General features: G+C 40.3%; 3 protein-coding genes and 1 pseudogene across 5 annotated transcripts in view; 2 read left to right on the top strand and 2 right to left on the bottom strand.

The window, feature by feature from the left end:
• Nucleotides 1–1,096: 1,096 nt before the first annotated feature.
• Nucleotides 1,097–140,304, bottom strand: LOC138739383 (radixin). Of its 3 annotated transcripts, none has more exons than XM_069891318.1 (14): nt 140,200–140,304; nt 106,643–106,705; nt 67,283–67,366; nt 65,726–65,821; nt 48,532–48,806; nt 41,678–41,761; nt 34,646–34,792; nt 34,023–34,119; nt 27,984–28,147; nt 24,029–24,159; nt 20,741–20,901; nt 17,106–17,198; nt 16,620–16,862; nt 1,097–3,117 (listed from the first exon to the last, which is right to left on the bottom strand). In XM_069891318.1, the coding sequence occupies exons 2-14, from the start codon at nt 106,652–106,654 to the stop codon at nt 2,953–2,955; spliced, it is 1,752 nt and encodes a 583-aa protein (XP_069747419.1). In that variant the 5' UTR covers nt 106,655–106,705; nt 140,200–140,304; the 3' UTR covers nt 1,097–2,952. The 3 variants fall into 3 exon arrangements, with proteins under 3 accessions (XP_069747419.1, XP_069747418.1, XP_069747420.1); XM_069891317.1 differs by lacking the exon at nt 140,200–140,304 and adding an exon at nt 108,049–108,255; XM_069891319.1 differs by lacking the exon at nt 140,200–140,304 and adding an exon at nt 107,295–107,375.
• On the top strand, nt 18,307–19,664 carry LOC138739384 (heterogeneous nuclear ribonucleoprotein A1 pseudogene; annotated as a pseudogene).
• Nucleotides 140,305–140,340: 36 nt separating the features above from the next.
• Nucleotides 140,341–191,263, top strand: fdx1 (ferredoxin 1). The gene is made up of 4 exons (XM_069891320.1): nt 140,341–140,638; nt 171,470–171,594; nt 181,314–181,443; nt 189,961–191,263. The coding sequence occupies exons 1-4, from the start codon at nt 140,448–140,450 to the stop codon at nt 190,073–190,075; spliced, it is 561 nt and encodes a 186-aa protein (XP_069747421.1). The 5' UTR covers nt 140,341–140,447; the 3' UTR covers nt 190,076–191,263.
• A 19,381-nt stretch (nt 191,264–210,644) lies between these two features.
• Nucleotides 210,645–288,358, bottom strand: part of LOC138739389 (rho GTPase-activating protein 20-like) — a 106,208-nt gene continuing 28,494 nt past the window's right edge. The window contains exons 3-15 of the mRNA XM_069891322.1: nt 269,768–269,938; nt 265,634–265,783; nt 264,911–264,952; nt 261,903–261,987; nt 258,992–259,069; nt 258,019–258,085; nt 244,992–245,180; nt 238,561–238,739; nt 233,316–233,477; nt 227,857–227,966; nt 224,255–224,444; nt 214,192–214,309; nt 210,645–212,971 (exon numbers count right to left, since the gene is read on the bottom strand). Coding sequence (XP_069747423.1) covers nt 211,191–212,971; nt 214,192–214,309; nt 224,255–224,444; nt 227,857–227,966; nt 233,316–233,477; nt 238,561–238,739; nt 244,992–245,180; nt 258,019–258,085; nt 258,992–259,069; nt 261,903–261,987; nt 264,911–264,952; nt 265,634–265,783; nt 269,768–269,938 — 3,322 coding nt within the window. The 3' untranslated portion in view covers nt 210,645–211,190. The remainder of the gene's footprint in view (nt 212,972–214,191; nt 214,310–224,254; nt 224,445–227,856; nt 227,967–233,315; nt 233,478–238,560; nt 238,740–244,991; nt 245,181–258,018; nt 258,086–258,991; nt 259,070–261,902; nt 261,988–264,910; nt 264,953–265,633; nt 265,784–269,767; nt 269,939–288,358) is intronic.

Genomic DNA, 288,358 nt, shown 5'->3' on the forward strand with positions numbered 1-288,358 from the left:
GATCCCTTTAAGCAAATGCCTCTCTCCTAGCCCCCTCCAGTCATCCATCGACCCCAGCCCCGGCCAGTTGTCGTCCATTGCCCAGGGCCAGTACCAGACTCTTTTGTGCCCTAGGCCAGATTGAGCATGGATGGGGGAAGGGTGCTGACCAGGCTGAGCACGGTGGGGTGGGGAATGGTTTGTGCTGGCTAGGCTGAGCGCAGGGGTGCTGGCTGAGCCAAGTGGTGGTTCAACGTGTGCCATTCAGGAGGCTCTCGGCCAGGGCGTCAGTCAGGTGGAGGTCAGAGATGATGCAGTGGCCTGGGAGCCCAGCCAAAAAGGCAGCCAGTGTCAGCTGCTCGGAGCCAACAGCCAATCAGGGCAGAAAGCTGGACACGAGGGCAGAGGTGCAGGAGTAGCAGGCAGAGCCAAGTGCCGGCGACTTTCAGGCGCTCCATTAGCTCGTGGACTGACCCTCAGGCACACCCCAGCAGGGCAGTGCCATCCATGCCCCCCTCCCCATCTAACTCCTGATGCAGCAGCAGGGGTGCAATGCAGCTGAGTCTGGAGTTTATGGAGCACCGCACTGGATGCAGCAGCAGCTCAATGCAGGAGCAATGGCTATCTTCATCACCCATAATCCCCCACACAGCTGGAACTGCTCTGCCAGCACCAGAGCAGTTCCAGCTCATGGGGGAATTATGGGTAAGGAAGGCGGCCACCCACATTGAGCCAGCTACCACCTGCTTCACTCCCACCACATGCTGGGGCAAGAATGACCTTTCTACCAAAGGTAAGAGAGGGTGCCCACGGGGACAGGGAAAAATGGGGACTAGGGAGGGGTGGGGAGGGGGTCTCCCTCTGAAAACTGAGAATTTATTTTACTTATGTGTAATGTCATCTACCCAAAAAGTGGTTTTCGGAGGTTGCTGGTGTTCAGAATCCCGGATAAAGGAAATGTATAATGAGGAACTAGCAGTTTCAATTTGCCGACAACGTTTGATATCCCTCCTACATAATATGTACTATGTAGGGGTACAGAGTTAAAGTTGATGGCTTAAACCTTTCATCTCTGAAACAGCACAATTCGCAAAACAATCATAGACACGAGCAAAACCAATTTTTACAATTTTATTGTTAACCAATGAATGTTGTTCAAAATAGTTATGTTCAATTGTACAACACAGTACATGGGGCCAGGGAAAAGCATTTGTAAAGTTAATTTTAGAAGAAACAAACCCAATACATTTTATATCAGCAGGTGTACTGATAGCAATTTTAGCCTTTAAGTCAAAATACGTTGGAAATCTTTCCTTGTATGATCATAGTTGGAACCTTGTTAACAAGCTTATCACTTCATTAAACTGCAAGTGCAACTCTTTTTATCCAACAATGATACCAATGTACTGATGTGTCAATGTTAGCATGCACATTTCAAGAAAAATCCACTGGAAGCACAGTATTTCAGCTTGCTCTAACAAACCTCTTGCCCAGTATAAAAATACTAATGCTCGTGCTTTAGTGCATTTTTTCTATGCATTAAAACAGTATGTATTACACTGCAAGTAGAAAGACTTCTCAAAGCCTTTAAGCGAGTACATAACATTCATGTACATTTCTAGGAATTGCCTTCCGTCCCTCAAAAAAAAATCAACCATTACAAAAACTAGATGTTTACTCATGATGCAAATCAAAACTTTACCTGCACTTCTAGTCACAAAGAGCGCAACAGACTTACCCTTTATTTTTAGCCAACCAGGCATATTAAATGCTCATCAATGGCAATTTAAATAAACCATCATTACTATACTGAATGCAACAAGAATTTAGCTGAACCAACTACAGAGGAAGCAAAGGCAACAAATCGCAATTCCGTTTATTGCAGTAAATTTGATTATTCAGGAAATGTGGAAAATTTGAAACCAAATGTTAAAACAACATTCACTGTCTGTCCTTCTAATGTAATTTACCCATTAGCTTTTATTGTACAAGTTACCTCATCTCCTCAATGCCATTCACATAAAATGCATACACATTCAAAAACAAAAGCCTGCTAGGTACCAACACAGAATTAATGTAATACATCTGTGCCAATTTGTGTATTTTTTAATTATACATAATTACTGATTAGACCACTCAATATAGCAGGCATTGCAGTCTTTCTAAATATTTCAGTATTTTAGGATCATAGATGAAAGATGTAAGAATTAAAAAAATAGTGTATATGATTCACATATATTGAGAAGGTGTTTGACTGGCCATTCATCATTTGTATAATATTGAGGTAGTGTACTGTCCCCACCTTGGGACTGATGTTTTCATATGCTCCCCTGCCAGAAAGGCCCAACATTAAGAACTGTTCACTAATAGAGGCTGTATTAAATTCTATCTATGTAAACACAAAACTCTGCAACTGTGTTTTGGGGAATCGTTTCCCAAAAACTTGCTGTGTTTTGGGGAATAGTTTCTCGCTTGACTACCATAAGTCTTTGTGAACAGGTAGGCAAAGAAAACCATCTATGATGATAAGACATGAAACACCAACCTTACAAAGATATTCAGTTTGATACATTATTGTATTCAGATGTTACATTTTACTGAAAATTAGACCTGAATTATGCAGACTGCCATTTAAGGCAGATTTCTTAAACCTCACGTTCTATACTAAATATAACTAAGAAAAGCTACAGAGATTAAGCCAACTTCACACATGCATTTTACTGAAATTAAACATGCCTGTTCAACAAAAAGAAACAGTACTTTCTAAATAATTCCAGCTAAGAGCTGTTAAGTGTTATGCTGTAAAATGCTTAAAGGGTAGTTACCAACTGCTTTTAAAAAATTACATCCAACTCCAACAAGTCTAACAGGTACAATGCTTTGGCAAGGTGAATTATTCTTATCGTTCTAGAATGCCACTTGTTCCTCTGTCAGTAGTTCAGCTGTTTTAAAGAATATAAAGTAACTGCACTCTCACATAGCTTCAAACTCATCAATGCGCTGTTTTGTGTTGCCTTGTCGTATCTGTCGAAGGGTCTTGTATTTGTCTCGACCTGCCTTAACATTCTCAGCATGGATGACATCATTTACAGTCTTCTTAGTCTCATCACGTGCATGGGCCAATTCAGAACTTAACGCCTATTAAACAAACAAATTGGGAGTTTCATAAGAAAAACGTGTAGTAATTTTAATTAGGAAATTACATGATCAACAATTATTTTGAAGCTTCAATGTGCAGAGGAAATAGTATTCTAATTTGGATTAATTGCTAAAGGCTCATTTGTCTAGGAGTGTGCCAAATAGTTGAGTCAAAACCAATTTTAAATCTCGTTAAATAATCTACCTTCAGGAATTTCTACTTTAAAACGCTTGTGTTTTTGGAGAACTGGCATGATGACCATAGATTTCGACTCACCAAAATTGGATATTTTAACAAATTTCTACATACTAAAATGATATTTGCATGAAACTGAAAATACATGGCCATAGGGAAACAATGGGGCAGACAGCAAAATGTATTGTGCAATTCCCTTTTAAATAAAATCCACAGGGCTACCTCTTTTGTGTGAATTTATGGACAGAACAACAATTATTTGAATGTCCCTGTAAGAGTTGAAAATCCATGATTATCAGTATGGTTCAAATAAGGTTGTAAGTTTGCAATGCACTACAAATATCAAACAGTAGACATCTCCCAAGTTATTAATCACCTCATCTAAATGGCCAAGCACTCATAATTTCAAGATCCCCAAGGAAGTTCAGGAGGGTGGGCCACCACAGAACAAGTCAAAGGTTAAATATTCCAATGGGAATCATTCAGGTTCCAACTCCCTGAACCTGTATGTTAGCAAGGGTCACTTGACAAGAGGCTGATGTATAAGGGGCAGGAAGCTGGGGATAACACACAAGAGATTAATGACAGCATTTAGGATTGATACTTGCTAAGAAATGGCAATAGTTCTATGGAACTGCTAGCAATTTTCAATAAGTGCTACATTGTTCAGGATTTGCATGCATGTGAAATTCTAAACTTGATTAAGCTCCACTGGCAATTCTCTAAATGCACAGACTCTGAAAAAGGTTTGTCCACTGCTACTGAACTAATTTCACAGGACTTCTCTGGGAGTAATTGTTGAAAATAAGCTATATTAGATCTCATTGCATTCATTTGCACAGAAGGAACCTATTGAAAGGACCAAGGAAAATATTAGGCACACATTCAATTTTTGATTGAATTTGTTTTAATGCTTTTAAACAAGTGATTTTTTAAATGTTTTGTTTGATTGGGTTTTAATAGCTTGAATGCTTCTAAAATGTCATGGATATTTCCATAGTTTTAGACTTCCTTACCCTGGTGAGAGAAAAAAAAAATCTAAATACCTTGTCTATGCCTCTCTCGATTTTATGCATCTCTATAACATCCCCCAATTCAGCAACCTACACTGCAAGTCTTAGTCTCTCCACCCTCTCCTTGTAATTTAAGCCCTCAAGTCCTGATAACGTTCTCACAAATCTCTTCTACACCTTTTTCCACCTTAATGATATCCTTCCTATAGTTGGTCAACCAAAATTGCATAATGCTCCTCATCTGCAGACAACTCGTCTGCAGTTGTTAGACGAGTTCCAGCTCCTGTACTCAAATGCCCTGACCATTGAAGGCAAACATTCTAAATGTCTTTTCACTGTCCTGTCACCATCTTCAGGAATCAATAAACCTATCACTATTCTCTCAGTTCCACTACTCTCTCCAGAATCCTGAGAAGTCCTGCCCTGGTTTAATCTACCCAAGTGCAACACCTTTCACTTATCAGAATTAAATTCCATCTGCCATTCCTTGGTCCACTTTCCCCAGTTCATATACATCCTATTGTAATTGTAAACAACCTTCTTCACTGTCTGCTATATTACCAAGTTTGGTGTCATCTGCAAACTCTCTACATGAACAACCAAATCAACAGATTTCAAATAACAGTGGACTCAGCATCAATCCTTGCGGCACACCACTGATCACATGCCTGCAATTACCCATCCCTTGACTCCTTCCATCAGCTCTATTCTGTGTCTAGTGATTAGTTCACCCTGGATCCTATGTGATCTGGACTAGCCTACAATGCAGGACCTTTTCAAATTCCTTGGTAAAGTCCACATGGACAACATCTACTGCCCTGTCACCTCTTAAAAAATATATTCAATCAAATACCTAGTGCACGATTTTCGACACAAAGCCTTGCTGACTATCCCTAATCAGTCCATGCTTTTCTAAATACATGCAAATTCTGTCCAGACTCCCCCTTCAGTAACATGTTAAGCTCATTGGTCTGCAGCTCCCTGGCTTCTTTGCAACCTTTAAATTAAGGCACAACACCCCAGTCTTCCAGTGCCTCACATACATGTCTAACAATTATAAAATATCCCTGACAGAGCCTCTGCAATTTCTTCCCCAGTTTCACATAATGATCTAGGATACACTCAGTCAAGTCCCAAGGATTTGTCTACCTTAATGTATTTTAAGAACCCCAGTACCCTTTTTTCATATTGTGGGTTTGCTATAAACCTCACTGTTTAGTTGTCTGGACACCCAGCATTCACATCTTTCTCAACAGTAAATAGAGGAGAAATATTAATTTAGGAACCTGTAGCTTCATACATAGATGACCACGTTGATCCATCAGGAGGTCTATTCAATCTTGAGGTTCTTTTACTCTTTTTTTAAAACTTTATTTATAATATTTTAAAAAAGATGATGATACAATCAAAAATACAAGCCCCGTTAATACAAAAATACATTAGTAAAAATACATTAGTAAAATAGATAATCTTAAATTAGTAGATTAATAACCCACCCCAACCCCCCCCCAAAAAAATCACCATCCCTATTTCTACAAACTATTGGAGCCTTATACAAAGATTAAAATACCATAATTCAATATATGCAAATTAAAAATATTATTAAAATATCATAGTTAACATATACTAAGACCCATATATTTTAAATATGGGTCCCACATTTTAGTAAAAAATAATTATGTAATCTATGTTATTTTTTCTAGATAAATATAAGATTTCAACTCATTATGCCACCTTAAAATACTAATCTCTACATCATCTTTCCACGTTACTGCAAAACATTTCCTCGCAACACCTAAAGTTAAATTAATAAAGGCAATCTGAAATTTATCCAATTTCAAACCCCTTAAATCCATCATAAACCCTAATAAAAATAATAAAGGGTCAAATAATTGATTATACAAACATTCTAAAAATTGTCTAACTTTTAACCAAAAATTTTGCACCTTTTTGCTTAACCAAACCAAATTTAAAAAAAGTCCCTTTTTGTACTCCACACCAGAAACATAAATCTGAATCCCTAAATCCATATCTTTTCAACTTCTCCGGTGTCAAATATAACTGGTGTACAAAATTATAATTAACTAAGTTATATCTTGCATTAATCAACTTAGTTACCGTATTCTCACATATCTTTAACCAATCCTCCTCCGATATAGTAAGTTGTAAATTTTTCTCCCATTTACTTTTTATTCTAATACCAAGTTTCCTCATCTTCTCTTGCAGCAAACTATACATTTCTGATATAAATCCTTTTTTCAAAGATTCTGTGATTAATTTTTCAAATCTAGACAAATTGGGGAGTTTAATTTCTTTTCTGAAATTTTCTTTTAAAAAAACTCATATTTGATAATAAGAAAATATTGAATTCATTGAAATATGAAATGTTTCTTGTAATTGATTTAAAGAAATAAAGCCTCCTTTCTCAAAAATATCCTCTACCCTTTGAATACCTTTTGAATCCCATTCCTTTAAATAATAACTATCCAGGAGGATAGTTTTGAAAATTATTATGAGCCAGCACAATTGAAATTCATTAATGAAATGTTAGATAGGGAACAAACTCCTATATGGACTAGAGCAGAATTAAGTCAACTTTCAGAAAGCGATGCAAATTCTTTTATATATAGGAGGAGACCAAGTTTTTTGAAGTCTTATGGTGTTCCTGTACTTTGACATTTAATTGATATTTGGTATAATTGGATCTAAAAGTAAAATTACTGGTTGGACTCCTATATATATATATATATATATATATAGAAATAGGATTATACCAGTTTCTTTTACTCTTAATGTACATAGAATCTCTTGGAAATCTCATTTAGTAACCTGCCAAAGCTATTTCCAATTCCTTTTTGCCCTCTTGATTTCCTTCGAGACTCCTCTTGGATTCATTGGATCACAGCTGCCTAAACTTAACACACATCTCCATTTTCTTGACCAAAAACAATTCACCCTTCTCCCTTTCTTCCACCTCTACCTAATCTGTAGCAATCATTAACCCATAATGATACAGAAAAATATGGAAAGCTTATTAGTCAGATATTTGTTAAACTGTTAACTTGTTTAGGTTCAGCAATTGTTAAATGTGGATTTCTTTAGTCAGTTTAGTACAAAAAAAATTCGATACCTTTATAACTTTAAAAATACAAAGAAAGCAAGATATTCAGGCATCAATAAAATGAGGTGCCTAGGATCTTTAATTGCTATCTAACACTTCCATTGACAAATGTAATTTTAGTTTGATGGGGAGAAAAATATTCCATTACTTTAGTCAACCCTGATACAGTGCAAATGGAAAAGAAATAACAACTCAAGTGTGTTGCCAATGTGGTCTGTAACAGGGTTTCTTTTGCATGCAATGATAAACTTATTGACCGATAAAATGTCAACAGGCATGCAAATTCCACTTCCAGATTTCAAAATGGGATCATATGTCCTGAATGCAAATAAAAATGTACTAAAGTACTAAAAAGCAGAATTCAAAAACAGATTTTTGATACAGGCAGATGAAATGTTTTTCAATATTGTTTGCAAATGTGGTAGTAACAACACAACTGAGAAGAGGTTATTTACTACTATTATTAAGTGAGTAAGAGCTCTGTACATGGTGGCCATACCACGCCTGGACTCTGATGAACTCCACTCTGTCAATCTGGAGCTCGAGCATGTGCAGACCACTAGTATGGTGGCAGTGATCGGTCTACATCCCCTTTCTTTAGTGACCCCCAACATAACAGTTTGCAAGTTAACAACAAACACCACTGACGTGGATCAGTCCTTGTACCAGAGGTTCAGTTTACAGATGCACCTGGAGCATCTGTGGAGGTAGAGGCCTGTGATACCTCAACCAGAGAATGTGCACTTTCCGTTATCTCAGGTATGGTACTGAGGGAGTACTAGCGTTTTTAGGCTCAACTCCCATGTTCTGGTACACATTCTCGTCAGGATCGTGTTGAACCGGGACCAGCTCCCTTACAGGGTGTGTCGTCGGTTTCTCCTGTACATTTTCCCTTCCGATTGGACCAGGTATGACCTCAGCTCCTGGCAGCTTTCTTCTACTACGCCAGTCTGGTCATAGCCCTGCAGAGTTTGCATCCTGATGACTTGTCCCTCTGTCAAAGGCTCGAGCAGTTGGCTCGCCTTGTCGTAGCACTCCTTCTGCGATAGTCTTTTGCTCAACAGCTGGGCCTTCATCTCCTGTGGATTTCTCAGTTGGGGCTCCAGAAGCTTCCTTGCCACAGGTAAGGTCATGGACTACTGTCAGGGGAGGGGGGAAAGTTGCTAGCTCTGTGGTGAGCACCCCGGTGGCTACTGCTCTTAGCAACAAATATAGTGCATTGGATGTAGTTGGGGAAGATAACCTGCCAGAGGTTGCACCAAGAGAACCGGTGGTGCGGAAAGGAAGGGGAACAAGGTGGTCATTGGGGACTCCATCGTCAGAGGAACAGACAAAAGATTCTGCGAACCTGACAAGTGTTCCCGTATGGTGTGTTGCCTCCCAGGAGCCAGGGTGCGAGACGTCTCGGATAGGGTTCAGAGTATCCTGGGGGGGGAAGGTGAACGGCCAGAAGTCCTGATACATGTGGGTACAAATGACGTGGATAAGATGAAGGAGGAGATCCTGAAGAGAGACTACCGTGAGCTCGGAAGGAGGTTAAGAAGCAAGACCTCCAGGATTGTAATCTCGGGGCTGCTACCTGTGCTGAGCGTGGGTGGGGGCAAAAATAATAAAATCAGGAGGTTAAATGTGTGGCTGAAGGAATGGTGCAGAGTGCAGGGGATTCAGGTTCATTGACCATTGGGATCTCTTCTGGGGAAGACAAGACCTCTACAGGAGGGATGGTTTACACCTAAATGAAACGGGGGCCAATATACTGGCAGTTAAAAATGCTGTCGGATTTGATTTAAACTAATTTGGCAGGGGGAAGGGAACAGGACTGATAGGGAAGCAGATAGGAGAGTGAATATAGGGGTGGTTCCGTTAGACAGTGAAACAATAAGGAAAAAGGGAACTATAAGTGATAGGAGAGTAGGGACAAGTGCATCGAGAACAAAGGTGGAGGGAGAAAGGAGATATGGTATCAAGGTATTGTGTATGAATGCACGGAGTGTAAGGAATAAAATGGATGAGCTTGAGGCGCAAATGGCAATGGGAGGTTATGACATTGTCGGAGTAACGGAGTCATGGCTGCGGGAAGGGCAGGATTGGGAAATAAATGTTCCCGGGTACACATCCTATAGAAAAGACAGAAAGTTAGGAAGAGGAGGTGGGGTAGCTCTTTTGGTAAGAAATGAAATTCAGGCGTTTGAAAGGAAAGACATTGAAACAGGTGGGGTAGAGTCTGTTTAGATAGAATTAAGAAATTGCAAAGGCATGAGGACCATAATGGGGGTCATTTACAGGCCTCCGAAAAGTAGCTCAGATATTGGTAGAAGTATAAATCAGGAATTAAGAGTGGCATGTCAAAGTGGTAGCAATACGGTAGTTATGGGGGACTTCAACATGAAGGTGGACTGGGATAATCAGACGGGGGCAGGAACACAAGAGAGTGAGTTTATTGAATGTCTACGAGATACTTTCTTGGAGCAGCTAGTGGAGGAACCTACCAGGGGGAAGTCGATTCTGGACTTGGTGCTGTGCAGCGACGCAGAGTTAATAAGTGAAGTCGGAAGCATCTGTACTGCAGTTAAATAAAGGGGATTATGCAGCTATGAGGGAGGAGCTAGCCAAAATAAAATGGAAAGATACACTAGCTGGGAGGACAAATGGGGAAAAATGGCAGGTATTTTTGGACATTTTTCACAGGATTCAGGACAAATTTATTCCAAATTGGAGGAAAGGCTCTAGGAGATGCAAATGGCAGCCGTGGCTAACTAATGAAATCAAGTGCAATATCAAATCCAAAAGGAGTAAGTATAAGATGGCGAAGCGGAGTGGGAAGTTAGAGGATTGGGAAACCTTCAAAGAGCATCAGAGGGTAACTAAGAAAGTCATAAGTGAGGGGAAAATGAAGTACGAGAGGAAATTAGCAAATAATATAATGGAGGATAGCAAAAGCTTTTTTAAATATGTGAAGAGGAAGAAAGTGGTTCGGTCCAAAATTGGTCCATTAAGAATGGAAAAGGGTGGAATTATTACCTGAAACAAGGAGATGGCTGAGGAATTTAACAAATACTTTGCAACTGTCTTCACCAGGGAGGATATAGGTTATGGTCAGTTAAGGGGTAGTGGTCATGCTGTATCAAGAGATTTGGGGAACTTTCCTGGGGAAGTAGGGGATCTAATGGATATCCGGATCCAGAAGCAAGAGGTTGAGAGCAAATTGTTGGGACTGAGGGCTGATAAATCCCCAGGGCCTGATGGGCTGCATCCCAGGGTGCTTAAAGAAGTTGCTATGGAAATTGTGGAGGCACTAGTCGACATTTTCCAAAGTTCCATAGATTCGGAGGAGGTCCCTGAGGATTGGAGAGTGGCTGATGTGGTGCCGATTTTTAAGAAGGGAGGGAGGGAGAAAACGGGAAATTATAGACCGGTCAGCCTGACGTCGGTGGTGGGGAAGATATTGGAGTCTATCATAAAAGGAGTAATAGCAGAACACTTAGGCGGAAATAATAGTATAAGGGTTAGTCAGCATGGATTCCTTAAGGGTAAGTCATGCTTGACTAACCTTCTGGAATTTTTCGAGGATGTGACAAAGAGGGTGGACTTGGGAGAGCCAGAGGATGTGGTGTATTTGGATTTCCAGAAGGCCTTTGATAAGGTACCGCACGGGAGACTAGTGGGCAAGATCAAAGAGCATGGTATTGGAGGTAAGGTGCTGACATGGATAGGAAATTGGTTAAGAAATAAGAAACAAAGGGTTGGAGTAAGCGGGTCTTTTTCAGGATGGCAGGATGTGACGAGTGGAGTGCCGCAGGGATCGGTATTGGGTCCTCAGTTGTTTGTAATTTATGTAAATGATTTGGATGAGGGGATTATTAATAACATGAGCAAATTTGCAGATGACACTAAACTGGGTGGCGGTGTGGGGTGTGAGGAGGATGTCAGGAAAATGCAGAGGGACTTGGACAGGTTGGGGGAGTGGGCTGCTGAATGGAAGATGACGTTCAATGTGAGCAAATGTGAGGTTATCCATTTTGGGGGCAATAATAGGAAAGCTGAGTATTATTTAAATAGAGACAAGCTAGGGAGTGGGGAGGTGCAAATGGATCTGGGTGTACTTGTTCACCGGTCACTGAAGGCTAACATGCAGGTTCAGAAAGCTGTGAAGAAGGCAAATGACATGTTGGGTTTCATAAAGAGGGGATTGGAGTACAGGAACAGAGACGCCCTTCTGTAGTTGTACAGGGCCCTGGTGAGACCCCACCTGGAGTATTGCGTCCAGTTTTGGTCTCCAATTTTGAGGAAGGACATACTAGCTATAGAGGGTGTGCAGCGCAGATTTACAAGGTTAGTTCCAGGGATGGCGGGGTTGACATATGCTGAAAGGCTAGAAAAACTGGACTTGTATCCGATGGAGTTTAGAAAGATGAGGGGGGACATGATTGAGGTATACAAAATTATCAGGGGGATAGACAGGGTGAAGTCGGATTACTTGTTCCCAATGATGGGGGAGACGAGGACTAGAGGGCATAGTTTAAGAATACAGGGTAGGCCCTTCAGGATGGAGATGAGAAAACATTTTTTTACCCAGAGAAGTGTGAATCTGTGGAATGCTCTGCCACAGAGGGTGGTAGAGGCAGATTCGCTGATTATGTTCAAAAGAGAGTTAGATAAGACTCTAGTGGGCAAAGGAGTTCAGGGTTATGGGGATAAGGCTGGAAAGGGGTACTGATGGTAGTGATCAGCCATGATCTGTAAAATGGTGGTGCTGGCTCAACGGGCCGAAGGGCCTACTCCAGCTCCTATTGTCTATTGTCTTATCTGTCTCGACATCAGTCTCTGTGGCAGATGCTCCTCATGTTAAGCAGATTGAGGAATATGTCTGCTTTTTTTCCCTGTAGGACTTTACCATGAGCTGTTTCGCACTTCTTACAGCTCTCTCAGCCAACCCATTAGACCAGTGATTCTCAACCTTTTTTATTCCACTCAAATACTACTTTAAGTATTCTCTATGCCAGTGGTTTGAAAACCACTGTTTTAATCTTACCTAATTGACTCATTATGTGCACCATTTCATAACTCCAAAGGACAATTTTTCTCAAGCACAATATTTCAGTAACACTTGGGTCTAGAGCAGCAATTCTCAACCTTCCCACTCACATACCACCTTAAGCAATCCCTTATTAATCACAGAGCACTTATAGATAGGGAATACTTAAAGTGATACGTGAGTGGAAAGAAAAATGTTGAGAACCATTGCATTAGACTAGATATTCTGGGCTGCTGTGATGTGAGTGAAGTCCCACTTGATACCAAGTCCTTAAATTTTTGGCTCATAAAATGTCTGCCGTTATCTGATAATAGGGTGAATAGTGCTCCATACACTGAGAAGTGCCTTTTCTACTTGGTGATGACTGTTGTGGAAGTAACATCACATAAGAGGTCTATTTCATACTACCCTGAATACGAAACAACCAACACTAGCTATAACCGACATCGCCACTTGAAAATGTCAGTTGCCACAGTTGACCAAGGTAAGTCTGGAACCGGATGAAGTTGTAATGGTTCCTTCTGCTAATGTGGCTTAGTGCTATTGCACAACTAGCAAGCTTGCACCTTTTGATCAATGTTCTCGGCCATCGCAGGCCAAAAAACGATGTCCCTTGCCCTCCATTTTGTTGCCTCTGCACCAGACGTTGACATGTTGGGAATCACAGCTCTCTGGCCTTTGAATACGATCCCTTCCTCGATGAGCAGCTTGTCAAGAAATGGGGAAGTAAGGGGCGCACTCCTGGTGGCAGACTGCTCTGCTTGTTCAGCCAACTACCCTTGATGAAAATGCCAAAGGTCTTTAAAGTAGCATGCCTTGTGTCTTCTCAGCTTCTCCAGGCGAGACGAGGATATGTGAGTGACTGTCATTACGTCAAAACTGTCCTCCTCAATCTGTTGTACAGTGGAGTCTCTGGGGTTACGAGACAGTGTGCCAGTTAGGTGTATCTCTTTTCTGCATTCGTATACTAGGGTGATACTGTATTTCTGAAGCCTGAGCTTCATCCCCTGTAACCTCGCTGGTGCTGTGTGTATGGGCTTCTTCAATATTGTGACCAGGGATTGGTGATTAGTCTCTATGGTCACTGACTTACCAAAGATGTAGTTATTAAAATTGGAACAGGCAAAAACCACTGTTAACAAGTCTTTTTCAATTTGTGTGTACCTGGCCTCCGTATCTATGAGTGATCATTGGCTTTCCATCTTGTAAGCATGCCGCACTGAGCCCATGCTGTGAGGTGTCACAGGTCAGCATTACTGGCTTTCGGATATCGTAATATGACAAAACTGGTGGGCATGACGTGCTTCTTTGAAGTGTTAAAAGCATTCTGTTGCTGCTTGTGCCGTCCACTCCATGTCCTTATGCGCAAGCTGTTTCAATAGAGCTGCGAGCTCACGAGATTTTAAAAAATATATTTTTATTTATCAGAAAACAAAGTTATAACCACAATTACAAAACTGAAATATTAACAAGTTGTCAAAATCAATTGTGGTTACGGAAAAATAAACAAAAAAGAACTACAGAAAATCCTAAAAGAAACCCCCAAATCTCCCTTCCCCACCAAACATTACCCCTCCCTCTATCCTAACTAACCCCCCTAGTAAAAAATAGCTAAAGAAAAGTAGATAAGGAGAATATCTTACATCATTCATTTACTGATAAGGAGATCCAGCAGCACTCAAGACCAGCCTTAAATTTTCAAATTAAAATGTTCCAAATAAGGACTCCAAATCTTTTTACATACATAATATTTATCCATTAGATTATGTTTTCTTCTACATTGTTATACATGACCTCATTTCTGAATGCCATCTTTGTAAATTAAGCTCAATTTGATCTTTCCACGAAATAGCTATACATTTCCTTGCTACTGCTAGAACTAATCGCAAAAACACCATCTGAAATTTATCCAGTTTATATACCAAAGCCATTTCACTAACTTAGTTCACTTGTGATTCGGATGAACTTGCTCAGGTAGTTAACCACACTGAGAAACCTCTGTAGGGCTGCAACATCCCCTGATACAGGCATCTTGGTGATAGTCTTCGTTTTCAAGGGGTCTACTTTCAGGCCTTCGCTGGTAAAAACGTGTTCAAAGTAGTTAACCTGGTTCAGCTGGAACCTGCACTTGAGGGGATTGAGCCACAGGTTCACCTTTCTGGCACGGTCGAGCACTTTCTTTAAATTAGCATTGTGCTACTCTATGTTCTTGCTGCCCAGGAGTATGTCATCGACTATGATGGCACAGGGGTAGCTGGCAAAAATCTGTTCCATGGATCTCTGGAACACTTCACTGGCCGAATTAATTCCAAATAGCATCTGCAGAAATCAATACCGACCAATACAAGGGCTGAATGTGGAGTAATGATTATTTGTCTTTGAGCGTGATTGACCAAAAGAAGTTCTTGGCATCTAGGACTGAGAATACGGTTGCACCAGCCATTTGTGGAGCAACCTCTTCCACGTTGCGCATAAGATGGAGTAGTCTCTTCAGAGCTGTGGTGAGGTCCCGCAGGCTAATGCATATCTGGATTTCTTGGCTCTGAAACCGGAGTAATTACACCCAACTGCATTCTGTCCAGCTCAGCCTTGACTTTGTCCTTCATAGCCACAGGTATGCGATGAGCTGGACAAACCACAGGTCTTACTTCTGGGTCGAGCCTCAAAGAATATGTTACTGGCAGCCTCCCAAGCTCGGCTGAGAAGAGATCACTGTATTCCAAGAAACTTTTCTGCAACAAATAGCCTTCGGAGGGGTATACTGGTGAACATCTCGACTAAACAATAGGCCAAGCAGAGGCAGAACATTTCATGGACAACGAAGAATATCTGTAAATGTAACTGTCCTTAAAGGTAGCACCGCAGCTTCACAATGCCAATTATTTTGATCTTACTCCCCCTGTATGCCACTAGACTTCTTTACTTGATGCATGGCTTGATCTGATCCCTTTTTGTTTTATTCGACTAAATGTCTTCTCCAACATGACATTTGCACTTGGCTCCTGTGTCAACCTTCATTTCTGCTGCCTTGCCATTGACCTTTATGGTTACGAAAGCTTCACTGATTCCCTAATCTGTGTCTTTGTTGAGTTTATTGCTATCTGCAATGTAAGCCCATCGACAAAAGATATTTCTTCTGTGTTGCTTTCATCCTGTTCGGGTTCTAGTTGGTCAATCGTCCTTCTAGGTCTGAGTCTAATATTGATCTGCTGTCTGGATCGGCAGCATCTTTTGAAATGGTTTCACTTTCTGCAGACTCGATGCTGCTAGTCAAAAGCTAGGCACATTTCTTTTCTCGCCTCATGGTCACCTCCACAGTTGTTGCACTTTGTAATGGATGATGCTGGTTTGTTCTGGCTGGCTTTTCCTCCTGGTTTCCAGCCATTGTTACTTTGCAGATCCTGCATGGACTGCATCAATGTTCGTGATTCTGCTGGACTGAGAATCAGCTCCCCTTCACACATTTCACTTGCATACACAAATGATCTCTCCTTCCCTATGGCTTCTGGACCCACCAAATTTAATAAAATGTACGGTCTGGTGCAGAAGGCTTGTCACTATGCATCGGCACAATAACTATATCATACTCTTGTTCAAAAATGCACCAGTTCTCAGCAGCGTTACCCTCAAAGATGAGTGGGTCGGGTCATCTGAATCCATCCACCATGGCGACTGCTGCAACATGGTACTGGTTCCTCACTTGTAAGTTGACCAGGAAGCTTCAAGCTCAGAACGCTCACCATCCCACTTCTGACACCATGTTTATCAATGTGGTAATAACAACACAACTTGAGAGGAGAGGCTATAATAATAACTATTTACTACTAATTAAAAGTGAGAGGTCTGTACATGGTGGCCATACTATGCCCGGACTCTACTGAACTCCAGCCCGCCAATCCAGACCTCACGCAGGCATAGACCGCTACTCCGAGTACGATGGCTGCAATATGATTGCAGAGGGCACTGAGTGACTGGACTACAAATATTAAAAGGTATTAAACAAATTATAAAACAAGCTTAACTTTAAAAATTATTTAATATTAATTTTACACTTGGTGTAGAAATATTAGGATTTAAAGTCATGGTAAGAGTATCTACTAAGGATTTCATATTCATTTTATATCCTGCGTAGCTCACCTGCAGTTGTTTCTTTACACGCTCATTCTTCTGTGTTTCAGTAATACGCTCCTCCTCACTGCGGTGGTTTGCTATTCCTTCTGATAAGAGTTCAGCGCTGGCTTCAGCATTGTTCTCATCCTGCTCGTCAGCGTGGTCATTCTCAGCTTGTGGGATAACAAGTGGAGGAGGTAGAGGAGGAGCAGTCATCACAATCTTCAACTCCTCCTTGGTTTTTTCCAAATCTTCCTGAGCTGTGACGGCCTAAAATTAGGAAAAAACAGAACCATTTCCTCCAGAAATTCTTCACTCACTTCCCAAACCAAGATCCATCTACTAAATGTCTAAGATTTCCCATTACTTTTTGGTACAGTGTAAAAGAAAAAAATCACTGAGGCCATTTAATTCTGTAGAAAGCTGCACTACTTAAATAAAATAGCATCTATCCCTATGAAAAATCCATCTCAGTACACTTGAGATTAAAGCATTAGGAGACAAATTAGTTACTTTCTGCTGCCATTCAGTTGCTTCTGCTTCCTTCTTCTTCTTGGCATCCTCCAGTAGTGCAATTTTGGCAGTAAATTCAGCAAGTTCAGCTGCCTAAGAAAGAAAATATGATTACAGTTGCTCAAATTCTATACCATCACAAAATATGCATTTCCTTTTCCGCTCAAAACTAGCCACTCAGCATGTAGAAATGAAGAAAATGAACATGAAGTAGCATTAATAAGTTAACCAACCCACCCCTCTCTAAAAGTTAAGAGAAGGTCACAAGGGTGTCAACTTGCTTGAAGATAAAAAAGAGAATTACTGTGGCAATTAGAATCTGATGAAATTCTTATCAAATTGAAATTAATAAGAGAATTATAGCCACAACAACATTACTTCAAAACTAGATTGCAGTTAAGGTTATTCAGTTGACCTAAACAGGGGTTGCAGAAAACTTTATAAAAGCTGTCTAATCTACAGTGCAGAAAATTAATCTGAGCTGGACAGCTATTGGATTAAGGAAGAGCTGGACAAAATTTTTTGGAGCTAACACCACTTCCTACAAATGCTTGGGAAAAGTTGAAATATGCCTCATGGTTGCAGTGCCCACATTTAAATGTTTGTACAACTAATGAACCAATACCTGTTTGGCTGATTTATGGTTGTGAAGTAATCTGGCATGTTTTATGAAAACTTCATTTTCCAACTCAAGCAACATCGTTCCTCCTGCATAAAGATATTTTCAACTTTATGAAGATAGTCTTCTTCTCATTGAAGCCATATAATGTTCCATTACAGGGATTACAATGTTTAGAATTCCTTCCACACTTACAACCTTGCTCTGCCATAATTTTGCATCAAAAGTTCAAGCAAGTCTAGGTTTTTAGTATAAATGACTGATGCAATTTAAACCAAATTATTTTACAACACAAGCTTGTTGCAGGATTATGAAATAGGAAAGAAAATTAGGGCAGGGTCGGAAGCAATGTTGTGGTTGAGTGGCCACAATTCCTTAATTATAATTTGGTAAGAACTTCATCAGATTCTAACTACCATAGTAATTTATTTGGTTTAATTGCAGAGATCTTCTTTTCTTTATTCTACCCTCCCCCACCTTCTCTGCTTCTGAAAACAGCATGCTTTCTGTCTTTCCCTAAACAGTCTTGGGAGTCTCTTGCCTTTTGTCGGTTACCAGCAGCTTGTGACCAACTTTCTTTTTCCCAAGCAATTTGTAAACCTTATTTTTCTTCAACAACGGCTGCTCGTAGATCAGGCAAGATGGCGCCCTCGTACAAACGCGATATGGAGGACTCGCAGGAGCCGGAACAGCTGCGGAAGCTGTTCATAGGCGGGCTGAGTTTCGAGACTACGGATGACAGCCTGCGGAACCACTTTGAGCAATGGGGTCGGCTGACAACACCAAACGCTCGAGGGGGTTTGGGTTTGTTACCTACTCTTGTGTCTCAGAGGTGGATGGGCAATGGCTGCCAGGCCGCATAAAGTTGACCGTCGTGTGGTGGAGAAAAAGCGTGCAGTGTCCAGGGAGGACTCCACCCGGCCTGGAGCACACTTGACAGTGAAGAAGATTTTTGTTTGGGGTATCAAAGAAGACACAGAGGAGCACCATCTCAGAGACTACTTTGAGAAGTTCGGCAAGATTGAGGTCACAGAGGTGATGACAAATCGTCAGAGTGGGAAGAAGAGGGGTTTTGCGTTCATTACGTTTGATGATCATGATTGCTGTGGACAAGATAGTTGTTCAAAAGTACCACACAATCAATGGGCACAACTGCAAAGTAAGGAAGGCACTGTCACGAGAGGAGATGCAAAATTCGGGGATGAACCAGAGAGGTCGCGGGAATTCTGACAACTTCAACAGAGGCAGCTTTGGTAATTCTGGGAGCAACTTCAGTAGCCGTGGTGGAGGAGGAAACTTCAACAGCTGAGGTGGATTTGGTGGTGGCTCCAGAGGAGGCGGTGGATACAGAGGTTGTGGCGATGGATACAATGGATTTGGTGATGGTGGTGGCAATGGAGGCGGTAGCAGAGGTGGTGGCTATGGGGGAAGCCCATCCTATAGCAACCAGGGTGGTGGTGGCAGCAGTGGCAGAGGATATGGCAGTGGAGGTGGTTACGATGGCTACCACGGCAGCTTTGGTGAAGGAAACTTTGGCGGCGGTGGTGGAGGCAACTACAATGACTTTGGCAACTACCCAACCAGTCCTCAAATTATGGCCCCATGAAGGGAGGTGGAGGTGGTTACGGAGGCAGGAGCTCAGGCACTCCCTCTGGAGGTAACTACGGTGGCTCCTTTCCACGGAGATTCTAGACAAAAAAGGAATACAGTACTTAGCAGGAGAGGATGGGCCAGCAGATTGACAGGGAGGTAGCCAGCAGGTTACTGCATTACAGATCTCAGCCAAGCACAGGGCACAACTGCTACCGGAAGAAAATGTCTTTTTTTAGTCAGAAAAGTCAGTGTTTGAACTTGAGAACTTTTTTAAAAAAAAAAGAAACTTTAATCCCATGTGCATGGATATCTGCTAAAGGACTGTGACAGTTTGATAAACTGTTAAACAGGTTAACAGCAGCCGCTGCAACTGTGTCTGCCTGTCCCGCATCGAACTTGTCAGCCACAAACGAGCCTGCAGCTGACGTGGACTTTTTTACCCCCTCCATAAATCTTCGTCCGCGAAGCCAAGCCAAAGAAAGAAACAGGTTATTTTATACTTGGTGACTTTTCCTTTCCCTGCTCTGGAAGTGTAAAATGAACATTCCAGTGAGTCTTTATTGGACCTTTTTTTGATTTTATTGCTCCAGTCGTCAAGTGATATATTAAATGTATTAGCTGTGATCATGACCTTTCCATTTAAAAAAAGTCTTGGCCACAAAAAATTAACTCAGAGTCTTCATGACTAGAGCATTTTGTTAATATTTTGAATCTCCAGAATTTTTGTTTGCTTTACAGAATCTAATCTGCTTCATTTTACTTTACAATAGCAACAATAAACTAATTGATACAAACTATTAGAACATTGCGCACAAGAAGCTACAAGAGCCATTCAGCAGGTTGAACTACTTGACCTGCTGATTTTCTGTTGCAGATTACATTTTGTTCCAGATTCCAGCATCTGAAATCTTCATGTGTCCCTGGAACACTGATCATGTTTGAATATTCATTTAGAGGATTCTGCTTTAAATCTAATCCATTCCAACAAACTGTTGAAAACAACTTGTGTAATCATTTTCTTGGAATAAATACACAAACCACAGTAGTTATGAATATTACAAAATATAGAGAGAAGGGAAAGAGTTAGAGGAAAGGGAGAAACATCACATCTTCAATATAGAATCATAAAAACAAATGGCAGAAACAGGCTATTTTGCTGACCTTACCTATACCTACTGTCAAATTCCATCTATACTAATCCTATCTACCAGCACTTGGTTCGTAGCCTATTATGCTTTTGCAATGGAAGTGCTATTTTCTAAAAAGACGCTGATGCAATGCAATACAAATTCAGTTCTCCCTCTCCTATACACGCATGCTTCTTCAAATGTTGAACCTGCAAACTATTCTCAAGTACCTTCCCAGTTACGGTAAATGATTTATAATTGTTTTGGAAGGGGGGGGAGGGGAAGAAGATTCATACTAATTGTTCTTGATTCTTCATCTGATCTTCAGCCTGTTTGGCCAAGGCAGCTTTTCCTTCTTCTGCATTCCGACGCTCTTTTTCTAGTCTCTCAGCCTCCTCCTTAGCTCTTTTCCTTTCCTGCTCAAGTTCTAAAGCTCGCCGGGTTTGATCTTCTAGTTCTGTGGAAGAAATTAAAGTAATTTTGGTGCCCTTCTTGAAAAGTACAAGATATTTCAATGTATTGTTATGTCACAGTCCAGCAGCAATATAAAATCACAAAGACAGTGTTATTTTAAAACAATATATTTATTAATAAATATCAATAATATAACTTCACTAAATTTAACCCAACTCTCTGTGTCGAGCGAGCGAGTGAGAGCGAGCCCCCAAACCATTACAGCTTAGGCACAATTCTGTAAAGTCAATTCAAATTTCAGTCTTAGAGATCCAGTGTTGAAACCCAGACTGATGTCCGTAATTACAAAGGAGGTGAGAGAGAAAACTCAAGAATCCTGGAGTTGCTTTGAGAAATGTCTTTTCAGATGAATGATTGTCACACTTCCCTCTTCCTTGCGTTGGGGAAATGAAATGTGCGACTTCCACGATGCTTCTAAAACCCAGGCACAAGTCAAATGAAATGACCATCAGAATGATCACAATCCCAATGCAGGAATCCTCTTGCTTCCTTTACCCATATATGGGTTAATCAAAATGACCATTACAATAGTCATGGGGATCAATACTTCTGACAAAGAAAACCAGCAAAATTGTCCATTTCACACAAAGTCACCCCACCCCGCCTTTGTGCCTTGCAGCTATCTGGTTGCTTATTCATCAATACTGCTTCTTCAAATGTCCCAATTACATGACTTTCAAACTCGTGTCTCACTTTCCATCTCTTTCTCCTAAATAAATACCATTATTCTTTTGTCTTCTTCCAGACCATTAGTCAATATTTAATGGTGCCTTTCTGTCTGTGAGTTGTGAAGTTTTGCTGTGAAAGGTTTGCAGCCTGTGTTAACCCTTAAAGTGACACTCACTGGAGCTTGTAATAGTATAAATAAATTTTAAAGAGAAAGTGGATTACTTCCGGCAACTCATTGTGGAAATGAATTATACAGTCCACATACTACAAGGCAGCTGCCAACAGCATTAAAAAAACTCTCATCACCTAGCCATTTTCAGTCAGAAGATACAGCAGCCTGAAAAACAGAACCTCTAAGTTCAAGGGTCCCCCACCAGCATTGCCCCCCCCCCCCCTCAACAGCTATTAGGCTCAACTGAATAGTTTCCCTCTTTTGTTTTAAATCTTGTTTTCTTCTTCTTGTGTTTTATGTTCCAAGGAAGCTGCAGCAAGTGAGACTTTCATTGAATCTGCAAATGGTGTACATTATGTATAAACTTAATTTATAAATAGCTGGCTGCCAGTTTCTCCAGCGAATTACAAGATGTCAACATGGAATTTACAGAATTGAACTATTGTTAATACTGACCTAAACAAATTAATTATACAAGTGAGTTATATTTTAAAAAAAACCTCTTCACAATGTTAATGACTCATCAACAAATTTGAACTCCTTAGATGGTAATGCCATGAATATTTGTATTCTATACCTTTGAGTCCAATGTCTTTTTCCATGAAAGTCTCGTTGATGGGAAAGCATTGTTCAAACAACATGTTAAACCTATTGCTCAAGTTTTACTATTGCATGATGGTTTTAAACAAAGTTTTATTGTTTTCTGTATATCATTTAAATTACAATTCAATTTATGGGAATTCTTGGATACAAGATAAATACAGTTAATAAAATAGACCAAGTAAAAAGCATAAAGCTGGAAGCAAAGTACGAACAAACTACTCCATTAATACCTCCAACTTACTGTTACGCTTTAACAAAGTATGAACAAATTAAAAGAACCCACCCACATTAATACCTCCAACTTACTGTTACAGTTTTAACAAACATATAAACAAATTAAAAGAACCCACCCATTCTGCCTCTAGACCTCGCTCTGCTATTCTAAAAGATCACAGCTAATCTCACAATTACCTTGAACTTTTTGGACACTCGTTACAGTGTCTGTGGTTAATGGACTTATCTTTTCTCCTATGATAGATGTTACCATAACTGACCTGCAGTTTCTTTAATCTGCGTCCTTTCTTTGAAATAGAAGAGCTACATTTGCTATGTCCAATCTAATGAATCGAGGGAATTTTGAAAATTTTCTTCATGTACCATACCTTCTTTCATACATTTTCCAGATAGTTCATTTAAAATCCTGTCCATTTCCTTAGTTACAAGGGAGGGGTCTTACATGGCTATGTGTTGACCATCCTAACAATATAGCTTCCATTTTTCCTAGACATGCTGTATGTAAAAAATCTTGAGATCAATAGGTTTTTTGAAGTTCTACTCAAATTGGTGCTTAGATTGCACACCAACTATGCAAAACTCAGGGTTTGGCCTGCCTGCATCATTGGTTCCCATGTATAACAACTGGACTCTATTTCTCACAGTGTTTCTCTTTGGCTCAATTCAGATATCCTGAATCCTGACACCATGCAGGAAACTTGTCCTTCACTGCAGAAACCAGTGTTAATTTTCTCCATACTGATCCCTACAGCCACTATGTTCTTGTCTGCTCTCTCACACAAATAGCTTCTTGTAGCACAGCTGGAATTACTCAGCCGTTCTGTAGCTGTGGCTAATAAAACCTCAACCCATTGGACAATTTGTTTTCTGCATCCCTGCCAGATTGTTCCCTTTACCTGCCTCATTTGCAATGCTCAGTCTACTGGGACATTGCTCCAAGTAACTCTCCCCCTCCTCAAGGTGTTGCAATGTTTGCTGCTCAGGATCGAGCTCAGCAACTGTAAGTTGTTGGAATTATTTGCCTTAGATCACATTGGTATACTAGAGCTCCCACAAGTTAAGCAGTGACATCATGTGTCCCACCATCTTTTTTTTTAAAAAAAACTCACCTTATCAGTTCTGTGCTATTTGGAATCTTGGGAATAAAATAATCTTAATAAATATTTCCCCATTTCAACAATGTGTTGAATTCTGCACTCACCTTTACCAAAAGCTTAAAGTAGTAATGTCAATAAATCCTTAATCAGTTACCTAGGTTACTTCACCTTTCCACTTGTAAAGTGATGTGAGTGTGGAGTCACTCCTACCCCACCCTGCTTATTGACAGAGTGGTGTTGCAGTGACTTCATAATGTATGTGGCAAGGATCACATCCCATAGACTTAAAAATGTTTGCAGTACAGGACCATGCTGTTCAAGATGCAAGACATTACCTTTCTGTGCCTTTAAAGTCTGTTCTTCAATTTGTCTCAGTCTCTCCATAAGTTCTTCCTTCTCGTGTTCTATCCTCTCTTTTTCCTTTTCTGCCAGTTCTCTTTTCTTTTTCTCATTTTCCAACTGTGCCCTTTTAAAACAAAATTGATAAAATACCTTAATTATTTAAGTGACTGTGAAAGAATTTACTTTAAAGAGAAAGTGAATCTGCTGACAGTGGCGTAGAAAAAATGAGAAACAGATTGATCCCCGCTGTGAGAAAAACAAAGATACATCAAAGAAACAACAGCCTGGTTGGCGGTGTCCAAAGGGAGAGAAAGTGATAGCATTAAAAGTTACACAAAGCTAAGAACCAATTCAAAGTTAGATAGCAGCCAGAAAATTTAGGTTGATAAGTTTTTTTTAAATTAATTGCACAAGAAATGTTTGAAAATTTCAAAAACATTGATTAAAGAAAGGTTTAAAAATGTATCAAACACAAAGATCAGTAAACTCTGCTCAATGCCTGTAAGAGTTAATGAATTTTGACATTCAGACACATCTTCTTCATCAGAAATGACAAATAGAGGTGTTGGACTGCACTATGAAGACAATTTCACTACCCTCTGTTCAACCATCACAATGAAGCCAATAAAATATTTAGGCATTAAATTTGAGATTTTGAAACCCTCAACACCAAAACTAAAAACTGAGGAATTCCTGAACTTGCGTCAGGACACATGACGGGTTTAATTATTTCACTTACATATAAATTGGGGAAAAACCATAGGGAAAATGAGATGTGGAAAATAAATGTGCAAGTTAAATACATTGGATTAAAGTCTGCACCAGAAAAGTGAATAAAGATGTGGAGAAAGAATTAATTGAAGCAGAAGCCCAAAGCAAGTGACAAATCACTTTTTAAAAGGCTCCCAAATGCAGGTGAGAGATCATTTAATTCAGATATCCAAAACTGAGATTAACATTACAGAACATTAAGGCCTTTCAGCCCACCTCTAAAAAAAAACTCAACAAAGAGGGGAGCACGGTTGGAGTAGCAGTTAGTGTAATGACTTTACAGCGCCAGCGATCGGGACTAGAGTTTTTTCTTTTTTTTAAACTTTTATTAAATTTTTATATAACAGTAAAGAAATGATGCATAAAACTAATACAAACTACAATAGAGCAACATCGGAGCAAAAATATTTTTCTTATGCAACAGTATTATTCAGAGGTAAATTGAAAAAAAGAAAAAAGGAAAAGAGAGAAAACAATATAATTAATCTAAACCCCAAATCATTCCTAAGTTTCCTGGCAATATAGAAAAAAAACTGCCAGTAAAAATAAAAAGAAATGCATAATCACAAGAATCATATAGAACCTGATTAAGATTTCCAATAGGAAAAGGTAGAAACACTCCAAGGATTGAAACAATCGAGATTTTCTGGGTCAAATTCAGCTCTAAATCAACCCAAGCAGGACCGCCTGCTTTACTATCACAATATAACCAAAATATAACATAGCGAATATTGACAGCCCAATAATAAAATCAGAAATTGGGTTGAGCTAAGCCTCCATTCTTAATGTTTTGGTGTTGTACTTACACGAGGTCATTTATTTTTCCAAATATATGATGATATGATGGGATCAAGTGAGTCAAAAAAACTTATGAACAGAAATTGGAATAGCTTCAAAAATTTATGTAAAATATTCACCTTAATGACATTAATTCATCTAATTAAGGACATCGAAAGAGGAGACCACTGGGATAAAGATTTCTTCACCTGATTTAATAAGGCAAGGAAATTCTCTTTAAACAAATGTTTATCACTCTTAGTAATTGTTACACCAAGGTATGAAAATTGGGTTTTATCAATCTTAAAAGGAAAAGCAGGCTAAGTGTTCAAAAGAAATAATTCACTCTTCTGCAAATTTAATTTATATCCAGAAAACTGAACTAATTGTTGAAACAATGCTAGTATAGCAGGAAATGAAGAGTTAGGATCCGATATAAAAAGCAAAAGGTAATTAGCATAAAGAGAAACTTTATCAACCAATTCTCCCCTATAAATACCTGAAATATCCTGAGATTCTCCAAGAGCAATAGCCAAGACTGAGGTTTGAATCCTGAGCTGTCTGTAAGGAGTTTGTATGTTTTCCCTATGTCTGCATGGGCTTTCCCAGGGGGCTCCAGTTTCCTCCCACCATTCAAAATGTATGGGAGTGTAGGTTAAATGGGCAGCACGTACTCGTGGGCTGAAATGGCCTGTTACTGTGCTGTATGTCTAAATTTAAAAAAATTAAACCTTCCTTCTCTCACATCCATAACCCTCCTTTTTTTTTACATCCATGTGCCTAAGAATCTTACAAAGATTTCAACATGTAGCACGTACCCCACTCTCTGCATTCCTCTTCGATCAAAAGGCACGTTTCCCAAGGCTCTAGTTCACTTCCTGTTGTCGAGACATCCAAGAAGCAATTCCTATGAATGTATCTTTGATCTCCCACCAAATCACATGGCCAGATTTAGTTCAATGCTCTCCCTTCTGCAAGTGCACGAAGAATGAACCATAGAATGCTATTACACTGAAACAAGTCCTTCCACTCATTTGACCTATCAACCTGCACCCAGACCCTATCCTTCCATCCATACCCAAATTTCTATTTAATGTCGAAATCAAGCCCACATCCACCACTACCATAGGTAGATCTTTCAAACTCTTACCACCCTCTGAGTGAAGTTCCCCTGAATGTTCACTTTAAACATTTTATCAAGTCAGTTGTCATCTAATTGCACAAGTACAACCTGACGAAACAGCATCCTCCAGTCACTGGTGCATAACATGAATACAGACTCAACCAGACATAACATGCATACAGACAAACTATACATATGCAGGACAAGTATACTTTCAAATAAAAAAATAGATGCTGCCTTTGATACGAGAGAGAGAGAGAGAGAGAGAGAGAGAGAGAGAGAGAGAGAGAGAGAGAGAGAGAGATTGATTTCTGGATGCACTCAACAGAGCTCCTGTAGAATGGTGGTCAGTAGCTTTGCCCACTTCAGTCAGGAAGTGCAGACGCTGTTCACCCTTAACCCATGTCCTCTCACTCTTGTCTCACCTAAACTCAGAGCAAAAAGCCCACCTGCTTTTATCTATACCCCTCAATTTTGCAAACCTCTATTAAATCTCCCCTCCTTTTCTAATGCTCCCTGCTATCAGATTATAAATTGTTGTCATTGCTTGCTACAAACATGGGGGAAAAAGACGTTCACATGATGGCAAGGCCAATGTTTAATTGCTAGAGGTGGTGATGATGAATTGGCACCTTGAATATATCATGGGCATTAGATGGACCCTCGTGTGGGACTCAGCTAAAGTCACTCTAAGACCTGATAAATGCAGCAGACATTCTTCTTTAAAAGAAAGCCATGAACTAGGTATTACAATCTGATGTCCTGTGGCCACCCCTTCTGACATTGGCTTTATATTTGAACCTATTGCGACTCAAGATCATCACAACTTTGTTATTATACCACCAACTTCGTTATACCACCAACTTCGTTATACCACCAACTTCGTTATACCACCAACTTCGTTATACCACCAACTTCGTTATCATACCACCAACTTCGTTATCATACCACCAACTTCGTTATCATACCACCAACTTCGTTATCATACCATCAACTTCGTTATCATTCCATCAACTTCATTATCATATCACCAACTTCATTATCATATCACCAACTTCATTATCATACCACCAACTTCATTATCATACCACCAACTTCATTATTATACCACCAACTTCATTATTATACCACCACTGCTCTCTTTTTGAATGATAGTTCCTCAAATTATTTATTTGAATTTTGCATATATATTCATCCCTTTATTGAGATGATAGATTAAAGTCAAATCAATGTCACCACATTGTAGAGCCTCTCTTAAACTGATTATTTTAATTTACCTTTCCAACTGCTTCTGATGTTTTTCTTCTCTGGCCTGTGCCTTCATTTGCTGTACTTCAATTGTGTCAGGTTTTCTCCTTCGCATGTAGAGCTCATGATTTCCCATACAAAGTGCTAGAATTCGTTTGTTGATCCGCAGGCGTGGAGCATAAAATACAAAATCCTAAATAAAACAATTTTAACAAATGAAAAATAAATATCAAATTATAAACTGAAAAGCCAACAATGCCAAAACTATAAACATTCACATTTTGTTATGTACTTTGATCCAATAAATTGAAGAAGTTGTGTATTTCGTACACCTCATTGGCCTAGATGATGGGGTGGTAAACTGGATTAGTAAATATGATACTAAAATAGAAGGAGCTGTAGGGAGTGAAGAAGGGTTTCAAAGCTTGCAGAGGGAATTAGGCCAGTTAGAAGAGTGAGCTGAAAGATGGCAGATGGATTTTAATGCAGATAAGTGTAAGGTGCTACATTTTGCTCGGGCTAATCAAAATAGGACATCTATGGTGAATGGTAGGGCATTGATAAGTGCAGTAGAACAGAGTGATCTAGGAATAACGGCACATAGTTTCCTGAAGGTGAAGTTACACTTGGATAGGGTGATTAAGAAAGCTTATGGTATATTGGCCTTCATAAAGCAGAGCATTGAGTATAGGAGCTGGGATGTTATGTTAAAATTATATAAGAATGTATGAAATGTTCTGTTCCCAAAGAGCATATTAGTAGGCATTAGTGTCTCCGAATGCAAATTCTGGCATTTTTCATAGCTAAAGTTTTGCAACACAAAAACACACTCTTTGGCCCAACTGGACAATGCTCTCCATGTGGTCTACCCAAGCAAGATCCATTTAATAACATTTGGACCATATCCCTCTAAACCTATTCTGTCCATGCACTGTCCAATTGTCTTTTGGACAATGCAATTCTACCTACCTCTATCACTTTTTCTGGCAGCTTATTCCACACAACTACCACCTTCTGTGTAGAAAAAATACTCCTCAGGATCCTTTTAAATCCATTCACTTCATAAATCTACACCCTCTCATTTTAAGCACCCCTATTCTGGGAAAGGACTCTTTACCTTCTCTATACCCCTCATGAGTTACATGCCTCAACAGAGTCACCCCAACTTTAAATCATTTGTCAAAGAGCATCAGGGAAGGGAAGTGAGTAAAGTTACTATTTCAAGGGAAAAAATGCTCAGAAAATAAGTGTTCTAAGGGTGGATAAGTCTCCCTGACCAGATGGATTGTATCTTTGGGTCTGAAAGTAGTGGTAGATATCGTGGAGGCATTGTTAATCAATAGAATTAAGGAATCAATAGATTCTGGTATGTTCCCTTAGGACAAGAAAATCACAAATGTCACCCCAGTATTCAAGTAGGAAGGGAAGCAGCAGAAACAAAATTGATAGACCTTTAACCTGACATCAGTGGTTGGGAAGATATTAGAGTCAATTGTCAAGGATGAGGTTATGGAGTATTTGGAGGCACATGACAAGATAGGCCAAAGCCAGCATGGTTTCCTCAAGGAAAATATCTTGCTTGACAGACCTATTGGAATTCTTTAAAGTGAAAAGCATGGCAGATATAGAAGGAGCAGTGGATGTTGTGTATTTGGATTTTCAGAAGGCCTTTGACAACAAGTCGGAAAGAGACTTCTTAACAAGAGCATTTGGCACAATTGGAAGCATACTAGCATGGGTACAGCTTTGGCTTATTGGCAGGAGCCAGAGTTGGAATACAGGTATCGTGTTCTGTTTGGCTGCCAGCTGCTAGTGGTGTTCCAAAGGGGTTGGTGTTGGTGCCACTTCTTTTAATGTTGAGCATTAATTATTTAGATTATGGAACAAATGGCCAAGTTTGCAGATGACAGAGTAAAACGAAGAGCAGGTAGTGTTGAGGAAACAGGGAGGCTGCACAGGGACTTGGACAGATTTGGAGAATGGGGAGTGGCAAATGAAATACAATGTCAGAAAGTGTACGGTCATGCTAATTGGAAGAAAGAAATAAACAAACAGACCATATTCTAAATGTGGAGAAAATTGAAAATACCCTGTGTTATGTCACAGATCAGCAGCAATAGAAATTAATAAGAAACTATTATTGTTTTCCTTTTAAAACTACTATATATATTTATAACTACTAATATAACATTTTACTTAAATTAATCCTAACTATGGGATTAATCACGAATATACATGTGTGAGTGTTTTTAGCCAAACCATTACAGCTTATGTGCAATTCTAGGAAGTCATTCCAAAGTTTCAGTTTTTGAAATCCTGTGTTGAAACTCAGGCTTTTACATTGATGCCCAGAAGTAATCACGAAGGAAGTGGGAGAGACTGAGTGACAGGATTGCTGAAAACTCACAAATCCTTGTTGAGTTTCTTGCTGAGAAATATTCTTTCGGACAACCAGCTATCACAACTCCCCTTTTTCTTGTGTAGGGGAAATGAAATGAGTGACTTCCACGATGCTTCCAAACCCAGGCTCGGGTCAGTCAAAACGGCCATTACCTTGGTCACGATTCAATGCAGCAGTTCTCCTGCTTCCTTTACCCAGATACGGGTCAATCAAAGTGACCTTTCCTTTGATCATGGTGGTTTGATAATTTCCCTGACAGGGGGAAATCAGCTGAATTGTCCATTTCACACAGAGTCATTCCACCTCCATGCTCATCAGATGGCTGGTGGTCAATAATGAAATCTTGTTTCTTTAAGTGTCCCACTCACATGACTCTTTCACTACCTGTTTTCCTGAATAAACAACCATTGCACTTTCTCTTCCCCCAGAGTATTAACTTTAGGTATATTCTGTACTTGATGGTGCCACCCAGTCTCTCCACAATTGTGAATGATTGCAGCCTGTACTAATCCTTAAAGCACACATGTCAAACTCTGTAATTATATTTGACCCGCAAGATCATATTAAATATATATTAGAGTTGGCCCGCTGGCTGCTGCGCCAGTATAGCGCATGCTCACTGAAGGTGAAAATGAAGACGCCGAAGGTGTGGAGGGATCTCAGAGTCCCGAATCCCGTGGATCGGAGCGCCGCACTCAGCCCGCCTGGCTACCGGACACACAGATGCGGCTGGAGTTGGGGACCATCCTCGCTGGGTCTGCGCTTCAGCGGCGATGCCGGACCGAACTTCTCGTTGGCGATGCCTTCCCCCTCACTCCGTGCGCGGCTGACCCTGCCTCCCGCTCCTTTTGTTGGAGACGAGCCCGGCGCCGTGAGATCGCAGTTTAATCCCTCTCCAACCATGGGAGGGGGGTGGGAGCAACGTGCTCTTCTCAGCCAATTCCTCCACCGCCCCGGACGCCGGCGTTTCAACAGGGGGTTCGGGTGCCTTCGTCAGGCGACCGACCTGTTGGTCCAAGACAAGGGAAGAGCGTACAAACTCCACACAGACAGCACCTGAACTCGGGTGAACGTGGAGCTGTGGACCCCACATTCCACATCAGGACTGTGTGTAAGATTGGGAGCAGTGAGACGGAAGCTTATTTTGTTCCTGTGATTTAAGCCTTTCTTGGGGTGGGGGGGGGTCCTTCTCTGACCACTTGCCTAACAATTAACCTAATCAGATGTGGAGTTACCACCATACAACAGTTCTCAACCTTTTTCTTTCCACTCGCGTCCCTGTGCCATTGGTGCTCTGTGATTAGTAAGGGATTGCTTAAGGTGGTCTGTGGGTGGAAAGAAAAAGTTTGAAGACTACTGCTTTAATCATCCCTCATTGACTTGTCATGTGCACGGTTTCAGAACTCCAAAGGAAATGGGCCAATGACAATGACAATGAAAAAGTTTATCCAAAACTATTATTAAACATTTATTTTAATAAGAAAAAGTTTAACATTACATATGTTGAAAGAAGAGAAAACATGCAGACGTTGTTGAAAATTTTCAATAAATATTTAGTTCGGCCCTCGACTTAGTCCAAGTTTTTAATTTTGGCCCTCCGTGAATTTGAGTTTGACACCCCTGCCTTAAAGAGACAGTCACACTAAATGAAACAGGAGCTCAAAATACCAGATGCAGAGAGACCTGGGATTGAGCAGGATAGTTGGAATGTTAACTTGCACATTGAGACAGTGGTGAAGGCAGCAAATACAATGATGGCATTGATCTTAAGAGGAACAGAATGCAAGAACAGGGATATGATGTTGAGCCTCATTTGAAACCTCATTTGGAGTATTGTGAGCAGTTCTGGACTCGTTTAAGGATTTGCTGATGTTGGTGAGGGTTCCATGGAGGTTCACAAGGATGATTTTGGGAATTAAAGGATTATTATACGAGGATCATTTGGCAGCTCTTGGCCTGTAGTTGTTGGAATTTAGGAGAATGGGGGGTTGGGGTGGGGGAGAAATCTCATTGAAAGATTTCAAATGTTGAAAGGCATGGACAGAGTAGATGTAGAAAGATTGTTTCCCATGTAAGGAGAGTACAGGACAAGAGGGCACAATTTCATGATTGAAGGGCGTCTGTTTAGAACCGAGATGCGGAGGAATTACTTTAGCCTGACAGTGGTAAATCTGACATTTGTTGCCTCAAGCAGTTGCGGAGGCCAAATCATTGGGTGTATTTAAGGCAGAGATTGATAGATTCTTGATTAGCCAGGGCATCAAAGGTTACGGGAAAAAGGCTGAGCAGTGGGGCTGAATAGGAAAATGCATCAACTCGTGATTAAACGATGGGACAGACATTTGGTTGAATAGCCTATTTCTGCCCTTGTGTCTTTTGGACGTTCCTTCTACCATGAGTCTTGCAATGGATTATGTTATATTTTATATTGTATATAGACATGTTTTAAAAGGAGATAAATTGTGTTTTTTTTTAAAAAGTGTAGATCACAAACAATCACTTCACAACATAGATCTCATTTAAAATGCCAGAACTCAGCTCAAGCCAGACAGTCCAGTTCCGAGTGCCTCTATAAAGACAATGGAAACTTATTTGCTGAAGTACTTCACAAGTAGGTGTTAATTAGATAGGCTGCAGAGTAATGGATTATTGTTTAGGAAAGCAACAGATGAACGGACTCTGTCTGAATGCAGTTTGCTGTTCTAAGAGGGTCATGTGGTTTTCTCAGAGAGGGAATTCAGTTCTACAGCTCAGCAGCAGCAACATGATAAGCTGTCCAGCTTGTGGAAAACCCCCATTTTGAAGACAAGTTTGAGTTCTTAATTCAGCTTGTTCAAAACCCTTGTGGTCCATACAAGAGGAGATGGCTGGCTGTATAATGTTTTGCCTGAGATAAGGGAAACAGACAAGGAACTCTGTGGTGACCTGAAAGAGGTTAGCAAATAGAAAACCCTGATGGGGCAAGTTTCTTCAGCAAGACACTGAAGTGGCTGATCAGAAGGAATCAGTTTGTGTGCGTCCAATGAGCAACAAATCGCTCTCTAAAAACCGACAAGAACCTTTCTGAGCGGTAACCATTTACCTTTCAAGCACCAAAGCCTGGTGAAATTCATAAATGTTAAATTCTATGCATAGTATAAGAATTGCCTGATACCGACGAACTTAGAGGAGTGAGAAGTGAAATTGGACTGTGAATCCAAGAACTTTTCTGAACTTACACACACATATTACATGCAAGTGCGCTTAGAATTAGAAGGGGGTTAAGTTAGATTAATAGTAATAATTTAGAGTTTGATCCTGCTTTCAAGTTTAAAGATAATTAAAATCAACTTTTAAGTAACCATTTGTCTTGGTGAATTTCTATTGCTGTTGGGTTTTGGAGTCCTCTGGGCCCATCACAGCTTGCCTTGCCCAAATGCACGCACATAACCAATTAAATTACTTACACCACAAGTCTTTGAAATGTGGGAGGAAATTCGAGCACCAAGGGAAATCATTGCGGATATGGGGAGAACGTACAAACTCCTTACAGACAATTAATTTGAACCTGGGTCATTGTAATACCACTGTGTTAACTATTCCATCCAGAATTTTGATTTAAAAGTCAAAAACATTTGTAATTGATATTTCATTCCAAAAACTAGTACTGAAAGTAATAAATACTTACAGGAGCCTTCTTATCAATAGGTTTTATTACAAACTTTTTGTCGTTAAAGGATATATTTCTTATTTCACTCCAAGGAAATCCTATTTTTGGTGTTAATCTGTTGAGTAAAAACATTACAAATGGCATTAGAGAAAAGCATATTTAGGCCTTTTATTTTCTACTCTGGGCTGCATTTTCTTTTTCCAAGGTTACTGCTTGAATTTGACAATTTCCATATAGTGTCTATTCCTTTGAAAGCATGGGTCTTTTACAAAATTCAATTCAAATTTTTAACAAATAAAGCTCTGAGGTGGAAGGAGTCAGGACTCCGGACAAAGGCACATTCAACCACAAGCAGATATTCTTGTGTAAAAGCCACACAAAGTCAGATATCATTGACCTTCTGGCAATATCCAAGGCAGTAGTAAAGGAATGAAGGAGGATAATAAAAAGGAGACTGGGGAGAACGTTCATCAGCATAACCACTGATTGGAAAGGATGGCAAGAGGCAGTTAAAATTACATGCTGAGAACAAACCATTTAATGATGTTATCAGCCCTACGTCTACCTTTTGAGTAAAGGAAAATATGCATATTCCAGAAGCAATAAATCTGTTACATAACTTGAAAAAATTATGTTCATACTTATCGTCATGTTCATAGATGTTAAGTCCAAGAGCATCAACGCCAAGCCACAGCTCTGTTCCCTTTTTGTTCTTGATTTCAAAGTAATTCACACCGTACATTTCAAGGTCTTGAGCAATCTTGAGGTATTCCATCATTGAATCTTCCCTATTAGTAGTAAAATTAAAATAATTGTTTGAAAGTCCAATCAAGAAACTAGGTATGGTCATTAATTGACTAAGATTTTTTTCAATCTGAATTAATCTAGTCCCAATTATAACTGCATGATGATCTTGTAACATTGTATTGCCCAGTACATCAGTTAAAAATTCTGCAATTGTTGGGGGGGGGCGAGAAAAATACCTGTTTTGAAGCAGTTCAAATGCTGCATTTTTGCAAAAATAAGCGAACTGTTATACCAAATAGCAAATAAATTTATGCACACAGTGGACATTACAAATTAGACTCTGGTTTTGCAGTGTCAAACAAGCAATTCCATGTGTAATATTGACATTGGCCTTCACAGAACAAGTGCAGATATTGCAATCAGTGGTGGAATGAGGATCCCTTCTGCTGATATTTAAACTATCTGCTACCACAAACATCTATATACCTGTAGAATGAATATCATAATTTCGGATATTAAATTTTATCCTGAATTCAGCTGCAGGGAACCTCTGCCACCCAATAGCGGATGTTTGAAAAATAATGTGCCTTTAATTTCTCCTGGTTTATAAATTGAGAAATTGTTCTTTAAAAAAAAAACCCAGAAATGATCAAGTTGTAGAAATTAAAATAAAGGGACGTGCAACTGAGACAAACGTGCATGCTGAAATAGCAAATTTCCATTTTTAGCATCACTGAAATAATTCAAAGCCACAAAGTTTAAGTCTAGTGGCTGTTCAATAGTATTTTTGGCTTAGTACACTTGAGCTAAGTGGCATAACACTTGACTACATGTGAAGATCTATACAGACAAGACAATACAGCAAAATGTTGACTTTCTTACCACCTCAGTTATTTCAAAATTATTTCCAATCAGATCAAAAAGTACAACGTTTGATTTGAAGCTTTAAAACAGTTTTTCTCGATCTTTTTCTTTCCACTCACATACCACTAAGTAATCCCTATGCCCTCAGTGCTCTGTGATTAATAAAAGACTGCTTAAGGTGGCATTTGAGTGGGAAGGGAAGGTTGAGAATCACTGCTCTAGACCCAAATGATACTGAAATATTTTACTTTAGAAAAATTTTAATTGGCCCATTTCCTTTGGAGTTCTGAAACCGTGCACATAATGAGTCAATTAGGTAGTGGTTTTCAAACTTTTTCTTTCCAGCCACATACCACCTTAAACAATCCCTTGTAATGGCAGAGGGAATACTTAAAGTGGTATGTGAGTGGAAAGAAAATAGGTTGAGAACCACTGCTTTAAAATAAGCTTAAAATAAAAGGCGCAATTGTTTCTAGAAAGCATGCAGCACTAGCTTGCATACAAACTCATGTTTAGGCTAGAGATGGACTATTTTCTCAATTGATTTTACATTTAGAATACAAATTAACTAAACATTGCTACCTATTATGGAAAAATGTTGTGATTCACCAAGAGAATGCCTATAGGACAAGTTAAGTAGGTATTTAATAAAGAATGGGTTTACAAACACAAAACAGGAGGTGGTGGCCCCTCAGCCCCTTCAGCCTGTCCAGACATTGAACATGATTATGGCTAATTTACACTGGCCTCAATTCCTCACCTGTGCTAGTTTCTCATAATATTCAATTGCTCTATTTTTCAAATATTTATCGCAAACTTAAATACATCTACTGATCTGACCTCCCTTACTTTCAGGAAGCGAGTTCCACAGATATATGGTTAACCCTCAAGAAATTTTTATAAACTTCAGTTCTAAATGACCAGCCTCTTATTTTGTAGCTATATTCCCTTATTCATGGCTTTCCCAAGAGGCAAGGCCAAATTAAACTGCAAGTTAATGCCATTTTCTTGTTTTAGTTACTTGCTTCATCCCAAGTCACCTGCTTTCCATAGTCCCCTTTCTATTTAGGGAAGTAATTAATTTTACCACGTCTCACATTTTCTCCAGCAGTTTGTGTCGCAGTGCATTTGTTCACTGAAGCGGACACCAAATTTCCTAGCTTTTTTTCTGAACTCCCAAAATTCTTTTCATTTGCCAACTAAATAAACTATTTCCTTTATTTTTCTATTTATTCAAATAGTGATCAACATAGCTGGATTATTAATATTGTTTGAAGCCTGTTGTATTGGGTTCAAACACGCTTGTAATAAAAACTACTTTGAGCCCAGAGTTGCATTCATAACTTGCTTCATTTTAACATACCCTTGGTGAATATCTACATGCACAGGCATTGCCCGCTGCTCCCGAGCCTGCCAGACGCACAACTCTCCTGGATGCAGAAGTCCCGGCCAGTGACGTCATTGACCCACTCGATGTCCTCCCGATAGCGTTACACCACATCCCCCTTACTTTGCGGTCAAAGCCTCCTTTATCTGTGGCTTCGCCCACTACAGTTACCTTATGCATTCAGGTACAAATACAAATAAAACATTTACAATACACAAATCCTTCTTGACTCTGGGTGTTTTACAGTCTCTATAGATTCAATCTCTGCAGTCTCTTTACTTCTCGACCTGACTTTGTTCTTATTATGCCAGGCAAAATCTGTGTTTCAGTCGGCAGAGACTCTAGACTTGCCTTTGCAGGAGAGTCCATTTCTGGCTGGTGCTCTTGTCGCTTTTCATGTTGAGACTCTGATAAGGTCATGAGATGTTGGCGATTCCGTCTCAGTGTCCCTTGTGGTCCACTAATTATGTAAGACCGTGGGCTGTGGTGCACAAAAGTTACCGTACCTTGCTGTCTTACATCAGTACCATTTTTTTCAGGTCGTTTGTTCTGTGTCAATTGTTATACCACTTCACATCTCTACACTTCTTCTCCATCTCCTTGTTCTGGAGTTGTATCAGGTCTAGAGTTACAGCTACAACCTCTCTGGAAGGTTCAGTAAAGTCATGTGAGGGCAACGTCCCATTAGCAACTGGGCTGGGCTATAGCTGTTGTGCAGCAGTGTGGCTCTGTACCCCAATAGTGCACGGTAAGGGTCTTTTGCCTCCGTGAGCAGGTTCTTCACTGTTTGTACTGCTCGCTCTGCTTCACTATTGCTTTGTGGATACTTAGGGGTATGTTACATGCTCAAACCCGTAATCTGCTGCAAAGGCTTTGTCCAGAGAATTGTGGGCCATTGTTGCTTACTAATGTCTCTGGAATGCCCAGCAAATATTGATTTTAAGTGAACAGTTACATCGGTAGCTCGTGTCGGGCTATTTCTATAAATCTCGAGAAATAGTCCACCACTAATAACTATGCGTTCTCTCCAAGTGCGAAAGTCTGCGCCAAGTTTTTGCCATGGCCAGTCAGGGAATTTATTCGGCATCAGCGGATTTCTTACGTTTGTCCTTTCTTGGATGCACTCTCTGCACCTAAAGAAAATCTCACTTATTTGACTAGTGGCCACCACGCTGCTTGACTGGCACATTCCCGGCACTTTACAACCCCCTAGTGGCCATCGTGTATTTTCTCAAGTACCTCATTTCGCATGTTAGCCGGAATAACCAATCTCGAACAAAGCAGGAGTAGTCCATTGTGCACCTCAGAATGGCCCTCTCTTGCCAGTAGTGTTTGACTGATCCTTGTAACTGGTTTCTGTCTGGCCATCCTTCAATGCAGTATTTAATGACCTGCGTGCACACACTGTGCACATAGTTGCTCTCAGAGCTCTGTCAGGTATCTGTCGCTTGTTGGAAGGTTTTCCATTAGTGACTCTACATAAAATATTGGTGTCCTCCGTGAAGTCTTTGTCAGTACTCGTGGTTCCGGCTTGTAGTGGGGAGTGAGAGAGTGTATCCTCAGTTGAGGTTCTTCCCAGGTGTGTGTGAGATCGTGTAGGAGTATCTCATCCGCCTCATCCTGAACCTCTGTATCCGTGGCGGCAGCAAATCCAGCACTTGCCCACCTAGCAGATTCACAAGTAGTTTGTGGTCCATCTCCAATTCAAACTGTGGTCCCAAAATGAAACCGTTGAATCTCTCCCAAGCCCAAGTCCCTTTTTCCAGCTGCACGTACCGTTGCTCTCTTTCTGTTAGTGATCTGGGAGAATAAACAACTGGTGACCAATTGTCTCCCTCCTTTTGTAGTAAAACTGCTCCCAGTCCACATCATGAAGCATCAGCTGATATTTTCAGTTGCCTATTTTGGATCATACAACTGAAGTACCGGTGTGGATGATATCTCTCATTTGAGGTTACTAAATGTTCTCTGTTGCTCATGTCCCCAGCTTCAGCTTCACTAGTTTTTCTTGGATAACAGGTCTCTCAATGGTTTGTCCTTTTCAGCCAGGTTTGGTATGAACTTACCTAGTTGGTTCATCAAACCGAGGAAACTTCTGAGTTTACTAATGTTTGTCAGCTCCTTCATGTCCTGTACATATCTTGTCTTGTGTGGGTCTGGTCTCATGCTGTTGGCTGAGATGATGCACCCCAGAAATTTCACCTGCCTCCTTTCAAACTCACATTCGCCATGTTGAAAGTGACCCCTGCTTTTTCTGCTCATTCTAGGATTGCATAGACCCTCGCATCATGTTGGTCCTTCATGGTCCCCCAAATGAGGATATCGTCCATGTGGCAGACAACTCCTTCCAAGCCTGCGATAACCTCGGTCACAATTCTGTTCTGGAAGTGTTCAGGGGCAGAGGAGATACCAAAGGGTAGGCAGTTGAAATAGTGGCATGATAAATGTCATGTAGAGAGCTGATTCTTTGGACAAAGGAATTTGCTAAAATACCATGTTCACATCCAACTTAGTAAAATATTGTGCACCAGTGAGCATGCCTCGGGTTTGATCCACAAAAGGAAATATAAACTTTCTCTGCACATTGATTCAATCAAGGGTGTCAAGTCCACACAAATGTGAACATCTTCTTTATTCTTTTTCAGTGCTACCACCATGCCGCATCACCACTCTGTAGGCTCCTCTATGTGACTGATAACTCCAAGCTTCTCCATTCTTCCAAATTCTCTCTTCACTTTGCCCTGAGCAGCAATGGGACCCTTTCAGGTACTTTCAGTGAAAATGGTTTTGCATCAGGCTTGAGTTTAACAGCTTCTGTAGTAGCCCAAGTCCATTGCAAAATTTGAGGTATGCCTTCCTGACTGTCTCTTGGTCTAGGGCATCCACTCTGGCCACTAGTTTGAGTTTCACCAAAGTTGGTCTGCTCAACAGCACCACTTGTAAGTCTCTCACCACAAACACTTCTTCTGTGGTGCTCCTCTCTCTGTATGAGAGCATTTCTTTTGCCGATCCCAGGACCATCAATTTCACTTCCCCTGGATCGTAGAGTGGTTTCTGTGCTTTTCCTAGCTTGCTGTCTCTGGATATAATTCTTTTGAATACTTGCTCATGAATGGCTGTAACATTGGTCCTGTGTCAATTTTGAAGGTCACCATGTTAATGTTGTCCATCCAGGGTTCCTCGCCAGATGCTATTTCCACTACCTCATTCACCATGTGGGTTGACCTACAGACTTATCCATAGTGTCCTCATTTGCCGCAGTTGTGGCATTCTGCACTCCTGGCTGGGCATTGAAATGCTAAGTGGAACGGTAGTTTTCCACACTTGGGGCATATCTTGCACTCTACTTTGCTCTATGTTATCGTCTTAATTTTTTGCTTCCTGGCATTTGCCCTTTGCCACTAAATTTCTTCCTCTCTGAAGTTGCACCACATCTACTGCCAGTTTGCTTACACACATTTCTTTCAAGTCGGTTTGCTGCTGCTTTATCACCTCTGACTGTCGAGCCATTGTGACTGCTTTCATAGGGTGAGGTCTTTGTCGAGTTGCATCTTCTCTGACAGAGATGAATCTCTTAGACCCACTACTAACCTGTCCCTTAAAAGTTCGGCATGCAGATCCCCACGTTCAAAATTCTCTGCCAATGCGTACAAGGCTGTCATAAACGCGCCTACTGTTTCTGCAGGCTGCTGCACTCTTGTTTAATTTCGCCTGTTCGTAAATTACATTCTTCTTAGGCATGAAATAATAATTGAACCCTCTCCGTCCTGCATCGTACTGTTGCCGCTACATGCCCGTTAAGTCTAGGGCCTGTAGTACATTATCAGCCTTATCCCCCATGCAATATACCAGTGTATTCACCTAGTTAGCTTCAGAGGAATTATTTAAATTACTTGCCAGTCTGAAGTGCTCAAATCTTCTTATCCACTTCTCCCACTCTTGTGGCTTTGAGAGGTCAAAGGGTTCTGGAGGTTTCATCATGAAAGTCGCCATTGGAGCTGCTGCCGCTCCTAATCAGTGTGCCTTCACTTGTTCAGGCCGGTTCTCCATCTTAGCTCGTTTCTTTCACTTTTTCTCTTTCGCAGCCCATCCTCCTTTCTGTGACTCAAAGGTACACTTCTGACATCATGGCGTGTTGGGTTCAAACACGCTTGTAATAAAAACTGCCTTGAGCCCGGAGTTGTGTTCATAACTTACTTTATTTTAACATACCCTTGGTGAGCATCGCTCTCTGCTCCTGAGCCTACCAGACGCACAACTCTCCAGGATGCAGAAGTCCTGCCCCATGATATCATCGGCCTGCTTGCTATTCCGCCAATAGTGTTACACTACAAAGACAATATCATGGGCCATCTTATAAACACAATGTATGCATCTCTTTGACATGGAAAGTGTAGATATAGGTGATGAAGCTACATTCAGTTGATCATCTTATGTTAGCTAAGCATTCACCTGGTATGCATATGGATTATATGTTAAGTCTTCACAATATGAATCAATCACCCATATTCTAATTAACAACATATTAATGAAAAGCAAGAAGAAAGTTTATAATTCTCCAAAAAGGGCATACTGAAGATGCATTGAGCGGGAATTTCATAGCAGGAACACACCTAATTCTTTAAGGTATCTCAGGATATGAATGGGAATATAAAATGTATTCAAGAAGCGTTACCTCAGCATTCCTCGATGTTCTTCATGCCATGTCTGTATTCTATCTTCCCACTGTTCTTTTGTTAACTTATGCTGTTCCAGGACACTAAGAATGTAGTACATACATGAAATGCATCAAAACTACTTTAGAAATAAAGTTTTAAAATGTCATTCATTAATATATTAATGGTGCATCCAAAATCTTCTGACACTTCAGGCATTAAAGCAAGTAATATTAATTCCACATATTAAAACAGCCTCAAAAAGTATAAGCTTGATCTGTGTTAGAGTATAATACTTATCACCTGTTTAACTGCCAGAAAGCAATATCTAAAAAAAAACTCCAACCAAGTTGCAAAGTTCATAGCTGCAAGAGCTTCAAATCTAGAAACGTAACTATTTTTTAGAACAACCAGATCAAGGAAATTGGGAACTTTTATCAAAATGTTGAACATGAAAATATCCTGAAAGAAACTGGGAATAATAACACATTAAGCAGTTAAAGACATTACAGTACTTTCAAGCAAAGGTTGAAAGTTTTATGACCCATCATTTGGAATGAGTTTTTTTTAAAATGTTCAAGAACTTTTATTAAGTCAGACTCTCAGGTTCACATGACACAACTTCACAGCCAACTACGCATCTACAAGTCAAGTTCATATTTTACCAATGCAAGCAGGGCACAGATTGGCAAGTATTCTTCATCGAAAAATTGATCATTTTGTGAAGCTCAGGAGGGGGTGTTGCAAAAGCGAGTTTAAAACATGAAAGTGTGAGGAGAAAAATTTGCAATCTTTCAGCATCATCCATTCCTTACTTTATGCTACAATGCAGGCCACCAAAACAAATCAATTACAAATTAGAGTTTTATTTCTTCTGCTCAGATAGTACATTTACCCAAGTCAGAAAACTAGGAGTTCAATGCTCATTTCATACCAGAATTTAAGCAAACAGTGTAGAACCTGGAAAGCAGAGGTCATTTTCCAGATAAAATGCTAAATCAAGTCCCCTACTTAGGGAGATTTCTATTCATTCAAAAGTAGAAATGTTCTGCGGTCCTTAGGCACAAGGATTCTGAGTTCTCAGTACCAGCCTCATGCTCCCTATCTACTTTCAGCACTTATGCACTGGAAATTGTCAAGGGTGCTGCCCTTTTCCATGCAATCTTCAGCAAACAAATCAGTGACAACTTGGCATCATCTCTGAAGGTAACAATTAAAGCTGGGTAATGAATCAACAACTTGGCTGAACACTTTCCCATTAGTCCTGCAGATTTGTTCCATTCCAGCATAGTCCTAGCTAACACCCATAATACCTCACAAAATTCCAAACCACAATGATTATACCCAATTAGCCAAACAAAAAAGCCAAAATTTAAAAGGATAAGCATTGTTGACATCTCCCCTTCTCCCCAGAATCACTGCCAAAATGGAGGTAATCAAACCTTTTACCTAATCCACTATCATTCTCCACAAAACTTTCACCACTTGTTTTAAGGGTGATATTGTAGTTCAGATGTTTTACACCATCATCTATTCCAGCTATTAAACAACATCAGTCCAGCAAATGCCTTCTTAAATTTAGTGCTCACTATGTGCCACTCCAAGCCTTTGCATTTATAAAACATCTGAACTGATAGAATGATGCAGAATCACCAACGTTTTAAACAATAATTGGCAGTTTCATCACAGCAGAGAGTTAGGTGATCTCTGGTGCAGTAAATATATGTCTTTCCAACAGGCCAGTTAATGAAAAGTCCAAGATGCTTGGAAAGGAAAAAAAAAAGGAAAAATGTAATGATAACACGATATTCATCTTGTCAATGAATTGGTGCCCTAAATCGCAAGGATAATGGTAAAAGATGCCAACCTTTGTTTTTGACCGTATTGACACCTGCCAAAAAAAAGAGCTTTTTGAAAGAATTTCAAAATTGATCTTTTGTTAACAAGAGATTAATTTATAATTGAAATACAAATGATTCAATGTTAAAACAGAAAAAAAATGACATTCAAGATATATGCAGACGAATATGCACAAAATGCCCGAGTATTGCACAAGGTAAATACTTCTGCTCGATGTGGCACAAATAAAATAAATACACGTCCAGTTAATGTGGTTCGTATTTGTTGAGAATGGAATGTTGATACATCATCAACAAACATACTAATCTTATATTCCTCTTTATTAACTTTAATTCCTTTAATAATCTTGTCTTATTAATTGTGCTAATGGTTCAATTGCCAAAAAAATTAATGCCAGAGGCAAAGGACAATCTAGTTAACGAAAAAGGAGAAATTTGTCCATTAGTGACTACCCTAGCCAAAGGATTTCCATATAAAGCCTTAATCCAATTAATAAATATTGATCCAAATTTAAATTTTTCTAAAACTTTAAATAAATAATTCCATTCTAATCTATCAAAAGCTTTTTTAGCATCTAGTGATAAAATTAAGGCTGAATCTGACTTCTTCTGAGAAACATGAATTAAACTAATTAATTTAGCAATATTATCAGCTGAGTATCTCTTTTTAATAAATCTAGACTGATCTGAATGAACTAATTTTGGTAAGTATACATTTAATCTATTCGCTAAAACTTTATCTACAATCTTATAATCGATATTTAATATGTCTGTAAGACACTGGTTTTAATAAATCTGTCTTTCTTAGGTATTACTGTTATTATAGCATTTGAAAAAGATTCTGGTAATGAACAAGTTTGGGTTGCTTGTTTTTATACTGTCAGTAATAAAGGTGTTAATAAATCTTTAAACTCTTTATAAAATTCACCTATTCCCAATTTGCATAGTATTTAAGGCCTTAATAACTTCTTTCAACTTAAATGGAGAATCTAAATCTTTACGAGCTTGACAATTTAAAGATGGAAGTTGAAGCTTATGCAAGAATGCATTAATTTTCCCTTCATCATCTGTTGACTGAGATGTATATGACTTAGTACAATACTTTTTAAAAGAATCATTTATGTCTTGCAGTTTATAAGTAATTTTTGAATTCTTTTTCACAGAATTAATAGTTCTTGATACTTGTACTACTTTAAATTGCCAAGCTAATACTTTCTGCACTCTTTCTCATAATATTTGTTTAGTTCTTCCAATTAAATTATAATGCATTTTCTTATTTATTAATTCCAGCCTCTTTTTCTTAGACAAATGATTTTGTAAATTTTTTTCCAAGATTGCCATTTCTTTCTAATTTATCGACCTCTTTAAGATAACCTTTCTTAATCTTAATTGAATAGCTTATTATTTGACCTCTGAAATAAGCTTTTAGTGCATCCCACAAATTTATCATCAACTGAATTAGTATTTATATCTAAATATATTTGTTTTTTGGTTTCTCATAAAATTACAAAATTCAATATTTTTTTTAAAATAGTGAAAAATTAAATATTCTTCTACAAATTGAATAAATTTTGTCAGAGCTTAAGTATGACATCAATGACGGTGAATGATCCGATACAATTCTAGGTTTATGTTGTACATATTCAATTCTTCCTTGAAAATTAGCTCAAATTAAAAAGAAATCTATTCTAGAATAAGAGTCAAATCGATAGGAATAATATCTTTCCTTTGGATTCAATTTATGTTTACTGATGATGTATTAAATCTCTATAACAGATCCTGAAAATTCATTATCTTCTTTATACAAGAAATCACTGTACATTTGGAAAGTAGTGGTACCATTGGATGGAGTCAGCACGGTTTTGTGAAGAGACCATGTCTGACGAATCTAATAGAGTTTTTTTAAGGATATAACCAGTAGAGTGGATAGGGGGAATCAGTGGATACGGTATACCTGGACTTTAGTAAGGCATTTGATAAGGGTCTGCACAGAAGAGTAGTGTACAAACTTGAAAAGTACGGTATAGGAGGTATGGTATTAAGGTGGATTGAGAATTGGTTGATGACAGGAAACAAAGAGTAGAAATAAATGGGTTCTTTTCAGAATGGCAGCCAGTGACTAGTGGGGTACCGCAGGGCTCTGTGCTGGGGCCACAGTTGTTTACAATATATATCAATGACTTAGATATGGGGATAGCAATATCACAAAATTTGCAGACAACATGAAGTTAGGTAGCGGGGTTAGCTATGTAGAGGATGCAAGGAGGGTGCAGAGTAATTTGGGCAAGTTAGGCGAGTGGACCAAGATGAGGCAGATGCAATATAATGTGGATAAATGTGAGGTTATCCACTTTGGAGGTAAGAACAGGACAGAGGACTATTATCTAAATGGTATCTGTTTAGGAAAAGGGGAGATGCAGAGAGACTTGGGTGTTGCTGTGCATCAGTTGTTGAAAGTGGGCGTGCAGGAGCAGCAAGCGGTGAGGAAGGCAAATGGTATGTTGGCGTTCATAGCGAGAGGATTTGAGTATAGGAGTTTTGAGATCCTGCTGCAGCTGTACAGGGCCTTGGTGAGATGACTCCTGGAGCACTGCATGCAGTTTTGGTCGCCTTATCTGAGAAAGGACATCCTCGCCATGGAGGGGGTGCAGAGAAGGTTCGTTCACTAGACTGATACCAGAGATGGAAGGATTTGCATATGAAGAAAGGTTGGATAGACTAGGCTTGTATTCTCTAGAATTTAGAAGATTGAGGGGGGATCTTATAGAAACATATACAATTCTTAAGGGTTTAGACAGACTAGATTCAGGAAGGTTGTTTCCAATGCTGGGAAAAACTAGAACCAGGGGTCAAAGTTTAAGGATAAGGGGGAAGTTTTTTAGGACTGAGATGAGGAAAAATTTCTTTTCCCAGAGAGTGTTAAATGTGTGGAATTCTTTGCCACAGGAAGTAGTTGAGGCCAGTTCCTTGTCAATATTTAAGAGTAGGTTAGATTTGGCTCTTGTGGGTAAGGGGATCAGGGGATATGGGGAGAAGGCAGGAACCGGGTACTGATTAGTCATGATCATATTGAATGGCGGTGTAGGCTTAAAGGACAAATGGCCTACTCCTGCATCTATTTTCTATGTTTTTTTAAAATGAGAAAATATCTGGTTATAAAATTAATTGGGACAAAAGTGAGGTTATGCTGTTAGTTGAGGGTGATTATGATCGATGTAAACAAATTTAAATGGACACCAAGTCTGATTAAATATTTAGGAATTAAGATTGATAAAAATTTAGACAGTTTGTAAAATTAAAGACTAATTAAATATGTGAAATAATTTACCTATAACTTTAATAAGTAGAATGAACTGTATTAAAATAAATATCTTTCCAAGGATCCAAAATCCTTTTCAGTCTATTCCCTGTCAAGTACCTCAAAAAACTTTTAAATAACTTAATTGCTAGAAAATTTTTATGGAAAGGAAAATGGCTAGAGTATCCTTGGAAATTTGAATTAGGTGGCTTACAACTTCCACATTTTCAGAATTATTATAAAGCTTCACAATTGAAATTTATTAGTGGAGTGTTTGATTTAAATTAATCTTCAGTTTTGGCAAATATAGAGTTAACTAAAATTGATGAACAATGTATGCAAGAATTTATACAAATGGAATTCAAAATTGTTAATTGATAGAGATGCACCGATATTAAAGCATTTAATTGAATTATGGAATAAAATTGATTATGAGATAGGTGGAAAAGGTAAGATTTCATCTAAAACACCTTTATATCAAAATAAGCTTTTTCCTTTTACTGTTAATAATCAGTTTTTGAAGATATGGAATCAATTGGGGATTAAAAATGTTGAAGATTGTTTTGAAGCAGGGAAATTTACATCTTTTAACTGAATGAGGGAAAAATATGAGATCCCTAATAAAACTTTTTTTTGTTATCAATTAAAAACTTTTTTAACTGAAAAGTTAGATTATAGTTTAAAATTACCTGGACAATCTGCTTTAGACTTATTACTTACAAAAGGACATATAAATAAATTTATTTCTGAGATGTATAAATTATTACAAAGTAAAATGTCTGAACCAAATATTAGCCCTCTGAATAAAGTAACAGATCCAAAGACTGGTAATAAAATTCTGTACAAGTCTAAATCAAAACAAAGAACAAAAGCAAGAAAAAACTGTACTGCTTATAAATAAATTCACATGAATGGTGGGGAAACTATCAAAGATACGACAGATTCAATGAATTGCAACATCTCATTACATCTACATCAGAACTCAATGCCATGGTTTCCCCTCTTCCTATGAATCATTTAAAATAATTCCTATGTTGAGAAAACAAATCTCGATTATGTAATTCATCAACAAACTCCATTATCACTGCATCATAGATGGTAGAAAAATTAACTATCTGACATTTTAAATACAATGCAACAAATACTCCAAAGAGTTTCCACTGTAATACTTGCAAGCAATTACCTCAGAATCTACCTTCTCCATCCCAAGCTGTAAGGAGTTTGCTTGTGCTTCTCATGTCTGCAGGAGTTTTCTCTGGTTTCCTCCCACTTTTAAAGACATATGGGGTTAGTAGATTAATTGGACACATGGGCATTTTGGCCAGAAGGGCCTGTTACCATGCTGTATTTCCAAATTAAAAATTAAAATTAACCTGCAAAATGTCAGGATACAACTGGAAGATAATAAACTTGAAAGTTATTAAGTGGGGGAAAAAGACACAATTTACTTCCTCCTTTGCTCTGACATACTGATGCATTGTCTAAACTGGTTTAATTCAGAATCATTCAGATGTATACAGTCAATTTACCTGAATCCACTGGTAGGCTATGGCTTTGGATTCTAAGTGGATATTTCAATACCCAGTAAATTGACATAGCTTTAAAATATTCCATTCATATGAAAATGTTTTGATGTGGATCTAGATACATGTTCATTTTATACATAACAACAGTTAATTAAGACAAAATACACAGTTAGAGCCTCAGTGCTACTTACCGCTGGGGAAGAAGTCGGTCACTGGCCAGATAACCTGATTTATGGACTTCTTTGTTAAAATCTGCATACTTGGCTTGCACAGCATATGAAGCAAGTAGGACTGCAGTTTCTGGTGGACAGTAGATTTCATCATTAAGAATGCCCTCCTTTACTTGCAAGAAGAATAGACGTTGTGTAATTTCTTGGATCAACTCCTCAGACACATCTTCTGGGAAAAATTTTGCCCTAAATTTAAACTGTAGAGGATTCTCTTTTCTTACATCCTGCTGAGTTACCTGGAATGCAAATTGCAAAAGAAATGATTTCCTCAGCTTCAATATTTAGAACCAACAAAAAACAATTTCACACTTCTGTTAAACTTATCCAGAAGACTTCTATGCAACCTCATGCTGTGCTCAGTACACCAACACTATTTACAAACTTGTTGACGATACCATGGTAGTGGGCTGCATAAAAATAGGTGATGAGTCAGCATACAGGAGGGAGATTGAAAATTTGGCTGAATGCTGCACCAACAATAACCTTGCACTCAATCTCACCAAAACCAAGGAGCTGATTGTTGGCTTCAGGAAGGGGAAAAACGAGATGTGTACAATCCAGTGATCATTGAGGGATCAGAGACTGAGAGGATGAGCAAATTTAAGTTCTTGTGAGTCACTATCTTGGAGGATATTTCCTCGCCCTAACACACTAATGGCACCATGAAGAAAATACACCAGCACCTTTATTTCCTCAGGAATTTGCAGAGGCTTGGTATGACACTGGAAATCCTGGCAAATTTCTACAAATGTGTATTAGAAAGTGTGCTGACCGGCTGCATCACAGTCTGGTATGGGAACACCAATACCCTCGAGTGTAAAGCTCTGCTAAAGGTAGTGGACACAGCCCAGGACTTCACAAGCAAAAACTTTCCCACCATCAAGAACATCTGTGAGGAACAGCAGCAATCATCAAGTATCCACACCACCCAGCACACGCTCTGTTCTCACTGCTACCATTAGGAAAGAGGTAAAGGTGACACAAGATTCGCATACCAGGTACAGAAACAGCTGCTACTCCTCCATCATCAAACTCCTCAGCAATAAACTCAGTCAGGGGCTCATTTAAGGACTCTTACTTTTGCACTTTTTTCCCCTCTCTGTATTGCAGTTGTTTATATTTCTTTATTTGTTTACATGTGTATATTATGCAGTTATTTTTTGCATTACCATAAAGTGGTAATTCTGTCTTACTCATAGGGGGAAAAAAAATCAGTTTTGTATGCGATATCATGCATGTCCTCTGACATGGATGCAGAGAAGAGGGAAGACATGAAACTCAGGGCTCCAGAGAGAATGAGGTGAAATAAGTCAAAAATAGCCAGAAAAAAAGATAAAGATGAAATAAAAAGCACCCAAAGAAAGAATAAGCACAAAAGAAATGGGGAAGAAGGAAAATAAACTTGCCCAGAAAAAATTTTCGACCTCATGGACATGAGAAAACTAGGAATGGCAGCCTTGTGGAAAAGAAAATGGCGGAGTCTCTTTGAGGCATCTGCGGGAAGAAAGAATGGACGGCCTACCTGGAGAGTTGAAAGACGGGATGTCCTGGTAGACCCAGGAAAGAGTGCAGGCAGTACTGTGGGAGAAGCAATGACTGCAATCTAAGGTGAGCCCCACGAGCAACGGCAAGAGAAGGCTGGAAGGTAGTGCAGGAAATGGAGGAGGACCCAGGCGGCCTAGGCTCCGCATCATCAGATCGGAGGAGGAACACAAGCAGCACCATGAAAATGGTGCTGCCTGCAACCCACGGGACCCCCCCCCCCCGAGCAGCGGGGGCAACTGCAGGAAGAGGCTGGAGGTGGCAGCATAGGGAGCAGAGGAAGATGTGGGCGCCCTCAGCCCCGCATCAATAGGTCTGAGGGGGAACACAGGCAGTTTGCAATGCAGAGGAAACCCCCCATGAACAGTGGAGCGAGGGTAGGAGAAGGCAGGAAGCAGCAGCAATGTGGGAAGCGTTAGGAAGGTGAAGGAAGGCACAAGTGGCTTTGGCCCTGTGCTAAAAGGTCAGGGAACGAGCTCAGGCAACCCAGATAGAGCCCAATGAGCTTTTGGGGAGGGGAGGTGGAAGGACACACAGCAGCACAAGATGGAGCCAGCCTTGTAACAGAGACGTTGAACAGCGATACAGGAAATGGCTCGGATGGAGGAGACTGGCCAATAAGAAGGTGCTGAGGAGGACAGTGGGGAGAGAGAGGGAATGAGTTTGGAACCCTCCATGAAAGATTTCAGAGAGGTGATGGAGGCAGTGGTGGAGGCCTTAGAAAACAGATAAAAGAAAGCATTAAAAGATTTGGCAGAAGAAATGGGAGGGCCATATGGGAACTGTCTGGAGGGGTGTCAGCATTGGAGGAGAGAGTGGAAAGGGTGGTTGATCGCATAGAAAGATTAGACAATGATGGAGATGTCTGGGTAAAAGACAGGGAAAAAAAATTAGATAAATTAGAAAATATTAGCAGGATAAACAATATAAAAATTGTAGGAGTAAAAGAGGGGATTGAAGGGAAAGACCCCACTACATTTTTCAGGGAGTGGATGCCTGAGATACTGGGAAAGAATAGGGTGGGGGAGGGTCTCCAGATATAAAAAGAGCCTACCAGTTTTTCTTCTCCAAGCCAGGTCTGGGACCTGGAACTTGATAAAACTTCAGAAATATCAAAACAGGGAATAGATTCTGCGAGTGGTGGCTGGAAGTGCCAGAGAGAGGGGTGGTCCAGTAGAATTCGAAGTGGGGGAAGGTCCTCTTTTATCCTGATACAAGCAGGGCACTTATAAGGTGCAGAGTTCGATTCAGTAAAAACCAAAAGAAATTGGCTTTACTCTGCTATATCCAGCGACCCTGAAGGTGAGAAAAGAATTCTTTATAGATGCCAAAGAGGCACTGATATTTACAAAATCCCTGGCTACCACCCAGAAAAATCCCCAAGGGAGAAAATAGGATGGAGAGCTAAAGACATGAGGTGATCTGGCTTTAAATAATGTATATATAGTAGAAATAATGGTTGCTCTTTGCTTATCACGAGGATTAAAGTTTTAAAGAAGAAAATAAGTTGAAAGTTATGGGGTAGTGGAGGAGGAGGCAGGTGTTAGATGAGTGCTTTAGGCACGTTCCAAAATGACGGTGAAGTTGGTGCCTATGTTTTGTACAGGGGCACTGGGAAGGACAGGGGTAGATCATTTGGGGGGGGGGGGGGGGGTAGGGAGAGGAAAGTGAGGGGATTATTTGGGGATATTGTATATATATTTTTTTGAATTGTCTTTTTAGTTTAAGTTTGTCTCAAGCACAGGGATCTGCACCAGAGGTTGGCGGAAGACAAATGGGATGGAAGACAGAAGGAAGGGGAGGGGGCGGGGGTGGAGAAGGATAATAGAAGGGCCCTGCAGTAATGGATAAGACAACTAAATTTGTGTTTTAACATAAATGGGATCAAAGGATTGTGACAGAGTATACAGAGTACATAGATATATTTTTTTGGGAGATAAATTGGGAAAGGTTTGTTAGAGTAGGTTACATACAAACACTTTAAAACAGATCTTATTTGAAATACAAGAGCTCTGCCCTATGCTAGACATATCGGTTACTCAGATGTTTTGCAAGAGCTTTGAAGAGTGCTCAAGTTACTTCACGAATGGATTGTTGTTTACCAAAGGCAACAGATGAAAGAGCATGCCCAGAGACACTGCTGTCTGGAAGAGAGCTTGCTGTTCTAACAGGGTCATGTGGTTTTGCAAGCAGAAAGTGTCAGAGAGAGAGAGATCACTTGACAGTGTTACAGCCAGCATAAGTAGCTGGGTCTAGAACAAGACAAGCTGGCAAACCCGTTTGGAAGACAGCCTGGTCAAAGCCCTTGTGGTTCATGCAAAAGGAGAGGACTGGCTGTCTAATGTTACACTTGGAATAAGGGAAAAAGGAACTCTTGAGGTGAAATGAAAGAAAGAGGTTATCATCTGGAGAACCTTGAAGGGGCAAATTTCGTCAGCAAGACACTGGAGTGGCTGATGGAAGTACATTAGTTGTGAATGTCCTGGAACAACAAATCTCTCTGAAAACCAACAAGAACCTTCCTGAGTGGTAACCATTTACCTTTCAAGCACCAAAACCTGGGGAACTTTATGAATGTTAAATTCTGTGCACAGTATAAGAATTGCCTGCAACCAGTGAACTTGGAGGAATGAGAAGTGAGATTGGATTGTGAACCAAAGAACTTTTCTGAACTTACACACACATTACATACACGTGCGCTTTGAATTAGAAGGGGGTTAAGTAAGTTCGAGATAAGTTAAAGTGTGATTCTATTTTCATGTTTAAAGATAATTAAAATCAACTTTTGTTTAAGTAACCATTTGTCTTGGTGAATACCTATTGCTGCTGGGTTGTGGGGTCCACTGGGCTTATAACAGGATCAATAAAGAAAAAACAAGTCTTGGCAGAAATTTAAAAAGAAAATGCAGACAGACAGTGTTTTTACAGGAGACCCATCTTACAAAGCAAGAGCCTATAAAGCTAAAGAGGGGGTTGGTGGGCCAAGTGGTGACGTCCTCCTTCAATTCCAGTCCCAGGAGAGTGGCTATTCTGATAGGGAAGAATGTTCCAGTGGTGGTTCAGGATGTAGTCGCGGGCCCGGTGGGGAGATTTGTTATGATGCACTGTCAAATATACTCTGAATCCTGGACACTTATGAAATATATATGCCCCAAATTTCGATTATGAAAATTTTATACAATATATATTCTTCAAAGTAACTGAATGGTGTGAGAATGTCTTGATTGGATGGGATTTCAATTTTTATCTGGATCTGGTCATAGGCAAGTTAGTACCAGGGCAGCTAAGTCTACCCTGGCCTTTATGAAAGAACTGAACCTCATAGATGTCTGGAGAAGTCTGAATCCAAAAGGAATTTCTCATTTTACTCAAGACAATGTGATTCTTACATTAGAATTGATTTATTTTTGGCATCAGCCCAAGTGGAAACCAAGTACATGGCTTGCCTATTGTCGTACCACTCACCTTTGATGTTATCCATCATAATGCCAGATAAGCAGGCCTCAGCGAATACATGGCGTCTAAATACGTTGCTGTTGGGAAAATGGGAAGCTTTTTTTTTATATAAAGAGCTCAGATAGAATTATTCTGCAAGACGAACTGCCCCTCTACTGAGGATAACTTTCTAATATGGGACACACTGAAGGCTTATTTAGGGGCCAGATAATTATCTGGGAAGCATCAAAAAGGGGCATATGAAGGAGGTTAATGCTTTACACAAGTAGATAGCTCAACTGGAAAAAGATTATTAAACAGCAGGCACAGAAGAAAAATACAGAAATCTAGTGAATAAAAAGCTAAATATAATACATTACAAACATACAAGACCAAAAAGCTGATTTTAAGATCTAGAGCTGGAGGAAAAGCCCATAAAATCTTGTTCTGGCAGGTGAGAGCGGAAGAGGCCTCAAGAACAATCAATGCGATTCAGACAGGGGAAGGCAAGATCTCATATAAACCAAAATAAATAAATTAAACATTTGGAAGGTTTTATAAGGAATTATATAAATCTTAATCAGGGAGTGATCCTACCAAAATTGATGATTTCTTGCTTTCATTAGATCTACCAAATTTGGATCCGGAGTCGCTGGCTAGGCTGAGGACCACACTAGATTATTATGGGAAGGACTTGGTGTACAGGTAAATCTGGACAAAAGTGAGATTGTGCCTTTGACAAATGGGGATTATAGACAATATCAACAGAGAATGCCATTTAAATAGTCACAAGAAGGCATTAAATATCTGGGGTTAAAAGTCGACAAAGATTTATGTAATTTATACAAATTTAATTATCTCCCTTTGTTCCAGAAGATTGAGGACTCTGACCATAATACCGGTGGGCAGAGTTAACTGTGTCAGAATGAAGGTGATGCTCCAGTAGCTTTTTCAATTGTTACAATTTTGTTGCCCCAGGGTTTTTAAGATGCCCAACAAATGTGTCAGAAGGTTCCTGTGGAATGGAAAAGTGGCTAGAATCTCCATGGAAAAATTGACATGGGATTATAACTTGGGGGGGGGTGGGGGGCGTTTAAATTACCTGATTTCAATATTATTGGGAAGCCCAGGCAAGGTTTAGCTCCCCCGCCCACCCCCTTCCCAGGCACAAACTGGACTACATGCAGTAGGTGAAAAGGTAGCAGGAGAGTTTATATATAAATGAGACACTAAATTAATTTCAAAGAAAATTGCTAACCCCATACTAAAGCATGTACTTCAGATGTGGCAAAGAATAAAGTAATGTATTAGATTGAAGGTGGGGATATCTCCAAAGCACCCTTGACCCAGAACAACCTGATACCCTTGACTCTGGGTAACAAAATCCTGGACACCTGGTGCCAGAAGGGGATCAGGTATATTGAAGATTGTTTCAAACAAAGGCAGCTTATGTCATTCGAGCAGTTGAGGAACAAATACGATTTGTCTAATAGAACATTCTTCTGCTATCTGCAAATAAGATCTTTCTTGAGGGAAAAATTGGGACCATCTATGACCTTACCTAAATATAGTAATGCGAAGATTCTACTTTGACAAGGGAATGTGTATAAATTGATCTCTAAAATGTATTATATATTCCAAAGTGAGGGCCAAAGTCGGGCTTACATAGGTCAAGGGAGAGATGGAAGTTGGACTTAGTTACAACAATCAATGAAGAATGTGACAAGACCTGTGTCTGGACAACGTGGCTGGAGTGGTCAATACCAGATACAGGTTGGTGCAACACAACTTCTTGCACCAGCTGTAACTCTCACCTCAAAAATTACACAAATCAAAGAAAAATTTCAGAAATGTGCTTTAGGAGTGCTGTGGAGGTTGGAACTTTTATCCATTCCACTTGGTTACGTACAAAGGTGAGATCTTTCTGGGAAGACCTGGGGGACATTCTAAAAAAATTACAAAAGTGGATTTTCCACAGAATCCAGAAATAAACCTTCTGGGAGACATTGGGGAGTGAGTTTTAGACTGTCCAAATACTAAATTTTGCTCGTGAAGGTCACCTTGGCAGTAGCCAATAAGTGTATAGCTGTTTCATGGAAGTCCGACTCCCAATTAAATACCACACAATGGAATAAGGAAATCCAGAGTTGCATTCCCCTGGGGAACAAAAAAATCACATACAATCCAAGGAAGAAACATGACACATTCGTTAAGGTGCAGCAACCTTACTTGAAATATATTGGCACTCAGATTGATTAGCCCCCTCCTGCCTTTTCGAAATAGAGGTATGGCAGCAATCCTTCCCAGTAGGGAAATGAATGTGATCAAGGAAGTGGGACATGGTGCAAGCGACATGTTTTTTTTTAAAGTTTTGTTTTGATTTTTTAAAATTGGTTTTTAATATAATTTAAGTTCTTTTTAATTTTTTTTATCCTCTGTTACTTAGCCTTTTGATTGTTTTTTTTCCTAGGTTTCTATAGGGGTCTTTGACCCCACCAGAATTTGTATCGATGTAATTTAATTGACTATATTTTTAGCTGTATGAGGGTGGGGAGGTTGGGGGGGGCGCAAATAAATAAATACTCTGTATGGTACATGAATGATAAAGATTATAATGTTTGAATTTTATGAGTCTATAAAAATAAAAATAATTTAAAAATGAATGTAATCTGACAATAAATCCGAAAGTTTGAGAAGATATACAAAAAGGGCAGCATACTTGGCATAGTGGTTAGTGCAATGCCTTTACAGCACCAGTGATCGGGACTGGAGTTCGAATTCCATGCTGTCTGTATGGAGTTTATACATTCTCCCCATGTCTGTGTGGGTTTCCTCCAGGTGCTCCGATTTCCTCCCACTGTTCAAAACTTACCTGTGTGTAGGCTAATTGGGAAGCACAGACCCGTGGGCTGAAATGGCCTGTTACCATGATGTATATCTAAAATAATTTAAATTTTAAAACACAGTGAATGTCACAAAGTGTTCACACAGGACTAGAATAATAGAAGGTAGAAGACCAGAAACAGACAGAACTATTCAATCATTGCCTGGGGAGGCTTAGCTCTGAAGCTAAATAACTGTGGAGCTTTCCAAAATTCCTCCTTGGTGACATGCAAATAAAACTCACCTGCACAACAAAACCAAGACCACAGCACCAATGCCAAACACGAGAGAGGGTGACACTTGTCGAGAGTAGGGAAATAAGCATTTATGCAAGAGAAAAAGATGCACAATGTGCATTCAAGTCTGGTACTTTATTTCAAAACCAGTCTGAACTTATTAAGAGTCTTATAAGAAATTAACTTGGCAATTTCAATCTAATTCTTAACAAGCAGCTACAAGCAGTCTTTAATTTGGCAATCTGATGGAGGATGATTAGTATGGAAATTGGATATCATACCGATACAACAGATTTCTTAAGTTTGTACAATACATTGTGGTTGTACAGAGAAAAGTTTAGTCTAGATGGACTATATCCAAGTTGAGAATATTTTTGATTTTGATTTGACTTCAGATTTATTGTCAGAGTACATACATGACATCACATACAACCCTGAGATTTCTTTTCTCTGCAGGCACAGCAGAATTACCACTTATTGGTAGTGCAAAAAATAAACTGTACATAGCGTAAACATGTAAACAAATAAAAGAACTGAAAACAGAAAACAAATGCAATCTAACTGGCTGTGCAATACAGAGAGAACAAAAGGAAAATCAATAAAGTGCACAAGCGTCCTTAAATGAGTTTCTGATTGAGTTTGTTGTTGAAGAGTCCAATGGTGAATTCTGGATACTGATCAATTAATATTCAAGATTGAGAGCTTCAAGCTACCCCTTGATGAGGAAAAACAAATATTGAAGATGATTTCTCTGTTACCCACCTTTATTACCCAACCTTTGTCCTTCAAACATGTTAGTTTTTGTCATGCATCAGTATTCCACGAATGTCAAAGACTTCCACCATCCCATATCAACATAATTAAAGATTGTTCTCTTATAACCACTTCCATTCACTATTTAAAAGTGGGAGTTATCAACAAAACAAGTTGAAGTACAAAAGTTTCAACTTTCACATTCATGAAATAAGACCATTTGGACTTGAGAAGAACTAGCAACATTTCTTACAATTACTACGTTTTGCATTTAGTTCAAAGCCAAAAGCCCAGTCTTAAAGCTCCTACAGATGGTAATTTAACACTTTGATATTTTGGGGGAAAAGCTTACGAAAGCTGAATCCAGTGTCTTCCATCTCACATCCCCAAAGATAGGCTTATACACAAAAAAGTCAGTTACAATAAAACAAAAGTAAATTATTGTAATAAATTTTGAAGACACCATAATGAAAATTTTCCAATTTAACATTTAAAGGAAATATAAATAACCCATTTAAAATTAACAGGGTTGTAAAGTCTTACAATAGCTGCATATAAACAAAATTAAAGATAAAATTCACTTCTGGTGAGAAGATTACAAATGGCAATGAATCATGTTTATGAACAATGTTATAACTCAAACAAACCTCAAATTTAAAAAAAAAACTAGATTGGTGCCAAATATGAAAGTGGAATAAAGAAGAGGCTCCAGTTTCAATTAAAAAGATAAATATCTGAGTAAAATTATGAACAGATTAAGAATTTGATCTGCAGAAAAAAATAGGAACTTTGGTGGATATGAAGTAATACTGACTTGGAAGGTTATTAAATCCAAAGGAGGATCAAGATTCCAATTCAAAGAATGCACCTGAAACTCTGGCTTAAAAGTTATATCTGATACTTAATGGTGGCTTTCCATTGTTGGGTAAACTTGTTTTCCAAAAACCTCCGATTTTAATTTATTTTTTAAAGACATAATTTTTTTAATACATACATCACGATAACAGGCGATTTCGGCCTTAAGTCCATGTCACCCTTACACCCCATTAATCAACACCCCCAGTACATTTTGAATGGTGGGAGGAAACCAGAGCCCCCAACAAAACCCATGCAGAGATGGGGAGAACATACAAGCTCCTTACAGACAGCACAGTATTAAAACCCAGTCTGGACCCGATCACTAGTGTTGTAAAGGCTAACTGCTACACCAACCATGATTTTACATGACTTCCAACCCAGCCTTTGTGATACAATTCAATTCAGAGTTCAACAGCATGGGAAAAAGGACCTTCAGACTCACTTGTCCATGCTAGTCCCATTTGCTGGGACTCAGCCCATATCCTTCTAAACCAGCCCCCTTAGGACTCTTCTCAAAGTTTGCGGGCCACCTTCCCTGTGAAGCAGCCAAGTTTTGTTGGTTTCTTTCGACTTTACCCTCTTTTCCCAATCGGGAGACTATGACTGTTTTAGAGGATATACTATATTCAAAATTCCCTCCAAAAGGTGTGATATCTAAATTATATAATATAATTACAAAAATAAATTCTGGGACTTTTGGAAAGTTTAAAAATGATTGGGAAAGAGAACTCAACCTTCATATTTCCAATGAAAATTGGAATAAAATTCTGTGACTGGTAAACTCTTCTTCTCTATGTGCAAAACATCACTGATACAGTTTAAAGTTGTTCATAGAGCTCATATGTCTAAAGATAAACTCCATCGCTTTTATTTTCTTATCGATCCTATATGTGATAAATGTCAATTGGAAATAGCTTCCCTTACACATATGTTTTGGTCCTGTCCCTCTTTACAGAATTATTGGAAGGAAATTTTTTCCATTATATCTACCGTTTTGAATATTGATTTACAACCACATCCCATTACTGCAATTTTTGGATTACCTATGATAGATTTGACTTATTTATCTCTTCCTGCGGATCGTATGATTGCTTTTCTTACACTAATGGCTAGAAGATCTATACTATTGAATTGGAAAGAGGTTAATCCTCCCACTGTTTTCCAATGGTTTACCCAAACTATACTATGTTTAAATTTAGAGAAAATTAGAAACTCTGTCTATAAATCCCCTTCTAAGTTTGAGTTAACCTGGCAACCATTTATTCAATATTTTCATTTGTGGTGAGTTGATCTGGCTCTGTTTTCTTTTTATGATTATGTATGATAATTGGGCTGTTAGATGAGATCGGAGTGATCGGCGTGGTTTAGCTATATCGGTAGGTTTTTTTTTAAAGTTTTTAATTCAGATTTGTTTTTTCTTCCTTTTTGGGGTTTTTTTTTTCTCTTTTTTTTATATATCTTTATTAATTATATCATTTTTTTAGAGATAGTTCATACTCTAAACTGATCTAAATTTTTTTTTATGATATATTTTTATTCTGCAATATTATTGTTTAATATCTCTGTATTAATTCGTTATTTACTATGTATTTTTCATATCTCTTTGAACTGTATGTGTTTATAAATTATAATAATAATAAGATTGGAAAAAAAAGTTTTGTTGGTTTCTTCCATACTTCTCTACCAACTACATAAAAAAACAAAAAATAATTTATGATTTCAGTCCATGGCCCCCTTTACATTTGCTTTGGCCCCTATTGAGAATGGCTCCTCCAAATTTTTCCTAACCATGTCTAAATGCTTTTTGAACTTAACTGTTTTTACCACGTGTGGCAACTCATTCCATATAGCCATCATTCTGTATGAAGAAGATGCCCCTCTGGTCACATTTAAATATTTTCCACATCGCCCCAGATATACGGCCTCCAGTTTTAGATTCACTAAGCGTGGGGGGGGAAAGGCTACAACTATTTACCTATCAATGCCCCTCAAAAGTATATAAACCTCTAAAAAAAAAAGTACCCTTAGCTTCTTTTGCTCCAAGGTGAAAGGTCTCAGCCTATCCTTATAATTCAAGCCTACCACCCCAGCAATATTAATTCACCCGATTCTAAGAAGAATGTTAAAAAAAATCACTAAAAATAGATTCCAAAATAGAAAGCGTTTAGCAAAAAACAATAGGCAGCAGAGTTAGCGCAGCGATTAGTGCAACCCTCTTACAATGCCAGCGACTCAGGTTTGAATCTGACACTGGCTGTAAGGGGTTTGCACATTCTTCCCATGTCTGCGTGGGCTCTCCCTGGATATGCTGGCTTCCTTCCACCTTTCAAAACATACAGGGGTTGTAGATTGATTGGTATATTGGGAAGCATGTGTTCATGGACTGGGAGGGCCTGTTGCCATGCTGTATGGCTAATTTAATTTAAACATTTAAGGATTACCTTTTGAACTTGCACTCTCCATCTACCTAGATAAGGTAGGACCAAAAGGTAGAGCTCATGGTATCCTTGGAAAGTTGGCTCAGCTGATGGAAGCAGAGGGTGGTAGTGGACTCAATTTCTAAATGGAAGTCTGTGACCAGTAATGTAGTACATAGATTAGTATTAGGACCTTTGATGTTAATGGCTTGGATGCAAAAGTAGCAAATACAATTAATTACATTTTCAAATGACACATAATTGGTGTTGTAGATAGCAAGAAGAGTTGTCTAAAGCATGATCTAGATCAGCTGGAAAGTCAGACACTGGTTGATGGAATTTAATTCCAATAATTGCAAGGTGATCAGTCTTGGGATGATAAGCAATTTCATTTACACAGGAATGATAGGGCCCCCAATGGAATATTAAATTTAAATTTAGACATACAGTGCAGTAACAAAGCCCTTTCAGCCCATGAGCCTGTGCCGCCAAATTACACCCAATTATACAATCCTGGCACATTTTGAAAGGTGGAAGAAAACCAAAGTACCCAGAGGAAACTGACGCAGACACAGGGAGAACGTACAAACTCCTTACAGGCAGCATCGGATTCAAACACCAGTCAAACCCCAGCTGCTGGCACTGTAACAGCATTGCGCTAATTGTACCACCTCAAGCTGAATGCTGATGAGCAGGGGGTCCTTGGGAACACAAGTGGAGTAGATAATGAAGGCGGCTGCAGAACTGAATATAGTAACTGGGACATCATGTTACAACTTTATTGAGCTTTAATTAGGCTACACATGACGTTTTATCTACAATTTGGATTGCCAAACTACAGGAGTGTAGCCGCGCGCCACTCGAAGAAAGACACACACTGTCTTTATTGAGATTGAGGCCCAGCTTTTATACAGTTGACGTTCCTGCCGTTTGCCCCATCAACTGACATCACTGCCTGTGTAACAATAGCGGGTTTCCCACATGCGGGCCCCCTTCTTGCATTACAATGCCTTCTTCCCTGCACGCTACCCCCAAGATGTCAGCTATGCAGCGGGGGGCAGTGCCATATGCTGCGCTGCCTTAGCCATACGACGACTGGTTCGCTAGCTGGTGCCAGTGCCGCTGCGCAGTATGCTGGCTTGTGGTTGCACTCGTCACCCAGAACACCGGCCTAATTGCCATGGCGGCGTACTGCTACGTGACCCCCCCAGAACTGGTGGTTTGGTCTTTGATGCCTGAAGGCAATGTCTCTGTCATCTCTGGCAGTCAGCCTCTCTTGCATGGTATTGATATCTCAATGGGGCGTGATGGGTCCAGGTGTGCCAGCTTCAACCTGTCCATAGTGAAGACCTCAGTCTTGCTTCCGACCTCCAATTCAAATGTTGCATCATTGTTTTGTACGACCCAGAATGGACCTTCATATGGCCTATGTAGCAGTGGACAGTGTGGACCCTTGTGGATGAAAACATAGTCCTGCAGGTCTTTGGGAATATTGGTTCTCACTTGTCTGTACCTGGTAGGTGGAGTCGGGGCAAGGTTGCCAATTCGTTCTCGTAGCCTGCAGAGAAGTGCTGCTGTGTCATCTGGTTGCTCGTCTGGGTTGGAACAAATTTCTCAGGGACCACCAGTGGAGCTCCGTACTCGAGTTCTGCAGAAGAGGTGTTGAGGTCCTTCTTGGGCACAGTGTGGATCCCCAGCAGTGCCCATGGTAGCTCAACCATCCAGTTGAGTCCTTGCAGTCAGGCCATGAGTACAAACGCGAGGTGTCTGTGGAAGTGCTCCACCAACCCATTCAATTGTGGATGATAGGCTGTAGTGTGGTGTAGCTGAGTGCCCCACAGACTCGTGAGGTTGGACCAGAGGCTGGAGGTGAATTGGGTCCCTCTGTCCGATGTGATGTGGGATGGTATGCTGAACTGAGCTACCCAGGAGGTCGTGGAGGTGTCTACCATCGGGACTGCTTCTGGCCATCTAGTAATGCAGTTGACCATTGTGAACAAGGTAGCTATCCCTACCTTGAGATACCACTGGTAGGGGTCCCACAATGTCCACGAGGATGTGGTCAAACCTTCGCTCTGCAGGCTTGAAGTACTGCGGTGGGATCTTGGTGTGTCACTGCACCTTAGCTGTCTGGCACTGCATGCACACCTTCGCCCACCTGCTGACTTGATTTTGGAGACCATGCCACATATACTTGATGGCCGCCAGCCAGACCATAGTCCTGTTGGATGGGTAAATCAGCCAGTGGATGGAATCAAAAACCTGTCATCTCAAAGCCGCAGGGACGACAGCCCTGACCTGTTCGGTGACCACATCGCACAGGAGGGTGGTGTTACCTGCGCCAACTGGGATGTCCTGCAGTTGCAGTCCTGAAATGACTGTTCTATACTGGGGCATCTCCTTGTTATCTTATTGGGTTTTTGACAGTGTCATGAAATCCCTTCAATAGTGCATGGATGATTTTCCTGGACAGTGCGCCTATCACCACGTTATCTTTGCCCGAGACGTGTGCACATCTGTGATGTACTTGGAGATATATGACAGATGACACTGTTGGCGAGCTGACAAAGGGTGCGAGATTTTGGCCAGGGTGAAGATCAGGGGTTTCTAGTCAGTAAAGGCCGTAAAAGTCCTGCCCTTGAGGAAGTATCAGAAGTGGGTAGGTACAGCACCAGTACTTCCCTGTTGAAAGCAGTTGGACCCTGCGCGTGCCCTAGGTCCTGATGGTGTTAGTGTTAGCAGCTCTCAACGTGAGGCCCACTTGCCAGTTTCTGGAGGAAACTGTGTCCGCTCCTGTGTCCACGAGGAACCGCCACCTTGATTGACGGTTCCTCACCTACAAGAGACTGTCTTGTTGGCCAGCACAGCTGGCCCCAGTGTTTCCCTGGTATGTGCATGGTGGTCAGCATTGGCGGGGTCCGGAGCCCCATTGCTGGTGGTAGAAGCACCACTGGTTATTGGGCTCATCTCCCTTGTGGGGTCGCTGCTCCTTCTGTGGTTTGGCCCAGGTCTGGCAACGAGCACCATGGACACCGAGCACCTTCTCTTTTGCTTCCACACAATGTCCACTCATGCTGCAACTATCTGGAGGTTATTGAACTCAGCGTCTGCCAGAAGTAATTGGACATTTTCAGGTAATTGCTCTAAGAATGCCTGCTCAAACATTATGAGTATTCATGCTTCCCAATAAGGGCCAGTATATTGTTCATCAAGGCTGATGGGGGCCTTCCCCCAGCCCGTCTAAGTGGTGCAAACAAGCCCCTCTCTCTCTCTCTCTCTTTCTCTCGCTGTGAGAGCCCAAAAGTCTCAATAAGCAACTCTTTGAAGGCGGTGTAGGCACCTTCTGATGGGGGCCCCTGGATGAAATTGGCCACCCAGCTCGGTGTGTCCTGGACCAGGGCGCTCAGCCTGTTTGAGCCAGACGCGGGGCTGATTCATCCAGAAGGTTGGCAGCTTCAGGGCGACTACGTGGACTGCTGCCGGCTCGCTCATCGTTGGGTTTAGATGCCGTATAAACTGTCAATCATAGCTGCACGCTACGCGAAGAAAGACACACATGGGTATAGTGAGGTTTAGCTCTGTCTTTATTGTGGCTGAGGCCCGGCTTTTATACAGTTGGCGCTCCCGCTGTTTGCCCCATCAACTGACATCACCTGCATAACAATAGCAGATTTCTCACGCGCGGGTCCCTTTTTTGCATTACAATGCCTTCTTCCCAGTGCGCTACGCCGAAGCTGTTGGCTGTGCAGTGGGGGTCAGTGCCATGTTGAGGATGCTGGCCTCTATGGCTCATGACTGCGTTCGCCGCCGTGGTGTGCTGCTGCAGGAGGATATTATTGCACTGAAGAGGGTGCAGATGACATTCCCTGGACTGGAGCATTTCAATTACAATGAGACATTAGGCAGGCTGGGATAGTTTTCCTTGGAACAAGGGACTAAGGGGTGACTCCTTAGAAGTATACACAATTATGATATAGACGGGTAGATAGAATCTATTTTCCCCATGATGTGTAAGAAAGGGTGCCATGTTTATTGTGAGAATAGGACATTTAGAGTGATGAAAGGGAAATTCCACCCCCACCCCCCCTCACTGTGATTGGAATCTGGAATGAACTGCTTATGAGGTGGCAGACACTCTTGCAACATTAAAGCATCTAGATAAGTATTTGAACAACCAAGGCACAAGTAGCTATGGACAATGGGATTAATATATGTGGGCTGAAGGGCCCATTTCTGTAATATATGACTATGAACATGGTATTTGATGCTCACGCTAAGCTTTGCACATTCCTCCTAATAACCAAGTCCAGTGAGAGACTAGAGAGGCAAATGTGCTGGTATTTGTCAATCGGTTTATTCTGGCTCAAGTCTCTGGAAACCCAAGATATAGTTAACATGCACGTGATTGAATGATGGCAGATCTCTTCATATGCTCCAGCCACAGTCAGTACATATGGCTTAATTGCTGCAATAAGCATTATGGAACATTCCCAAAGTACAAAAGCACAAAGATGAATGTCAGTTGAGCAACTGTTAAAGATTTTTTTTGCAAACAAGGTACAGTAAACACTGAGCATCCAGCATTCTTAGGAGCTCACTGCTGAGCTAGCAAATTTTCCAGACAGTCAGATGTGCTCCTGTTAATGCCTAAACACATATATTACACCCAGGTCAGAGTCATACATTAATTTTTCTTAGCAGGTATAAAAGGATCTGGAAATATACAAAGGACTCCAGAAGCAAATCTACCCACAATCAAGAGACCTGGGGTTCCAGATTTTCTCTTCTCTGGTTGCACCCTGATCCTCCAGCCCCAGTAGTGCTCTACGCCCCTGGGTCTAGCTGTACTTCCAATCTCTAGCTCATATTTTATACTAATGAGTGAACCAGATGCCAAACAATTATTATTCCTGAATAACTGGATGCTGGATTATCAATATTACTGAATACTGAAATGTGCACTGAGATTAACAATACATTTTCCTAGTACTTTGACTGCTTTCCACTCCTTAAATATTATTTTAAAATTACCTTTTTGTTCAACTTTAGCCACGTGGTGTAACCCTTACTGTCAACATATTGCAGGCCAAAGAACCACACTTCTCTTAGACCCACTGTCTTTACAACCTGAAAGAAGAAAATCTATCAGTATAAATGCACAAATAATTAATCATTTATCTTTATAACCAATGGTAAAGGTTAGCTAATATCCAGAAGCCCATCTTATTCTGTTTCAAAACACTATTTTAAGTGGTAAAAGGCAATTTTGGTATTAAACAAATCACAGCTATTTAATGAAAAGCAATTTAAAAATTACAGAAGCTGAACATTTGAAATAAAAATAGAAAATACTAGAAATATGCAAGTCTAGCAGAATCCCTGGAGAAGCCAACTGCTCTGTTGAAAGTCATCAACCCTAAAACAATAGTTGTTTCTAATTATGGATGCCGCCTGACCTGCTCAATATTTCCAAACCCATCCTTCTCCCTTGAACCACGCCCCCAACTTATTCATACTGGAAAATATTACCAAGAATACATTTCAATTTGTTTTCTACCCTTATAAATGCAGTCATACCTAAAGGTTGAAGTAGCAAAAAAAAAAATAGACTAAACTATTCAAAGTAGATCCAACTTCAAACTGGATCAATAAATGCTTAATTTTATTTATTTACTGTGCTCAAGGGGGATGTACAAAAAACAGATTGGTTACACTTCACTGGAACACTACTGCAGATCTTAACCCTTGAAATAATAAAGCCAAAGGGGCAAAGAAGCATACAAGGCATAAATATACATAGCAGTAATTATATCCTCACTACTTCCCTTGAAGCTCCACATTCAAATGGCAAAAGATAACATTTTCCTGTTCCTTCTTGTGTTGATCGTCATCAATTGCTTCACGAACCAGCCTCATTTAAATAATATTGGGCTCTACACATTCTCCCTCACCGAGATCTTGTATCCAAGAACCACCTGCTTTGCCATACAAATAGCAAGGAAATCCATCTCTGCTTGGATTATCATCACAAACAATGGTGAGTGAAAAGTCATCAGAACATTCTCCACATTAGCTTTGTAGCACCGCTGATCTTTTTCCAATCCCTTGTCTTGACTTTATTAATTCCAAATTCAAATTATTAAATTCCCTAGCATCCTTTTGAACTGCACATTAGAAATTAACTAAAACCAATCCTGTTCTGCCAAAGCTTGCAATTAAGTCTCATTTTCCTGCCTGTCACGTCCTTTCTCAACATTTTGAATTTAAACTCATTATTCATAATTGCAATTTCCTCAATGTTCTTGCAAGATGCGTTGTTTCTCCAGGACAATCTAGACTCCTCCTCATACTGTAATCCCACCATTCACAGTGATTCAGTCTTTACTTTGAAACATTCCCATTGGATTATTGCAAGGCAAATAAAGTTAAAGTGTTATTTTACTACAATTGTGCATACCACATACTAATGGAAAGTGCAGTCTTAAACTGGACAGCTTTAGAATCAAATTACTTCATCATAACTTTCAGTCACACTAACATTAAATTAAGCTTCACATAAATGAGAACTATAAATAACAATCAGCTTACCTGATCAAAGAGCTGTTTGCCAGTTGTATTAGGCTGGATGGCAAACTCAAGCTCTGCATCCATCGTAGTAACCCGGACATTGATCTATTGTCAGAAAATTAAATCCATTCAACTTATTTATCCAAAAAAGTTTTTTTTAAAAAAATGACAGAGACACACAAAAATACAAACTGATTTTGCAGTCTGGTAAGTAACGAGCATTTTAACTCTCTCCCACTTTGAACCACCAGAAATTGCCATTTGTATATGACGTTTATCAAGTATCAATATAGTCCCAGAAGAAAAAAATATTTTTAAGTCAAATCAAACCATCAGGGAATTGCATTCATCCATGAAATTATCAGCACATGACAAGTTAATTACTAGTTAGGTTAATGAAAGAAAAACAACCTTGCACCTTCAAAATGGCAAAAGCCAGTACATTATTAATTCTGATCAAAAAAATGTACAAGCAATATTCTTTGGTATTATACAATGGATGTGGGCATCATAGAAACAGATGTTTTTATTTTTTGTTGTAAGAAGTAAAACACTAAAGTCTGCAGTCATTATGTTATTATAGAGCTGTGCTCTGTTTGACCTGCTGAGTTTCTCCAGCATTGTGTTTTTATTCTTTGTTGTAATATTTTACGATATCCCTTCTATGTTTTTACAACCTTAATCCTGCCATCTTATTGAAAATATTACCAATTTAGAAAATCCATGACATACTTGAGAGCATCACAAAGAAATATCCTATTCTTACTAAAATAACCATTAGTACAAGACCAGGCTGAAAATACTGTACATGTACCTGCATTGTACAAGTACCAAAGTTAGCACCCTTTAAAACCCATTGAACTTCCATTGAAACACTTCAAGCAACATTAATAACCTCCAATAACAAAGTGCCAATTTTCAAATTTTGAACCTCAAATTGTACATGCAGAAATGTACAACTTTTCTTTTCTTTCTTCTTTGGCTTGGTTTCGCAGACGAAGATTTATGGAGGGGTACGTCCACGTCAGCTGTAGGCTCGTTGGTGACTGACAAGTCCAATGCGGGACAGGCAGGCACGGTTGCAGCAGTTGCAAGGGAAAATTGGTTGGTTGGGGTTGGGTGTTGGGTTTTTCCTCCTTTGTCTTTTGTCAGTGAGGTGGGCTCTGTGGTCTTCTTCAAAGGAGGTTGCAACTGTGGCATTGCTAAATACCATTGTACATGGAACCGAAAACTACAAGTTTCATTTTCAGTAGATCCTACATTATCTTTTTCACCTATTTATTGATGAATTGCATCCAACAACCCTGAAATTTCACTTGCCACTCTCCCAAAATTGACACACCTACAACATCAAGTGCTGGGCACAGAAAAGAAGCCTATTTTTAATTTAAACACTCCATTCTTATTCTGACAACTTTAATGATAAATAAAATGCTACTTATATGACAAGAGAAATACGTTTGTAGACAATCTTTTCTTCACTTTTGTCATGCATGAAATGTTTGAAACTAGCAAAACAATTCAATAGATTAATTTACATACCAATCTAATAGAATCATAGAACACTACATCATAGAAGCAAGGCCATCTAGTCTGTGCCAAACTATTATTCTGCCTAGTCCCAATTACCCTGCACCCAGACCATATCCGTCCATATCCCTCTTATCCATGTACCTATCAACATTTTCATTAAATGTCAAAAAAAGCTATTCATAACTTCAGCTGGCAGCTTATTCCTCACACTCTCCACTCTGTGTGAAGTTCACTCTAATGTTCCCTTTAAATATTTCCCATTTCTCTTAAAACTAGTGGTTTTCAAACTGCCCCCACCACCCCCCCAAACTCACATTTCACCTGAAGCAATTCCTACACCATAAGTGCTCTGTGATCAGTAAAGGAGTGCTTAAGGTGGTATGTGAATGGAAAGAAAAAGTTTGAAAACCACTGTTTCAATCATACTTAATTAACTCGTTATGTGTATGGTTTCATAACTTCAAAGGAACTAGATAAATTAAAATTTTTCCTCAAGCAAAATATTTCAGTAACAAATGGGTCTGGAGCAGTGGTTCTCAACCTTTCCACTTACATTCCACCTTAAGCAATCACAGCACACTTATGGCATAGGGATTGCTTAAGGTGGAATGTGAATCTAGGCGGGGCAGTTTGAAAACCACTGCTCTAAACCCATGTACTCTTGTTCTTGTCTCACCTTTCTTTTTTCTTTTTTTTTCTTTGGCTTGGCTTCGCGGACGAAGATTTATGGAGGGGCTAAATGTCCACGTCAGCTGCAGGCTCGTTTGTGGCTGACAAGTCCGATGCGGGACAGGCAGACATGGTTGCAGCGGTTGCAGGGGAAAATTTGTTGGTTGGGGTTGGGTGTTGGGTTTTTCCTCCTTTGTCTTTTGTCAATGAGGTGGGCTCTGCGATCTTCTTCAAAGGAGGTTGCTGCCCGCCGAACTGTGAGGCGCCAAGATGCACGGTTTGAGGCGATATCAGCCCACTGGCGGTGGTCAATGTGGCAGGCACCAAGAGATTTCTTTAGGCAGTCCTTGTACCCCTTCTTTGGTGCACCTCTGACACGATGGCCAGTGGAGAGCTCGCCATATAACACGATCTTGGGAAGGCGATGATCCTCCATTCTGGAGACGTGACCTACCCAGCGCAGTTGGATCTTCAACAGCGTGGATTCGATGCTGTCGGCCTCTGCCATCTCGAGTACTTCGATGTTAGGGATGAAGTCGCTCCAATGAATGTTGAGGATGGAGCGGAGACAACGCTGGTGGAAGCGTTCTAGGAGCCGTAGGTGATGCCGGTAGAGGACCCATGATTCGGATATGTCTCATCTAACCTCAATGGAAAAAGCACACTTGAATTTATTCTATCTATATAATGTTGTTAACCCTATCATATTTCCCCTTATTCTTCTATGTGCCGAGGAATTGTTACGAGCAGAGAGGACCCCAAAGCCTAGCAGCAATAGATATTCACCAAGGCAAATGGTTATTTAAACAAAAGTTGCTTTTAATTATCTTTCAACATGAAAACAGAATCACACTTTAACATCACTATTGAGTTAACTAACCTAACTTAACCCCCTTCTAATTCTAAGCGCACGTCTGTGTAAATTCAGAAAAGTTCTTTGGTGCACAGTCCAATCTCACTTCTCATTCCTCCAAGTTCATTGGTTGCAGGCAATTCTTATACTGTGCACAGAATTTAACATTTATAAAGTTCACCAGGCTTTGGTGCTTGAAAGGTAAATGGTTACCACTTAGGAAGGTTCTTGTCGGTTTTCAGAGAGAGACACAACTGATTCCTTTTTAATCAGCCACTCCAGTGTCTTGCTGACGAAACTTGCCCCCTTCATGGTTCTCCAGATGATAACCTCTTTCTTTCAGGTTCCTTTTTCCTTTTTCAGAGTTCCTTTTTTTTCCCTTCTTATTCCAAGTGAAACATTAGACAGCCAGTCCTCTCCTCTTGCATGAACCACAAGGGCTTTGACCAGGCTGTCTTCCAAATGGAGCTTTCCACAAGCTTGCCAGCTTGTCCTGTTTCAGCCCCAGCTGCTGTCTGCAACACTATAGAATTATCTCTGTCTGTCTCTCTCATTCTTAGAGAGACCGTTTGACTCTCTCTGCTTGCAAAAGCACATGACCCTCTTAGAACAGCAAGCTCTCTTCCAGACTGAAGGTGGCTCCAAGAAGATCTTTCATCTGTTGCCTTTTGTAAACAACAATCCATTAATGAAGTCTCTTGGGCACTCTCCAAAGATCTTGCAAAAGCTGTGGAGCTGATATGTCTAGCATTAGCAGAGCCCCAGTATTTCAACTAAAATCGGTTTTAAAGTGTTTGTATGTAAACTATTCTAACAAACCTCTCCAAATTTATCTCCCCAACACATATCTATATACTCTGTCACTGAATAAAGGCCTAACCTGTTTAACCTTTCCCCATAATTCAGTTCCTCAAGTCTTGGCAACAACCTTGTAAATTTTCTCTGCACTGCTTCAATCTTATTGGTATCTTTCCTGTAGTTAAGTGACCAAAACTGCACACAATACACCAAATTTGGCCTTATTAATGTCTTGTACAACCACCATAACATTCCAACTCCTCTACTCAATACTTTGATGAGCCCCTCTAACTGCGACACCACTTTCAGGGAATAACGTGTCTGTTTTTCCAGATTCATGCATGTCCTACCTTGGTTAGTCCTCCTAAAGTGCACCACCTCACACTTGTCTGTGTTAAATTTCATCTGCCATTTTGCAACCCATTTTTCCAGCTGGTCCAGATCCCCCTTCAAGTTTTGAAAATCATCTTCACTGTCCATTACACCTCCACTCTTTGTGTCATCAGCAAACTTACTGATCCAATTTACCACATCATCCAGATTGTTGACAAAGACAAACAATGGACCCAGCATTGATCCTCGAGGCACACCACCAGCCAGGTAATCATCTATGATCACTTAGGGTTCTCTTCCAGAATACAGAGCAACTGAACTTTCCTGGCCAACTTCCTTGATGGGACCTTGCTAAAGGCCTTTCTAAAGTCCATGTAGACATCATCCACGCCCTATCCTTCAAAAACTTTCCAGGTAATCTCCGCAGAAAACACAACCTACCATGCACAAAGCCATGCTATCCCTAATCGGTCCCTGTATAACTAAATACTTGTATATCTGATCTCTTAGAACACCTAATAACTTGCATTAGGCTCATTGGCCTATAATTTCCTGGATTATTCTTAGAGCCTTTTTTAAAAAAAATACAATGGCACATTAGCTATCCTCCAGTCCTCTGAGACCTCATCTGTGGCTAAGGACTTTTTAAATATATCTGAAAAGCCCCAACAATTTCTACACTAGCTCCCTCAAAGTCAGAGGGAATATTTTTGTCAGGACCTGGGGATTTATCCACCCTTATTTGCCTTAAGACCGCAAGCACCTGCTCCTGTTATCTGGCTTCACTGCTTTGTTTGCCTCAATTCTATAGAATATGTAAGCTGCAACAAAACCATTTAAGATCTCCCTGATCTCTTTTGGTTCCATAAATAGCTGACCATTCTGATCTTCAAGAAAACCAATTTTGTCCCTTGTTGTTCTTTTGGTCTTAATAGATCTGCAGAAATCCTTAGGATTTTCCTTCACCTTGTTGGCCAAAGAAATTTTACATCCTCTTTTAAACTCCTCATTTTTTTTCTTGTGTGATGGACTGAGTGGCCGCACATTAAACAGGAAGAATCGCCACATTGAGCAGTCAGCACAGAATGGTGTGGGCTTCCGCTCTTTGCCCAGGAGAAGCCCACGTCGGTTGACAGAGCGTGTGGCTTCCCTGCTGGCATTTTGCCAGAGAGATAATGACTCCCCCTTGTGCAGTGTGCTGACATCACTCCCCCCTGTGCAGCGTGCTGACATCACTCCCCCTTGTGCAGCGTGCTGACATCACTCCCCCCTGTGCAGCGTGCTGACATCACTCCCCCTTGTGCAGCGTGCTGACATCACTCCCCCCTGTGCAGCGTGCTGACATCACTCCCCCCTGTGCAGCGTGCTGACATCACTCCCCCCTGTGCAGCGTGCTGACATCACTCCCCCATGTGCAGCGTGCTGACATCACTCCCCCCTGTGCAGCGTGCTGACATCACTCCCCCCTGTGCAGCGTGCTGACATCACTCCCCCCTGTGCAGCGTGCTGACATCACTCCCCCTTGTGCAGCGTGCTGACATCACTCCCCCCTGTGCAGCGTGCTGACATCACTCCCCCCTGTGCAGCGTGCTGACATCACTCCCCCCTGTGCAGCGTGCTGACATCACTCCCCCCGTGCAGCGTGCTGACATCACTCCCCCCTGTGCAGCGTGTTGACATCACTCCCCCCTGTGCAGCGTGCTGACATCACTCCCCCCTGTGCAGCGTGCTGACATCACTCCCCCCTGTGCAGCGTGCTGACATCACTCCCCCCTGTGCAGCGTGCTGACATCACTCCCCCCTGTGCAGCGTGCTGACATCACTCCCCCCTGTGCAGCGTGCTGACATCACTCCCCCCTGTGCAGCGTGCTGACATCACTCCCCCCTGTGCAGCGTGCTGACATCACTCCCCCCTGTGCAGCGTGCTGACATCACTCCCCCCTGTGCAGCGTGCTGACATCACTCCCCCCTGTGCAGCGTGCTGACATCACTCCCCCCTGTGCAGCGTGCTGACATCACTCCCCCTTGTGCAGCGTGCTGACATCACTCCCCCTTGTGCAGCGTGCTGACATCACTCCCCCTGTGCAGCGTGCTGACATCACTCCCCCTTGTGCAGCGTGCTGACATCACTCCCCCTTGTGCAGCGTGCTGACATCACTCCCCCCTGTGCAGCGTGCTGACATCACTCCCCCCTGTGCAGCGTGCTGACATCACTCCCCTCTGTGCAGCGTGCTGACATCACTCCCCCTTGTGCAGCGTGCTGACATCACTCCCCCTTGTGCAGCGTGCTGACATCACTCCCCCTTGTGCAGCGTGCTGACATCACTCCCCCTTGTGCAGCGTGCTGACATCACTCCCCCTTGTGCAGCGTGCTGACATCACTCCCCCCTGTGCAGCGTGCTGACATCACTCCCCCCTGTGCAGCGTGCTGACATCACTCCCCCTTGTGCAGCGTGCTGACATCACTCCCCCTTGTGCAGCGTGCTGACATCACTCCCCCCTGTGCAGCGTGCTGACATCACTCCCCCCTGTGCAGCGTGCTGACATCACTCCCCCCTGTGCAGCGTGCTGACATCACTCCCACCTGTGCAGCGTGCTGACATCACTCCCCCTTGTGCAGCGTGCTGACATCACTCCCCCCTGTGGAGCGTGCTGACATCACTCCCCCCTGTGCAGCGTGCTGACATCACTCCCCCCTGTGCAGCGTGCTGACATCACTCCCACCTGTGCAGCGTGCTGCACAAACAGTTGGTAGTTGACTCTTCTCTGATAAGCTGTGTTTCTTGAGCTCTGCAGTTAGTACCATTAAATTGGTGACCCCGACGGGTGCTCAATGTCTTTTGAGCCCCAACAGTAAAACATGCGTTATTTACATGCGGGAGAAGAATGCCACATCATGAAGAAAGCCTCTACTTCCTCAGGAGTTTGTGGAAGAGCTAGTGGAGTTGTTCAAGTGAACGGGTACGGAATTGAAGGGCCGACATGGCCTGTTTCCGTGCTGTAAACGGTCAAATGGTTATATAGTAAGAAAGTCTACAGAATGGATGTCACTCTGTGCTGCATGCAGTGGCTGTGAAACTGCCAACCTTCTGCCCTCACAGACAACAGCCTGAGGCTCAGTTCCACATTAGGAACATAACAAATGAAGCTACGAAATTCTTGCATGTAGTTGCCTCATTAGATGAAGATTTTGCTACCAAGATAGATAATTTTATCAACAACCTGCCCGAGGAGGATCAATACAGTGCTTTTAAGGTACATCTCCTCGTGACTTTCGGCATGTCTGACCTGGAAAGAGGCACACGCTTACTCCATCTTGATAATTTGGGGGACAGAAGGCCATCAGAACTGATGAATGAAATGTTTGCATTAGCAGATGGCCATTTCAACTGCTTAATGTTCAAGGCAGCCTTCTTGGAACAGCTCTCTCGTGACATCGCCCTGTTGCTCTCTTCTGCTGACTTCTCTAAACTAAGGGAAGTGGTGACGGAGGCAGACAGATTTCACAGGATACCGCAGCCTCCCGTGACAAAGTTTCAACAGGTCACCTTGGACAGTCAAGTCAATGCAACCCCCAGTCCTACGGCACTCCACAAGCTACCAAGGAAGAAAAAGGCATTGGAGAACAGTGAGGGGTGTTTCTACCACAGAAAAGTTGGACAGGAATGCACGTCACTGTGCAGTTACATGGTTGACTCCCAGGGAAACAACACCACCAACCGCCACTGATGGCCTCAGCGCTCGTCCACCAGACCAGCCTGTTATATGCCACTGATCAGCGCACGGGATATAAACTGCTAGTCCTGGAGCTCAGTATCTTCCCGCAATCCTCTTACGATCGGAAATCTCGAGTGCCTCAAGCTGATTTGTGTGCCGCCAATGGCACTACAATTAGCAGTATGGTACCAAGTCGACACAACTGACATTAGGCAACACATCTTACTGCTGGACTTTCACACTAGCAACCATAGAACAGCCCATTTTGGGAGCGGACTTCCTGAGGGTACATCACTTGTTAGTAGACGTGAAAGGGCGCTGTTTGGTCCACGCCACAACATTCCACACATGCCCAATTTTTTCAGGTCATCGGCTGGCAACACTGCTGTATCTGCAAACATTCCCCACTGATGATTTTGCGAACTTATTAGCAGAGTTTCCTGAACTATTTACACCTGATTTCCATTTAGTCTCTCCACATCATGGAGTTCAGCACTACATAACCACCACCAGCCCTCCCCTACATTCCAAGGCACGCAGACATCCCCCTGATTGGCTACTACAGACCGAAAAAAAAGTTCAAAACTACGGAGGAACTGGGTATCATCCGAAGGTCCAATAGTCCTTGGGAATCACCACTCCATATGTTGCCTAAAACATCTGGCAGCCTAAGACCTTATGGAGATTACCAACGCCTCAACGGTGCAACTGTGCCAGATATGTATCCAATATCACACATTCAAGATTTTACCGCCAACCTCCATGGTGAACGTAACTTCACGCCCCTTTGTGAGGCGCACGATTGTTTAAAAACAGGTGATAGATGACTCCTCTCTGGTAAGTTGTGTTTCTTGAGCTCTGGAGTTAGTACCATTAAACTTGCATTTTTATACTCTTCAAATACCTCATTTGCTTCTTCTTGCCAATACCTGCGATACATCTATTCTTCTTTATTAGATCCTCTGTATTCCTCAAGAATCAGTTTCCTATGTCTGTGAACTTTAACTTTAATTCTGACAGAACATAAACTTGGTACTCTCAAAACGTCACCTTTGAAGGTCTCCCACTTACCAGGCAAACCCTTGCCATAGAATCTGTCCCAAACCACTCTTTCTAGACCCTTTCTCATTTCCTCAAAATTGATCTTTCTCCGATTTAGAATCTCAACTTGAGGACCAGATAGATTCTTATCCATTATTATCTTGAAACAAAAGGCATTATGATCACTAGATCCAAAATGTTCCTCTACAAACACTTCCATCACGTGTCTTGTTTCGTTTTCTAATACAGGAAAGAGATATAATATTGCACTCTTGCCAATTGGTACCCCTATATATTGATTTAGAAAGCCTTCTTGAACACATTGTAGCGCGCTGACAGCTCTGCTTATATGGGCCCCTGGTGTTGATGGCAGGACCCTGCATCTTTGGAGCGCCAACCTCAGGTTGGCTGCCAGAGTTCCTCATCTTCCCGCCAGGTGGAGGTCACCTGGAAGGATTGCCGGTGTTACCTGCAGGTCTGCACAGTTGCCGCATTTGGGGATTTTACAGACTGGTTCGTGTCTCCATGTGTGGGCCGCTAAATTATCCCATCCCCCCCCCAAGAATCGGCAACTGGGCCATTGTCCGTACCCTTAAGTGGTTTGTCCCTGTGCTTCGTGGACAGAGTGGAGACCAGCTTGTTAAAGTCCAGATATGCCGGCTTCAGATGGTCAACTGTAAAGGTTTCCTCCTTACCACTGGCATCGACGATGAAGGTGGAACCATTGTCTTTAATGACCTTGTAGGGTCGCTCATAGGGTCATTGTAATGCTGGTCTGTATGCGTCCTTCCTCATGAACATGTACTGGCAAGTCTTTAGGTCCTTCAGGACACTATGCTTGGGCTGGCTGTTTGGTGGGGGTTGCTATGGGACCAAGGACCCTAGTTTCCACCACAGGCTCTCGAGGTTCGCCACGGGGTCTTCTGGGCATTTATAAGGGGCCGTAGACCATCTTCACCACCGAGGCATTGAAATCCTCCTTCGGCACGGTACAGATACCCAGCAGGACACAAGACAGTTCATCCACCCAATGTTAAGACGTCAACGCTGCCTTGAGTTGTCTGTGGAAGCACTCCACCAACCCGTTGGCCTGAGGGTGATATACCATGGTATGGTAGATCTACATCCTCAGAAAGTTAGCCTGCACCACCCAGAGTCTGGAGGTGAATTGTGCCCCCCTGTCCAAGGTGAGGTGCTCCAGGACCCGCATTAGGACACCCATGTGTCAACAAGTGCCCTGGCACAGGATTCTGTGGTGGTATCAGCCAGCATGACCGCCTAAGGCCACCTCGTGGAGTGGTCTACCATGGTCGAGGTATCTCGCCACCCAGGAAACAAGTAACAGCCTTACTAAGTCAACGTGCACGTGGCTGAACCTGCACTGCGCCAGTTCAAAAGTCTGTGTAGGCGGTCTTGTGTATACCTTCTCTTTGGAGGACTGACAGTCATGCAGGTCTTGGCCCACTGGCTTACAGAAGCCATGCCAGACAAACCTGTCGGCCACCATTTTGACCATGGTGTAAATGGCAGGGTGCTCCAGGTTGTGGATAGCCTCAAAAACCTGGTGCCTCCATGCAACCGATGTCAGGTTACCTGGGCTGACAGGGATGTCCTCCACCCTGAGACAGGAGACAGCTGTCCTGTAATTGGGATCTCAAAGTCTTGCCACTGTGCTTTGGCAAGGGCCACATAATTAACCCCTTGGGACAGGATGAAGGTGGAACCATTGCCTTTAATGACCTTGTAGGGCCCCTCGTAGGGTTGTTGTAATGCTGGTCAATCACGGAGCATGACAGAGCATCAGCTACCACGTTGTTTTTCCCCACAATATGTTGAATGTCAGTGATAAATTCGGACACGTAGGACAAATGTCTCTGAGGCTGGGTCAACTACAGGTCCAAAACCTTATGGAAGGTGAAAGTCAGTAGCTCGTGGTCAGTGAACACCTTGAATTGCCAGCCTTCCAAAAAGTAATGGAAATGTCTTACTGCCAGGTACAACACTAGCTTCCAGTTGAAAGTGCTGTATTTGATTCTGGAGGGTGAAGGTGTCTGCTGACAAAAACTAGGGGTTGCCACTGGCCCTCAATAAGTTGTTGTAGCATGTCCTCTACCGCTGTGCTGGAGGCATCGACAGTTAGAGTGGTAGGTGCCTCTGGTCTGGGGTGGATCAGGAGGGTGGCATTGGCCAGCTCGTGTTTGGCACTCTGGAATGCCTGGATGACTCCTCGTCCCAAGCAATGTCTTTAGCCTTGCTGGTCATCAGCACGAAGATGGGGCACATGATGCGTGGTGCTGCCGGTATAAACACATGGTAAAAGTTTATCATGTTGGCGAATTCCTGCAGCCCTTTCATCCTTGGCTTAGTGAAGTGCCTGACTGCCTCAATCTTCTTGGGGAGGTTAATCCTGTACCCCAGGAAGTCAATTTCATCCAGACGGAACTGGCACTCAGCTGGCTTGATGGTCAGCCTGAACTCGCTTAGTCAGGTGCACAGTTGTCTCAGGTGGGCGGCATGGTCTTTGCGGCTGTGGCTGGCGATGAGGATTTCATCCAAATAGATGAAAGCAAATGGGAGGTCCCGGCCCACTGTGTCCATCAGCCGTTGGAAGGTTTACATTCTTTAGACCAAAGGGCATGTGGAGAAATTCAAACAAATGAATGCCGTCTTGGGAGACATCCTGGGGGTTAACTGGGATTTGGTGGTACCCCCTGATGAGGTTGGTCCTCCTTGGAGAACACGCATGTCCCATGCAGATTGGCAGCAAAGTCCTATATACAGGCACAGGACATCTATTGGGCATGGTGACCTCATTGAGGCGGCGGTAGTAACTGCATGGTCTCCAACCCCTTGCTGATTTGGGCACCATGTGGAGGGGAGAGGTCCAAGAACTGTTGAAGCGCCACACAATTCTCAACTCCTCCATCTTTTTGACCTCCTCCTCCTTCACCAAGCTGAGCTTTTCGTGAGAGAGTCGATGTTCCCTGGTATGGGATGGGGGACCCCCCCCCCCCCCGTCGGTCAATAATGTGGTGCCTTACCCTGTGCTTTAGCTTGGCCATGGAGAACTGTGGCACTATTACTGAGGGGAACTAGGCCAGGATGCAGACAAATTATCCAAGAGTGTTTATAGAGTCCAGGTTGGATGGGGGTGGGGGGAGGGTAGTTTGGCTTCCCCCAGAGGCAGTCTGAAAGGTTCTGGTGTGCACCAAGCGACATCCCTTGAGATCGACCAGCAAGTAGTGGACCCAAAGGAAGTTGGCCTCCAGGAGTGATTGCACCACTGCAGCGAGGGTAAAGGTCCATGTAGATCAGCTGTTGCCAAAACTAAGGGGATGGTGCAGTTGCAAAAGGTCGAATGCAGGAGCTGTTAGCTGCCATCAGTGTTGGGTTCTGCTTGCCGCTGCAGGTGTCGAGGCCTGCAGGGGGTAGGACGCTTAACTTGACGCCCATGTCGACCAGGAAACGCCTGCCCGACGGAGAGTCCCAGACGTGGAGGAGGCTATCACGTGGGCCAACCGCTTCAGCCATCAACGACGGCTGTCCAGAGAGTTTCCTGAAAACCCCCAGGGTGGGTGATAGCATTGAAGGGCCTCCACACCCCATCACTGGAGGTAATAGCATAGCAGTTCTGAAGTGTTCACTTTGCTCTCTGCTGGCCTTGATCTCTCTGGGGGTTGTTTGTGGGGCTTGCTGATGTGGTCTACAACGGCGCTGGTGTCCTTCTTTGCTTTCCAGATCATGTCCACCTGTGCAGTGACCCTCTAAGGATCAATGAAGTCCTTGTCTGTGAACAAGAGCCGTATATCCTCGGGCAGATGCTCCAGAAAGTTCTGCTCGAAGAGCAGGCAAAGCTTGTGGCCCTCTGTTAATGTGAGCATCTTGCTCATTAGGGCAGGCAGAGCCCTGTCCCCCAATCCATCCACATGCAGCAATCAAGCGGCACGCTTGCTCCAGGAAAGCCAAAAAGTGCAGGTTAGTAGCTCTTTGAGGGCCGCATATTTGCCTTGCTCCTGAGGCTACCGTAGGAAATCTACGACCCTTGCCGCTATGCCTTGATCGAGGGCGCACATGACGTAGAAGTAGCAGGTGTCATCAGCAGTAATATGGCAAAGCTGGAACTGAGCCTCGGCCACACCCAGAACCTTGGAAGCCTGAGACCTCGTGGATAGTCATTGGTTCCGGTTAATCTGTCATCTGCCAGTTGGACCTGTCGGGGTCATCAGTGTAGTGTGCTATGACGAATATGAAAGGAACACACACACACACACACACACACACACACACACACACACACACACACACACACACACACACACACACACACACACGCGAGGAGTCGAAGTCTGATTTATTGCACTGGCAGCTCTGCTTATATGGACCCTTGGTGCTGGTTATTGGAGTGCCAACCTCAGGTGGGCTGGCATTCCCACCGGAGCTCGTCTTCCCACTGCAGAGATGACCTGAGAAAACAGCTGGAGTTACCCCAGATCCAAGCAATTGCTGCGCTTGTTGGCCATTTTGCAGGCCGGTTTGTGTCTCTGTATGCGGGCCACTACAGCATTACAATATGGAAGCCCCAATCAACATGTGGAAAGTTAAAATCACCTTCCATCACAACTTTATATTCTGTGCATTTGACTGCCATCTCTGCAGATTTTCTCCTCAAATGCTCGCTGACAACTGGATGGTCTATAATACATTCCAATTAACATTTCCTCATTCCTCAATTATACAAGATCCCATAGTATCTTGGAGTCAAGATCTTGGTCCTAAGCAGTGGCACAATATTTTACATGACTTAGCTTCTTTGAAAATTTTGGATAGATATTTATAACATAAGAGTATGTGACAAGTTTCTATCTGGCTAGTACAATTGCAGTTATTTTTATACAATTTCATGTACTTGTACAAGGATACAGTATAACATTTTTGCTAGGTTACATTTGGAATATTATTTGCAGTTCTGATCACCAAATGTGCAAGAAAGGTTCATCACAATGTTGCCTGGATTGCTACATGGAGAGGTTGGACAAACTGAGTATGTATTCCCACACGAGAAGTTGAGGGGCAACTTGATAGAAGTATACAAAATTCTGAAAGACATACACAGGTAGAGTCTTTTTCCACAGGGTGGAAATATTAAATACTAGAGGGCTTGGACTTAAAGGTGGGGCATGGAGACTGTTCAAAAGAATTGCAGTTTTTAATGCAGAGTGCAATGCCCTGCTGGGGGAGATGGCAGAAGTAGATTCTATAGCAATACTTAAGTGACATTTGGATACCCAAACAGCTTGGGAATAAAGGGATATAGGAAATATACAGGCAGTGCAATTAGTTTAATTTGGCACCATGACTGGTGCATGCATGGTGGGACAAAAGGGCCTGATCCTCTTTTTTTTTTAAAAAACACTATCCCACTGTCACTGGATTCTCTCAATATCTCTCAATATCCAGCAAGCTATTTCAAACAATCTCCATGAATGAGCCTTCGCATCCTTCCATGGAAAACAACTGCAAAGATTCACCACCACTTATGGAAAGAATGTTTTCCTCAACTTAATCTTAAATGGCTTGGAGAAACTGGTCCTGGTGGTAGAACACTTTCTTAAGATAAAGCTCTCCTTGTATGCAGCCTTTCAAACTCTAAAAAATTGATAAAATGTAATAGATTTTGGAGTCTGAGTTTTGAAACACAAACAGGTCATCATGTTCACACCGACCACTGCATACTAATCCTATTTCCCTACATTTTTACAATATGGTCATTAAAGTGCTTGTTCAGATGCCATTCAAATGTTGAGAGCATGTACTTTTACCACTTCCTCAGACAGTACAAGTCAGATTCAAACCAATAAAAATACACCCTCTAAACTTTCTATCACTCACTTTGTGCTTATGCCAACCCCCCCACCACACCTCCACTGAACAGGGAAAACACTCTTTACATCTAATCTACCCACCTACCCTACCTTTCAAAATATTGTACTATCAGGTCACCCTCAGCTTCCTCTGCTGAGGGAGGACAAATCCAATGTATTCCCTATAATTGAAATATTCCACTCTAGCCATCATTTTGGTGAATCTTCTCTGCAACATCACCATCGCAATCATTTCCTTCTTTTCATGCACAAAAAGCATTGCCCAATATTAAGAATAACCATTGTACAATTTGAGGATTGCCTTTCTAAAGTAATTTATAGTGTTAACATTGTTCCAAAATTATCTCTAATTGGATGTAGTACCATAATAACGCATCACCACTTTACAAGGCAGTTTGGATCCAATGGCTGATTAGTCCAAGGACCAATGTAAAGAAGCAAACTTTGGCAATTTTCAAGAACATTTTTGAAGTAATGTTTAAGCTACTTGCCTTATATTGAACTTAATCATATTAGGTTAGGAATGATCATAAGAGGGAAAAAATTATACTGTATGATCAATGTCATGAAATACAGATTTAGAATAAATATGTCTTCAGACTGCAAACAAGTTCACAAACAATTAGAGTTGAAGTATCAGTAGAACACCAAGAACACTTAGTGGTGCCTGAATGGCATCACAAATATAGAGTTCACTTGAAGATGGATATATATTTTAAGCATATATTTGTTAACATTGTATTGTGGTGACTTATTATTATTAATTATTATGATCTTATATACATCTGGTACCGCATGGATAGCAGTCTCTTCAATCTGAGGCGCCTGCAAGCTCACACCAAGACACAAGAGCAACTTGTCCATGAACTACTCTTTGCAGACGATGCCGCTTTAGTTGCCCATTCAGAGCCAGCTCTCCAGCGCATGACGTCCTGTTTTGCGGAAACTGCCAAAATGTTTGGCCTGGAAGTCAGCCTGAAGAAAACTGAGATCCTCCATCAGCCAGCTCCCCACCATGACTACCAGCCCCCCCATATCTCCATTGGGCACACAGAACTCAAAACGGTCAACCAGTTTACCTTCCTCAGCTGCACCATTTCATCTGATGCAAGGATCGACAAAGAGATAGACAACAGACTCGCCAAGGCAAATAGTGCCTTTTGAAGACTACACAAAAAAGTCTGCAAAAACAACCACCTGAAGAAACACACAAAGATCAGCGTGTACAGAGCCGTTGTCATACCTACGGCTCCTAGAACGCTTCTATCAGCGCTGTCTCCGCTCCATCCTCAACATTCATTGGAATTACTTCATCACCAACATCAAAGTACTCGAGCTGGCAGAGTCCGCAAGCATCGAATCCATGCTGCTGAAGACCCAACTGCGCTGGGTGGGTCACATCTCCAGAATGGAGGACCATCGCCTTCCCAAGATCGTGTTATATGGCGAGCTCTCCACTGGCCACCGAGACAGGTGCGCCAAAGAGGTACAAGGACTGCTTAAAGAAATCTCTTGGTGCCTGCCACATTGACCACCACCAGTGGGCTGATATCGCTTCAAACCGTGCATCTTGGTGCCTCACAGTTCAGCGGGCAGCAACCTCCTTTGAAGAAGACCGCAGAGCCCACCTCACTGACAAAAGACAAAGGAGGGAAAACCCAACACCCTAACCAACCAATTTTCCCTTGTAACTGCCGCAACCGTGCCTGCCTGTCCCGCATCGGATTTGTCAGTCACCAATAAGCCTGCAGCAGACGTGGACATACCCCTCCATATATCTTCATCTGCGAAGCCAAAGAATATGCTGATTAAATAAAATATTTTTTAAAAAAGATAGATCTCACATTGGCCTTGAAAATAAAGCTTTTGTTCCATTTCTCACTTGCAATGTCAGTGATACGGCAAGAGGCCTGGACAAAAATGGGCCCTTCAGCTTACAAGGACTATGCCAGCCATCAAATATCTATTGATACGAATCTCATTCATCAGCATTCCATTGATATCCTTCAATAACTTGGCAATTCAAGTTCTTTCACCCAAGTAGAGAGTCTGTGCCTCTACAATAGTTTTCCAGATTCCAATCATTCTCTGGATGAAAAAGATCCTCCCTTTAAACCTCTTAACTCTTATTTCAAGTCCATGTTCATTAATCATAGACACCTCTGCAAATGAGGAAAAGTTAGTTTGACTCTGTGCCAATGACCTAAATGTCGTAAAACTGATCAATACCATTCTTACAACTTTGTGCAGCTTTTAAATGGTGTAGATTCTTAAAAAGGAGGCCCATTTGATTTCCTTAATAATGTCTGGGCACTTCAATTCACTTGGTTTTAAAAAATTAGAATGCATTCTCTTCCCTGCCTCCCAATCCCCAGTGAATAATTTCTACATTTTATTTTCAATCTTTTAATGTAATCAACTTGCTATATAAAGTCAAGGCCCGTGAACAGTTTCATTTTATAGAGAAAAAGTACGTAGCAATGTTGAAAATTTTCAAATAATAAATTAAATTTGGAGAAATGGTCTACTTGAATTATCAGAACAACACAGGTACTAGTTTGCACTTCATGTTCTATGGTAAAGTGGAATGTACTGTGCAGAACTTGTTTTGTGGTAATACAACTCAAAATCAATTTAACATTTGGGCTATTTCAGAAGAATAGCAGGAAAGAGAAGGGACTATCTCATTCATACTCTCCCTTTAATCAGTGATGCCTCTTTCCAGAAACTTGTCATATCTATGAAGTCCACCCTCCCTTCTTCTCTTCTTAAGATAGCAATTAGAAACGCCAGGCTCTTTTCACCAACAGCCCCAAAATCTAGAAGTGTTCTGTGCCAAATTGCATGTAATTGTCCGAATGGTGTTGGGATAAATATGGAAGTGTTATGAAAACTCAAATGAAAAGAGATCCAAATTTGTATAATTTCTTTCTATACCGAGAATGAACAAACAACAAGCTAGCAATGGTTTTCCTCATAGTAGGAAATTATGTAAATAAATATTTTGAAACCTTCAGGTCGACAAACTGGTACTTTTGCCAAAAATATTTCTTGAAGCAATTCTACAACTTATCAATCTTCCTGCAAAACTTACATGCCAAATCTCAGAACTATAAAAAGATAACTGAAGTGAATCCTATCAACTTTTTCCCCACTCACATACTACTTTTAAGTAATCCTTTACGAACCATAGGGCGCCTATGTGATTACTTAAGTTGGTACAAGTACCTAACCTTTTATCCGAAATTCCAAAAACCAGCTTTTTTTTCAGTAGATGGCGTCAGCTCATCATCAAAAATGGAGATCGTCACCAAAGATGACCTGACTCGACCCCAGCTCAACTCGTCACCCTCCGTTATTTTTTTAAGCGCCTCTGAATACCCTATACATATGCCCTTCCAGTGTTGTGGCCCTTTCAGTTGGCCCGGCAGCGGCGACTCAATGGCTGTTATTGCTACCCATAATCCCCCATGCAGATAAAACCACTGTACCAACACCAGCACAGAGGAACCAAGAAGGAGGCCATTCTCCAGGCACTGGTACAGCAGGGGGCAGGTGGAAGGAGGGTGGGTGAGGGGAGACAGGCACAGCCAGCCGACTTGGTCATTGCACAATACTAGATCTAAAACAGCATTCTCCCCTGTTGGTTCCTTAACATGGTGCTCAAGAAAGCTATCGCTGATGCATTCTATTAAGTCATCCTCCAGACTCCCTCGACCAATTTGATTTTCCAATCTACTTGGAAGTTAAAAGTCCCCCACGATAACTGCCGTTCCGTTCTCTCGTGCTTCAGTGATCTCTCGGTTAATTGCCTGTGTCAATGTGCTATTGTCATTTGGTGGGCGATAGACAACTCCCACCAGTAATTTTTTTTCCCTTTACTATTCTTAATCTCTACCCAGATGAACTCAACATTCTGCTCCTTAGATCTTGTATAGTCATATCACTATTGCCTGATCTCATCCTTGATTAAGAGCATCACCCATCACCTTTACTGTCCTATCTTATCGTACTACCTGATACCCTTGAATATTTAATTCCCAATCATGCCCACCTTGCAACCATGTTTCTGTGATGGCCACTAAATCATATCCTTGGAGACTGATTTGCTCCTCAAATTCACTAACTTTGTTTCTAATACTACAGATAAAATAACCTTATGCTCATTGTCCTTTTAGAATATAGTGACCTCTGCATCTTTTGCTTTTGACTTCTCTGCCCTATATTTTTCTTCTCTTTCCTAACTCTAGCTTTGATCTCTGAACCACCTTCCTCATTCTTTGTAGGTTCCCATCCTCCTGCCCCATTCGTTTAAACGTTTCTCAACAACACAAGCAAACAATTTCCCTCGGACATTGATCCCAGCCCTGCCCAGATGCAAGTCATCTGGTTTGTACTGGTCCCCTCTGCCCCAGAACCAGTTCCAATGCCCTAAGAAACTGAAACCCTCCCTCTGCACCACCGTTCAAGCCACATATTCAAACTATCCTGCTATTTCTACGCTGGCTAGCTCGTAGCACCAGTAATAATCCCGAGATTATTACTTTTGAGGTCCTACTCCTTAATTTATTTCCTAGCTCACTAAATTCAGCTTGTGGGACCTCATCCCACTTTTTTTCCATAATTAATACCAATATGGACCATGAAAGCTTGCTGTTCATCTTCCCCATTCAGAATGTCCTGCAGCTACTCTGAGACATCTTGACCCTTACACCCAGGAGGCAACACACCATCCAGGAGTCCTGTTTGTGGCCACAGAAGCTCCTGTCTGTTTTCCTTACTATAGAATCCCCTATAACTATTGCTCTACCACTCTTTTAACCTGCCTCTTGTACAGCAGACCCACTCACAGGACCATGATCCTGGGTACTGTTGCCTTCTCCTGGTGGGCCATCTCCCACAACAATATCCAAAAGAAGAATATCTGTTTTGGAGGGTGATGACTACAGGAGACTCCTGCACAACCTTCCTGTTACTGCTCTTAGTCATCCAGTCCCTATCTTTCTCTACTCTCTTAACCTATGGTCTAATAAACACCTCAAGCAACACTTTGGCATTATCATCAAAATCCTGATCCGTAATTAAAAGTATGGTAGTTACTGTTCTTTAAAATTAATATCAAAAGAACAATATTATAAAGTACAGACCAAAAGAAAAATCAATTTTTGTGGAATGGTATGAGCTAATACAGGCAAATGTCACAAACTGGAAAAGTTTCTAAAATTTCCTAAGAAATTGGCTGTAAGGTTAACCTACCCTGCAATGAGAGTTAGGTTTAAAATACTGGTATATATCATATGAAAGGAGTTAAACTTTCAGTAGCCTAATGAAATTCCAAATCCACAATGGTGACTTACAGGTAAGTTCTGTTGCAACTCGAGGAACAGTTTTTGAAAATATCAAATAATTAAACATGTATACATGAATTTTGCATTCAGTCTGAAACTATACATGAAACACAGATTAATTTTCATTTCAGAGCCTTGTTTATAGTCAGACACATTAAGTGAAAGTTTTAAAATGCACAAGTAGCCAAATACGCAAAGTCCTCAATTTGATCCCTTGTCTTTGAGTCAACTGATCTCAGGAGGCAATGTTAAAGAGACATAAGGAAACAGGAAGCCCTGCATTACTGGTGGGTGGGAGGTGGTTATTAAATTCCCAGAAACTTTTCCAAAAGTCACATCATCTCCACATGCATCAAGAAACTCAATTCAAAAAAATAAGGCACAGATTTACATAATTTCCCCTACACAAATTCCACAAGGACAAATTTTATTCTGGATCTCAATATTTTTGGGGGGTAGAGATAGGTGAATTTTCTAAGTGAAAATTCTCATTACCCAAATGGCCAGAAACACACAACAGCCATTACCTATGATGTTCAATGATCCAGTCCTTTTGTCAATTGAAAAGAGGTGCACAGTTTAAAGCTCTGGGAAATGGTAACTGATGCAGCACATTACAGTAGCCATGGGAAATAGTGGACAATTCATAATAAACGTGGGGAAAATAGTGTGGGAACAAAATACACACACACACGTACATACAATGATCAAGGAAAAAAATCACTACGATGCCCCACCACCCCTTGACTCAGTGCAGGCACTACTCTATGCTACAAAGGACACTAATTAAGCACTCCCAACCCTTTTAAAAGTGCACATCTTACCAACAGTTTCTCCAGCACCCTTCCACATTTCTAGGCCTGGTGTGAAGCAGGGTGGTCCTAAGTTGGCAAAGAGAGAGAACAAAGAGCACATGGCACCTTTATAGTGCTGGAGGGCCCAGCCCACATCATTTACAGGGTTGCTAAGAGGGTTAATCCAATTACAACAGTCAATGGCCTCAGGCCTAGTACAGGCAGATTAGAGAGTGCAGTCCAGGTAATTTACATGGACCCAACAAGGAGTGCATTAATGGGTTGGGTGGAACCAAACCTTGATTGGCAGCTTGAGTGTCCTCTGACTAGGTAGAGAGAAGTGCTGACATGTGACCGCCACAACCCTCCCCAATACAATAATATAACAGGGGGATGATCTGATAAAACTCTACTTCGATAATTATAAAAACGAGTCAGTGGAATCAGTTGATTATCAATAAAAATAAATAAATTTGCAAATAAGTTCAATGAATGTGTGAAAAGAAAGAATAATCTCTCCTATTTGGATAAAGAAAATGCCCAAACATCAGAAATACCATAATCTGATAAGAAAGTATGCATTAATGAGGTAAATTTACTCAATGTGGTAGGGTTAAGAGATAAATGATCCAAAGCAGGGCCTAACCAACAATTAAAGTCCTCAAGTACTAAAGAGCCAAACTATCTTGTTTTATGTGGACGTATCTCCTCATTGTGATAAATGCAACAATGGAGATGCTTTGTTAATTCATATGCTTTGGATATGTCACAGTCTTGAGAAATACTGGAACAGTATTTCAAACTTTTTCTGTACTTCTTAAAGTTAATTTTAAACCTACTCCCTTAACTGCTTTTTTTTTGGTATTGTTGAAGAAAATACCACAACATTAAGAAAGTCCAATTTGCATATTATTAGATTTTATTTCTTCTGGCGAGGCAGGCAGTGTTGTTCAGATGGAGGGACATTGTTCCGCTTACTCATCCTCGATGGCTATGTGACATCATGTCATGTTTACATTTAGAGAAGATTAGATGCTCAATTTCCAATTGGAATTCAAATTTTCAAACACTGGGGACCCTTCTTGAATTACTTTCATAATCTCTGATTTGATATAAAGGTAGAAGTGTTGACTAATAAAGTAACTTCTTACTCTGATAAGAATGCTGTCTTTTTTGCCAAACAGCTTATTTGGTAGTGGGTTTAATTTTTTTTAAATAATAAAATATGAATACAATTTAATTTGTTTGATTGAGAATGTGGAGTTCCTTGGATGAAATTATATGATTGAAATGCAATGCATCTTTTTGACTTTTAACATATCTTTATGTACTGTGTATTTTTCAATGTGGAATTTCAATGTTAATAAAAATATTGATAAATAAAGAAAAAAGTCAAAACCCCACATCATCTGCATTATGGGCATAAATATTAGCAAAAACTACAATTATATTATATAATTTCCCTGAAACAATGACATAACAACCATTTGTATTTGATATGACATTGTGATGGACAAAGGTAATATTCTGATTAATAAGAATTGTGAACCACCCCCCCCCCACCCGCCCCCAGTTTTAGCCTGGAAGGAGAATGAAAATGGTGCTCCCTCCACATTGTCATGAGACAGGAATTATCACAACTACAATGCATTTCTTGTAAAAATACAATAGTAGCTTCAAGTTGTTTAATACGTGAGAACACTTCTTTTAACCAGATGATTCAAACCTTTTACATTCAAACTAAGGAAATTAATAGAATTATCCATACTTTCCCATTATTAATGTAAGTTGATTAGTACAAATAATATCCAGCCTCCAGGCAAAAGTATGAAACTGGTATTACAGTCAAAATTCATTTTACATGGAAATAACTATTCCTGCTAGACCCGTTATCACTAGCTCCCTTACTATTAATGTAAATATAATTAGCTCAATCAAATGATAACTAATTCTATTATGACTACAACCAAAGGAAGGATTTCTTTTAAAAATTTCTCATGCAATTCTTCTTGTAAAAGTTTAATAGTTCAATTAAATTAATACAAAGAAAAATAAAGTAAAATCAGAACCAATATCACTAAAAGAGAAATGAATATATATTTTGAAGTATTCTTCTCATAAGAACTTAACAGCTCAATTAATTTAATACAAAAAAAAAACAATTACATGAATAAAACCATAAGTTTATTAACCCACAAAATAAAAAAATTGCTTAGGCAAAGAAAACCAGAGTTATCAGCTAATGAATAATACATAACAAATGTTATAAACCTTTAGAAAGTAATAATAGTCATCTTCGGTCATCAGGTAGAAATTCACACTGGGCTCAATTTAGTGGAGAGATATTTAGGTAGATCAGAGCCTCTTCAACTCAGCTCAATCACTTCTGACCATTGGAAAGTGTAACGCGGAGACACTCAGGATATAGCAAGGAAGACTTGGGAACATGTTTGTACAACTCCAACTTTTCTGTATTCGATGCACTTCTTCAGAACTTCAGGACAATAATCTTCTACAATCCTGATTTATTGGCCCTGATACTAGAGTTTCCTTCTTCGAAGAGCTTCACGAATCAAAGAATCCTTTATTTGATAACGATGTAGCTAAAGAATAACCGAGCAGAGTCGGCTCAGAAGCTGGCTTAGCTTACAATCTAAATTGAAGGCCAATTTTGAGGAAATGAAAGGATTTAGAAAGTGTGGATTTGGACAGGTTGCTTTCTGGCAAGGATATGCTCAGTAAGTCGGAGGCCTACAAAGGTAAAATTTTGACAGTACAGAGTTTACATTTTCTTTCAGGATTAAAGGCAAAGTTAAGAGGCATAAGGAACATTGGTTTTCAAGGGATATTGTAGATAAAGTTATGAGAGATGCAATGCATTAGCACAGATTGTTTTTTTTATGGCTGGAAAGGATATGATGGACTGCAGGATCTGTTAATGCTGTACAACTCACAATTCTAAGTGTATATCTATTTAAGGCACCAAATTCCAAAAGGCTAAGTGGATAAACTATGGTTAATACATATCAGCACAGAGACTTGTAATGTTTCAAGGAAAGAATAAACAAGGAAATTGGGATAAGTATAGAGTTTGGCAAAGGAAGACCAAGATGTTCATAAGAGAAAGGATGTGCTCAATAAGTGGGAAGCCTACAAAGGTAAGATGCATAAGGAAACTTGATTTCAAGGAATATTGAAGACTTGGTTAAGAAGAAAGAGATGCATTGCATTTTCATAGATTGGTCTTTGATGGCTGGAAAGGACACGGTGGACTGCAAGATCATTTATAGAGGCAATCTGGGGCAAATGAGGTATTTAAGGAACATAAAAATGCAGGAAAATATAAAAACATGAAAATAGAATCACACTTTAACTTATCACTATTTTGATTTAACTAACCTAACTTTGATGTATATCTTGGTACCTCTCATGAACCAATTGTCATATTTACTGACCACAATCCTCTGGTGTTTTTGAATAAAATGAATAAAAACACAAGATTGTTAAACTGGAGTTTAATATTACAATAACATAATCTGTAAATTAATCATATCAAATCTGTAAATTAATCATATCAGAGGTATAAATAATGTGATAGCAGATTGATTGTCAAGATGTTAAAATTGGTCATGTATTGAAATACTCTCAACATTAGGTTACTTTATTATAACATGTTACATATAGTGTACTGTTATCTCTTTAGTGATTTTAAAGAGTTTAGTTATAACTGAATTTTAGCTCAAGAGTTAAAATTCCTTTAAAGGGGGAAGGTGTGACAGAGTATATAGATATATTTTTCGGAGATAAATTGGGAAAGGTTTCTTAGAGTAGGTCACATACAAAAAATATAAAATAGATCCTATTTGAAATACTGGAGCTCTGCTAATGCTAGACATATTGGGGCCTCAACAGCTTCTGCAAGAGCTTTGAAGAGTGCTCAGTTTACTTCACTAATGGATTGTTGTTTGCAAAATGCAACAGATAAAGAGCATGTTGGAGTCGCTGCTGGAGGAGGGCTTAGTGTTGTAAGAAGGTCATGTGGTTTTGGAAGCAGAGAGAGTCAAACAGGCTTTCTCAGAGAGAGAGAGATATTACTTGTACAGTGTTGCAGCCAACAGAAGTAGATGAGATTGGAAAAGGACAAGCATGTACAAAGCTATTTGAAAGATGGTCTGGTCAAAGCCCTTGTGGTTCATGAAAGAGGAGAGGACTGGCTGTCTAATGTTTCACTTGGAATAAGTTAAACAAAAGGGAACTCTGTGGTGACCTGAAAGAAAGAGGGTATCACCTGGAGAACCCCAAAGGGGCAAGTTTCGTCAGCAGGACACTGGATTGGCTGATGCAAGTATGTCAGTTGTGGATGTTCTGGAAAAACAAATCTCTCTCTGAAATCCGGCAAGAACCTTCCTGAGCAGTAACCATTTACCTTTCAATCACCAACCCTGGTGAAATATATGAATTCTGTGCACAGTATAAGAATTGCCCTCAACTAGTGAACTTGGAGGAATGAGAAGTGAGATTGGCGTGTGAACCAAATAACTTTTCTGAACTTACACACACAGGCATTTAGAATTAGAAGGGAGTTAAGTAAGTTAGTGATAAGTTAAAGTTTGATTCTATTTTCATGTTTAAAGATAATTAAAAGTCTATTGAATGAAAGAAAAGAACCAGTTTCATAGTCTTGTACCAACTTAATACTTGCTGTTCTGATGATTTCAAACATTGATTGTTCATCAAAAAAGAAAACAATTTATTCTGGTACAATGGAGTCTTGGCAGAAATTTTACCTTTAGTTCCAACAGTTCGATTCCTATTATGCCATATCTCCATTAAATGTTTTAGCACGGGTAGATGATAATTTTGCATGGACATCTGGTGGCCATCAATCAACATAGACATTGAACAGATGGTTCAGAAACATCATACCTGTCAAGAAACACAACTGAAAGCCCCACAAGCTGAAGTTAACTCATGGAAATGGCCATCCCAACTATGGCACCGAATTCATATTGATTTTGCTTGACCATTTATGGGCAAAAACTTTCTGACTGTTGATTCTTACTCCAAATGGCCTATTGTGTGGCGTATGTGATCAACAACAGCTGAAAAGACAATTGTGAGACTACAACACATTTTTGCAGATCATGAATTACCCAATGAACTGGTTTCTGACAATGAACCTCAATTTGTATCAGACGTCTTTAAGCAGTTCCGGCGAAACAACAACATGCAATACATTATCTGCACCCTATCATCCGAGTGAGATGGGGAAGATGAGCATTTTCTTCAGTCCTTCAAACATGTGACAAAAGAAAAGAATTAATCAAAAGCATCATAGAACCACAAGATTACATATTTTTGTTATACAGAACACCACTGCACTCAACTACAAAGCACACGCCTGCAGAACTGATATTAGGACACAACCCGAAAACCTGACTCACTGTGGTGTACCCAAATATCAGACTTGGCATTCAATGGTTGACAACCCCAAGTAAGCCAACAAGATCTCTGGAGATCAGAGAGATTACAGGGAGAGAAAGGAAACATGGATAAGAGGCGTACTTCTCAAGAAACTAAGTCCATGTTCATATTCTGTGTTAATTAGTGACATGATATGGAAATGACACGTCAACCAGTTAAGAGCAATCAAGGACCCCATTTCAGTGCCAATTTCAGATAATTCCCCCTGACATTTCTCCTTTGGCACAAACAGACCCTATTGCCTCAGGGATAACCCCATAATCCATTGCTGAGACACCATTGGTGTCTGCCCAGAGGCAAGATTCTAGCCGAATGCAGGATACACAGTCAGTAGGCTGAGCTGTGCTCCTGTTCTATGTTCTTCATCCTTGCAAAAATTCAAAAGAGAAAAACACCCTCCAGCAGATCTCAAAGAATATGTGCAGTGACATAAAAACTGTTTTTCCAGTTTAGTGCATTTTCAAGTTAGGTTGCTTTATATCTAAAGTTTAATATTACTACTAGTTGAAGTTGTATTTAAAATTCACTGTTGTGTCCACAAGTGTTAACAGCTTTAAATTGAGCTTTTTAGTCATTTTAAAATATGCAGTCATTGAATGAAGTAATTTGTACTTAAAATTATAAAGTAAGCACAAATTAATATTGTACGTGACGTCATTTTATGTTCTACACATTTTGGTGGGGGCCATTTTGAAATAAACTCAGTGGCTGCAACGCATATTAAAGTTAAAACTTTAATAAAGAGCAATCCATGACAGGAAGCACAGGTGGATGGGGTTGTAAAGACAGTTTTTGGCATATTGGCCTTCATAAGTATTGAGTTGGTTAAGCTATACAAGACATTGAGGCCAAATTTGGAGTGCAGTTTTGGTTATCCAATTACAGGAAATATATCCATAAGACTGAAAAAGTGAAGAGAAGATTTACGAGGATGTAACTGGGACTCTGCTTTTCATTGGTTAACTAATCATCTATCCATGCTAATACTTTATCCCCAATTCCATGCATTTTGATCTTGTGGACATTTAAGTTAAAGCAACATTTCACTTGTTAATCTGCAGGGGTCATCTACTGCATCCGGTGCTCCCACTATGGTTTACATTGGAGAGATTGGGAGATCGCTTTGAGCACCTCTGCCCTGTCCACCGCAATAGCATGGATCTCCCAGTGTCCACCAATTTAAATTCTCCATTCCATTGCTGACTTGTCTGTCCATGGTCTCATGTACTGCCAGATTGAGACTACCAATAAATTGGAGGACAACACTTTGTCTTCCGACTGGGCACCCTCCAACCTGATGGCATTAAAATCAACTTCTCTGCCTTTCATTAAACCACCCCACCCCACAACTGTCTCTTCATTCCCTGCCTCCTTTTGCACAGACATGATCAATTCTACCTTGACCCTTATCACATCCAATTAACACCTTTTGTTGGTCTGGATTCCTCCACCATTGATTGAATTCTAAAATTTTCTAATATATCTTGCTTCTGCCTTTTCTGATTTTTTTTTCCCCTTGGAGAAGGGCTCAGGGCCAAAACATCAGCAATATATCTTTGTCTCCTATAGATGCTGAAAAGACCAGCAAAGTTCCTCCAGCATTTTGGTGTTTTTAACTACAATCACAGCATTTCCAACCCATCATGTTTCACTGAAAATCTGTGCCAACTTGCCAGAGTGTTCATGAACATTTTCAATCTCTCATTGCTGCAGGAAGAGGTTCCCACCTGCTTCAAAAGAGCATCCTAGTGCCGAAGAAGAGCAGTATGAGCTGCCTCAATGACTATCGCCCAGTGGCGCTAACATCTACTGTGATTAAATGCTTTGAGAGGTTGGTCATGGCCAGAATTAACATGTACCTAAGCAAAGATCTGGACCCAATGCAATTTGCCTATCGTCATAATCACTCCACAGCAAATGCAGTATTGCTGGCTCTCCACTCAGCTCTGGATCACCTCGAAAACAGCATTTCATACATACGGCTGCTCTTCATAGACTGCAGCTCAGCCTTCAACACCATTATTCCCTCAGTACCAGGTCAAGAAGCTCCAAATCCTAGATCTCTGCACCATCTTCTGCAACAGGATCCTTGACTTCCTCAGTGGAAGACCATAGTCGATACAAATTGAAAACAGCGTCTCCTCCTGACTATCAACACAGGCACACCTCAAGGATACATCCTTAGCCCACTGGTCTACTCACTCTACACCCATGACTGTATGGCCAGGCACAATTCCAATGTTATCTACAAATTTGCTGACGACACCACAGTTGTCAGCAGAATCATAAAAGACAATGAACAGGAGGGAGAATGATCAGTAATTGAGTGGTGTCACGTCAACAACCTTGCACTCAATGATATCAAAACCAAGATAAATTGTGGACTTCAGAAGGAAGTCAGGAGAACATGATCCAGTCCACATCAAGGGCTCAATAGTGGAGTGTCAAGAACTTCAAATTCCTCAGTGTCAGCATCTCCGAGGATCTGTCCTGGAGTCTCCACGTCAGTGCAATCACGATGAAGTCCTACCAGCTGCTATACTTTGCAAGGTGTTTGAGGCGATTTGGTATGTCATAGAAGACTTCCAAAAACTTCTACAGGTGTACCATGGAGAACGTCCTGGATGGTTGCATCATTGTCTGGTAAGAAGGTGCCAATGCTCAGAACAAGAAAAAAACTCTAGACAGTTGTTAACTCGGCCTGTAACATCAAGGGCGCCAAACTTCACTCCATCAAGGACACCTACAAGAGGTGCTGACATAAGAAAGTAGTCTTTATCCACAAGGACCCCTGCCCTCTTCACTCTGCTACCAATTGGGAAAAAGCTACAGAAGCCTAAAGATGAGTACTCAGCGACACAAGGTCAGCTTCTTCCCTGCTGCCATCAGATTCCTGAATGATCAATGAACCAAAGACACTGCCTTATTTTGACTTTTTGTCCCCTATTTTTATTTATTGTTGGAGGGTGGTTTATATTAATATTTGTGATGCAGCTGCAAAACAATGACTCGTTCATGACAATAAATTCTGAATCGCAAATGAAAGGGAGGTCATCATTTCTACAGCAGCAATTCCTGACAAAGCCTGAAGACGCCTGCACACTGTTCTGGGTCTGCACTCTGCTACATGCAGGCAGCCAAGTCCAAAGCTTGCCAATGACAGCTGGCACTTCTGGAAGTTCAGACCTCAGGTACTAAATCTGCTTTTGTGATACAAAAATACCATTGGGATAAAATCTAACAGACTGTCTGGTCTTATGTAAAAAGCTTTTGCCTTGACCAGTGTTGTTTTAATAATATTGCCCATTCCCTGCTAACACACCCCAGAAGTAATAAAATTAGTGCATATTTCCAGTAACCTTCATGTAGGTTGCCTTGACAAGAACCAAACAGTTTTATCTGATCTGCTGTACATTTGTACTGTGCTGTTTATAATGCTATTCATAAGCATGTTATGAAAACATCAGTTCTAAAACTTTCCAAGTGGTTTTACCAAGGTTACCCAGGCAATTATAAAATCTGCTCATGAGTATTGTTATGATTAGTTAAGGCCATTGCAGGTTGCCTTAATACATATAAAAATATACAACATTGTTTTTATATAGTGTTCAGGTAAATATTTTCTTGAAGAAAATGTGTGGAATTTCAGGTTTTATAACTTTATTCAATAAAGTTATAGAGCCATGACATTTGCAGCAAGTTACAAATTATTGCAACTTCCATTTTACACCATTTTGGCCCACATTTTACATTATTTGTCCCATTACCTCATATTTAATCAAAATGCAATATTTTTGAGCATTAGTGAACAGGGTATGAAAGGACGGGGGTGGAAGAGTGAGTGTAACTATTAGAGCAACGCTGTTCCAGCGCCAGCAATCGGGACCAACGTTCCAATCCCATGCTGTCTGTACATTCTCCCCGTGTCTGCATGTGTTTTCCCTGGGGGCTCCAGTCTCCTTCACTGATCAAAAAACATACCAGGGGTTATAGGTTAGTTGGGCGTAATTGGACAGCATGGGCTGATAGGTCGAAATTTAAATATTCTCCCACAGTATTTTTTTGTCCATTAGTAGATAAACAAAGGTTTCCCTCAATCAAATATTTAGAAAACTAAAGCCATCATCTCATCCCCAGCCGCAATTCTTGCACAAATCCAGTTATTGATACTTTTTAAAACAAAGGCTGTAGTTTCTCATGCAAAATACACGACTAGACATCGATTTAAGCATATCTACAATCAAATAGACCACCTTAATATTTTGCAATACAGTATTTAAATTAAAAACTGTTTAGTCCCCTGTGAAGGCAAACATTAAAATTACCACTGATACAAGGTACCTTATAGAAGAGTTTAAGGTTACGTGCAATCACTTGCTTCATGATAGCTGCACTCCTAGAATCATATAGCTGGCCCAGTTATCCTTCTAGTCAATAGCGATATCCAGAATGTCAATGATGTGGAATGAAAGTGTTAAATCCCAAAATAAGCATCAGTCAGCAAGTTATCAGAGTGCATGTGCAGTTGAATAACATTTGCTAATAATTTAATATGTAATTAGCTGATGGGATTTAGCCTGATTTTTGTAAGACAACACAAGGCCAATTTTCAGACTCTAAAAGGTTCTGACCTGAAATACTAACCCACCATTTCTCTCCATGGATACCACTTGATCTGCTGTCCCTCCATCTTCTCATTGTTTGTTATTAGTTAATTGTGTTGTACATGTGCTTTGTTTTGGACTTCATCTTCAATACATCTGTATACTTCTGTACATCAGCACTGTACAACACAAAATAGACAATCAAAAATAGATTGAACAATCAGCCTGACGACGTAAACCCATTTGAGCCTCTGAAAATACTGCTCTTTATCATGACAGCAGCCAAAGAAGTTTGATTCATTACTATTTCTGCTAATTAGTACACTTCATTGTTTACTTTTAAATAGGCCACTCTGGCAGCACCTTTCTGTTGTGGCTTTAAACTTCATTTTAAAAAATGGTGGCACTGCTATAATGGCAGCACTGCCGCTAGTGCAGCATGGGAGAGCAGAGAGGGACGACACAGGGTTGCTCAAAAGTGTTCAACCCCTAGCTGCTCCATTCAGGCTTTAAACAGTCTATTAAAGTAGCCAACAGTGTTTGTAAGTAAAATCCTGCCACTGAGGTCTGTACTCAAGATGACAGCTCCTGTGCTCTGCCACGAAGGGTTGCAGACTCCAGGGAGCAGCAGACCATTGCAGGGCACCAGAAAAGGGAAGAACACCACCTGTTGAAAAAGGAGAAGCAGAGGAGACGACCCAGCAGGGAAAGTGGCCACAGCAGCCAACCAGCAAGGGCTCAGAAGCTGAGGGACCCACAAGGATTGCAGGCTACTGGAGATTGACTCATGGAAACCAAGTATTGGGGCCAGGATTTTAGAGGATACTGGGGGCAAGAAGAGCTCCTGAAGGGCCTCGGGTGCTGAAGGCTTCCTGATTGTATCGGAGGTTACCAATGAATTCAACAGGAGTTTGTGCAGCTCAGCCCCTTATAAATTGCCAAATAAAATGGATGAACCAGCCAATTTAGTGGGTCTGTAGCAGCTAATCTGGTGGAGTGAAAGGTCCCCACTGGGCTTTGACTTTTGGTGGTAAGGGTAGAATCAGAGCTCAGCCAAATTAACTTGTTAATCACCCTGTAGTGGTGTGAATACCCAACCAGGTATCATTAGTGATGTTATGTCTGGGTGCAGCAGTCTAGTAGTATTAAAAGTAATCCTGAGATCATTTAAAGCACAGGTACATGCACAGTAATATTTCACATGGTGGCCGGTGAGGCTGTCAGTACGTTTCTGTGCTTTAAATCTCAAGATCACTTATAATACCTAATATGTAATGCTATGTAAATAGTTGTTATACTCTATTGTTTAGCGAACAATGACAAGCTGATTTGTGGGTTTCTCTTTAGTGTGAACAGTCTGAAGCCCACTGCTGGAGATTTTCCCATGATCTTTTATACATTGAGCACATATGTCTTATTAAAGTGAGCACGTTTTTTCCCCACGGTCTTTTATACATTGAGCACATATGTGCTTTATTCCCACTATTTCACTGCCTGAGCAAGTATGTAATACGTCACCACTGGAGGACCAGATGAACCAGGTAAATCATGATCAAGTGTGAATGGCTTACCAGGTACTGCATGCCTGGTCAGTTTAACCGCTTCCTAGGAAGGTTGGGAGTATGCCTGGGGGGGGGAGAGGAATTCTCTTTCTCTCTTATACTATAAAGGGTGCTGGGTGACACTAATGGCCACTGTGTCGGCCTCACAACAGACAGAAGGCAATTTTGTATAATATTACATCTTCTGTTTTATTACATTGACAATAAAGGAATCTTGAATCTTACTGGGTGTCACCAGTATTTATTGCCCATTCCCAATTGCCCCTGAAATCCAATTTAGCTTTCTCAGATGGATACAAAAGACACTGACGAGCAGATTTTTTTAAAACGGTTAATTTTATTCTTTTAAAAGGAACCAAAACACAGATTTAAATGAATCTATCTGCATCTTGATATCTTAGCATCAACATATTAGCTGTGATACACTTGTGATAGAGAAACTGAAAGGCACTAAACCAAATGAAAACAATATAACCTCAAAAAAAAAAATCCCAAAATGTGTTGTCTTTCAAGCTAGTTTTGTATCTAACCTCAAGTTTTAACAAAACACACGATTGTAGTTATATAAATGGGTCAACTGGGACAAATGGGTTTGTGGATCTTTGATTACCCATGACTTCCCACAGAGGTGCTACATAACCTGCTGAGTTTCTCCAGAACATTTGTGTATAATGTATAACAAGCACATGACAGAACAGATCAAACCATATTTGACCATAAGGCAACACAAAATACAAATAAATGACAGTTTAGTGATGAAACAAAAAAGGCCTTTCCACTCAAAAGATACCCATAAAGATTGACAAGTTTTTAGTGGGGTCTTGCCATTTGATGCCAGGCATCAGCCTAATAAGATCTCTGGCATTCAGCAAGAGTTCTTCTTGACCAACTTCAAAAAATGCAGAGACAACAAAACCAAAAGAGAAAGCACAACCAATGAAATTTTTTTTTTTTAAAATACAAAATAAAAATGGAAATACATCTAGTTATACTTACAATTATTTCTCTCTGGGCCAGAGATTTAATAATGAGGATTCAGCAAAACATTTAAGAATTCAAATGGAGGAAAAATACATTTTACAATTTCCAAATATTAAAAACAAGTCAATTTCCCGATTTCCATTGATTACAGAAATTGCACAAAGAGGAGCAAATGCATCGCAGTCACCAGAACCACAACGTGGTTTCAGCAAAATGCTGATTTTTACAGTTTCACCATTGTAAAGATGCAGTACCAACAGATTGGTTATTATAACCAAAATCTAGGTCATCCTATTTAATATATACATAAGACTATGAAGTTTAGAGTAAGAATAATTTGAAAAAAACAAAGTACTATGTCACAGTACAATCAAGACAAGCATAAAGGTTTACAAAAAGACTACCACTTATTCAAGCTGTTTTATTCTCAATGCACCTTATTTTCTTTGAACACTATCATTTACCAATTATCAATGAAACAAGAAACAAAATTTTTAATGATCCCCCCCCCCCCACACCCCCCTGAAAAAAAAATTCAGGGAAAAAATTGCAAGGTAATTTTTTGGAAACTCTGCAAGTGTTCCAAAATAAACAAATTTTCTTTCTCAAAATGTCAAAGCCTTGGAGGAAAGCACAAAACATCACAAATTTTAATATCCACTATCAATGTATTTGCACAATTAACTTTTTGAATCCATGTCTATCCATATGCAGTTGAAAGATATCAGTAACATTGTTTTTTTAACCATTAAAAATATCAACAGTGCAGATTCCAAATTTAAAATGGATCTGTCAAAAAACAGCAATAATTACCACTGGATTTGGAGTAAGGTTTGTTTTTGACTGAATAGGAGGGTTAGTGTGGTGGGATGGAGCAAGCTTAAGTGAGATATAGGTAAAGAAGTTCATGTAGAACAGATGTAGAGTTACTGCACTAACTTCAATTCTGTAAAACCAGATTAAAATGTCATTTTGGATCAAAATGTAATCTCTATCTAATTTTCACAGAATGACAAATTTCCAGGAGAAATAATTATACAATTTATTCAAATTTGAAGGCGAGGGGAGGATAAAAGTTAACCAATGTTTTCTATTTTTGAGACATCACGAATTTGGGTAGAGAAATTCAAGCATCTGTATTTCTAGAATATCAACTTCATGCAAGATCAAAACACTGACCAGAGAAAACATGCTACATTTAATCTGTAGGCTCCAAACAAGACTACCTCTATGCAGCAAAATTATTCTACTCTTCAGCATTCACTTATTTCACATAAATAAATGCTTTTTTTTTTAAAAAAAAGCTGATTTTATACAAATATGCATGGCAGCACCAATTACAAAGCCCATAGCTTAAACTAGTCAGGAATATTTCACCAAGAAAATGTAACAAAGTCTGGAATGACAAAATGTAAGGCTGAAGGTTGCTGTAGTTAACTGCTGAAGAATATACAAAAAGAGTCAAAAGGTCATTGAGAAAAGGTCCGATAAAACTGTCTACCAAACAAAGAGCATTTAAATAAAGTGTTCCAATTTGTAAATGTGACATATGTGAAGAAAGTTACTTACTTTTTTTTTTATAAATTTTTTATTTTTCACACCATAAATCACATTAGCCATGATGTACACTTTTTCTATTTCACACATATACAGTGACTTTTTCTCTCCCCTCCCCTCCCTCCTCCCAAGCCACCCCCCCACCCCCCCCCCCCTCATCCATTTTAGGTATACAATCTAGGTTGCATTAAACCCGTCAGACAATGTGGTCATTCAACAAAAATACACCAGAAATTCTACTGAGTCCATTCTTTTCTTTCCTTCTCCTTCCATCAACTTAGGTAATGTTTGTCCCCGGTAGGTTTTCGCTATTGTATTTAATGTAAGGCTCCCATACTTGTTCGAATATTTCAATATTATTTCTTAAACTATATGTTATTTTTTCTTTCTTAATCTACTATATTTTAAAGGAATGTTACTAGCAATTTGACCCAAATTCAAATTTGTAGATGCTTCTGGTTTAGACTCAGATATGAAGTACATCATCCTAGTTGTACCAATTCAATTAAAATATCCCTTCTTTATGCTCCAAAAGCACTTTTACAGAGAAAGTTATTTTTACTCATTTTAATTTTCTCACAGAATTCTAGTTACTAGTTTTTTCAAGCTACAGGGGCCATTTGAGACACTGCAGTTTCAATGACAATTCTTCCAAATACTTAATTTACTAACTTCATTACAAAACACATCACATCACCCCCAAAAAAAAGTTCCATCAGTTACTGCTTTATGAAAATACAGTTGCTTTCTTTAAAATGTTAAAAAATGTCTAGTGTAATTATTATTATTTAATACCTTACAGTCAATGGCTTGGAATGAAAATACAAGACAGGACTCATGTATGCCCTAACTGAAACTTCAATAGATAGATGAAAATAAAATTAGATCAGAACACACTTAACTGACAATAATGATTTATGTACAAGCTAGTTTTGTGCATTTGATACAACTTTACAGATAATAGAAAAATGTAGAGGATTAATGCTACTTATTAGTGCATGCACGCTCTTCCATAAATATTACGTAAACTTTGAAAAAGCTATGGTGGAGTAACGTGTTCTTCTCATTCAATGACTAAAAAAAAACAAGGGGGGGGGCGGTAACCAGTAAAACAATTAACATTAAAAGACTTTGTCACAACAGATGCATCATGGATTGAAAGAAACAATATAGAAATCAGAGTGATGAATAAACTTACAATTTGGGACATAGCCAGAGGATTAAATTGTTAAATCCTTGACTTTAAAAAAGAGCAAACCTGATAATTACAGAGTTTTTAAGAAACTTGTGAACTGGTAGAAATTAAACATAAAATTAACAGCCTCTGGCCAAAAATGGCCACAAAGGCAACCTCACAATAATATTAAAGAAAATAACATTGACCAATTTAATTTTTTTTGGTAAGATGACAGGGAAAAGTGTACAGAAGTGGGCAGAGCAAATGATGTGTGAAATGAACATACATAATATCTTGAGACTCTAGCTAGATTATGAGTGTTTTAACTGTATTTTGCTGTTATGCAAAATATGATAACAAAAGCTAGGAAACACCATGCTTGACCCCCAAATGGAATACCGTTTCCAATTTTTGGATCCTACACTGTAGCAAAGGCAAGGTGAGATTTACCAAAATAATTCTATAGCAGGATCATAATTATCTGAATGGACTCAATAGGTTGGAAGAGTAATCCTCAGAACAGTGAAGAACAAGAAAAAGCTACAAGTTAACAATGCATATTAAACCATGAAAGATTATAAATTACCAATAAGTGCAAATTAAACCTTTCTTAGTGACTGGATTGTCAAACAGACTTACCTGATGAACCAGAGAGCATTGGTTTTAGATAATTGGCAAAACAACAGTTCAGAAAAAAATTGGGATTCAAAAATCACTACGTAATATGTGCTTGTGAAATCAGTTGCCATACATATTTCAAAGAGACCTTGCTAACCATCAAGAAAGCATTTCAATGAAACGTGGAAGGAATGAGTCAGACTAGAGGTAAATGGAAACAGAAATTGGATAACTCATAAAAAGACCCAGGACATACTCTGAGATCTGAATGACACATTCTGTTACAAAAATCCTAGACCAAACAGAAAACAGACCCAAGAAAAACACAAAAGAGGCAGATGTTGAAATCTTGAGCAAAGAATTACTGGAGCAAGTCAGCAGGCTAGACAGCATCCATAGGTAGAACTGGGCAGTCAATGTTTTGAATTTGTACTTTTAAAATAAAGACCAAGAGAAAAAGGTGTCATTACATCTATAAAAGAGGAAGAACGCTGGAGGAGGGACCCAGAGGTAATTGGGGTATTGGTCAGGTGAAAGAGATAGACAGTTAGGTAGAGGAAAAAACAATTAGGAAGTATGGGGTAAAAAATTTTAAAAGCAAAGAAATTACATCCAGGAATAGGTAAAGAGATTGTAGCAATTGAATGAGATGGGATTTGAGGGTTACCTTAAATTTTAAAAAAAACTATTCATGCTATCAGCCTCAAGCCTCTCAAGGAGGAACATAAAGTGTTTGTCAAGTTTATGTTTGCCCTACAAGAAGCTAAAGTTTAGACCCACAAAGAGCATAGATGTTCAGTAAGCAGTCACCCAATCTGCATTTGGTCTCTCCAACATAGAGGAGGCCATTATAAATATCCGAAATACAGTAGATTCAGTTGGACATTGTGCAGACTTGAAGAACACATCAACCTCCTCCTGTAAACCTAATAGTATGTACATTGATTTTTCTGATTTTAGGTAACTTCCCATCCAATTTCATCACTTAACTACTCCTGTCCAGGTTTTTTTTTCTATCCACCTCCCCTTTCCCAATGGTTTAAATCACACTATTTGTCTCTCCACCTTCTCAGCATTATGTCTGATACCCAATCACCTCTGTGCCCTTCTCCCACTCCCCCCCCTTTACATACAAAACAATTTTTAAAAAACCTTAGTCTTGATAAAAGGTTCAAGCCCAAAATGTTGACTGATCATGGATATTGACCTGCTCATTTCCTCCAGCAATTCTTTGTCTGTCCATAATACATGTCCTCAATGCCAGGGAATACTAATAGAACAAATTCTTCAAGAATTTGACAGGACAAATGCAGGAATGACACTTACTCTAAATGGGGTGTATAACATAGAACAATGCACCACAGTACAGGCCCTTTGGTCCTCGATGTTGTCCTAACCCATATATTCCTTCCTAAAAGTAAAATAATACGAAACCCTTCCTACACCATAACCCTCTATTTTTCTTTCATTCAAATATCTAAGTCTCTTAAATGTCCCCAATGTTTCAGCTTCCACCACCATCCCTAGCAAGGCATCCCAGGCTCCCACAAGTCTGTGTAAAAAAAAAAATTAACCCTGATGTCGCCCCTAAACTTCCCTCCCTTAACTTGTACATACATCCTCTGGCTTTTACTGATCCTGTCCATGTAAACAGGTGCTGGCTGTCCACCCTATCTATGCCTTTCATAATCTTATGGGCCTCTATCAAGTCTCCTCTCAACCTTTTACACTCCAAAGTGAAAAGTTCCAGCTCTGCTCTCCTTGCCTCATAAGACTCTTTTCTAGTCAACATCTTGGTTTATCTCCTCTGCAACCTCTCCACAGCTTTCACATTCTTCCTATAATGAGGTGACCAGAACTGAACACAATACTTTAAGATTGGTCTTACCAAAGATTTGTAGAGTTGTAACACAACCTCTCTACTCCTGAACTCAATCCCCCTCTTAATGAATCCCAGCATTCCATAGGCCTTCTTAACTATCCTATCATCCTGTGTGGTGACCTTGAGGGATGTTTGGATGTGGACCCACATTCTTAAGTTACCGACCCTGTACTCAACCTCCTGGTCAGTCCAGAATAGTACAGAACTAGAGATCATGATTTCAAAATTACATTTGGGGCAGAGGAGAAGAAAGTTTTCCATCCAGGAGACATACAGTAGTGATTTGGCAGAATTTTTTTGTAGACGAAGAGAAACACGAAATATGGCACAGCGTTTTTGAGATATGGGATCAACCATGATCTTATGAGAAGATGGGTGTATTTAAACGAATCACGGGTTAAAGAACATCGTTTTTAAACCACCCTCCCACACAACCCTTTACAAACTCTGGTCCATCTCCACAATATCAACGTTCAATGACAAATATCACAAAGACATTCAAAACATACAGCATAGGATTGCGTTGGTTAACTGCATCGTTTACTTACAGGCTTCGGCATTTTGTCCCCCTCCTCGTTTGCAGACTAGCCCGATACAGCCAATTCCCCTTTCTGTTAAATACGTCAAAGGAAGAGGATTATACATCAAATATCAAGTACATTTGAATTACACTTCACCTTTTAATTAAACTACCATTCAACAACCCAGCATTAATGTCACACCCTCGCCCGTTTAGTGATGGGCAGCTCTAACGTCTATTCGAGAGCCACTAAACCAACAAATGACAGAATTGAAGCCACTGAGGAAGGAGAAAAGGCGTGGGAGGTAATTCATCTTGCAACTCCACCCCGCCACCACTTGACAAAGCGCCTCCGATGTGACTGATAGTGGCAGCCGCCACAGTTACTGCTCTGAACCTTCAGCCGTGCTTGGCGTTAGCTGAAGTATAATTGGAACTAGTAACGGTATTATTAAACCAGTCAAATAGACAAGGCGGCGGGATTTCCATATTCTCAGCGAGCCTTGCCGAGTTTCATTATCAAGGGTGAATATAAGTTGTAGTTTATACTATTTGGCGCCCACGGATATAATGATTACTTTTTTGACAGGGAACGGCAACTAAGAAGCCCACGGTGCAAAATGGACCAACAAATTATTAAAATTATTGACGCCGATTTAAAAAAATATCAAAATTATCACAAGTTTTGATACGAATCTTATTTTTCTGTAGTGACTTCAGGCGCAAGGAAAACGATGATTTAAATGTTGGCACAGTTCGTTGACCACAGCCACAGAATAATGCCGCATTGTAATTATGCGGTCTTTTGTTGGAACACTAAAGGCATTTTAAAAGTAACTGTATCCGAGTTCATTTTATAATTTCATTGTTTAACACATTGTCACAAGACTTGCAGAACGACTCAAAGGAATTCATTCCACGCATATGAACAGTGAAGGTCGTAGTTTTTAAAAGGTTTTGCAAACAACATTGAAAATCCTAATTTTAACGCGAAAAACTAAGATAGAGTACTAAACGAGGACACTTTAAATTGCATTCCAATGGGTGATCCCTTTGTTCTGATGGCCGCAAAAATCCCCGTTCATTCAACTGTTGCTGTTCAAAGTCTTACTCAACCTGTTTGTTACCATGTATCAATGTTGAACCAAAAACGAATGCATGGATACAAAATATGGTTTACAACTCAACAGTGTTGACACGTAATTTAACAGTAATTATTAGTAAGACCCTCCGCTTACCCCCTCCCTCCCCCATCTATGCCTTGGAATAATTTTCCACTTTCATTTGAACAAGTTGTCTTTGAGCGGAATGTAGCGGAAAAGGCTCCGGCCTTCATTAATACATTAAGGCCCGAGACAAGAAGCATTAGGATATGGAATTCCTTTCGCTAATTACTTGCTTTGCTTTAGAAGGCCAAAAAAAAGCAAAATTTACCTGGGCGGATAAACTGACCTCTTTAGAGGTCACGTGAGAAAAACTCCCAAACAAATTGTCCTTCTCAAATTTCTCTGCTGTGGTGTGGATGATGAAGCGATGCAATTTTCAGCAGGAGGATCGCAACATGGCCGCCAGCGAGAGCAAGGCGTGGTCCCCTCTGACACATCTCAGTGCCGCCGTCATCTTCATGGCGCTGTGCTTGCCTGTGCCCCCTGCCTCGCTCGTCCCCACCCCCCTCCCGGAGACGAAGACGGTACAGTAATGCCGGAGGTGACCGAGGGAGCAGTGAAAGCTGTGCCAATAATCTGCGCTTTCCTGCTGACTGTGGGCTGCAGGCTTGGGTTATGTGCAATATCACTGCAGCCTTTGAAGAGCTCGGACTCATTGCCAAGATAGGGAAGGACGTCAATTGATTTCTTTGATATTTAGTCTGAGAATCCCACTGCTTGAAGTCAAAATCCCTTGACTTTATCTGCCACAGATAAACGCCTGCATCTGCAGATTTTGCATTTCGTTACGTGGATATTTTGCCAATTATTTAATCGCCTGTTTTTCTAAAATACGAAACAGAGAATCTATTAAGATCTTACAAAACTTACACTCCCACTCACAATAGATAATCCTGTCAAGACCTGAAATATCTTTTAATTGTGGTTTTAAAATATAATTTGATATAATCAAATCCCTCACTTTTTTCTTTAAGTAATATGACACAAGAGTCCTGAATTTAGAATGGCAAGGCTCGTTTTAAGTTCTCTTAAGCTGCAAGTGTGGAAACAGGCAACGCAGATTGCTGTTACTGCACAACGCACAATTAAGGACAGGAATTTACTGTTAAATTAAAAACAAGACCAATAGCAACTATTGTTATCTGAAGCACAAATGCTATTGCAAATTCTGGCAAGGTCAGACTGGGACACAATTCCCATATTTGCTGTGATTTTTAGCCTCCTGAGGAACCTATACAAAAGGACATTTTGCTGACTGTTTCACTGTTGAAATGCACTGAATGGAATGGAGAAGCAGGAAACTAAACTGTAAAATACCAAATCTTGATAAATTCCAGTCTAACTACAATACATCTAAATTTTTAAAAATCTAATAATTCATCAGTTAAGGCATCATCTGCAGAGAGAGAGAAACATCAGAGGCAGTTGGGCTGGGCATTCATTTCTCAAAGTTATGTCAATTGTGTCTGGGTTTCCAGTTTTCTTCCACCCAAACTTGCATCAAGCCTGAATCTGTTTAACCTCTGAAGACAGATGCTTCCAGACTTGCAGCATAGGCAGGATTCAATTTATCCAGTCTAATTTATTATTGCTGATTAATCCTTGTGCTGCAAATGTCATAATTCTTCAGTCAGTTCAGATAAAGAATGACATTAATACTTACCTTGTTTTCTTATACCCAGAGGCCCTCTTACCCTTACTATGATGTTAGGAGTTCAAATAAGCAAAGAACCAAGTCCTAAACAATGGTTAATAGCAAATATGTGACGGCTCATCCACATGGCAGGCGAACTGGCGCCTGCAGTCGCGGTTGAGTCCGCAGTCAGAGATGTACTCGGCTGCTCTCTGTGCAGGGCAAAACAACGGACAGGAAGTTGACATCATGTCTGCCCCCCACAAGTGGTGAGACTGCTGGGACCAGTATGGACCTTTTAAGCACGTGAATTTGAATCAGTAAATCAGTTGGTTTGAAACTCTACTCGACTCAGCGTGTTTCTTCCACTGGCGGTAGCTAATTGTGACCCCAGTGGTCCAATGGCATTTGGACCTGACACCAACGACTCCAGCAAAATGGACAACGCAAGCGATGCGACTTTTCAAGAAAACGCAGTTTTGCTTAAACTGCCAACTTTCTGGACAGCTCAGGCCCTCATCTAGTTTCAACCAACAGAGGCCCAGTTCTGAGTCAGGAACATTGTCTCCGATGAGACCAGGAACTACTATGTGGTAGCGACGCTCGACCAAGAGACAGCAGCCACCGGAGGCCAGCAGGTATGAGGCATTGAAAGCCTTGTTGGTCGGCACTTTCGGCCTCACATCATGAACGGACCATATGGTTGCTGCATATGGACGGCCTAGGCGACCAGCACCATCAGCCCTAATGAATGGCATGGTGGCACTGGCAGATGGCAATAAGCCATGTCTACTCTTCAAACAGATCTTTTTGAAGCAGATGCTGGAGGACATCCACCTCCTACTAGCAAATGAGGATTTCTTCAACCTGTGGAAGGTGACTGCACACACAGATGTCCTGTGACATGCAAAAAGAGCCAGTGGAACAAGAGTCGGAATTAGTGCTGAGGTCGCAACTGCACCCCAGCAGGAAGTCAGCAACACCCACACCAAGAAATGACAACAGCTCTGAGTCTTGGTGTTTCGACCATCAGAGGCCAGGATCCGAGACCTGGTGATACCCACCACCATACATGTTTTAGGGAAACAACAGGGCCAGCTATTGCTGATGGCTATAGAAGCTGGCCAGCGGGAAAGCCTCCTGTATGTCTGGGACAAACACTCCAGGCGCAGGTTCCTAGTAGACATAGGAGCAGAAATCAGCATCCTTCCCCACTTGAGCCAAGATACCAGAACCAGAAGGGCCAGACTGGAACTCACACAGCAGCACCATCTGCACCTACGACATGCTCACTACCCCTTTGCAATTCAGTTCCAGCCGGTTCACATGGACATTTATGCTGGCCATGGTGTCACAACCATTGTTGGGTGCAGACTTCCTCCACACAAACTGTTTGCTGGTGGACTTGAAGAGATGACAGCTAGTCAACACAAAGGCATTTCAAATCTTTCCCCTTGGCGAAGCCAGATTTCCAGCTTCGCACAGGGACTCAGCCACGTGTTTGGACAATGAACTTGCCAGGATGTTGTCAAAGTTCCCATCCATCATCATGCCAGTTTTCCTTGACAGCTCCAAAACACAGCGTGATGCACCACATTCCCCCTCAGGGACACCCCCTGCACGCCCGAGCATGCAGGTTACCTCCAGATAAGCTCCAGCTAGCAAGAGGGGAGTTTAACAAAATGGAGGAGATGGGCATCGTGCATCCATATGGGCCTCTCCACTCCAATATAATGCCCAAGTCCACGGGAAGATGGAGGTCATGCGGGAACTACAGGTTGAATGAAGTGATCATCTCTGATGGGTACCCAGTCCCGCACATCCTGGACTTCATGGCCAACCTGCACAGGGCACACATCTTTTCAAAGGAAGATCTGGTGGGAGGGTGTCATCAAGTCCCTGTCCACCCAGATGATATCACAAAGAAAGCCTTCATAACTCTGTTCAGCCTTTTCAAATTCCTTAGAATGCTGTTTGGCCTCAAGAATACAGCCCAGACCTTCCAACTCCTCATGGGTGGAGTAGGGATGGTCCTGGACTTTCTGTTCATCTACCTATCACAAGCCCCACACTTTCGCATTCGCCAAGGTATCCAACCCATAGTCAGCCTGCCAGCAGCAACACCTGTCATTCATATCTGAATTCACCACTGCAATGAAGCATATCTTGGGGAAGAGCAACATGATGGCCGACGTGCTGTCCCAGTTATCCATTCAGTCAGTGCACGCTTTGGCTCTGGGAGTGGATGACGCAGCGTTTGAAGAGGCACAACAGGGAGATAACGAACTATCAGCATACCAAACAGCAGTTACCAGACTCCGCCCTGAGACGTACCAATTGGACTCAGAGGTACAAAACTCCTGTGCAACACTTCCACTGGGCAACCTCAGCCAACTGCTTGGAGGCACTTTGCACAGGTTAGCCCACTCTTCCATTCGGACAACCACGCAGCTAATCGCAGATCGCTTCATGTGGCATGGCCTACACAAGCAGATCAACCACTGGACGTGCTCACACAGCAAGAACGCCAAGGTCCTAAGGCACATAAAAGCACCTCCACAACCTTTCCAATCAACACAAGAGGTTTGAGCACATGCACATCATTGGCCCACTACCCATCTCAAGAGGAGCAAGGTACCCATTTACAATGGTGGACAAGTTCACAAGGTGGCTGGAAGCTGTCCCAATCACCAACATGACAGCAGAGACATGCATCAGGATGCAAATCACAACCTGGGTGTCGAGTTTGGGCTCCCTGCTTATGTCACCTCGGACAGAGGGGCATAGTTCACCTCAGCACTGTGGTCAGCGGTAGCACAGCTACTAGGAATCCTGCTCCACCAAATGACAGCATACCACCTTCAATTGAATGGCCTGGTGGAATGTTCCCACAGGCACCTGAAGTCAGCCCTGATGGCACGCCTCCAAGGGCTCAACTGGGTAGACATACTCCCCTGGTTGCTACTGGGCATCCACACAGTGTGGAAGGAAGACCTGGCAGTGTCATCCACCGAACTAGTTTACAATGCACCGCTCACAGTACCTGGCGAATTCGTGCCCACAACCCATGGCAAGAAGACACACCAGCAGAGATTTCGGGAGACTCAGAACACTGGCTCCATCACAGGTCAAGGCCCTCCTTCATACCCAAAAACCTACAGCAGAGTGAGTACACGTTCATCCACCAAGGAATGCACAGACCACCCCTGCAGAGGCACGTCATAATGAGAACCTTGTGTTTTGGATGTGGGTGGCCAGGAGCACACCTGGACATGGAGTACCCAGTCATGGTCCCACCAGTCAAGAGGCAAGAGCAGCCACATAAAGCAGAAAGTGTATGGAGTATGGTTTCAGTACCTCCTGTCGCTGATTCTAGTGTGGGGGGTGGGGGGGAATGGGGGTGGAAGTCATGTGGCGCCTCACCCACATGGCAGGCGAACCAGCGCCAGCAGTCACGGTCAGGTCTGCAGTCAGAGGCATACTCAGGAGCTCTCAGTGCAGGGCAAAACAACAGAAAGGAAGTTAACGCCACTTCCACTCTGCACAAGTGCTGAGACCAGCATGGATCTTTTAAGTGTGAGAGTTTGAATCAGTAAATCAGTTAGTTTGAAACTCTACTCAACTCAATGTGTTTCTTCCACTCGATGGCCAATAGCCACAAATATTTATTTTATGATGACAACTATTATGGCCAAAAGAAACACCAATAATGAACAACCGGGGGGGGGGGGGGGGGAGATTAACAGTTATATTTCTGGTAATTGTTGATTAGTACTGAAAGCAGATGAGTTGCTTACAGTCATTTTGGCTAGAAAAGAATAACTTAGGTTGTTGGAACAAAACAAAATATTGAAAACAATCAACAGGTCACGCAGCATATATGCAAAAAGTTAGAGTTTCAAGTCAAAGATTCTTTTTCAGAATTAAACACTACATCTGAACAAGACATCAAATAAGGTTATGACATTTGTAGTAAATAGTAGAGTGCAAAAGAAAAACATTGGAGTTCGAGTCTACAGTTCCCTGAAAGTGTCAACAGAGAAGATATATGACATGCTTGCCTTCTTAGGTTATGGCTTAAGATAGAAAAATTGGAATGTTGTGACAACTTTACAAAACTTTGGGTACACTCCTCTTGGAATCTGTGTGTGGTTCTGGTTGCTGTATTGTATGAAAAGTGGGAATAGATTCACTGGTGTGTTGTCTGGATGGGAGGACTTTAGTTAAAGGGAAAGATTGTTTAGTTTGGGCTTACTTTTCCTGAAGTGCATGATGTTCATAAGAGACATAGATTGTGTAGATAGAATCCTTTTCCCATGGTTGAGATAAAAAAAAAGGGCTAAGTTTGAGGTGAGAGGAAGGAGTTTTAAAGGAAATTAAAGGGGATAGTTTTTTTAAACAAATAACATGTTCAATACCTGGAACTTACTGTGAGAGGAATCAGTCACAATTACTATGTTTAAGAGTTATTTAGACACGACATAAAGGATATAGACCTGATGTGGACAAATGAGAAATAATGTAGATGGGCAAAAATGTTGGAATGGGCATGGTGGGCCAAAGGGCCAGTTTCTGTGCCGTACAACTCTTTGATCCTTCTGCATTTCAATTTATGAACACATCGTAAGTGGCAAATGCTGTGGGCTCACTGTGGTGAGGTTGTGAAGATTCCAACAGAGTATCACAAATCTTGGCACCCTCTCTGTAAGATATATTAAGGCTTTCGTCATTGGGGTGTGTTGAAAACTATGGGTCATCAGGTCTGTTGTCATGGACTTCCCTTAATGCACAATGGATGATGGTCCGTTGTAAGGCTGAAGTACAAACAGAATTGCCACTGCCCTTGTTACTGTTGACAGATACCATGCATAACTTGTATGTTTCCTGTAATCACACACTAGCCAGATTTTCAGGTCAAGTGTTACCTCTCTTTTTCTGTCTAAATTTTCAGTCCGATCTGCTGAGAATTTTAAACATTTTCTGTTTTAATTTTAGTTTTCAAGTCCATACAACTCATTACAACCACATCTGTTCTCATTTACCACGTATTATAAGAGCATAATACAGTATATGACTATTGGAAAATTTGCAGGATAAATCTACTTTGAACCATAAACAATGATAAATTACTTGTTTACAAATATATCTTGACTGAACAACAGGCATTGCTTGGGTCATTTACACATGTGCATATTTCTGGGGGTCAAATTTGCCCTGGGTACCATTTCATCAAATGCATTAGTCCACACAGTGAAAATTATGAAAAGCAGACAGATCATGATGTCATTTATGTTAATTTGATGTCAGCACATTCATGTTGGAGCAAAAGACTGTTTTCTCTTACACAGCTCAGATATGTGCCCAGAAATATGCAGGTCTATTTCATCAGTCATTATCGAGTCCTACATCACTTACAAATTAATCTTGGCTGATTGTTTGGAGCTTCCAAATTTCAAATGCCTGAGCATGGGAATGGTGCTGAAGAACTTTCTCTTGACTACAAGATTTAAACACAAACTAGTTGCTGCCAGACATGAGTGGGTTATTTTTTTTTCAATATGGTATTACTAGGAGAATTACAACAATGCATCTATTGCTGGATGAGCCATTGAAAGAGGCAGAAGAGGAAAGTTAGCATGGAAATCCAAAAGACGTTCTAGCAGAATCATTTTTGAATGTGAATTGGTGCTAGTATACTACAGAGCAACATTTGGTAACAATTGGCATTGTCAGCAACTAAACAATAAGTTTACCAAATTGTTTAACATTCATAAACGTAGTGGGGAATTTTTTTTCTTGTGATTTTCCTTTTTTTCACATCTTCCACAGTGAAATTCTGTGAGCAGAGGCTTTGTTCAGTCCTCAGTGATCTGCTTAGTAAGAATTTGTCCAGAATTCCACTGTAGGAATGCTGAAGATGTGGCTATATGTCTGCAGTGCATGTCAAAAGAATCAAAGACTTGTTGATCCAAACCAATGCTTTTATTAACTAGAAGACTGGAGCATGTCACATGTAGGTCGACCAGTCCAGAATGATCTGGGTCTGGCTAGGAGCAACCCTTTAAGACCTGCCAGTAGGCGTAGCCACACTCTCAGCCAATCACCACCATCCTATACCACAATATATACATATACACATGGGTGAAAGAATCCGTACTATCACATTCACCCCTTCTTTGAGAACTGACCCCGGGGTGAATGAAGGGCTGTAAAAAAGAAAAGAGGGGGGGACTGCTGGGAGGTTAGGGGCTGTAACGGTCGGGGGGCCTGATCGTCCGGCATAACCGCCATGGTGCTGGGATTGGGGTCACTGGAGTCGTGTCACTGGTAGGTTCGTTGGGTGCAGCCACCGCATCGCTCAATTCCCAATGGTGTTGTCGACAGGCTGGCCTGAGTTGGTGGGGTGGTGCTGATCCCTTTGTTCGAGCACGTGACCTAGGGGAGAAGGATTTGGAGAAGGTTGGGAGCACTGCTGGGTCCAATCTGGCTTGGACTAGGTCCCTTACCCAGACTGTGTCCTCCCGCCTGTCCAGGTACTCAATGTATGCATTATCTGGGTTCGCATGGAGCAGCATCAAAGGATCATTCTTTGAGTACCGGTCGTGGTGTCACAGGAGGACAGGCCCGAAGCGTGGTTGTTCCTGATTCGGATTTTCTTGGGAAAGAGAATATTCTTTCATGGGGGTGGCATTGGTCGCGGTGCATAGGAGGGAGTGGATGGAATGTAGGGCGCTAGTGAGCATGTCCTGCCAGTGAGCGGTGGGGATGCTTTTGGACTGGAGGGCCAAATTCCAAGCTTTCCAGACGGTGCCATTCTCTCCTTCAACCTGCCCATTACCGCGGGGGCTATAGCTGGTGGTCCTGCTCAAAGCAATACCACGCTCCAGAAGGTACTTTCACAGCTCAGCGCTCATAAACGAGGACCCCCCCGGTCACTGTGGATGTAACTGGGGTACCTGAAGATGGCGAAGATTCTGTGCAAGGCCTCTCTGACTGAGGAGGTGGTCATGTCTGAGCAGGGCACAGCAAATGGGAAGTGAGAATACTCGTCGATCACTGTAAGAATGTAGGTGTTACGGTTGGTCAACGTTAGGGGCCCCTTGAAGTCCACGCTTAGATGTTCAAAGGGTCGGGTGGCTTTGTTGACGTGGGTGTTCTCAGGACAGAAGAAGTGGGCCTTGCACTCAGCGCACAACGGGCAGGCTCGGGTCATGGAGCGCATCTCCTCGACCGTGAAGGGCAAGTTGCGAGCCTTAACAAAGTGCGTGAACCTAATGACTCTCTGGATAACAGAGCTCCTCGTGGAGTCTCTGCAGCCTGTCCAGTTGTATATTGGTGCAAGTTCCCCTGGAGAGCGCATCTGGCGGGTGGTTAAGTTTACCAAGCCAGTACAGTATGTCATAATTGAAGGTGGAGAGTTCGATTCTTCACCTAGTGATCTTGTCGTTCTTGATCTTACCTCGCTGGGTATTGCTAAACATGAAGGAGACTGCGCGTTGGTCGGTCAGCAGCGTAAAGCGCCTGCCAGTGAGGTAGTGCTTCCAACAACGTACTGCTTCGACTATGGTCTGGGCCTCCTTCTCGACAGAGGAGTGTCAGCTCTCAGGGCCCTGGAGGGTCCTGGAGAAGAAGGCACCAGCCGCCGGCCTGGTTCAAAATGGCCGCCAGTGCAAAATCGGATGCATCGCTCTCTATTGGAATGGAATGGACTCGTCAATGGCATGCAGTGTTGATGTCCGATTTGATGTGGTCGAAGGACGCTTTGGCTTCGGTTGATAGGGGGAAGGAGGTGGTCTTGATAAGTGGCTGTGCCTTGTCGGCATCATGTGGAACCCATTGGGCATAGTACGAAAAGAAACCCAGGCAGCGTCTGAGTGCCTTTTGGGTGTGGGGGGGGGGGGGGGAAGTCCATGAAGGGTCGCATGTGGTCAGGGTCTGACATTACCACCCCGTTCTCCACCACACAACCTAGAATTGCGAGCAGAGTGGTCTGGAAGACACACTTGTCGAAATTGTAGGTTAAGTTCAGCCGAATTGCAGTCTGAAAAAATTTCAAGGTTGGCATCATGGTCCTGCATGTTATGGCCGCAGATGGAGACATTGTCCAGATACAGGAAAGTAGCTGTTAGCCCGTTCTGATCTACCATCCAGTCCATTTCCCACTGGAAAACCGTGACACCATTCGTGACCCCAAAGGATACCCAGAGGAATTGATACAGCCGCCCGTTCGCTTCGAAGGCCGTGAAAAGTCAGTCTTCTCGGCGGATCGGGAGCTGGTGATAGGCCGAACATAAGTCAATGGTGGAGAACACATGGTATTGGGCGATCTGATTCACCACATCTGTGATCCGTGGGAGGGGGTACGCATCTAGAAGCGAGAAGCGGTTGACTGTCTGGCTGTAGTCAACCACCATCTGCGGCTTCTCCCCATTTTTAACCACCATCACCTGGGCCCTACAGGGACTTGAACTGGGTTGAATAAAGCCCTCCTCCAGCCGTCTGCGCACCTCGCTTGTGATGAATTTCCTGTTTTCGTAACTATACTGCCTGGTTTCCAGCCAGGGGTCAGGTTTGCAAAGAGTGCTGGAGGAGCGACCCAGAGGGTGGAGAGGATACAAGTGGGCTGCCATGGCGTGGGGGCTGGTGGTGTGGGCTGTCGCTGGCAGGAGGCCTCAGAGGTGGAGTGGTTACAGACAGAGAGTGGGGCATGGGGCCCCCCATAGTGCAGGGAAACAGTTCAGAACTGGCACTGAAAATCCAGTCCCAGCATTACGGGAGTGCACAGTTGGGGGAGAACTAACAGTTTAAAATCAGTAAATGTGATGCCCTGGACTTTAAGGGTCACCACACAATACCCCTTTACCCCAGTCAAGTGTGATCTGGTCACCAATTAAATCTTCTGGTCAGTGGGGAGAATGACCAGTCCGCAATGGTGGGCTAGGTCTGGACGGATAAAACTCTCAGTTGACCCAGAGTCAAATAACCAATTGGTCCATGCACTTTAATCAGTTCCATTGCTTTTGTAAGGGGATGGGGGCAGTCCTGGTCCAGAATCACTAATGCAGAAACCTGTGCTGGGAACAGTGGAGTCTTACGTGATGACATCACGCAGCGTTGGGCCTGAAGTGAACTACATGTGTGTGGTTACGTCACAGAAGCAGTCGGGCTGGAGCTGTCAGCATTCAGGAGCTGAGGCTGCTGCCTGCAGCCTGCTGGGGGTGTCGGCCAGCCAACGGTAAGAGCTGGAGGTCGCTGCTTACAGTCAGCAGTGGTGGGGCGGTCAGGCGGGCAGTTGTTGGTGGTAGCAGTGGCGGGTACCAGGTCGGTAGCATCAATGGCGGCGGGTCCCCGGTCGGCAGCGTGTCCCCGGTCGGCAGCGTCAATGGCAGCGGGTCCCCGGTCGGAAGCGTCAATGGCGGCGGGTCCCCGGTCGGCAGCATCAATGGCGGCGGGTCCTTGGTCGGCAGCGTCAATGGTGGCGGGTCCCTGGTCGGCAGCGTCAGTAGCAGTGATGGCAGCAGCAGCGGTCAATGAAGTCAGGGCTTGGGCCTGGGCGGTTGTTGCTCTATGTGGGAGGTCCAACCAGGCCAACATCATCGCGACGAGGGTTGGCTGTACCGTTCGTGCTCGGCGCCTGCCCCATGACGTCAGGCGCTGCCGCGCAGTGAGCCCTCGCTTCATTGGACGAGAGCTCTGAAGAAGAGATGTTTGAATGGGAGGGTGACGGTTGGGCCTGTTTGACAGTGGCCATTTTGGCCCGAGACTGGCCATTTTTAAGGCACTTCTGGCACCTGGCTTTCCTCACTGGACACTGGGACCTGCTGTGCTTATCCCTCCTGCAGAAGTACCACTTCGGGATTGCATCAGGCAGTGTAGCGGCAGCCAACAGGCCAACGGTGGGCCGTGGGGTAGTAGGCTTGAGGGAGGGCATCCTACTCACTTCATAGCGTGGGGTCCAGCCCTGAGAGTAAGCGACCATACTTAAGACCGCATCCTCCATTGACTCTGCGATCTGGATCATGTCCTCTAGGTTTTCTCCCCCATGCTCTAGCAGGCGCTGCCTCACCTCATGCGATCGGACCCCAGCCATGTAAGCATCCCGAATGAGATCGTCTGTGGTCTCAGCAGTAGTTCTGTCTGAGCAGGCACAGGCTTTGCCCAGTGCCCTTAGTGCTTGGCTATAAGCTCTACAGGACTCACCGGGCAGTTGCCTCCTGGTCGCTAGTTTGTACCGGGTGTAGACACTGTTTACCGGTCGCTCGTAGAGTCCTTTCAACACCTTCATGGCTGCGGCATAAGTGGCTACGTCCTGGATGCTCTCATAGATTCTTGGGGACATCATAGACATCAATACTAGTAGTTGATGGCCGTCCTCCTCCACGGCAGGGCCAGAGAGTTGTAGGTAAGCTTCGAAACACCTCACCCAGTGCTTAAAGTCATTCAAAGCTGTAGCTGACTGCGGGTCGATGTTGAGGCATTCTAGTCGCAACATACGCTCCATCCCTTGAAAACTTTCTAGTTAATAAAATTGTAGTGCACATCGAATGAATCAAAGGCTTGTTGATCCAAACTATTAACTAGAAGACTGGAGCATATCACATGTAGGTCGACCAGTCCAGAATGATCTGGGTTTGGCTAGGAGCAACCCTTTAAGACCTGCCAGTAGGCATGGCTACGCTCTCAGCCAATCACCACCATCCTATACCACAATATATACATATATACATTGGTGATAGAATCCGTACTATCACAATGTCCCAGGGTTTTGAGGGAACAATTCTCCTTCCTGATCTCAGCAAGAAATACATGAAGCATTTGCACTTCAGAAAAAGGCTTTCTTATGGAAATATAGCATCTACCACAGCCAAATCTTTATGGAGCTATAAAGGTGCTTATATTAACACATCTGGCTCCTTAGAACCCCAAGATGCTAAATTTGTAACATCTTAGGGTTTGCCATCCATTATTGCATCAGAGAAGTCAATCAGGTTTATGTTCAAGAGGGCTAGTTGAATTTTATTTTTTCTTGCCAGAAACCAGGAGGGAAAAGAATATACAGCCTTGCTAAGATTTCAATTTTCCATGTAATAGAGTGGTACAAGCTAAATGTGCATTGTTCTGCATTTCAATTCTTCCTAACATTGGGGATTCTTCTCTCTCAAAGTCCATCTAACATCTTGCTATGGGCAACATGCCATACATCTCACTCATAGAATCTTTAATAGTGGTCACGATGCTTTTGTCCTGCAACAGTTTATGCTCTTTGCAACATTGGAGCCACAGTGGCAAATCAAAGGATTGGTACTAGTTGTCAGCATGACCGAATACTTTGGTGTGCACCACACGGCACATGTTCAGCCTTCTAGAAATCTGGTAGCATACACTACTGAGGAACTGAACAATGTTTCTGATATCAGAACACACTAAAGGATTTTGCTGAAAAAAAAAGAAAAGTTGGTTATGAACAGGAGAATGTCTATTTAGTTGTCAGCGATGCCAATTGAGGAAGAAAGTAATGAATAGCACACAAGAATTTATTGTTCTAGATTTTACATTATTAGCTAATAAATCAATCAGAGGTATGTACTAGCATGCAAAGTTGAATCTACCATAACAATGCATTTGGAGTTCTATGCTCCAGCCTTATTGTAATTTTATATGTCCAAACACACATTATTCAGTATGAAAGGTGGTTCACATACATAAAGGCTACATCAACTACATGTAGACTAGATGCCAGTTGATTTTGTATGGCATTGGAAAGAGCTAATATGGATTCTTGTTTTGTGTTCTTAAAATCTAGAGGAAATGGTATGAATGTGATAGTACAGATCTATCACCAATGTACATAGTGTATATAGTTACTGTATCTAGACTGTGCTTACAGCGATTGGCTGAGAGCTAAGCCACACCTATTGTTTGGGCCTTAAAGGGTTGTGTCCCTAGCCAGGTCGGATCATTCCAGACTGGTCGGCCACCTGTGAAGAGCTCCGGTCTTTTGCTAATAAAAGCCTTGGTTTGGATCAACAAGTCTTTGGTTCTTTCGACGAGCTCTACAATGACAAACGCTGAAGGTTTCTTTGCAACTTCAGTGTTTCAATAAAAAGCATTTTCACCCTACCATGTTACATCTGCAGGCATTCCTTTCATAATACAGCATGACTGAGAGAGTGAACAGAGGATACATAAAATATGATAAGCTGCGGGAAGAATGAGCTCAAGAGCTTTCAGCTGGAGGCCACAGAACACTATTGACAAATGTCGTTCATCTTCAATAAAATACTCCAGAAGTATTTGCAGGGAAATTCTAGTGCCAGAGAAAAAAAAACCATAAATGTGTAATATTGCTATTTTAAAAATAAACTGCATTCATAAAATATATAAAAGTACAAAAACAGTGCATTTTCTCTACTTTTCTGGTGCCTTTATAGACAGTATTATTGGTTTTAAAGATTGATAGTGTTAACACATTTTGTGCACATAGTACCTAACATCTGTTTTGCTTCTACTGATCATTGCATTCTCCTTTAACATTCTGTACTTAATCTCTGATGCCCTCTCCATTTAGCCTCTTGGCCAAACACTTTGTAACTTCTCAGTTATACTGTTGAATTATTTGATTTAAATCTGTTATCCCAGAATCAGGCTTCACTGTTTCTGCAGATAATCGTTGTTCCACAGAAAACAACATACTATGACTTGGCTCAAGGTAGTGTTGGCTGAAGGATACAATTGGACAAGGAAACTGGACAACTCACTTGCACTTCCTAGAAAGAAGGAATCTTTTATTTTCACTTGAGGGACAGATTTTATTTTAACACCTCGTCCAAAGTACAACATCATTGGCAATACCTATTCCATTGCTACTGCACTGAGGCATCAATTTTGACCAATTAGTCCAATTTTGCAGTGGAATTTAATTGATGGCATTCTGTCTTAGAAGCCAGTGTGCTGTGAACACACAAAAACAGTACAAATGACAAACTGGGTAGGTCACGTCTCCAGAATGGAGGACCATCGCCTTCCCAAGATCGTGTTATATGGCGAGCTCTCCACTGGCCACCGAGACAGAGGTGCACCAAAGAAGAGGTACAAGGGCTGCCTAAAGAAATCTCTTGGTGCCTGCCACATTGACTACTGCCAGTGGGCTGATATCGCCTCAAACTGTGCATCTTGGCGCCTCACAGTTCGGCGGGCAGCAACCTCCTTTGAAGAAGACCGCAGAGCCCACCTCACTGACAAAAGACAAAGGAGGAAAACCCAACACCCAACCCCAACCAACCGCTGCAACCATGTCTGCCTGTTCCGCATCGGACTTGTCAGCCACAAACGAGCCTGCAGCTGACGTGGACATTACCCCTCCATAAATCTTCGTCCGCGAAGCCAAGCCAAGCCATAGGCAAAAGTGAAGAAAAAATATTTCTCATTTAAGAAACCACAGCATTTTAATTGTGCTAGTGATGTTATTAAAATTGTTATATCATAGCAGAGATTTCAGGCAACATATGATTGCGATGCAGTTTTAAATTAAATGTTTAATGGAACAATTCATGCCCCTCAAGTGGTCAACAGTGAATCCATGTCAAACCACAAATCATTAAACAAGGAAAGTAAAACAGTTAATATGTATTAAAGTACTTCCTTTTATGATATACATTCATAAAGATAACAAATGTATCTAAAATATACTACAGATAGAAAAAGTAAATAAAGTAACCTGTGATAATGACACCAAATGTCTTGATGACTGATGTCATCTGAGCAAAAGAGAAAATGGAGGAAATACTCATAAGGTCAGGCAGCATCCATGGAAAGAGAAAAGGAGTTTAATTACCTTTCACTCACCATTCAATGGAACTTTTTGAGTTATTGCAATTATTACATTATTCCTTACAAAAGGAGAAAGGCCTCAATGGCATTGTGTGATCAGCCACATATTAAGTATTCTAGCCACAAATTATTTTAAAAGAGAAAACATTAAGCATTCTAGATAATTCAAATGCAAATACATCTCTTAACCCAAAGTTAGTGAGAATAGAAGAAAGCCTGACTCATAAGAAGTTCAAAAACTAGATTTGTTTGGGCAATACAAACCTAAAATCTAATGCTAGATTTTATCAAAGACTAGTAATGAAACAACATGGCCTTAAAAATTATTACTGAGACCACTTTAAGTGTATGAAATTAACTTCTTGGTGTGTTGTATCGCAAGCAGTGTTCATCCATTCATCTGATATGTAGAATAATTTAGTTGCTCTTGCAATGTCAAACCTTTTCAGCTGGTAAATTTAGACAGAGCAATGGTATGAGGAATTGAATCCCAATAAGTGTAAGGTGTAGGTAACTTTGGGTTACCTAATAAAGATGGTACATACCATACATCATGAATAGTAGGCTTTAGGGAGTATTGAGAGCTGAAAAGTTTTCATGTATCAGTCCATAGATCCTAAAAGTGGTTACAAGATAGACAAGATGGTGATGAAGCATTCAGAGGCAGAGAATACAAAAGCATGAAAGTCATGATTCTATAGTTATTTCACAGGAGAAATATTACATTCAATGTCACACTGTGGGAAGGATGAGATTGCACTGGAGAAGGTTCAGAGGAAATTTACCAAGATTTTGCTTGGAATGGAATATTGCTGAGTTATTGGGAGAGATTGGATTCATTGGATTTTATTTTCTGGTGCAGAGGAGTCTGAAGGTTTGACCTGGGTAGGGAGGATAGTAAGAAACTGTTCCACATAATAGAGACATTTTAAACCAGACAGCATAGGTTTATAGTGAGGAACAAGAAAGAAGGAATCTGAGTGAAATTGCTTTCATCCTGAGAAGGTAATGAGGGCAGTTATTCTTACAGAATATAAAATCAAAGCAGATGAGCACTGGAATCATGAAGGTAGATATGGTGTAGCGGAATGCTTGAAGGGAGTGGGCAGATCTAGCGCTAACAGCTCCCATCTTGTGATGGCTAGACACAACAGCCTCCTATCTACTGGCAATTAGCAACTTTAGCCACGTAGCATAGTGATTCAGCAGAACCCACAGGTCTACTGAGAAGCCCTAGCCTATTCGATGTAACTATGTCATGACGTCATTTGTACTTCAGATGTTATGACGCCAAGTCACATGTTGTGCATCTATATTAAGCCTGACAGCACATTAATAAACGCTTCTACTCTTCGCTGGCTGACAACTTCAGGTGTGGTCCCGCATGGTGTGCTGCCTCCCTGGTGCAAGGGTACGAGATATCACAAATCGGATCCAAAATATACTGAGAGGAGAGGGAGAGCAGCCTGATGTCTTTGTACATGTGGGTACAAACGACATTGACAAGAAAAGGGAGGAGGTAATGAAAAGGGATTACAGTGAGCTGGGACGAAAGCTGAAAGACAGGAACGCTAGGGTGGTGATCTCGGGATTACTACCTGTTCCAAATCCAAGTGATGAAAAGAATGTAAGGATAAGGAAAATGAACGTGTGGTGTACAAGGCAAGGATTTGGCTTCTTGGATCATTGGGATCTCTTTTGGGGAAGGCATGATCTTTACAAGAGGGACGGGTTGCACCTAAATCCAAAAGGTGTCAACATTTTGGCAAGTATGTTTGGTACAGCAGTGGGGCAAGGTTTAAACTAATTTGGCAGGGCTATGGGAACCAGAGTGATAGGGAAAAGGGTAGGGAAGATAAAGTAATGGCCAGGAAAAGTAAAATAGGAAAAGTAATGTTGGGAGGAGAAAGTAAAAAATCAGATGGTGCAGTGAGTTTTCGGGTCAATGATAGTCTTAAGAAAATTACAGAGAAAAATAGTGGGCAGAAAAATCACAAGAAAAGGTTACAGAAGTCACTAGATATTAAAAGGACAAAGAGCATAAGGGCACTTTATCTGAATGCCCGTAGTATTAGAAATAAGGTTAGTGAACTTGAGACGCAAATCGGTACCCATGCCTATGATTTGGTAGCCATCACGGAAACATGGCTACAAGATGACCCTAAATGGGAATTAAACTTTCAAGGGTATCAGGTGGTGCAAAGAGATAGACAGGATGGTAAGGGAGGTGGAGTTGCACTCTTAATCAAAGATGAGCTCCAGGCAGTAGTGAGGAATGATATAAGATCTAAAGAGCATAATGTTGAGTCCATTTGGGTAAAGATAAAGAATAATAAAGGGAAAAAATTATTGGTGGGTGTTATCTATCACCCACCAAATAACAATAGTTTCTTCTTCTTTGGCTTGGCTTCGCGGACGAAGATTTATGGAGGGGGTAAAAAGTCCACGTCAGCTGCAGGCTCGTTTGTGGCTGACAAGTCCGATGCGGGACAGGCAGACACGATTGCAGCGGTTGCAAGGGAATATTGGTTGGTTGGGGTTGGGTGTTGGGTTTTTCCTCCTTTGCCTTTTGTCAGTGAGGTGGGTTCTGCGGTCTTCTTCAAAGGAGGTTGCTGCCCGCCAAACTGTGAGGCACCAAGATGCACGGTTTGAGGCGTTATCAGCCCACTGGCGGTGGTCAATGTGGCAGGCACCAAGAGATTTCTTTAGGCAGTCCTTGTACCTTTTCTTTGGTGCACCTCTGTCACGGTGGCCAGTGGAGAGCTCGCCATATAACACGATCTTGGGAAGGCGATGGTCCTCCATTCTGGAGACGTGACCCATCCAGCGCAGCTGGATCTTCAGCAGCGTGGACTCGATGCTGTCGACCTCTGCCATCTCGAGTACTTCGACGTTAGGGGTGTAAGCGCTCCAATGGATGTTGAGGATGGAGCGGAGACAACGCTGGTGGAAGCGTTCTAGGAGCCGTAGGTGGCACAGGAAATAAATAGAGATAAGTGAGGCATGTAATAATGATACGGCAGTAGTCATGGGGGACTTTAACTTCCACATAGATTGGGAAAATCAAGTTGGTCGTGGGAGTCTAGAAGAGGACTTCATAGAATGAATCCGCGATAGCTTTCTTGAGCAGCATGTTAAGGAACCAATGCTCTCCTGGATCTAGTGTTGTGCAATGAGATGGGTAGAGTAAATGATGTAATAGTCAGAGACCATCTGGGAAATAGCGATCATAGTATGATTGAATTTCTCATTCAGATGGAAAGGGAAATAGTTAGATCTAAAACTAATATATTATGCTTAAACAGGGGTGACTACCATAGGATGAGGGAGGAATTGGGCAGAGTGGACTGGGAGTACAGGCTAATTGATGCACGCTAGTTGATACAGGCTAGTTGAGGAACAGTGGAAGATTTTCAAAGAAATATTTTGTAATGCTCAACAAAAATATATTCCGGTCAGGAAAAAGGGCAGCAAGAGAGGGAAAAATCAACTGTGGTTAACAAAGGAAATAAAGGAGAGTATAAAATTGAAGGCGCAGGTGTACAAAGCTGCAAAGAGCAGTGGGAAACTGGAAGATTGGGAAAACTTTAAGAGACAACAAGGGGTTACAAAGCGGGTAATAAAAAATGGGAAAAAGGATTATGAAAGTAAATTGGCACAAAATATAAAAACAGAAAGCAAAAAATTTTATAAATATATAAAACGGAAGAGGGTGGGCAGAGTTAACATAGGACCCTTGGAGGATGAGAAAGGAAAACTGGTAGCAAAAAATGAGGAAATGGCCAAGGCATTAAACAAATATTTTGTGTCAGTCTTCACGGTGGAAGACACGTCCAGCATGCCCAAGTGCGGAGTTAAGGATGCGAATGCTGGGGAGGGCCTTGATAAAATAGTTATTACAAAGAAAGTAGTGATGGAGAAACTAATGGGACTAAAGCCAGACAAATCACCTGGTCCTGATGATATGCATCCAAGGGTTCTGAAGGAAATGGCAGAAGTTATAGTTGATGCATTGGTGGTCATATACCAAAATTCCTTGGATTCTGGGCAGGTCCCGGCAGACTGGAAGACAGTAAATGTCACGCCACTTTTTAAGAAGGGATGTAGGCAGAAGACTGGAAATTATCGGCCAATTAGCTTGACGTCTATAATTGGAAAATTGCTTGAAGCTGTCATTAAAGACGAAATAGTGAAACTTTTGGAACGTAAATTGGTTGTCTGACAGGAGGCAGAGAGTCGGGATAAGTGGGAGTTTTTCAGGTTGGCAGAGAGTGGTAAGTGGGGTGCTGCAGGGGTCAGTGTTAGGCCCACAACTGTTCATTATTTACATTGATGACTTGGAGGAGGGGACAAAATGTGGTGTAGCCAAGTTTGCGGATGACACCAAATTGAGTGGAAGAGCAAATTGTAATGAGGATGTGGAGAGTCTGCAGAGGAATATAGTTAAGCTGGATAAGTGGGCAAAGGTCTGGCAGATGGAGTACAATGTTAGTAAGTGTGAGGTTATCCATTTTGGCAAGAAAAATAAAAGAGCTGAATATTATTTAAAGGGTAAAAAACTACAACATGCTGTAGTGCAGAGGGACTTGGGAGTGCTTGTGCGTGAATCGCAAAAAGTTAGGTTGCAGGTGCAGCAGGTCATTAAGGCGGCAAATGGAATGTTGGCCTTCATCGCTAGAGGAATTGAATTCAGGAGTAGGGAGGTAATGTTGCAACTGTATAAGGTACTGGTGAGACCGCACCTGGAGTACTGTGTCCAGTTCTGGTCTCCATCTTTGAGGAAGGATATACTAGCTTTGGAGACAGTCCAGAGGAGGTTTACTAGGTTGATCCCTGGGATGAAGGGGTTGACTTATGATGAAAGATTAAATCGTCTAGGATTGTATTCGCTCGAGTTCAGAAGAATGAGAGGAAATCTTATAAAAACATATAGGATTATGAAGGGTATGGATAGGATAGATGTAGGAAGGTTTTTTGAGCTGGCCGGGGAAACTAAAACGAGAGGACACAGTCTCAAGATTCGGGGGAGTAGATTTAGGACAGAGATGAGGAAAAATAGTTTTCCCAGAGAGTAGTGAATGTTTGGAATTCTCTAACCAGGGAAGTGGTTGAGGCTGCCTCATTAAACATATTTAAAATTTGGTTAAATTTTTACATGATAGAGGAATTAGGGGATATGGGGAGAAGGCAGGTAGGTGGAGTTAGGTCATAAATTAGATCAGCCAAGATCGTATTGAATGGCAGAGCAGGCTCGATGGGCCATTTTTGCCCTACTCCTGTTCCTACTTCCTATGTTCCTATGGTCTCGTTATTCCTAACATTTCAACATGATGGTGTTTGAGCATAATCATTATCTGCCACAATGGTTACAAATCAAGTGCTGACAAATGGGATTAGGATAGAGGTACAGGGACTGCTTCCGTAACATATAACTCAATAGTTCTGTGACAAATTCCTTAAGGAAAGTAATAAAGACCATGAAGTAATCAAGTGTGTCACCAAGGATTCAAGGAGAATTCAGAAGAATAAAAGTACTAATGTATGCCAGATGGTAAATATATCTTCTTGTTCACACCCTGTGAAACCAAATAGTTTTGAATTTAATGTCAGCTTCAACATGTTCAAGGCAATCACATAAATATAAAATCAAGTAAGAGGAATCATGTAAGAGGAACCAGGTAAGCACCTCACTCAAACACAGCCTACTGGTTAACGTCCCCGCACCAAACTGCAAAAGCTCACCCTTACAAGTGATCCACAGGTGAAGTGGCCACCCAAAAGGGAATGAAAATGAGAAGTGGCATTCATTGCATGCTACTGGATGTAACTGCACAGACTGCAATTTTTCTTAAACATGCTAATCAAACATGCATAGTATCCAGAATAAACATTTTGGACATCATTTAGGGCAGCATGGAGAGCAAAGCAGTTTGTGCAGTCTATTATAGTGCCAACGATCCCATTTCAAATCCCGCACTGTCTGAAGGTAGTTTGTACAGTATTCCTATGTCTGCGTGGCTTTCCTCAGGGTGCTCCAATTTCCTCCCACTCTTCCAAGATGTACGAGAGTAGTAGGTTAATTGGTGTATTTAGTGAGCACAGGATTGTATGCCTGAAGGGTCCTGTTACCATGCTGTACGTTTAAATTTTTTAAACATAGTGCTCAAACAGAGCTCCAAATCTTGTGCCAATGTGATTAATTGGGTGGCACAGATTTCATGGGCCAGAAGGGCTTTCCACCTTGTTATATTGTTAAAAAATTAAATCCTCTTCTTAGTCAAAGATATTTTAGTAGCAAGTTCTTTAATACACAATTGAATTGTTTCATTAAGACTGGACAGTTTTAGTGAAGAATTCTGACCTGAAACATTGACAATTTTTTTTTCCAACTGATGCTACTTGACCTGATGAGTTTCTTCAGCAGATTGTTTTTCGCTCCAGATTCCAGCATCTGCAATCTAGTGTCTCTTGAATTGTTTCATTGGCTTGTGAAAGAAAAAAGCTTCAAAGCTGGAGAACCTTAGCAAAATTAAAGGAAGGCAGAGGCCAATTCAATTTCATCCCACAAGGATGCAAAATTAAGTTGATCTGTTTAGCACTTAATTGTCTGGAAATTTAAAAAATTGTGGATTTTATAACTAACAATTACAAGAATATGTTCTTACTAAACTGAAGTGAACAAGACTATAATTTCCTTTTTCATCTGTACTATTGTGTCTTCTATTTAATCTTATCATAATCAAAGCATGATTGCCACCTGTCTATTTACCATTATCATTAAATCTAGACAAAACCAATCAATTCAGAACAAAGTAATAGGTTATGTTTTAACAAGAATAAAGGAGAACCAACCAGGAATTTTGATAGTTCTCTGATTGTTTGATACTGTAATTTTCATTAACAGGATTAAATAGAAATAAAAATGAGACACACAAGTTCAAAGAAAATCAGGGTCATGCTACCAAGATTGAGTTTCTCCTTACTTTTGACCCAATCTATCTGGCCACTCAAAATTTAATATCAGGCCTTAATTTGAAACAGTAAGGGTGGCTGTACAATGTCTATTTTATGAAAATTAAGGATGGAATTACAGAACAAATGGTGTGGGCTCAGTAAAAACTCCTTTCAGTCCTCAGCTTTTTTCTCTTCTTCCCTCCCTCCCATATCCACCTATGACCTCTGTGACCCTGTGCTCCCCCACCCATTCGTTCTTCCTCCCCCCACCTTTTTATTCAGCCCCCTGTCCGCTCTTTGCTCCAAAAAAAAGGTGGCATTGCCAGAGCTGCTGTTGCGACAGCGCTGCCACTGGTGCAGACCGGCAACACAGCACTCCTCCACAGGGTTCTTTTATTGATCTGTCAGATAATCCCACTGTTAACATGCTTATCTGTAGCTCCCACCCTCAAACCCTGCCCTCACTTTTATTATTAGCTCTTTAATTGAAGCAAGATAGATTTTAAAGAAAGTTGGAAAATTCACTAAGTCTGAAATTATGGTCAAGTCCAAGAGGGGTGGAATAACAAAATTGTTACCACAGATCAAAGTTTTACCGCTTGCTCTTCATATCAGTGTTGGGTCTTTTGAAGAGCAATTCAATAATTCTCCACACACCTTCAAACTCATTTAAACGCAACTTCAGTTGACCTTTGAAAACTACAATTGAATTGGTTTCTTTCAAGGAATTAGGTTTTTTTTTCATTTCACATTATGAGTATTTCTAAATGTAGCACCCAACAATTAGATCTGTTCAGGATAACATCCACAATGTTGTACCAGTCTATACATCTCCCAAGATCATAACTTTATATTTTTCTTTCATCCAAGAGTCTTAAATGCCCCTATTCTTCCAGCCTCCACCATCACCCCTGACAATGCATTCCAGGCACCCACAACTCTGATGTCTCCCCTAAACCTTCCTCCCTTCACTTTGTGAGTGTGTGAGTGTGAGTGTATAGTCTTATGTGTTAAGTGTGATATCGTAATTTTCCAAAAAGAAAGCTTACTTCAGTGGAACAAAACCAAATGTTAAGTGCCTTTTGTGGTATCAAAATGCTTATGTTAACCGAGCAGGTCAGGTGCAGAAGTGAGAAGAGATGGGGAGGAAAGTAATCATAGTTTTGCTGAAAAAGAAAAATATTCAGGTGATTGGCAATTGTTTGTGGTTGAACTTGTAGATTCCCTTTGCCCACTCTCCCCCTGCGGAGTGCAAGTAAAATTTAAAGGGCTGTAATTATTTTTAAGAACTTTTATCTAATATTTAAAATTAAAGTGGAAAGTGGGAGTGAGCAGAATAAAACACATCTCTCTTAACGAGCAAGGCATAAAAAATTGGGAGTAACTGCTTGGCAGTAAATCCATAGCGGCACTATGGCAGCACTACAACACCCAAGAAGCATCGAACTGGCCATGTGACGTGATGACATTAGCATGTGCCAAGCACGATTCTGGCTTTTAAAACGTTGCACAGGTGATGAAGAGTAGATCAGTTTAATCCACTCTAGAAACCTTGTGTGGTTATTTCATCATGTCCACTGCAATTCCAGCGGCCACAATTAGTGACCTCAACGAGCCCAAAAACGTATTTTTGGACAAACAAGCGCGTGATTTTGGCTTTTAAAAGATTCTGCAGGTGATGTAGAGTAAATCTGTTTGATTCACTCTAGAAACACCTTGTGTGCTTATTTCATCGTGTTTACTGCGATTTCAGTGACCACAGAAGTCTTTTTAAAAACTAGCTGGTTAGAGTTCAGGGCCAGTATATATTTGTGAAAATGAAAATTAGAGATGGCAGGATTTAGGAAACTTGGATGTAAAAAAGGAAGTGTGGCGGCCCACAATTGTGGAGATCGGCCCACATCGTGTGACAGCAGACACAGACAGAGAGACACTACAGCGACTCCCAGGAAAACAAACCAGCGAGGGTAGAAGCTGGGGCAGCATCAGACCAACAGCCCTAAAATGGGATTGGTCAAGCTGCTCAGCTAACTCAGCAGAAACAGGCTGGGGAAGAAGGGCAGTGTGTGTGTGTGTGTGTGTGTGTGTGTGTGTGTGTGTGTGTGTGTGTGTGTGTGTGTGTGTGTGTGTGTAGCGGTCAGCTACAGAACATTTCAGTTCTGGTACTCAACATCAGATCTTCCCAGTTCTGAAACAATTTTTTTTTCTTTCCACAGGTTACTTAAACAAAAGTTACTTTTAATTTTCTTTAAACATAAAAACAGGATTAAACTCTAACTTATTACTATTAACTTAACCCCCTTCTAATTCTAAGCGTGCGCGTATGTAATGTGCAAGTTCAGAAAAGTTCTTTGATTCACAGTCCAATCTCACTTCTCACTCCTCCAAGTTCACTGGATTCAGTCATTTCTTATACTGTGCACAGAATTTAACATTTATGAATTTCACCAGGCTTTGGTGCTTGAAAGGTAAATGGTTACTGCTCTGAAAGGTTTTTGTCAGTTTTCAGAGAGAGATTGGTTTCTCGATGGACACAAACCGATTCCTTCCGATCAGCCACTTCAGTGTCTTGCCGAAGAAACTTGCCCCATCAGGATTTTCCAGATGATAATCTCATTCTTTCAGGTCACCAGGGTCCCTTTTCGCTTCCCTTACTTCAAATGATACATTATACAGCCAGCCCTCTCTTCTTGTATGGACCACAAGGACTTTGAATAGGCTGAACTAAGAACTCACAAACAGTCTTCAAAATGGGGGTTTTCTTGCCAGCTTGTCCTGTTCTAGTCCCACTGCTGCTGCTGAAATGTAGAACTTAATTTTCTCTCTCACTCAGAGAAAACCGTGTGACCCTCTTAGAACAGCAAACTGCACTCAGACAGACTGTGGCACCGGACCCAATCTTCCGAGTCCTTTCATCTGTTGCTTTCCAAAACAATAATCCATACTCCACGGCATGTCCAATTAACACACACTTGTGAAGTCTCTATAGGCATTCTTCAAAGTTTTTGCAAAGGCACTCGGAGCCTGGACTATCTGGCTTGAGTACAGCTCCAGCATTTTAAATGAGATCTGTTTTGAAGTGTTTGCATTCATGTGTGACCCAACTAAAAACTCCACAATTTATCTCCTTTAAAACATTTCTATATACAATATAAAATATAACATCAACTGTCACGATAGGACTACTAATACTAAAGCTTTGAGTTATGAATACGCAGTTCTAGAACTCTGCAAAGGTATTCCACAGAGAAATTTTCAGCACAAGATAATCACAAGCTGAATAGGGTTGAATCGAGCCTGATTCATAGTCCTATGACATTTCTTGTAGTCGATGGTCTACTGAGGTTAAAAGGCAGCAGACCATACTCTCCCAATACAGTATTGTTGATGTTATTAACACATTTGAAGCATGTCATATCCACATATCTCTACCACATCCCAATACAAGTCTGATGGAGGAAGAGCACCAAAGAATTTGTTTGGTGCGAGACCTTAGCTTAAACCATATGAAATGCAGGCAGTGCAAAAGATGTGGTTTGGACACTATTGATATAATCTTTTGCAATATATCATAATTTATGATGAATGCTACATTTTTTAGCCCAGTGAATACTCTTAGTGTTCCAATTTTTTTAAATTTTCATTGTTTTGAAATTAGAAAATTCACCAGAATTTTTAAATTAGTACACCAAGGCATAAACTTTCATCATTTGAGAGGGATTCAGAAGATCCACTTTCTTCCCTCTGTTAATGCCAAGGAAACTAGTTGCTGGGATGTACTTAGAAAAGCTGAGTGAATAAGGTACTTGATCTCTGGAAGTTTTCCAGTGATCCTTGATATCCTAGCAAAAATCATGCAAGTTTTCAAGGTGAACACAAATCATCTAGACTTTGTAGTGCTGGACACGGCCAAGAAAGACACAGCCACCACACTGAAAGTCGTTAATGACTTTTTATTCAAATTCAGTGCGCGCCCCTTTAAGGGCAGCATGAGTTCAATCACCGCATGCATTGTGACGTCATAATCGCAGCCCCAGGCGTGCGCTGGGCAGGAGACTTGAGGCAGGCAGAAACTCTAACAGTGCCATCTTCCCATGGCTGTCCCACCATGTGGCGTTACATGCGGGACTGGTTCGCCATGAGAGTGCGCTGCCACACATTCCCCCCCCCACAAAACCGGCTACGCATCCTGCCACTTGGAGATGGACGGCCCCAGCGTTTGGGCATGTCCGTCTGCACCGGACGTGAGAGGTCCAAGTACACCGCCTTCAAACGGTCCACGGTGAAAAGTTCATCTTTACCCTCTATGTCCAAAGTGCAAGTCCTACCGGACCGCTGGAGGACCTTCATACAGGCATTGTGGAGGTGCTATATGTGGGCTGCGCCGAACAAATACAAATTCCACCGAGTCCAGCTCTTTGGGACGATGTGTCGGCCGTCCATCATGATGTGAGGGAGGCGGGGGGCTAGCGAGGATAGTTTCTTACGGAGATCCGCCAAAAGGTTCGTGTGCTCAGATGTGACGTTGGGCTCCAGGCCAAAGAACTCACCGGGCAGCAGGAGCGGTGTAGACCAGTTCCACAGAAGACGCCTGTAGATCCTCCTTGGGTGCTGTTCTGATGCCGAGGAGGACCCAGGGCAGTTTGTCTGTCTAGCCTGGGACAGTGAGGCGAGCCATGAGGGCGGATTTCATGTGACGATGAAACCTCTCCACCAAACCATTTGCTTGTGGGTGGTAGGCTGTGGTGTGGTGGAGTTTAACCCCCAGGAGGTTCACCAGCTAAGCCCAGAGTGCGAAGGTGAACTGGACGCCCCTGTCACTGTTGATGTGTAACAGGACTCCGAACCTAGCAATCCAATGACTGACTAGGTTCCTGGCGCACGTCTCTGCGGAAGCCTCTTTGATGGGAACAGCCTCCGGCCATCTCATGGTCCAATCGACTATTGTGAGAAGGTAGCGCACATCTCTGGACACCAGCAGGGGGCCTACGACATCAACGTGGATGGGCTGAAATCTCCGCATCATCGGGTTGAATTGCTGGATTTGGGTCTGCGTATGCCGGTGGGCCTTGGAGGCCTGGCACCTGGTGCAGTTCCTCGCCATCTCAGCTACCTTCTTTTTGAGCCCGTGCCACACAAACCGCTCTGCCACCATTCATGCCGAAGTCTTCACCGAGGGGTGGGCAAGGTCATGGTCTAAGCTGAAAACCCTCGACCTCCTCTGCGGTGGAACTACTGGGCGCAGCAAGCCGATGGAAACGTCACAGAGCAGCGTGTCCAGGCTGTTGGGCAACTGAATGTCCTGGAGCTTGAGGCCAGAGATGGCAGCCCAGAGAGCCTGTGTCTCTCTGTCCAGCGTCTGGATTTGTGCCAGTTATGTGCAGTTAAGGCCGGGGGCGAGCATTGATTGCCGGTTGAGAGCGCATCCGCCACGACGTTGTCTTTGCCTGCCCTGTGCCGGATGTCGATGGTAAATCTGACACGTAGGAGAGCTGGCGTTGCTGGCAAGCCGCCCGCGGATCTTTGGCTATCACGAGTGCCTGTGTGAGGGGCCTGTGATCCATGAACACCATGAAGGGCCTGCTCTCCAGAAAGTATCGAAAGTGCCGGATGGCTAGGTACAGCGCCAGGAGCTCCCGGTCGAAAGCGCTGTACTTGAGCTCTAGCAGGCACATCTGTTTGCTAAAGAAGGCCAGCGGGCACCACTGTCCATTGAGCCACTGCTCGAGTACGCCCCCTACTGCCGTGACTGAGGCATCCACCGAGAGCGCCGTGTGTGCCTCCGGGCGTGGGTACACCAATAGAGTTGCGTTGGCGAGGGCCTCCTTTGTTGCGACAAAAGTGGTCTCTGCCTCCTCCGACCATGTCAGGATATTCTCCTTAGTGGCGATCAACGCGAACAGCGATCTCATGGTGCGGGCAGTGCCAGGGAAGAACCGATGATAAAAATTCACCATCCCCACGAACTCCTGCAGGTCATTGAGGGTGGTTGGCTTGGGGAACCACTGGACACCCGCGACCTTCTCTGGCACCAGGACAGCACCTGCTGCCGAGATGGTGTGCCCCAGGAACTGCAGCGTCCGCTTGCCGAACTGGCACTTGGCCAGCTTGACTGTGAGGCCAAACTCTGCCAGTCAGACAAACAGGGTATGGAGGTGGGCCTTGGCTCTTTGCGGTTGTGGCTGGCAATAAGGATATCGTCTAGGTAGATAAACACAAGGTCCAAATCCCTACCCACTGCATCAACGAGGCGCTGAAAAGTCTGGGCCGCATTCTTGAGGCCAAAAGGCATACGCAGGAATTCAAAGAGGCCAAAAGAAGTGATTATTGCCGATGTCCTCGGGGTGGACCGGGATCTGATGATACCCCCAGACCAGATCGACCTTGGAGAAGACTTGCGCGCCGTGGAGATTGGCCAAGAAGTCATGAATGTGTGGGCTTAGCGTGCAGTGGGGGGCCCTGCGTGGAGATATGGTGGTATACCCTGCACTGGGGTAAGGTGGTGCTGAATAGTGGTTCTAAGATGGCAGGGAACTCATGGAGCATGTTTGAATACTCATCTCTGGAAGTGATGATAGTGGCGATCTCGGGCCTGTAGGCATTCGTGGTGTCCAGGTGCACTGAATGGAAGGTATGAGCGTTGACCAGCCTCTTGCCCTTCATGTTGACTAGCAGTCCGTGTGCCCTCAGGAAGTAGGCCCATAACAACGCAGTACCCACTGAGGCTAACACAAATTTCCTGTGGAATTTCTCTTTCCCGACCTGGATCTGCACCCTGTGTGTACCGAAGGTCTTGATGGTGGAACCGCTGGGTGCCCGCAGGGTGGGACCACGAGATCAGGTGTGTGTCTCAAGGGCGGTGGGGGCAGGACGTTCAGCTCTGCTCCTGTGTCCACCAGGAAACGCTGTTTAATTTTATCTATCCAAAAAGTTTGTTATATTCATTTTGTTTTCCACAAAATTAGGATATTTCACTTGAATAATTGTCATGACTGTGCAACTTATAAAACTATTCAAGTGAAATGTCCTAATTCTAAATATTAGACCAGAATCACAAACACAGGTTATATATTACTATTGCAATTGCCAAAAGGACCATCTATCAAATTAACTTTTGAATCATTTATCTGTGAGTTTCAGATAACAATAGGCATTATATTGTATTTTCAACATAAATTTGATTTATTCAACGCTGTGCATTAACTCAATAATGAGTGAAAAATGTAGACTACCATTACTGTAGAATAAACTTAAATCACATAGAAACAAAAACACAAAATTAGAAGCAAAATTAAAAAATATGTATGTGGTACCAAATTGAAGAATATTTAAGATTGAGGACATTATTAACTTACAAATTTGTTAAATTATTGATAAATTAAGTACAACACAGATAAATGCACTGCAGTATATTTTGGTTATAATAGGGAAGTCACGTTACTTGGAAGGTGCAAATCCAGGTTGAATGGGTGAACAAAGGGACTTTTAAACAGGAACTACACAGAAGATTCATTTCCAGAGAGATAAAATTTAAAAACAAGTTATGCTCAACTAGTACTGAACTTCATCTACTCTGCACAATTTACATATTATAGGATAGTAACATTCCAGAGATCTATAAATATGAGGGTGTTGCAGGTGATGTTTGTGCCCATATGGCATCATGTTGAAATAATGAGGCCACACCTGAAGTTGTCAGTCAGCGAAGAGAAGAGCCTTTATAGTGTTACCAGGCTTAATATAGAGACACAACAGGTGACCTGACATCATGACATCTGAAGTGCTAACAACCTCATGACGTAGCTACATTGAGTAGGCCAAGGCTTCTCAGTAGACCTACAGGAGCTGCTGAGTCACTATGCTTTGGGCTGTAGTGGCTAGTTGCTAGTAGATGTTGTGTCTAGCCGTCACAAGACAGGAGCTGTTAGCGCAGGTTCTGCCCACTCCCTCCAAGTGTACCGCTACAAATATAACAAAGTATTTTTACAGATTGTAAAAAGGCTGAGGGATAACCAAATAGAATCCTTAAAATTGTGATAGGTTTTGATGTCTGGTACAGACATTGTGAAGAACATTCCTTGAGGGTATCATGATCAAGAAACCCAAAGGCATGTATGTTTTTTTTAATTTAGACATTCAGCACGGTAACAGGCCATTTCAGCCCACAAAGTCTATGCCTCCTAATTTACACCCAATTAACCTACAATCCCCAATATTTTTTGAGCAGTGGGAAGAAACTGGAGCACCCAAGGAAAACACACACAGATGTGGGGAGAATGAACAAACTCCTTACAGTCAGCACGGGATTTGAACCAAATTCCATATCGTTAGCTCTGTAAAAGCCTGGCGCTAATCGCTATGCCAACTGTGCCTGTCTTTACACAGAGGGGCAGCAAAGTGCAATTTGTACCCACCAAACTGGTTGAAGTAGAATTGTAAAGGGAAACTCGATGAGCAGGCAGAGAGAAAGAGATTAAACTGTCAGGCTGATGGAATGAAAAAGGATAAAATGAGAGGAGCCTTGAGAGCAGCATTAATTTCAACAAAATGAGAGTAGGGCCAGCTTGCTGGACTGTACTACATTTCTTAGTAACCTTACAAGATTCTGAGAGGGCTTGACAGCATTAATGTGTGGATGTTTTCCATTGTACAATATAACTATGGAGCAAAGTTTTAGAATAAAGGAATAGCCACTTTAAATGAAGATGCTATGAAGCTTTTTCTCTCTAAGGGCTGTGCATCATTGGAATTCTCAAACCAGAGACAATGGATCCTGAGTCATTAAATATATTCCAGAACACAAGAAAAAGGACCAGAAGCATGCCAATAGACCCCAAGAGCCAGCTCAATTAGTTAAAACCCACAGCTGATCTTCCACTTGCATTCCCTGATTCCTTTAATACCTAGAAATTGTAGCAAAATCACCTGTGAATGCAATGATTGATTGTCCACTCCAAATTTTGATTTCTAAATCTAGGCTTGACAGGTTGTCAAGTTTTACTCTACACATCGGCCCCTTTAAATTATGACCATGCTGTATATTTCAATGTCATCTCTCATTCTTCTAAAGAATATAGAGGCTTAGCCTCCTCAACTGACAACCCAGGAGTCGGTTTGAGAAATTATTATTGTTCGCCTGATACAGCAAATAAAAATTTGGTTACACGAAGAGAAAATAGTACAAAATATCCAGGTGGGGGTCTCACCAAGATCCTACATTATTGTATTAAGAGATCTTTACTCAAATCCTCCTGAAATAAAAGTAAATGTACCATTTTCCTTCCTAGTTTCATGCTGCGTTTACATGTTCGCTTACAGTGACACACACGAGGACCCAAGACTAAAATACTGTCCGTGCAGTTTGCACGTTCCTCCCAAACATTTTGTTAAAGATGCTAAAGGGAACTTGATGAAGAGGAGAGAAAATAAGTGGCAGGACTGGATAGAGATAAGGGGAAATGGGACTATCATAATTGTTCAGAGGCAGTAGAACTCCATTCTTCTGTCACAAGTATTGAGTAAATAAAAATCTGATCGTACTCAGTTTCAATGGTTAAGGCTCGTTATCTGCAATATCTAACAATTGCACCTTGAGCCCCCCCCCCCCCAAAAAAAAAAGCCAAAGCGACGTCGAGGATAGAGAAAGCTGGAAAAAAATGGAACATCCTTCTGAACTCATAGGAATTCGTGGTTCACAACAGGTGGCGGAGAAACCACCTTTCTCGCAATCAGTAGCAAAGTACAAACACAATCAGAAATGCCCCATAGTTCAGTCTCGTCAATTTTCTTTACGTCCCTTCGCCGCCAACAACTGCCCCTCAAATGCACCCCTCTCCCCCGTATCTCCACAGCAATGCAATAGCCATCAGAGAACGACGTCGCCATTCATCTCGCAGGTCAGTCAAAGAGGAACCGTTGTGTGCTCGGTACTTCAAGACTTGTCCTAAAATTGATTGTGAAAACAAATCCTCCCCTCATGAGGCCATCAACCCTCTGAAATACCTAATAATGGCGCTGTTTCAATGACCGACGAAAACCTCCAGGGCCAAGTTTGAACAGCGGATCTTCCCGCGCTTCCGGCAGACGCCTCCTTCCTCCACTCGCGTAGCGGGTGACGTCAACGGGGTTACGTCAGCAGGAGGTGACAACAGCTTGCGTCAACGGGGTTACGTCAGCAGGAGGTGACAACAGCCTGCGGATCCCGGCAGAGAGCGAAGCGAGTTTTCAACTGAATCAAAGTGCCCACGGATATGGCGGCGATGGTTGCTAGTAAGCGGCTTCTGTTAATTTCCAGATGGTTGCGATACCCGGGTTGTTACATAAACCCGGCAGTGAAGAGTTCTCAAAGTGGTTGTCGGCAGCAGAACGAGTCGAGTTTCTTTGGAGGAACCGGTGAAAGGTCGGGCCGACGTTCCCTTAGCACTGCTACCCCGTTGCAGAGGTGAGACACAGGGCTTGGGTGATGCCTCCTGAAACCAGTTCAGGGTAACTCGAGTGATTAGTATTGTTACGAAGAGGCGATTATGTATTGATCAGAATTTACTGTCATGAACAAGTCGTGATATTCGGTGTTTTGCAGCAGCGTCACAGTGTAAACATTCATATTAGAACCATCTTGTAAATAAGAAATAAAAAGGTAGTGCACGTAAAGTAAGGCAGTGTCTTTGGCTCACTGAGTGCCAGAGCTCCTGAGATATTACATATCTGAGGAATACATGGAGGAAACACAGCAATCTTTATACAGCTAAAAAAATTAATGGAGACCTCCTGAAGATGGAGTTGGACACAGGGGCAGAGGTGTCCCTAATGCCGTTACATGTAAAGGAACATGTAAAAACAACTGAAGTAACTCTAAGATCTGTTATAAGAGACAGAATCAAAGTGTTTGGAAAATGTACGGTCCAAGTACAATACAATCAACAGCAACCAAAAAACACACACTCTCTACTTCGTAGATACCCATGGACCAACTCTTTTCGGAAGAAACTGGCTCCAACACATTGTGATGATGCAATGGGGGGGGGGGGAGTATATTATCTGACTGCTTGCTAATGGTTATGGCTATAGAGATACTCCACCCTACTGGTATAACATATGGAGATGCTTTCCCATTGGCCAGTTTAGTAGTGGTTATAGTCTGTTAATAAAAGCCCTGTTAGTCTGTTAATAAAACAGATAGAATTGGACAAAAAAAAAATCAAGGAAAAATGTGACAATACCCATCTGGGACTATTCACCTATACACGCATACCTTATGGAATTACAGTAGCACCTGCGATTTTTCAAGCAACAATGGACTACATGGAATCTCAGTTGGGTGTTACATAGATGATGTCATCATTACAAGCTGAAACGACAGCAAACACTTACAAAACCTTGAAAATGTCTTAACCAGAAAACAGGCTAATGTACGATTACGAAAGGACAAATGTGTCTTCATGCGCCCCTCAGTAACATACCTTGGGTTTACAATCGACAACGAGAGGGTGCAAATGAATCCAGCAGGAACAGAAGCCATTTGCAAGGCCCCATACCTCACCAACAAATCAGAATTACAGTCCTTCCTATGATTTGTTAATCACAATTGTTAATTTACAATTCCAACACCCAGTTATTCTGAGATATGACCGATCATCCAGAACAGAACACGGATGTATATTAGGGAGTACCTGTATACTGCCTTTGATACTGTTGGTGGTCTATCAGGGTAAAGCTGCAGTAAACAGGTCTCTGGCACTGAGCCTGGCCCTGTGATTCAGAAAGGAAGGAGGGAGAAAGAGAGTGCAGTATGATAGGAGGTTCATTAGTTAGAGGGTCAGACAGGAGATTCTAAGGACACAAAGGAGACACCTGGATGGTTTCTTACCTCCCAGGTGTCAGGGTTCAGGAATATCTCTGATTGGGTCTATGACATCCAAAAAGGAAAGGTGAGCAGCCAGAAGTTGTGGTGCATATTGTTATTAATGACATAGGTAGGAAAAGAGATAAGGTTCTGAAGAGAGAATACAGGGACCCAGGTAGAATGAGGTGAGCTCAAGGATGGTTATCTCAGAATCTCTCTCTGTGCCACAACCCAGTAAGGGTAAGAATAAAATGATAGGGCAGATGAATGTATGGCTAAATAATCGGTGCAGGGGAAAGGGATTCTGATTTCTGGGTCATTGGAATCTCTTCTGGGGAAGTTAACATCTGTACAAAAAGGATGGGTTTCACCTGAACTGGAATGGGAGCGATATCCTGCGGAAGAAGTTTGCTTGAGCTGTTGGGGAGGGTTTAAACTAGTATGGCAGAGGGAATGGGAAGCAGAATGATAGGGCACAGAAGAGAGCAGAAAGTGAAAAGGTTGATGTGTTGTAAGATGGTGAGGAAGAACTGACAGTGAAGAGAGCATAATGTAAATGCAATCAGTCAGAGGGTTGGAAATGTGTTTATTTTAATACTAGAAGTATTAGGAATAAGGGAGGTGATGTTAGAGCATGGATCATATAACCATTTACTGAGCGGAAACAGGCCATGTCGGCCTTTTGAGTCCTCACCGGTTCACTAGAACAACTCCACTAGCTCAAACTTCCTGTTCTCCATCAATAACCCTCCAACCCCCTCACCTCCAAGTACACATCCAACCTTTTCTTAAATGACAGAAGGGACCCTGCCGCAACTATCTCATTCGGAAGATCATTCAGGACCATCATCAGTACGTGGAATTACGATGTTGTGCCTGTTACAGTCTTGGCTGACACAGGACAGGATTGGCTGATGCAGGTACCTTGGCATAAATGTTTCAAAGGGGAGGATGAATGGGGAGAGGAGTAGCATTTCTTTTTTTTTTATAACTTTATTTATTCGTTCAAAATACAGTTAGTAAATAACAAATACAACAATAAACCAAAAACATGAACGTTATATTTTATAGAAAAAACGAAAAAAGAAACCCCCCCCCCCCCCTTCAGCCAGCTCTCCTAAGGAGAGTCATAAAGAAAAAATAGTAAGGAAAAATTAAACAGACATATTAAAATCTAATCAACATAAATCAAAATGTAAATATTCTGAATATAACAACCACTTACTAATAAAAAAGCTATAGTTATCACACGAAACATATGTAATTTTTTCCATTATTAAACAGTATGTCCTCTCATTATGCCATCTATTAATATCAATCATATTTGTATCTTTCCACATACTAACAATACATTTTTTCTCTACAAATAATGCTAAATATACAAAAGCAAATTAAAATTGATCTAATCCCAAACCTTTCAGAGGTTGCAAATTGCCCAATAAAGATACTATCAAATCTAAAGGTATTTTAATCTTATACAGATTTGGATTTATCCCAACCCTTTTTATCCATACCCTCCTATAACATTTAATACATAAATGAAATATAACCCTTTTCTGGTACCTTCATAAGAAAAGTCTCAAGTTTAGTCATTTCAGGCAAAATCATATCGCTACCAAACACACATTTTACCAAAGATCAAATTTAAAAATAAAAAAAACAAAGAATTCTTATCAATACCATAGCTGTCCCTCATCGTTATGCTTAATCGAACTGTACTAAAAGTAGCAAACCTCAACTTTAACATATCTACTAATATTACTAAAGACCAATAATATCTTTATATAAAAACTCAAATCATCGTATGTAGGCCCTCCAATAGGAGAAAAAAAATCACAAAATAAAAGCTAGATAAAATGAAAATTAAAAAAAAAGAAAAAAAATTAACAAACCCCCCCCCCCCCCCAAAAAAAACTACCAAAAGATAGTAATCCCTAAACAAAATTTGGGTGTGGATCACCCACCAGTGGTTGATGACTAATAGAACCTAGAACAAACAAACAAAAATTAATAATCTCAAAATATCATAATAATGTAAAAAGTAAAATATGATTAAGAAGATTCTGCTATTCATCAACGAAGTTCCAAACTCGGAGATCCCATTTCAAAAGAAGTTGGACTTTTTCCATTCCCGTTTTCCCCATTTCTTCCATTTCCAGAACAACCAGATTTTTCTTTAGGAGACAATGGTGGACTACGTCTTTGTCCTCTTATATCTGGCAATGAATCAGCAAAAATCATTGCTTCTTGATCATCCTCAAAAAACCGAGATTGATAGTCTCCATGGAACACCTTCAACACTGCCGGATAGGAAAAGTAGACTTATAACCTTTACGCCACAAAACTTCTTTAACTGGATTAAATCGATGTTGACGTTGAATAACCTCTTGACTCAAATCAGGATAGAAAAAAACTCTGCTATTCTGAATCAATAACGGAGTTTGTCGTTTTCTCGCATTTTGCACTGCCAGTCGAAGTATTACTTCTCTATCCAAATAATTCAAACATTATTACAGGTCTCGGTGGCTGACCAGGTAAAGATGATCTCCTTAAAGTTCTATGAGCCCTTTCCAATACCAAGCCTTCAGAAAAAAATTCTTGCCTTAGTACTTGTGGGATCCAATCTGTAAAAAAACGAAGAGGATCTTTTCCTTCCATACCTTCTGGCAAACCAACGATTTTCACATTATTCCTTCTACTTTGATTCTCCAAATAGTTTATTTTCCTCTCTAACTCCTTCTCACGTTCTCATAATTCTATAACGGATTTTTCAATCTTCAACACTTTTTCTGTATTAGAAGCCACTTGTTGACATTCCAAAAAAGCAGACTGAAATTTTTTAAAATCTTCACAAGATGCTTCTACACGTGCTTTAACTGTATTCAATTCTGAACTTATCCTTTGAGCCAGCTCATTCATTATAGGCTGAATGACAGCATTTAACTGGTTATATTGTAATTCAGAAAAGCTCAGCCCTGCTTTCTCTAATGTAGTGGCAGAACCAGGTAACTGCAGCTCCTGCTGCAACTCAACAACAGGCATTTTAACGGTCTTACTGCGGGTCTGGACTCTCAGTGACGGCACCCGACTTCCTCAGGGGGTCAACGCTGGTCTCCCCCTGCAGCTCGCTGTTGTTTCAAAAACTCACGGAGAAGATCAAGATATTCAGGTTGGAGTGCTTCCTGAAGCGTTTCAGGCAAAGGAGTCGACTTCCTGCGTGCTCCCTCCGTTAAAGTCGGCAGGCTGCCAGAATCAGGATCCACTTCGTGGGAACACGCACCTTCCTCCAAAGAATGGGTAATTCCAGTGCTGTCCTTCACTTGGTGAGTAGTAGACATTTTTTTTTCAGCTCCCTCAGGCAGTCTTTGTAGTTTAGGCACTGAAGAAATTAAACCTGAGGCTATAGCAAGTTGTTTAAGCCCCAAATCTTCAGTACTTCGAAAATGCAACTTCTTCTGCACTTGAGGTTTAATCTTTTTACCATTAATGGCCATAATAGTTCCTTAATACTTTAAACTAAAATTTAAGAAGTTTAAACTTGAAAACAAAAGGTTAAAAAACGGGTTCTTAAAAGTCAGGCCAGAGAGGTCGAGATTACACATCTAGACTCTATGCCATCTTGCCACGCCCCCCCCCCCAGGAGTAGCATTTCTGATCAGGGATAGTATCACCATTGCAAAAAGGGTGGATATTGCGGAGGAATTGTCTACTGATGAGTGCGTGTGCAAGTCAGAAACAGGAAGGTAGCTATCGCTGTTGGGAGTAATCCATAAGTCCCCAAAGGGCCCTCGGGACATTGAGGACAGATTGTGGAATGGTGAAAAAATACAGGCTTGATACTATGGGAGACTTCAACTTCCCTAATATTGACTGGGACCTTGTTACTACAAGAGGGAATGATGGGGCAGAATTTTTCAAGGGGATCCAAGAACGATTCCAGACACAGTATGTGGACGAGCTGACGAGAGGAGAAGTCTAACTGGATCTCATACTGGGTAATGAACCTAGTCAGGTGACAGACCTCTCAGTTGCTACCCTACGTTATTAAAGGAAACAAGGGAAGAGATTGCTGGAGCTTTGGCAATTACTTTTTTATTCTCCCTGGCCACAGGGGAGGTACCAGAGGATTGGAGAATGTCAAATGCAATCCCTTGTTTAAAAAGGTAATAGGGACAATATTGAGAATTCTAGGCCATTGAGTCTTGTCAGTGGTGTGTAAACTATTGGAAAGGATTCTTAGGGTCGGGATATACGAGCATTTAGAGAAGCATCATCTGCTCAGCATGGCTTTGTGAAAGGCAGGTCATACCTCATGAGTCTAGTGCAATTTTTTGGACAATGAGGGCAGTAGCTGTGGTGTGTATGGATTTTAAGACATTTGACCAGGTCTCTCTTGGTCGACTCATTCAGAAAGTCATGAGGCATGGTATCCATGGAGCCTAGGCTTTGTGGATTCAGAATTGGTTTGCTTGCAGAAAACAGAGGGTAGTAGTAGATTGAACGAATTCTGCCTGGAGGTCAGTGATGAGTAGAAGTTCCACAGGGATCTGTTCTGGGACTTATGCTCTGTGCGATTATTTTATATACATATATTATATATATATATATATATATATATATATACACATGACCTGGATGAAGCATTAGAGGGTTGGGTAAGTGAGTTTGCAGATGATACATAGATTGGAAAAGGTGTGGATAATGTTGAAGGTGGTCACAGGTTACAACAGAATATGCCAAATTGGGTGGAGAAGTGGCAGCTGAAGTTTAATTTGGATAAGTGAAATGATGGATTTTGGAAGGTCAATCTTGAAGGCATAGTATATGCAGTTAATGGCAGGATTCTTAATAGTGTAGAAGAACAGAGGGATCTTGGGGTCCAAATGCATAGATCTCTCTCAAGGTGGCTGTGCAGGTTGATAGGGTAGTTAAGAAGGCTTATGGTATGCTAGGGTTTTGAGTTTAAGCATCGAGAGGTAATGTTGCATGTTGGCCTTCATGACAAGGGGAGTTGAGTATAGGAGCTCTCTGTTGCAGATCTATCAATCTCTGGTTAGACCACACTTGGAATATTGTGTTCAGTTCTGGTCAATTCATTTTAGGAAGTGTGTGGAAGCTTTGGAGAGGGTGCAGAGGAGATTTACCAGGATGATGCCTAGATTGAAGAATGTGTCTTATGAGGCAGGGTTAACAGAGCTTTTCTCTTTGAAGTGAAGGAGGATGTGAGGTGACTTAATAGAGATCTATGAGATTTCGAGAGGCAGAGATTGGATGGGCAGCCAGCATCTTTTTTTTTTCCCAGGACAACAGTAGCATATACCAAATGACATCTATACAGGTTGTACCTCTGTGGTCCGGCAACTTCCATGGTCCGGCATGTTTGAATCTGCCGCACTTAATGCAAACTCCTTAAAGACAGCGCGGGTCTTGAACCCTGGTCCCAATCATTGGCGCTGTAAAGGCGTCTATAAAGTGGTCGATATTGACCACTAGGGGTTGATGGGACTATGCAGGAGTCGAAAAATTCCAGTGGATCGTAAGAATTATAGAGGTGTGGCGGACAATGTTTGTGCTCATACGCCATCATGTTAGGAATAATGAGACCACACCTGAAGTTATCAGCCAGCGAAGAGAGAAGGGTTTATTAGTGTGTTGTCAAGTTTGATATAGACACATAACATGACCTGGTGTCATGACATCTGAAGTGCTAACGACCTCATGGTGTAGCTACATTGAGTAGGCCAGGGCTTCTCAGTAGACCAACAGGATCTGCTGAGTCACTATGCCTTGTGGCTGTAGTGGCTAGTTGCCAGTACATAGGAGGCTGTTGTGTCTAGCTGTCACAAGACATGAGCTGTTAGCGCTGATTCTGCCCACTCCCCCCCAAGCTCCCCCCAGAACCAGCGGTAAGTGACCAACTGGCTCAGCATTTCTGAATTAGTGCGGACATTCCGCCACAGAACCGAGCAGGGAGACCGAAACCGACTTGCCATTCATGGCACTGTCCTGGAGCATTGTGTATGAAGGCTGCTGGGGAAGGAAGTGATATGAACCATACATAATAACAGGGCTCAATCAAGTGGAAAGCAGTAAAACAATTATTGACAACACAAATAAATTACAATAGGAATCTGTGAGACACTTAACCTCTGCAAAAGGTAATCACAGGTAGTTACAAAAAGTCAGAGCTGATTATAGATAATTACAGTTGAGAAATCCAGAATAGTATCAAACATTTGAGACTCATTACCAAAACTAAAAGGTGTTCGAGGTGAGGTAGTGCTGAATTCAGAATTAGTTAAGGGACTGGTTGTAGTGGGAGTAAGTTCAGTTACCCATGCAGGATGTCTCATTTTTATTAGGGAATGATTTGGCAGAGGATAAAGTTGGGTCAGTTTTGAGATTAACAAATCAACTTACTAAGGATGATTTTAAGGAGGATTGTGAGATATATCCAGCATGTGCTGCAACAAGGTCTTTGTCTAAGAAAATGATGAGAGCAGAGGAAGATCCAGTTGATAGAGACTTGCCCTGTGCTTCTGAAATAATCTTGAAAGAGCAGGTTAATTTTGATAGAAAGGATTTCTCTTTGTCAAGGAAAGAGTTAATTCAGCAACAGAAAACAGATACAGATCTTATTGACTTAAGGGATAATGCAGTAAGTGATCAGGAGATGAAGGAAATGGCTTGTGGATATGACTTGAAGGGTGAATTGCTAATGAAACCTTATTATGAGGATAAGGTAGTGGAGAATCATCTGGATCAGAGGTATTAGTTGTTGACGGGGTTGAGGAAGTTATGGATCATAAGATTATGGAAACAGAATCTTGTGAGGGTAACCTTAAAGAAACCATGGTTCCTGTGTGTCTGTCTAACTCAGCAATTTTTGAAAATTTGGATGTTACAAGATCAAACCAGCAACCACAAAGAAGGCATATCACACAGCGGAAAAGATGAACAATTACTTTATTAACAAAAATTCACCTTCAAACTTTAATTCAAAATCCCCCCTTTTATAACAATGCCCACTGGTTACTATGCAAATTTCTATAACACTGTAAAAACTAATATAAATTCCCCAGCCTAAATATAACATATGTAATTAAAGTCTGTTATATTTCCAACCAGCCCACAGAAAAATACTTAGACACAAAACACACAAGACTCACAAAACTTCGATCTCAACTGAAGCAAAGATCATAAACAAAATTCAGTTTCTTTGGTAAACTGAAGCCAAAAGATCAAAGTTGTCTTGTGTTGCTTGCAGAGAGAGGAACAATGGCTTGATCCAGATCCTTCTGGCTGCCTTCAGAATGTTCATCCCTTTTTGAAACCCAACATTCTAAATTGTCTTCCAGACAATGATTCATGTTTTGGGCCTTCTTCCACTCCACAGTGGTTTATCGTCCAAGTCCAGAAATTTTAAAATCATTTTCTGCACATGCTCAGTCTGTCTCCCACTCTCTCAGCAGTCCACCTTCACCTTGGCTCTCTAAGGCAAACTGTCATTTTTTAACATAAAACCACACAACACATAGGTCAATACACAACACAGAACTCTGTAACACCTCCCCTGCTAAAAAAGAAATTGGTCCACAAGAACAAATTTTTAACAATTGATGGAAGTATTTAAATAAATAAAATAAACACTCCATTTTTTTTACAGTAAGTATGTGATTAGATTCATATCTACCCAGATTAACATCTTGACAATCTGCTATTATGTTATCCATCCCCTTTATGTGTGTAATAATTAAATCATACTCTTATAACATTAAGCTCCAGTTCAATAATCCTGTTCTTATTTTTCATTTTAGACAGAAAAACTAATGGATTATGATCAGTATATATTATTAATGGTTTTTGAGCAGTACAAATATACACATCAAAATGTTGCAATGCTAAAACAAGCGCTAATAACTCCTCAATGGTCGAGTAATTTCGTTGATGGTCGTTAAACTTTCTTTGAGAAGTACGAAATCGGATGTTCTACTCCATCACCATTCTTCTTCTGTAACAGTACAGCACCAACCGCTTCGTCAGTGGCATTCACGGCTAAAGAGAATGGCCCTTCAAAGTTAGGGGACACAAGTATCGGCTGATGGGATAAAATGGCCTTTAACTTCAGAAACGCTTCCTTGCATGCATCTGACCAGATAAATTTTTCTTTCTTTCCAAGTAGTTTTGTTAATGGGAGTGCAATTTCTGCAAAGTTTTTTTTATAAAATCTACGCTAGTAGCCAATCATACCTAGAAATCTCCGAAGAGCTTTCTTATTACCGGGGATAGGGAACGCAGTGATAGCCAATACTTTCGCTCCAACCGGTGCCAACTGTCCCTGTCCTACCACATAACCCAGATAAATTACAGTGGCAAGTCCAAACTCACTCTTGTGCAAATTCACTGAGGTGCGCTTCCACCTGTCTCTGAAATAACTGCTGTAATTCAAGCATGTGTTCTTCCCATGTATCCATACTAATTACTAAATCATCGATATAGGCTCCTGTATGCTCTAAATCCTGAATTACTGTATTAATCATTCTCTGAAATGTGCCAGGTGCATTTTTCATCCCGAAAGCCAAAACATTATACTCATACAATCCCGAAGGTGTAACAAATGCAGAAATCTCCCTGCCTCTCTCTGTCAAAGGAACACACCAGTATCCTTTTAAGAGATCAATCTTTGTAAGAAACTTAACCTTCCCCACTTTATCTATATAATCATCTATTCTGGGGATAGGGAACATATCAGTCTTTGTCACCATGTTTACCTTTTGATAATCTGTACAAAACCTAATTGAGCCATTGGCTTAGGCACCAGAACACAGGGTGAACTCCAATTTGAACTTGATTTTCGGATTATGTCATTTTTGAGCATATAATCCACCTCTTGATCCAAGAATCTGCTCTTTTCCTGATTAACTCGGTAAGGATGCTGCTTAATAGGTTTAGCATCACTGACCTCCGCATCATGACAAGCCACAGTAGTTCTTCTTGGAACATCTGGGAATATATCCTTAAATTTCATAATTAATATCTTCATTTCTTCCCTTTCTGATTTAGTCAAATGCATTAACTTGGTGTCTAAGTTTTGCAAAACTATAGAATTTTCCAGCCTGGGGCTTATCACTTTCTGTGCTCCATGACCCTAGCCCCTTGGTTGGAATCCTAGTCTCCTCCTCAGTCATTTTCTCAAAGTAAGGTTTACGCATGTTCACGTGACAGACCTGTGTCTCTCTTCGACGATCAGGCATCTCAATGACATAGGTGACCTGGTTAATTTTTGATTTCACCTTGTATGGTCCTGAAAACTGAGCTCCCATAGGGTTTGACTGCATTGGAAACAAAACCAATACTTTGTTGCCAGGTTTAATGTCCCTAATTTTTGCTTATTGATCATACCGAATTTTCATTTTTCCCTGAGCAGTTTTAAAATTTTTCCTTGCCATTTCGCAAGCCTGATGTAATCTGTTTTTAAATTTGAAAACATAATCCAACAGATTTGATTGTATATCATTATGTATCCATTGTTCCTTCAACAATAATAATGGACCCCTGACTTCATGACCAAACACCAACTCAAATGGACTAAAGCCAAGACACTCCTGAGTTGCCTCTCTAACAGCAAACAATAACAAATGGATTCCTTCATCCCAATCCTTTTTATTTTCCACGCAATAAGCCCTCATCATATTTTTCACAGTTAAATAGAACCTTTCCAAGGCCCCTTGACTTTCAGGATGATAGGTAGACGACACAATTTGATGGGCTCCCAATTCATACACCACCTGTTGAAATATTCCAGACATAAGATTACTCCCTTGGTGGTCTGATTGAATTTCCCTTGGTAGGCCAAACAGTGTGAAAAATTTTAGCATAGCCTTCACAATTTTCTTTGCTTTAATGTTTCTCAGGGGAATAGCCTCTGGAAACCTTGAAGCTGTGCACAGGAATGTTAACAAATATTCATTTCCCGGTTTGGTTTTTGGCAGTGGAGCAACACAATCCACTATCATTTCTGACAAGGGCTCCCCGAAAGCAGGGATGGGTTGTAAAGGTGCCACTGGTGGTCCTTGATTAGGCTTGTCCACCAGTTGACAAGTGTGACAGGTTCTACAAAAATTCACAACATCCTTTCTTAATTTCGGCCAATAAAACTGCTTCCTTATCTTTTCTACCATCTTCTTCACTCCAAGATGACCTCCTAAAGGTGTACTATAAGCCAACTTTAATATTTCATTCCTGTAAGTTGTGGATATCCTGGAACAACAAATCTCTCTCTGAAACCCAACAAAAACCTTCCTGAGTGGTAACCATTTACCTTTCAAGCACCAAAGCCTGGTGAACTTTATAAATGTTAAATTCTGTGCACCGTCTAAGAATTGGCTGCAACCAGTGAACTTGGAAGAATGAGAAGTGAGATTGGACTGTGAAGCAAAGAACTTTTCTAAACTTACACACATATTACATACACATGTGCTTAAAATTAGAAGGGGGTTGTGATAGTGATAAGTTAAAGTGTTATTCTGTTTTCATGTTTAAAGATGATTCAAAGCAACCTTTGTTTAAATATCCATTTGTCTTGGTGAATATCTATTGCTGCTGGGTTTTGGGGTCCTCTGGGCTGTGAAGTGGACAATATATATATATAATGTACAAGAGACAACTAAAATAAGAGAGTTGGCAGAAGAGAATATTTCTAGGATTTAATGATGTGAGAGAATGACATTGAAATTCTTGCCTGAATTTGCATCATATTCCTTTGAAAATAAAAATTAGAGTTCTGAGTTATGGAAAAAAAAAAGTTTTCTGCAGATTGAACCAAGTTTATTGATTACACTTTTTCACATGTTTAATGACATGGTCACAATGCTTAAAGTGTTATCATTGACATAATGTACTGTTGCTCTATTAAGCCCAAGAGAGAAAATCAAAGTATCTCATTAAGATTCTTTGCAAATCATAGTTGTTGAGTGGTTTTGCACTTGGACATGCTGATACCACATCCATGTGGTAGATTTTTAAAGATCAGGAACAGAGAGCTCCTGGGACTGGCACAAAGATGAGACCTGGGGCAAATAGGCCTTAATCATTTAATACTCCAAATGTGGTCTGACTAGCACCTTGTTAAGCCTCAGCATTCCATTCTTGCTTTTGTATTCTAGTAATATATAATAGTCGATCCTGGATAAAAGTTGATCATCCCCCCCCCCCACACAATTTTTGGGCCCAACCACCCACCCATCCAAGTGCTTGATGCCCCAACCGCAAACTCTTGTCTTAGTCGCCCACTAATCCGAGTTCCCAACACCCTAACCACAGATCTTCATCCTGACTGCCTGTCCAGCTGAGCTCCCAATGCCCCATTGTGGATCTTTGCCTCGGCTGCCCGCCCACTGGAATTCCTGATGCCCTGTCCACGGATCCACACCTCAGCCAGCCACCTGCCTTTTGGAGCTCCTGATGCCTGGACCGTGGATCTCACTTCAGCCGCTTGCCCATCTGAGCTCCTGTCACCACGATCACAGATTTACTATCTGGTGCCGGCCATCCGAGTTCCCAATGCCTTGAACGATGCAGTCAAAATTTGACACCTCAAATTTGACCCAAAAAATGACTATTACATGAGTATATATGCCACTTTCTTCTCCATTCTTCCAACCTGTTCAAGTCTCTCTGCAGACTACCTGCTTCCTCAACACTACCTGTTCCTTTACCTATTTTTGTATCATCTGCAAACTTGGCCACAAAGCCATCAATATCTCATGCATCTAGGTTCAGGAACAGTTGTTATCTCTCCACCATCAGACTCCTGAACAACAAACTCAATCTGAGGTTCATATAAGTACTCTTGCTTTGAACATTATTTATTATTTAATATGTATTTTCTATATTGCACAGTTTGTTTGCACTTCCTTGTATGTGAATCTTTTCGTGAGTATAGTATTTTTTTCACAATAATGATTTGAAATTCTGTTTGGCCTGGAGGAAATAGAATCTCGGGTTTATACGTGATGTACTCTGACAATAAATCTGTATTTTGAACTTTTAATTCTGTCCTCTAAATCTTTACATATAAAATGGTCCCAACACATACTTTTTACACAGCCACTTGGTTCTGGGGTATTTGTGGCTTTTTTAATGCTACACCTGCTGAGTAAAATGCACCAACACAGAATGGTGGGGGGGGGGGGGGGGGGGGGGTGGGGGTGGTCTTTCCAGTCCCAGCTTTTTTCCGGCAGCAGAGGTAGTAACAGCACCAGAATGCCATCTGTGTAAAAGGGGTATTCCGGCACCATGAAGGGAAAGGATGTGTTTGTGTACTGTATTTTGTTTAGTATATTTACCGGTAAGCATTTAAAACTTGGACAAAACTTGAAAGTAGGACAACAGGAAAAATCTTTTTAATAATATTACCATTGCCCTGCTGCCTCCTGGCGGCCCGCTGCCTGCTCTCTGTTGCTATGGGCCATTGATAGAGAGGGATGACGGCAATCACAAAGTGTGGCTGGGTCCAGCACCAACCCGGCAAGGTATCATTCCCAGTACATCACTGATCTGACCACTAGGTCTGCCAGATTAAACTGCAATTATACAGCAATAATAAAAGGTAGAGTCAATCAGGGTGACTGGCAGGTATTAGGGGTTTTGCCTGTTTCGGATGCCTGTGCATGCTCCCATAAATGCAGAAGTCTGAAAGGAGCTGTAGATGAAATGACTGAAGCTGGAATGAGCTGGTGATAAAATAGTGATGCATCCTCTACTAGACTCACCATTTTGTTGTGTGGATGAAGCACTGATTTGTTGTTGGGAGGAGAATGAGAGATGGTTTAATTCATAAGTACATAATTCATGGCCTTTCAAAATAGGACTTGATCGTTCATGAATAAGATGAAAAGTATATATCAAAGGGTACTGAATCTGGAACTCAATGGAAGGAGGGTGTGAATGCTCAGTATTCAAGACAGTCACTGACAGACCTTCAGATATTAAGGAAGAAATTAGGGTTGAAGAGTGGCATTGTGATTAAAAGTCCAAACCCCACACCGATTCCACCACCCTGCTCTCAGCTGTCACTAGGTGTCTCTAATCATCTTGTGCTGTGAGCAAGCTGGTCTGTGTTTGTCCTCAGCTTGAACAGTCTGAAGCCCACTATGTTATATTTTGTTATCTGTCACCAGCTTCCAATGATAGATAATCATCATTAGTAAGGGATTTTTTTTTTTAATTTATTTTTCACACTGTGAACCATATCAATCAAAATACATACAAACCTTTCCCTCAAATGCACACAGTGGCATTTTCTCCCCTTTTTTCCCCCCTACCTTCCCTTATCCTCCAAACCCATTAAACGTTCAACATATACAATACAATAAAACCATTAAACAATGTCATCACACAATGAAAATAAACTAGAAAATGGTGTCATCTACTTTTACACACTGGATCAAGTCATTTTGTCTTCTTATCATTTTAGGGGGTGGAGGTCCGAGGGAAGCCCTCTCTGTTATGTTCCATGTACGGTTCCCAAATTTGTTCAAATAATGTGACTTTATTTTTAAAATTATATGTTATTTTTCCCAATGGAATACATTTATTCATTTCCATGTACCATTGCTGTACTCTCAGGCTCTCTTCTGATTTCCAAGTTGACATTATACATTTTTTTGCTACAGCTAAAAATGTATAATAAATCTTTTTTGTGCTTCATCCAGTTTGAGGCCTAATTCTTTACTTCTTATATTACTTAGAAGAAAGATCTCTGGATTTTTTGGTATGTTGTTTTTTGTTATTTTATTTAATACCTGATTTAGATCTTCCCAAAACTTTTTCACTTTCTCACATGCCCAAATTGTATGTACTGTTGTTCCCATTTCCTTCTTACAGCGAAAACATCTATCTGATAATGTTGGATCCCATTTTTTTAACTTTTGGGGTGTGATATATAACCTGTGTAACCAATTATACTATATCATGCATTACTTTGAGTTTATTATATTCTTCATAGTTCCAGAGCATAACTTTTCCCATGTTTCATTTTTTATCTTTGTGTTTAAATCTTTTTCCCACTTTTGTTTGGGTTTATACCTTATTTCATCATTTTCCATCTCTTGCAGCTTGATGTACATGTTCGTTATAAATCTTTATTATCATTGTTTCTGTAATCACATATTCAAAGCTGCTTCCTTCTGGTAATCTCAGTCTGTTTCCCAATTTATCCTTTCAGTTGATGGTATGCAAACATTGTACCATGAGTTATTCCATATTTGTACTTCATTTGTTCAAATGATAATAAATTATTTCCCAAAAATCAATTTTCTATTTTAATTCCTTTTCTCTCCCATTCTCTAAAGGAAAGGTTATCTATTGTAAAAGGGATTAGCTGATTTTGTCAATAATAATTTTGGTAGTTGGTAATTTGTTTTTTTTTTCCTTTCTAAATGAATCTTCTTCCATATATTGAGTAAATGATGCAATACTGGTGAGCTTTTATATCCTATCAGCTTTTCATCCCACTTATAAAGTATATGTTCCGGTACCTTCTCCCCTATTTTATCTTGCTCTATCTTAGTCCAACCTAGTTTTTCCCTTGTCTGATAAAAATCTGATAAATACCTTAATTGTGCTACTCAAAAATAATTTTTTAAGTTTGGTAACTGCAAACCACTTTGGTTGTACCTCTCTGTTAATTTATCTAACGCTATCCTCGGTTTCCCCCCTTTCCATAAAAATCTCCTTATTATTCTCTTTAGTTCATTAAAAAAAATATTATGTTAAGGGAATTGCTAACGATTGAAATAAGTATTGTATCCTTGGGAAGACATTCATTTTAATGCAATTTACCCTCCCTCTCAATGTTAGTGGTAATTCTTTCCAATGTTCTAAGTCGTCTTGCAATTTCTTTATTAGTGGCTGATAATTTAATTTGTACAGGTGTCTTAAATTATTATCTAATCTAATACCTAGGTATCGGATTGCTTGTGTTTGCCATTTAAGTGGTGTTTCTTTTTTAAATTCTGTATAATTCGCATTACTCATAGGCATCGCTTCACTTTTATTTGGGTTGATCTTGTACCTTGATATTTCTCCATATTCCTTCAATTTCTTATGTCGTTCTTTTATTGATATTTCTGGTTCTGTTAAGTATACTATGACGTCATCTGCAAGTAAACTGATTTTATACACCTTCTCCTTTATTTTTATCCCTTTTATTTTCTGTTCTTATCAGTTCTGATAATGGTTTTATTACTAAAGCGAACAGTGAGGGAGATGGTGGGCATCCCTGCCTAGTTGACCTACTTAATTTAAATTGTACATATCCATGTACTGTTACCTTCACCAATGGTCCATTATATAATGCTTTAATATATTTTTCTGGTGGATTGAACCTCTGTAGTACTTTGAATAAATAATTCCATTCTACCCTCTCAAAGGCTTTTTCTGCATCTAAAGTTACAGCCACTGTTGGCTTCTTATTTCCTTGAACTGCATAAATTAGATTAATAAATTTACAGACATTATCCGCTGTTGATCTTTTCTTAATAAATCCATTTTAATCTTGTTTTACTATTTTTGGTACACAGTCGGTCAATCTGTTTGCTAATATTTTTGTTATTATCTTATAATCTGAATTAAGTAGAGATATTGGTCTATATGATGCTGGTGTTAGTGGATCCTTCTCTGTCTTTTGTATTATTGTAATTATTGCTATCTTGCATGAATCTGGCAAGTTTTGTGTTTCTTCTATCTGGTTCATTACTTCCAGGAGAGGAGGAATTAATAACTCTTTAAATGTTTTATAGAATTCTATTGGGAGTCCATCCTCTCGAGGCGTTTTATTGTTTGGCAGTTTTTTTTAATATATCCTGTACTTCCTTTATTTCAAATGGTTTTATTAGTTTGTTTTGCAACTCTTGCAATTTCGGTAGTTCAATTTTAGCTAAAAACTCTTCAATTTTATCATCTTTCCCTTCATTCTCAGTTTGGTATAATTGTTCATAAAATTCCTTAAAGTTCTCATTAATCTCCATTGGATTATATGTAATTTGTTTGTCCTTTTTCCTTGATGCCAATACAGTTCTTTTAGCTTGTTCTGTTTTAAGTTGCCAGGCTAATATTTTGTGTGTTTTTTCTCCTAGCTCATAATACTTTTGCTTTATTTTCATTATGTTCTTCTCCACCTTGTACGTTTGTAATATTTTGTATTTTATTTTTTTGTCCCCCAATTCTTTTTGTTATATCATCCCTTATTGCTAGTTCTTTTTCTGTACTTACTATCTCCCTTTCCAACTGTTCTATTTCCCGATTGTAGTCCTTTTTCATCTTAGTTACATAACTTATTATCTGCCCTCTAATGAAGGCTTTCATTGCATCCCATAATATAAATTTGTCTTTCACTGATTCCATATTTATTTCAGTTCATTTTAATTTGGCATTCAATAAATTCTCTAAATTCCTGCCTTTTAAGTAGCATGGAGTTTAACCTCCATCTATATGTTCTTGGTGGGATGTCCTCCAGTTCTCTTGCTAATAACAGGGGTGAATGATCAGATAGCAATCTAGCTTTATACTCAATTTTCTTAACTCTCCCTTAAATATGGGCTGATAACAAAAACATATCAATTCTTGAGTATGTTTTATGCCTACTCAAATAATATGAGTATTCCTTCTCCCTTGGGTGCTGCCTCCTCCATATATCCATAAGTTTCATTTCCTATCCAACATTGGATCCAAATTAAGGTTAAAATCCCCTCCTATCAACATATTCCCCTGCGTATCTACAATCTTCAAAAAAAATATCTTGTATAAACTTTTGATCCTCTTCATTAGGTACATATATATTGATCAAGTTCCAAAATTCTGAATATATCTGACACTTTATCATTGCATACCTCCCTGCTGGATCTATTATTTCCTCCTCTATTTTGGTTTGTACATTTTTATTAATTAATATAGCTACACCTCTGGCTTTTGAATTATATGATGCTGCCACTACGTGCCCTATCCAGTCTCTCCTTAATTTATTATGTTCCACTTCAGTGAGATCCGTTTCTTGCACAAATGCTATGTCTATTTTTTCTTTTTTTCAGGAAATTTAATAGCCTTTTTCATTTAATTTGGTTATGTATTCCATTAATATCCTGTTTACACCTCATTTCTGCTTTTCATCTCTCAGTTTTCCCTTTTTGAACTCAATGTATGACAACACTTTTAAAACATAAAATTCTTCATCAACTCCCACATCTAATATTCCCTTAACCCCTAATGTCCCCCACCCTCTCTCTGAGTTGCCCCTTATCCCTTGCCGGGCAACCACAACTCCCCTCTCCATTTGGATTGCAAACCTGCTCGCAAGCATCAACTGATTTTGCAGTGATGGTATTCTCTCCCACCCAACCCCCTCCAGAAAAGACTTTTTTCTTTACATATAACAAAGCTCACCCTTTTCCCCCCTTACTTCCTTTCTTCCCTTTTCTTTCCCTTCTTTAGTTCTTACTTGTGCATTATTTTTACATCTTTATATGTATTTTATCGTCGTTCTTCATTCTCGTTACATCTCTTCATCTCTCCTTCTGTCCTGCAGGCGTTCTGCAAATTCTCGTGCTTCCTCCAGATCCGAGAACAGTCTGTTTTGCTCCTCAGGGATAAATATTTTAAGCACAGCTAGATATCTTAACATACATTTATAACCTTTTTTCCATATGATTGATTTTGCTGTATTAAACTCCTTCCTCTTCTTTAAGAGTTCAAAACTTATGTCTGGGTAAAAAAATATTTTTTGACCCTTGTATTCCAGTGGTTTTTTTTGTCTTCTCTAATTTTATTCCTTGCCCTCTCCAGTATATTTTCGATTGTCGTCTATCTCAGAAATTTTACTAAAACGGATCTTGGTTTTTGCTGTGTCTGTGGTTTCGGAGCTAGTGTTCTGTGTGCCCTTTCTGTTTCCATTCCTTCCTGTATTTCTGTCATTCCCAGGACCTTTGGGATCCATTCTTTTGTAAATTCTTTCATATTTGTGTCTTCTTCATCTTCCTTTAGGCCCACTATCTTTATGTTGTTTCACCTACTATAGTTTTCCATTATATCAATCTTCTGAGCTAATAACTCTTGTGACTCTTTAACTTTTTTGTCACTTTCTTCCAATTTTCTTCTTAAGTCATTCACTTCCATTTCTACAGCCGTTTCTTGTTCTTCCACATTTTCTAATCTTTTCCCTATTTTCTGTCATGATCAGCCGTACTCACTTTTTCTTCTGTACTTTTCATTTCACTAAATTCTAATGTCAACCATTCTTTTAATGCTCTCATTTGTTCTTGAAATTTTTTTTATCTATATTCTGTCCATCTGTTTTATCTTCTATTTCTCTGTGCAGATCTTGGTCTTTTTCTTCCTCTTCTTCTGTGTCTGTACCTGTGTTTATGTCTTCTACTTCTCTTCCTTGTATCTGTGTCTCTTCTGACTTTCCTGTTGAGTTGCTTGCCTCACTTTGCTGGTCTTCTTCTTGCTTGGCTTCTTGCTGTTGGTCCTCTTCTGGGCTAATGATCTGTTGGACCTCCTGTTGCTGCTCTTCTTTCCTATCACTCCTTTTCCTGTCGCTTTCCTCTTCTTCCAGCTGAGACCCCTGGTGTCGGGCATCCCTCAGCTGGTCACGCTGTGTTTGCTCGCTCCTCAGTTGGGCCCCTCCTGTTGGTGTTCTTTTTTTCCTTAGTTAGTGCACTATGCGCTTTTGTTTGGCTCAGAGAGCCATTTTTGCAGTCCAGCGGTCGGGAGGTCGTGACTCTGCAGGGTTGACACCAACCTTGGAGAATGGGCTTTCTTCTCCACAATGGCTCCCTGTTTCTTCATGCAGGTAAGGCCTTCTCCTTTCTCTTCCGGCGTCTTTTCTTCTTTTTTTCCCGTTGTTTTTACTTTTTCCTTCTTGGGTGCCATTTTCTTTCTTTTCTCTACAACTTTATCTTTTATTTGTTATGTTTTATGTTTCTTGAACTTTGTATTTTCTTCACTTTATTTCTTCTTTTTTGGAGAGGGCTGGTATTCTCCAACCAGCCACTATTCCATCACGTGACTCCTCTCTAGTAAGGGATTATTTAAGGTGGTATGTAAATGGAAAGAAAAGTTTGAAAACCACTGCTCTAGATCAAAATTTGCAGTAAATTTTCCCACGCTATTTTATAAATTGTGTGTTTTATTCCCAATATGATTTTCCCATGCTCTTCTATTAATTGTATGTTAGTAAGTTTGATTGCAATCCTTTGTGTCCAGACTCGCCTCTCTCAAACCTGACACTTTCTCAACACAACAATGACCAATGTGGGGACTGACAGCTGGCCACTGGGAGAGCCTCCTGTCATCCTGCCATCAGCCATTTTTTGGGGAAAAAAAGTGAGTCTAACATGCCGTTGTATGTGACACTAGATGCTAACGCTGTTATATACATGTCCCGCCTCTTTTGCTCCTGGAATGCCAGCTTGCTGTTTAAAAAGACACACTGACCTGGCATTATGCCGGCTTATTCTGTTCAGTGTAAACAACTAAAGCCGCCTAAATGACGGGTCTTCCTTGTGACAATATTGCGTGATTTTGGAGTTTAATAACAAAACTATAAGACTCCTGCAGAATACCATATACGGCTACCAGTTAGAAAAAGCCCCCTTTATTCTCTCACTGCCTCTATGCATGCTGGTACCTTTCCTATAATACAATGAGTTCTCTTTTTTTTTTTACAGCCTCCTATGTGGCACCTTGTCAAAGGCCTTCCAAAAATCAAGTAGGCAACATGCCCCACCAGTATTGCAGTAAAATCACCACTATTCATGACTACTCTCATCTGATCAGTTTACCAGAGTCTGTGAAATCCAACCAGCAGTAAAACTGAAATTGGTGGTTTGATGAAGAATTACTGGAGATGACAGCAAGATCTAGATCAACTGGAAAATGGGCCAAGCAATGGCAGTTGGGATTTGACTCTGAAAAGTGTGAGATGTTGCATTTTGATAAGTTAAAGTAGGTCAGTATTTGCACATAGGGCCCTGGAGAACAAAAGAGTAATTGATATAATGGTGCAAGAGGAAACACAGGAAGACAGTGATGAAGAGGGCATTTTGAATGCTTGCCTTCATTGGTAGAGAGATGGCAGATAGCTGCAGGAAACACAAAGCTGTGATAAATGGCGATTTTAACTTTTGTATATTGACTTGGATTACCATACTGTAAAAGGTTCTGGATGGATAGGAGTTTGTCAAGTGTGTTCAGGAAAGTTTTCTAAATCAATGTATAGAGGTACCAACGAGAGAGTGTAGTACTGGATTTCCTATTGGGGAACGAGACAGGATAGGTTCCAGATGTATGTGTAGAGGAACATTTTGGATGTAGTGATCACAATGCCATTAGTTTCAAGGATAGGTTTGGGCCTCAGGTTGAGATTCTAAATTAGAGAAAGCCCAATTTTGAGGAAGTGAGATAGGATCAAGATTGCGTGGATTGGGATATGTTGTTTTCAGGCAAGGATGTGTGAGGAAAGTGGAAGACCTTCAAAAGTGAAATTTTGAGAGTACCTGTACATAATTTGTATGTTACTATCAGTACTAAAGGCAAAGTTAGCAGGCATAGGGAATCTTGGTTTTCGCAGGATATTGGGGATCTGGTTCAGAATAAGAGGTGTATAGCAAGTTTAGGCAACGGAGCAAATGAGGTACTTGAGGAGTACAAAAAATGAAAGAAAAACCTAGAAAGAAATTAGGAAGGCTAAAAGAAGACACAAATTTGCTTTGGCAAACAATGTGAAGGAAAATCCTAAGGGTTTCTACAGGTATATTAAGAACAAAAGGATAGTAAGAGACAAAATTGTTCCCCTTAAAGATCAGAGTGGACAGCTATGTATGGACCCAAAAAAATGGGGGAGATCTTAAATGAGGTTTTTTTTTCACCAGGAAACTGGCATGAAGTCGAGGGAAGTAAGGAAAACAATCAGTGAGGACATGAAACCTACACAGATTAAAGAGGATGATGTGCTTCCTGTTTTAAAACAATTAAGGGTGCATAAATCTGGACCAGCTGTAAAAATGAATTCAATGCAGACAAGTATGAGGTATTGTATTTTGGAAGGATAAACCAAGAAAGGACATAATACACGGTAAATAGTATGGCACTGAGGAGTGTGTAGAACAGAAGGATCTGGGAATACAGATGCATAATTCCCTGAAAATAACACGACAGGTGGATAGGGTTGAGCTTTTGGCATATTAGCCTTCATGAATCAAAATATTGAGTATAGGAGTCGCGATGTTATGGTAAAGTTGTATAAAGCATTGGGTGATGCCAAATTTGGAATATTGTGTGCATTTTTGGTCACCTAACTGCAGAAAGGGTATCAAAGAGTGCAGAGAAGATTTACTAGCATGTTGCCTGGACTTCAGGAACTGAGTTACAGGGAATGACTAAGCAGGTTATGACTTAAGATCGTGGCAAGATCCATACTCTTACTGTTTAAACAGTCATCATACGGGCCCCAGTCTGTATCTGATGAGGCGCTTCAGCTTCGTTATCAGTTTCCCATAATAAATCATCTTCCATGACCTCAATTGCACAAGAGATACCACACTTTATAAACAATTTTATAACAGTCTCTACTTTAACTTTGTCCCAAGCCATGAGCACGAAGTCACACAGCACATCAAGCGATGCAGCATGTATTGCCCCTCCTTTTGTGAACGATTTTTCTGCACTCGACATCAATGTATTCCATTCCTCATGCACATGGTCTTTGAATGGCTTGTTCAAGCAGACATCAAGAAGTTGCAATATAGACGTCAAACCACCTGAGCTAACCACCATATAAGCATTAAGTAATGCTAATCTGCTTTAAATGTTCTCAGTTAATTGGCTATGAAACATATCTCAGACCAGCAAACACCAATACTTGTGTAAACCAGCTGGCCACCTGTTCTTTTTTTTAAACTTTATTTATTTGTTCAAAATACAGATAGTAAGTAACATATATAACAATAAACTAAGCATGAATGATATATTTTATATATATATATAAAAGAAAAAAGAAAGAAAAAAAAGAAAAAAGAAAAAGAAAAAAAAGGAACCCCTCCACCCCCCTTTCAGCCAACTCTCCTAAGGACAGCCATAAAGAGAAAAAAAATTAAAGAAAAATTAAGCATACATATTAAGATCTAATCAATGTAAATCAAAATGTAAATATTCTGAATATAACAACCACTTATTAATAAAAAAACTATAGTTATCACACAAAACATGTGATTTTTTTCCATTATTAAACAATATTTCATCTCATTATGCCATCTATTAATATCAATCATATTCGTATCTTTCCACGTACTAGCAATACATTTTTTCACTACAGATAAAATGCTAAATATACAAAAGCAAGTTGAAATTTATCTAATCCCAGACCTTTCAGAGGTTACAAACTACCCAATAAAAATACTGTCGGATCTAAAGGTATTTTAATCTTATTCAGGTATTCCAGAAACAATTGTACTTTCTTCCAAAAAGATTGACCAAACCGCATGAAAAAAAGTTCCAACAGCGTTACCACATCTAAAACACAAATCTGATTAATTAAAACCATATTTTTTTAGCTTTTCAGGTGTTAAGTATAATTGATGTAAAAAATTATAATTAATCATTGCATAACGTCCATTTATCAGTCTAGCTGGCCACCTGTTCCATACATTTTCTATCCATAGTTTTGCACCATTTTCATCCATCCATACCTTTTCAAGAAAATGTACAAAAATACCCTCAGGGAATTTTATTTTATGTTTAATTTTGCATTTGAAGATTACCATGGGTCTTAACTTCATCCCATCGGTCATGCACAATAACACCCCGGTAAACCTGGTCCTATCATGGCCTGTTCTTCTGGTTTGCACAGTTTTCACACCTTTCCATTCCACTGTTCTATTGTCTATCATACCAAATTTATGGGGGGGGGGGGGGGGGTCGTCCATGTTGCCAATATTTGCCAATGCAAACTTTTGTTTCTGCTGGTTACATATAATAAACCAGTAAAAATTTAAAACTTTATGATCAAGATCTTTTGGTAGTTTCTGAGCAGTTTTGGTTTTTGTCGTAATACCAGATATTTCCTGTTCATGAAACAGTTGCACCAGCCTACTGTAGCTTCAAAATCATTACTGAGGTCTGGGTGCAACTTCGTCCACTGCAGGGCAAATGTTCTTATTTTATTTCGGGTGTAGCAATCTTGCCTCTATTCACGTACCCATTTTGCAATGTGATTTTCCAACTCTGGCCAATAAATTATTCCTTTTCTAGTGAACGTTGCCTTTTTTGGTATTTTTGTTAGTCTCTTCTTTCTTCCAATCTCTTAGCAACTTCTCATATACATCACATTTTCTTCCAGCAGCTCATTTGTTGGTTTTCTTGGCCATTTCTATCACTTCACTTCATACTTTAATTGTTTTGATGGAGCCTCCAGCCAATGTCCAGCAGATTAATCATCGCGATTTTTGGGGGTTGACTTGTACGCCAACAAATGCCAACATTTCAGGGATTACAATTTTTGGGGTTAGACTAATATGCCCATTATATAATAAAACCCTTAAAATGAGGCTGGAAAAGGAGATCGACTGATCTTTCAGTCTACTTAAATGCCAAACTATATGGTACCTTTCTTTCTCTTTTCCTTCCTGGATAGAATTCACTAACATGAAATATATAATGTTAACCTGATTAGTAATTTGTTTTTAAAGTGCAAGGTAATGGGAGGTGTGGCCATGCTGGGTGGCTGAGCAGACATGTTTCTCTGAGCGCTCCATGAAAATCCTATAAAAGACTACCAAAAAGTGGTTTTAATGAAAAATCTTCAACAACAAAAGTGTGGATGCATCTTTTAAAGATTAATATTAAAGAATGACTGGAAGATCGCATGGGAAGCCAAAATCCGTGATGGAAAAAGCTCCAGCCTCGCCAGTCAGCTCAACAGAAAGTGCGGGTGGAGATGCCGCCTCCTCTCAACAAACACTGGACTTTAAAACTCTGCTGCAAGAGATTGGAAGTCTGGGTCAACGTTTTAAAAGTATGGAGAATCCGATTAAAAAGCTTACCACTACAGTGAGAGATGTGGGTGAAGCTATTAATGATTTAAATGAAAGAGTGGACAGAGCCAAGAAAGATCTTGGCAAACACTATAAACAAATCAAAGAACTAAAGAAACAAGCTGAACAATGGGTAACAGATAAGCAGCTTCTTTTGGACAAATTTGGATCATATAGAGAACTTAAATCGGAGGAACAATGTGCAAATCGTTGGCCTGAGAGAAGGTGCAGAAGGCAGAGATGCCTTAAAATTATTCGAGACTTGGATCCCTCAAGTCCTTCACACTGATGAACTCGGCAACCGAGTGCACATTGAACACACTCATCAAACATTGGGGTCAAGGAGAATGGGTGAAGCCCATCCTCGACCCATTCTGGTGAGATTGTTGAGCTTCAAGGATAGAAAGACAATCCTAAGAGTTGCTTATGAAAATACCTGAAATTCTGGTTTTCCCTTGAAATGGGACAATGCAGAGATCAAGTTCTTCCAGGACTTTAGTAACGCGGTGATTCTGAGAAGACAATTTGACGTGGTCAAGAGGCAATTCCAAGAAAAGAACTTTAAATATAAACTGCTGTACTCAGCATTAGAAAGTATGAAGGCAATAGAATATATTTTAAATTGAAAGAAGTGGAAGAGTTTATTTGACAACTATGAACACAAACAGAGATGCTGACGGTGAAAGACTGGTGTAAATAAGATATTTAAGGACATGATAAAGTTTTATTTTTTGTGTGATGGTTGTCTTAATTTTTATGGTGAAATGTTGAAGTTCTATCTTATTTACATCTTGGGGAGCTCAGAGAATGGAAAGAAGGTTCTGAAGGTACAGCATAGTATAACTCTGTCTTAAGGGCGGTAATGGCGTCAATGGAGGCAGATAGTTTTCAAGATGGTGCTTTAGGGTGGGGTTCTTTTTCTCCCTGAAGGCTTTTGTGGGCTTTTCTTCATGGGCCTTGTGGACTTCATGTCTATGTTACCACTGGGGAAGAGGTTGCATGATTTTTAGGGCAAGGTCACAGATCACGAAACCATTTACATGTATATTTGCACAGATTTTTTAATATGTTATTGTGGATAAGTCATTGAAGTTTATCAGTTTTAATATCAATGGTTTGAATGGAGCGGTCAAAAGGAAAAGAATACTCTCATATTTTAAAAAGATAAAAGCTGACATAGTATTTCTGCAAGAAACACATCTTCTAAAGTGGAACACGACAAATTGAGGTGATTATGGTGGGGGGGACGGACAGGTCTTCTCTTCCTCATTCAATTTGAAAGCAGTGGGCATGATTGCTAAGAACGTCCTGATCGCTGTAGAAAATGTCTCCATGGACCAAGCAGATAGATATGTAATGATAAATGGCTAATTTTACTCAGAATCATGAATGTTAATGAATATTTATGCCCCGAATTATGACAACGAGATCTTTATGAAGGACATCTTTTTAAAAGCTGCTGAAAAATGTATTGATTGGAGGAGACTTTGATTTTTGCTTGGATCTGATCCTAGATAAATCGGCAAAAACAGTAACAAGAGCCAAAGCAGCTAAATTAACTCTCTCACATATGAAATATTTAAACTTGATGGATGTATGGAGGCAGTCTAACCCTAAGGAGAGAGATTATTCATTTTATTTTAAAAAAATGACTCACATACCAGAATAGATTTATTTTTGCTATCGTCAAGTCTGAAAGATCGAGTAGTAAAAATTGAATACTTACCTAGCTGCACTCAGATCTCTCACTGTTAACTTTGGTTATACAATTATTGGAGAAGGAAGAAAAAAAATACAGATGGTGATTAAATACGATGTTACTAAAAAGGGGGGATTTTTAACAATTTATACAACAACAGATTGAACTTTTTTGTGAAACTAATTTGGGATCAACAGACAATAGCTTTCTAATATGGGATACTTTTAAAGGCATATTTGAGAGGACAAATTATTTCAAATGCAAAAAAGATTAAAAGAGAATTTAATGCAGAAATAAATAAATTGGAGATAGAAATAGGGGATTAGAAAAGCAATATCAAAGGATGGGAAATAAAGACAAATATAGATCACTGGAAAATAAGAAAATCCAACACCTTACAAACTTAGAATAGAAAAGACAAAATACAAAAAAGAAATACTTTGTATTGGGAGAAAGAGCATATAAAGTATTATGGCAACTGAAGGCTGAAGAATCAGTGAGTGCTATAAATGCTATACAAAATGACACGATTGCATACAATCAAAAAGAGATAAATGAAACATTTCAACAATAGTACAAAAATTTATATAAATCTGACTCACTGAGGGATGAAGCCAAAATAGATATGTAGTTAGATGAAGTGAAGTTGAATGATGAATTAGATTTACAATTTACCAGGGAAGAAATTGAAGAAAACACTGGGGACGCTTCAAGCTATAACAAAGCCCCAGGTGAGGATAGATTTCCAGTCGAGTTTTATAAAGAATTTAAAGAACTGTTAATGCCCCTGTTTATGGATATAATAGAACAAGCAGTGAAAACCCAGAAATTATCTGATTCCTTCTCAACAGCAAGAATTACTGTGTTGCCCAAAAAGAACAGGGGATCCTATGAAAACTTCATCTTATTAACCAATATCTCTTTTGAATGAGGTGACTATTTAACATAATACATTTGCCTCAGTCATGGAAGGACCCCAATATAGTAGTATCTCTAGATGCAGAAAAGGCATTCGACAGACTTGAGTGGCCTTTTCTGTTTAAAATATTGGAAAAGTTAGATATTGGATGACAATTTATAAATTGGGTTAAGGCTCTATATCAAAATCCACAGGCAAAAATAATAATTAATAACCAGATATCAGGAATGTTCCCATTAAGCCATTCGAGCAGGCAGGGCTGCCCTCTTTCTCTAGCACTATTTGTTATGGTGATAGAACCTCTGGCAGAAATGATCAGGGGTGATCTTAAAATTAAAGGTTAGAAGCCGGACAAGTTCAACACAAGATTAGTTTGCTGATAATGTACGGCTGTATATGTCTGAACCCGAAGGTTCCATGGAGAAATTACAATAAATTTTAATAAAATATGGAAGAGTATCAGGATATAAAATAAATAGGGAAAAAAAGTGAAATTTTACCAATACCAAACCAAAATTAAGAGCACTTTAAAGTTAACAGTATGCTTAAATGGAAAAACGATGGGATTTAATATTTAGGAATCATGATCAAAAAAAATTTGAACAATCTATAGAAGTTGAATTATTCTCCCTTATTGGCAAAAATAGAAAAAGATTTGCAGAAGTGGAAGGACCTGCCCCTGACTTTAATAGGAAGGGTTAACAGTATTAAAATGAAGATTGTGCCAAAGATCCAATATTTGTTCCAATCAGTACCAACATATTTATCAAATAAGTTTTTTTAAATAATAAATGGTATAGTTGGGCAATTTTTATGGAATAATAAAGTGCCAATGATAGCATTGATGACAAATTGATGTGGGACTACAAATTGGAGTTTGAGGCTTCTGGATTTTAAGAAATACTATCTAGCTTCACAGCTGAGGTATTTGGCATTCTTTTTTGAATTGGAATCACCAAACTGGGTACATATGGCGCTACACAGGTTGGAGGAAGCTTCACCCAAAGATTTTATTTATAGGTGGAACTTCAAACTAATTAAGAAAATGTCTTCTAATCCTACATTGATTCATTTGATTAAAATATGGCAAGACACCAAGAACATAATAGGAAGGAAACCTGGAATTTCTATAAGGGCTCCATTATGTAACAATCCATTGCTCCCTATGATCATGGGGAATACAATTTTAAATATTTGATCCCAGAAGGGGATTAGGTATATTGCAGATTATTATAAGGATGGAATTTTAATGTCATTGGAACAAATGAAGCAAATATATGATGTCCCGAATGGCACCTTTCTTTGCTATCTGCAATTGAGAGCTTTTTTAAGAGAAATTTGGGGAAACAATATGACTCCTCTGGGGTCGAGTTAATTGGAACACATTTTATGGGTGGGTAATATACCCAAGTTTATTACTCAAATTTATTTTACCCTCCAGATGGATGGGAAAAAGCTTGGAATTCATAGGTCCAGGGAAAGGTGAGAAGCAGATTTAGCAGTGAACATATCAGAATATTCCTGGGCTGAATTGTGTAAAGAGGGGGTAATATTGATTATTAATGCAAGGTATGATTTGGTGCAATACATTTTTTTTCATCAATTATTTTTGACTCCACAAAGATTGCACAAATCAAAGCCTGAAATATCCAACAGATGTTTCCAATGTGGAATAGAAGAAGGAACATTTCTTCAATCCGTTTGATCCTGTGTGAAAGTAAATGTCTTCTGGCAGGAAGTGACAGAAGTGTTATCTAAGATTACAGGAATCAACTTCCCCAGCAATCCAGAATTATACTTTTGTGGGAATTTTATAGACATCAGTAATCACTTAACTGAGTTCCATATCTCATTTACTATGATTGCATTGGCGATAGCTTAGAAATGTGTTGTCATCACGTGGAAATCAGATACACCAATTTCTCTGAAGAGATGGATATCAGAAATGGACATTGTTGTTCTCTTATGCATTGCGGCAGAAGGCTATATCATAGTTCAGATTTTGTGTATAGCAGTATACTAAAAATTGTTTTCTCTATAATTTAAAAAGTATCCTATGGACAAGATTACTTATAATTTAAGAAACGAACACGATACATTCCTGAAGACCTGACAATCGTATTTGAACTTTATTGGTGCACAAGTGTAATATTGCTGCTGTAAATGCATGATCTGTCCTCAACTTTATTCTATTATTTTTACTAGTAAAATAGACTGTGAGCCTTGGCGGAGAACAAAAAGACTCTGTATCCGTTTATCTTGTTTAAGTTGAGGGGAAGTGGGTAACGGGGGGGGGCGGGGGGGTGCTGCTGGAATGTTTTGGTTTTGGAAATTATACTTTTTGTATTTTTAAAATAAGAACGTCTATATACAGTATTTATTTGTAAGTGGTATATATATGTAAAGAATATATAAATGATATGTGTTTGAAAACCAAAAATAAAATATTTTTTAAAATGTGCAAGGTAATGAGTTGAAATTCTGTTTTAATGATTTGTTGGTTAAAAAACTATTTTGTGAATCCTTTAGAATTTCTGAATACATTAGAAATATTGTCTAGTTATTATTGAAATAGTAAGGGTTAATTATAAATATTTATGCAACAATTATAAAAATGCAACTTCCTCTCCATTAACTAAATTAAATTTCACTTAATTTCAGAGAAAACGTTTAGTTTCTTTAAGTTATCAGACTAAACTAAGCTCCTTTGTTCTCTTTTGTAGTTCAGAAGATAAAGTAAAGATCAATTTTATTAACCGTGATGGAGAAAAACTGAAAGCTGAGGGCAAGTTGTGTGATTCTCTATTAGATGTTGTTATTGAAAATAATTTGGATATTGATGGTTTTGGTAAGTCCTGCTATTTTTAATTAACTCTCTTGTTTTTGGAGAATTTTTAAACAATTGTAACTCCAGTTTCTTGGCACTTGTTTACTTACTGATTCCCAGTGAAAGAAATATTTTAATGTTCAGAAAAAAATGATATATTTAGTGTGATTAACAATGGTCTCTTTTATATCTGTGCCTTGTGTGCCCGTCATTCCATTAACATTGCACTCCCACCTCTGTTGGTCTCATGACCCAACTCTTTTTTCCCTGTCCTCTGGGTGTTGTAATGCCATTGAAGATATCGATCGCATGTTTTATGTTAATTTATGTTAATTATGTTACTATGTTAATCATCACAAGCAAATAGCCTTGTAGGCTGAAGGATTTGTGAAGAACAAAAGTTTAACTTCAGATAAAATATAAAAAGGATGTTACCTTTGAGGATATTTGGAGTTCCTTGAATGGCACGTGCGAATCACAACTGTACCAGTATTTGGAAATATCAAGGACACTCCAACAGTGAGCAAAGATGTAAAGTCCAAGTCACAGCCTAGTCCGAAATTGAAAAGGAGTACCTTTGACACTAATCTCAGATGTAAATAAGGAAAAGGATAAAGTAACTAAAGAAAAGGAGAGTTTGCCTGCTGAGAAGAGCTGTTTGTTCTGTCAAGGTGGACATGGAAAAAGAAGGCAGATAATGAGAAGATTGCTTTCTTAAAGGAAAAAGGAATATGTTTTGGTTGTATATGTGAAGGGCACATCAGTAAAAATTCCAAGAAGTGACTTAGTTGTAATAGATGCAATTTGAAGCATCCTAGAATACTGCATATTCACCAAAGGAACAAGGAACTGGAAAATGAGCAAACAGAAACAAAGGAAGCAGCAGAAAACAGTGTTATAGCCTTGATTCAGACAGGTGGTCTTACTGGGGCTGGTAAGGATAACTGCCTGTATGTTAAGGCCAAGATCGGTAAAGTAACAGTATGTCCACATGCATTTCTTGACTTTGGTAGCATTACATCATTTTGTACTGTGGGGCTTATGAAAAGGCTTAATCTTGAAGGAAGAAAGACAAAGATTCTATTGAAAGCCATGGGGCAAAAAAAAGTAATTGAAAGTAACATCGTTTCAGGGTTAGAGGTTGCTGGAATACACAGCAACAATTTTTGTGATTGTCCAGAAGTCTATGCCTGTGCATAAAGGAAACATCCCACTGTGGATCAGTGAAAGGAAGTTTAAATACCAGAAAATAGCTCTAAGATAGAGATGCTAATTGACTTGGATGTACCAAAGGTTCTAGAACCAATAGAAGTAATACAGAGTGTGGGAAATGGATCTTATGCTATTAAAACTGCTTGGATGGATAACTAATAGAAAGAATAGCATTGCTCAGAAGTAGTCAACAACCAGTGTCAATATCATCTATTGTGAAACTCAACAAACTATTGAAACAACTAACGGTTGTCTATTGTCAATAGACAATAGACAATAGGAGCTGGAGTAGGCCCTTCAGCCCGTCGAGCCAGCACCGCCATTTTACAGATCATGGCTGATCACTACCATCAGTACCCCTTTCCAGCCTTATCCCCATAACCCTTAACTCCTTTGCCCACTAGAGTCTTATCTAACTCTCTTTTGAACATAATCAGCGAATCTGCCTCTACCACCCTCTGTGGCAGAGCATTCCACAGATTCACACTTCTCTGGGTAAAAAAATGTTTTCTCATCTCCATCCTAAAGGGCCTACCCTGTATTCTTAAACTATGCCGGACTTTCCTGAATGCTTCAATAAAAACCAAAAACCTTCTAAAGAATACAAACTGTTCTTAGAAATCCTAACTGGCAAAAATAAATCAAGAGCATCTAAACCAATAAAAAAGAAACTGTTTTCTCAAAAAATGGATGAAAATGAAGTATTAGAAGATGCTGCAAATGCTGCTAATAATTATTCCTGCAAAGCAAAATCCGGGGCAGGAATGAAACAAATGTCTGGGAATGCCCAGATGCACCAACGAAAAGATCAATGAAGAAATCTTGCAGCATGAATACAATGGGTGAACACAGAAAATTGTGCTGATGGTATAATGAAGGATTTCATTGACAATATGGTTCAACTGCCCTCAGAGTATAAAATGGTAACCAGAAAGATTTAATTATAGATAGAATTCACAAAGCCAGAAAGCAGAAGAAAAGAATAATTGCTGAAGAAATTAATACAGTTATTGAGGAAAGAGATTCAGCTTTATCAAGATGTACAAGGTTAGATAAGGAGATTCATCTTTTGAAAGAGAGCGTCATTGCTTAAGAAATGTGTCTCAAACATACGCCTTACTTAGCCTCTAAGCAACTATTATTATTGATTGAAGTCGCTACAAGGGGACCAAGCACTGATCCACTTGTCATAGGCCTCCATCCAGAATAACACACTTCCATCACCACCCTCTGTCTTCTACTAGGGGTCTGCCAATTCTGAATCCAAGCTATTACTGAAGTCCATGTAGATAACATCCACACCCTATCCTTGTCAATTATATTGTTCTTAGACTTTCTGAAGTGCATTTCAATTAATCTCTTTTGGCTCTTTTGTGACTCTGGAGCAGTGGAGAGAGGAAATTGGTCAAACCCAGATACAGTTACCTGGCTGTTTTCTAGTACATAATATCATCAAAGTGATGTGTTTAAGGAATTAAAGCTATTATCTAATTAGGAAAAAAGATGAATAATTTCCCTAGGATAATTTTAAAAATATTTATAAAATTTTGTACCACACATTAATTTCTATCTGAAAGACAGATTTCTTTCAGGCTTTAAAATTGCTAAATCCTGTATTCATGGGTTTGCATATTTCAGTCCATAGAACACACTGTCAGAAAGGAAGCAAAAGAGAATCAACACCATCTCTTTTAAAGGTCATTAATATGTTAGCAATTTGTTCCTTAACAGGCACTTCTAGTATTATGGGGTGTCAGAGAACATTTTGACCTAAAACATATAAATGTTTGCTTCAAAAGCTGGAAAACTATGTTTTCATGTTATTCATGGCTTCTGATTTCAACTGAATGACTCAATACACAAGTTTGTTTTGGAATTCTTCCTACCAAAATAAACAGCCACTTATTAATAAAAAAATTATAATTATCATGCAAAGCATATGTAATTTTTTCCATTATTAAACAATATTTCATCTCATTATGCCATCTATTAATCAATCATATTTGTATCTTTCCACGTACTAGCAATACATTTTTTTGCTACGGATAAAGCTAAATATACAAAAGCAAGCTGGAATTTATCTAATCCCAAACCTTTCAGAGGTTGCAAACTACCCAATAAAAATACTGTTGGATCTAAAACTATTTTAATCTTATACAGATATTCTAAAAATGATCAAATTTTCTTCCAAAAAGATTGTAATATATATACATAACCAAACAGCACCACATCTAAAACACAAATCTGATTCATTAAAACCATATTTTTTTAATTTTTCAGGCGTTAAATATAATTGATGTAAAAAATTATAATTAATCATTGCATCATGTGCATTTCTTAAACTAGTTACACTCATAACAGATATATAACCAATTGTCTTCAGAAAAAAATAAAAACAATATCCACTTCCCATTTAATTTTAGATCTATCCCAACCCTTTTTATCCATACCATCCTGTAATATTTGATACATAAATGAAATATAACCTTTCTCTGGTACCTTCATAAGAAAAGTCTCAAATTTAGTCATTTTAGGTAAAATCATATCTCTACCAAACATACATTTTACCAAAGATCGAATTTGATAATAAAGAAATAAAGAATTCTTATCAATACCAAAATCTTCCCTCATCTGATTAAAAAAACAAAAACTTACCCTCTTTAAAACAATCTCCCAAATTTTTCACACCTTTAAATCTCCAATGCAATAAACTTTGATTCTGTATTGAAAAAGAAATAAGTTGATTATTATACAACAGAGTCAAAGCCAATAATTTACCCCTAGAGCCTATCATTTTATTTTTCTTTATCCATAACTTCATTAAATGTTTTAGTATAGGCACATTATATTGTTGTAACAAATTTATATTCCACTTAAACAAAAATTGATGTATTTTAAATTCAGAAATTCTTGCCATCTCAATTTGAGCCCAACTAGGAGGCTGTACCAAATCCATCAATGAACTAATAAATTTAAATTGGGCTACCTCATAATAATTTTGAAAATGTGGTACACGTAATCCCCCTAACTCATATTTCCAAGTTAATTTATTCAAAGGTATTCTTGAAAATTTACCCTTCCATAAAAAACTCCCTAACCATTTTATTTAAATCTTGAAAAAAAAATTTATCAAGTAAATACAGAATAGATTGAAACAAATATTGTATATGTTGAAAGATATTCATCTTAATTGTATTTATCCTTCCCATTAAATTAATAGGTAAATCATTCCATTTAATCAAATCATTTTTAATTTTTTTCATTAATGGAGTATAATTTAATTTATATAAAGATTGATAATTAACATTCAAAATTATACCCAGATATTTAATTCGATCAGTCCACTTCAAATTAATAATATTCTTATAAACTGAATAATCTCCTTCACTTCCCGGTAATATTTCACTTTTTTCCCAATTATATCCAGAAAGACATCCATATTGTATTAAACATTCCTTAAAATGCAAAAGTGACTGAGCTGGGTTTATTAAATACATCGATACATCATCAGCAAATAGATTAATTTTATACTCCTCATCTAAAACTTTCATACCTTGTATCTGTGTATTTTGTCTTATCAACTGTGCTAAAGGTTCAATCACCAATGCAAACAAAGCTGGTGATAAAGGACAACCTTGGCGAGTTGATCGAGTTAACTTAAAAGATTCCGAAATCAAACCATTCGTTAATACTCTAGCTACCGGTTTACTATATAGAGCCCTAATCCAACCAATAAAAGAAGGACCAAACTTGAATTTCTCCAAAACTTTAAACAAAAAATTCCATTCAACTCTATCAAATGCTTTTTCTGCATCTAAGGATATCACCATCGGATGATCTAAAGATTGTCGAAATCTATTAATCAAACTAATCACGTACAAAATGTTATCTGAAGCATATCTATTCTTTATAAAACCTGTTTGATCAATATGAATCAACTTTGGTAAAAATTTAGCCAATCTATTCGCTAATATTTTAGCTATTATTTTATAATCTACATTAACAATGAAATTGGTCTATATGAAGATACTTTCAAAGGAACTCTATCTTTTTTAGGAATTACTGTAATTAAAGCACTAGAACAAGACTCATGTAATTCATAATGTTCTCCAACTTGACGTAATACATCCCCAAACATGTATTTCAAATTCAGAAATACTTGCCATCTCAATTTGAGCCCAACTAGGAGGCTGTACCAAATCCATCAATGAACTAATAAATTTAAATTTAAAGAAGTCAATCATAAAAATTTTTTTAAAATTCAACCGAAAATCTATCATCACCAGGCGATTTACCATTCGGCATTTCCAGCATAGCCATTTTAATTTCCGAATTCCTGTACATCTCCATCCTCAAATATCGGTAAATTCAACTGTGATTAAAAAAAAGATCAATCGATCCAGTTTCCTGTTTTCCTTCAGATGTATATAACTTTTTATAAAATGAATAAAACTCATCATTAATCTCACAAGGTTTATAAGCAATAAGAGAATTCCGTCTAACAGCATTAATAGTCCTCGATATCTGTTCTTTCTTTAATTGCCAAGCTAACACCTTGTGTGCTTTCTCTCCCCATTTGTAATACTGTTGTTTAGTACTATTAATCAAACATTCAAATTGATAAGATTGCAAAGTATTATATTTCAATTTCAACCTAGATAATTCTATTTTCTGATCTTCTGTAGCATCTTTCTGAAATTCCTTTTCTAACTCATCGATCTGTTTCTCTAATTCAAGACTCTGATTTAATCGATTCTTTTTTATTTTAGAAGTATAACTAATTATTTGTCCTCTCAAATAGGCTTTCATAGCATCCCATAATACAAACTTACTTTGAACAGAATTAGAATTTTCTTTCAAAAAAAATTAATTTGTTTTTTCAAAAAATCAATAAATTCCATATTTTTTAACAACATCTCCAACGATAAGCTATTTGAATTTTCTCAGAAGTCTCATATGTAAAATATAACAGAGAATGACCTGAAATTACCCTATTTTTATATTCTGCTTGTTGTATTTTCCCTTGTAAATGTGCCGATACTAAAAAGAAGTCAATCCTTGAAAACGATTCATGTCTAGATGAATAAAAGGAAAAATCTTTCTCTGTCAGATTAAGACGTCTCCAAATATCTACTAAATTAAGATCTTTCATCAACGCATGGACCTGAATTGCCATCTTGGATTTTTTAACTTTCTTCGGAGATTTATCTAATAAAGGTTCCAAACCACAATTAAAATCAGCACCAACTAAAATATTATCATTAGCCTGACCCAAACATAAAAATGCATCTGAAATAAATACTTCATCATCTGCATTTGGAGCATAAATATTAAGTAAAGTCCAAAATTCACTAAAAATCTTACAATTCAATTTAAGAATACATCCTGCCTTTTCCTCCATTGATTGTAATTCAAAAGATAAATTTTTATGTATCAAAATTGCTACACCTTTAGCTCTAGAATTAAATGAAGAATATATATGCCCAACCCAGTCCCTTTTTAATTTCACGCTTTCCTTCACATTCAAATGTGTTTCTTGTAAAAAGGTAATATCAATTTTCATTTTCTTAATATACGCCAAGACTCGCTTATGTTTAATCGGACTATTTAATCCTCGAACATTAAAAGTAGCAAACCTCAACTTTGACATATCTACTATTATTACTAAATACCAATAATATCTTTATATAAAAACCTCAAATCAACGTATATAGGCCTTCCAATAAGAAAAAAATCACAAATTAAAAACTAAAAAAAATAAAGAAAAAAAATCCCCCCCCCCAAAAAAAAACTACCAAAAGGTAGTAATCCCCTTAACAAAAATTGGGTGTGGGTCACCCACCAGTGGCTGATGACTAGTAAAGAACTTAGTGCAAATCTCTCCCTCCCCAGCCAAACAGTCAGTAACATCAAAATATCATAATAACAAAAAAGAAAAAATAGAATAAGAAAATTCTTCTTTTCATCCAGAAGATTCCAATCTCGAAGATCCCATTTCAGAAGGAGGTAGACTCTTTCCATTCCCGTTTTTCCCATTTCTGCCATTTCTTCCATTTCCAAGGCAACCAGATTTTTCTTTAGGAGATAATGGTGGACTACGTCTTTGTCCTCTTATATCTGGCAATGAATCAGCAAAAATCATTGCTTCACGATCAGTTTCAAAAAACCGAAATTGATAGTCTCCATAAAACACCTTCAACACTGCAGGGTAACAAAAAGTAGTCTTATAACCTTTACGCCACAAAACTTCTTTAACTGGATTGAATCGACGTCGACGTTGAATGACATCTTGACTCAGATCAGGATAAAAAAAGACTCTGCTATTCTGAATCAATAATGGGGTTTGTCGTTGTCTCGCATTTTGTACTGCAAGTTGAAGTATTGCTTCTCTATCCAAATAACTCAAACATCGAATTATTACTGGTCTCGGTGGTTGACCAGCTGAGGGTGTTCTTAAAGCACAATGGGCTCTTTCCAGTGCCAATCCCCCAGAGAAAAATTCCTGTCCTAATATTTGCGGAATCCAGTCTTTAAAGAAACGAAGAGGATCTTGTCCTTCTAAACCTTCTGGCAAACCAACAATTTTCACATTATTTCTTCTGCTTTGATTCTCCAAATAATCTATTTTTCTTTCTAGCTCCTTCTCACGTTCTCCTAATTCTATGACTGATTTTTCCACCTTCAACACTTTTTCTGTGTTAGAAATCACTTGTTGTTTACAGTCCAAAAAAGCAGTCTGAAGTTTTTTTAATTCTTCATAAGATGCATCCACACATGTCTTAACCATATTTAATTCTGAACTTATACCAGCATTCATTTGAACCATTTCATTCATTTGAGATGTCAACAACTCCATTCCAGGTTTTATAACAGTTTGAATAACAGCATTCATTTGTATACATTGTGATTCAATAAAGCTCGGCTCTGCTCTCTTTGACATAGTGACAGAACAAGGTAACTGCAGCTCCTGCTGCAACTCAACAGAAGGCATTTTAAAAGTTTTACTGCAGGTCTGGACTCCCAGCAACGGCATCCTGAATTCCTCAGGGGGTCGCCGCTGGTCTCTCCCCGTATTTCGTTGTTTTTTCATCAATTCACGAAGAAAAACGATTTCTTCAGATTGAAATGCTACCTGATGCATTTCCAACAATGGAGTCATCTTCCTGTGTGCTCCCTCCATTGAAATCGAAAGGCTTTCCAAATCGGGGTCCATTTCTTGGGAACACCACCTTCTTCCGGAGAATGGGTAATTCCAGCACCATCCTTCATTTGGTGAGCAATAGATTTTTTTTTTCAGCCCCCACAGGCGAACTTTGTGGTTTAGACATTGAAGAGATTGAGCCTGGGGGTGTATCAAGTCGTCTAGGCCCCAAATCTTCAGCACTTTGAAAATGTAACTTCTTCTTAACTTGAGGTTTAGTCTTTTTACCATTAGTGGCCATAATAAATCCTTAATACTTTAAACTAAAATTTAAAAAGTTTAAACTTGAAAACAAAGGGTTAAAAAACGGGTATTTAAAAGTCTGGGCAGAGAGGTCGAGATTGCACGTCTAGACTCTACACCATCTTGCCCCCCCCCCCCCCAAGCTACACTTTTTAATCAATTCTTTGGATATTTTTTAGCACTGCTGATCACAACATTTGCCACCAGGAGCTGCTGCAGGTAACATTGTGCAATTCACTTTCTCGCCAGCTGACATTCCTAATTCCTATTTTCTGGTAATCTTGGGTAATGCTGTATATAAAATAAAAATGGAGCTTCAAAGTGTCATCTGTTTTTGAATTTTGCAGCAGAAACTTTGTTTGGAGTTTCCATGCTATTACTTGCACTGACTAATGAGCATAAGAATGTGAGCATAATTTTTGGTGCTTTAGGAAGAACACATGCAGCATTGATTCAGTGGAATCATGGTGGTATGAGAAAATGTGAAGGTGTGAAAAACTTTTTATTTATATAGCAGTATAACTTAAGATGCAATGTAAAATTATTTTTAAAAAAATATAAAGTATTTAGAACAGAGAACAATAAGACTTCTTTGAAGAATTTACTTCCATGGTTGGCGTAGCAGTTAGCACTGATTGGGACTGAGGTTCGAATACTGCACTGTCTGTAAAGAGTTTGTATGTTTTTCCATGTCTGCATAGGTTTTCTCGGTGGCTCTGGATTCCTCCCTCCACCCCTCCCCCCCCCGGAAAGGTACTGGGGTTGTAGGATAATTGGGTGAAATTGGGCGGCACAGCCTTGTGAGCCGAAATAGCCTGTTACCATGTTGTATGTCTAAATTTTTTTTTAAAAGATGAGTGGTTAAGGCAAGCGAGGTAAACATAATTACATTGGATAAATGAAAGTTGATGAAAAAATATAAAATCCAGGTAAATGTAATCAAGGTCTACACTTTTAAATATTGGCAAACATTCTTTATTTGTTTATAAACATTTTTACTTCAGAAATTAGATGTCCAGATGTATTTCAACCATAGTTCTCTATAAATACTAACAAAACGTGAGTTTATCGATTTTTCTCATAGGTGCTTGTGAAGGAACCTTGGCTTGCTCCACATGTCATCTAATTTTTGAGGAATCCATTTATAAGAAGCTGGATTGCATTACAGATGAAGAAATGGATATGTTAGACCTAGCATACAGTCTCACTGATACGTAAGATGTAACTTATTTTACATTTTTTTGGAAACTATGCATGATATTAACCCATTCACTTCTATTTGAAGCAGCAATGCCTGAAAGGTAACAAAATGTTAAAATCTAATTCTTCTAATTTCACATAATGACAATAATGCCAAGCAGAAAGGGAAAAATGGAGATCAACTTGTAATTTGTTGAGAAGAATAATTCTTGAGAAAAGTCCTTTAAAGTTGAGAGAAAGGGACAGAAAATTGCGGATGGAGTTCCTTGGAATAGGAAAAAATTGCATAGAAAGCAAGTAAGAGTAATGCAAGCATTATGAAGAGGGAAAGGACCTGGTAATTACATGGGGTAGAGAACGTTGAGAATTATCTAGAATTCAATGAAGTTTTTTTGATTTTTAGTGAATGTGAGTTGTTTGTTGAAACACGTGTGGTAGATTTTTACTTGAGAATGTGTTCACAGATCCTGAAAGATGAGAGATGAGAAAAGAAGGAATGACATAGGATGATGTATAATTGACAAAACTGTTCTAAAGGTTAATTTCCAACTTTGGCTGTCTCATTTTATGAGGACATTAGTGCTTTCCCTGAGGTTGGAGGGATGTCAAAATAGTTTATTAGTTACATCAACTGTATGCCCCTGGAAGGTCATGGAAAGGAGAAACCTTACCAGCAATTATTATTGGTACCTTCTCTTACATAATTTCATTTCAATTTTTAGTACTAAAGTACAGAGTAGAACTTTTTAGTTAATAAACTACAAGAGACCACACGATAATGACTCACATGTATGCTACATAATCTAAAACTTAAGGTGGGCGGGTGGAGGGGGTGGAGTGTGCTACAAATATGTTTCTTTTGCGAGAGGAAAAAAAACTTGGAATGCAAAATGTAATCTAAAATAGCCCAAGTGTCTCAAATTCACTTCATTCACAAGCCATGGAAGTAAATGATTTGAATTTTATTTTTAAAAAGACTAATTGCTTGGCATTGTTTTTCAACTTTATTGGTTGTAAATTGGGAAGGGCACCAGATAAAATAATCAATTATTGTTCTTGTTAAAATGGAGGTTTGAGTGAGAGGGTAGATAGAAAGTTTAGCAAAACTTCAGACATCACTGGTTCAGGTATTGCTTTAAATCAATCTAATTCTTTTCTCTTGTAAACACTGCACCAGTGTTCAAAGGTTTAGTTCTTAAATGGTGCATTTCTTTCTGTATAAAAGGGGCTTCTCAAACTAAAAATATCTGAGGACTTCTGTTAACAATGACCATGTTTACTAGTGTAAAAGTTGATCTCATGTAACAGTCGACCCTGCAAAGGGATGTGACCCAGTACACAAAATGGCCGATGAACATGGCAACCGTGCAGGCCCCGCGGAGACCAATGACCTTTGTACCAGATGACCACCTGCTCATTGTTTCCCAACGTGCAAAGGCAGGAATGCTGCCCAGTCAGAAATCAGTGCTCCCGTGACGTCACTCCTGTTGTCAGCAACGAGGAAGGGATGTAAGCAGAGCTGCCAGTCTTCGACTCCAACTCTGTGTGTATGTCATTCTTTCTGCACTTCGCAGTAGCATGAACACTACATTGGTGACTCCGGCAGGTCCATCTGGCAGTTGGTCCTGAAGATGACGGATCAAGAAACTCTTCACATGGTTTCGTTGAAGCTGCCAACTTTCTGAGCGTCGCAGCCACTCGTGTGGTTTGAACAGGCAGAGGCCTAGTTCCACTTTCGACAGATCAACACCAATGACAGACATTGCTACTACATGGTGAGCTTGCTCAACCAGGAGACAGCAATAAAGGTTGTCAACTTCCTTCGGCAGCCTCTGGAGCAAGGCAAATACGATGCCCTCAAGGAGCTATTAACCCGGATTTTCAGGCTCTCGTGTCGTGAGCGTGCTGCCCAATTGTTGCATATGGATGGTTTGAGGGACATCTGCCCTCATGAGTGAGATGTTCGCCCTTGCTGAGGGACACAGGCCTTGCCTGCTTTTCGAGCAAATTTTCCTGGAGCAGCTGTCCGAGGATATCTGATTCTTGCTCACCGATGAGGACTTCAGCAACCCCAGGGAAGTTGCAGCCCAGGCGGATGTACTCTGGGGAGTAAAAAAAGAAAACAGCGCCTCAGTGGAGCAGATCTCTAGGCCCTGCACACAGAGAGCCAAATGGACCCCCTGACCTAAAAGTATTGCTACTATCACCAACAATGGTGGGGTCAATGCCGCCTACCTTGCGCATTTCAGGGAAACGCCATGGCCAACCGTCATTAATGGCCGCGGCGATCGACCAATGTGGCAGCCTCCTCCACGTGTGGGACTCTCTGTCAGGAAGGCGCTTCCTCATTGACACTGATGCCAAAATAAGTATTCTTCCCCCAACCTCAGCCTATGACACCTGGAGCAGCAAACTGATCCCAGCACTGTAGGCGGTGAAAGGCACCACCATACAAACATTCTGCACCCGCACTGTCCCCTTCCGCAGCAACCAGTTCACGTGGTCATTCACAATTGCGGGGCTGTGGCGCAATTGCTCCTCGGAGCAGAGTTCTTGCAAGACCACTGCCTGCTGGTGGACTTTAAAGGGAAGCGATTAGTGCACGCCAGGACTTTTCAAACTACGTCCCTGGGGAAGCCAAATTACCTGCCCCCACCTCAATTATGTTACTTTTACACATTTACACGGATCCTAGTGGAGTTCTCTTCGATCATGGCACCGCAGTTATCAACTGCTGAGCTGAAACTTGGGGTAAGGCACCACATCCTCACCAACGTCCCCCGCTCCACACCATGGCGCACCATCTTCCCCCTGAGAAGCTCAGCCTCACTAAGGGAGAGTTTAAAATAAAATGGAAGAGCTGGGGATAGTGTGGCATTCCGGCAGCCCTGGGTCACCTCCCTGCACATGGTACCAAAAGCAGCAGGAGGGTGTGAGCGATGTGGTGACTATCACTGCCTTAACGAGGTCATCACACCCAACAGGTACCCTGTGCCCCACATCCAAGACTTTACTGCTAACTTACAAGGGGCATGGGTGTTTTCAAAAGTCGACCTCATCAGGGGCTATCACCAGATCCCAGTCCATCCTGATGGCATTCCTAAAACTGCCAACATTATCCCTTTAGGACTTAATGCTGCCCAGATCTTCCAGAGGCTGATGGATGCAGTGGGCCGGGATCTCCCATTTGCATTCATTTATTTGGATGATATTCTCATCACCAGCCAAAACAACACTGAGCAAGCAACTCACCTAAGGCAATTGTGCACCCGACTGCAAGAATTCGGACTAATTATAAACCCTGCTAAGTACCAGTTCGGGTTGGAAACCATTGACTTCCTGGGGCATCGAATCAATAGGCACAGAGTGAAACCCCTCCCAGAAAAGTAGAGGCCATTTGGCATTTCGCCAAGCCCCGTACAGTGAAGGGGTTGCAAGAATTGGTCGGTATGATTTAACTTGTATCACTGATTCAACTGGTAGTGGTGCACATCATGCACCCTCTTCGCGCTCATGGCAGGAAGGGTAAAGACATTACCTGGGACAATGAGGCCTCAGAGGCATTCAAGAAGGCCAAAGACGCACTGGCCAATGCCACCCTTCTGGTACACCCCAGACCAGAGGTGCCATCTGCTCTCACAGTAGACGCTTCCAGCACAGCAGTAGGGGACGTACTGGACCAATGCATCAAAAGGCAAAGGAAGCCCCTGGCCATGTTTAGCAAGCACCTCTGGTCACCCAAACTCAAATACAGTGACTTTGACCGGGAGCTAGTGGCGCTGTGCCTTGCAGTCAGGCACTTCAGGTATTTTTTGGAAGGCAGGCAATTCAGGGTCTTCATGTGCCATAAACCATTAACCTTTGCCTTCCACAAAGTGTCTGACCCATGATCGGCTCATACGTGTCTGAGTTCACCATGAACATCCAACACATTGGGGGTAAGACCAATGTGGTGGCCGACACACTATCCCGCCCCGCGAATGAGTCCGTCCAGGCCATTTCCCAGGGAATAGACTATTTCACCCTAGCCAGGGAACAGCAGGAGGACCCTGAGATTTCCCGGCACACAGAACAACAGTTTCTGGCCTCAGGCTGGAGGATGTCACCATTAGTCCTGGTAACTAGGCATTATCTGCAACGTCTCTACAGACAAACCCCACCCCATAGTGTCAGCAGCATGGAGGCAGCAGATCTTCAACATGGTGCCTAATGTAGCACATCCATCCATCAGGTTCATCTAGCAAGGCCTTCAGAAAAAGGTCAGTCAGTGGGCCAAGACCTGCACACTCTGCCAGACATCCAAAGTGGAGATGCACATCAAGGCACTCTCCCCCCCAGACTTTTGACCCAGCGTGATGTAGGTTCAGCCACGTCCATATTGACATTGTAGGGCCACTGCTGGTCTCCCGTGGGGTGAGATATCTCCTCACCATGATTGACCGCTCTACAAAGTGGCTGGAAGTGGTCTCACTGGCCGACATATCCACCAAGACCTGCGCCAGGGCACTGATTAACACTGTAGTGTCAAGGCTTGGCATCCTGGAGCATCTCTGATAGAGGTACACATTTCACTTTGGGGCTCTGGGCAGCGCTGGCCGAGTTTCTGGGAACCCAGCTCCACCATTCCAGGGTGTACCACCTTCAGGTTAATGGGGTTGGTGGAGCAGTTCCACAGGCACCTAAAGGCAGCCTTGATTGCTTGGATCAAGAAGCTAAACTGGGCAGACGAGTTACCCTGGATCTTCCTGGGGATCAGCACTGTGCTGAAAATGAATTTCAATGCCTCAGCAGCCAAGATGGTGTATGGCGCACCATTGGTGATACAGGGGGAGTTCCTGGCCACTGCCAAGGACCCGGAGTACCCTGTGGTCTCATTGAGTATGCTGATGAAAAGATCTAAGCACTCTAGCACCACCACCACATGGGCAGGCCAAAGCCTATGTCCCCTAAGACTTAGAGACCCGTGAGTATGGTTTTTGTTTGGGGCGGGCACACGGAACAACTGCAACAGCCGTATGAGGGGCCGTATAAAGTAGTAAGACACATCGGGTCGACGTGTGCTGGATATCCGCAGTAAGGAAGAGACTTTTGCTATCGATCACCTTAAACCAGCACACCAACCAGTCTCCCCACCGTCGCCACGTTGCAGAGTTAGGCCACTGAAAGCGGCAAACAGAGTTCCGATCGCTGGTTCTAGCGGGAGGGGTCGTGTAGTGGCCTGTTAACTGGGTAGACAAAATGGCTAATGAATGCAGTGACTACGCAGACCGCGTGGGGGTCAACAACCTTCATCCCAGGTGACCACCTGCACAGTGAGAAACAGCGAGCAACGGAGGGAACACCGCCCAATTGGAGATTGGCAGTGTTTTGACGTCGCTCCTGTTGTCAGCAGCGGGGAGAGAATGTAAGCAGAGCTGCCAGTGCAATAAATCAGTATTCGACTTTGACTCCTTGTATGTATGTATCTTCTTTCCCCTAGACTCACACTTTGGCGCTGGCCACCTGCAGGCTGGAGCTCCTAATGCCTCACACACAGGCTCTCGCCTTAGCCCCAGCTGCCCACCCATTAGAGCTCCTGATACCTTTGACAATGCAGATATTTACCACAGTCCCAACCTCCCCTATGGTAGGATGTGTGTTTTGGTGCACAGACCCTGTATTATTACTGTAATTCATTGTGATTTTGTTCTTTGTTTGGAGATCATTTGGACTTCTGCTACTGATATAGTATTTTGGATTCTAGTATGAATCTCAGCCCCTCAAAAGTAGTATCCATGTAATAATCGACCCCATAAATTTAACATTAAAAAATGGCCTACTAAATTTGACTAACAAAAGTATATACAGTACCTTCAAAGAAAAGTGTCTGGAAGTGAGTTTTAACTCAGAATTATTGTTGCTTCTGAATGGCCACTTCTTTCTGTCTGTGTTGAGGATGTTTTGGAAAATTCCAAGGTAAGTTGTACTATTTGTTTAAAAAAAATCAATTGATCAATGAATATCTGATGTGACTTCTCAATTGAATGTACCTGATTCTACTTTAAATAACTTAAATCACTTTATACATAATTGAAACATTTGATCTTCGTAACTCACTGGCAGTTTGTAACTAATTGCGACCAGTGAGATTTTTTGTGGAAATATTGCCAAGTTTTTGCAAAGTCTGAAAACTCGAAAGGAAAAATTTAGTTTACTTTCAAAAATTAGTGCTAATTTATTCAAACAATTGTATTACAACTGTTTGTGTTACAAACAGTTATGTCCCAGTGAGGATCAAAGGAAAAGCAGGAAGTCATAGGGAGCCTTGGTTTTCGAGGAATATTAGAAATTTGGTTAGGAGAAAGAGAGAGGTGTACAAGAGGTATAAACAGCAGGGTGATGAGAAATTGAAAGAGGACTACAAGGAGTGTAGAAAAAATCTTAAGAAAGAAATTAGAAAGGCCAAAAAGAGGCACGAAGAGGCTTTGGCAGGCAGAGTAAGAATAAAGGTACATTAAAAGTAAAAGATTAGTGAGGGATAAAATTGGACCCCTTGTAGATAGGGAGGGTAGGCTGAGTGAGAAGTCAGAGGAGATGGGGGAAATTTTAAATGATTTCTTTTCCTCAGTATTCACTAGGGGAAAAAAAATTGTACCAGTTGAAGTAAAGAAAAATAGTGGGGAGGTCATGAATCATATAAGGATACTCGAGGAGGTAGTGATGGCAGTGTTAAAAAAGATAAAAGTGGACAAATCTCCGGGTCCAGACAATGTATTCCCAAGGACACTCAGGGAGACTAGTGTACAGATAGTGGGGCCATTAACAGAGATATTTAGGATGTCGCTGGTCACGGGGGTAGTGCCAGAGGATTGGAGGGTGGCTCATGTTGTTCCGCTGTTTAAGAAAGTCTGGAATGTAAGCCTGGAAATTATAGACCTGTGAGTCAGACGTCTGTGGTGGGTAAGTTGATGGAAAGTGTTCTGAGGGATGGCATTTACAAATATTTGGAAGAACAGGAATTGATAGGTAGTAGTCAGCATGGTTTTGTCTGGGGTAGATCATGCTTAACAAACCTTATAGAGTTTTTCGAGGGGGTTACAAAAAAGATTGATGAAGGGAAGGCTGTGGATGTTGTCTATTTAGACTTTAGTAAAACGTTTGACAAAGTTCCCCACAGGAGGTTAGGAAAAAAGGTGGAGGCATTAGGTATAAATAAGGAAGTAGTGAAATGGATTCAGCAATGGTTAGATGGGAGGTGTCAGAGAGTACTGGTAGAAAATTGTTTGTCAAATTGGAGAGCGGTGACTAGTGGAGTTCCTCAGGGATCAGTCCTGGGTCCACTATTGTTTGTTATATATATTAACGATCTGGAAGAAGGGGTGGTAAATTGGATAAGTAAGTTTGCAGTTGATACAAAAATTGGTGGTATTGTGGACAGTGAGGAAGATTACCGTAGCTTAAAAAGAGATATAGGAAAACTAGAGGAGTGGGCTGAGAAATGGCTGATGGAATTTAATACAGATAAGTGTGAAGTGATGCATTTTGGAAAGGCAAATCTAAATAGGTCATATACATTGAATGGTAGACAATTGAGGACTGCAGAGCAACAAAGGGATTTAGGAGTACCGTTAAATAGTACCCTTAAAGTTGATACTCAGGTAGATAGAGTGGTGAAGAAGGCATTTGGAATGTTGGCCTTCATAAATCGGAGTATTGAATTCAAGAGTTGGGATGTTATGATGAAATTGTACAAAGCATTGGTGAGGCCAAGTTTGGAATACTGTGTGCAGTTTTGGTCACTGAATTATAGGAAGGATATAAACAAAATAGAGAGAGTGCAGAGAAGGTTCACGAGAATGTTGACAGGATGTCAGGGTTTGAGTTACAGAGAAAGGTTGAGCAGCCTGGGGCTTTTTTCTCTGGAGCTTAGAAGATTGAGGGGGGATTTGATGGAGGTTTTCAAGATTTTAAAAGGGACAGAGAGAGTCAACGTGGATAGGCTTTTTCAATTAAGAGTGGGGGATATTCAAACCAGAGGCCATGGTTTGAGATTGCAGGGGGAAAATTATAAGGGGAACATGAGGTGAAATTTCTTCACGCAAAGGGTGGTTGGGATGTGGAATAAGCTTCCGGCAGAGGTGGTTGAAGCAAGGACATTATTTACATTTAAGGAAAGACTGGATAATTACATGGAGGGGAGAGGATTGGAGGGGTATGGACCAGGTGCTGGTCAGTGGGACTAGGAGGGTGGGGATTTGTTCCGGCATGGACTAGTAGGGCCAAACTGGCCTGTTCTGTGCTGTATATGGTTATATGACATTTCCTGGTTCAACAAGGTAACACTTCAAAAATTGAATGTGTATTTTTGAATGTTTAATGAAATATTGATTTTATCCAATACACCAGCAGTGCATATAATCAGAATCTAGTATTGAATTATTTCACAAAAATAACAATTTAAATTGCGCCAGCAAGATATGTTACTACATCAATTCCTAACTTTTCAATTGCTGCATATACATATATATATATTTATTGGATTTTGTTTTCAGATCTCGTTTAGGTTGTCAGATCTGCCTGAAGAAGTGGATGGATGGAATGACTGTAGAAGTTCCAAGCGAGGTTTCTGATGCAAGACAAACCAAGGACTTTAGTTCATACACCTAAAGTAATCATTTCAATCACAAGATATTCAGAACATGACGTACACAAAATAATCACTTTGAATAAAATCTTTCGTAAAACTGGGTTGCTTCATGAAGATATAAACAAATCCTCATTTTGATCTGAGAAGAATAGACCAAATAAGTATATATATCTACATTTGATTAATTGTTTAACTGGGTACTCATTTCAAGAATGTATATTTTAAAAAGAAAATCTTGTGGATGATACTCATATTTAAAGTAATAATGTTAGCATATAATTTTTTTAAAAATCTTTTAAAGTTCTACTCTACTGCAAAGATGTTCATGATTTTATATGGTAAACTGTTGTCATAAACTTTAATGTGACATTAATATGATTATTTACACTGGATTCTGAGAGCAATATTCAAAACCAAATCATAAATATTTTAACTATGAAGACAAATTATAATTCTTAAAAAATATTGTTATACATCAGATGAGGAAGAGAAGCATTGTCCAATGGAAATGAAAACAGAATGTGCTTAGAAGGTCAGATATGATCTGTGGAGAGAAACCGCCAACCATTCATGTCGACAATCTTTCATCAGAAAAGTTCAATTATTAAATATTCCCATCTTTTTGGAAAGAACAAAGGAAATAACTGATGGTCTCACAAGTAAGAGGAGGTCAATTGGCCCCTCAAACCTGTTGCACCATTTAGTAAGATCACGGCTGATTCACTCTTGGCCTCGTCACTACGTTCTAGTTGAAATACCTGTTGAGCACTACCACTGTAGGTTTCATGGGAATAGAATACTAAATGTTCATACACTTTATATTTTTGTAGAAGATTGAGAGACATTTCTTAGTTCATTAACACTTTGTGAATCTTCTCTGCACTGTTTTCAATTGTCTCATTGTTGATTACATTCACTAAGATCAACCTTGAAGTCCAAGACTGATGATCAATTATTGATGATGCTCCAATTCCATAAGAAGCACAATATGTCCAATGGAAAATATTCAGTACCAGGTAGTTTGGCAAATATGAAGACAATATTGAAAGATGGAAGTGATCCCCACATTACGTTATTTTGGGAAACAGAAATTCACCCTTACAGAATTTGCATTACTCCCAAAACATTTGGGATTTGGATTTTAAAGTTTACTCTTACAGAAGTTAAGGGGGAAAGTTTTTTTTAATTAAAAAAAAAATTTCTTAATACATGTCATGCTCATGCTGTGTCTTCATATTACAAAACTGCAATATGGAACTTTTCTTGGATTGCAACCACAGCCCCTGGTACACAAATACCTGTGTAAAATTACACCCCACAGGCATCACTTTCTATGTAACATGTGCTTTTTATTTTTTTCTAATTTTATTTATTAAAAAATTATTGGTAAACATACAAAATGCACTTCACAACAGAATTTTTATATATATGAAAATAAAGAGAAAAAAAAAGGAAACCCCCCCCCACCCCTTCAGCCAGCTCTCTTAAGCAGAGCCAAATAAATATATATGAAAAAAAAACTGAAAAAAAGAATAAAATAAATTAAAGTACTTCTAAATGCATATATTCCAAATATAATGACCACTTATTAGCAAAAAAGAATAATTATCATGCAAAACATAAGTAATTTTATCCATAACAATACAAGCTTTCATTTCATTATGCCATCCCATTATACTAATCACTATTACTTGCTATACATTTTCAAGCTACGAACAACGCTAAATATACAAATGCGATTTGAAATTTATCCAACCCCAAGCCCTGTAAAGGAATCACATAACCCAATTTAAAAAAAAACAGATGGATCTAATGGTAACCATCTTATACAATTTTTCCAAAATTTACTTAATTTCTTCCCAAAATGGTTGTACATACATACAAGACCAAACAGCATGTAAAAAAGTTCCAACACACGTACCACATCTAAAACAAGAATCTGAATTAGTAAAGCCATATTTTTTCAATTTCTCAGGAGTTAAATATAACTGATGCAAAAAATTATAATTAACCATTCCATATCGTGCATCTGTCAATCTAGTAACACTATCATGACATATATCCATCCAGTAATCTTCAGGAAAAACAAAAGTTAAATCATTTTCCCATTTAAAGTTAGATTTCTCCCATTCCGACTTGTCCATATTATCTTGTAATACTTGATACATAACAGAAATTTAACCCTTTTTAGGCATAGAAGAAATCAAAGACTCAAACTCCAACAATACAGGTAAGACCATCTCTCTACCATACATTTTTTACCAGTTACCGAAGTTGATAATAAACAAATAAAGAAGCTTCAGCAATATCAAAATACTCTTTCAATTGAGTAAAAAAAATTGACCTTCTACAAAACAGTCCTGTAATATTTTTATACCATGAAAATCCCAGTTCTTTAAATGACTTAAACAATGATAAAGGAATAAGCTGATTATTATACAATGCCGTTAAAATAGATAATTTACCTTTTGATCCATAATATCAATAGATGTTTTAATATCGGCACATTATACTCCCGTGATAAATCTATATTCCTCCAAAATATGAATTGATGTACTGCAGTTTCAGAAATACATGCCATCTCAACTTTAGCCCAACTTGGAGATTGATCCAAATCCATCAAACCACTAATAAATTTAAGTTGGGCTGCCTCATAATAATTCTGAAAATGAAGTAATTGCAATCCGCTTAATGTGTACTTCCAATTAAGCTTATCTAATGCTACCCTTGGTAATTTACCTTTCCATAAAAATTCCCTAGTAGCTTTATTTAAATCCTGGAAAAAGTTCCTTGAAAGAAAACACAGTATTGATTGAAACAAATATTGAATACGTGGAAAATATTGATTTTAATACAATTAACCTGGCCAATTCAAGTCTTTCCACTTAATTAAGTCTGCTTTTATCTTTTCCAACAATGAAACATAATTTAATTTATATAAAGATCAATACTCAGTATTCACAAATATTCCTAAATAATTAATTTTATCTGTCCATTTCAAATTAATAACATTTTTATAAACTGAATAATCTCCATCACCTACCGGTAAAATTTCACTTTTATCCCAATTAACTTTATACCCAGATAATGATCCATACTCTAATAAACATTCCTGTAAATGCTGCAAAGATTGTTCCGGATTTGTTAAGTATATCAAAACATCATCTGCAAATAAATTAATCTTATACTCTTCATCCAAAACTCTCATCCCTTGTATCTGCTCATTTTGTTGTACTAATTGAGCTAACGGGCTGGTGACAATGTACAACCCTGTCGCGTAGAATGTGTTAATTTAAATGATGATGAAATTTGTCCATTTGTCACCACCCAAGCAGTCAGGTTTGTAGATAAAGCTTTAACCCAGCCAATAAAAAAAGGGCCAAATTTAAACTTTTCCAGGACCTTAAATAAAAAATTCCATTCAACCCTATCAAAAGCTTTTTCCGCATCAAGTGCAACCACCATTGGATGGTTGGGCTGCCGTCGGTATGCATTGGTCAAACTAATTAGTCAAAGAATATTATCCGAAGCATGTCTATTTTTAATAAAACCTGTTTGATCTACATGTATCAATTTAGGTAAATATTTAGCAAGCTGATTTGCTAACAATTTAGCTATTATTTTATAGTCTACATTCAATAAAGAAATAGGTCAATACGAAGGTTGTTACCATTAGATCCATCTGTTTTTTTATTGGGTTATGTGATTCCTTTACAGGGATTGGGGTTGGATAACTTTCAAATTGCATTTATACATTTAGCGTTGTCCATAGCTTGAAAATGTATAGCAAGTACATGGAAGGATAATACAGTGATTAGTATAATGTGATGGCATAATGAAATGAAAGCTTGTATTGTTATGGATAAAATTACTTGTGTTTTGCATGATAATTCTTTTTTTGCTAATAAGTGGTCATTATATTTGGAATATATGCATTTAGAGGTACTTTGATTTATTTTATTTTAGTTTTTTTTCATATATATTTCTTTGGCTCTCCTTAAGAGAGCTGGTTGAAGGGGTGGGAAGGGGGTTGGGGTTTTATTTTTTTTCTCTTTATTTTCATATATATATAAATTTTGTTGTGAAATGTATTTTGTATGTTTACCAATAATATTTCAATAAAAGTTTGAAAAAAAAAACTTGTAAAATCACAAGTTTAATAAAATTCCATTATAATGTTTAATGAACAAGAGCTATCATGGGTTGGTGTAAGAGTATACTGATACTTAAAAACTAATTCAATTGGGTAAAACAAAGATACATGTAATAAGGCATACCTGCAGCAACTGTACCTTGACATACTTTGCTTCAGAGCTGTTAAGCTGATTTTCCAACATTGTAATTCATTAAACTAGGAGATAGTAACAACCCTTGCATTATTGTAATTTTGACTTGATTATTACTGAAGGCCAGGTCTAAGACATTCAAGTTGGATGACCCCGCCCCAAATAAAAAAAAATGCAGGGATGATCTTCATAAAGTTGTCAAGAGACGGTACAGAACCAAACACGAGAGCCAGACAAACCTCATGGCTATCCGATGCTTGTGGCAGTACATAAATGCCATTGTGGCCTATAAAATGAAACCAGGCAGAAAAGCAAAAAGAAGTCCATCCATCCCCATCCAGATCAATGCATTCTACGTTTGCTTCAACCGGGAGGCTAGTGAACCAGCAACATACAACACATGAACCTCAGGCATACCTGCACTCAATGTGAAAAACCCTCAGACATTAGATCAGATGCAGGAGAGGGAACCCGCAGAAAGCAACTGATTCAGACAGAATCCCTAGATATCTCATAAAGCCTTTGCAGACCAGCTGGTAGGAGAATTCACAGATATCCCAACTCTCCCTAATGAAAGAAGAGTTGAGTTACCTACCTGATTTGAGGAGGCCGCTGTCATCCCACTCTCAAAGCAGAACATAGTGAAGGGACTAAATGACTGCCGGCGTCGTGAAGTACTTTGAGAGGCTGTTCATGACTCACAATAACACACAACCTCCCAAGCCAGTCTTGGCTCACTCCAATTCACCTATCATTACAATAGGTCTGTGGCAGACACCATCTCCCTGTCACTACATTCTGCCCTGGAACATCTGGACAACATTCATTGACTATAGTTATACTTTCAACACAATAGTGCCAAATTAATTCATCCCCAGACTATGTGATCTCAGCCCCACTCCCACACACAATGGGATCATGACTTCCTGTTCTGCAGGTCACACGATTAATGACAGCACCTACTGTCATCAACACCAGGTCACAAAAAGGCTGTGTACTCATTCCCTGTGCACCCATGACTGTGGACAAATACCACTCCAATGGGGGTCACATGATGGTGGACGGCGAGAAAGAACAGAATCCCAGAGCTCAGAAGACTAAAGAGAAGTCCAGAGAGAATCCAGCAGACGAAGAAGGAAGAAAGACAAGAAACCTGCAATAAAAGTGTAGACCTGAGGCAGTCCCAGGACATAGGGACCATGCGATGAGGAGGTCAGCGGAGCCTACTCGAGACCACCACAGGAGGATGTCACAGGAAGCTCACCTTCTAAGGAGAACCGTCCAATGTTGAATTGGGTGGACAGTGCAGAGCCTGAGAGTGGTGATGGGGACCGTGGGATGTCGTGGAGGCAGCAAAAGCAAAGACAGCGGTAATGGCCATATCGGCAACAGCAACAGCATTGGTGACAGCAGCGAAGACTGCGGTGGCAGCAGTAGTATCGGCGGTGAAAGTGGTGGCCACATCAGCAGCATTGTCAGTCAGGCCACTGGAGATATGGGAGAATGAGGGCTGACAGTATTGGGCAGGAGCACTGTTGCAGGTGGCATCAGGAGATCGGTCCGACCTGCAGCCCAGGCGGACACCCGCAGACAGCGGGAGAGAAGAAGAGGCAAATGGAGAGCTCGGTGAGCGGTGTTGGGGGAGAGCGTCAGTGAGACAGAGGAGGAGAACAGTGGGAGGAATGGCCCATTGTCGCAATGGGTAACGGCCTCTAAGGGAGAATATCAGGGCCGTCGTGGAGGTGATTGTGGAGGCCTCAGAGGCCAGACTGAAAACTATTAAGGGAACTTCCGAAAGAAATGGGAGAAATAAAAAGGACTATGGTGGATTTAATGGGGAGGGTTGCTAGTGTGGATGATAAAAGAGGTGGAAGACAAGGTGGAATATTTGGAAGGTCAGAGGGATGCCTGGAATAAGGAAAGGGAGAAAATGCCGAAGATAGCTTTCTTTTTAATTTTTTAAAATTTACTTAAGTTCTGGGTGTGTAGAAGGTTGTGTTTATTCTTCTTTCTTTCTTCTTTGGCTTGGCTTCGCAGACGAAAATTTATGGAGGGGTAATGTCCACGTCAGCTGCAGGCTCGTCTGTGGCTGACAAGTCCGATGCGGGACAGGCAGACACGGTTGCAGCGGTTGCAAGGGAAAATTGGTTGGTTGGGGTTGGGTGTTGGGTTTTTCCTCCTTTGTCTTTTGTCAGTGAGGTGGGCCCTGCGGTCTTCTTCAAAAGAGGTTGCTGCCCACCGAACTGTGAGGCGCCAAGATGCACGGTTTGAGGCGAGATCAGCCCACTGGCAGTGGTCAATGTGGCAGGCACCAAGAGATTTCTTTAGGCAGTCCTTGTACCTCTTCTTTAGTGCACCTCTGTCTCGGTGGCCAGTGGAGAGCTCACCATATAACACGATCTTGGGAAGGCGATGGTCCTCCATTCTGGAGACGTGACCTACCCAGCACAGTTTGATCTTCAGCAGTGTGGATTCAATGCTGTTGGCCTCTGCCATCTCGAGTACTTCGATATTGGAGATGAAGTCGCTCCAATGAATGTTGAGGATGGAACGGAGACAACGCTGGTGAAAGCATTCTAGGAGCCGTAGGTGATGCCGGTAGAGGACCCATGATTCGGAGCAGAACAGGAGTGTGGGTATGACAACGGCTCTGTATACGCTAATCTTTGTGAGGTTTTTCAGTTGGTTATTTTTCCAGACTCTTTTGTGTAGTCTTCCAAAGGCGCTATTTGCCTTGGCGAGTCTGTTGTCTACCTAGGAATATCAATTATGAGAAAACCAGCACAGATTTTCCTCTTACAGAAATGAAGTCAGAGGCTCCCAGAGAAAAGACTGGAAGAAGTGACAAATTTTAAGCCAAGCGACATACCAGGCAGGAAATTAGAATCAATGATCTCTTCTGCCCTATAAAAACATTTCAAGGTAATCACAGCACCCACCCCAGGCTCGAGACTACATAATACCTTTAACACAAAGATGCTAAATGCCTTATGGGCTGACTCCAAGAGACTGGACAGCTGGCATTTGCAAATGTTAATGAATGACAGATTAAGGCAAACTGAGCACTGTATATTGCAAGCAGCTTCCAGACTCCTCCATTGTATATGCCTCAAATTAATATCTTAATTATAACATGTACATGTAAAAAGCCAATTGATGGTAACCATTTTCCTGTCTTTAGAAATGTACAAATACTGACTGCAATGCCTTAACTTGTAACAATACTTTCAAAGAGATAATTCTCTAATTTGTATGTGAGAATGGTCCTTAAATAATGTAACCCTTGACTGGATTATTTGAATGAGACCAAACAGTCTTAAGCTGCTTTCAGGTGCTCGGATGCATATAATGCGCTGGCAGATGTGGCTGGGGGAGTGCAGCTGGGAAATTCAGGTGGTCGCGGAAAAGACGCCTTTCTGTCATCTGAACATGCTGGCTGAAGGAGAGCTGCATCCAAGCGAACACCGGCTCCTATGGTCTGTGGCCGTAGTCCCACTGCCACTTTCAGGTGCAACGGGGGATTCTCGGAGCCGGAGATTTTCCCTACAGGAGAAGGGTTAGGTAAGTGATCTTCCTGGCCGGGTTCTCCTGACAGCCACATAGGGGTAGAATATACGGCTTTTCATCAGGGTATTTTGGCCACCTGTAAGTGCCTTTAGTGAGGTGACCTTGTCTACTCAACACTACAGACTGCTCATTCCCGCTAATGTTATTTGATAAAGTTTGTTTAAGTTGTACTGTGTAGCTTGGTTGTACTTTTTGTATCTTTATAGGTAGGTGTGGACATCTGCGCCCAAGGTCTGTGGGGGCAAAATGGATGGAAGATGTGGGCCAAAAGAAGATTGGAAAAGTGGAGGGTAAGGATATTAGGAAAACCCTGAGGTGATGGATGATGGTAAGTTTGAACAATAATGGGATAAACAGTCCGACACTGCCACCACCCCCGACACCCACCCATCTGATGCCACTGTAAAATCAGAACCCCACCCCCGTTAACCTAATGCCCCTCAATTAGGTTTGTTCTGACACCGACTCTGGGACCATGTACAATGGAGGGTAAAGAAGAAATGGAAAGAGAGGGGAAGGAGTTACCTGAAACAAGAACAACCTGACCCGCCGACTTCCTCTAATCGCTCACTAATGGCTCGAGATTCCAGCCTGCTTCTCTGAGCAGGCATCCAGCTGTTCAGTGCCTGTCTTCCCAGCTAATTCTGAGCTCTGTTGTTATCAAACTGGTGCTAACAGTGCATCAGAGCCCCACAATTTGTGATGTCATGTTGCCGTTGGAAAAAAAAATTTGGATAACAGATTTTCGTTAACTGGTTTTCGGATAATCGGAAACATACTGTACTTGTTTCAAGCATTTTCTTTTTATTTTATATTTCAGCATTTCTTGATTCAGTAATATTCTAATATCAACCTCATCCAATAGTCACAATATTGTAGATTATGCAGAAAAAATATTCAAATATATCATGGCATCAACAAATTGATCTCATGTTACAGATATTTCCATTAAGATAAATTAATAATGAATGAATATTTCAGAATTTTACAACAACTAGATTATTTTCATTATTGCTTAACATTCAAAGGGCAGGAATGCAGAATTCTGCCTCAGGCAATTCAATCCAAATCTTAGCTGAGCAGTGTTGGCTGACAACTACTGCAGAAAACAATTGCAGACAAATTAATCATGTTTAGATGTAATTCAAGGAATATAACAAGGAGTTTTGTTTCACTCCGCTATTTGTTTCTATTTCTCGATGAATCCCTTATTCCTTTTCCATTTTACTATTTACTCACCAAGATAAGTCATGACCTCTGTTCCAGCTTCTGGGTTTCATTTTTATTACAGACACGCCATGAGACCATGTCAAGAATGACCCCTACTATAAACCTTCTGTTTAATTCTGAATAGTGGATTGCATATTTTAGTGCACTTTTTTCATTGCTTAGTGATTGCTTCCCAGTTACTTGTCTGGAGTATATCAACACAGTGTTCTCTACGTGCAAACAGAATCTCATTTCCTGTTTTTAGCTGTCCATTCTCCCCTGCTGTCTAGCAATCAATTTTAATCATTGAAATTGATTTTCATTATCAGCTGTATTTCAATACAATTTGGATCAAAGGATTTTTTGATTTTGAAAATTGTTACCGTTATTATTTTGAAGAAAAAACATGCCCCTGAAATTCTGTTCTGTAGTATAGGGTTTGGTAATGAATTGGTTCCATTATGGCATCAGATGTCACATGAACATTAGTGACAAAAGTTAGGCTAGCACATATCGATAAAGGCTTACAGTGGCTTTCAAACTATTTTTTTCTCCTCTCACGTACCACTTTAAGCAATTCCTATGCCATAAATGCTCTGTGATTAGTAAGGGATTGCTTAAGGTGGTATGTGGAAGGGGAAAAAAAGGTTGAGAACCACTGCTCTCGACTCAATTGTTACTAAAATATTTTGCTTGAGAAAAATTGTCATTGGCCCATTTCCTTTGGAGTTATGGAACCGTGCACATAACGAGTCAATTAAGTACAATTAAAACTGTGATTTTCAAACTTTTTCTTTGGCTTGGCTTCGCGGACGAAGATTTAAGGAGGGGGTAAATGTCCACGTCAGCTGCAGGCTCGTTTGTGGCTGACAAGTCCGATGCGGGACAGGCAGACACGGTTGCAGGGGAAAATTGGTTGGTTGGGGTTGGGTGTTGGGTTTTTCCTCCTTTGCCTTTTGTCAGTGAGGTGGGCTCTGCGGTCTTCTTCAAAGGAGGTTGCTGCCCGCCAAACTGTGAGGCACCAAGATGCACGGTTTGAGGCGATATCAGCCCACTGGCGGTGGTCAATGTGGCAGGCACCAAGAGATTTCTTTAGGCAGTCCTTGTACCTTTTCTTTGGTGCACCTCTGTCATGGTGGCCAGTGGAGAGCTCGCCATATAACACGATCTTGGGAAGGCGATGGTCCTCCATTCTGGAGACGTGACCCACCCAGCGCAGCTGGCTCTTCAGCAGCGTGGACTCGATGCTGTCGACCTCTGCCATCTCGAGTACTTCGACGTTAGGGATGAAAGCGCTCCAATGAATGTTGAGGATTAGTAATCCTTTACTAATCACAGAGAACCTATGGCATAGGGATTACTTAAGATGGTATATGAGTGGAAAGTAAGGTTTGAAAACCACTGGCTTAGCACAAGCAGAGCTAATGCCCATGGAAATGCATCATGTTGGTAGATTGTAGCAAAAGTCAGTGTGTAATGCTCATTTAATTATAGTACATAGCAACTTTTCTAGTAATATCATTTCTTAACCTCACATCAGTGCTGATTATCCTCCACCTATAGATTAGCAGCCAATTGATTCTACTAGCTGTTGCTACAAGTCTTGTTTAACTTTACTACAAGAATTTGGTATTAAAAGGAGGAGTCACGTGATGGAGTAGTGGCCGGACGGTGAACTCCAGCCCTCTCCAGAAAAGTCGGGAAAAACAAAGGAAAACACAAAGGCACAGAAATATAAGTTACAGAAAAGTGAGTATAAAGGTGGAAAGAAGATGGCGACAAAAAAAGAAAAATCGAAAGCAACGGTAAGAAGAGAGGAAGAGAAGACAAAGGAGGAAAAAGGTGAAGGCCTTACCTGTCCGAAGAGGCCCGCTGCGGAGAGAAACCCGCTCCCTCAGGTCGGTAAATAATGGACTACAAAAATGGCTCGCAGAGCCGAGTAAAAGTGCGCAACCGCGCATGAAAAAAAACACACCGACGGGAGGGGGGACCAGCTGGGGAGTCGATCTCCACAGCCGGCAACGACAGCTGCAGAACACCTGCAGCAAGAAGAGACCACAGAAGACAATAGAAACAAGAAAGAAGAGGAGGAAAGGGCACCAAAGAAACAACAGATGGTCAACCCAGAGGAAGAAGAAGAGGAAGAGGAAGAGTACAGTGAAATAGAAGAAGAAAAGAAAGGCAAGGTAAAGGATATACTTGCTCTTATTAAAGGATACATGGAGTCATTTAAAGAATGGCAAACACAGGAATTTAAGGATTTAAGAAAAAGAATAAACAACACAGAAGAGAAAATAAATAAAATGGAGATGACCTTAACAGAAATGGGAAAGAAAATGGACAAGATGGAAGAGCGGGCAGTAGCAGCAGAAATGGAGGTAGAAGACTTAAAAAAGAAATTGGAGGAATCTAATAAAAAAACTAAAGAGACACAAGAACTACTAGCTCAAAAAATAGATACAATGGAAAACCATAACAGAAGAAATAACATAAAGATAGTGGGCCTTAAGGAAGATGAAGAAGGCAAGAATATGAGGGAGTTTATAAAAGAGTGGATCCCTAAGACCCTAGGATGTCCAGAACTACAGCAAGAAATGGAAATAGAAAGGGCACATAGAGTATTGGCCTCTAAACCACAACCACAACAAAAACCAAGATCTATTGTAGTAAAATTCCTAAGATATACTACAAGAGAAAAGGTACTGGAGAAGACAATGGAAAAAGTAAGAGAGGGCAACAAACCACTGGAGTATAAAGGGCAAAAAATCTTCATTTATCCAGATATAAGTTTTGAACTCCTAAAGAAGAGAAAAGAGTTCAATACAGCAAAGGTGATTTTATGGAAGAAAGGGTATAAATTTATACTAAAGCATCCAGCGGTATTGAAAATATTTATTCCAGGACAACAAAACAGACTATTCTCGGATCCAGAAGAAGCACGAAAATTTGCAGAACAATTACAAAAATAGACTGAGGGAGGAAGACGGGTAATGAGAGTAAAAATGATCACGATTGATATGTATGTGGGTAAAGACAAAAATAGACTGAGGGATGAAGACGGGTAATGAGAGTAAAAATTATCACGATTGATATGTATGCGGGTAAAGAGGTATAAGAGTGAATAGAGACAATGTGCATACGTGAATGTATCTGTACTTAGAGGAAAATATAGATAGTATAGACAAGAATTAATAAGGGAAGGTAATGGAATAGAGAGAATAAGGAGGGAATTAAAAGAGTGACCTTTGTGACATATGAAAAGTGAAATCTTTTCTGGGGGGGCGGGGTGGGGGGAAATAGTGGTCACTGCAAAATCAGTTGACGCTTGCGAGTGGATTCGCAAATCCAAATGGAGAGGGGAGATGTGGTTGTCCGACAAGGGATAAAGGACAACTCAGGAGGGGAAGGGGAGATTGGGGATAAATAAGATAGAAATAGGAGAATAAGGAAAATGTTGGATGTTGTAGGAATGTTGTCTTATAAAGAGTTGAAAATAAGAAAACAGAAATGGAAAAGGAGGAAAGGTAATGATGGAAAAACGGAAAGAGAAGATAAACAAAATATAAAAGGGCTACGCTGAACTATATGACTTTAAATATTAATGGAATACATAACCAAATTAAAAGGAAGAAACTACTAAATTTAAATGAATAAATGTATTCCATTAGAAAAAATAACATATAGGTTAAGAAATAATATTGAAATATTCGAACAAGTATAGGAGCCTTACATTAAATACAATAGCGAAAACCTACCGGGGACAAACATTACTTAAGTTGATGGAAGGAGAAGGAAAGAAAAGAATGGACTCAGTAGAATTTCTGGTGTATTTTTGTTGAATGACAACATTGTCTGACTGGCTTAATGCAACCTAGATTGTATACCTAAAATGGATGAGTGGGGGGGGGTGGGGGGGTGGCTTGGGAGGAAGGGGAGGGGAGAAAAAGTCACTGTATATGTGTGAAAAAGAAATAGTGTATATCATGGCTAATGTGATTTATGGTGTGAAAAATAAAAAAATTTAAAAAATAAAAAAAAAAGAATTTGGTATTAAAACAATATTATCTTGTCGTTTAAATAATATCTTGAGTTAAGGGCTTTTGCACAAATCAATTGCTCCTAAATATGGGTACTAAGTAGGCAAGCCCCTCAGAGTTTGTCATGCTCGAGTCATTAAGGAGAGAGAAAGCAAAGCAAGACAAACAATATACTCTTGAATGTGGAATCTGGAACAGACCATGTATTTCGTCAAGGCTGTTCATCAATTCAATGAGATTGATTGCAATGTGACCTCACTCCTCGTACTCACCCTCACCTCATTCCTCTTCACTCTTTGATTACAAAACTAACAATCTTAGACTTTTATTTAATGATAATGAATATACATTGTATATAGGCACAGAAATTTTAAGTGTTTACAACCAGACAGGTACTTTGTTCTATAAATATATAGATATAAAGTAAATGTTTTGTTTGTGAAGTAAAGAGTTGGGACACCAAGCAGCAACTATTAAATACCCAATATATTTGTTTTTCAGCTCTGACAGGGGTGGGGAGGGGGTGGTGGGAGAGGGGGATTATAGGGATTTAGGGTTTTTTTTGTTAGATTGTTTTGTATGTATGTATCTTGCAAAACTTATAAATAAAATTTTCCAAAAAATATGTCCTTTCATACGAATGGCTGTCACAACTCCCCTTTTCTATGTGTAGGGGAAATTAAACATGTGACTTCCACAATGCTTCCAAAACTCAGGTCTGGGTCATTCGAAATGACCATCACAATGGTCATGAATCAATGCAGGAATTCACCTGTTTCCTTTACCCAGATAATAGTCAATCAAAGAGACAGTGGTTCAATAATTCCATGGACAGGGAGAATCATCTGAATTATCCATTTCTTGTGTTCATTAGATGGCTGGTGGTCAATTAATGAATCCTGTTTCTTAAAGTGCCCCAAACACATGTCCCATCTGGTTTCCTGGATAAACAACCATTGTTCTTTTGTCTTCTTCTGGAGCACCAGCCCTGGGTAATGACTCTACTTAATGGTGCCATTCAGTCTCACCACAAGCTGTGAATGTTTGTAGCCTGTATTATCCCTTAAAGAGACAGTCACTAAATGAAAAGGAGCTTGTAATAGGACGTACAAATTAGAGTAATATAAGAACAAGGGCAGTCATGGAAAAAACACCATTGGTGTCTTCAAAGTGAGGATTTGCATCAATCGAAGACCACACCGGATATAGGGACTTAACTGTGAGCTGCACGCGTCACAATCTTGCAAAATAAGACAAGAAACAAACCATCAGATGTGGTAGAATTCAGCACCAGTAGGTTGTCAGGATCCTGAGGCCTAGTCACTGAGAATAACCACAAACCTGACCCCGACATGCAAAATCTTCCAGGCATACCTGAGTTTTGTTTGCGATCACAAGAGGTTATAAATTACCATTTGAGTTCTTAAAATAACATGGCTCAGGAGAAAGTATTATTAAAATCTGGTTGTTTTGTAGATGGAATCAGAACTGTTTTTAAGAATGTTGGGGTTTGCACTGTGCATTTGAGAGATTTATCACTGGAAGAAATAGCTAACCCAATTGGAAATACCAGTGAAAAGATAGGATTTAAATATCAGAATAAACCTAAAAACACCTATGAATCTTAACAATACTGTTCTGCTCTGAGGTAAGACAATAGTCAACTGCATCACACCATTTATTTTTGAGGTATGTGAAAGAACAGAGCATTGGTCTGTCTTCACTTTAATTGTTGTTGGCCTTCTGTGGACAGTGCATTTCCCCTTCGAAGACCATAATGGAAACATCAACCACAGCTGCCTTTAGAGCTGAGACATGGTCATATCTCCATACCTTTCACTGTGATTAAAACAATTGCTAACTCACCTGTGCTTCAGTGATTTGAGATCTCAGTTCTTGATGTAAGGACTGAATTTGGTGTTTTCAAGTAACAATACAATTGTGTACATTATTCTAAATACATTCTTCTTTACTTAGATTTCAATGCCTAAAAATAGTACCTTTTTTGAGAATAAAAACTGAAATAGCTGCAAAATCTACATGAGAAATGGGTAAATGTGTCTTGTGTTAAGTATTTGCTAGAGACACAGAATGCAGGTGTTGAAATCTGGAGCAAACAAAGTCTGCTGGAGGAACTCAATGGTTTGAACAGCATTAGTGGGAGAAAAAGAATTGACATTTTAGATCGTAATTCTTCATCAAGGCCTATGTCTGTTTGGATCACCATAATCTACAGTATAGTCTGCCATATTTCTGGGTTTCATTGGATTTAACCCAAGAGATTTCACTCTAAAAATCAGAATGCTTTTCACTTGTCACTTGGCCCAATTTCAACCCAGTTTGCTCAAAGGGAAGTTGTCGATACATTGTAGTGCATGATAGCCACTGTAAAACAGTGAACCAAGATTTAAACATAGTCTTTGACCATTTTAAGTAGCAATTTAATTAAAGCGGAGCCAAACAGCCAATTTAGACTCTTGTCCAAATCTCTGTCCAAGTCATTTGTAAACATTAGGGTGGGCTTTCTAATAGATGAGGTCATGTTTAGCAGCACTAGAATATTTGTTATTTTAGAACGGCACTGACATATTAAATAAAGTGGTCTCATGTCTCAAGATATTGTAATCTCTGACTGAACACAAGATGTTTATATGGAAATTTAAATGACCAAAAGTTAGATTACAACCCTTACAAATGAGTGAGCGTCAACTTCATCTGAAGAGTAAATGTAATCATCATGGAGAAACCCCTAACACTAACAATAAAACCACCACACAAATCACAGCAGTTCAAGTAGGTGACCCCAGTACCACTTTCCTTTGGGCAATTAAAGCCAAATAATAAACTCTTACATTGTTTTCCTTATACCACGTGTGATTTGAAAAAAAACCCATTGTATATATGTTCATCTTGTGGTGCAGATTACAAATGTGCAAAAGCTGGCACAAAAAACTTGGAAGATCCAAAACTTACAAAAATTGTTTGAAAATAATAATCAGAAATTCTACTTTGTGAGATTCCAAGGAGGATTATATTAAATGTTAATATAATTTCATGCAAGCATGATTATTTTTTCCAGAAAGTTCAGATTCCTTTTATTACATAAATAAATCACATACACACACTAAAGGAAGAGTATATTTGCCACTAAAGATTTAAAATAAGGGAATATTGCCTTTTCCATTTACTAGTTTCTATACCTATTAAATGCATACATTGAAATACAGTAACATTATAAAAGCACATTATTCCTTATTTTGTTCATTTAAGTGCAATAATGAAAGCAAACAATGTTGTTAAATATCACATTTACTCATTAGCCACAGAACAGTTTATTAATTGAAAAAAGTGGCTATTTTATACTCCAGAAATATACATTTATCATTGAAATTCCAAACTATCAACATCTCACTGTTGCATTTTTTACCGTTTTGTAAGATGGCTGAGAATTAATCCAATAATATCATACCAAACACCAGAGAAATTCTATCCAATGCAACAACTAAATATCTGGCAGCAGTTAAAGGTATTCATCTGACAATTATACTTGACAAGCAGGTTTTTTTAAAACTGTTGAAGATAATGTATTTACTAAAATGAAGATATGTCTAGTCACATAGTGTACTGATAACATCAAAATCAAATGGAATAGAGGCAAAAATCATAACAGGTGGAATGATATGCAAAATATTACAAACATAATAGGAGCTGTAGGTTTTAGTGATTCTAATGCATCTGTAACACGATCCCAAGATCGTGTTATATGGCGAGCTCTCCACTGGCCACCGTGACAGAGGTGCACCAAAGAAAAGGTACAAGGACTGCCTAAAGAAATCTCTTGGTGCCTGCCACATTGACCACCGCCAGTGGGCTGATAACGCCTCAAACCGTGCATCTTGGCGCCTCACAGTTTGGCGGGCAGCAACCTCCTTTGAAGAAGACCGCAGAGCCCACCTCACTGACAAAAGGCAAAGGAGGAAAAACCCAACACCCAACCCCAACCAACCAATATTCCCCTGCAACCGCTGCAACCGTGTCTGCCTGTCCCGCATCGGACTTGTCAGCCACAAACGAGCCTGCAGCTGACGTGGACTTTTTACCCCCTCCATAAATCTTCGTCCGCGAAGCCAAGCCAAAGAGAATGCATCTGTCAAAGAATCTAATTCCTTCCTGAGGGACAGCTGGTGGTATTCAAGGCAGGTACTGAGCTTTGGAAGCATGTAGCCAAAAAGGTTCCAACTCCTGTCAATTTCTTGTCCAAGCCAACAAATGTGCCTACTGGCCAGTGAGCAAAATCGAGGATATTAAAAACCAGGACCCTGATACCAACGGCCCTGAGGAACGGTTCGCAGAACTCAGGTCGAGGTTGGGAGGAGATAAAGGAGTGAAAGTTAGTGAAGATGAGGGATAAGGGGTGGGCAACATTTTTTACTGAAATTTACTTGCTCCATTAAGCAAGTTAATTTAAAAATACAGCAGGATTGGTCAAGATTAAGTTTCACAGAACATTTCAACTGCCCACCTACTTGCATGAATTCTCCCTTAAGTTGTGGAGCTGCCAGGAATTTTTCTATCACTGAGGTACAGATTAATTTCAGGACAATGGCATTCAAATCCTAAAATAGATGCTGCCAATTGCAGTGTCTGCTATGTGCCACATTAGTCAGTGGAGTGAATCAGATTCATTGACATTACTACATTATTGAAAGAAGCAATATTTCCTATCAATAACCGCTGTTGAGCAAAAGCAGTAAATATAAAAAAAAGTTTGCATCTTGAAGAGTGGATGTATAATAACTCAGAATACTTGTTTTTATCATGGAATGTTCAACCAATACGTTATTTCCCCTTCTCATAGCATAAATAAATTAAAGCTCTTCTCTACTTCAGTATCATTTTGTTCATTTTGAGAGATCTGATTTTTACCTTCACTCTTCTGATTTTCAATGAGTTTTTTTCCTTTCCTGGCCTTCCTAGACATTTGTGTTTTCTGCAATAAAAGATCCTCCCCACAATTGCCAAGAGTCATGTACAAAACTTGCCAATGTTTCTCAACACACTCCATGAACAATGGAGCCGATTATGTCCTCACATGCTTTATTCACATGTACTTTTCAAGTAGACAGACACAACCTAGTGAGTAGAAAAGGAGTTGGTTGATTTAGGCTGACTTACTTGAATGGAAAAGCAGGCATGCTGTGAATTCAGAGCACTTACTTTTATCCTGTCAGGACTCCTGTAAGATTCAATACCTAGGAAAAAACATTTTCAAACTGAAAGTCATCATTGTGAACTTCTGGTGAAGTTGGGATTAGTTTAGACTCCAGGAGCAAATAGTTAAATGCCACATTTACCATGATGTTTACTCCATTCTACAAAGATAGCATAATCAGCGAGAAGTAAGTCTTATATTTGGTGACAACTTATTCACTGAGATCTACACATATCATTCTTAAAACATCATTGCTCTTTAAAATTCTTTACCATTGCTTATGTAATATGTATTTAAACTGTATTGCACTACTTCATTGTCTAAGGACTTCTGTTTCAGAGCCAGACAAAGAATATGGTTTACAGGTACAGTGACATTATGATGGGACAGATGAACAAAGAAGATGAATAGAAATAACTATAGAATGATCTGGGAAGAGGAACAATGCAATCACACATTGATCTTATCCCATGCCGTCTGTAAGGAGTTTGAACATTCTCCCTGTGTCTGCGTGGGTTTTCTCCCACCATTCAAAATCGTACCAGGGTATAGGTCAATTGGATGGCACAGGATTGAGGGCCAAAAGGGCCTGTTATCATGCCATATGTCTAAATTTTAAAATTTTTAAATAAAAATGTTTAAATAAAACATCCTTCAATGAAGGAGTGAAAAGTGCTCAAAATCTATAATAAATAGCTCGTTCTACATAGGGTTTCAGCCAACAGAATGCAGGAAAATAAGTCTTTCATGTAAATTTAAATGTGAACTCATCCACATAACTTCATTACTCAACATGTCTAAAACTTGGGCAGTAAAGGATGGAGGTGGAAATCAAATGTTAATAGAAAGAAAAGATCCACACTCATCACCTTCATGCCTCTTTCGCAAATCAAACTCTTTCCTCCTACCCCCAACTCCATCTACTCATCAATCACCTCATTGGATCTCCACCTATCACTTGACAGTTCTTGCCTCACCCCTCCCCCTCTCTCTTTAGATCGCCCATCTTCCTTATTAACACTCACAGTGCTGTTACAAGATCTCAATGTGAAACTGCGACCATCTCTTTGCCTCCACAGATGTTGCCAGAGCAGCTGAGTTCCTCCAGCATCTATTTTTGCTCCAGATTCTAGCATCTTTAGTCTCATCTCTCCATGTAAACCTACTTCTTGTACAGAATATGAAGTGGGAACTTAGTTCCTGCAGAGAACATTGAAGTGTCAAGACATCTCCATTTATTCATTTTGCTGTACTCAAGTTATTGTTTGACTGGGTACGGATCTGATAACAATGTTGATAATTAATTTATTCTTGGGGTTGCCAACATTGTATCTGATAATAAGAGACAGATTGTGGCAGGACTACCTCCAAAGTTCATTCGAAACTTAGTGGTTTGCTCTCCTTACTGCACAATAGCAGGCCTGATCTCGATAAATGACAATGCCTTGACTCAAATATCACCTTATAATTAGCTGGTCACTTCTCCCATTAACCATCACCAGATCTGTCCCTTATCCCTTCTTTTTACACCTGTTCTAACAAACAGAAAATGCTAGTGACACTCAGGTGGTCAGGCAGAATGTGTGGAAAGAGAACCAGAGATAACATGTTTCAGATCAATGACCTGTTGTCAGAGGAGGCACAGGAGATTACAGATGCTGGATTATGGAACAACAAGCAAAGGAATGGTCCACATTTTGGACTGGAAACATTGACCGTTTTTCTCCCACTGATGCTGCTCGACCTGTTGAGTTCCTCCAGCAGGCTGTTTGTTGACACTGTCAGAAGATGATTTGTCAGAATATCTAATAACCTAAACCATTAACTCTCTTTCTCTTTCCACAGATGCATTTCTAGTTTTTGTTTTGAAGATTTATGGTATTCACTCACACCCTTTCTTTGTCTCCCTCCTTCTTTGCCCCTCCTCTCAAAGGAGCTGCTGCCATCCAGCAGATGAAAAGGTAGGTCTGGTCCCAGGCCCAAGGACTGGTCCCAGTATGGTGATCAATTCCAGGAACCTCATCAGGATCATTCCAATCAATGAGTGGATTGGTTGTGTGGACATGACATAACATGAAACTCAGGAGACAGATGAGTAGACAGGCTGGACCACATGAGGTTCTGGTATTATGTGGGATCTTAGCCCCCAAATCAGAGGTGGCCAAGTCAGCTAAATGAACACAAATTTCAGGGGTGCAACTTTGCAGTTAATGAAGCTCACCAGATTGATAAGGCTGCAACAATAATAAAAAAAATTATTAAGAAACTAAAGTCCTCCTATCTCCAGTCTGTAGGCAGTCTCTCCTTATAGAGTAATCTTAGTCACTATCTGGGTTCGGGCTTCTACATGTTTACATCATTGTAAATTGGCAATGGCTGACCCCCATCTCCAGCCTCCATGTTACTGAGGGAGAAATTGATGTCCCATGTCATCATCAAACAGGACAACTATGTTTTTTTAAATTTAAACCACGAAATCTGGTAAAACAGGATTGTTGACAACAACCTAGATTAATGTCACCAAATAGTCTTAGGGCCAGACAGAAATGGCAGGACAGCTCTTTGAATTTTTCCACTGAGGAGATTCTAGTTTTGGAACATTATAATTCTTTTTAAAGAAGTTATTTTTTTTTTCAAAAGAATTGGAAGTAAATACATTTTAGTTCTGCAGAGGTCAAGTATACAAATACTTGTAAGAACACTTATAAAATATCAAGTTTGACATTTGCCAAAAAGCATATCTACAGCGACAGGTAGCTTGAATTGACTCAAATTTCAAAATAGGTTTTTAAAAGAAAAAAATGACAATTTTTAAAACAGATTTTTACACATAAGACTCCTCTGAGAAAAACACCTGTTCAAAGTCTTCAAACTTTGGATTGGTGCAGCACTGTTTTTGCCATTCTTTCTTGTTCTGAATCACAGCATCAGTCACTTCCTGTGTTGGTATCAAACAGTTCTCAGTGTCAATTTCAAAAAAATAATCCTTAATTGTTTTAGCTGCATTACACGAAAGGGCCTCTGTATGCTTGTTGCTATGCTCCCACTCAGCTGAGCGGGCTCCACCTGTGGAAGGAAATAGTTTCTTGCCTTGGGACATCCCATCCCTCTTCTCCAATGTTTCAGCATCGTCTGGACTCTCACAGATGTTGCTGAAGCTCCGAGACACCCAGTGAGCACTAGTAACCTGTTCAGGAGAATGTTGATCTGATGCACTTTGGGCAAAATTTCCATCCAGCTTGAAAGGGAATAACGGTTGACATGGTTTTGACTGAAAATATAACAATGAATTTTGCCCATAAAATACAGTCTGAGGAATTTGATAACGTTCCCTCAGTGCTGGAAAAGCTGTGTTAGCCGTGCTCACTAAAGGAGAACTACAAGTCATAGAGCTGCATGTGAGTTCCTTAGAATCAGGATGGAAAAGATGTGGCATAGGTTGAAACATCAATCCTTTGTCTTTTGCAGATGTATTAGGAAGTGGTGATCTAACTTCTTTCTGAGGAGAAGGAGGATCTGCAGATTGGGTTCTGTCTGCATTTTGAACCATTCGTTCCGCTGCTACTACAGAAACAGCTTCAAAGTATGGACCACTTTTGTCTTCGAGCTTACCTCCATTCTCCCCTTTTCTGTGCAGGGAGGTTCCACTTTCTTTTCTCCATCTATTGACTGAACTCTTTGCAGAGTTATCCTCTGATACACTGGCAGTCCTCTTGTATCTATATTGTGTAGCAGAGGAGGATGCAGGAACTGTGTTCAGATATTGAACAGGAGACAGATGTCCAGGAACCTGTTTAAAGGTACTGGGGCTAGTTTGAGCAGCTATTGAACCTATCTGAGCAGCACGACAAGATGTTAAGAAGGTTTCCCTTGGAGTGAACACAAAATATTCTGCATTGTTTGAAAAAACACTATCACATGAACTCATAGAGGACCCTGAGGGTGGCGTGCCTGGAGAAGATAGACTGGAGCTGATTGTTGTGGAAGATGCATTAATTTTGAGGGGAGGAGGAGGCTGATGTTGGCATCTACTCAATAATCTCTTTTGATCTGATTTATGGATACCATTCCTGGAATCACCTAAGTCAGTGGTAATTTTTCCACTTTGTTTTGTAAGTTTCTGCCTCCCAATCTGTAGCATTTGTAGATGCTCAATGTAGTTCTTGGTTGTCTGGCTCAGGACAGCATCACAACTACTTTTGCGGATTACATTCTTGTGATTCTGGCAGAGCTGAACAAACTGTGAAGCAGAAGGAACTATATTGGGCTCAGAGAACCTTCTCCGCCTTTTTGGGACTGTCAGCCTCTCACAAGTAGAGTAACCAGAACTGTTGGAGTCCAGAAGTGCATTTTTTAAAAACTGGCAAATCACACTGCATTTCAGGGAAGGTGAAGGAATTTCCAAGGATTTATTTGCTAACGGGGCCTTTACATGAACTGGTTCGTCCTCAGGTTGCTCAAAATCACAGTCACTCCAGGACAGAACTGAATCCCTGCTTCTATTTTCTTGGCTTCTTTTTGTCATCGGAGTGGAGTCAGTTTCGTTGTTGAGCTCATTTTCCAGACTATTGTAGGAGGAGTCATGCATTTGAAATGAAGGAAGATCTGAAAGAAAAAAAGTAATATAATGTTGTCTGATCATTTTGTAACCATGATACTGACATAGATAATTTTGCCTTGAAATTATCTGTTTTAACTTACACCTATTTTTTCTGATTTAATTGTGTTTTGAATTAATTTAGAAAGCCCATTCAAAGCTCTTTCTTTGTTGTTAATAATCTTCAGACTGTTACTCTTTGGATAAACATATTCTATTCTTAAATATGCAACCACATTTCAATCCTCCACTTTATGAAGAATCTGTTTGGGTCAGTTTTACCCATATTCTTTCTGGTCTTGAAATTCTTTGAAACATTTTACTCCAGAATAATATGGATTTTAAGCAAATAAAGAAAAATAATCTATATCTGCATTGTACATTTCACATCCTGCATCACCCCAAAGCATTTCCAACCAATGAAAGGTTGGCAGACCACTGTCAATGTTGTTTAACAGTTATTCTTTCTACTATGTAATGGGTCAACAAATAATTTAGTTATTTTCACATTCACCAGTTTTGGAGATTGTGGCAGATTAGATAAACTAGAAGTCATATTCCTGCAGGAATAAGTGGAAAGTAAAAAATAAATATGGGAGGGTACTTGGGGGATTAGTAGAAACACACAGAAATGCTGGAGGAACTCAGCAGGTCTCACAGCATCCACAGGATAAAGATACATTACCGACATTTCAGGCTTGAGAGCCCTTCAAGGAATAAGCAAATAACAGGAAGGCATAAGAAGAAAGAGACAGGGGGAGGAGTCCAGACCTTTTGTTGGTCCTCCTCTCCCAGCTAGTTTTCAGTCTTTATTCTGATGCTATCCTCTTCTCTGCTTATTCCTTGAAGAAGGGCTCAGGCCAGAAATATCGGTAATATACCTTTATCTCCTATGGATGCTGCGAGACCTGCCGAGTTCCTCCAGCGTTTCTGTGTGCTTTAACAACAATCACAGCATCAGCAGGCTTTCATGTTTCACTTGGGAAATTAGGGTGGGTACACAGCGGGTTTGGGTGGGTAAAGGGGCATTAGAGTGGGTACTCAGGGGGGGTTAGGGAGTGTAAGAGCATTATGGGGGTATTCAGCGAGTTATGGTGGTTACAAGTCTTTGAGGGAGTTTGCGAAACAAGTTCATGTGATCAAGAAAAATGTTGGTAACTGATGGTCTGAATGTAAATTCTACTTTTTATCATTTTAAATATTTTGCAAGTTATAATAATTCCCATACCTGAACCATCATCTCTACTCCCAATACTCCTTGATGACAATGTTTCAAAGAGAGAAGAGAAGACATCTCCAAAAATTCTGGAGAAATTTTCGATTAAAAACTGGACAAACAAGGCAACCTGGAGAAGAAGAAATGCCAGAATTTGACTCTATTCTTCTAAAATTCCATTCCACTAGCTGGCACCACGGACTTTGCATTTAAGTGCAGCAGGAGATAAAACATGAGTATGGGGTCAAAAGTATACTGTTCTGGTTTTTCCAGGACTGAGAAAGTCTTGTTGGAGATGTGGCACATCCTTCCAGACCACAGCATGAAGGTTGGCACAGAGAGATGCCAAATACTGTTAACCTGCACATTCTCCACCAGCAGAACTCTACAAAAACAAGTAGAGAATTCCTGGAAAAAATATTTCAGTCACCCGGTTTGAAAATGCACCAACTCAAAATCCCAAAGCAATTTACTGCTAACCGCACAAACATAGCAATGAATCCTCAATATATGTGAGAATGAAATAGGGAAAAATTCATGTTATCAGACAATGTAAACTTATTCATGGTAAAATTCAATTTTGGCAGAGGCACAAAATAGGTTTTTAGCAATTTGACCATCAAATTCTACTGCCTCGCTGCCCTTTGCCTCACCAACTCTCCCCACCCCCACCCAATGCTCCATTAGTCTTTTTCTTCTTTGGCTTGGCTTCGCGGACGAAGATTTATGGAGGGGGTAAAAAGTCCACGTCAGCTGCAGGCTCGTTTGTGGCTGACAAGTCCGATGCGGGACAGGCAGACACGATTGCAGCGGTTGCAGGGGAAAATTGGTTGGTTGGGGTTGGGTGTTGGGTTTTTCCTCCTTTGCCTTTTGTCAGTGAGGTAGGCTCTGCGGTCTTCTTCAAAGGAGGTTGCTGCCCGCCAAACTGTGAGGCGCCAAGATGCACGGTTTGAGGCGATATCAGCCCACTGGCGGTGGTCAATGTGGCAGGCACCAAGAGATTTCTTTAGGCAGTCCTTGTACCTTTTCTTTGGTGCACCTCTGTCATGGTGGCCAGTGGAGAGCTCGCCATATAACACGATCTTGGGAAGGCGATGGTCCTCCATTCTGGAGACGTGACCCATCCAGCGCAGCTGGATCTTCAGCAGCGTGGACTCGATGCTGTCGACCTCTGCCATCTCGAGTACTTCGACGTTAGGGATGTAAGCGCTCCAATGGATGTTGAGGATGGAGCGGAGACAACGCTGGTGGAAGCGTTCTAGGAGCCGTAGGTGGTGCCGGTAGAGGACCCATGATTCGGAGCCGAACAGGAGTGTGGGTATGACAACGGCTCTGTATACGCTTATCTTTGTGAGGTTTTTCAGTTGGTTGTTTTTCCAGACTCTTTTGTGTAGTCTTCCAAAGGCGCTATTTGCCTTGGCGAGTCTGTTGTCTATCTCATTGTCGATCCTTGCATCTGATGAAATGGTGCAGCCGAGATAGGTAAACTGGTTGACCGTTTTGAGTTTTGTGTGCCCGATGGAGATGTGGGGGGGCTGGTAATCATGGTGGGGAGCTGGCTGATGGAGGACCTCAGTTTTCTTCAGGCTGACTTCCAGGCCAAACATTTTGGCAGTTTCCGCAAAGCAGGACGTCAAGCGCTGAAGAGCTGGCTCTGAATGGGCAACTAAAGCGGCATCGTCTGCAAAGAGTAGTTCACGGACAAGTTTCTCTTGTGTCTTGGTGTGAGCTTGCAGGCGCCTCAGATTGAAGAGACTGCCATCCGTGCGGTACCGGATGTAAACAGCGTCTTCATTGTTGGGGTCTTTCATGGCTTGGTTCAGCATCATGCTGAAGAAGATTGAAAAGAGGGTTGGTGCCAGAACACAGCCTTGCTTCACGCCATTGTTAATGGAGAAGGGTTCAGAGAGCTCATTGCTGTATCTGACCCGACCTTGTTGGTTTTCGTGCAGTTGGATAATCATGTTGAGGAACTTTGGGGGACATCCGATGCGCTCTAGTATTTGCCAAAGCCCTTTCCTGCTCACGGTGTCGAAGGCTTTGGTGAGGTCAACAAAGGTGATGTAGAGTCCTTTGTTTTGTTCTCTGCATTTTTCTTGGAGCTGTCTGAGGGCAAAGACCATGTCAGTAGTTCCTCTGTTTGCGCGAAAGCCGCACTGTGATTCTGGGAGAATATTCTCGGCGACACTAGGTATTATTCTATTTAGTAGAATCCTAGCGAAGATTTTGCTCTCCATTAGTACAATGGCTAAAAAAATGCATCAACTTCAATGAAAAGGGAAATGGTTGGTGGGCATAAAGGAAACTATTTGTCTGCACTCTTTCTTCTCTTTTCAAAGTGGAAATTTGCACCCTCGTGTACTCAGAGATACTTCCAAATGATAATGATTATATTTAATTTCATGATAATAAGTCAATTAGGTAATTGTCAATCAACTAGGGCAGTAGAATGCTCATATACAATTTGGAGTATTGGTATTATTCTCTGCCAGACGTACCACCCTATTAGACCATAGGAGGAGCTGTGTACAATTACAGTAGGTATGTGGCTCAACGTGGAGGAGTACAAGGTCTGAGCCAGAATGTATGTTAGAGGGGGGCATGGACTGACCTGCTGACCGGAGGGAGGGGGGTGGTCACAGGATCAGACCTGTCAATGGTGGGGGGGGGGGAATGCTGGCAGGACCCTACCTATTGTTGAGGCCATCCATCCAACATAGGACGAGGCCCTAGAAATGGCCTAGAGCAGTAAAGTATTATTCTACTATTAAATGGTGTAGGACATAATGCATTGATGTAGGCAGAAAACTTATTGGCAGGTAAGAAGCAGACTATAGTAATAAATCAAACCTTCTCATATTGGTGGTCAGTTTCTTGTGGGCCAACTATTTACAGAGCATATTAATGATCTTGCCCTCAATGTCACCAAAACTAAGGAGCTGATTGTTGACTTCAGGAAGGGAAAGCCAGTGATCATTAGGGATCAGAGGTGGAGAGGGTGAGGAAATTTAAATTCTTGGGAGTCACCATCTCAGAGGATCTTTCTTGGACCAAACACATTAAAGGCATCGTGAAGAAAGCACGTCAGCGCTTCTTTTTCCTCAGGAATTTGTGCGGGGTTGGTATGACACCAGATATTTGGCAAATTTCTACAGATGTGTGGTGGAAGGTGTGCTGATCGGCTACATCAAGGTCTGGTATGGGGACACTAATTCCCCTGAGTGTAAAGCCCTGCAAAAGGTAGAGGACAGAACCCAGGATATCATAGGCAAAACCCTCCCCACTGTCAAGAACACCTACAGGGAACTCTGCCGTCGGAGAGCAGCAGCAATCATCAAGGATCCACACCATCCAGCACATGCTCTGTTTTTGCTGCTGCCATCAGAAAAGAAGTATAGGTGCCTCAAGACTCACACCACCAGGTTCAGGAACAGCCACTACCCCTCCACTATCAGACTCCTCAACAAACTTAATCAGGACTGTTACTTGTGCACATCATTGATTTTTAAAAATTCTCTTTGTATTGGACAATCAGTTTGTTTACATTTGTTATCTGTTTACAGTTCTTTTATTTGTTCACATGTATACACGGTACAGTTTTTGTTTGCACTACCAATAAGTGGTAATTCTGCCTCACTTGCAGTAAAAAAATCTCAGAGCTGTATGTGATGTTATGTATGTACTCTGACAATAAACCTAAAATATGATCTAGAGCAGGATGGCCAAACTACATCCTTGGGCCAACTGCAGCCCATTGTCCATTGATAAGTGGCCCAGGATGAATTTTAAAAATATAATGAAAAATGGCCCATTACAGCATAGTCTCTAACAATATATTGCACTGCAAGTACATTGCAGTTAACACTAACAATTATGAGACCAACCATTGCAATGTTAATCATCGATGAAAACGTTTATCTCAATTTAAAAAAGACATTTACCTCAGTTGATTAAAAATAGCAGAAGCAAAAAGATGGAAACGATGGATGCAAGGGAGTGCCGAGAGTTTCAGATGTGGTGGGAAAATTAATACTATTTCATATAAGTCAAGGGTAAGTGTGTTTGTTTGAATTGCAAGGAATCTGTTATTTTTAATAGGCCACCTACACATTTACACATTGCATCATAATCATTAAGGTGGACACTTGGCCCATGAAATTGTGAAGGAATGTTGGAGACGTCTTTGTCCCTATCTTGATCTTTTCTCCTGTTCTCATTTTGCACCCAACTTTTTATTTAGCACCGCTTTTTTTTAAATGAGTGTTTTAAAGAATTTTATTCACTTGGTTGGTGTAGCGGTTAGTGCAATACCTTTACAGTGCCAGCGATTGGGGCCGGGGTTTGAATCCCACACTATCTATAAGGAGTTTGTATGTTCTTCCCATGTTTGCATGAGTTTCCCCCGGGGCTCTGGTTTCCTCTCATCATGTGAAACATACCAGGGGTGTAGGTTAATTGGGTGTAATTGGGCGGCACGGGCTCCTGGGCTGATATGGCCTGTTACTGTGCTGTATATCAAAATTTAAAAATTTATATTTAAGAGCAGTAGATACAGAAATGCCTACTGTAATATGTAACCACATCAATAAACTACTGTAATGTCAACAATTAAAACTGTTCATTAGATTTGAATATTTTATTCAAATCAACACATATAATAGTTATAGCAGTTAATATCAAATCACAATATTAGTGTTTACAAAAACATTTTGATAATATACAACAAAGAAAAGAATTTTTTTTAAAACTAATAAAACTAATGGAAAAAAACTACAAGAACTTTTAAAAAAACCCTTAAAACCAACTAAACCCCCCCTCAACTTAACTAACCCCAATAACTAATATCCAAATATAAAATACATAATGGAACAATTAAGTGCATTATAAACCTCTTGGTCAGTGAAAAAACTATCTAAATCATCTTTACCTACTTCAGTTAATCTTGGTAATACCATTTGTGACAAACATTCATCTATGGCCCTTCATCATATAATGATTCAGATATATATAATTTTTCATAAAATTCCTTAAATGTTTCATTTATTTCTTGTGGTGCAAATGTCACTTCATTGTTATTCTGTTGTATCACGTTAATTGTTTTAGAGGTCTGTTCTGCTTTTAATTGCCAAGCAAAAACTTTATTGGATCATTCTCCTTGTTCATAATATTTCTGTTTGGACCGTAATATCATTTTCTCTGTTCTGTATGTTAGCATTGTATTGTATTGTAATTTCTTATTAGTTAAACTTATATATTTATTCTCTGAAGGTGATTTTTTAATTTCTTTTTTGAATTTATCTATATCTTTCATGTATACCTTTTTAATTTTTGAAGTATAACTTACAATTTGTCCTTGTAAATAAGATTTTAATGTGCCCCAAATAATAAACTTATCTTCTGCTGAATATAAGTTTGTATCACAAAATAATGTTGTCTTATAAAAAACCAAAAATCTTCCCTTTTCAATAATAAAGGATTTAATCTCCATCTATAGACTGGCTGTTTATTTTCAGCAAATTCCAATTCAATCAACAATGGGAAATAGTCAGATAATATTCTTGTTTTATAATCAATATTCAAAACTCTTGATTAATTTTGAGCTGAAAGCAAAAAAAAATAGATTCTAGAATATGTATTAAATCTATCAGAATCAAAGGAATAGTTCTCCATTTTTCAATTAAATGTAAATCCTTCATTAAAAATAATAATGTTTTAGGTGCTTTTGATTTAACTATTTTTCTTGATGATTTATCCAGCAAAGGATCCAAACAAAAATTAAAATCTCCTTTCACTAAAATATTTTCATGGACATCTGCTAAATTCAAAAAAGTATCTTGTTCAAATTTCTGATCATCTGTATTTGATACATATATATTTAACAAAGTCCATTCCTCAGAGAATATTTGACAATTGACCATTATATATCTACCCACCAGATCTGTAATTACATTTTGAATTTTAACTGGTTATTTTTTAAAATAAAATTGCCACTCCGCTAGCTTTAGAATTAAATGAAGAAAAAACTACCTGATCTACTCTTTCTCTTTTTAATTTCAAATGTTCTTTTTCAATTAAATGAGTCTCTTTCTTATGAGTCTTATATTTCTTAATATAAGACAAAATTTTCTTTCTTTTTCTTTGTCTGTTAATCCCATTAATATTAAAATTCATAATCTTAACTGCTTTATTCATTTTTGTTATCTGTAAATTTTAGAAAGCTCCTTTCCATCACTCCTATCAGGAAGAATTCCCACATATTAATTTGCTCCTGAATGTCAACATCTGCAATCCAAAAACATCAGAATTATTCAAAGTAAGCACATTATAAATGAGGATTATATAAAAAAGAAAATAAAAATAAAAATCCCCTCCAAAATGCTAGAGATACTAATTAAGGAACACATCCCCCGACTCCCGCTGGAAAAAATTTTATATTTAACCAACAATTCTTCCCAATATGAGATTTCTTCATCCATCATACATCAGATTTATTGCAACAAATCAGCATCTTTTGTTACTTGAATTTTAACAAGCTCTCCACATACTCTTCACCTAGTACATGACTTGTAAAAAACATATTTTACTAATCTGGCAGAAATACTTTCAGAGTAACTGGATAACGGAGAACAAATCTACAACCTTTATCATATAGAACCTTCTTAACCGGGTTAAAATTTCTATTCTTCTGTAGAGTTTGACTCAGATCTGTATTTAAAAAAATCTTATCCCCTTCATAATTCAAAGGTCTATGCTCTCTAGCTCTTTTCATCGCTAGACCAAGAATCCTCTCTCTATCCTGGTAGTTTAGAAATCTAATCAGGATAGATCGAGGTCTCTGGTTAGGATCCGGCTTTGACCTCAAGGCTTTATGAGCTCTCTCAATTAAAATCTTAACCCAAAATGTTCTTCTCCAAATATTTTCGTTAATTATTCTTAAAAAAACTGGATTACTTCTTGATCTTCTTTGCCTTCGGACATCCCCACAATTTTGAGATTGTTTCTCAAGCAATTTTTCATTCATTGAGATCAAACCAGTCATTGCATCTTCATTTATATTTGATCTTTCTTCAATATATGTACATCTTGGATTTTCTCCTCCACTTTATCAACTCTGTGAAACATTATTTATCAATTTTGTCATATTTGTTCTGACTTGCTTCAATTCTGCAGTTAAAAGTTTTAAATTACTCTCCAATGCATCGGAAAATCTATTTAACTTCAATTTTATTCATTTTTTAAAATCTTTTTCTTGCCTTTGAATTTTTCTTCTTCTGAACTTGACATTTCTTCTTCATTTCCATACGCTTCTGAATCCTCTTCCACTGGAGAAGTATAAGTGTCACCTTCCTGGTCAGAAGTGAAAATGCCGGAGTGGGCCTTTAAGAGAATTGAAGATTTTTTCCAATTTTTTTTTCCTGACTTCTCGCATACACGCACGGTGCAGTTTTAACTTTTCCACCGGCACCATCTTTATGGGGTGCTGCAAAGAGAGCTCCGGAGGAAGGTCCCTCCATTAAGTCCTCACCAACGGATCCAGAACCAACTTCAGCGGCCTGCTTCACCGACAAGGTAGGCCGAAATTCTCTTTTATTATTCTCTTCCAATTTTTTCATTGGTGTTACCTTTGTAGTCTTTTTTTTTGGCGACATCATTTTTTTTCTGTTAATCACTTTAAAATAATTTTTATGAAGTTAACTTTTTTCAATATGTGCTTTTTTTCAGTTAATCCCACGGGAATCGGTAGGTGGCACTGTGTTTCTCACGGCATCACATGACATCCTCCCGTTGTATAGTTATGTTGATAGAAAATGCATTTTCAATGGCACTGGGGTTTCCTGGTCAAAAACATAATTTTCTTGCAGAGTAACTGGTTGAAACCTGCTGGGCTTAATATTGATTGGCCCGTGGACCAATGTCATAAAAGTTTGGCCACCTCTGATCTAGAGGAAGGAATTGTATGTAATATTTCCAAATTTTCCAATGATACTAAGCTGGGTGGAAGTGGAAGCTGTGAGGGAGATTCTGAGAGGCTGTAGGGTGATTTGGACAGGCTAGGGAAGTGTAAAAATACATAGCAGCTGCAGTATAATGTAGATAAATATGAAGGCAGGCAGCTTATTATCTGATTAGTGACAAATTAGGAAAATTGGAGAGTCAATTGTTCTTTATTACTTAAAAGTAGGATTTTCAAATATATGTTGTCTTCCACATTCCTTTCAAGCAAATACTTTACAGATGAGGATGTTCTTTTGAAATATCACAATGATTATGTCAGAAATATGACAGCCAATTTACACACAGAAAGCTTCTGATGTCTCACATTATAAAGTCCAGATAATGTTCAGGGTTGTGTGAGAGATAACTTCTCTGCTTTTCAAAATAATGGAATCTTTTCAAGAGAGCTGGGAAGGTCTTGGTTTGAAGGCTCCCAAACATGCAGCATTACCTCACAAATGCACTGGAGCATCTGCCTTCAAGTCACTGGAATGGAATTTAACTCTATAAAAGCTAACAATCTGCCAAGCTGAGCTTTAAGGCCTTTTCAAATCGGGCCTCCATCTGGAGACTGGCTATGGGGCAGATTTGAAATCTTGAATTTTCCATTTCAGACTGCAGCCCAAAAAGGCTGCTCCAGCGTCCCTTTCAAAGGAAGGTGCCTCTAGCGCCCTCCACATCCCTGTGGAGGTAGGCCGACTGGTGCGCCACCCACCATCAATACGTGCCAGAGCAATGGCCGTCTTCCCTACCCATAATCCCCCACACAGCTGAAACTGTTCTGGGAACCATAGAGCGGTTCCAGCTGCATGGGGGATTACGGGTAGGGAAGATGGCCATTACTCTGCCGCGTTTTGAGCTTCAGAGAGTGGCCCCGAACGCCGAAGCGGCCCAGTGTGGCTGTCCCGGTGCACACCAGCTTCCCCCTGATGGTCCCTGCTGCCCCAACTGCTCCCGCTGCTCTCTCCTACCCTGACTGCTCCCACTGCCTCGACTGCTCCTGCTGGCCCAAGGGCTCCCCATCGCCGCTGACTTGGAGGGAGAGGGGTGAGTGGTGAGATGGGTCGCGGGCTGACAGCATCATCAGTCCGCCCCCAAACAGCCACTTAGCGCAGCTGCCAATTCAGATTGATCGGCGAAGAGCTGCACTGTGAAGATTATCCCTCTCGGAGAGGGGTTGGAATATGTGGCTTGGAAACCGCCTCCGCACATTCAGGGAGGTAGGTCTTTATGCATTTTGGCGGATTTTTTCTGCCTTTACATCCCGAGTTTTTGCCTATCTGAAATGGCCAGTAGTTGAAGGCTGTACTGGTGCCATTAAAGCAGAGTATTGTTTTTAATTTATGAATTTTTCAGATTCTGGGAGTTGTTTTCCAGGACTAGCCTCTATTCTCATCCATAAGCACCTTTGCACTGAGTGGTTGGTTATGTAATTTCAGTGTTAACCACATTGATGGCTCTGAGGTCACATAAATGTTAGACCTTATAAGGACATCAGATTCATGACCATCAGTAATGTGATAATCATTACTAATGATGAGGTTATTTTTTAAAATTCCAAATTGGTCACTGAACTTAGATTCCACAGTGGCCTCAGTGGCAGTACACTCCCTCTCTCACCCCTGTCCTGCAAGTATCAGTAAGGATTAGGAACCCCAGTCAATTATCTGATACCCATTCCTTGCTCTGAAATAAGTTCAAGGATATCAACTGCACTCATTCCAATGTGATTGAAGTGGTTCCATTTTTCTCTATTTATCATCTAAGGCACTAGATCATATCTACATTCAGCACATTTTTTGCAACGCACATTCAAGCTGACCTGCTGAATGCAGATTTGTTCTTTTCTCCTATGTTCTCAACCTTTTCTATTCTAAGTGATTCATGCTATATGCAAGTAAAATGTCATCCATTGAAACTGGGTTTCATTGTGTACAATTATAGCAAATATAAATGAATGCAGAGAGTGAGAATTTGACAAAATTATTAGATGTTTTGCACATTAAAAGCAGAGTAAGATTTGACGCACTTTTGACACTACCTCATGATTGTCTAACTATTCTAAGTAACAACCTCTTACCTTTTTTGTTGACTTGCACTCTGTCTCAGGGCTGCAGGATGTGGGAGGCCACAAGATGCTGGGTGCAATGCAAACTGCCAGGTTGAAGGCATTCATTTGATTTTCCTCAGCATGCTGCTCAATTTTGTGAAGAATTCCAAACACATAGTTCAGGAGGAGGGTATTGAATTTTGGAAGCTGGTCCAGCAATCTGAGAAAAATAAGAAATTAAAGGGAAGGCATGATGTGTCAGTTTTGATTATATTTTTCCCTTCATAAACACTCTTAACCCTCTTTATAGATAATGAAAGCTTTAGAGGGATATTGGCCAAACACATGCACATACGGTTAGCTCAAGTAGGCAACTTGGCTGGTACAGATGAGCTAGGCTGAAGGATCTGTTTCCATTCTGTCAGTAGGCCATTTCATGTCGGGCCTCTGCCTTGAGACTGGCTACGGAGCAGATGGAAAAATGGGAACTTACCTTTCAGACAGCAGCCCGCAAAGGCCTCTCCCGCATCCCATTCATATCCAGAGGTGCCTCGTGGCACCCTCCAGATCCGATGGAGGCTGGGCGACTGGTGCCATAGCGCCACCTGCCATAAATATGCGGCAGAGCAATGGCCGTCTTCCCTACCCATAAACCAGTCTATGGTTCCCCCGCTGTCCCGCTCCCCGCTGAGAGCTCCTGCTGCCCTGCCGTTCCTGATGGAGGGAGAGGGGTGAGTGAGGAGATGGGTCGCGGGCTGACAGCATCATCAGCCCACCCCTTAACACACGGCTGTACATGCAGATTGATTGGCAGAGAGCTGCACTGCGGAGATTATCCCTCTCAGAGAGGGGTTGGAATATGCGGCTCGGAAACTGCCTTCACGCATTCAGAAAGGTAGGTGATTATGTATTTTGGCGGAGTTTCTCCACCACCTCAACATTTTGGGCTATCTGAAATGGCCTAATGATTCTATGCCTCTAACCTTATGAAAGCGTATGCTTCCAAGATTGAACATATTAAGAACCTGATCATTTTCCAATTGACCATGCACATGACATTAGCCATAGAACTGATAATATTCAATGTTTGAGGAACATTCTGCAGATTTGCTTACTACTTGATGTTGGTAGAGGGATAGGCCAGTAAGTTCGTAAATAAAACAAAGGTTGGAAGTATGTATAGTGTTAAAGGTAGTCATAGGTTACAACAGGATAGAGACAGATGCAGAGTTGGGCAGAAAAGTAGCAGATGGAGTTCAATCTGGATAAGTATGAGGTGATGCATTTTGGAAGGTCAAACTTGAAGGCAGGGTTAATGCTAGGATACTACTTGTGGAAGAACAAAGGAACCTTTGGGTCCAAATCTATAGATCTCTCAAGGTTGCCATACAGGTTGATAGGATAGTTAAGAAGGTATGGTATGCTGGGCTTCATTAGTCAGGTGAGGTGATGTTGCAGCTCTATAAGTCTCTGGAGAGATCACATTTAGAATATTGTGTTCACTTCTGGTCACCTCATTACAGGAAGAATGTGGAAGCTATGGAGAGGGTGATGAGGAGATTTATCAGGATGTTGCTTGGATTGGAAAATGTGTCTTATGCGGCAAGGTTAGCAGAGCTGGGACTTTTCTCCTTAGTGTAAAGAAGGATGAGAGGTAACCTGTTGAGTCCCTCCAGCATCTCTTTATTCACTCAAGGTCATTGGACTCCTCTAGTTTGATCGATCCCTTGTGCATCACTGAATTTCACTTCTTTACCATTGCCAGCTCGGCCTTCTGTTAACCAGGTTGTAAGCTCCTGAACATGCTCCTAAAGCTTTCAATCTCTCTCTATTTGGAGACATTTGTCTCTGAGACCCTTAAATCTTCAAGCATGGACAAATGTCAAATATTATTTGAATATCTTACATTGTTTTGGGAAATTTTTTCTTGTTTTAAAAGGTTCAAAAGTACAGTAATGGATAAACATTTAATAAATAGTTCACACCTTTCCACTATCCTGACTTCCTTTCCTCATATTCTGTTGGTTCTCTTACTGAGTCATTGTACAATTGTTTCTTCAACTCTATCCAAACACTAAGTCATTGATCTAAACCAGAAATTCTCAAACTTATTTGGCACAGCCCACTTCAGAGAGATTTGGTTTCTTTATTCCCTCACCATCCTTTTCTCCACTTTAAATATATTACAGCATAAAACAATTTAGTTTTAGAATTATGTTGCATTTCACTTTAACACTTTCCATGATTATTCCCTTGGTCACATGACCCAATTTGAAAAGATAGGATCTAAACAATCAATTTCTACCTCAATTGCATGAAGTACAATTGGGGAGTCTGATAAAAATGTAACAGCTGTTGAGTCAAGAACTTCATAGCTAAATGAGGATGGAAGATATCAGATCCAGCAGGGGAAATAGTTTGTGCTTGTGTGACAAATTGATCATAGGCCTTGCCTTTTGCTGGTCTCAGCCTTCCCCTCTAAACCTCATACACTATCTCTACCCACCCATCCCTCCATCGAAACCAATTGCCACTGCGGCCTTTCTACCTGATCCGCAATCTGTCACAGGAAAAAGTAAATAAAAGTGATAATGAAGATGTGCAGCACATTTTGCTTGGAGTGCCACTCCCATGGATGTGCTTCTCCACTGCCACATCTCCCTGAGCCCTGTGTAAACATTGTGCCTGGATGTAGATTAACAATGATCTTAACAACCCACCATTTCTATCAGTTTTCATTTTAATATTTCAGACATGTTTGATTGCTTAGGTATTTATATTTTTAAAATAAAATAAAGAAGGATGCCCTTGAAATTAAAGAACATTTGTAAATTTCTCAGGAATGATTACCTGCATTAAAGAGTACTGGTCAGTGCTTTAAGCAAATAATTCTTACTCAGAATCAGAATTTATTGTTATGAACAAGTCATGAAATTCAATGGTTTGCGACGGCATCATAGTCCAAACATTCATATTATAACCATCTTACAACATTACTATAAATAAAATATAAAAACAATAGTGCTTGAAAAGTAAGGCAGTGTCTTTGGTTCATTGATCATTTAGGAATCTGATGCCAGCGGGGAAACAGCTGTCCTTGTGCTGTTGAGTGCTCATCGTTAGGCTCTTTTTCCTGGGTAGCAGAGTGAAGAGGTCATGGCCTGGGTGGTGAGGCTGCTTTTTTAAGACAATGCATCATGTAGATGTCCTTGATGGAGTGAAGTCTGGTGTCTGTGATGTTGCAGGCTGAGTTAACAATCCTCTTGAGTTTATTCTTGTCTTGAGAGTTGACACTTCCAAACCAGATAGTGATGCAACCAGCCAGAATGCTCTTCACGGTACATCTGTAGAAATTTTCGAGAATTTTTGGTGACAAGGCTGAATCTCCTCAGACACCTCACAAAGTATAGCCACTGGCAAGCCTTCTTTGTGATTGCATCAACATGGAGATTCCAGGACACATGAGTGCATCAATGGGAGAAAATATTATTATTAAAATAATTCAGCATTATTTTATTTTAACCTTCTAGTTCTTAGCTTCTACCTGCCTCATTGATTCTGATATCTGCAGGAAGCATTTCATCATTCTGGTAATAACCACCACACCTCCCCTCTTGAAATGATTCACTAACCTTTGAACTTCCCTTATCTTCTCTTCATGACTGTTTTGTTCCATTGCTGCCATCCAATTGTCATACATATCTGAAGAAAAGATGCTACCAGGAATATTCCTCAGAAAGTCCTGAATTTACAATGGATAAAAATATTCAAGAAATAAAGGCTAGTAATTGAAGCAATTGATTTCTAAACTTTTCAATATGAAATAAGGAATGGATAGCTTTGTATCTCACTTCATCTCAGTATCAAGCCAGAACATCAAATACTCTGCTACCTTGTGTGTGAGATCGCTGTCATTGATACTTAGAATTACCCATCTATCGCTTTCTGACACAGCCTGCTCTCTCCTCGGTATCAATTCCCATCATCTTCTTAACAATTGTTTTCCCAGATCAATGCGTAAGTATTTAAACATTTATCACAGGGACATGGCCATGGTGTTTTGCTAAAGTTTTAACAGGTGAATTGGAGAAGCAAATCTGTAGAGGGATAGCACTCAGCTGCAGGAAACATAAGGTTAAGATCCTAGGAGATTTTAACTTTCCACATATTGACTGGGACTCATGTACCGTAAAAGGGCTGGATGACTTATAGTTTTTCAAGTGTGTTCATGAAAGTTTTTTAAATCAATATATAGAGGTACCCACTAGAGAGAGTGCAATACTGGATCTCCTATTAGGGAATGAGACCGAACAGGTGACAGAAGCATGTGTAGGGGAACATTTTGGGTCCAGTGACCATAATGCCATTAGTTTCAAGTTAATTATGGAGAAAGATAGGTCTGGGCCTCTGGTTGAGATTCTAAATTGGAGAAAGGCCAATTTTGAGGAAATGAGAAAGGATCGAAAATGCGTGGAGTAGATTAAGTTGTTTTGGGGCAAGAATGTGTGAGGTAAGTGGAAGATCTTCAAAGATGACATTCTGAGAGTACAGAGTTTGTATGTTTCGGTCACGATTAACAGGCACAGGGAACTTTGGCTTTCAACAGATATTGGGGATCTAGTTCAGAAGAAGAGAGAGATATATAGCAGGTACGGCCAACATGGAGTAAATGATGCACTTGAGGAGTATAAAAAATGCAAAAATGCAAAAAAACCCTCAAGAAATAAATCAGGAAGGCCTAAAGAAGAAATGAGGTTGCTTTGGCAGACAGTGTGAAGGAAAATCCTAAGGGTTTCTACAGGAATATTAAGAGCAAAAGGTCAGGAAGGGCCAAAATTAGTCCCATCGAAGATCAGAGTTGCTACCTATGTGTGGAGCCAAAATAGATGGGGGAGATCCTAAATGGGTTTTTTCCATCAGGAAGCTGGCATGGAGTTCAGGGAAGTAAGGAAAACAAGCAGTGAGGTCATAGAACCCATACAGATTAAAGTAGGAGGAGGTGCTTGCTGTCTTAAAGCAAATAAGGGTGGATAAGCCCCCAGGAACTGACAAGTTATTCTTGGACCTTGAGGGAGGTGACTGTAGAAATTCCTGGGGCTCTGGCAGAAATATTTAAAATGTCCTTAGCCACGGGTGAGGTGCTGGAGAGTGGGAGGATAGCTCAAGTAGTTCCGTTGTTTAAAAAAGGCTCCAAAAGTAATCCTGAAAATTATAGCCCAATGAGCCTTATGTCAGTAGTAGGTAAATTATTGAAAAGTGTCCTAAGAGATCAGATATACAAGTATTTAGATAGCCAGGGACAGATTAGGGATCATCAACATGGCTTTGTGTGTGGTGGGTCATGTTTAACCAATCATAGACTTTTTCAAGGAGGTTACCAGGAAAATTGACAAAGGAAAAACTGTGGATGTTGTCTATATAGAATTTAGTAATGTCTTTGACAAGGTCCCACATGGAAGGTTAGTCAGGAAGGTTCAGGCACTTGGTTATTCATGGTGAAGTAGTAAACTGGATTTGACAATGGCTGGGCAGGTTTGTCACTTTGGAAGGACAAACCATGAAAAGACCTACACAGTAAATGGTAGGACACTGAGGAGTTCAGTAGAAGAGGGGGGATCTGGTAATATAAATACATAATTCCCTGAAAGCGCCATCATAGGTAGATAGGTTTGTAAGGAGACATTTTGACATATTGGCCTTTATAAATCAAGGTATTGAGTATAGGCATTGGAATGTTATGGTACAGTTATATAAGACATTGGAGAGGCTAAATTTGGAGCATTGTGTGCAGTTTTAGTCATCTAATTACAGGGAAGATATCAATAAGGTAAAAAGAGTGCAGAGAAGATTTACTAGGATTTTTCCCGGACTTCAGGGACTGAGTTACAGGGAAAGGTAAACAGGTGAGGACTTTATTCTCTGGAACATAGAAGAATGAGGGGATATTTGATAGAGGTATTTAAAATTATGAGGGGGATAGACAAAGTAGATATATGTAGGCTTTTTCCACCAGGTAGGTGAGATACAAACCAGAAGACATAGGTTAAGGGTGAAAGGGGAAAAGTTTAGGGGCAACATTAGGGGGAAGTTCTTCACCCAGAGAGTGGTGCGAGTGTGGAACAAGCTGCCAGCTGAAGTGGTGAATGTAGACTTAATTTTAACATTTAAGAAGAATTTGGACAGGTACATGGATGAGAGACATATGGAGGGGTATGGACTGGGTGCTGGTCAGTGGGACTAGGCAGAAAAATGGTTCGGCACAGACGAGAAGGGTCAAAGTGGTCTGTTCCAGTGCTGTAACGTTCTATGGTTCTGAAGAGATTTGAAGAGTGTGGATCCATGAACTACAAATATCGGCAGATAACTTTAGTTGCTTTTCTCCCACTTTCAACAATTTGTCATGACCCTGGCAGAATTCACCTAGTTGAGGTAGTAGAGAGTACTACAAGAGTGAAAGGGAACTATCTGAAAAATAAATACTAGAAGTAGTATTGATGCTGTCTGATGAAATCCAGATGGCTTCAATATCGATTTCTAATTTTCACTAACCCCTTCCCCATCTCTCTCTTTCCATCATCTGTGTTCCCTTCCTCCAGCTCCCCAACCCCTTCCCTTCCTTCTCCTATCAGTGAACTCTCTTTAACCTTTGCCTTCTCTCTCTATCACTTCTCAGCCTCTTTCTCCTCTTTCCCCTCCCACCTGTACCCACCTGCATGACTTTTGTGTACTCCACTAGACCTGAGCATGTGCAGATGTGATGTTTACCTTGTTTATCCACTATATTCACTGTAAGTAAAATAAGCAAGATTTCTTGCTCCCATCAAGTTAAATAATAAGCAAGAGTCAATTAGGTGTGTCAACGACTGTGTCATAATTACAGAGTTCGAATGTTAAATAATATGAAAATAGGCCCTTTAGCCTATCGAGTCTGTGATAACCATCAAGCACCTATTTTAGAACATTCAATGAGGGTAACTGGAACACTCGAGGGAGGTTCCACAGTGTAATAATCTTTGCAAAATGTTTTTTTTAGCATTTGCCATGCTGAACTTTGAACTATAGTTCAAATTTATTGTCAGAATACATACATTATGCCACATATAATCCTGATATTCTTTTTCTTGTAGAGATGTGTGTGTGTGTGTGTGTGTGTGTGTGTGTGTGTGTGTGTGTGTGCCCATGCATGAATGTCAAATTTTATGAATGATATTTACTTCATTTTACCTGTTGATTTATTTAAAATAATGTTGTTTCCATGAAATGAATCGTGCTAGGATTAAGTGACATTTTTTTGCAAGCAGTTGGGAGATGTTTATAATGGACTTGTGCCAAGAAATGTGAGAGTTACAATGAACAGTCTTCCTGCTCCCAAATTAAATGATCCCACTTAACTGCTTAGGATCATTTCAAGGTGTGTTTTGAGTTTTATTCTGCTTTATCTAAATTATTTGAACAAATTGATAAATTCTCTTTATATAAATGGAACAACTAAAATGATACATTTTATAACATTTTAATTTCTAGAGTTCCTCATTTGCTTTCCTTTCTATATGTGGGCACTTCTTCGTGACAACAGAGGAATCTCAAAGTTGATTAATTTTTGTTTTTCACACAAGATGATTTAGTAAGTATATATTTGAGAGGTGAGATAAGCAATGGGTGTCACACTCCACTCACTGACAAAATACCACACTATCATTACAGCTCGTGCATAGCACTCAATCCAAACAATTAAAAGGCAAAAATACAGATTTTTGCAGCAGTGTGACGTATTTCTCTAGAGTGCCTTGGTTTACGGTAAAGTAATGTTAGACCCAGCTATTATATGTAGATATTATGCCAGTTTGGCCAGAGTTTAGGTGTCCACTACTTAATGGAAAAGCATGTATGACATTATCAAGCCATTAAAAGATGCCAGAGGCTTGGAAGAAATTTAAAATCTGTCATATTATGTCTTAATGAGTCATGGAAAATAGTAAGAGACTGAGGGACCAGGTGCTGGTGACAGTTCTCAGATCAACCTGTCCCTACCATTAAAAAATATAAGTTCTGTTTGCAATATGAAGGGAATTGTGGGTTAATATGTGGATGCCAACGATCAGGTTTACGTCAGTGAATCAGAAATGGATGGGAATCTGCTTCCTGCAAACATTACCTCTTTGCCTCTTTTGTACTATTTCCTACTCGGTGAAAGCTGCTCGCATGCAGCGAGCAGTTTTCACTGTGCCACTTCAAAGAGCCTTTCCGAAGAGAAGGAGTGGGACAAGTGCAAAATAATCAAAAGCCATCAACTAAGTCAGCATCAACAGGTTGCTTGTCCACAGTTGTGGGCAAGTTTAGATAAATAAGTTCTCAGAAATTGTTGTGTTTAAGCCTTATTTACATAGTGGTGATTCAATCAAAATGTTCTTAATCTTCAGTATTCTGCAGACTCTTTTCCCTTGATGTGAAGTGTTAAATAGGGAATGACAGACGGTTCATTTACAATTGAAATGAGAACAAGTTTCTTGACTAATGGTTGTGATCCTTCAAAATTCTCAGTGGGATAGAAATCTTCAGTTCCCCTATCCCTATACAATCAAGGCTAAAAAAAATTGAATGCTAAGTACACAGGAAAATGGGAGAGGAGTGGGTAATTTGGTCCCTTGATATTGCTCCACATTCAACAAGGTCATGACCAATTTTCTAATTCAAACAATATTCCCCTAGCTCTCAGCAGTTCAAAGGAAATTGCAATCAGACAAGAAAGTAGATGAAGAATGAACAATTAATTTACTGAAAGGCAGATAGATCAGGCTCTAACAACCCAGTAGGCTACTTATGCTGTTTGTTTTATCCCTCTGTTCTCAACTGTTCTGTGGGGAATCTACCTTCCAATGGCGAATTGACTGGCTTTACTTTGCTGACTTCCACTCGTTTAAAATTGGGAGTTTATTTTTCAAATTTACCAGTGCAAAATCCATGCTCTTTTTGATCATTGATATATCATCCTACATCATCTCAAGCTGCACAATCTCGATGTACAATTACAATTCACCTTCAATCTGTAAATTGCAATAAAAGGCAATTTGGATTCTGAGTGCACACACACCTTGAACACAGCGGCAGTCACAAACACAGATTCACTGGCTATGTGCACTTCTGCTCCAGCATTCAGCTTCTCCTTCAATTCTTTGCAGGATTTTGCATTTGCTGAACGTCTGAAAATGCCTCTGGTACTTGGTCCTTCATGAAACAGAAAGGTGAGCATGTCCTGAAATATAAAGAAAAAAATTAAAAGAATGATATGTAGATTACGAAACTCACCTCTTTGCATCTTGCAATGTCTGCTGCTTTAACTTTCTAATTCACTGGAACTAGTAACTATACTTGGCAATGATAATAAACAAAATAGGAAAGTCTGCAGACACTGTGATTGTAGTGCAATTCACATATTACAAGCTCCCATTTAGTGTGAGTATCGTTTTAAGGGCTAGTACCAGCTGCAACCATTCACAGCTGTGGAGAGACCAGGTGGCAACAACTAGTACAGATTGGACCCAACTTCATTACTTTGGAGAAAAGGAACATTTGTTGCTTTTTCCAAGGACACAGGTGCTAAGAGAGTCATGTGGGTGAAACACTGAAGAAATAGGACATTATTGACCACCAGCCATCTCATGGAACACTGAGCTGTGAAATGGACAATTCTGCTGATTCTCCCTGTCAGGGGAATTATTGAATCACACTGTGACCAAAGGAAAGATCACTTTGATTAACCTGTACCTGGATTTTGGATGCATCGTGGAAGTCACTAATTTTGTTTCCCCTTCACAAGGAAAAGGGGACTTGTAACAACTGTTCGTACAAAAGGATCTTTTCACTGGAAGAAACTCTAATAGAATTCATGAGTTTTCAGCATTTCAGTCACTCAGCATCTCCCATCTCCTTCTTATTTACTTCTCTACATCAGTTTAAAAGCCTGCATTTTGACAAGGAATTTCTAAGACCAAAATTTGGAATAGCTTTCCAGGATTATGCCTAAGCTGTAATGGTTTGGGTATCCCACACAAGCACACACATTCATGGATAGTTGGGTTAATTTGACTAACAAATTGCGTCATAACAACTTGGGGATTCGTCCTGGATCTGACCAAAATTGGAGCTTGTTAATCGATTGATTTTCGATTTAATTGATTAAAAGGCTTTTGTGTGTGTGTGGGAAAAAAGCAGCAATGGATTTTGATGAGTCTTTGAAATCACCATCCTCTGTGGGTTTGCAGAGGGTGAAAAAGGATGAATGAGTGGTTATTGCCCAAAAGATGAGACTTGGTGCAATAAAACCATCCATGAAAAAGGTGGAGATCCGGCGAATTATAGTAAAAACTTGTATAGTAGCAGGGAAATTTGGAGAGGAGGAGTTAGAACTGTTTCCTGAGAGTAATTCCCTTGAGCAGCAGTTACCATTAGAACAGATTGAATTAGAAAAATGTAGATTTGAGATGGAGAAAGAGAAAAGACAGTTGAGCTATGCATATTTGAGGTATAAAAACGTAGATTTGAGACGGAGAAAACAGGGAAGCAAAGACAGTTTGAGAGAGAGCAAGGGAAGTTTGAGATGGAGGAAGCAGAGAAGGCAGTTTAAGAGAGAGAGGATAAGAAATGGAGTTCCATCTTCTGATCCTAGTGAGAGGTTTGTGACCAGTAGGGAGGCTGGATTAATTCCTCCATTTGATGCGGCTATGATTGATAAATACTTCCAGCATTTCAAGAAAGTTGCTGAGAGTTTAAAGTGGCCACAAGACCATTGGTCCCTCGTGTTACAATGCATGACTAAAGGGAAGGACCAGCATGTTTACTCTGCCCTTACACCCAAACAAACTGCTGATTATGAAACTGTAAAGGAAGCCATGCTCAAAGCTTGTGAATTGGTTCCAGAAGCATATAATCAAAAATTCATGAATATGAGGAAATCAGTGAACCAGACTTGTATGAATTTTGTGTATAACAAAACTGTATGCTTTGACTGACGGTGCACACAAAAAAAAGAGGATTACAATGGACTGAGAGAGCTGGTATTAGTTGAGGAAATTAAAAGATACTTTCCTTATGACATAAAAGCACATTTAGATGAAAAGGGAGTGGAAACTTGGAAGGAATCTGCCAAATTAGCAGATAAGTTAGAAAGTAAGTTAGAAAATAAATTGGGAGTAGTGCTTGGTGTAAAGGAAATACCTTCGGGTCCCCTTTGCCACTATTGTAAGAAATCTGGTCACGTGATAGCAAATTGTTCCGTGCTGAGAAAAGGAGGCAGCGCCAGGTGCATGTATTCAAAGAGATGAAAACAAAGAAATCAACTAGGTTCCAGACCTGCAGATAACATTAGGGATGAATTCAAATATTTTATGTCAGAGGGTTTGACTTTGGTAAAGGAAGGGTCTCCACAAGTGCTAGTGAAAACCCTTTGAGATACTGGGGCCACTCAGTCACTCATGTTGGACAGTGTTTTGGAGTTTGGTGATGAGACTGCCACTGGTGAAAAAAAAATTGATTCAATGCCTAGGGATGATCCGGAGTTTATTCCTCTGCACAGGATAGTGTTGAAATCAGCATTAGTTGATGGGCCTGTTATGATCGGGATCCAATCAATTTTACCAGTGGAGGAGGGGGTTTGCTGTTATTAGGAAATGACCTTGAAGAGGATAAAGTTGTCCCTGCATTGTGGTTGACAGCTAAGCGAGTCAGTGTTAAGACAAAGACAGAGTCTAATATATATCCCACCTGTGCAGTGACTTGGGCTATGGCTAAAAAGCTTGCCAGTGCAGAGAGTCCTGTGCAGACTGATTTCACAGGAACTGGAATCTGTGATAGTACAAAACAGCACTCAGATTGTAACCACCTGACAAAAATCTTTCCCTCCTTCTTTATTGGATCAGAGTTCTGGTGTTAAACCCGAGTGTAAAGATTTGTCGTTATCCTGCAAAGAGTTATAGCGGGGCAGAACAAAGATCCTTATCTTACTGAAGTGAGAGATGAGGTTTTCTCTGATGATGAAATTAAGAAAGTGCCTGGACTATTATTTCATGGAACAATGGGTTAATGAGGATGTGCAGTTGAATTTGTTAGATTATATTTCAAAGTTTAAAGATTGTTTGCAGAATGTCTGTAAATTAGCTCGAGACTTTGAAAACGGCTCAAAGCAAAATGATGGTCTGATATGATAAACAGGCTAGGATGAGAACTTTTAAACTGGGAGATAAAGTATTAATTCCAATACCCTTAGGGCAAAATTTTCAGGCCCGTATGAGATAGAGTCAAAGGTGAATGAAATCAGCTATGTAGTTAGAACACCTGATCAGAGACGTAAAATGCAGAGTTGCCATGTCAATAGTTTAAAACCTTACTTTGAGAACTTAGCTTTAGCAAGGAACACCCTTCACCAGCACTACTGGTTGTTGATTGAACTAAGGAGTCTAGGGACCATGAGATGGTACAAGCTGACTCTTGTGAAGGTCAAAACATTGTCCCAGTTCATCTGTTTAATTTGATTGTTTTGCAGAATTTGGATGCTAAATTGGCTCATCAACCTCTGGAAAAGGAGCAAATGAAACATCTACTTTTAAAATTTAGGAACTTGTTTCTAGACGTGTCTAAGAGAACCCCAATAACTTGTCATGATGTTGATGATGGAGATGCAAAACCTATCAAACAACATCCATATTGAATAAATGTTTCAAAGTGCAGACTGGTATATCAAGAGATTGAATATATGTTAAAGAATTATATTATTATAAGTTCTACTTCAGATTGGAGATTATCTTGTGTCCTGGTGCCTAAATCAGATGGGACGGTTAGATTTTGCACTGATTATAGAAAAGTTAATGTGGTAACAAAGACAGATGCTTAACCTATCCCTAGGGTGGATAAGGTTAGAAAGGCTAAGTTTCTTACAAAGATGTATTTATTAAAAGGTTACTGGTGTGTTCCCTTAACACACAGAGGTAAGGGAAAGTTCTGCATTTGTGACCCTGTCAGGGTTATATGAATACAATGTTTTACCATTTGGAATGAAAAATGCTCCAGGGACATTCCAAAGAATGATTAATTTTGTGATTCAAGGTTTAGAGCATACAGAGTCTTATATTGATGATTTGGTTACAGGGAATGACACCTGGGAAGCACATATTTCTGAGTTAGAAAAATTGACTGACAAACTTTCAAAAGCAAACCTTACTGTTAATTTAGCTAAAAGTGAATTTGGCCATGGTACTATGACTTATGGTCAAGGCAAGTTGGTGAGTGTTCAGGCAAAATTTCAGATAATTTCCGAATTTTCCGTTAATATAACGGTTTGGGTATCATACAATACACACATGGATACACACATATATTCACGTATAGTAGTGCTTGATTTGACTAATGTGTTATATTATTAGTATCTATTAATAAAAGGTGTTTTAAAAGACAAATATAACATTGGCTTGGTGAATTTCTATTGCTGCTGGTCTGCAATGTAACACACAAATGAGCCGAAGAAACTCAGCAGGCCATGGAAGTAAAGTGTACCCACCGGCTTGGGCCTAAGCCCATCATTAAGATATGAGCAAATGTCATGCAAGAGTACAGGCTAACAGGTGAGAGGTGGGTATGGGTGGGAGAGCTGAAGAGCAGAAGCTAAGTGAAAAGAGGGGGTAGTTCTCTAAATGAAGGGGGAAAGGAAAGGATGTGGAGCTGGAGGAAAAGAGAAAGAGGGATAGAGAAAGAGACAGACTCAGGAAGGGGTTTAATGGAAACTGGAGAAGTCTATATTAATGCTGTCTAGTTGGAGTGTGCTCAGACTGAATATTAAGTGTTGTTCCTCTAACATGTGGGTAACCTTGGTTTAGCCACTGGGAGGTCCCTACTATTTCAGAAGAAAGGTGCTAATGAAATGATCTTCCAGTCTGCATCTAGTCTCTCCAACGTAGGGGAGGCCACAATGGGAGCACTGGGTACAGAAGATCACCCCTGCAGAGTCACAAGTGGAGTGCTGCTTCTCATGGAAGGTCTGTACGGGTCATGAATGAAGAGATGTGAGTGCAAGCATAGTACTTCTTAGTCATTTATACTGATAAAGAATGCAAACTGTCAATATAACATATGATGGAATTTCTTTTAATTCATTACAAGCAACAACAACAAAAATCAATGTACACATTATTCAAATTTGATTATGATATCTTTCATTCTCTTTAATGATCAAAAAACTCTAGGAAAGGACCAACCTCCTAACAAGTATCTCACCTCAATGAGAAACTTCAATACTCAGTGGTGACAAATTATCCTCTCGCCCCTTTAGATAAACACTTGTCACTTACCATAATAGGCTTTGGGAAATTGTCATTCTCACAAATGATTGACAGTGGAAGACCAAAGAGTCTTCTTGATGTTATGGCCGTAGGGTATAGAGGTGTGTGGTCTAAATGAGGAGCAGAACCACGCCAGAAAGCCCAGTTCATAATTGACCTTTTCCTTTTAAATTGCTTTACACTTGGATCTAGAGAAAAAAGAAAAACCCAGCAAAATATAAAAGACCCCTCTTGACAAACTCATTTGCAAATCATATTCTCACATTTGGTTGTCAAAGTTGTGATGGTTAATTCAAGGTGATGATTGTTAATACCTCAATAATGAGTGCCATGGTTTGGCAGATATGCTGAAAAAAATTGTTTTCAATTGATATTTCAATAATAGTCACAAGTTCTACAAATAACAAAACACAATTATCAAGCCTTAAAGCTATAGATTGTAAGTTCTGAAAATACTTTTGGATTATGTCAATTGAAGCAGGACAGAAAACATTATGAATGCAAAGCAATTAAACATTTTTTATTTTGGATTATCACCTTCAAAGGGTCATTCGTGTACAGGTAAACCCTGCTTTACGAATACTTGCTTTATGAAAATTCGCTTATACAAAGAAATAATAATGGGTCTTTGCTTTTACAAATTTTTGGTTTATAAATGGTTTCTCAGGAATGCTCTACCTTCATAAAATGGGGTATATCTATATAAAATCACAGACCTTTCACGATTGCATCTCAGTGTCCCAGGAGAGGAATGGGGCTTTGGCCTTTCACACAAGACCACTCCTAACCGGGACACTGAACGCTTTCACATTTGCAAGGGTTTATCCCCGGCATTTGGCCTGTTCTACCTTTAATCGGAAGTACCTTGGTGCTGGACACAGCCAAGAAAGACTCAACCACCACATTGAAAGTCATTAATGACTGTTTTTATTCAAATTCAGCGCGCGCTTCTTTAAGGGCAGCATAAGCTCAGTCACCTTGTGCATTGTGACATCGTAATCGCTGCCCCAGGCGCACGCTGGGCTGGAGACTTGAGGCAGGGAGAAAACCCTGACAGCGCCATCTTCCTATGGCTGCCCCATCACGTGGAATTACACGCGGGGCCGGTTCCCCATGAGAGAGTGCGCCGCCACACAACCCCCCTAAAACCAGTTACGTGACCCGCCGCTTGGGTGGGCGGCCCTGGCGTTTGGGCATGGCCATCTGCACCAGTCACAATAGGTCTAAGTGCGCCGCCTTCAAGCGGTCCACAGTGAAAAGTTCTTCTATCCCCCCTATGTCCAAAGTGAAAGTCCTGCCAGACCGCTGGAGAACCTTGTATGGACCTTCGTACAGGCATTATAAATGTGCTGTATGTGGGCCGCGCCGAACAAATACGAATTCCGCCGAGTCGAGCTCTTTGGGATGATGTGTCGGCCGGACGCCATGATGAGGGAGGCGGGGGTCTAGCGAGGATAGTTTCTTATGGAGATCCGCCAAAAGGTTCGCGTGCTCGGACGTGATGTTGGGCTCCGGGCCAAAGAACTTAACGGGCAGCGAGAGTGGCATGCCCTTGTCCAGTTCTGCAGAAGACGCCTGTAGGTCCTCCTTGGGTGCTGTTCTGATGCCGAGGAGGACCCAGGGCAGTTCGTCTGTCCATCCTGGGCAGGGGAGGCGAGCCATGAGGGCGGATTTCATATGACGATGAAACCTCTCCACCAAACCATTTGCCTGCAGGTGGTAGGCTCTGGTGTGATGGAGTTTAACCCCCAGGAGGTTCACCAGCTGAGCCCAGAGCACGGAGGTGAACTGGGATCCCCTGTCACTGGTGATGTGCGCCGGGACTCCGAACCTAGCGATCCAATAACTGACTAGGCTCCTGACGCACATATCTGCGGAAGCCTCTTTGACGGGAATGGCCTCCAGCCATCTTGTGGTCTGATTGACTATTGTGAGACGGTAGCGCGCTTCTCTGGACACCGGCAGGGGGCCTATAACATCAATGTGGATGCGCTGAAATCTCCACACCGCCGGGTCGAATTGCTGGATTGGGGTCTGCATATGCCAGTGGACCTTGGAGGCCTGGCACCTAGGGTGCAGTTCCTCGCCATCTCGGCCACCTCCTTTTTGAGCCCGTGCCACACAAACTGCTCTGCCACCATTCGCACTGAAGTCTTCACCGAGGGGTGGGCTAGGTCGTGGACAAAGCTGAAAACCCTCGACCTCCACAGCGTTGGGACTACCAGGTGCAGCAACCAGGTGGAGACACCGCAGAGCAGTGTGTCTGGGCTATTGGGCAACTGAATCTCCTGGAGCTCAAGGCCAGAGACGGCGGTCCAGAGAGCCTGAGTCTCTGTGTCCAGCTTTTGGGCCTGTGCCAACTGTGTGTAGTCAAGGCCGGGGGCGAGAGTGTTAATCGTCGGACGAGAGTGTTAATCGTCGGACGAGAGAGTGCATCCACCACGACGTTGTCTTTGCCTGCCCTGTGTCAGATGTCGGTGGTGAACTCCGACACGTAGGAGAGGTGGCATAGCTGGCGAGCCAACTATGGATGTTTGGCCATCACGAGTGCCTGTGTGAGGGGTTTGTGGTCCGTGAATACCGTGAAAGGCCTGCCCTCCAGAAAGTATCAAAAGTGCCGGATGGCCAGGTACAGCGCCAGGAGCTAATGGTCGAAAGCGCTGTACTTGAGTGATGGTGGGTGCAGCTGTTTGCTAAAGACACTGCTCGAGTATGGCCCCTACCTCTGTGGTTGAGGTGTCTATCGAGAGTGCCGTGTGTGCCTCCAGGCGTGGGTGCACCAATAGAGTTGCGATGGAGAGGGCCTCCTTTGTTGCGGCAAAAGTGGACTCTGCCTCCTCTGACTAGGTCAGGACTTTCTCCTTAGTGGCGATCAATGCGAACAACGGTCGCATGGTGCGGGAGGCACTGGTGATGAACCGATGATAAAAATTCACCATCCTCATGAACTCCTGCAGGCCCTTGAGGGTGGCTGGCTTGGGGAACCGCTGGATGGCCGCAACCTTCTTGGCGCTGGGGCAGCACTGCTGAGATGGTGTACCCCGGGAACTGCAGCCTCCACTTGCCGTACTGGCACTTGACCATGTTGACCGTGAGGCCAAAATCCGCCAGTCGGGCAAACAGGGTACAGAGGTGGGCCTTGTGCTCTTCGTGGTTGTGGTTGGCGATAAGGATATCGTCCAGGTAGATAAACATGAAGTCCAAGTCCCTACCCACTGCGTCCATGAGGCGCTGAAAAGTCTGGGCCGCGTTCTTGATGCCGAAAGGCATATGCAGGAATTCAAAGAGGCCAAAGGGGGTGATGATCACCGTCTTGCTGATGTCCTCGGGGTGGACGTGGATCTGATGATACCCCCGGACCAGATCAACCTCGGAGAAGACTTGCACGCCGTGGGGACTAGCCGAGAAGTCTTGAATGTGCGGAACAGGGTACCTGTCCAGTGTGGTCATGTCATTCAAATACCGGTAATTGCCACTGGGTCTCCAGATGATTTAGGGACCATGTGGAGAGGGGATGCCCAGGCGCTGTCCGAGCGATGGACGATCCCCAACTCCTGCAGATGGGAAAACTCCTCCTTTGTTAGCTGCAGCTTCTTGGGCGGAAGTCGTCTGAACTTGGCATGCAGCAGGGAGCCCTGCATGGAGATATGGTGGTATACCCTGTGCTGGGGTAAGGTGGCATTGAATCGTGGTTGAAGGATGGCGGGGAACTCATGGAGTATGTTCGAATACTCATCCCTGGAAGTGGCGATGGCGGCGAACTCGGCCCTGCAGGCCTTCATGGTGTCTAGGCGCACTGAATGGAAGGTGCGAGTGTTGACCAGCCTCTTGCCCTTCATGTCAACCAACAGTCCGTGTGCCTTCAGAAGTCAGCCCCTAACAACGCAGTAACCACTGAGGCTAACACGAACTTCCAGCGGAATTTCTCTTTCCCGATCTGGATCTGCGCCCTGCGGGTACCGAAGGTCTTGTTGGCAGAACCGTTGGCTGCCCACAGGGTGGGAACATGAGATAGGGTGCATGTCTCGAGGGCGGTGGGGGGCAGGATGCTCCTGTGTCCACTAGGAAACGTCACCCGGTGGACTTGTCAGTAACGTGAAGGAGGCTGTCCACGTGGCCAGCTGTCGCAGCCATCAATGGTGGTTGGCTGGGTTGTTTTCCCTGGTAGTCACGCAGTTGTCGGCACTTTCAAGATTGCGCTCCCCAGCACTGATGGTAAAAGCACCAGGTGGAATGGTGCTCCTCCGGCTTGTGCTTGGGGGAATGTTGCGGCCAGCTGGCTCTTGGTTACACAACCTGACTGAGGGCTGCTTCATTCTCCCTCTTGGTATGCCAGAGGGTGTCTGCTTGGGCTGCGACTCAGCGTGGATCCATGAAGTCCTCATCCGCCAGGTGTAGTTGGATGTCCCTGGGCATCTGCTCAAGAAAGATCTGACGGAATAGGAAACAAGGTTTGTGACCCCTCTGCCAGCGCCAGCATCTCAACCGATAGGGCCGATGGTGTGCAGTCCCCAAGCCCATCGAGGTGCAGGAGCCTGGAGCCACACTGCTGAAGGGAGAGCCCGAAAGTGCCAAGGAGCAAGTTCTTGAAGGCAGGATATTTACCCTCGGCAGGTGGGTTGTTTATTAGATCATCATCCACCCTGGCTGCCATTTCTTCGTCCAGCACGCTCACGACGTGATAGAACATCGTGGCATCTGCTGAAATATTCCTCAGTTGAAACTGCGCCTCCGCCCGCCCGAAACACATATGTGGGAAATGGGTCCAGAAGGGGGGCAGTTTGATGGCAAAGGCGTTGATCTCTGCTGGATCCATATTCTTGAGACCAGAGAGGCATCTGGGCTCAATGGGGTCACCAATGTAGAGCTGGACAGAGCCAAGAAAGACTCAGCCACCACATTAAATTTCGTTAATGACTGTTTATGTTCAAATTGCTATTGGGCTGTTTTTAAAAAATGATCAGTTCTCTGAAAAAACTATTTATCTGACGTAGGCCCGGTCCCAACCACTTTAAATAATTGGAATTGTACTATAATTCTTCCCTCTAAATGCAGCATGAATGATTTAAATTGTTTTTTTTTCCAGATAAAAAGAGAAAGATTTCTGCCTGACTTCTTTGTTTCCATTAAAATCAAGATATTCTGTGTAAATAATGCTCACGGAGCTTTGTCTATATGGCAAATTGCTTTGAAAACACATTTAATTAGAGCAGTAGTTTACATAGTGAGGAATACAAAGTTTGCCAATTTAACACCAGAGCCCTAATTTTAGGACATAAAACTCCATCTAACCATCTCATTCAACTCACATAATTGAGCAACATTAAGCAGAAGGAAGAATATATACCATCTGCAGGATATAATGGGATTATAGAATAATTATACTGTAAGGTCCGATTTTACAGGAAAACAGCAGGAGCTCTGAGTATATTTTCCAGGACGGGTTTGATACCTTCATCTGTGTACACAAATACAGAATTCCTGAACTTGCTGTCAGCTTTTGTTGGATCTTCCTGTCTGCGCTCTGAAGCTGGTCTCACCAATTGATGATGCAATGAAAGAGACATGTGGGGAAAGTTCATATTTTTTGGTGTTTTTCTTTTCTTGAGTTTAAGTGATTTGGGGTGTTCAAAGTTTTAATGATATTGCAAATCTATTCATTAATTTTTTAAACATGGTCTTGAAATATTTTGAATCCCTCAAAATATTTTGATAGGTTGGACATCTGGAACAGCTAGGTGTGTGGCTTAACCAGTGCTAAAGTGTTTTCAGCAAATTAGAGAGTAATATTTATTCTGATCTCAGTAACATTGTGGTGCCGAGAAGGGTCTTCACAGATAAAATTGAACTGGACGAACCACTCAATGTAGGTGTAGTCTTTTCTCTAGTATTATTAGGAAACATGAGGGACTCACGGACAACTGAAAGTTCTGGGTCATTAGGCCTCAAGATGGAACTTTATGCTCAATTGAGGTATTCTCACCAATCAATTGCTCCTAGATGTGCATTTATTTAATGTTTGTCTTACACAGCACGAGAAAAAAATTATTTTATGTGCTGACTGGTTAGCATCTGAAGATGCTCAGCCACTGTTAATGACAGAGGCAGATTCAACAATGAGAGAGAGGGCAAATGAACTAGACTATTGTGTTCCTCTTGCGTAGAGCCAGAATGGGCCAATTGGCTTCATTCCATGCTGTAAATACTCTATGGTTCTGTGACTGGAAGAACAGAGTTCATTGAAGCAAGGAAACTAATGGACGAGCAAAGAAATGGGAAAGAGGTCTTGCAACAGGAAGCAATGTCCACACAAGGTTGCCAAGGTGCAGATCTCCTCCTTACATTTCACTGAGGAACAATGTTGACATATCTATGCTTCAAATAATAAACAAGTAACTGCACACTGATTTAATTAAGCACCAAGTATGAGGAATACTAACCAGCCATCTGTTGGCATGATTCCAGGTGACTTGGCTTCAAGATGAATTGGCACTGTGTCTCCATAGGCAACTGCTCTATAATGAAGCGCCCCTGTAAATCTGGAGAATAGATAGGGTCCTTGAACCCATGCGTCTGTCCAATTGTGCCTTGAATGTGACTCATTTTAATGCTGAAAGGATATTCATGCCCTGTTGGGAAATAAAAGCAAAAGCGACCTTCAATTTCATTCCAAAACTGCATTTGTATTTCAGGTTCCAATTATCTTTTGGATATGATTAGTCTGTGAAAATGTTTGAAGTACCTCTGCCACAAATCATATTTTTAAAACTGCATTGCTTTTGTGCTTTGCCCTACATTGTTGATACAATAAGAAAGTGCAGTTTGTTAAGAAAACAATTTGTGAAGTAAAACATAGAACAATCAGTTTTCAGAGCTTGAATGGCACTAGTAAGTACAGTGGGCAGAAATTTATATCTGATTCTTATTGTTCTATAAAATCCATTACTGGTTTGGATTTTGTTTTTAGGTTGCTTCCTCTGCAATTTTAATGTTAAGGTCTGTCTTCTCCATCTAGAGATTTCTTGACTCTGCATAACAATGCACTGATCAGCTGCTTACTGATACCATCAGATATGAACTGAGAAGACAGGTCAAGTTGATGTGAAGTAAAGTCTGCTGAGCACTTTAATGAAAATCATCCAGTGAGACCATTTAATGCTTTGGATCAAGTGAGAGCTACAATAGAAACTTTGCATCTCTACTGGATTGTATTAAATTAAATTTATTCAGAGGATTTTAACTCTTTGGAATTCTCTATTCAAGTACAAACTCCATAAATAGTTTTAAGGTTTTATACGCCCTAAGAATATGTAATTGCATGCATCCCTTTTCATAGTACAATGTTTAAAATGTGATTTTACATTTATACTTAGATGTACAGCCTGGTAATGGACCCTTCTGGACCACAAACCCATGTCGTGCAAATGCACCAATTAACCTACATTCTTGGAAAATGGGAAGAAACCAGAACACCTGAAGGAAACCCACACAGTCATGGAGTTATCGTACAATCTCCTTACAGACAGCACTGGGCGCTGTAACCACATTAAGCTAACTGTGACAAGCTCAGTTGCTATTTTTGTCAAACCTATTTCCAGAATCAATTGCTGCTAAAGAAATCATTTTTTTTCTAATTGGATCCCTTTAAAATGGAACAATCATTATTTCTGATACTGAGTTGGGCAAAATATGTGCAATAATTTCTTCATACATTCAAAGTCTTTTTCCAGAAACAACTGCTGATGAGATATAGAGTAGTTGGTCTTCTCATCCATGCTCACTGTTAGGCTTTTAGTTCAACTAAGGCAAAACCTTGCTGATTAGTTTTGCTACTTATGCTGGATCTGTATTGGGGATCAGAACACAGTTGCTTATTTTAGATGTGGACAGGAAGTTGGTACATTTCTGTATTCTACTTGGTAATATCCTACGATTAAACCCTTTTGGTTGGAAAAAGGTAATTTATTAGAACAAATAACGGGTGTTAAATTCCCACATGATCCAATGTTATTTTTATTGCGTGATAGTAGAACCTAAATTAAAATTGAGTACGTATCAAGTGAAGTTTGTTCAAATTGCTTTAGCAATAGCTAGAAAATGTATTGCTATAACTTGGAAGTCTGATACAGATTTGGGAATGGAGAGATAGCATATTCGGTGTTGCATACCACTTGAGAAAATTACTTAAAATTTAAGAGATAAATATAACATGCTTTGGAAAATATGGTGCTCATATTTACAAAGTGTGGGTATGAATATTGAAATGAAACTCAGACATTCCCTTTCTCCTAAAGATCTCTGTACATTAGAAGAAACCTTTTGGTAAGGAGTGGCCCGGATGAAGATCTCTTGTCCTATACTTTTTTGCTATGTAGGGGGTTATATACACCATGTGTATTTGAAATGGATTTGCAATATCATAAAATATGTGATTTTTTTCTGGTTTTAAATCTTTAAGTAATTTTTTTAAAAATCTTTGGAGGTGAATGACCAATTGATCAATCAACTCAACAGTTTTAGAATTGTCTTGAATCTCATTATTTGAATAATGAAAGCTAAAACTGCAGTATATTTAGAAGTCACAAAGTTTTAATTTAATTCTTCAACTATTTGCAAGGAACTGCTTGAAGTTGAAGATATGTACACATGGACATGAGAGTAGGACACACAAAATATTTCAATTTTTAAACACTGAAAATTAAGACTCATTGTTGCTAAAAAAATTGGATGCAGGTTTGATTTTTTTTGTTAAAATTATGTGTAGAAAGACGAATGAAATGATCAGCTCTTGAAAAGCATAATTGCTGAATAGAGAAAAAACACTGCAAATGCTGGGCTCTTGGGCAAACAACAAGCTGCTGGAAGAACTCAGTGGGTCATGCAGCATCCATGGGTAGAAATAGTTAGCCAATGTTTTGAGTCATGACCCTTTAATGAGATTGATTTTAAAAAGAAGTCTCGATAAAGGGTCCCAACCTGAAACTTTAACGCTGCATGACCTATTGAGTTCTTCCAGCATTTCAATTGCACAACAACTTGCTCTTTGGTTGAGCCCTTCCTTCCTCGTCATTCTCATTAACAGTTACTTTCTTATCATTCATTTGTTAATGATTTCCAACATTCTTCCAGAGTGTTTATCTCAACTTTTTTCACATCCAGGTTTTTGGCTGTGGCAAGACTTCCTTTATGTGCCATTCAGTGGTGACTGCCATCAGTTTACATTTCTTGTCTACTCTTCTGCATGGTCACCATATCCTTGATCACCGTATTGCTGAAAATCTGTCAGTCCCATCTCTAAATATTGTGTCATTAACCGCATTCTAGAGTAGAGAGTTCCAAAAAAAGTCACAATCTTTTTAATAAACAATCTTAATCAGATCACTCACCTGATTCAGAACATTACACTTTCCTGTTGGATGATTAGCAGCAAGCCGTAATTCCTGGAAGTGACTGAACTGATATCCAGCGGACGGTACATAATTTAATAAAATTCCCTTTCTATCTTTCAAGGAAGAGCTTTTCTTTTATGTGTTTTATTATGCTTCATTTACAAATCCTTTTCTTGTATCTGTTTCATCTTCATGACAATAAATTTTCTCTTATTGCTATGGCATTGATTATTAAGGTAATATTTCACACATTTAGTCATTTTCTCCTATACCTTATCTGGATGTGATTAGGACATTTTTTTCCCCTTTTTTATAAGATGTGATCCAAAATCATCTAAAATCTTCTCCATGAGTTCTGGGTCACTTTTTAAATCCCCTTGAATGTAACAGCTTCTTCAACAGAATCCTTCAGGAATTGATGTCAACTAAATCTGCTAAAAAGCCTTGTAGATGCTCATTTCAGAAAATCAATAATGTGAGGTCATCCAAGACTCTACACCCTAACACACTTCAAGCCCCATTCATCCCATACCCTTGTACATGCTGATCTAACAGTGGCTCGCAGGTAAGTCAAGGGTCAATTTTAACATTCCCAACTATATTTTCAAATCCTTCCATGGTTTCACCCCTTCAAATCTCCATAATTTCCCAAACACCATTCACCAACATCTCTACTTGTCTATTTGTACCTCTTCACCATCACTTTTAGTTGTTGGCAGTGCCTTCAGCTGCCATAGGTTCAAAATTTGATGGCCTCACTAAATTGTTGTGGCACTGTCCCTTTTTACTTCCTTTAAGGCACTGCATAAAATCTGCTCTTTGACCATGGTCTTGGTGGTTAGGAATTAAGATTTTCTTTATGAACTCTCCCTTAAAGATTATTGCAATTCTTTTTGCTTTTTAAAGATGTCATGGATATTCAATTTCTATTGTTGTTTTATTGTGTTCCTTGAAGGATGTGATTAGTAGAATGGATACGTGGAAGCCAATAGTTAGGATATCGAGAAGTGGAAATGAGGGAAATATATAGGCATAGATTGAGTACTGGTTAACAGAGAAAATGAACAGCAGGGACAAGGGTCTTTCTCAGGTCAGCAGGCTATGATTACTTGCTTCGATGGGCCTAAGTTCATAATCCATTCACAATTTGGCTGAGGGAACAAGTTTGTGATTATATGAAACTGAGTACCTTCAAGGGGATATGAACATACTAAAATGTGTGCGAAAACACAGCAGATGGACTATAATATGGAAAGGTCCACTGACCTTATAAAATCATGAGTGGCACAGATAAAATAAATGCTCACAGTCCTTTTGCCAGGGTACATGATTCTAGAATTAGTAAGAGATATTTAAGAGGGACCTGAGGGGCAACTAATAGTCCATATCTGGAATGAGCTGATGGAGGAAGCTATAGAAGCAGTAAAGTTACAATATTCAAAAATAAATTTGGACAGATGTAGGGATAGGCTCAGAAGGATATGGATCAAATGCAGGCAAATGGAACTAACCCAGAATGCCAACTTGATTGGCATGGATAAGTTGAGCCAAAGGGCCTGTTCCATGCATGATGGCTCTATGTCTCTAAATGTGATGTTTTGTTTTAAAAACTGAAAAGCTAAAGCTTCAACAAAAGTTATGCAACACAACAGTGGCACAGCTGGGAAAGCCACAGTTCCGATGACTCAGGATCAATCCTGACCTCTGCTGCTGTTTGCGTGGAAGCTGTACATTCTCCTTGTAATCACGTGGGGTTCCCTCAGGCACTGTGGTTTCCTACCATATTGAAAAGATGTGCAGTTTGGTAGACTGATTGGCAACTGTAACTTAGCCCTCATTAGTAGAACAGTAGAATTTGGGGCGAGGGTGGTGGGGGGGGTTGGTGGGAATGTAGAGAGAATAAAGTTGGATTCGGGTGGAATTGGTATAAATGTGAACTTTTTAAATTATTTTATTTAAGAAATTTAAAACCACAATAATTCAATAAAAATACAAAAAATTATACATGTGCCCCCCCCCTCCACCCATTCTCCCCCCTCAGAATATGTCAAAAGAAAAGAAAAAAATGGATAAGGAAATGAAAGAAGATCTGGAGAATGTGAAGAAAACATAAAATATCAATCCTAATACTAATTATAATAGGGCTGGGGGCTTTCAGAGAGTCCCTCAAATTTTCAAACCAACATATTGCAAGTATGGGCTCTATATCTTCCAAAAATTTGATATTTATTATGTAAATTATGTTATCTTCTCATGTGGAATACAACTACATAATTCAGCATGCCATCTCTCCATCCCTAAATCTTTATCTGATTTCCAGGTAATGGCTATACATTTCCTAGAAACAGCTAAAGCAAGTTGTAAAAATTCAATTTGATACATAATTAACCTGAATTTAGGTCTAATCACTTTAATATTACCCAACAAAAATAACATCGGATTCTATGTGAGTTTAACCCCTATTACTAGAGGTAGAAAAAATTCCTACCTCTAACCAAAAAGGTTTTACTCTAGGACACTTCCAAGTAAAATCCAAAAATGAACCAACTTCCTGACTACATCGAAAACATAAATCTGATAATGTTGGGTTTGTAGCACCTGTACTACCGTGAAGTGTGGGAAGAATGACACACACCCAAGAAGTTGAAGTTGAAGACTAGTTTATTGCACTTGAACCTGGCTTATATTCTCTCCTCGCTGCTGATGACAGGATGACATCACGGCAGTGCCGGCATCAGATTGGTCAGCTTTCCCACCGTTGCTCTTTGTTTCCCACTGTGCGAGTTGTCACCTGGGACGAAGATCGTTGGTCCCCATGGGGTCTGTGTGGTTGCTGCGTCCATCGGCCATCGGTCTTCCTGCTGTGCCTTGGCTAGGCCTATATAGTCTATTCCCTGGGACAGGGCCTGGACGGTCTCATCACAGGGCGTGACAGTGTGTCGGCAACCACATTGATTTTCCCCATGAATGTCCATGGTGAACTCAGACATGTATGAGAGATGTCGCTATTGCCTGGCTGACCATGGGTTCGACACTTTATGGAAAGCTAATGTTCACGGTTTATGGTCCGTGAAGACCCTGAATTGCGTACCTTCCAAAAAAATACCGTAAGTGTCTGACTGCCAGGTCCAGCGCCAATAGCTCCTGGTCAAAGGCGCTGTATTTAAGTTCAGGTGGCTGGAGGTGTCTGCTAAAGAAGGTCAGAGGCTGCCATTGATCATCGATGAATTGCTCCAGTACACCTCCTTCCACTGTGCTGGAAGCATCTATTGTGAGAGTGGTTGGTTGCTCTGGCCTGGGGTGTACCAGAAGGTTGGTATTGGTCAGTGCATCCTTAGCCTTCTGGAACGCCTCTGAAGCTTCATTGTCCCAGGTAATGTCTTTACTTTTCCCTGCCATGAGTGTGAACAGGGGGCGCATGATGTGGGCCGCAGCCAGTATGGTGATAAAAATTAATCATACTGACAAATTCTTGCAGCCTCTTCACTGTATGGGGCTTGGTGAAGTGCCAAACAGCCTCTACCTTTGCAGGCAGGGGCTTCACTCCATACCTGTTGTTTCTGTGCCCCAGGAAGTCAATCATTTCCAGCCCGAACTGACACTTAGCAGGGTTTATAGTTAGTCCATATTCCTTTAGCCTGGCACACAGTTGTCTTAGGTGGGCCACATACTCCAAGTGAGTGAGGCTGGTGATGAGAATATTGTCCAAACAGATGAACGCAAGTGTGAGATCCCAGCCCACCACATCCGTCACCTCTGGGACTCATTCTTAAGTCCAAAGGGGTAATGATGGCAGTTTTAGGGATGTCATCAGGATGAACCGGGATCTGGTGATAGCCCCTGATGAGGTAGACTTTTAAAAATACCCGTGCTCCTTGTAAGTTAGCGGTAAAGTCTTGGATATGGGGCACAGTGTATCTGTCAGTTGTAGTGGCCTTGATGAGGCGGCGATAGTCAGCACTTGGCCTCCACCCTCCTGCTGCCTTCAGTACCATGTGCGGGGGGAGGCCCAGGGGCTGTCGGAACCCCGCACTATCTCCAGTTCTTCCATTTTTTTAAACTCCTCCTTGGTAAGGGTGAACTTCTCGGGCGGGGGGGGGGGAGGTGGCGTGCCCTGGCATAGAGCAGGAAGCCTTTGCTGAGAATGTGGTGCCTTACCCCATGTAGATGAAGGCAGATGAAGAAAATTGTGGTGCCACAATTGAAGGGAACTCTGCCAGGATCCACACGAATCCATTGTCAGACAATGTAATGGAGTCGAGGTGGGGAGCAGGTAACTTGGCTTCCCCCAGGGGCAATGTTTGAAAAGTCCTGACGTACACCAAACACCACCCTTTAAGGTTCACTAGCAAACAGTGGGCTCGCAGAAGTCTGCTCCCAGGAGCAGTTGTACCACCACTGCAATCGGAATGTCCACGCGAACTGGTTGCTGCTGAAGCGGAGACGTATGGTGTGAGTGCTAAAAGTCTTTAAGGTGGTGCTGTTAGCTGCCCTCAGTGCCGGGCCTGTCTTGCCGTTCCAGGTGTCGTAGGCCGAGGTGGGGTGGAGGGGGAAAGGATGCTTATTTCAGCTCTGGTGTCAACAAGGAAGCACCTTCCAGGCAGAGTCCCACACGTTGGCCGACCACCGCGACCATTCACGACTGAAATGTGAAGTGTGGGCGACATTGACGGGCCCCCACATCCATCATTGGTGATAGTAATAGTACTGGTGGGTGGGGGGGGGTCCACTTGCTTCTCCACTTGCTGTGGCCTTGTTGCCAGTTGTGCACAGGGCCTAGTGATCTGCTTCACTGAGGCGTCCCTTCCTTTCTTCGTTCTCCGGAGCATGTCTGCCCAGGCTACATCTTTTCTGGGATCGCTGAAGTAGTCATCGGTGAGCAAGAGTTGGATATCCTCCGGCAGCTGTTCCAGGAAAATCTGCTTGAAGAGCAGACAAGGCCTTTGTCCCTCAGCAAGGCGAGCATCTCACTCATGAGGGCAGATGGGGCATTGACCCCCAATCCATCCATATGCAACAATTGGGTAGCGCACTCATGCCGTGAGAGCCTGAAGGTGCAGGTTAATAGCTCCTTGAGGGCATCGATTTGCCTTGCTCCGGAGGCTGCCACAGGAAATCAATGAGCCGTGTCCTGGTCAAGCGAGCTCACCTCGTAGCAGTAACGTGTAGCGTCAGCAGTGATCTGTCAGAGGTGAAACAGGGCTTTAGCCTGTTCGAACCACACGTGTGGCTGCGACTCTGGGAATGTCTACGGAAACCAATCTACATCTAACATTAATAATTTTCATCATATTTTATTTACATAATTGCATCCAATCATTTTCATCTATTTCTTTATTTAAGTTAACCTCCCATCTTAATTTTGATTTATGGATTCCTAATTTAAAAGCCTCTTTTTGAAGTAGTTTGGACATCACCAAAATAAACTGATTCAGACTGCCCTTACAAATCAATAATTCTAATTCATTCTGTCTAAGTACTATCAAACTAGGACCTAATTTATTAACTAAGAAAGCCTTAACCTGATAATAAAAAAAAAGATATTATTTGGGAAATTAAATATATTCTTCATTCGTTCTAAAGTAATAAATCTGTCAGCTTCAAAACAATCTTCTATTTTCTTAATCCCCATTCAACTCCAAATCAAAAATTGATTATCCATAGAAAAAGGAAGGTCTATTTTGATATAAAGGCATTTTTCAAGAAATCAAACTTTTTCTACCTATTTCATAATCTATTTTACTCCATAATTCAATCAAAAGTTTCTCTACTTTCTATTAACAATTTCAAATTCCATTTATAAATAAAATCCTGCATAGAGTTTTCTCCTATTTTACTCAGTTCTATTTTAACCCAAGCTGGAAGTTTATCCACATCGAGCATCCCATTAATAAATTTCATTTGAGCTGCTTTATAATAATTCTTAAAATGGGGAAGTTGCAAATCTCCAAATTTGAACTTCCAAGTCAATTTTCCCAAAGACACTCTAGCCATCTTTCCTTTCCATAAAAAATTCCTAACACTTGAATATAAATCTTTTTTAAAAATTTGGGGAATGAAACAAGGAATTGACTGAAAAAGATATTGAACCCTTGGAAAACTTCTCACCTTTATACAATTGACTCAACTCCTAAAGTTATACTGTAGCAGCCCGCGCACGGAGACATGAACTGGCCCGCAAAACATGCAGACACTGACTATTGTCCCAGGTGACCTCCGCCCAGTGGAAAGACAAGGAACTCTGGTGGGAACACCAGCCAACCCGAGGTTGGCGCTCCAATGATGCGGGCCCCTAACGTCAACACCAAGAGCTTGTATAAGCAGAGCTGCCAATGCAATAAAGCAGTCTTCAATTTCAACTCCTCGTGTGTGTGTCTTCCTTCCACACTCATCGTAGGGCAAATGCTACAATAAGCAAATTATTCCTCCTATTCAAATCTTCTTTAATTTTAAATAAGGTAAATAATTTAATTTTTATAAATTATTTGTCATTATCAACTGTAATCCCCAAATACTTAATTCCACCCTCTGATCATTTAAATCAACCAAATTCTCTACATTGAGTATAATCACCATTAACCAGGGGCATAATTTCACTTTTATCCCAATTAATTTTATAACCTGTTATTTCACCATATTCTTCCAGTTTTATATATAATTGGCGCAAATAATTTATAGGATCTGTCATATAAACCAAAACATCATCAGAAAATAATTAATCTTATATTCCTCCTGATTAACCTTTTTTCACTTAATCTTAGAATCTTGTTTTATTAACTTGCTAAAGGTTCTATTCTAAAACAAACAAAACCGTTGATAAAGGAGATTCTTGTCTACTTGATCTAGGTAAATGAAAAGCAGAAATTTGTCCATTGGCTACAACGTTAGCAGAACGATTTTTACATAAAGTTTTAACCCAATTAAATGTGAACTTGATATGGCACAGACTCTGGGCTGAAGGGTCCATCTCCCTGCTGTATGACCTTTTATCACAGAATGCTAACAGATGGAGCAAGCATTACTTTGTTAACAATTCTCAATGCATATTTTTGACCTATTTTAAACTTGTAACTATCAACTGATGAGCAATTCTGAATTTCCTTCACTAAACAGGATGGGTATTTCTGATACAGCTCAAATTATAATTTTCTGAAGTTTTAATAATGATGTTAAGCTGTGGTCTTTTAAGTACCCGCCTGTAAAATGTGAGGTTGTAGGTGATATGTTGATATGTGTCCCAGCACCATGTCCCAACACTACCATTCTCCAATATTCCTTAAAATTTGCCGTAATTATTTAACTAAATTAGTCTAGTGCTATTAGTTGACCAAGATTAGTTGTGGAATTAAAATTATATACAATTAACACATAGCAAAATAATGTAAAGTCCTGCTTTGAAATTGCACAAGCAGATTCATAATATGACAATGAAAACTTTAGCCAGTAAGAATGTTCTTTCTTTTCAAATCCCTTTTATTATAATTAAAGGATTTACATATTTTTAGTGTGTACATTAACATTGCTTCAGTGTAACAAAAATCTGCAGAATGCAAGTTGTCTTCGTGCTCAAGACTGTAATTATTTTCAAGACTATAATTATTTTACCCAGTCTTTAACGTTCACATTTTGTTCTTCCAAGTTTCTACACAATAGGGGTTTTTTCGCCCATTTTGAGGCATTAGCTTTTGCACACTTTAAAGAATGTTTAATTGAATGTTATTGTGAAACATAAAAAAACTGTGCAAAACAATGTTTCAATAAGGTTCTAAAACAAAAATGAATGAAATTGGAAAACTCAAAGCAAAGACAAAAGTTATTTTTTTACATCCAATGGAGGTGTACTGTCCAGCAACAAACATACATTACAGAAGATTACATATCATAATTAGATAAAGCCATCTTAGAGAGTAAATCTTGAGAACCAATCACAAAGGATTTCTCATGATGCTACCATAATAGAAGGGTGATAAGCTTCCAATACTCAGGTATAGAGTTTCATCCAGAAACAACAGATCCTCTCTTTAAACTGCTGATGTGCAATAAAAAATTCCTGAAAGAGGATTTATCCATAATTTATGCTGATTTAGTTGATTTAACATCAGCATGCTGTGAAATTGAAAGAAACATGTTTCAAACTGTCCCCATTGGAAAGTAATGTATGTGGATATATTACATGAAATCAAGTTTAGATTCAACTATAATGCCTCTCAGAGTCAAAAAATATGCTGACACTTGTAAAGGTTCATGTGGTGAATGGCTTCTTTGGCTTGGCTTCGCGGACGAAGATTTATGGAGGGGTAATGTCCACGTCAGCTGCAGGCTCGTTTGTGTCCGATGCGGGACAGGCAGACACGGTTGCAGTGGTTGCAAGGGAAAATTGGTTGGTTGGGGTTGGGTGTTTGGTTTTTCCTCCTTTGTCTTTTGACAGTGAGGTGGGCTCTGCGGTCTTCTTCAAAGGAGGTTGCTGCCCGCCGAACTGTGAGGCGCCAATATGCACGGTTTGAGGCAATATCAGCCCACTGGCGGTGGTCAATGTGGCAGGCACCAAGAGATTTCTTTAGGCAGTCCTTGTACCTCTTCTTTGGTGCACCTCTGTCTCGGTGGCCAGTGGAGAGCTCACCATATAACATGATCTTGGGAAGGCGATGGTCCTCCATTCTGGAGACATGACCTACCCAGCGCAGTTTGATCTTCAGCAGCGTGGATTCGATGCTGTCGGCCTCTGCCACCTCGAGTATTTCGATGTTGGAGATGAAGTCGCTCCAATGAATGTTGAGGATGGAGCAGAGACAACGCTGGTGATGCCGGTAAAGGACCCATGATTTGGAGCCGAACGGGAGTGTGGGTATGACAACGGCTCTGTATACGCTAATCTTTGTGAGGTTTTTCAATTGGTTGTTTTTCCAGATTCTTTTGTGTTGTCTTCGAAAGGCGCTATTTGCCTTGGCGAGTCTGTTTGTCTATCTCGTTGTCGATCCTTGCATCCGATGAAATGGTGCAGCCGAGATAGGTAAACTGGTTGTCCGTTTTGAGTTTTGTGTGCCCGATGGAGATGTGGGGGGGCTGGTAGTCATGGTGGGGAGCTGGCTGATGGAGGACCTCAGTTTTCTTCAGGCTAACTTCCAGGCCAAACATTTTGGCAGTTTCCGCAAAACAGGACGTCAAGCGCTGAAGAGCTGGCTCTGAATGGGCAACTAAAGCGGCATCATCTGCAAAGAGTAGTTCACGGACAAGTTGCACTTGTGTCTTGGTGTGAGCTTGCAGGCACCTCAGATTGAAGAGACTGCCATCCAACATGGTTATCCAACTGCACGAAAACCAACAAGGTCGGGTCAGATACAGCAATGAGCTCTCTGAACCCTTCTCCATTAACAATGGCGTGAAGCAAGGCTGCGTTCTCGCACCAACCCTCTTTTCAATCTTCTTCAGCATGATGCTGAACCAAGCCATGAAAGACCTCAACAATGAAGACGCTGTTTACATCCGGTACCGCACGGGTGAATGGCTTAATGGACAAGATATCAGCAGCCTTGTATCACACACCTACTTTATATTGGCACCTCAAGAGTGTAAGAGAAAACGGAAGAGTAAATATAATTCTAAAGATTTGGATGGTTATATTTCTGAACATCACCATTATTTTCATCCAAAATTGTCTTTAAGTCTAACAGTATGTCTAACAAAAGCATTCAAGTTCACTCAGAAATACATTATATATTACTTTAATGTTAATTACTTGAGAAGCACACAACCTCTGTGGAAATTATTCCGTTCCCAGTTCTAAGTTTTCAAAAGGTTAATAATTTATATCCTTTAAGAATTTGAAACATTGTTTGCTTACACTAGAGGTACATGAATTATTTCAATCTCACTATGTATATATTCCCAAAATTTACAAATAAATATGCATCATTCAGAAATAAAATGTCCCTGAGACCCACAAAATTAGAATGTACTTATTAACTAAGGTCCACTCTGAGTTGTCACAAAATGATATTTACAACATAAATTATTAAAATGATACATTGTATTATATGACTGAAGTAAATTAAAATCTCTGATATATTCTGAATCTTACCAATGAGAGGATAGGGAGTATCTTCCTTGCCAGAAATGACCCAGAGTTGATAATCTTTAGGATTGCCCTATTAGGTAAAAAAAAGAAAGTTCTTATGTAATTATTCTGGAAATTATATTATGGTTAAATATAATTAGCAGATGGGGGAAAATGGAGCACACATAATACACTTAAGGCATCAAAATAAAGCTGTCACTTGAAGAAAAAGTAAATTCCAAACATAGTAGGGATAGTTTTCTCTTTGAAAGATTAGTTAAAATAGATTTGTGAGATCATCTGTCCATTGTTCATCCCTCCTGATTTTCATTTAAACTGAAATGAATGAGAAGGTAAGTTGAGTGCAGGCCAGGGTTACCATATTTTCCAAGGGGAATATTATGCCCAAGTCCAGCTTCTTGATTTAATTGAGATTTCTTTTTTACAAAGCTTCAGGAACCCTGTGAAAATTGTGATTAGCATAGGCTATGTAATTTTTGCAATGTTTGCTGTGCAATGAATATCAATGTATTTCACTTTGGGCCACTGGTGTACTTATGATGCCTTAACTGTAGAAGATCCTCAAATAGGAAGTAGCAGGCCCATTGTGGCTTTCTCAAATTAATAACAATATATCCAACAGTGGATCATGTCATGACACATGCATAAATTTCTAACATTAGACATCCTCATTCATGTAAAACTATTTGACCATCTAAAAACACTTGAAAATAAAATTAGAATATATGTTGATTTATTATTTATGGATAATGAAGGTTTTGAAATTTAGAAAATTTAAGTTGCACAGCTGTCAAATTAAACTATTTGATTGATTTTAAAAATAATGGAATTTTAGAAAACCTCTTACACATTTGGAAGGCTCCAAAGAGCAAAGTAACTATAAATAGTCTGAAGAGTTAATTAGGTTGCAAAGTTGAATAAAATTTAAATTTAGTCAGTCTAAGCTAAAATTGGATGTAATTAGTTATCAACTCACTGTGATGGCAAATTGCTGGAGTGTCATGGCAACGACATCTTTTGCTGTGTCTGCATTCTTTACCGTTAAGACCTTTGACTGAAAGAGATAGGCAAAATAATTCATTAAAATGTAATTAAATCATTAATTTTTCCATAAGAGATTAATTATCTCTTTACTCGCACAGATTTTTTTAATATATGCAACTCAGTTGTCCCCAAGGTGACTGTGGTGGAATAGAGATAGTTGCCCACCTTTTACAAAGAGTGTGTGGAGAAGGATGCAATGGTCCTCATCACGGTTCATCCCCAACAGCAGCATGACAGAGGACCGATTTATGGGCTGTTCCCAGGGATGCCCACAGAGACTGATATCCAGAACTGCTGGAAAATCATCAACTCCCCTCCAGTCATCCAATTATGTCCTTTGGTCTGCCCAAACTTGTTGGTCTTCCAGCACACTGTGGGAGTGATGCCGACTGACACATCTTAGGCTGCAGGAGTAAGTGCTGAGGGACATATTGAGGCTTGGCATAGCCAATGTGAGGGCTTTGGTGTATGCTGCTGGAGTAAGTTCTGAGAGATGTACTGAGGCTTAGCACAACCAATGTGAGGGTTTTGGAGAGAAGGACCACAGTCTAGAACATAAATATTTTAAATTTTTTTAAGTAATTGGTAGAAGTACATTAAGTACATTAGAAACCAAAACTTGACTGCTTCACAGGGAAGGGAACCCATAAACTTTGAATAGAGTATGGGTGGGGGGCATAGCTGAAAAAAGGTTGAGAATGGCTGGTCTAGAGTACTTCTGCTACTGGGCATTGAGGGCCTGAGTCTGGAGGGGAAGTTCCTCAAACAACAGAAGCGGGAGTAACTTCAAGCAACCACAGTGGTGGCAATGGTGCTAAATAGAACATGAATGTAACAATATTCAGTGATGGAATTGTATGGATATGACATTGAGATAGTCAAAATATTGAAGTTTTCTTTTTTAAATAATTTATTATAAATAAATTTATTTTTTGAGAAAATTAATTTAGCTCAGAAAATTAACTTGACAAAGCATTTACAGATGGGTGCCTGTGAACTTGTTTTTACACCATGTCTTTCACGCAGACATTACCAAAAACTTTGGCTGGAACAAAAGAGGATCCTTTGTTCTCCTCTTCAGATTGTGATAAATTTTCCCTCAAGCAGATGTTCAGTGGCTGATCAGCAGAAGGCTGAGATGTACCCTACATTTTAAGAGCGTGGGCATAAGTGCCACTAACTTCACAAAGCTGTTATGGGTCAAGTTCCCCAGGTCAGATCAATCATGCTTGGCCGTAAGGAAGCTGCAGTAACTCTGCTGAGGTTATAGACAAACAGAAAGGAAGATATATCTGAACTCCAATCTGTCACTGGTCAAAGCAGTTCAGTACTTACAGAACCTCTAATATAAAGGTTATTTTATGACTTTCTTTTCTTATTAGAAATAATTATGAAACAAGTCTTGTAGTAAATGATCTATGGAACTATCTTCTGTACTTTAATTCATGCTATTGCTTTGGAAAATAGCCAAATCAGTAAGATTAATGATTCCCTAGAATAACAAAAAATTCTCCCACTCTGACTCCCTCAAAAATAGTAAATTCACTGAAATGGACGATGAAACTTCATGACCAATTGCTGGACCCCTATCCTTCTCTTGCCTATTGTTCTTTGTTTTTTCCAACGTCTTGCAAATATGATTTTTTTTTTCCTCTGGCAATCTTTGAATAAGTGAGAGAGTAAAATTGTGAATAGGTTATGCCAAGTTTATAAGTATAATCCTTTTCCAACTTGGACTTCCTACAAGATGGAGTTGAAAGCAAAAGAAAATGCTAAAACGTGGTAAATCAAGGAATTTGACCTTTGGCAAGATGTTCATCTTTCCAAACTAGAGCCTAATTTAAAAATGTTAGCCAACACTGAAACATTGCCAAAATATTTCAAAGAGCTTTTTATTAAAGTAATTGAACTTTAATGGCAATTTACAACAATGAATTTTGCAATAATTGAGCATACTCATTTCAGTCCACAAAAAAACATTAATTTTAACATTGTTCGATGTTAAAGGACTCTAATTTGAGAAAGTGTATTTGAGGAGCTTCTTATTTTACACTTCTGAAAACATACATTAGCTTTTGGAAATCATCATTTAATTTGATAATATTGAAACAATATTAAAAAGTAAATTGACACTTTCCTCATATTTAATCCCTCTTTAATCAATCTACTTTGCTTCCATTATATTGTGAAATAAGCTATTGACTTTAAAACACTAAATGCCAATCAGAATTTTAGATGTTCACATTTACGAGTTACAAAATATTATAAATGCCCAAACACAGTTTAGCTTCAGTTTCATCTCTTTTTCATGTTTTAAGGCAAGAACAAAAGCTTCCAAACCTGTTGCATGGTGAAAAGGACATTTGTGGAAGAGTAACTGTGATATGCCTCATTCAACTTGTTAGAGGGCAGAATAATAAACACAAAATGTTACAAGTGAACTACAATCCTTCAATCTGGTGTATTATGTACAAGGCTGTCAAGAGCAGGGGCACTGCTAAGCACATAAATTTAGCCAAAGACACTGAGCTCAATAAGAATTAAACATTTCCCAAATGAGGCCTGCATGGTTCAGTTGTTGATATTTCACTGATAAAAGACAATAAAATTGATTCTACTTTTCTCCTGCTCAATTCGATTTAACTCAAATATTCAATACTGTTAATGTTTAAAAAAACTATATCAGTGAAGTGAACATGCTCAATGAAAAGAGAATTCTGAGACCTCAGTTAGGTTTGGTTTTCCAACACACAGCTGAATTCTTATTTTTATTTGAGGATGTATAATACGCGAGTATTTGGTAAAGTATGTAATTTGCAATGTTGAGGGATCACGTTACTTACTTGTATACAGCTTGCAACATTCCTGATAATAATCTTCAAAGGAATACTTTTTGGATATTCTTTGTCTTTCTCTTCATTAATGCAGCTAAAGTGACAAAATGGGGAAAACATAAATAATACTCAGTTATAGGCTTTACACAAGTGACTAAGTTAAAATAGCAATATATTTACAAAATTAAACTCCTTTAAAGCAGTTGCACTCTAATGTTTTCCACACAATTAAAAGAATACAAAAGAATACAATATCTTTATATATTTTTATTCCATGAGTATATTTAACCGTGAACTAATTACAAAAATATTCTCATTATATAAATTATTCATTTTATTGATTATTTTTCCAAAGGCCTCTGCCTCAGAATCGTGTTTGTTTTTCTGAAATGACACAAGCCCCAACTTTAATAGCCCATGTGATAGAAACCTGCAGTTAAAATAATGGGAGTCACTTTCCCCTATAATCCCACCTTCTTCCCCCATTTGCACCCGATTAACATAATTTTGAGCAGCTGTGCAGGACATCCACTTGAATGGAATAAGGTTTTAAAAATGCAGAGTAAGACCAATGCTGTATTCAGGTCCTGGTCTGTCATATCAATCAAGGCTGGAGTGAGAGAAAGTTTGGATATAGATCAGAACCTCAGGAAAAATCTGCCCTGACCCATATCCAGGATATGAGGAGGTTCCGAAAGTAGATTGTACATTTTTTTCAGACTTTCATATCGATCAAAGAGGTTAGGACCATTAGGATTAGCCCTACTAAATCCTCCCTCTTGATTTTAATAGATTCCTAGGCCCAATCACCAAATTACCATCACTAACTCTTCCCTCTCAACTTTAATTATCTTTCAGTCGCAATAGAGACATCTCAGATTCATTCCTTCTTTTGATCTTGGCCCAAAATATCATTCACCCTCTAACTAATCATTGCTCCCACCTCAGAATCCTCCTCCTATTGACAGATAGCCTTAATCTCAGAAATATTCCCCTTTTTCCCCCCTCTTCCCTCCAACCTACCTCTCCTCCCCCACCCCAAATTGTTAACCAGCCAGGACCATCATCCAGGCCATTGTATTTCCTTTTTATGCAAAAGTCACCAGCCAACCTGTCCACCAGCTAGATGTCAAAACAAAAATTGGTAGCAAGTTCTTTTTTTTAAAATAAAGTTGCGCCTCCACATCCCAGGCATTTTCGTGTTTCCTGCACCCCTTCCCCTCACCTCACCCATCTTCCCACTAAGATTCCACCCATTGTAAATCAAAAACAAAGTTAATTGAGAAAAAGTAGAGATCTAGTAGATACTTCAATTTTTTAATTTCCAGTTCTGTTGAGTATTTTTGTGGCACATTGCTCAGACATTAGATGTCTTCTAATCCTAGTTAGTTCCACATGTTAGAAGTCTTCTGAACATATGTAAAAAAAGGTTTATGGCCCTTAATGCTTGTTCTGCCATTCAATACAATTATAGCTGATATTTTGTCTTAATGCCACATGCATTAATCCCATATTTTTTGATTCCACAAAAATCCAAAAAATCTATCCATCACTATCTTGAATATACTCAGTGACTGAATCTTCACAGTGCACTGATGGAGAATTTCAAAGATTAGATCTCCTCTGTAAATTTCTCCTTTTCTCAGACTTGAAAGACTGACTCTTCATGCTTCTAAGCCATTGAAACAAGTCTACATCTAAGCATCAAGTCCCAGAAGAATTTTGCACATTTCAATGAGATCACCTTACATTCTAAAGAGTATAGCTTGATCATTCCTAATATTACAATCTCACCATTGAAGGAAACAATCTCGTGAACCTGTCCTGCATTCCCTCTGCCACAATTGTATATTTGCCCAGGTAAGGACACCAAGGTGTGCACAATATTCTCATGTAGTTTTGCCAGGACAGCATTAAATCAAGGAAAAATTCCCTATTGTTATATTCAAATCCTCCTCTGATAAAGGTCAAAATTTTGCCTCTCTCATTGTTTCAAAGATTTGTGTCGATGCAGCCCACCCCAGTCAAACTTTCTTCTCCTCCCTTCTATTGTGCAAACAGATACATGAGCTTGAAAACACAAAGCTCCAGTTTCAAGAACAGTTTTTTTCCATGCAGCAATCAGGCACTAAAATAGACCTCCCATTGGTTTTTTTTAAAAAAAGGATGCCCTTGTGCTCTTTCATCTGTACTTTTCTCTACAGCATTCACTTTGATTTTGTACACTATTCCCGGAGCTCTTTGACACTGAACACTGCACCCTGCATGAGTTGACTTGCCTAGATAGCAAGCAAGACAATGCTTTTAACTGTGTCTCAGTACACATGACAAAATAAACAATTCTACAAGGACATCAAGGCTCCTCTTGACATCAACACTTCTCAATCTCTCACCATTTAAAATATATTCTGTTTTTATATTTTCTTTCTACCAAAGTGGTTGACTTCACTTTTCCACATTTTATTCCATGTGCCATGGCCTGATCCATTCTCTTGGCCTGTATAGATCCATTTGAAGCCTCTCTGCATTCTCCTCACAACTCAAAATATCTCCCAGCTTTCTATAACCTGATTTGATTTTGCTCTCTTGAGAAAGGTGCCATCCCTTCCATTCCACACTGCTCAATGCATCATCCCAATCAGAGTGGAAATAAAAGCCAGGGAATACTGCATTAAATCAACTTACCAGACTTGCTTTAAAGCAGGGGTGACCAACATTTTAATTTTAAATTTAGACATACAACACTGTAACTTTCATTCTGGCCCACAAGTATGTACCGGTGGGGGGGGGTTGTGTAGGTTAATTGGTCGGCACAGACTCGTGGACCGAAATGGCCTGTTAGTGTGCTGTATGTTTAAATTAAAAATTAAAAGGCTGGCCACCCCTGCTTTAAAGCATTTGATTAACAAATCAAAATAAAATTCCTTTGACTAGTTTTACCTTTATTGCTTTCGCACATGACAATTTTAAAACATTGCTGAAATCACAAGTGATGGAAATCCATGCAGATTGTGTACCTTTGGAGGCATGAGATCCATTTCTCCTTCTGTTCTATAGAGCTGAAAGAAAAATATAATCAATTAATTTCAAACAGAGAATTGTACTTTGCAATTTTATAAATTTACCACCACAAAGACATTTATGTTCCATATTTCAGGTTAGGACCAGCTAATGTCACACAAGGACATGAAGTACAGTTTTCGTATTTATATTAAATAAAAGTTTTTAAAAATCCATGTATTTTTCTCCCTTTTTAGATTAATTACTTACAATTGTACAATAATATTTGCAGTTAATTTGAAAGTATGACATAAAACAATAAATCATGGTTTCTCTTTGGCTTTGTCCTATATAATGTAAATTTCATGTATGATCAATAAAACTAAACAGAGATTGGTTTCAACTATTGAACTATTGCAATTATAACCTGCTGGTATTTTGGCCCATTTAAAACATGATTGCTTGTTAAGTCTGATGATTAATTTGAAGTTTTGATTTATTAATATGTTGATTAGTTCTACATTTAGATTATATCTAAATTGGCTTCAATTAAAATTCTCCCTGGAGGTGCCCTATTTTTACATTACTGGAACTTCCACTTCCACCATGAGTTGCAGGTTAGGTTTTGTCATCTGCAAAATTATAAACCCAGTAAACAAGAAATGAGCTACATAAAATATAACTGCTAATTAGGATTAACCAACTTAAACAACAGTTTGAGCCTTGTAGTATGTCCATACCTGAATGTAGCCACACAGTTTATTATGGGCCAGCCCATTACAAAGGATCGCTCTGCATTTGTACTTCCTTCACACACTCCATCCATATAGGAGGCTATCCAAACCTCACTAACCTTCACACGTTTTTTCATCTTGAAATGAGATACAGATCTGTAAATATAAAGAATACATTACATCTTACAGTTTTCTGCCAATCATTCATCGATTTAACTGTTTGCAGTATATAGCAGGTTATATTTTAGATTAGAGGACTTAACTGCTCCCTCCCCAGTCTGACTTTGCTGTTTGCTAGTCTGAGCTTTCTCCATGGTTAATCAGTTTACTTTCATGATCCTCACAATTCCTTGTGACAAACCTTTCTCCTTGAGTCCAAATTAAAAATTATATTAGACTAATTGGACTAATCCCAGAATTTAATGTAGAAAATAAATGTATCATTTTACAGAACTGGAACAATTTCAAGGGTTATAACCCTTAAATTCTTCTTTGCAGTGTTACGATTAATATTTGATTTTTATGGGAAGTACTAAATAGAGTAATCTTTGTTCAAGGCAGAGAAAAAGAAATGCTGTTATTAACTCTTACAGCGTAGCTATATAGGCACACCTTATGACAGTTTGATCTCAATTTCTTGGAACACGTGGTGCAAGTGTTAATTCAAGGGTATGCATTTTTAATCCCTCGCTATTTTAGTCATTACGTTTTCTCTTAAAGTTAGACATACAGCATGGTAACAGGCCCTTCCAGCCCATGAGCCTGTACCACTCAAATACCCCAATTAACCTACAACCCCGTGTATTTTTGAAAGGTGGGAGGAAACCAAAACACCTGGTGGAAACCCACACAGGTACGAGGAGAACATAAAAACTCATTATAGTCCGTGCCGGATTCGAACCCAGGAAGCTGGCACTTTAATAGCATTGCTCTGGAAAATGCTGCAATTGAACAAAGTATTTGGTTTCAAATCCAGCTTTTTTGCCCTTAAGATCAAGAAGGTTCCAAGATTTGATCCTTGTAGTGCGCAGAGCTACCAAGCCTGGCCAAGATAACGCTGGAACAGATCTCAACAATTCTGGGAAGACTGAGGTGAAGAAAGAATCAGGATTCACACTTGGTTGGTGAATCAATGCCCCTACCTGAAAGCTAGTGTACACAGGTGACAAGTGGGATCACACTCGATGATTCCTAAGTCTCCTGTTAACCATGGCCACATGCATAAATGGAGGATGGCCTCTCACTATGCAGACCAAGCAAGGCACCTACACAGCAGGAAAGGTTTGTAGCGCTCTGAGGAAAGTCATTTGATCTCAAACGTTGTAGCTATTTAGGCTTCTGATAAGTTCCAGTATTTCTATTTTTTCAGATTTCTAGCTCCTGCAGCAGTTTGCTTTTGTTTTTTTTTTAAATCAAAAATAGTTTATTGAATTGAGGAAAGAAACAGAAGCAAAATATAACTGTACTGGAAACGCTTTATTTGGATCTTTTGCATAAGTAATGAATTCGCTTTTGGTATTACATCATACAAACAAACTCGATTGAATAAATCATCATGGTTATGATGTATAAGAACTACACTAATCTACTGACTCAACCAACAAAATATTTTCCTGTCCACTAGGTTTATATTTAGTATACTATGCAGCGTGATTTGTTGTTGAATCGTTGCGACGTGTATATAAAGTTGAGCACATTTGGGATAACAGGCCAAATGTTCAGTATTGCACAAGATAACGAAGGCTCATATTTTATGCTCTATTCTGAAAGATTTTTTTTAATATGGTGAGAGATTAGGAAATGGTCATATTTAAAGAGTCCTGATTATCCTTGTATATAAGACACTAAAATCGAGATGCAGAAGCATGAAGCAATAGGATTTTAAAATTTATGACCAGAGAATTTGAGTACAAGAAATAGATGACTTGCTAATACAGGCCATTTATGAGGCCACCATCGGTTATGGCCGACCATGGGTACTGTGCCTCTGGTAGGAGCTGGAGTGTCCTCTCCAGAGTGCAAGCCAGGGCAGAGTTGATATGGAGATCCATCTATTGCCCATGCAGTGGGACCCTACTCTCTGTGCTAATGACAGCTCCAAAGGAACGAGGAAAGTTGACACAGTTTGGTGCCAGCAGCATCACAGGAGTTGCCGAGTTGGGTACAGCAGTCAGCTGCCTTCAGCAGTCCATCTCCGAACTTTTCCTCAGGGTTTACACCCAAAGCTTATCCCGTGAGCAGGTATAGTCACTAGGCAGCGGAGGTTTGAAATTGGAGTTTTCCCTCTCATAGATGAGTTACCATCCATGGTTAATGAGCTTCATCTGCCTGGAGCAACTGGTTTCAAGGTGCCAGTAGCTTCCCTTTGCCCCTTCTCCTGTCAATAAGATCAGCTTTGCCAGGCATAAGAACTATGCCACATATGAAGGCCAAGAGTTGGACTTGGTTGTCAGAGACTGTTTGAGACGCACCCCATGAAGAGCATTGGTGTAGCAGTGGGAGCCTGTCCCCACTACCACCCTTTGGCTATGACAACCTTTAGATGAGTCTGCCTTTAGATGAGACTATATCAGGAGTACTATGTACTATTTTGGCCTCCCTATTTTAAAAAATTATAATTATCTAAAGTGAGTTTGCAACGAAGATTCACCTTATTGGTTCCTGAGATGACAGTTCTGAGGAGAGATTATAAACTCAACATCTGTTCTTTATCATTTAGAAGACTGATACCTGGCTTCATTAAAATAGATACAATTCCTGGAGGATTCAACAGGGTAGATGCAGAGGAGAATGTTTCCCTTGGAAAAGCAGTCTGGAGCTGTCAAATATGGGGTAGGTCATTTTAGTGTGGAAATCCCTCTTCATTTTGATGAGGATGATGAATCTTTGGACTTCACTGCATTGGAAGGCTGTGACGGCTCAGTTATTGATTTTATTCAACACTCAAGATTGTCTCATGTTCTGCAGCAAATGTTGAATTTTACTTTCCAGAAATTTGAACAGATTTTTTCACTGGCTTTACAAAAATTTTCATGGATTTCTAAATCTGATTCTTAACCTGTTATTTGTTGTTTTTAAAACTTTGGCATCCACTTTTACAATTTTACCAGTTATCTTTCCATACATCTACTCTGTTGTTTTTCACAGAACTAAGAAACTACAAAACAGCCTCACTTACCTTAAGTTACCTTTAAATCCAAGCTTGGCTTAATCGCTCTCCTAGCCATACAGTTATGAAGGGTAATGGGCACAACTTGACAGATAAAACACAGGGCAGGCAATAACACAGCTCCATGGCAGTGATGAGCAACTGGGCAACAATGTATGGTAGCAGCTCTAGATCGTCACACCTCCATAGGAAGCAGATCATTGTGTATGTGGCTTCATGAGAACACCTTATTGGCAACAGCTGATTGCGGGCACAACAGGAAAACAGTTCATACTGAGCACAACTCTAAGGTCAGTATCTCATGCTGGGCATTATTCCATGGCAGCAGTAAGAGAAAATAGGTCTCTGTGGGCTTTTCACTTACGGGGAGCACTGCGACATGGGCAGCAGCTCCATAATACTTCACCCAAGTAGCTATTTTAAGGTTAGCCCAGAATGCAGAGTGATGGTAGTCTGTTCAATCAATTGAGGAATCAACAATTTTCCTGGAGAATTTAAACAATAGCAATCTACAACAGGAACCTAGTTATTTTACTCATCCTAAGCCTCACAGGCTATTTGTAGATCTCGACTGTTTCCATTTAGCACTGGGCATTCTCAAGACACAGTGCTAAACAAATTATATTTACTTTCATTTAAAGATGCAGCACAATAACATGCCCTTCCGGCCCACAAAGCCAACAACGCCCAAATACACCTATGTGACAAATTGACCTACAACCCCATACATTCTCAGAATGTGGAAGGAAACCAGAGCATCATGAGAAAACCAACACCTACATGGGGAGAACATACAAATTCCCCATAGACAGCGGCGGATTCGAACCTGGGTTGTTAACGCTGTAATAGAACGCTAACCGTGCTGCTGGAACCTTACTAATCTCTTCTACTCTTTCCGACCATGATGCTGTGCTGATGCCTTCCATAGAACTAAGTTCAGTACATGAAATGCAGGTCTGCTCTTTCCTTACTTTGATTTTGCGATGATCAAAATGTCATTGAACAAGAAGAGATGGCGATCCTGGGTTTGGAGACCAGTTTTGAGTTGGACATGTCCTTCCAAAAGAAATGTTCTGTGTGGTCCTATAATGGATTGGACAAGAGGGCAGAGCTCTGGACTGACAGGGGACCAACAGTTTTCTCTGCAAAACAAAGAAAAGTGAAAATAAAGGGAGGGAAATTCAATGAAGAAAAGTCAATTTTAATATACTAAACATCTCATAAAGTAATTAATTTACTTATGAATGGAAACAGATTGATAATTATACAGTAAAATCCCTGGTATCCAGGACTTATGGGTATTAGTAGATGCCCGTTATGTGTATTTTCCGGTTGCTTGAGACTTACTCTTACAATGCCTAATGCACCTGCATTAAGAATAAACAGTTTAAAATACAAAAAAAGGAAAATACTACACTATACTTACACTGAACCACTTTCACTTGCACGAATGTACAAATTTTAAAGCATTTTACTTTCTTTTCAGTCACATTCTTTGAAAACATTTAATCGTCGCTGCATCTGCAGGTTCCTTCTCCTCCACAGAGCTGCCCAAAGGACAAACAATAACGTGGGAGATAATTAACGCCCTTTCCCAAATTTACAGATGAAGCCTCTGACCAAACCAACTCTTACCAAGCAGGGTTAAGGAGACACTTTAACAGAGTCACCCCAACAGTGAGCAGTATCAACCAGCTCTTCATCTTGAACAACACCATTGCTGTTTCACAATACTTTATGGCGAGCTCTCCACTAGCCACCGAGACAGAGGTGCACCAAAGAAGAGGTACAAGGATTGCCTAAAGAAATCTCTTGGTGCCTGCCACATTGACCACCGCCAGTGGGCTGATCTCGCCTCAAACCGTGCATCTTGGCGCCTCACAGTTCGGCAGGCAGCAACCTCCTTTGAAGAAGACCGCAGAGCCCACCTCACTGACAAAAGACAAAGGAGGAAAAACCCAACACCCAACCCCAACCAACCAATTTTCCCTTGCAACCGTGTCTGCCTGTCCCGCATCGGACTTGTCAGCCGCAAACAAGCCTGCAGCTGACGTGGACATTACCCCTCCATAAATCTTCATCCGCGAAGCCAAGCCAAAGAAAAGAAAAAAAGAAAAGAGAATTCAAACAGGGGCTATGAGCAAAGCACAACCAAGGCCCTCTGCTGGTTAAATATTTGTTCCCATCTTCACCAAATGTTTATGTGTTATTTCAGAAAATATTTACGATTTTATACTTAGGTATTTTTACCTATTTAATTCTTTTTTTTTTGTTTATTTTCTTTGATTTTTTTTGCCAGTTGCTTGAATTCTGGGTACCAGGAGTTTTATTTTATAATGAATAATGGTAACAAGCTATTTAAACCAGGAGGATCCCAAGTACAATAGTTATATCTATGATCAGATTTTTTTTCCAGCAAACCTGATACAGACATCTCCACACTCCTCCAGTTCTGGCATTTTGCCCATCTCTGATTAATTTTAATCATTATACAACGTGTGGACCTTCACCCACTGAGGCCACAATCCTGACATAGCTCTGTATTTAGCCAAATGTTTAACTAGTGGACAGTTCACTGAGATAAATACTGCAGGACAAGCACTGGTAAATGGGAATAATACAGATGTGTATTTTTAGGTTAATCTGGACATGGTGGACTGAACGATTTGTCTCTGTGCTGTATGACTTGATGATTATGTGACAGAATCTGATGGCTTTCCCAGATACAGAGTTTACACATTGAAGCCTACACTGATGGTCCTCAGCTAACCATTGAAAAATGTTCATGTGAAGATTCCACTTCAACTGAGGGTAGAAACAATATTGGACAAGGCTGCCTGTTTGCACAGAAGGCAGCATGCCCTGGGCTCAGGTTAATTTTAAACTTGCTGGGAAACCTCTGGTGGCAGTGCTACCTCTGTCTGAGAATTGATAGGATTGAAAAACTGCACCAAATTAAAGATGGCAAAGCATCAAAACTAGATTTGGCATAAACCAACTCAATTACTTATCTGAACCATGTCTTCAACTCTACCAACTAACTGTTCTGCAAAATTGAATGGAGGTGAGGAAAGGTTGGGGGGGGGGGTGGGGGGTGGCAGTGGATCAAAAAAATTAAAGAATTCATCATACAAATAAACATTACACCTCAGTACCACGAGACCTGTATGGCTTCACAAGGGATGAGAAGAGAAAGCAACTGTAATCTTTTTACTATAGAAAATGTGTCTGTCACTTATAGACATCTCCCAATTTGTGTTAAACTGGTAAAATGTCTACCATCAAATCAAAGATGCAACATAACTCAGTGCTCAATCCCTGTATTTACTGGTGACTAATTATAGAATGTAGGAGTATAAAAGCATTGAATATCAGAGTTGGTTTGTCATGTCACAGTTGTACAAAATATTAATTATCTAGCTCTAAGTCCATCTCTAGCAACGCTCTCCTCGATCTCTCTGTCTCCATCTCAGGAGACAAACTCTCAACAGAAATCTTCTATAACCTCACTAACTCCCACAGCTACCTTGACCATTCCCTATCACCTCTTCCTACCCTGTCCCCTGAAAAGATTCCATTCCAGTCTCTTAATTCTTCCATCTCCGTTGCATCTGCACCCAGGATGAGGACTTCCATGCCCGATCATCAGAGATGTCCTCCTTCTTCAAACAACATGGCATTTCCTCTACCACCATCAACTCAGCACTCACCTGCATATCCTCCATTACCTGCATATCTGCCCTGGCCCCTTCTGCCCCCACATGCAACAAGGATAGGATTCCTCTTGTCCTCACCTATCACCCCACCAGCTTCCGCATCCAACACATCCTCCTCCACTATTTCCACCATATACTATGTAATCCCACCTCTAGACATGTACTCCCTTCTCCTACCCTCTTTCTTCTGCAGGGACCACTCCCTCCGTGACTCCCTTGTCCACTCCTCCCTCCCCACCAATCATCCCCTTGGGACCTACCCCTGTGACCATAGGAGATACTCCACGTGCCCTCACCTCTTCCCTCAGCACCATTTGGGGTCCTTCCAAGAGGTAACATTTCACATGTGAATCTGCAGGGGTCATCTACTTTATCTGGTACTCCTGCTGTGGTCTCCTCTACATCGGAGAGACAGGACGCAGACTGGTAGATTGCTTTGTTGAGCACCTCAGCTCTGTCCACCTCAATAGTGTGGATCTCCCAGTGGCCACCCATTTCAATTCTCCATCCCACTCCCTTGCCAACATGTCTGTCCATGGTCTCATGTACTGCCAAATTTAGACCTCCTGTAAATTGGAGGAACAGCACCTCATCTCCCAAAAGAGCACCTTCCAACCAGATGGTATTAATATCGACTTCTCTGGCTTTTGTTAAACTCCCCCCCCCCCCCACCCCACCCTTTGGCTATGACAACCTTTAGATGAGACCCTGTTGTCTCTCCATTCTCTCTCCCCTTTTGCACAGACATGATAAATTCTACCTAGTCCCTTAACATATCCAATTAACATGTCAGACTGAATTCTTCCCCCATTGTTTGAATTCAAAGACTTTCTAATATCTCCTGCTTCTGCCTTTTCTGATTTTTCCTTGAAGAAGGGATCAGGCCCAAAATGTCTGTATTATAACTTTGTCTCCTATAGATGCTGAATAGACCAGCTGAGTTCCTTCAGCATTTCAGTGTTTTTACTACAGTCACAACATCTGCAGCCTATCATGTTTCTCTCATTAATTATTACCACACTTGGAGTAATCTGGTCGTCACACTACAAGAAAGGTATGGTTGCAGTAGAGAGACTGCAGTGAGATTCACCAGGATGTTTACTGGAATGTAGGGCCATAGTTATAAGGAGAGATTTGATAGACTGAGTTTATTCTCACTAGAGCAAAGGAAACTGAGGAGTGACCAGATAGAGATTTATAAAATTATGAAGGGCATTGATAATCAGAATCTTATTTCCTAGTAGAGTCTAAAACCTGAGGCTCATGTTTAAGGTGAGAGGGGAACAATTTCAAGAGTCAGAGTTAAGTTTTACACACATAGGATAGTGAATTTCTGGAATAAGCTGTCAGAAATTATGGTGGAGGCAGATACAACTACAACGTTTAAAAGGTATGTGGTACCAGAATGGAGGATGTGGATCTAATGCAAGCAAATGAGATTAGTAGAGACAGGCATCACAGTCAGAATGGACAGTGGGCCAAAGGGCCCATTTCTATGCTGTACAATTCTATGATCCAATAAACTAGTAGAAATGTGAAAAGGCACAAGATGGCCACTTGAAACTGAGCCTTCATGTACAGTGTGCAGCATTGCCACCAATTCTTCTTTGTTCTGGTTGAGAGATCGTGTCATAGAGTTTTACAATGCAGAAATAGGCCCTTTGGCCAAACTAGACATGTTGACAGGTTGACTACCCAAGCTCTTCCCATTTGCTTCTGTTCAACCTATATTCCTCTAAACCAATTGTTTTCAAACATTTTCTTTCCCCTCACATCCCACCTTAAGTAATCCTATGCCAGGAGTGCTCTGGATAACTTAAGGTGATATGTGAGCGGGAAAAAAAGATTGAGAACCACTGGTCTAGACCCATATTTTGCTTGAGAAAAATTGTCACTGGCCCATTTCCTTTGGAGTTATGAAACCATACACATAATGAGTCAATTAGGTATGATTAAAACAGTAGTTCTCAAACATTTTCTTTCCACTCACATATCATTTTAAGTAATCCCTTACTTTCTGTTAAATGCTGAATTATTATTGTGAGGAAATTTTGAAAATATAACTCCTAAATTATCTTCATCAGGTTTTCAATTGAAATTTGCTAAGTTAGTTTCAGTAATAGTGAGGAAATGTATTGCTGTTACATGGAAATCAGATGTTTCATTAACATTAGAAAGATGGCAAACAGAGATTCAAAGTTATCTTCCTTCAGAAAAAAATTATTTACAATTTAAGGGGTAAATATTCTGTATTTTTACAAATTTGGAGCCCATACGCTTGAATAATGAGATTAAAATTATAATTTTTTTATAATTTTGAAATCTCCAAACCAATGAAGTTTTCCCCAAATGAGTAATAATTTCTGGAAAAATTTTATTTTTAGGATCCTTGAGTGTCATCTGAAGAAATCCAAATTAATATATACTGTAGTTATGTTATTTATGTATTTTATAGTTAGATTTTAATTATTGGGATTAGCTTAGGTGGGGGGGAGTTTAGGGTTTGTTTAGTTTTTAGTGTTAGTGGTATCTTAGTTTTTTTCCTTTCTTTTCTTTTTTATATATTATCAACATATTTTGTAAACACTGTAACATTGTGATTTGATATTAATTCTTATAATTATCATATATGCTTTGATTTAAATGGAATAGTTTTTAAAAACCATGCATAGGAGCTATATCAAGAATGTCCTGGCCAGCTGCCTCACAGTGTGGTACAGTTGCTGCAGAGAAATGATTCGGAGGTCCATAAGAGACTCTCCCTCCCCACATCGATGTGATCTACAAGGTTTGTTGTCTAAAGAGGGCACACAAAATCATTGAGCATCTTTCAGCTGGTCTTGTTGGGGAAGAGATACAGGAGTTATCAGACCCATCACCACCACACCGAGGAACATCTTCTTCCCTCAAGAAGTGAGAACGCTGAGCAACCAGAGGAATTGCTCACACTAAATATCCAAGGCTCTTAATTGTACAAAACAATATTTATTTTTATAGATATAATACTTGACCTACATATGTATTGTTTGTCTGTATGTCTAGTTGTTTGTCTACATGTTTTTGCACGGAGGACAGGAGAACGCTGATTCATTGGGTAGTACTCGTACAATCAGATGACAATAGGGCGCATGGTATGTTTTCCCTGTGTCTACATGGGTTTTCCCTGGGGGGTCCAGTTTCTTCCCACCTTTTAAACGTATTGGGGATGTAGGTTAATTGGGTGCAAATTGGGCAGCACGAACTCTTGGGCCAAAATAGTCTGTTACTGTCCTGAATATCTAAATTTAAAATTATAAAAAATAAACTTAACATAGTATTTTTATTATTCCTAGCATTATACTTAGGTAGTAGTTGATATAGTTAAATGAAGTTTTAATGAAATTATGACACTATGTTGAAATAACTAAAAGTCAAACTCACAAAAGAGCTTTATGTGGCACCATTAAGTATTTTTATTCACTGATAAAACTACTTCCCTACTATAATTTTATGACCAAATATACTAAAATAGCTAATAATTTGGGTCACTCATTAAAACTCCTGGTGGAAATAAATGGACTGTCCTAATTCAGTGCTAAAAGTAACATTTATTTCTAACTGGTTTGGGATATGCAAAAATATCATACTGCATTGATACAACAACAATTATAACAGAGATGAAGAACTTTACATTGAGATAAATAGCTTGCTTTACTATGAGCCAAGCCTGACTTGAAAGTACTTGTGTTTACTGGGTTTATTATGTGGTATGCCCTTGATATATGGTTGTACCAAAATATGTTTTTTTTAATTTGAGATTCTGCTTCTAGTTTTATCTCTGTTCTTTGTCATAACACAAAGAAACTTCAGATAATTCAATGGCATTGAGATCGGTCACTGGTGATTGGAGTTACGGGACAGTCACCTACTCTCAGTGAAAAGAGAGAAATGTGCTTTACAGCAATTACACTAGTTATCAGGGAATGTGTCAAATGGGTAGGAACAGACTCAGAAATTCACCTAGTATGTGGAATGTGTGGAAGTGTTTCTGAAAACAACCAATAACATGGGCATCATTGTGGAGTGGGGTGGCAGAGAATAAACAAAATTTTGGTGTCACAACAAAGGTGAGAAGCTTCCTCGAGAACCTAAGATAAAATCTTAGAGACAGCAGAATGCAAACCTTAATTCAGCATTGTTGAAGATTAACGAGAGCTGCAAGCATACCACAAGACAGGGACCAGAGGAAATAGTTGGTGCAATTTCCATGCCTTTAATCATGGGATGACAGTGTGCAGATGAGATGATGAGAGATTTCATACAAGTATGACACACTTGATGTTTGAGCAGTCGTGTAGAATGGCCACGAGTGTGAAAATTATGCTTCAAAGCATGAGGCCAGCAAGATTTTGTCCCAATATCATTAACTTGCAGGTCAAGAAGGGGTTGAATACATTAGAACAGAATGGGATGCCGTTAGAGGTCCAGTATAGTGAATGATTGAGCTAGTCCCAAGACAATCAAACGTGTACTATTCTGTGTGAATGACTATATAATCCTGAAGATATCATTGCTCCCATCATTTTATTCAATCATAGCACTGGAGGGTTCTTGATAGTACAGCCTGGTTCACGTCCATGCCCAATTCAATATGAGCTTAGAGTGTCAGAGGAGCCTGGTTTGGATGCTTACAACAAGCTAATACATCAAATTAAGTCAACCCCAATGAGGGGTTGGGAGTGGGAATTTTTTTTTTTAGTCACTGATGAATAAAATAGTGCAAGGAATCACAAAAGTTTAGTCAATCAAAATGTGATCCTTGCAGCATTAACTGAATGGGCACAGTGGGTTAATGAAGCAAAATGCCCACTGAATCTATGTGCAGCTTAATAAAGCCTGAGGTTGATCAACTGGAATACAAAATTTACATGACTGGCGGAGATTGTCCACCAAAAACTGGTCAAATGCAAAACAACTGACTAATCTTATTTAGGTTCTCCTCTTCCTCAGGATACTTCAGTACTGCAGGAAATGTCTACAGTATTTAGCCTTGGCATTCACAAGTTGTAAAGCAAAAGAGCAAGAGCAATGGAAGAAATAGAAAACCAAGTGCAGCAAATCTCCATGATGATTTGAGAAATCATTAAAGCTATCACATGACAGCCTGGGACATTTCATGTTGATTTGGAGAGCATTTGGAACATTGAATAGTGCAGTACAGTTTGGGCCCATCATCCCACAATGTTGTGCAAAGCTTACACATCAATGTAATCAAAGCCCATAACCCTCTTTTTTTCTGGACCCATTAAAGCAACTGTTATCCTTATTAGGGATCTTCCCTGCTTGGGCCTTGATGAAAGGTGATTTTCAATCAAATAATGAAACCTAATTAAGAGGGACACATCATCAGTGCCTTGCAATGCGCCACTGTCCATAATGGGAAGCAAGTCTGGCTCTGAATCACCCATTTGTCCCAAATATAAAGAAAGTATTTTCACTTCTTTATACCAAAGTGGCCATTCTAACACATGCAAAATTGTCTCTCCCACTTTTGATTAACCCATTGGTGCACCATTTACCATGTAATGTCTAGTTATATAGCATTAGCTCAGCTCCTGTGAATAAACTCTGCAGTACTTTGAACTGAAACATAACACCAAGTTATAGTCATTGTATTGATCAGAAATCTATGTGACAATATCACTGGTAAATAAGAATCACCTTTAATAATATTTATAGACTTCATTCTTTTCATATTTTGTAATTTCATGAAAATCGCATTATTTCATTGTTCATGTATTTAAAGATATGTTTTAGAGGAAAAATGCAGTGGGCAGTGAAACACATTTATAACTGTCAGCAAGAGGTGGGTTTGTTTTGCACAAATTCAGTCACCTCAAGAATTAATATTTAAAGCAGCCAAGTGAAGCTAAATTGAAATTGCAGGAATGAGTGTTCTGCAAAACCTCTTGACCCTCAAAAGTTATTAATTTCGTGCAAGGTAACTTCAAAGATCTTGGGTCTTGCAAGTTAAACAAAAATGCAAGTGTTTTCAACAATATGATTGCAAATTTAAGCAATAATTACTTAATATGAAAGATTAAGATGAATTACCTTATCTTTCCATAGTGGTTAGAAATTCAAACATTATAAAACCCCATTTTAAAAGCAACAAAGATCTAATGGAATTTAGCTGTCATTTGGATTAGAAATATTTCAGAAGTAAGGTAAACATTAAACCTTCCACTGGACTTGTGCCATTAACTCTCTTTACTTTTACTGCATCCCATTACTAAATATTGCATTGTATTACTAGCACCAAATAATGATTCCCATACCTTATACCTAAATGTTTATAAAATGTCAAACCTTATCTTTGGAGAACAACAATTAGTCTACATTTACAATCTGTTACATGTCATTTAACAGTCTTAAGCTGTAAACTCAGACAACGACGAAAGCCTGTGGGTTTCATTTGTAAGATTCATATAATGCTTCATGTGACGTTCATCAGTAAGGCAGCAAAATATACAGTGTTCATTTATTCAACACTGCAGTACATCAAAAATTGAAAGGGTAATTTATATTTCTATTACATCACGAAAATTTGCCATGATGCATTGAAACAATTGAATAAAAGACCTGAAGCAGTTATATTAATGTAACTATTTGTTATGAATATTTGGCTTTAACGTGCTCCTATGGGTAGAAAATAGTAACTATACAGTACTTGGTGCTTCCAAAACATCATATTATACAACAAAGTTCCAGAAGTCATGAACAAGTCACAAAATTCATTGTTTTGCAGCAGCGTCGTACATTACAAACATTCATATTATAACCGCCTTATAACAATAAATAAAAATAATGCACAAAAAGTCAAAGGAAAGCAGTGCCTTTGGTTCATTGATCATTCAGGAATCTGATGGCAGCAGGAAAGAAGTTGTCTTTGTGCCACTGAGTACTCATCTTTAAGCTCCTGTACCGTTTTCCTGATAGTAGCAGAGTGAAGAGGGTGTGGCCTGGGTGGTGGGGGTCTTTGAGGATAGAGGCTGCTTTCTTAAGACACCGCCTCTTGTAGAAGTCCTTGATGAAGGGAAGACTGGTGCCCTTGATGTCACAGACTGAGTTAACAACCCACTGGAGTTTTTTCTTGTCCTGACCATTAGCACCTCTGTACCAGATAGTGATGCAACCACGGTACACCTTGAGAGTCTTCAGTGACACACTGAATCTACTCAAACACCTCACAAGGAATAGCCGCTGGCATGCCTTCTTTGTGATTGCATCAACATGGAAGCTCGAGGACAGATCCTTAGAAATGTTGACATCTAGGAGCGGTGCCACGCCAAAGGTTGTTGGTGTGACACCACTCAATGAGCTAATCCATCTCCCTCTTGTACACTTCCTCATTGCCATTTGTGATTCTGCCAACACCTGTGGTGTCATCGGTATAGATAGCATTGGAATTGTGCCTGGCCACACAGTCATGGGTGTATAGTGAGTACAGCAGTGGGCTAAACATGCATCTTTGAGGTGCGCCTGTGTTGACAGTCAGTAAAGAGGGGACGTTGTTTTAAATTTGTACTGACTATGGTCTTCCAATGAGGAAGTCAAGGATCCTGTTGTTGAAGATGGTGCAGAGATCCAGGATTTGGAACTTCTTGACCAGGCACTGAGGGAATAATGGTGTCAAAGGCTGAGCTATAGTCTATGAAGAGCAGCTGTATATACGAGTTGCTGTTTTTGAGGTGATACAGAGCTGAATGGAGAGCCAGCGATATTGCATCTGATGCGGAGTGATTGTGATCCACAGTTACACTAATATGTAACACTAAATATAACTCTATTTTCCATCATTTTCCATGGAAATCTGTTCAAAAAAAATGCATAAATGACCCAAACCTAGAGGGAAATTCCTTTGTAGGCCCTTGCCATACAATCTGTTGCAGCACTGATGTACTGTTTTGCCACGTAAATAGAGAGAAAAATCTTAACCAAGTTTATTCCAAAGCTAAAACTTCAAGATTAAATTTCAAGAGAGGTTATTATTTTGATAGGTGTACGAGCTGGTTGGGGGGGGGGGGGGGTGGGGTGGGGGGGTGCAAATTCAATCAAAGCAGTGAACTTTGGGCAAAGCCAGGGAGACAGAGACCTGAATGATTCAGGTCTCCATCTCTCCAGATTTGCCCAATCTAACCTTCCCTCTTTCCCTCACAGCTGCAGCCTTACTTTATTAGTTGGTGGCATCCCATGGTCCATTTGCTGGCTGGGCTTTATTCAAGTGCTGGCCAGTGCATATGCAATGGATTTGAGTACTGGGGCCAGCAGGCACATGTGCAATGAGCCCGCAGAAGGCGGAATGCTTAGTCCAGCTAATGCACAGGCACATAGTTCTGGCACAAACAGCAGCGGTCACAGTGTTTCAGCTGACGTGACCCATCTGCAGAACTTCATCAAAGCTAAGCCAAGGAGCCGGCTGACCACCATGATCACCTGTACCTTCTGCTCAACAAGTCAACATGACCAAGCTAATAAAGACGTGCTTGGACAGTGTGGTGGGCCTGCAGGCCGCGACAGGTGGGCTGGTGGCAGCGGAGGAGGTCGGGGGACACAGCGTTTCAGGAAATCCTCCTCTGATAGTCGAGCCCGGATGGGGTCCAAGCCATCCAGGAGCAAAAGCAAGAACAGGCCATGGAAGTCATCTGCAGGCTGCTAGCGCTCTACTTGGAGAGGGTGACTGTCGGCGCCAGGTGGAGTTTGGCCACAGGGTTTCCACATTGGGGTGCCTGGCTCCGCACCTCGACAACCCACTGCCCAGAGTGAGTGAGGGCCTTGGCAATGGCTGCCCCACTTGGCTGCTGGCTCAGCTGGTTCAGTAACCCCCTCCAGCCCATTTAGCTCCTCCCCCCTCACTCAGCCAATTCAGCACCCCACCCCCACCCTGCACTGCTCAGCCCATTCAGCACCTTCCCCCCACCCCATTCAGCCTGTTCAGCATGCCCTCCCTGCTCAGACTGTTCAGCACAGCCGGCAGCTGGTTTGTGGAGGAGGCAACAGCCTGTGATTGGGCCTGGAAGTGAGATGCGAGGCAGCCTAGGCATTGTGCAGGCCCCTTGTAAATTTTTGGGCAAATCAACCTCTCTGCCTCCCTTAACCAAAGAGTCCCCAGAGAAACATAGAGAAAATAATGAAGTTTCTTTCCTCCGTTTGAATTGACTTTTTTTTTTAAAAAGCCGTTAAATATTTGAAAGCAAAGCTCTGAAAGAAAGATGAGAAAGGAAGAATAACATAGGATGCAAACAGATTGAAGGTAAGGGTCTCGCCAGAGAGAGATGAAAGAATGAATGAGGAACAAGGAGAAAAGAATGTTCTACATGTTTTTTGGAGCAATTCAAAGTCAAAAAATGAGGTATTCTGGCAATTGGAGAAAGAAGGAAATGGATCAAAAAATCTGTTGATGTTAGAAATCCAAAACAAAACTAAAAACTGTTGCAAATATTCTGCTCACATTCAAGTTATGACAGTTTATTTGAGCTTAGAACAATTCTGGTCTAGATCTGTGCAGACTTCCTGTCACAACACCTTTTCCATTACATTCGTGGTTGGTGCTGCTTCCTGTTTAAGAACTCAAATGTTACATCATCTTTGCTGCCAGCTTCCATTCTGCTCTCACTTTCATGTGAGCCATCTCAATTCCTTTTCTCAATTTTTCTAACTCCAAAGCAAACAATATCCATTTCAAGCCCAAAGATATTTAAACTATACTTTCTGCCACCCTGCCTGTCCTAAGGATTTCATACTATTCTCCCAGTTTCTCCGTTCTCATTGTATCAGTTCTGATGATGAGACCAACACACCAATAGCTTCCCTTCTACCTCAATCAATAGGACTCTCTTCTACTTCCTGCACATCAGTCATCTTAGGAAAGGACAGGATTCTCCATGACTTCCCCATCCACTCCAAAGAGCTGCCATGATCGTTCTTCCATCTCCACTAACCATTCTCAAGAGACTTTCCGACTCATCTGCAGGAGGCTCATCATCTGCCTCTATTTTTTTTTGCACAAAATCACAAGATATAGGAGATCGGCCCATCCAATCTGTCCACCATTTATCATGACCTGATCCATTCTCTCACTCAACCCCACTCCCCAGACTTCTCCCTGTAACCCTTGATATCATGACTAATCAAATACCTGTCAATCTCTACCCTAAATACACCCAATGACCTCGCTTTCAAATCCGCCAGTGGGAACAAGCTCCACAGACTTGGCCCTCTGGCTCAAGGAATTTCTCCGCATCTGTTTTAAAGTGATGCTCTTGTACCCTGAAATCATGTCCTCTTGTCTGCGACTCCCCTATTATGGGAAACATCCTTGCCATAGCTGCTCTGTCCAGGCCTTTCAGCATTTGAAATGTCTCTATGAGGTTCCCCTCATCCTTTTTTTGTAATATTTTATTTGTCATTTTAAGTATATTTAACAGTCAACAACTACACAAAATACAAAACATCAAGAAAACACATTTCCCCTTTGCCCCCGTGCAAATCTAATCAAACAAAGAAAAAAGAAAAATCCTATTGTCAGTTCATACAGTAAAGCACAGAGATATGATATAACCACAGTGTTATAGTGGTTACAGAGGTCCGCTGACTAGTCAGAAGCGATCACAGCCCTACGGTGGCATCAGTGAAGTGCCTGTATGTTCTAGATAAGGCTGCCAGATTTTCAGGAAAGTGTTATATCCTTTCCTAACACTATATATGATCTTTTCAAGAGGAATGCAGCTGTTCATTTCTGAAGACCACCTATCAATGAGGAGAGGGGAGTCAGATTTCCATGTCACTGTTATACATTCTCTGGCCACTCATAAGGCAATTTCTGTGAATTTAATTTGGAAATAGGTTAGCGATCTCTCAACACTCATAAAGTTCCCCAGAAACAAAGCTCTGGGTCCACTGGGAAGGTGACCCCTGTGATCTTAGTTAGGGTGTCATTAAGGTCATACCAGAAGGGTCTCGCTTTTGCCTCCTCATCCTTCTGTACTCCAAGTACAGTCCAAGAGCCGACAAACATATCTCATATAATACCCTGCACTAAACATTTATTTTTTTAAATCTTGTATTAACAAATTGTAATTGATAGTAATTTTGCACCTTGTTCTGCACAAGACTGCTGCCACAAAACAACAAATTTCATAACACATATTCATGGCAATAAACCTGATTCTGACTAGTACAGTACACAAGCATGAGAGAAACTCAGCAGGTCACGCAGCATTCATGGAAAGTAATAGGAAGGCCACAGTTTGTGCTGGAGCCCTCCATAAGGAGGGCCAAAAATCAGGCAAATTTCAAAATTAAGAAGGTGGAAAGGGGAGGAGAAGGAGGATGGGCTAACAGGTGGTGGGTAGATTTAAGTAGGAATTGGACAGAAGACTGAGAAAAAGATGCTCTCTGATCAAACAAAGGAAGTGAAGGGGGTGGTGGATTGGAGGAAGAGTACTTCCATCTTTCCATCTGTTGTGTTCAAGAATAGGTTTGATGAGTTCAAAGAGAATCAAGGCTGGGTATGTGTTACAAACAAACATGGGCTTCATTTATGCACAGGGGAATTCATGAAAGGGCACACACACACACACAGACTAGCATACACAGCATATAGGCACGGCAGAATGAGGTTTAACTTTAAATCCTTGTTTCTGGATTTTCCTTGCCTATGGGTGGTGGATGCTAACTTCTTCAGCAGCCACCACCCACAGGCACAGTGTAGAGCGTAACTAATGAGCATATACATATGAATCTGATCTCCAGCATTGTCACTGCTTAGGATCCAGGACGAGCCCATTGAGTCGCCCCCCAGAGCTGCCTGTGGCTCACAGCCTAGAGTTTAGTAATGGTCACAACCAACGAACATATACACAGCAATAATACACAAATAACTACATATCAGATGCAAATAAATCATTCTCAACTCTCAATTGGGAATGTGAGGGTTAAACATACAGTGCCATCAACTCTATCTCTAGCAGGCACAGCACATAACCAAAGAGTAAATTAATTACAACTAGCAAGTATATCAAATGAACCTGGTCATTACCCACGGCCCATTACATTTGGCCCTCCAGAGCTGCCCGTGACCTGCAGCCTTGAGTTCAGTGATGGTCTCCAAGCAGCAGCAGCAGTAAACAAAGACACAGAGAACAGAGACAGCACATGCTTGTTTTTGTCAATGCAAGACCCATCCACGTGACCTGCGAAGACCAATCTTGTATCAGGCTCACCTGTGGGTAGATCTGACCCTTGATTGGCAAGTAAGGTGACTTCTGACTAGGTTCCAGCCAGTGAGGTCACATGACTCTCTGAATCCACATTCCCATGAAATTCCAGACAGAGGGGCCACATTATCCTCACAATCCACACTCCCACCAGGTTCCAGATGGAGAGGCCACATGACCATCCACACTACACCATCCAAGGACCCAAACTATCCTTGCAGGTGGGTAGCACTTGCACTGCTTCAAATTCAACACACTGAATTCAGTGCTCAATATGGTCTTTTGTACATTAGAGAAAACAAGTTTGTTTAGGGTGATCTCTTTGCAGAACTTGTCTGAGGGCAACCTTGAGCTCCTGGTCACCTATCACTTTAATTCTTGTTTCAGTACAATTGTGATGTTGTAGCAGTAGTTAAACGGAGTCGGGAAGAACGAGACCAGTAACCAGTGGGCTCGTTTGAACTCTGGTTGTTGATTGAAACTTCCCATGCTGCGCCTTATAAGGCCACAGGTAAGTCCCACCTTCGCACAGGAAATGTCATGATGTTACCCGGTATGCATGTGGACCTGACCTTGTCAGCGGAAAAGATAACCCCGGCAGTGCCATCTTGACGCAGCTGCTCCACTGTCACAACCATTGGAGCCAGTTCACCTGGCGTCAGTGATGTGCACTGCCACAATGTCTCCTCTTTAAGCCCCCTGCACTATTCCAAAATGCCTATTATAAACTTGAAGAACGACACCTCGTCTTTGTCTGGTTATGTTGCAGCCCTCAGGACAATACTGAATGCAATCATTTCAGGTAACCAATGTTTTATTTGTCCTTTCTCTCCATATATTACAGGAAATTTCAGTTCCATATCATTGTTTCTTTTCTTTTCTATCTATAATTGCTTGTTCTTAAAGTAACAATTTCCTCTATAATGTTACTGTGCAAACTATGACAGGCATTCCTTCTGATCTCCCTGCTTCCACCTTTCGACATCTTAAAAACACCCTTATTTTCTAACTTTTCTGATTAAGGATCAATGTCCTGAAATGTTGATTTTGTCTCTCTGCTTCTTGAATGCCTCCAGCATTTTCTGTATTTTATTGAAAATTAAATTGAAATATTTGTACATGTGATAGGAGCAGGAGGATGGCAAGAATACTTGATCCTGAAATAGGATGGGAGGTCAGGAGTGTATCCTGAGGGCCATATTATAACTTGCTTCAGTTCTTGCAGGCTACTTCACCCCATATCACCCACCAACTCCTCCCAAAAGAAATGATAACCTTAAAGAAGGTACATACGAGTTCAGAGAAATGCACTAACAAGATTGGAGGAAAGAAGAGAGAGATGAAAATTGGGGAGGAATATAAATTGAAATAGCAGAGCCAAGTAAAAACATAACCAATTTTAACAACATAAGCAGGAAAACTGTTAAATAATTAAACAAGTGAAATGTAACCTGAAAAGGGAAAAAAACTGAAATGAATGTGCTTGTTTTTGTTTCTAGGTTCTTTTTCTATATTTTAAATTATGGTTTTTTTTATTTTAAATTTAGACATGCAGAATGGTAACAGGCCAATTCAACCCATGAACCTGTGCCACCCAATAATATCCAATTAACCTAGAACCCCTGATACATTTCAAACGGTGGGAGGAAACTGGAGCCCCCCGGAGAAAATCCACATAGACACGGGGATAACATACAAACTCCTTACGTGGGATTCGAACCCCAGTCTTGATCACTGACACTGTATCAGCGATGTGTTAACCACTTCACTAACGATGCTGCCCTCAACCTGGTTTAAGTTATATCTTGCTTCATTTGCTGTCTTTATTCTTTCAAAATAATATAGAAACTAAAAGTGAAATAATTTTAACATTCACTTGTGTTTGCCACTCCTGCCCTGGGGAAAAAGGTGTTGTCTACCTAATCTATGCCTCTCATGCTCTATTAAGTTACCTCTTAACCTTCTTCACTCCCAAGAGAAAAGCCCTAGATCTGCTGACCTTGCCTCATAAGACATATTTTCCAATCCAGGCAACACACTTGTAAATCTCCTCTGCACCCTCTCCATAGCTTCCACATCTTTCTTTAATGAGGTGACTGGAACTGAACACAATATTCTAAGATTTATAGAGCTGCAATATTACCTCATGACTCCATAACTCAATTCCCCAATTAATGAAGCCCAGGCTTCCATAGACATTCTTAACTGTCCTATCAACCTGCACAATGACCTTAAAAGAGATCTATGGATTTGGACCGCAAGGTCCCTCTGTTCTTCCACACCGTTAAGTATCCTACATTAACCATGTACTCTGCCTTCAAGTTTGACCTACCAAAATGTATCACCTCACACTTAGGCAGATTAAACTCCATCTGCCACCATTCCATCCAACTTTGCATCCTGCATATATTCAGTTATAACCACAACAGCCTTCAGTACTATCCACAATACCTTCAACCTTCATACCATCTGTAAACTTACTGATCCATCCCTCTAATTATTTTGTCCAGGTCATTTAAATATAAAAAAAACCCACAAAGATTAGGGGTCCCAGAACAGATCCCTGCAGTACTCCACTAGTTACTGACCTCCACTCCTGCTCTCTACAGGCAAGTGAATTCTGTATCCATACAGCCAAGGTTCCATGGATCCCATGCCTCACAACTTTCTGATCAAGTCTCCCATGGGGTACCTTGTCAAATTTAGGAAATGAAAAATCTTGTCATTTTTTATAAACTTGAAAGCATGGAGATTAGTTTATACATTAAAAAAAATCTCGTAGAGCAAGATTCTTTCTTTTTCAATATTTTTATTGAAATTCCACATCAAAAAAACAGAAGACATAAGAATACATATTAAAAAAATAGAAAAGTACAGAGTACACTACACTCAGATCATACTATTTCATCCACAGTACCCCATATTCTTATTCAAACAAAATATATTATAGTAATATTTTATTATATTTTAAAAAATCTAATCTCACTACCAAAACCGAAGATGTTTGGAAAAGAGGGAGAGAAAAAAATAATTCCCTGTCTCAATAATAAATTACCTTATTAGTGAACACCTCTGCATTAATACCAAATTAGAGATTTTGACACTAATTCAAAAAGGGTCCCCAGAGTGTTTGAAAATGTAAATTCAAATTGGATATTGAACATCAAATCTTCTCTAAATTTAAACATGTCAAAATGTCACGTAACCAATGCCCCTCCATCCAAGTAGCCCTGCCTGCCTAGCCATAAGAGAAATAAAAGCTAATACGTGCAAATCAGATGCTGTTAAAGTTAATTCCTCTAATGCACCATCAATTACTCAAAGACTGAGATTGAGAAACCAATAGGCTCTAATTCACTAAAGAAAAAAGGCACATTCATACTGCTTGACTGTCCTGCACTGAGGAGAGGGTTGTGGAACAGCCACCTTTATACAGGAGCCTCTGGGAGGAGCCACAGGTACAGCCAGCCAATGGGTGTGCCCAACCAGACAAAATAAATTCAACAGTGGTTTACTACATTCACCCCTCGTTTTTATAAGGAGTCCAGCAGGGTGATGTGGTGCTTACAAAGTCACAAATTAAGTCTCT

The sequence above is a fragment of the Narcine bancroftii genome, chromosome 7, assembly GCF_036971445.1.
Source record: "Narcine bancroftii isolate sNarBan1 chromosome 7, sNarBan1.hap1, whole genome shotgun sequence".
Classification (NCBI taxonomy): Eukaryota; Metazoa; Chordata; class Chondrichthyes; order Torpediniformes; family Narcinidae; genus Narcine; species Narcine bancroftii.

Excerpts from the sequence above, each read along its gene's own strand:
- fdx1 (XM_069891320.1), top strand. The coding sequence starts at position 140,448 with ATGGCGGCGATGGTTGCTAGTAAGCGGCTTCTGTTAATTTCCAGATGG. Across the intron at positions 140,639-171,469 it reads ACTGCTACCCCGTTGCAGAG|TTCAGAAGATAAAGTAAAGA; the intron begins GTGAGACACAGG and ends TCTCTTTTGTAG. Across the intron at positions 171,595-181,313 it reads TTTGGATATTGATGGTTTTG|GTGCTTGTGAAGGAACCTTG; the intron begins GTAAGTCCTGCT and ends TTTTTCTCATAG.
- LOC138739383 (XM_069891318.1), bottom strand. Across the intron at positions 34,120-34,645 it reads ATCTATGAACATGACGATAA|ATTAACACCAAAAATAGGAT; the intron begins GTATGAACATAA and ends TTTACTCAACAG. Across the intron at positions 20,902-24,028 it reads GACTTTAAAGGCACAGAAAG|AACTAGAAGATCAAACCCGG; the intron begins GTAATGTCTTGC and ends TTTCTTCCACAG.